The 280,223-nt window shown below is 33.1% G+C and overlaps 5 protein-coding genes and 1 pseudogene across 18 annotated transcripts; 3 read left to right on the top strand and 3 right to left on the bottom strand.

Annotated features, from left to right (window-relative positions):
- Positions 1-55,600: 55,600 nt before the first annotated feature.
- On the bottom strand, positions 55,601-60,142 carry LOC148620236 (adenosine deaminase 2-like). The gene is made up of 4 exons (XM_088580949.1): positions 60,027-60,142; positions 59,730-59,905; positions 58,819-58,996; positions 55,601-57,206 (listed from the first exon to the last, which is right to left on the bottom strand). Exons 2-4 carry the CDS (start codon positions 59,889-59,891, stop codon positions 55,630-55,632), a joined length of 1,917 nt encoding a protein of 638 aa, XP_088437075.1. The 5' UTR covers positions 59,892-59,905; positions 60,027-60,142; the 3' UTR covers positions 55,601-55,629.
- A 3,700-nt stretch (positions 60,143-63,842) lies between these two features.
- LOC148620235 (uncharacterized) lies at positions 63,843-64,952 on the top strand (annotated as a pseudogene).
- A 20,019-nt stretch (positions 64,953-84,971) lies between these two features.
- Positions 84,972-97,219, bottom strand: LOC148620234 (uncharacterized). Of its 2 annotated transcripts, XM_088580947.1 has the most exons (7): positions 97,086-97,219; positions 93,005-93,304; positions 89,639-89,953; positions 88,788-88,835; positions 88,024-88,065; positions 86,619-86,697; positions 84,972-85,742 (listed from the first exon to the last, which is right to left on the bottom strand). In XM_088580947.1, exons 1-7 carry the CDS (start codon positions 97,159-97,161, stop codon positions 85,604-85,606), a joined length of 999 nt encoding a protein of 332 aa, XP_088437073.1. In that variant the 5' UTR covers positions 97,162-97,219; the 3' UTR covers positions 84,972-85,603. The 2 variants fall into 2 exon arrangements, with proteins under 2 accessions (XP_088437073.1, XP_088437074.1); XM_088580948.1 differs by lacking the exons at positions 93,005-93,304; positions 97,086-97,219 and adding an exon at positions 92,507-92,979.
- A 26,977-nt stretch (positions 97,220-124,196) lies between these two features.
- On the bottom strand, positions 124,197-173,126 carry LOC148620232 (protocadherin gamma-A3-like). Of its 8 annotated transcripts, none has more exons than XM_088580939.1 (9): positions 173,040-173,126; positions 167,735-167,779; positions 128,962-129,045; positions 127,536-127,696; positions 126,420-126,470; positions 125,663-125,752; positions 125,016-125,102; positions 124,562-124,690; positions 124,197-124,302 (listed from the first exon to the last, which is right to left on the bottom strand). In XM_088580939.1, the coding sequence occupies exons 2-9, from the start codon at positions 167,775-167,777 to the stop codon at positions 124,234-124,236; spliced, it is 714 nt and encodes a 237-aa protein (XP_088437065.1). In that variant the 5' UTR covers positions 167,778-167,779; positions 173,040-173,126; the 3' UTR covers positions 124,197-124,233. The 8 variants fall into 8 exon arrangements, with proteins under 8 accessions (XP_088437065.1, XP_088437066.1, XP_088437069.1 ...); XM_088580940.1 differs by having other exon boundaries at positions 167,735-167,786; positions 173,041-173,085; XM_088580943.1 differs by lacking the exons at positions 167,735-167,779; positions 173,040-173,126 and adding exons at positions 129,340-129,384; positions 133,893-133,909.
- LOC148620233 (cadherin-related family member 1a-like) lies at positions 150,222-161,916 on the top strand. 6 transcript variants are annotated; one of them, XR_015921748.1, is made up of 11 exons: positions 150,222-151,937; positions 152,292-152,423; positions 153,118-153,190; positions 154,090-154,220; positions 154,558-154,758; positions 155,084-155,248; positions 157,302-157,415; positions 159,173-159,212; positions 159,761-159,825; positions 160,109-160,165; positions 161,139-161,916. XR_015921748.1 is itself a non-coding variant. In XM_088580936.1 (10 exons), exons 1-9 carry the CDS (start codon positions 151,815-151,817, stop codon positions 160,135-160,137), a joined length of 1,008 nt encoding a protein of 335 aa, XP_088437062.1. In that variant the 5' UTR covers positions 150,222-151,814; the 3' UTR covers positions 160,138-160,165; positions 161,139-161,916. The 6 variants fall into 6 exon arrangements, 2 of the variants coding, with proteins under 2 accessions (XP_088437062.1, XP_088437063.1); XR_015921750.1 differs by lacking the exon at positions 159,761-159,825 and adding an exon at positions 157,827-158,031; XR_015921747.1 differs by having other exon boundaries at positions 159,761-160,165.
- Positions 173,127-174,926: 1,800 nt separating the features above from the next.
- On the top strand, positions 174,927-249,256 carry LOC148620231 (cadherin-23-like). The gene is made up of 37 exons (XM_088580935.1): positions 174,927-175,056; positions 180,872-180,929; positions 182,614-182,700; positions 184,221-184,384; positions 185,634-185,690; positions 187,475-187,567; positions 188,971-189,057; positions 191,322-191,333; positions 191,832-191,948; positions 192,363-192,497; positions 192,823-192,895; positions 193,292-193,428; positions 194,224-194,424; positions 195,229-195,399; positions 195,664-195,840; positions 196,186-196,250; positions 201,961-202,210; positions 203,129-203,377; positions 203,661-203,733; positions 204,467-204,903; positions 206,757-206,889; positions 207,782-207,988; positions 208,956-209,290; positions 211,789-212,286; positions 215,953-216,147; positions 224,861-225,083; positions 235,939-236,249; positions 236,922-237,200; positions 239,957-240,045; positions 241,797-241,880; positions 242,144-242,206; positions 242,858-242,924; positions 244,726-244,856; positions 246,069-246,112; positions 246,795-246,843; positions 247,298-247,369; positions 248,368-249,256. The coding sequence occupies exons 2-37, from the start codon at positions 180,878-180,880 to the stop codon at positions 248,645-248,647; spliced, it is 5,697 nt and encodes a 1,898-aa protein (XP_088437061.1). The 5' UTR covers positions 174,927-175,056; positions 180,872-180,877; the 3' UTR covers positions 248,648-249,256.
- Positions 249,257-280,223: the final 30,967 nt, after the last annotated feature.

Genomic DNA, 280,223 nt, shown 5'->3' with positions numbered 1-280,223 from the left:
GGATTATATCACATGTGTGTGTGTTTTTTCTTTTGTTTTTGTTTTTTTTTAATATTTTCTTTTTTTTCGTTTTGTTTGTTTCATTAAAATTCTATTTCAAATATCAAACTAAGAATCTTTTTGAAATACCTAGATGGCCCTTAAAAGGACCGTTTAAATGTGTTGAAACTGACATCTGAGGCACAACTATATGTACATTGTCCAGAGATAGTACATGTAGTCTGCGTCACGGCCGGGTATCTTATGGTACGTTGGTGACTCTCAAAGATTTTTGAGCGGATGGTATAAACGTTGTTTTCATGATAAACTGTGACAGTAACACTCTGGCATCGTGTGTTAGGCTTGACTTTAGTCCCGGGCGATTTCTCTGTATGACTCGCTCCCGCTACCATGAGTTCTCGGCCAACTTGAAACTTAGAAAAATGATACGATTCGTCTTGACTCGTAGTCTGTCATGCTCATTCATACGACAAGGAAAGACAAATGAAATCTCAATCCACTAAATGGATTTAAGACGGGTTCATGTAATGAGAAAAACATTTGGCATTTCAGTCTTGAAAATCGGATTCAAACAAATAAAAACACATATTAGGACCTAGCTTTCCTTTTATATATTGAAGGACGGATTGAACTAACAAATTAAGTATTAGCCAATCGCGTTGGTTGTTCTATATTGAAGCAGTCAGACGATAACTGTATATGTAGTCACAGTGCGGCTGTGATAGAAAGATGCTATCGTTTAAATAAAGTTCGCTGTCATTGGTCAATTTAGTTTGATGAAGAATGTCGTTAAGTGAATAGAAAAAAAAGGGGGACATTACTAATGTGAATACACAATTTCTATGACTATGATTAGTCAATTCCCGGTACAATTAATTTTGAGCAATGATGAGGGCGCACGTACGTTTTGATAAAAAAAAATTCTTTCTCTTTTCTCCTTTACATGTAATTACTATGAAGTCTGGACCATAGGTATTTATTTTTATTTACGAAATGAACAGAGTTCTTACATGTATACCAAAACTGCATTATCTGACATTTCCTTTCCGTGCATATACATGTATGCAAGGTAATCTAACAGAAAGTAAATGCAGGAAAATGCGCGAGCCGCGTGTTTTCGGTTCTCTTTCGCCGTTGTATACCATTCATTAATCTATTCTATTTAATAGCACATTAGCGATTTTCTGGTTTATCCTTCGTCATATACGGCTACAATGGTGGCCAAAATGTTGGACAGTCGAACAGATGTAGTTCTAACCATATTGGCATAACATGGACGAAAGTTTTGATCGGTCAAGTTTGATTTTATTTGATCTACCAGTTGTGAATTTCGAAAGTACTGATCACTAAGTACATGTATTGCACGTGCAGTCACTTTTTAAGTTACCTGCCGTCTGCGACTTTTCGATCATATTAAAAGAGTAATGACGCGATGCTATTAGAAAATATCAACGTTTAGGAGAACTGACAGAGATTTTAACAAATGGACAAGTCTTTCAGATAGTGATTTTATCCATGGCTATTAGTTAACATACTTATGGGTGATAGGGAGTGAGAAGTGCTCACAACTTCTTACGGCTACATACATGTACACAGACACGTTGTTTCATTGTTTATTGATTGTTATGCCTTTTGTTGTATTAATAAGGGATCATGAAAGAAAATGAACAGATCAACTGGCGTTTGAATTGCTTTGCCTTAAAACACACGTACATGTAGCCCATAATGTTACACTTTGAAAGCTGTCACTTTCAATATATGCATGCATTCAGCCTTTGGAGACGTTTTTCTTAAAGAAATTAGTAAATAAGCTATTCTGATCTACATGTTCATGTACATGTATAGGTGGGTAAAATATGAGGGAAAGGGATTATATCACATGTGTGTGTGTTTTTTCTTTTGTTTTTGTTTTTTTTTAATATTTTCTTTTTTTCGTTTTGTTTGTTTCATTAAAATTCTATTTCAAATATCAAACTAAGAATCTTTTTGAAATACCTAGATGGCCCTTAAAAGGACCGTTTAAATGTGTTGAAACTGACATCTGAGGCACAACTATATGTACATTGTCCAGAGATAGTACATGTAGTCTGCGTCACGGCCGGGTATCTTATGGTACGTTGGTGACTCTCAAAGATTTTTGAGCGGATGGTATAAACGTTGTTTTCATGATAAACTGTGACAGTAACACTCTGGCATCGTGTGTTAGGCTTGACTTTAGTCCCGGGCGATTTCTCTGTATGACTCGCTCCCGCTACCATGAGTTCTCGGCCAACTTGAAACTTAGAAAAATGATACGATTCGCCTTGACTCGTAGTCTGTCATGCTCATTCATACGACAAGGAAAGACAAATGAAATCTCAATCCACTAAATGGATTTAAGACGGGTTCATGTAATGAGAAAAACATTTGGCATTTCAGTCTTGAAAATCGGATTCAAACAAATAAAAACACATATTAGGACCTAGCTTTCCTTTTATATATTGAAGGACGGATTGAACTAACAAATTAAGTATTAGCCAATCGCGTTGGTTGTTCTATATTGAAGCAGTCAGACGATAACTGTATATGTAGTCACAGTGCGGCTGTGATAGAAAGATGCTATCGTTTAAATAAAGTTCGCTGTCATTGGTCAATTTAGTTTGATGAAGAATGTCGTTAAGTGAATAGAAAAAAAAGGGGGACATTACTAATGTGAATACACAATTTCTATGACTATGATTAGTCAATTCCCGGTACAATTAATTTTGAGCAATGATGAGGGCGCACGTACGTTTTGATAAAAAAAAATTCTTTCTCTTTTCTCCTTTACATGTAATTACTATGAAGTCTGGACCATAGGTATTTATTTTTATTTACGAAATGAACAGAGTTCTTACATGTATACCAAAACTGCATTATCTGACATTTCCTTTCCGTGCATATACATGTATGCAAGGTAATCTAACAGAAAGTAAATGCAGGAAAATGCGCGAGCCGCGTGTTTTCGGTTCTCTTTCGCCGTTGTATACCATTCATTAATCTATTCTATTTAATAGCACATTAGCGATTTTCTGGTTTATCCTTCGTCATATACGGCTACAATGGTGGCCAAAATGTTGGACAGTCGAACAGATGTAGTTCTAACCATATTGGCATAACATGGACGAAAGTTTTGATCGGTCAAGTTTGATTTTATTTGATCTACCAGTTGTGAATTTCGAAAGTACTGATCACTAAGTACATGTATTGCACGTGCAGTCACTTTTTAAGTTACCTGCCGTCTGCGACTTTTCGATCATATTAAAAGAGTAATGACGCGATGCTATTAGAAAATATCAACGTTTAGGAGAACTGACAGAGATTTTAACAAATGGACAAGTCTTTCAGATAGTGATTTTATCCATGGCTATTAGTTAACATACTTATGGGTGATAGGGAGTGAGAAGTGCTCACAACTTCTTACGGCTACATACATGTACACAGACACGTTGTTTCATTGTTTATTGATTGTTATGCCTTTTGTTGTATTAATAAGGGATCATGAAAGAAAATGAACAGATCAACTGGCGTTTGAATTGCTTTGCCTTAAAACACACGTACATGTAGCCCATAATGTTACACTTTGAAAGCTGTCACTTTCAATATATGCATGCATTCAGCCTTTGGAGACGTTTTTCTTAAAGAAATTAGTAAATAAGCTATTCTGATCTACATGTTCATGTACATGTATAGGTGGGTAAAATATGAGGGAAAGGGATTATATCACATGTGTGTGTGTTTTTTCTTTTGTTTTTGTTTTTTTTTAATATTTTCTTTTTTTCGTTTTGTTTGTTTCATTAAAATTCTATTTCAAATATCAAACTAAGAATCTTTTTGAAATACCTAGATGGCCCTTAAAAGGACCGTTTAAATGTGTTGAAACTGACATCTGAGGCACAACTATATGTACATTGTCCAGAGATAGTACATGTAGTCTGCGTCACGGCCGGGTATCTTATGGTACGTTGGTGACTCTCAAAGATTTTTGAGCGGATGGTATAAACGTTGTTTTCATGATAAACTGTGACAGTAACACTCTGGCATCGTGTGTTAGGCTTGACTTTAGTCCCGGGCGATTTCTCTGTATGACTCGCTCCCGCTACCATGAGTTCTCGGCCAACTTGAAACTTAGAAAAATGATACGATTCGCCTTGACTCGTAGTCTGTCATGCTCATTCATACGACAAGGAAAGACAAATGAAATCTCAATCCACTAAATGGATTTAAGACGGGTTCATGTAATGAGAAAAACATTTGGCATTTCAGTCTTGAAAATCGGATTCAAACAAATAAAAACACATATTAGGACCTAGCTTTCCTTTTATATATTGAAGGACGGATTGAACTAACAAATTAAGTATTAGCCAATCGCGTTGGTTGTTCTATATTGAAGCAGTCAGACGATAACTGTATATGTAGTCACAGTGCGGCTGTGATAGAAAGATGCTATCGTTTAAATAAAGTTCGCTGTCATTGGTCAATTTAGTTTGATGAAGAATGTCGTTAAGTGAATAGAAAAAAAAGGGGGACATTACTAATGTGAATACACAATTTCTATGACTATGATTAGTCAATTCCCGGTACAATTAATTTTGAGCAATGATGAGGGCGCACGTACGTTTTGATAAAAAAAAATTCTTTCTCTTTTCTCCTTTACATGTAATTACTATGAAGTCTGGACCATAGGTATTTATTTTTATTTACGAAATGAACAGAGTTCTTACATGTATACCAAAACTGCATTATCTGACATTTCCTTTCCGTGCATATACATGTATGCAAGGTAATCTAACAGAAAGTAAATGCAGGAAAATGCGCGAGCCGCGTGTTTTCGGTTCTCTTTCGCCGTTGTATACCATTCATTAATCTATTCTATTTAATAGCACATTAGCGATTTTCTGGTTTATCCTTCGTCATATACGGCTACAATGGTGGCCAAAATGTTGGACAGTCGAACAGATGTAGTTCTAACCATATTGGCATAACATGGACGAAAGTTTTGATCGGTCAAGTTTGATTTTATTTGATCTACCAGTTGTGAATTTCGAAAGTACTGATCACTAAGTACATGTATTGCACGTGCAGTCACTTTTTAAGTTACCTGCCGTCTGCGACTTTTCGATCATATTAAAAGAGTAATGACGCGATGCTATTAGAAAATATCAACGTTTAGGAGAACTGACAGAGATTTTAACAAATGGACAAGTCTTTCAGATAGTGATTTTATCCATGGCTATTAGTTAACATACTTATGGGTGATAGGGAGTGAGAAGTGCTCACAACTTCTTACGGCTACATACATGTACACAGACACGTTGTTTCATTGTTTATTGATTGTTATGCCTTTTGTTGTATTAATAAGGGATCATGAAAGAAAATGAACAGATCAACTGGCGTTTGAATTGCTTTGCCTTAAAACACACGTACATGTAGCCCATAATGTTACACTTTGAAAGCTGTCACTTTCAATATATGCATGCATTCAGCCTTTGGAGACGTTTTTCTTAAAGAAATTAGTAAATAAGCTATTCTGATCTACATGTTCATGTACATGTATAGGTGGGTAAAATATGAGGGAAAGGGATTATATCACATGTGTGTGTGTTTTTTCTTTTGTTTTTGTTTTTTTTAATATTTTCTTTTTTTTCGTTTTGTTTGTTTCATTAAAATTCTATTTCAAATATCAAACTAAGAATCTTTTTGAAATACCTAGATGGCCCTTAAAAGGACCGTTTAAATGTGTTGAAACTGACATCTGAGGCACAACTATATGTACATTGTCCAGAGATAGTACATGTAGTCTGCGTCACGGCCGGGTATCTTATGGTACGTTGGTGACTCTCAAAGATTTTTGAGCGGATGGTATAAACGTTGTTTTCATGATAAACTGTGACAGTAACACTCTGGCATCGTGTGTTAGGCTTGACTTTAGTCCCGGGCGATTTCTCTGTATGACTCGCTCCCGCTACCATGAGTTCTCGGCCAACTTGAAACTTAGAAAAATGATACGATTCGTCTTGACTCGTAGTCTGTCATGCTCATTCATACGACAAGGAAAGACAAATGAAATCTCAATCCACTAAATGGATTTAAGACGGGTTCATGTAATGAGAAAAACATTTGGCATTTCAGTCTTGAAAATCGGATTCAAACAAATAAAAACACATATTAGGACCTAGCTTTCCTTTTATATATTGAAGGACGGATTGAACTAACAAATTAAGTATTAGCCAATCGCGTTGGTTGTTCTATATTGAAGCAGTCAGACGATAACTGTATATGTAGTCACAGTGCGGCTGTGATAGAAAGATGCTATCGTTTAAATAAAGTTCGCTGTCATTGGTCAATTTAGTTTGATGAAGAATGTCGTTAAGTGAATAGAAAAAAAAGGGGGACATTACTAATGTGAATACACAATTTCTATGACTATGATTAGTCAATTCCCGGTACAATTAATTTTGAGCAATGATGAGGGCGCACGTACGTTTTGATAAAAAAAAATTCTTTCTCTTTTCTCCTTTACATGTAATTACTATGAAGTCTGGACCATAGGTATTTATTTTTATTTACGAAATGAACAGAGTTCTTACATGTATACCAAAACTGCATTATCTGACATTTCCTTTCCGTGCATATACATGTATGCAAGGTAATCTAACAGAAAGTAAATGCAGGAAAATGCGCGAGCCGCGTGTTTTCGGTTCTCTTTCGCCGTTGTATACCATTCATTAATCTATTCTATTTAATAGCACATTAGCGATTTTCTGGTTTATCCTTCGTCATATACGGCTACAATGGTGGCCAAAATGTTGGACAGTCGAACAGATGTAGTTCTAACCATATTGGCATAACATGGACGAAAGTTTTGATCGGTCAAGTTTGATTTTATTTGATCTACCAGTTGTGAATTTCGAAAGTACTGATCACTAAGTACATGTATTGCACGTGCAGTCACTTTTTAAGTTACCTGCCGTCTGCGACTTTTCGATCATATTAAAAGAGTAATGACGCGATGCTATTAGAAAATATCAACGTTTAGGAGAACTGACAGAGATTTTAACAAATGGACAAGTCTTTCAGATAGTGATTTTATCCATGGCTATTAGTTAACATACTTATGGGTGATAGGGAGTGAGAAGTGCTCACAACTTCTTACGGCTACATACATGTACACAGACACGTTGTTTCATTGTTTATTGATTGTTATGCCTTTTGTTGTATTAATAAGGGATCATGAAAGAAAATGAACAGATCAACTGGCGTTTGAATTGCTTTGCCTTAAAACACACGTACATGTAGCCCATAATGTTACACTTTGAAAGCTGTCACTTTCAATATATGCATGCATTCAGCCTTTGGAGACGTTTTTCTTAAAGAAATTAGTAAATAAGCTATTCTGATCTACATGTTCATGTACATGTATAGGTGGGTAAAATATGAGGGAAAGGGATTATATCACATGTGTGTGTGTTGTTTGTTTTTTGTTTTTTCTTTTGTTTTTGTTTTTTTTTTAATATTTTCTTTTTTTCGTTTTGTTTGTTTCATTAAAATTCTATTTCAAATATCAAACTAAGAATCTTTTTGAAATACCTAGATGGCCCTTAAAAGGACCGTTTAAATGTGTTGAAACTGACATCTGAGGCACAACTATATGTACATTGTCCAGAGATAGTACATGTAGTCTGCGTCACGGCCGGGTATCTTATGGTACGTTGGTGACTCTCAAAGATTTTTGAGCGGATGGTATAAACGTTGTTTTCATGATAAACTGTGACAGTAACACTCTGGCATCGTGTGTTAGGCTTGACTTTAGTCCCGGGCGATTTCTCTGTATGACTCGCTCCCGCTACCATGAGTTCTCGGCCAACTTGAAACTTAGAAAAATGATACGATTCGTCTTGACTCGTAGTCTGTCATGCTCATTCATACGACAAGGAAAGACAAATGAAATCTCAATCCACTAAATGGATTTAAGACGGGTTCATGTAATGAGAAAAACATTTGGCATTTCAGTCTTGAAAATCGGATTCAAACAAATAAAAACACATATTAGGACCTAGCTTTCCTTTTATATATTGAAGGACGGATTGAACTAACAAATTAAGTATTAGCCAATCGCGTTGGTTGTTCTATATTGAAGCAGTCAGACGATAACTGTATATGTAGTCACAGTGCGGCTGTGATAGAAAGATGCTATCGTTTAAATAAAGTTCGCTGTCATTGGTCAATTTAGTTTGATGAAGAATGTCGTTAAGTGAATAGAAAAAAAAGGGGGACATTACTAATGTGAATACACAATTTCTATGACTATGATTAGTCAATTCCCGGTACAATTAATTTTGAGCAATGATGAGGGCGCACGTACGTTTTGATAAAAAAAAATTCTTTCTCTTTTCTCCTTTACATGTAATTACTATGAAGTCTGGACCATAGGTATTTATTTTTATTTACGAAATGAACAGAGTTCTTACATGTATACCAAAACTGCATTATCTGACATTTCCTTTCCGTGCATATACATGTATGCAAGGTAATCTAACAGAAAGTAAATGCAGGAAAATGCGCGAGCCGCGTGTTTTCGGTTCTCTTTCGCCGTTGTATACCATTCATTAATCTATTCTATTTAATAGCACATTAGCGATTTTCTGGTTTATCCTTCGTCATATACGGCTACAATGGTGGCCAAAATGTTGGACAGTCGAACAGATGTAGTTCTAACCATATTGGCATAACATGGACGAAAGTTTTGATCGGTCAAGTTTGATTTTATTTGATCTACCAGTTGTGAATTTCGAAAGTACTGATCACTAAGTACATGTATTGCACGTGCAGTCACTTTTTAAGTTACCTGCCGTCTGCGACTTTTCGATCATATTAAAAGAGTAATGACGCGATGCTATTAGAAAATATCAACGTTTAGGAGAACTGACAGAGATTTTAACAAATGGACAAGTCTTTCAGATAGTGATTTTATCCATGGCTATTAGTTAACATACTTATGGGTGATAGGGAGTGAGAAGTGCTCACAACTTCTTACGGCTACATACATGTACACAGACACGTTGTTTCATTGTTTATTGATTGTTATGCCTTTTGTTGTATTAATAAGGGATCATGAAAGAAAATGAACAGATCAACTGGCGTTTGAATTGCTTTGCCTTAAAACACACGTACATGTAGCCCATAATGTTACACTTTGAAAGCTGTCACTTTCAATATATGCATGCATTCAGCCTTTGGAGACGTTTTTCTTAAAGAAATTAGTAAATAAGCTATTCTGATCTACATGTTCATGTACATGTATAGGTGGGTAAAATATGAGGGAAAGGGATTATATCACATGTGTGTGTGTTTTTTGTTTTTTCTTTTGTTTTTTTTTAATATTTTCTTTTTTTCGTTTTGTTTGTTACATTAAAATTCTATTTCAAATATCAAACTAAGAATCTTTTTGAAATATCTAGATGGCCCTTAAAAGGACCGTTTAAATGTGTTGAAACTGACATCTGAGGCACAACTATATGTACATTGTCCAGAGATAGTACATGTAGTCTGCGTCACGGCCGGGTATCTTATGGTACGTTGGTGACTCTCAAAGATTTTTGAGCGGATGGTATAAACGTTGTTTTCATGATAAACTGTGACAGTAACACTCTGGCATCGTGTGTTAGGCTTGACTTTAGTCCCGGGCGATTTCTCTGTATGACTCGCTCCCGCTACCATGAGTTCTCGGCCAACTTGAAACTTAGAAAAATGATACGATTCGCCTTGACTCGTAGTCTGTCATGCTCATTCATACGACAAGGAAAGACAAATGAAATCTCAATCCACTAAATGGATTTAAGACGGGTTCATGTAATGAGAAAAACATTTGGCATTTCAGTCTTGAAAATCGGATTCAAACAAATAAAAACACATATTAGGACCTAGCTTTCCTTTTATATATTGAAGGACGGATTGAACTAACAAATTAAGTATTAGCCAATCGCGTTGGTTGTTCTATATTGAAGCAGTCAGACGATAACTGTATATGTAGTCACAGTGCGGCTGTGATAGAAAGATGCTATCGTTTAAATAAAGTTCGCTGTCATTGGTCAATTTAGTTTGATGAAGAATGTCGTTAAGTGAATAGAAAAAAAAGGGGGACATTACTAATGTGAATACACAATTTCTATGACTATGATTAGTCAATTCCCGGTACAATTAATTTTGAGCAATGATGAGGGCGCACGTACGTTTTGATAAAAAAAAATTCTTTCTCTTTTCTCCTTTACATGTAATTACTATGAAGTCTGGACCATAGGTATTTATTTTTATTTACGAAATGAACAGAGTTCTTACATGTATACCAAAACTGCATTATCTGACATTTCCTTTCCGTGCATATACATGTATGCAAGGTAATCTAACAGAAAGTAAATGCAGGAAAATGCGCGAGCCGCGTGTTTTCGGTTCTCTTTCGCCGTTGTATACCATTCATTAATCTATTCTATTTAATAGCACATTAGCGATTTTCTGGTTTATCCTTCGTCATATACGGCTACAATGGTGGCCAAAATGTTGGACAGTCGAACAGATGTAGTTCTAACCATATTGGCATAACATGGACGAAAGTTTTGATCGGTCAAGTTTGATTTTATTTGATCTACCAGTTGTGAATTTCGAAAGTACTGATCACTAAGTACATGTATTGCACGTGCAGTCACTTTTTAAGTTACCTGCCGTCTGCGACTTTTCGATCATATTAAAAGAGTAATGACGCGATGCTATTAGAAAATATCAACGTTTAGGAGAACTGACAGAGATTTTAACAAATGGACAAGTCTTTCAGATAGTGATTTTATCCATGGCTATTAGTTAACATACTTATGGGTGATAGGGAGTGAGAAGTGCTCACAACTTCTTACGGCTACATACATGTACACAGACACGTTGTTTCATTGTTTATTGATTGTTATGCCTTTTGTTGTATTAATAAGGGATCATGAAAGAAAATGAACAGATCAACTGGCGTTTGAATTGCTTTGCCTTAAAACACACGTACATGTAGCCCATAATGTTACACTTTGAAAGCTGTCACTTTCAATATATGCATGCATTCAGCCTTTGGAGACGTTTTTCTTAAAGAAATTAGTAAATAAGCTATTCTGATCTACATGTTCATGTACATGTATAGGTGGGTAAAATATGAGGGAAAGGGATTATATCACATGTGTGTGTGTTTTTTCTTTTGTTTTTGTTTTTTTTTTAATATTTTCTTTTTTTCGTTTTGTTTGTTTCATTAAAATTCTATTTCAAATATCAAACTAAGAATCTTTTTGAAATACCTAGATGGCCCTTAAAAGGACCGTTTAAATGTGTTGAAACTGACATCTGAGGCACAACTATATGTACATTGTCCAGAGATAGTACATGTAGTCTGCGTCACGGCCGGGTATCTTATGGTACGTTGGTGACTCTCAAAGATTTTTGAGCGGATGGTATAAACGTTGTTTTCATGATAAACTGTGACAGTAACACTCTGGCATCGTGTGTTAGGCTTGACTTTAGTCCCGGGCGATTTCTCTGTATGACTCGCTCCCGCTACCATGAGTTCTCGGCCAACTTGAAACTTAGAAAAATGATACGATTCGTCTTGACTCGTAGTCTGTCATGCTCATTCATACGACAAGGAAAGACAAATGAAATCTCAATCCACTAAATGGATTTAAGACGGGTTCATGTAATGAGAAAAACATTTGGCATTTCAGTCTTGAAAATCGGATTCAAACAAATAAAAACACATATTAGGACCTAGCTTTCCTTTTATATATTGAAGGACGGATTGAACTAACAAATTAAGTATTAGCCAATCGCGTTGGTTGTTCTATATTGAAGCAGTCAGACGATAACTGTATATGTAGTCACAGTGCGGCTGTGATAGAAAGATGCTATCGTTTAAATAAAGTTCGCTGTCATTGGTCAATTTAGTTTGATGAAGAATGTCGTTAAGTGAATAGAAAAAAAAGGGGGACATTACTAATGTGAATACACAATTTCTATGACTATGATTAGTCAATTCCCGGTACAATTAATTTTGAGCAATGATGAGGGCGCACGTACGTTTTGATAAAAAAAAATTCTTTCTCTTTTCTCCTTTACATGTAATTACTATGAAGTCTGGACCATAGGTATTTATTTTTATTTACGAAATGAACAGAGTTCTTACATGTATACCAAAACTGCATTATCTGACATTTCCTTTCCGTGCATATACATGTATGCAAGGTAATCTAACAGAAAGTAAATGCAGGAAAATGCGCGAGCCGCGTGTTTTCGGTTCTCTTTCGCCATTGTATACCATTCATTAATCTATTCTATTTAATAGCACATTAGCGATTTTCTGGTTTATCCTTCGTCATATACGGCTACAATGGTGGCCAAAATGTTGGACAGTCGAACAGATGTAGTTCTAACCATATTGGCATAACATGGACGAAAGTTTTGATCGGTCAAGTTTGATTTTATTTGATCTACCAGTTGTGAATTTCGAAAGTACTGATCACTAAGTACATGTATTGCACGTGCAGTCACTTTTTAAGTTACCTGCCGTCTGCGACTTTTCGATCATATTAAAAGAGTAATGACGCGATGCTATTAGAAAATATCAACGTTTAGGAGAACTGACAGAGATTTTAACAAATGGACAAGTCTTTCAGATAGTGATTTTATCCATGGCTATTAGTTAACATACTTATGGGTGATAGGGAGTGAGAAGTGCTCACAACTTCTTACGGCTACATACATGTACACAGACACGTTGTTTCATTGTTTATTGATTGTTATGCCTTTTGTTGTATTAATAAGGGATCATGAAAGAAAATGAACAGATCAACTGGCGTTTGAATTGCTTTGCCTTAAAACACACGTACATGTAGCCCATAATGTTACACTTTGAAAGCTGTCACTTTCAATATATGCATGCATTCAGCCTTTGGAGACGTTTTTCTTAAAGAAATTAGTAAATAAGCTATTCTGATCTACATGTTCATGTACATGTATAGGTGGGTAAAATATGAGGGAAAGGGATTATATCACATGTGTGTGTGTTTTTTCTTTTGTTTTTGTTTTTTTTTAATATTTTCTTTTTTTCGTTTTGTTTGTTTCATTAAAATTCTATTTCAAATATCAAACTAAGAATCTTTTTGAAATACCTAGATGGCCCTTAAAAGGACCGTTTAAATGTGTTGAAACTGACATCTGAGGCACAACTATATGTACATTGTCCAGAGATAGTACATGTAGTCTGCGTCACGGCCGGGTATCTTATGGTACGTTGGTGACTCTCAAAGATTTTTGAGCGGATGGTATAAACGTTGTTTTCATGATAAACTGTGACAGTAACACTCTGGCATCGTGTGTTAGGCTTGACTTTAGTCCCGGGCGATTTCTCTGTATGACTCGCTCCCGCTACCATGAGTTCTCGGCCAACTTGAAACTTAGAAAAATGATACGATTCGTCTTGACTCGTAGTCTGTCATGCTCATTCATACGACAAGGAAAGACAAATGAAATCTCAATCCACTAAATGGATTTAAGACGGGTTCATGTAATGAGAAAAACATTTGGCATTTCAGTCTTGAAAATCGGATTCAAACAAATAAAAACACATATTAGGACCTAGCTTTCCTTTTATATATTGAAGGACGGATTGAACTAACAAATTAAGTATTAGCCAATCGCGTTGGTTGTTCTATATTGAAGCAGTCAGACGATAACTGTATATGTAGTCACAGTGCGGCTGTGATAGAAAGATGCTATCGTTTAAATAAAGTTCGCTGTCATTGGTCAATTTAGTTTGATGAAGAATGTCGTTAAGTGAATAGAAAAAAAAAGGGGGACATTACTAATGTGAATACACAATTTCTATGACTATGATTAGTCAATTCCCGGTACAATTAATTTTGAGCAATGATGAGGGCGCACGTACGTTTTGATAAAAAAAAATTCTTTCTCTTTTCTCCTTTACATGTAATTACTATGAAGTCTGGACCATAGGTATTTATTTTTATTTACGAAATGAACAGAGTTCTTACATGTATACCAAAACTGCATTATCTGACATTTCCTTTCCGTGCATATACATGTATGCAAGGTAATCTAACAGAAAGTAAATGCAGGAAAATGCGCGAGCCGCGTGTTTTCGGTTCTCTTTCGCCGTTGTATACCATTCATTAATCTATTCTATTTAATAGCACATTAGCGATTTTCTGGTTTATCCTTCGTCATATACGGCTACAATGGTGGCCAAAATGTTGGACAGTCGAACAGATGTAGTTCTAACCATATTGGCATAACATGGACGAAAGTTTTGATCGGTCAAGTTTGATTTTATTTGATCTACCAGTTGTGAATTTCGAAAGTACTGATCACTAAGTACATGTATTGCACGTGCAGTCACTTTTTAAGTTACCTGCCGTCTGCGACTTTTCGATCATATTAAAAGAGTAATGACGCGATGCTATTAGAAAATATCAACGTTTAGGAGAACTGACAGAGATTTTAACAAATGGACAAGTCTTTCAGATAGTGATTTTATCCATGGCTATTAGTTAACATACTTATGGGTGATAGGGAGTGAGAAGTGCTCACAACTTCTTACGGCTACATACATGTACACAGACACGTTGTTTCATTGTTTATTGATTGTTATGCCTTTTGTTGTATTAATAAGGGATCATGAAAGAAAATGAACAGATCAACTGGCGTTTGAATTGCTTTGCCTTAAAACACACGTACATGTAGCCCATAATGTTACACTTTGAAAGCTGTCACTTTCAATATATGCATGCATTCAGCCTTTGGAGACGTTTTTCTTAAAGAAATTAGTAAATAAGCTATTCTGATCTACATGTTCATGTACATGTATAGGTGGGTAAAATATGAGGGAAAGGGATTATATCACATGTGTGTGTGTATTTTGTTTTTTCTTTTGTTTTTTTGTTTTTTTAATATTTTGTTTTTTTCGTTTTGTTTGTTTCATTAAAATTCTATTTCAAATATCAAACTAAGAATCTTTTTGAAATATCTAGATGGCCCTTAAAAGGACCGTTTAAATGTGTTGAAACTGACATCTGAGGCACAACTATATGTACATTGTCCAGAGATAGTACATGTAGTCTGCGTCACGGCCGGGTATCTTATGGTACGTTGGTGACTCTCAAAGATTTTTGAGCGGATGGTATAAACGTTGTTTTCATGATAAACTGTGACAGTAACACTCTGGCATCGTGTGTTAGGCTTGACTTTAGTCCCGGGCGATTTCTCTGTATGACTCGCTCCCGCTACCATGAGTTCTCGGCCAACTTGAAACTTAGAAAAATGATACGATTCGTCTTGACTCGTAGTCTGTCATGCTCATTCATACGACAAGGAAAGACAAATGAAATCTCAATCCACTAAATGGATTTAAGACGGGTTCATGTAATGAGAAAAACATTTGGCATTTCAGTCTTGAAAATCGGATTCAAACAAATAAAAACACATATTAGGACCTAGCTTTCCTTTTATATATTGAAGGACGGATTGAACTAACAAATTAAGTATTAGCCAATCGCGTTGGTTGTTCTATATTGAAGCAGTCAGACGATAACTGTATATGTAGTCACAGTGCGGCTGTGATAGAAAGATGCTATCGTTTAAATAAAGTTCGCTGTCATTGGTCAATTTAGTTTGATGAAGAATGTCGTTAAGTGAATAGAAAAAAAAGGGGGACATTACTAATGTGAATACACAATTTCTATGACTATGATTAGTCAATTCCCGGTACAATTAATTTTGAGCAATGATGAGGGCGCACGTACGTTTTGATAAAAAAAAATTCTTTCTCTTTTCTCCTTTACATGTAATTACTATGAAGTCTGGACCATAGGTATTTATTTTTATTTACGAAATGAACAGAGTTCTTACATGTATACCAAAACTGCATTATCTGACATTTCCTTTCCGTGCATATACATGTATGCAAGGTAATCTAACAGAAAGTAAATGCAGGAAAATGCGCGAGCCGCGTGTTTTCGGTTCTCTTTCGCCGTTGTATACCATTCATTAATCTATTCTATTTAATAGCACATTAGCGATTTTCTGGTTTATCCTTCGTCATATACGGCTACAATGGTGGCCAAAATGTTGGACAGTCGAACAGATGTAGTTCTAACCATATTGGCATAACATGGACGAAAGTTTTGATCGGTCAAGTTTGATTTTATTTGATCTACCAGTTGTGAATTTCGAAAGTACTGATCACTAAGTACATGTATTGCACGTGCAGTCACTTTTTAAGTTACCTGCCGTCTGCGACTTTTCGATCATATTAAAAGAGTAATGACGCGATGCTATTAGAAAATATCAACGTTTAGGAGAACTGACAGAGATTTTAACAAATGGACAAGTCTTTCAGATAGTGATTTTATCCATGGCTATTAGTTAACATACTTATGGGTGATAGGGAGTGAGAAGTGCTCACAACTTCTTACGGCTACATACATGTACACAGACACGTTGTTTCATTGTTTATTGATTGTTATGCCTTTTGTTGTATTAATAAGGGATCATGAAAGAAAATGAACAGATCAACTGGCGTTTGAATTGCTTTGCCTTAAAACACACGTACATGTAGCCCATAATGTTACACTTTGAAAGCTGTCACTTTCAATATATGCATGCATTCAGCCTTTGGAGACGTTTTTCTTAAAGAAATTAGTAAATAAGCTATTCTGATCTACATGTTCATGTACATGTATAGGTGGGTAAAATATGAGGGAAAGGGATTATATCACATGTGTGTGTGTTTTTTCTTTTGTTTTTGTTTTTTTTTAATATTTTCTTTTTTTCGTTTTGTTTGTTTCATTAAAATTCTATTTCAAATATCAAACTAAGAATCTTTTTGAAATACCTAGATGGCCCTTAAAAGGACCGTTTAAATGTGTTGAAACTGACATCTGAGGCACAACTATATGTACATTGTCCAGAGATAGTACATGTAGTCTGCGTCACGGCCGGGTATCTTATGGTACGTTGGTGACTCTCAAAGATTTTTGAGCGGATGGTATAAACGTTGTTTTCATGATAAACTGTGACAGTAACACTCTGGCATCGTGTGTTAGGCTTGACTTTAGTCCCGGGCGATTTCTCTGTATGACTCGCTCCCGCTACCATGAGTTCTCGGCCAACTTGAAACTTAGAAAAATGATACGATTCGCCTTGACTCGTAGTCTGTCATGCTCATTCATACGACAAGGAAAGACAAATGAAATCTCAATCCACTAAATGGATTTAAGACGGGTTCATGTAATGAGAAAAACATTTGGCATTTCAGTCTTGAAAATCGGATTCAAACAAATAAAAACACATATTAGGACCTAGCTTTCCTTTTATATATTGAAGGACGGATTGAACTAACAAATTAAGTATTAGCCAATCGCGTTGGTTGTTCTATATTGAAGCAGTCAGACGATAACTGTATATGTAGTCACAGTGCGGCTGTGATAGAAAGATGCTATCGTTTAAATAAAGTTCGCTGTCATTGGTCAATTTAGTTTGATGAAGAATGTCGTTAAGTGAATAGAAAAAAAAGGGGGACATTACTAATGTGAATACACAATTTCTATGACTATGATTAGTCAATTCCCGGTACAATTAATTTTGAGCAATGATGAGGGCGCACGTACGTTTTGATAAAAAAAAAATTCTTTCTCTTTTCTCCTTTACATGTAATTACTATGAAGTCTGGACCATAGGTATTTATTTTTATTTACGAAATGAACAGAGTTCTTACATGTATACCAAAACTGCATTATCTGACATTTCCTTTCCGTGCATATACATGTATGCAAGGTAATCTAACAGAAAGTAAATGCAGGAAAATGCGCGAGCCGCGTGTTTTCGGTTCTCTTTCGCCGTTGTATACCATTCATTAATCTATTCTATTTAATAGCACATTAGCGATTTTCTGGTTTATCCTTCGTCATATACGGCTACAATGGTGGCCAAAATGTTGGACAGTCGAACAGATGTAGTTCTAACCATATTGGCATAACATGGACGAAAGTTTTGATCGGTCAAGTTTGATTTTATTTGATCTACCAGTTGTGAATTTCGAAAGTACTGATCACTAAGTACATGTATTGCACGTGCAGTCACTTTTTAAGTTACCTGCCGTCTGCGACTTTTCGATCATATTAAAAGAGTAATGACGCGATGCTATTAGAAAATATCAACGTTTAGGAGAACTGACAGAGATTTTAACAAATGGACAAGTCTTTCAGATAGTGATTTTATCCATGGCTATTAGTTAACATACTTATGGGTGATAGGGAGTGAGAAGTGCTCACAACTTCTTACGGCTACATACATGTACACAGACACGTTGTTTCATTGTTTATTGATTGTTATGCCTTTTGTTGTATTAATAAGGGATCATGAAAGAAAATGAACAGATCAACTGGCGTTTGAATTGCTTTGCCTTAAAACACACGTACATGTAGCCCATAATGTTACACTTTGAAAGCTGTCACTTTCAATATATGCATGCATTCAGCCTTTGGAGACGTTTTTCTTAAAGAAATTAGTAAATAAGCTATTCTGATCTACATGTTCATGTACATGTATAGGTGGGTAAAATATGAGGGAAAGGGATTATATCACATGTGTGTGTGTTTTTTCTTTTGTTTTTGTTTTTTTTTTAATATTTTCTTTTTTTCGTTTTGTTTGTTTCATTAAAATTCTATTTCAAATATCAAACTAAGAATCTTTTTGAAATACCTAGATGGCCCTTAAAAGGACCGTTTAAATGTGTTGAAACTGACATCTGAGGCACAACTATATGTACATTGTCCAGAGATAGTACATGTAGTCTGCGTCACGGCCGGGTATCTTATGGTACGTTGGTGACTCTCAAAGATTTTTGAGCGGATGGTATAAACGTTGTTTTCATGATAAACTGTGACAGTAACACTCTGGCATCGTGTGTTAGGCTTGACTTTAGTCCCGGGCGATTTCTCTGTATGACTCGCTCCCGCTACCATGAGTTCTCGGCCAACTTGAAACTTAGAAAAATGATACGATTCGTCTTGACTCGTAGTCTGTCATGCTCATTCATACGACAAGGAAAGACAAATGAAATCTCAATCCACTAAATGGATTTAAGACGGGTTCATGTAATGAGAAAAACATTTGGCATTTCAGTCTTGAAAATCGGATTCAAACAAATAAAAACACATATTAGGACCTAGCTTTCCTTTTATATATTGAAGGACGGATTGAACTAACAAATTAAGTATTAGCCAATCGCGTTGGTTGTTCTATATTGAAGCAGTCAGACGATAACTGTATATGTAGTCACAGTGCGGCTGTGATAGAAAGATGCTATCGTTTAAATAAAGTTCGCTGTCATTGGTCAATTTAGTTTGATGAAGAATGTCGTTAAGTGAATAGAAAAAAAAGGGGGACATTACTAATGTGAATACACAATTTCTATGACTATGATTAGTCAATTCCCGGTACAATTAATTTTGAGCAATGATGAGGGCGCACGTACGTTTTGATAAAAAAAAATTCTTTCTCTTTTCTCCTTTACATGTAATTACTATGAAGTCTGGACCATAGGTATTTATTTTTATTTACGAAATGAACAGAGTTCTTACATGTATACCAAAACTGCATTATCTGACATTTCCTTTCCGTGCATATACATGTATGCAAGGTAATCTAACAGAAAGTAAATGCAGGAAAATGCGCGAGCCGCGTGTTTTCGGTTCTCTTTCGCCATTGTATACCATTCATTAATCTATTCTATTTAATAGCACATTAGCGATTTTCTGGTTTATCCTTCGTCATATACGGCTACAATGGTGGCCAAAATGTTGGACAGTCGAACAGATGTAGTTCTAACCATATTGGCATAACATGGACGAAAGTTTTGATCGGTCAAGTTTGATTTTATTTGATCTACCAGTTGTGAATTTCGAAAGTACTGATCACTAAGTACATGTATTGCACGTGCAGTCACTTTTTAAGTTACCTGCCGTCTGCGACTTTTCGATCATATTAAAAGAGTAATGACGCGATGCTATTAGAAAATATCAACGTTTAGGAGAACTGACAGAGATTTTAACAAATGGACAAGTCTTTCAGATAGTGATTTTATCCATGGCTATTAGTTAACATACTTATGGGTGATAGGGAGTGAGAAGTGCTCACAACTTCTTACGGCTACATACATGTACACAGACACGTTGTTTCATTGTTTATTGATTGTTATGCCTTTTGTTGTATTAATAAGGGATCATGAAAGAAAATGAACAGATCAACTGGCGTTTGAATTGCTTTGCCTTAAAACACACGTACATGTAGCCCATAATGTTACACTTTGAAAGCTGTCACTTTCAATATATGCATGCATTCAGCCTTTGGAGACGTTTTTCTTAAAGAAATTAGTAAATAAGCTATTCTGATCTACATGTTCATGTACATGTATAGGTGGGTAAAATATGAGGGAAAGGGATTATATCACATGTGTGTGTGTTTTTTCTTTTGTTTTTGTTTTTTTTTAATATTTTCTTTTTTTCGTTTTGTTTGTTTCATTAAAATTCTATTTCAAATATCAAACTAAGAATCTTTTTGAAATACCTAGATGGCCCTTAAAAGGACCGTTTAAATGTGTTGAAACTGACATCTGAGGCACAACTATATGTACATTGTCCAGAGATAGTACATGTAGTCTGCGTCACGGCCGGGTATCTTATGGTACGTTGGTGACTCTCAAAGATTTTTGAGCGGATGGTATAAACGTTGTTTTCATGATAAACTGTGACAGTAACACTCTGGCATCGTGTGTTAGGCTTGACTTTAGTCCCGGGCGATTTCTCTGTATGACTCGCTCCCGCTACCATGAGTTCTCGGCCAACTTGAAACTTAGAAAAATGATACGATTCGCCTTGACTCGTAGTCTGTCATGCTCATTCATACGACAAGGAAAGACAAATGAAATCTCAATCCACTAAATGGATTTAAGACGGGTTCATGTAATGAGAAAAACATTTGGCATTTCAGTCTTGAAAATCGGATTCAAACAAATAAAAACACATATTAGGACCTAGCTTTCCTTTTATATATTGAAGGACGGATTGAACTAACAAATTAAGTATTAGCCAATCGCGTTGGTTGTTCTATATTGAAGCAGTCAGACGATAACTGTATATGTAGTCACAGTGCGGCTGTGATAGAAAGATGCTATCGTTTAAATAAAGTTCGCTGTCATTGGTCAATTTAGTTTGATGAAGAATGTCGTTAAGTGAATAGAAAAAAAAGGGGGACATTACTAATGTGAATACACAATTTCTATGACTATGATTAGTCAATTCCCGGTACAATTAATTTTGAGCAATGATGAGGGCGCACGTACGTTTTGATAAAAAAAAATTCTTTCTCTTTTCTCCTTTACATGTAATTACTATGAAGTCTGGACCATAGGTATTTATTTTTATTTACGAAATGAACAGAGTTCTTACATGTATACCAAAACTGCATTATCTGACATTTCCTTTCCGTGCATATACATGTATGCAAGGTAATCTAACAGAAAGTAAATGCAGGAAAATGCGCGAGCCGCGTGTTTTCGGTTCTCTTTCGCCGTTGTATACCATTCATTAATCTATTCTATTTAATAGCACATTAGCGATTTTCTGGTTTATCCTTCGTCATATACGGCTACAATGGTGGCCAAAATGTTGGACAGTCGAACAGATGTAGTTCTAACCATATTGGCATAACATGGACGAAAGTTTTGATCGGTCAAGTTTGATTTTATTTGATCTACCAGTTGTGAATTTCGAAAGTACTGATCACTAAGTACATGTATTGCACGTGCAGTCACTTTTTAAGTTACCTGCCGTCTGCGACTTTTCGATCATATTAAAAGAGTAATGACGCGATGCTATTAGAAAATATCAACGTTTAGGAGAACTGACAGAGATTTTAACAAATGGACAAGTCTTTCAGATAGTGATTTTATCCATGGCTATTAGTTAACATACTTATGGGTGATAGGGAGTGAGAAGTGCTCACAACTTCTTACGGCTACATACATGTACACAGACACGTTGTTTCATTGTTTATTGATTGTTATGCCTTTTGTTGTATTAATAAGGGATCATGAAAGAAAATGAACAGATCAACTGGCGTTTGAATTGCTTTGCCTTAAAACACACGTACATGTAGCCCATAATGTTACACTTTGAAAGCTGTCACTTTCAATATATGCATGCATTCAGCCTTTGGAGACGTTTTTCTTAAAGAAATTAGTAAATAAGCTATTCTGATCTACATGTTCATGTACATGTATAGGTGGGTAAAATATGAGGGAAAGGGATTATATCACATGTGTGTGTGTTTTTTCTTTTGTTTTTGTTTTTTTTTAATATTTTCTTTTTTTCGTTTTGTTTGTTTCATTAAAATTCTATTTCAAATATCAAACTAAGAATCTTTTTGAAATACCTAGATGGCCCTTAAAAGGACCGTTTAAATGTGTTGAAACTGACATCTGAGGCACAACTATATGTACATTGTCCAGAGATAGTACATGTAGTCTGCGTCACGGCCGGGTATCTTATGGTACGTTGGTGACTCTCAAAGATTTTTGAGCGGATGGTATAAACGTTGTTTTCATGATAAACTGTGACAGTAACACTCTGGCATCGTGTGTTAGGCTTGACTTTAGTCCCGGGCGATTTCTCTGTATGACTCGCTCCCGCTACCATGAGTTCTCGGCCAACTTGAAACTTAGAAAAATGATACGATTCGCCTTGACTCGTAGTCTGTCATGCTCATTCATACGACAAGGAAAGACAAATGAAATCTCAATCCACTAAATGGATTTAAGACGGGTTCATGTAATGAGAAAAACATTTGGCATTTCAGTCTTGAAAATCGGATTCAAACAAATAAAAACACATATTAGGACCTAGCTTTCCTTTTATATATTGAAGGACGGATTGAACTAACAAATTAAGTATTAGCCAATCGCGTTGGTTGTTCTATATTGAAGCAGTCAGACGATAACTGTATATGTAGTCACAGTGCGGCTGTGATAGAAAGATGCTATCGTTTAAATAAAGTTCGCTGTCATTGGTCAATTTAGTTTGATGAAGAATGTCGTTAAGTGAATAGAAAAAAAAGGGGGACATTACTAATGTGAATACACAATTTCTATGACTATGATTAGTCAATTCCCGGTACAATTAATTTTGAGCAATGATGAGGGCGCACGTACGTTTTGATAAAAAAAAATTCTTTCTCTTTTCTCCTTTACATGTAATTACTATGAAGTCTGGACCATAGGTATTTATTTTTATTTACGAAATGAACAGAGTTCTTACATGTATACCAAAACTGCATTATCTGACATTTCCTTTCCGTGCATATACATGTATGCAAGGTAATCTAACAGAAAGTAAATGCAGGAAAATGCGCGAGCCGCGTGTTTTCGGTTCTCTTTCGCCGTTGTATACCATTCATTAATCTATTCTATTTAATAGCACATTAGCGATTTTCTGGTTTATCCTTCGTCATATACGGCTACAATGGTGGCCAAAATGTTGGACAGTCGAACAGATGTAGTTCTAACCATATTGGCATAACATGGACGAAAGTTTTGATCGGTCAAGTTTGATTTTATTTGATCTACCAGTTGTGAATTTCGAAAGTACTGATCACTAAGTACATGTATTGCACGTGCAGTCACTTTTTAAGTTACCTGCCGTCTGCGACTTTTCGATCATATTAAAAGAGTAATGACGCGATGCTATTAGAAAATATCAACGTTTAGGAGAACTGACAGAGATTTTAACAAATGGACAAGTCTTTCAGATAGTGATTTTATCCATGGCTATTAGTTAACATACTTATGGGTGATAGGGAGTGAGAAGTGCTCACAACTTCTTACGGCTACATACATGTACACAGACACGTTGTTTCATTGTTTATTGATTGTTATGCCTTTTGTTGTATTAATAAGGGATCATGAAAGAAAATGAACAGATCAACTGGCGTTTGAATTGCTTTGCCTTAAAACACACGTACATGTAGCCCATAATGTTACACTTTGAAAGCTGTCACTTTCAATATATGCATGCATTCAGCCTTTGGAGACGTTTTTCTTAAAGAAATTAGTAAATAAGCTATTCTGATCTACATGTTCATGTACATGTATAGGTGGGTAAAATATGAGGGAAAGGGATTATATCACATGTGTGTGTGTTTTTTCTTTTGTTTTTGTTTTTTTTTTAATATTTTCTTTTTTTCGTTTTGTTTGTTTCATTAAAATTCTATTTCAAATATCAAACTAAGAATCTTTTTGAAATACCTAGATGGCCCTTAAAAGGACCGTTTAAATGTGTTGAAACTGACATCTGAGGCACAACTATATGTACATTGTCCAGAGATAGTACATGTAGTCTGCGTCACGGCCGGGTATCTTATGGTACGTTGGTGACTCTCAAAGATTTTTGAGCGGATGGTATAAACGTTGTTTTCATGATAAACTGTGACAGTAACACTCTGGCATCGTGTGTTAGGCTTGACTTTAGTCCCGGGCGATTTCTCTGTATGACTCGCTCCCGCTACCATGAGTTCTCGGCCAACTTGAAACTTAGAAAAATGATACGATTCGTCTTGACTCGTAGTCTGTCATGCTCATTCATACGACAAGGAAAGACAAATGAAATCTCAATCCACTAAATGGATTTAAGACGGGTTCATGTAATGAGAAAAACATTTGGCATTTCAGTCTTGAAAATCGGATTCAAACAAATAAAAACACATATTAGGACCTAGCTTTCCTTTTATATATTGAAGGACGGATTGAACTAACAAATTAAGTATTAGCCAATCGCGTTGGTTGTTCTATATTGAAGCAGTCAGACGATAACTGTATATGTAGTCACAGTGCGGCTGTGATAGAAAGATGCTATCGTTTAAATAAAGTTCGCTGTCATTGGTCAATTTAGTTTGATGAAGAATGTCGTTAAGTGAATAGAAAAAAAAAGGGGGACATTACTAATGTGAATACACAATTTCTATGACTATGATTAGTCAATTCCCGGTACAATTAATTTTGAGCAATGATGAGGGCGCACGTACGTTTTGATAAAAAAAAATTCTTTCTCTTTTCTCCTTTACATGTAATTACTATGAAGTCTGGACCATAGGTATTTATTTTTATTTACGAAATGAACAGAGTTCTTACATGTATACCAAAACTGCATTATCTGACATTTCCTTTCCGTGCATATACATGTATGCAAGGTAATCTAACAGAAAGTAAATGCAGGAAAATGCGCGAGCCGCGTGTTTTCGGTTCTCTTTCGCCGTTGTATACCATTCATTAATCTATTCTATTTAATAGCACATTAGCGATTTTCTGGTTTATCCTTCGTCATATACGGCTACAATGGTGGCCAAAATGTTGGACAGTCGAACAGATGTAGTTCTAACCATATTGGCATAACATGGACGAAAGTTTTGATCGGTCAAGTTTGATTTTATTTGATCTACCAGTTGTGAATTTCGAAAGTACTGATCACTAAGTACATGTATTGCACGTGCAGTCACTTTTTAAGTTACCTGCCGTCTGCGACTTTTCGATCATATTAAAAGAGTAATGACGCGATGCTATTAGAAAATATCAACGTTTAGGAGAACTGACAGAGATTTTAACAAATGGACAAGTCTTTCAGATAGTGATTTTATCCATGGCTATTAGTTAACATACTTATGGGTGATAGGGAGTGAGAAGTGCTCACAACTTCTTACGGCTACATACATGTACACAGACACGTTGTTTCATTGTTTATTGATTGTTATGCCTTTTGTTGTATTAATAAGGGATCATGAAAGAAAATGAACAGATCAACTGGCGTTTGAATTGCTTTGCCTTAAAACACACGTACATGTAGCCCATAATGTTACACTTTGAAAGCTGTCACTTTCAATATATGCATGCATTCAGCCTTTGGAGACGTTTTTCTTAAAGAAATTAGTAAATAAGCTATTCTGATCTACATGTTCATGTACATGTATAGGTGGGTAAAATATGAGGGAAAGGGATTATATCACATGTGTGTGTGTTTTTTCTTTTGTTTTTGTTTTTTTTTAATATTTTCTTTTTTTCGTTTTGTTTGTTTCATTAAAATTCTATTTCAAATATCAAACTAAGAATCTTTTTGAAATACCTAGATGGCCCTTAAAAGGACCGTTTAAATGTGTTGAAACTGACATCTGAGGCACAACTATATGTACATTGTCCAGAGATAGTACATGTAGTCTGCGTCACGGCCGGGTATCTTATGGTACGTTGGTGACTCTCAAAGATTTTTGAGCGGATGGTATAAACGTTGTTTTCATGATAAACTGTGACAGTAACACTCTGGCATCGTGTGTTAGGCTTGACTTTAGTCCCGGGCGATTTCTCTGTATGACTCGCTCCCGCTACCATGAGTTCTCGGCCAACTTGAAACTTAGAAAAATGATACGATTCGTCTTGACTCGTAGTCTGTCATGCTCATTCATACGACAAGGAAAGACAAATGAAATCTCAATCCACTAAATGGATTTAAGACGGGTTCATGTAATGAGAAAAACATTTGGCATTTCAGTCTTGAAAATCGGATTCAAACAAATAAAAACACATATTAGGACCTAGCTTTCCTTTTATATATTGAAGGACGGATTGAACTAACAAATTAAGTATTAGCCAATCGCGTTGGTTGTTCTATATTGAAGCAGTCAGACGATAACTGTATATGTAGTCACAGTGCGGCTGTGATAGAAAGATGCTATCGTTTAAATAAAGTTCGCTGTCATTGGTCAATTTAGTTTGATGAAGAATGTCGTTAAGTGAATAGAAAAAAAAAGGGGGACATTACTAATGTGAATACACAATTTCTATGACTATGATTAGTCAATTCCCGGTACAATTAATTTTGAGCAATGATGAGGGCGCACGTACGTTTTGATAAAAAAAAATTCTTTCTCTTTTCTCCTTTACATGTAATTACTATGAAGTCTGGACCATAGGTATTTATTTTTATTTACGAAATGAACAGAGTTCTTACATGTATACCAAAACTGCATTATCTGACATTTCCTTTCCGTGCATATACATGTATGCAAGGTAATCTAACAGAAAGTAAATGCAGGAAAATGCGCGAGCCGCGTGTTTTCGGTTCTCTTTCGCCGTTGTATACCATTCATTAATCTATTCTATTTAATAGCACATTAGCGATTTTCTGGTTTATCCTTCGTCATATACGGCTACAATGGTGGCCAAAATGTTGGACAGTCGAACAGATGTAGTTCTAACCATATTGGCATAACATGGACGAAAGTTTTGATCGGTCAAGTTTGATTTTATTTGATCTACCAGTTGTGAATTTCGAAAGTACTGATCACTAAGTACATGTATTGCACGTGCAGTCACTTTTTAAGTTACCTGCCGTCTGCGACTTTTCGATCATATTAAAAGAGTAATGACGCGATGCTATTAGAAAATATCAACGTTTAGGAGAACTGACAGAGATTTTAACAAATGGACAAGTCTTTCAGATAGTGATTTTATCCATGGCTATTAGTTAACATACTTATGGGTGATAGGGAGTGAGAAGTGCTCACAACTTCTTACGGCTACATACATGTACACAGACACGTTGTTTCATTGTTTATTGATTGTTATGCCTTTTGTTGTATTAATAAGGGATCATGAAAGAAAATGAACAGATCAACTGGCGTTTGAATTGCTTTGCCTTAAAACACACGTACATGTAGCCCATAATGTTACACTTTGAAAGCTGTCACTTTCAATATATGCATGCATTCAGCCTTTGGAGACGTTTTTCTTAAAGAAATTAGTAAATAAGCTATTCTGATCTACATGTTCATGTACATGTATAGGTGGGTAAAATATGAGGGAAAGGGATTATATCACATGTGTGTGTGTATTTTGTTTTTTCTTTTGTTTTTTTTTTTTTTTTTAATATTTTCTTTTTTTCGTTTTGTTTGTTTCATTAAAATTCTATTTCAAATATCAAACTAAGAATCTTTTTGAAATATCTAGATGGCCCTTAAAAGGACCGTTTAAATGTGTTGAAACTGACATCTGAGGCACAACTATATGTACATTGTCCAGAGATAGTACATGTAGTCTGCGTCACGGCCGGGTATCTTATGGTACGTTGGTGACTCTCAAAGATTTTTGAGCGGATGGTATAAACGTTGTTTTCATGATAAACTGTGACAGTAACACTCTGGCATCGTGTGTTAGGCTTGACTTTAGTCCCGGGCGATTTCTCTGTATGACTCGCTCCCGCTACCATGAGTTCTCGGCCAACTTGAAACTTAGAAAAATGATACGATTCGTCTTGACTCGTAGTCTGTCATGCTCATTCATACGACAAGGAAAGACAAATGAAATCTCAATCCACTAAATGGATTTAAGACGGGTTCATGTAATGAGAAAAACATTTGGCATTTCAGTCTTGAAAATCGGATTCAAACAAATAAAAACACATATTAGGACCTAGCTTTCCTTTTATATATTGAAGGACGGATTGAACTAACAAATTAAGTATTAGCCAATCGCGTTGGTTGTTCTATATTGAAGCAGTCAGACGATAACTGTATATGTAGTCACAGTGCGGCTGTGATAGAAAGATGCTATCGTTTAAATAAAGTTCGCTGTCATTGGTCAATTTAGTTTGATGAAGAATGTCGTTAAGTGAATAGAAAAAAAAGGGGGACATTACTAATGTGAATACACAATTTCTATGACTATGATTAGTCAATTCCCGGTACAATTAATTTTGAGCAATGATGAGGGCGCACGTACGTTTTGATAAAAAAAAATTCTTTCTCTTTTCTCCTTTACATGTAATTACTATGAAGTCTGGACCATAGGTATTTATTTTTATTTACGAAATGAACAGAGTTCTTACATGTATACCAAAACTGCATTATCTGACATTTCCTTTCCGTGCATATACATGTATGCAAGGTAATCTAACAGAAAGTAAATGCAGGAAAATGCGCGAGCCGCGTGTTTTCGGTTCTCTTTCGCCGTTGTATACCATTCATTAATCTATTCTATTTAATAGCACATTAGCGATTTTCTGGTTTATCCTTCGTCATATACGGCTACAATGGTGGCCAAAATGTTGGACAGTCGAACAGATGTAGTTCTAACCATATTGGCATAACATGGACGAAAGTTTTGATCGGTCAAGTTTGATTTTATTTGATCTACCAGTTGTGAATTTCGAAAGTACTGATCACTAAGTACATGTATTGCACGTGCAGTCACTTTTTAAGTTACCTGCCGTCTGCGACTTTTCGATCATATTAAAAGAGTAATGACGCGATGCTATTAGAAAATATCAACGTTTAGGAGAACTGACAGAGATTTTAACAAATGGACAAGTCTTTCAGATAGTGATTTTATCCATGGCTATTAGTTAACATACTTATGGGTGATAGGGAGTGAGAAGTGCTCACAACTTCTTACGGCTACATACATGTACACAGACACGTTGTTTCATTGTTTATTGATTGTTATGCCTTTTGTTGTATTAATAAGGGATCATGAAAGAAAATGAACAGATCAACTGGCGTTTGAATTGCTTTGCCTTAAAACACACGTACATGTAGCCCATAATGTTACACTTTGAAAGCTGTCACTTTCAATATATGCATGCATTCAGCCTTTGGAGACGTTTTTCTTAAAGAAATTAGTAAATAAGCTATTCTGATCTACATGTTCATGTACATGTATAGGTGGGTAAAATATGAGGGAAAGGGATTATATCACATGTGTGTGTGTTTTTTCTTTTGTTTTTGTTTTTTTTTAATATTTTCTTTTTTTCGTTTTGTTTGTTTCATTAAAATTCTATTTCAAATATCAAACTAAGAATCTTTTTGAAATACCTAGATGGCCCTTAAAAGGACCGTTTAAATGTGTTGAAACTGACATCTGAGGCACAACTATATGTACATTGTCCAGAGATAGTACATGTAGTCTGCGTCACGGCCGGGTATCTTATGGTACGTTGGTGACTCTCAAAGATTTTTGAGCGGATGGTATAAACGTTGTTTTCATGATAAACTGTGACAGTAACACTCTGGCATCGTGTGTTAGGCTTGACTTTAGTCCCGGGCGATTTCTCTGTATGACTCGCTCCCGCTACCATGAGTTCTCGGCCAACTTGAAACTTAGAAAAATGATACGATTCGCCTTGACTCGTAGTCTGTCATGCTCATTCATACGACAAGGAAAGACAAATGAAATCTCAATCCACTAAATGGATTTAAGACGGTTTCATGTAATGAGAAAAACATTTGGCATTTCAGTCTTGAAAATCGGATTCAAACAAATAAAAACACATATTAGGACCTAGCTTTCCTTTTATATATTGAAGGACGGATTGAACTAACAAATTAAGTATTAGCCAATCGCGTTGGTTGTTCTATATTGAAGCAGTCAGACGATAACTGTATATGTAGTCACAGTGCGGCTGTGATAGAAAGATGCTATCGTTTAAATAAAGTTCGCTGTCATTGGTCAATTTAGTTTGATGAAGAATGTCGTTAAGTGAATAGAAAAAAAAGGGGGACATTACTAATGTGAATACACAATTTCTATGACTATGATTAGTCAATTCCCGGTACAATTAATTTTGAGCAATGATGAGGGCGCACGTACGTTTTGATAAAAAAAAATTCTTTCTCTTTTCTCCTTTACATGTAATTACTATGAAGTCTGGACCATAGGTATTTATTTTTATTTACGAAATGAACAGAGTTCTTACATGTATACCAAAACTGCATTATCTGACATTTCCTTTCCGTGCATATACATGTATGCAAGGTAATCTAACAGAAAGTAAATGCAGGAAAATGCGCGAGCCGCGTGTTTTCGGTTCTCTTTCGCCGTTGTATACCATTCATTAATCTATTCTATTTAATAGCACATTAGCGATTTTCTGGTTTATCCTTCGTCATATACGGCTACAATGGTGGCCAAAATGTTGGACAGTCGAACAGATGTAGTTCTAACCATATTGGCATAACATGGACGAAAGTTTTGATCGGTCAAGTTTGATTTTATTTGATCTACCAGTTGTGAATTTCGAAAGTACTGATCACTAAGTACATGTATTGCACGTGCAGTCACTTTTTAAGTTACCTGCCGTCTGCGACTTTTCGATCATATTAAAAGAGTAATGACGCGATGCTATTAGAAAATATCAACGTTTAGGAGAACTGACAGAGATTTTAACAAATGGACAAGTCTTTCAGATAGTGATTTTATCCATGGCTATTAGTTAACATACTTATGGGTGATAGGGAGTGAGAAGTGCTCACAACTTCTTACGGCTACATACATGTACACAGACACGTTGTTTCATTGTTTATTGATTGTTATGCCTTTTGTTGTATTAATAAGGGATCATGAAAGAAAATGAACAGATCAACTGGCGTTTGAATTGCTTTGCCTTAAAACACACGTACATGTAGCCCATAATGTTACACTTTGAAAGCTGTCACTTTCAATATATGCATGCATTCAGCCTTTGGAGACGTTTTTCTTAAAGAAATTAGTAAATAAGCTATTCTGATCTACATGTTCATGTACATGTATAGGTGGGTAAAATATGAGGGAAAGGGATTATATCACATGTGTGTGTGTTTTTTCTTTTGTTTTTGTTTTTTTTTAATATTTTCTTTTTTTCGTTTTGTTTGTTTCATTAAAATTCTATTTCAAATATCAAACTAAGAATCTTTTTGAAATACCTAGATGGCCCTTAAAAGGACCGTTTAAATGTGTTGAAACTGACATCTGAGGCACAACTATATGTACATTGTCCAGAGATAGTACATGTAGTCTGCGTCACGGCCGGGTATCTTATGGTACGTTGGTGACTCTCAAAGATTTTTGAGCGGATGGTATAAACGTTGTTTTCATGATAAACTGTGACAGTAACACTCTGGCATCGTGTGTTAGGCTTGACTTTAGTCCCGGGCGATTTCTCTGTATGACTCGCTCCCGCTACCATGAGTTCTCGGCCAACTTGAAACTTAGAAAAATGATACGATTCGCCTTGACTCGTAGTCTGTCATGCTCATTCATACGACAAGGAAAGACAAATGAAATCTCAATCCACTAAATGGATTTAAGACGGGTTCATGTAATGAGAAAAACATTTGGCATTTCAGTCTTGAAAATCGGATTCAAACAAATAAAAACACATATTAGGACCTAGCTTTCCTTTTATATATTGAAGGACGGATTGAACTAACAAATTAAGTATTAGCCAATCGCGTTGGTTGTTCTATATTGAAGCAGTCAGACGATAACTGTATATGTAGTCACAGTGCGGCTGTGATAGAAAGATGCTATCGTTTAAATAAAGTTCGCTGTCATTGGTCAATTTAGTTTGATGAAGAATGTCGTTAAGTGAATAGAAAAAAAAGGGGGACATTACTAATGTGAATACACAATTTCTATGACTATGATTAGTCAATTCCCGGTACAATTAATTTTGAGCAATGATGAGGGCGCACGTACGTTTTGATAAAAAAAAATTCTTTCTCTTTTCTCCTTTACATGTAATTACTATGAAGTCTGGACCATAGGTATTTATTTTTATTTACGAAATGAACAGAGTTCTTACATGTATACCAAAACTGCATTATCTGACATTTCCTTTCCGTGCATATACATGTATGCAAGGTAATCTAACAGAAAGTAAATGCAGGAAAATGCGCGAGCCGCGTGTTTTCGGTTCTCTTTCGCCGTTGTATACCATTCATTAATCTATTCTATTTAATAGCACATTAGCGATTTTCTGGTTTATCCTTCGTCATATACGGCTACAATGGTGGCCAAAATGTTGGACAGTCGAACAGATGTAGTTCTAACCATATTGGCATAACATGGACGAAAGTTTTGATCGGTCAAGTTTGATTTTATTTGATCTACCAGTTGTGAATTTCGAAAGTACTGATCACTAAGTACATGTATTGCACGTGCAGTCACTTTTTAAGTTACCTGCCGTCTGCGACTTTTCGATCATATTAAAAGAGTAATGACGCGATGCTATTAGAAAATATCAACGTTTAGGAGAACTGACAGAGATTTTAACAAATGGACAAGTCTTTCAGATAGTGATTTTATCCATGGCTATTAGTTAACATACTTATGGGTGATAGGGAGTGAGAAGTGCTCACAACTTCTTACGGCTACATACATGTACACAGACACGTTGTTTCATTGTTTATTGATTGTTATGCCTTTTGTTGTATTAATAAGGGATCATGAAAGAAAATGAACAGATCAACTGGCGTTTGAATTGCTTTGCCTTAAAACACACGTACATGTAGCCCATAATGTTACACTTTGAAAGCTGTCACTTTCAATATATGCATGCATTCAGCCTTTGGAGACGTTTTTCTTAAAGAAATTAGTAAATAAGCTATTCTGATCTACATGTTCATGTACATGTATAGGTGGGTAAAATATGAGGGAAAGGGATTATATCACATGTGTGTGTGTTTTTTCTTTTGTTTTTGTTTTTTTTTAATATTTTCTTTTTTTCGTTTTGTTTGTTTCATTAAAATTCTATTTCAAATATCAAACTAAGAATCTTTTTGAAATACCTAGATGGCCCTTAAAAGGACCGTTTAAATGTGTTGAAACTGACATCTGAGGCACAACTATATGTACATTGTCCAGAGATAGTACATGTAGTCTGCGTCACGGCCGGGTATCTTATGGTACGTTGGTGACTCTCAAAGATTTTTGAGCGGATGGTATAAACGTTGTTTTCATGATAAACTGTGACAGTAACACTCTGGCATCGTGTGTTAGGCTTGACTTTAGTCCCGGGCGATTTCTCTGTATGACTCGCTCCCGCTACCATGAGTTCTCGGCCAACTTGAAACTTAGAAAAATGATACGATTCGCCTTGACTCGTAGTCTGTCATGCTCATTCATACGACAAGGAAAGACAAATGAAATCTCAATCCACTAAATGGATTTAAGACGGGTTCATGTAATGAGAAAAACATTTGGCATTTCAGTCTTGAAAATCGGATTCAAACAAATAAAAACACATATTAGGACCTAGCTTTCCTTTTATATATTGAAGGACGGATTGAACTAACAAATTAAGTATTAGCCAATCGCGTTGGTTGTTCTATATTGAAGCAGTCAGACGATAACTGTATATGTAGTCACAGTGCGGCTGTGATAGAAAGATGCTATCGTTTAAATAAAGTTCGCTGTCATTGGTCAATTTAGTTTGATGAAGAATGTCGTTAAGTGAATAGAAAAAAAAGGGGGACATTACTAATGTGAATACACAATTTCTATGACTATGATTAGTCAATTCCCGGTACAATTAATTTTGAGCAATGATGAGGGCGCACGTACGTTTTGATAAAAAAAAATTCTTTCTCTTTTCTCCTTTACATGTAATTACTATGAAGTCTGGACCATAGGTATTTATTTTTATTTACGAAATGAACAGAGTTCTTACATGTATACCAAAACTGCATTATCTGACATTTCCTTTCCGTGCATATACATGTATGCAAGGTAATCTAACAGAAAGTAAATGCAGGAAAATGCGCGAGCCGCGTGTTTTCGGTTCTCTTTCGCCGTTGTATACCATTCATTAATCTATTCTATTTAATAGCACATTAGCGATTTTCTGGTTTATCCTTCGTCATATACGGCTACAATGGTGGCCAAAATGTTGGACAGTCGAACAGATGTAGTTCTAACCATATTGGCATAACATGGACGAAAGTTTTGATCGGTCAAGTTTGATTTTATTTGATCTACCAGTTGTGAATTTCGAAAGTACTGATCACTAAGTACATGTATTGCACGTGCAGTCACTTTTTAAGTTACCTGCCGTCTGCGACTTTTCGATCATATTAAAAGAGTAATGACGCGATGCTATTAGAAAATATCAACGTTTAGGAGAACTGACAGAGATTTTAACAAATGGACAAGTCTTTCAGATAGTGATTTTATCCATGGCTATTAGTTAACATACTTATGGGTGATAGGGAGTGAGAAGTGCTCACAACTTCTTACGGCTACATACATGTACACAGACACGTTGTTTCATTGTTTATTGATTGTTATGCCTTTTGTTGTATTAATAAGGGATCATGAAAGAAAATGAACAGATCAACTGGCGTTTGAATTGCTTTGCCTTAAAACACACGTACATGTAGCCCATAATGTTACACTTTGAAAGCTGTCACTTTCAATATATGCATGCATTCAGCCTTTGGAGACGTTTTTCTTAAAGAAATTAGTAAATAAGCTATTCTGATCTACATGTTCATGTACATGTATAGGTGGGTAAAATATGAGGGAAAGGGATTATATCACATGTGTGTGTGTTTTTTCTTTTGTTTTTGTTTTTTTTTAATATTTTCTTTTTTTCGTTTTGTTTGTTTCATTAAAATTCTATTTCAAATATCAAACTAAGAATCTTTTTGAAATACCTAGATGGCCCTTAAAAGGACCGTTTAAATGTGTTGAAACTGACATCTGAGGCACAACTATATGTACATTGTCCAGAGATAGTACATGTAGTCTGCGTCACGGCCGGGTATCTTATGGTACGTTGGTGACTCTCAAAGATTTTTGAGCGGATGGTATAAACGTTGTTTTCATGATAAACTGTGACAGTAACACTCTGGCATCGTGTGTTAGGCTTGACTTTAGTCCCGGGCGATTTCTCTGTATGACTCGCTCCCGCTACCATGAGTTCTCGGCCAACTTGAAACTTAGAAAAATGATACGATTCGTCTTGACTCGTAGTCTGTCATGCTCATTCATACGACAAGGAAAGACAAATGAAATCTCAATCCACTAAATGGATTTAAGACGGGTTCATGTAATGAGAAAAACATTTGGCATTTCAGTCTTGAAAATCGGATTCAAACAAATAAAAACACATATTAGGACCTAGCTTTCCTTTTATATATTGAAGGACGGATTGAACTAACAAATTAAGTATTAGCCAATCGCGTTGGTTGTTCTATATTGAAGCAGTCAGACGATAACTGTATATGTAGTCACAGTGCGGCTGTGATAGAAAGATGCTATCGTTTAAATAAAGTTCGCTGTCATTGGTCAATTTAGTTTGATGAAGAATGTCGTTAAGTGAATAGAAAAAAAGGGGGACATTACTAATGTGAATACACAATTTCTATGACTATGATTAGTCAATTCCCGGTACAATTAATTTTGAGCAATGATGAGGGCGCACGTACGTTTTGATAAAAAAAATTCTTTCTCTTTTCTCCTTTACATGTAATTACTATGAAGTCTGGACCATAGGTATTTATTTTTATTTACGAAATGAACAGAGTTCTTACATGTATACCAAAACTGCATTATCTGACATTTCCTTTCCGTGCATATACATGTATGCAAGGTAATCTAACAGAAAGTAAATGCAGGAAAATGCGCGAGCCGCGTGTTTTCGGTTCTCTTTCGCCGTTGTATACCATTCATTAATCTATTCTATTTAATAGCACATTAGCGATTTTCTGGTTTATCCTTCGTCATATACGGCTACAATGGTGGCCAAAATGTTGGACAGTCGAACAGATGTAGTTCTAACCATATTGGCATAACATGGACGAAAGTTTTGATCGGTCAAGTTTGATTTTATTTGATCTACCAGTTGTGAATTTCGAAAGTACTGATCACTAAGTACATGTATTGCACGTGCAGTCACTTTTTAAGTTACCTGCCGTCTGCGACTTTTCGATCATATTAAAAGAGTAATGACGCGATGCTATTAGAAAATATCAACGTTTAGGAGAACTGACAGAGATTTTAACAAATGGACAAGTCTTTCAGATAGTGATTTTATCCATGGCTATTAGTTAACATACTTATGGGTGATAGGGAGTGAGAAGTGCTCACAACTTCTTACGGCTACATACATGTACACAGACACGTTGTTTCATTGTTTATTGATTGTTATGCCTTTTGTTGTATTAATAAGGGATCATAAAAGAAAATGAACAGATCAACTGGCGTTTGAATTGCTTTGCCTTAAAACACACGTACATGTAGCCCATAATGTTACACTTTGAAAGCTGTCACTTTCAATATATGCATGCATTCAGCCTTTGGAGACGTTTTTCTTAAAGAAATTAGTAAATAAGCTATTCTGATCTACATGTTCATGTACATGTATAGGTGGGTAAAATATGAGGGAAAGGGATTATATCACATGTGTGTGTGTTTTTTCTTTTGTTTTTGTTTTTTTTTAATATTTTCTTTTTTTCGTTTTGTTTGTTTCATTAAAATTCTATTTCAAATATCAAACTAAGAATCTTTTTGAAATACCTAGATGGCCCTTAAAAGGACCGTTTAAATGTGTTGAAACTGACATCTGAGGCACAACTATATGTACATTGTCCAGAGATAGTACATGTAGTCTGCGTCACGGCCGGGTATCTTATGGTACGTTGGTGACTCTCAAAGATTTTTGAGCGGATGGTATAAACGTTGTTTTCATGATAAACTGTGACAGTAACACTCTGGCATCGTGTGTTAGGCTTGACTTTAGTCCCGGGCGATTTCTCTGTATGACTCGCTCCCGCTACCATGAGTTCTCGGCCAACTTGAAACTTAGAAAAATGATACGATTCGTCTTGACTCGTAGTCTGTCATGCTCATTCATACGACAAGGAAAGACAAATGAAATCTCAATCCACTAAATGGATTTAAGACGGGTTCATGTAATGAGAAAAACATTTGGCATTTCAGTCTTGAAAATCGGATTCAAACAAATAAAAACACATATTAGGACCTAGCTTTCCTTTTATATATTGAAGGACGGATTGAACTAACAAATTAAGTATTAGCCAATCGCGTTGGTTGTTCTATATTGAAGCAGTCAGACGATAACTGTATATGTAGTCACAGTGCGGCTGTGATAGAAAGATGCTATCGTTTAAATAAAGTTCGCTGTCATTGGTCAATTTAGTTTGATGAAGAATGTCGTTAAGTGAATAGAAAAAAAGGGGGACATTACTAATGTGAATACACAATTTCTATGACTATGATTAGTCAATTCCCGGTACAATTAATTTTGAGCAATGATGAGGGCGCACGTACGTTTTGATAAAAAAAAATTCTTTCTCTTTTCTCCTTTACATGTAATTACTATGAAGTCTGGACCATAGGTATTTATTTTTATTTACGAAATGAACAGAGTTCTTACATGTATACCAAAACTGCATTATCTGACATTTCCTTTCCGTGCATATACATGTATGCAAGGTAATCTAACAGAAAGTAAATGCAGGAAAATGCGCGAGCCGCGTGTTTTCGGTTCTCTTTCGCCGTTGTATACCATTCATTAATCTATTCTATTTAATAGCACATTAGCGATTTTCTGGTTTATCCTTCGTCATATACGGCTACAATGGTGGCCAAAATGTTGGACAGTCGAACAGATGTAGTTCTAACCATATTGGCATAACATGGACGAAAGTTTTGATCGGTCAAGTTTGATTTTATTTGATCTACCAGTTGTGAATTTCGAAAGTACTGATCACTAAGTACATGTATTGCACGTGCAGTCACTTTTTAAGTTACCTGCCGTCTGCGACTTTTCGATCATATTAAAAGAGTAATGACGCGATGCTATTAGAAAATATCAACGTTTAGGAGAACTGACAGAGATTTTAACAAATGGACAAGTCTTTCAGATAGTGATTTTATCCATGGCTATTAGTTAACATACTTATGGGTGATAGGGAGTGAGAAGTGCTCACAACTTCTTACGGCTACATACATGTACACAGACACGTTGTTTCATTGTTTATTGATTGTTATGCCTTTTGTTGTATTAATAAGGGATCATGAAAGAAAATGAACAGATCAACTGGCGTTTGAATTGCTTTGCCTTAAAACACACGTACATGTAGCCCATAATGTTACACTTTGAAAGCTGTCACTTTCAATATATGCATGCATTCAGCCTTTGGAGACGTTTTTCTTAAAGAAATTAGTAAATAAGCTATTCTGATCTACATGTTCATGTACATGTATAGGTGGGTAAAATATGAGGGAAAGGGATTATATCACATGTGTGTGTGTTTTTTCTTTTGTTTTTGTTTTTTTTTAATATTTTCTTTTTTTCGTTTTGTTTGTTTCATTAAAATTCTATTTCAAATATCAAACTAAGAATCTTTTTGAAATACCTAGATGGCCCTTAAAAGGACCGTTTAAATGTGTTGAAACTGACATCTGAGGCACAACTATATGTACATTGTCCAGAGATAGTACATGTAGTCTGCGTCACGGCCGGGTATCTTATGGTACGTTGGTGACTCTCAAAGATTTTTGAGCGGATGGTATAAACGTTGTTTTCATGATAAACTGTGACAGTAACACTCTGGCATCGTGTGTTAGGCTTGACTTTAGTCCCGGGCGATTTCTCTGTATGACTCGCTCCCGCTACCATGAGTTCTCGGCCAACTTGAAACTTAGAAAAATGATACGATTCGCCTTGACTCGTAGTCTGTCATGCTCATTCATACGACAAGGAAAGACAAATGAAATCTCAATCCACTAAATGGATTTAAGACGGGTTCATGTAATGAGAAAAACATTTGGCATTTCAGTCTTGAAAATCGGATTCAAACAAATAAAAACACATATTAGGACCTAGCTTTCCTTTTATATATTGAAGGACGGATTGAACTAACAAATTAAGTATTAGCCAATCGCGTTGGTTGTTCTATATTGAAGCAGTCAGACGATAACTGTATATGTAGTCACAGTGCGGCTGTGATAGAAAGATGCTATCGTTTAAATAAAGTTCGCTGTCATTGGTCAATTTAGTTTGATGAAGAATGTCGTTAAGTGAATAGAAAAAAAAGGGGGACATTACTAATGTGAATACACAATTTCTATGACTATGATTAGTCAATTCCCGGTACAATTAATTTTGAGCAATGATGAGGGCGCACGTACGTTTTGATAAAAAAAATTCTTTCTCTTTTCTCCTTTACATGTAATTACTATGAAGTCTGGACCATAGGTATTTATTTTTATTTACGAAATGAACAGAGTTCTTACATGTATACCAAAACTGCATTATCTGACATTTCCTTTCCGTGCATATACATGTATGCAAGGTAATCTAACAGAAAGTAAATGCAGGAAAATGCGCGAGCCGCGTGTTTTCGGTTCTCTTTCGCCGTTGTATACCATTCATTAATCTATTCTATTTAATAGCACATTAGCGATTTTCTGGTTTATCCTTCGTCATATACGGCTACAATGGTGGCCAAAATGTTGGACAGTCGAACAGATGTAGTTCTAACCATATTGGCATAACATGGACGAAAGTTTTGATCGGTCAAGTTTGATTTTATTTGATCTACCAGTTGTGAATTTCGAAAGTACTGATCACTAAGTACATGTATTGCACGTGCAGTCACTTTTTAAGTTACCTGCCGTCTGCGACTTTTCGATCATATTAAAAGAGTAATGACGCGATGCTATTAGAAAATATCAACGTTTAGGAGAACTGACAGAGATTTTAACAAATGGACAAGTCTTTCAGATAGTGATTTTATCCATGGCTATTAGTTAACATACTTATGGGTGATAGGGAGTGAGAAGTGCTCACAACTTCTTACGGCTACATACATGTACACAGACACGTTGTTTCATTGTTTATTGATTGTTATGCCTTTTGTTGTATTAATAAGGGATCATGAAAGAAAATGAACAGATCAACTGGCGTTTGAATTGCTTTGCCTTAAAACACACGTACATGTAGCCCATAATGTTACACTTTGAAAGCTGTCACTTTCAATATATGCATGCATTCAGCCTTTGGAGACGTTTTTCTTAAAGAAATTAGTAAATAAGCTATTCTGATCTACATGTTCATGTACATGTATAGGTGGGTAAAATATGAGGGAAAGGGATTATATCACATGTGTGTGTGTTTTTTGTTTTTTCTTTTGTTTTTGTTTTTTTTTAATATTTTCTTTTTTTCGTTTTGTTTGTTACATTAAAATTCTATTTCAAATATCAAACTAAGAATCTTTTTGAAATATCTAGATGGCCCTTAAAAGGACCGTTTAAATGTGTTGAAACTGACATCTGAGGCACAACTATATGTACATTGTCCAGAGATAGTACATGTAGTCTGCGTCACGGCCGGGTATCTTATGGTACGTTGGTGACTCTCAAAGATTTTTGAGCGGATGGTATAAACGTTGTTTTCATGATAAACTGTGACAGTAACACTCTGGCATCGTGTGTTAGGCTTGACTTTAGTCCCGGGCGATTTCTCTGTATGACTCGCTCCCGCTACCATGAGTTCTCGGCCAACTTGAAACTTAGAAAAATGATACGATTCGTCTTGACTCGTAGTCTGTCATGCTCATTCATACGACAAGGAAAGACAAATGAAATCTCAATCCACTAAATGGATTTAAGACGGGTTCATGTAATGAGAAAAACATTTGGCATTTCAGTCTTGAAAATCGGATTCAAACAAATAAAAACACATATTAGGACCTAGCTTTCCTTTTATATATTGAAGGACGGATTGAACTAACAAATTAAGTATTAGCCAATCGCGTTGGTTGTTCTATATTGAAGCAGTCAGACGATAACTGTATATGTAGTCACAGTGCGGCTGTGATAGAAAGATGCTATCGTTTAAATAAAGTTCGCTGTCATTGGTCAATTTAGTTTGATGAAGAATGTCGTTAAGTGAATAGAAAAAAAAGGGGGACATTACTAATGTGAATACACAATTTCTATGACTATGATTAGTCAATTCCCGGTACAATTAATTTTGAGCAATGATGAGGGCGCACGTACGTTTTGATAAAAAAAAATTCTTTCTCTTTTCTCCTTTACATGTAATTACTATGAAGTCTGGACCATAGGTATTTATTTTTATTTACGAAATGAACAGAGTTCTTACATGTATACCAAAACTGCATTATCTGACATTTCCTTTCCGTGCATATACATGTATGCAAGGTAATCTAACAGAAAGTAAATGCAGGAAAATGCGCGAGCCGCGTGTTTTCGGTTCTCTTTCGCCGTTGTATACCATTCATTAATCTATTCTATTTAATAGCACATTAGCGATTTTCTGGTTTATCCTTCGTCATATACGGCTACAATGGTGGCCAAAATGTTGGACAGTCGAACAGATGTAGTTCTAACCATATTGGCATAACATGGACGAAAGTTTTGATCGGTCAAGTTTGATTTTATTTGATCTACCAGTTGTGAATTTCGAAAGTACTGATCACTAAGTACATGTATTGCACGTGCAGTCACTTTTTAAGTTACCTGCCGTCTGCGACTTTTCGATCATATTAAAAGAGTAATGACGCGATGCTATTAGAAAATATCAACGTTTAGGAGAACTGACAGAGATTTTAACAAATGGACAAGTCTTTCAGATAGTGATTTTATCCATGGCTATTAGTTAACATACTTATGGGTGATAGGGAGTGAGAAGTGCTCACAACTTCTTACGGCTACATACATGTACACAGACACATTGTTTCATTGTTTATTGATTGTTATGCCTTTTGTTGTATTAATAAGGGATCATGAAAGAAAATGAACAGATCAACTGGCGTTTGAATTGCTTTGCCTTAAAACACACGTACATGTAGCCCATAATGTTACACTTTGAAAGCTGTCACTTTCAATATATGCATGCATTCAGCCTTTGGAGACGTTTTTCTTAAAGAAATTAGTAAATAAGCTATTCTGATCTACATGTTCATGTACATGTATAGGTGGGTAAAATATGAGGGAAAGGGATTATATCACATGTGTGTGTGTTTTTTCTTTTGTTTTTGTTTTTTTTTAATATTTTCTTTTTTTCGTTTTGTTTGTTTCATTAAAATTCTATTTCAAATATCAAACTAAGAATCTTTTTGAAATACCTAGATGGCCCTTAAAAGGACCGTTTAAATGTGTTGAAACTGACATCTGAGGCACAACTATATGTACATTGTCCAGAGATAGTACATGTAGTCTGCGTCACGGCCGGGTATCTTATGGTACGTTGGTGACTCTCAAAGATTTTTGAGCGGATGGTATAAACGTTGTTTTCATGATAAACTGTGACAGTAACACTCTGGCATCGTGTGTTAGGCTTGACTTTAGTCCCGGGCGATTTCTCTGTATGACTCGCTCCCGCTACCATGAGTTCTCGGCCAACTTGAAACTTAGAAAAATGATACGATTCGCCTTGACTCGTAGTCTGTCATGCTCATTCATACGACAAGGAAAGACAAATGAAATCTCAATCCACTAAATGGATTTAAGACGGGTTCATGTAATGAGAAAAACATTTGGCATTTCAGTCTTGAAAATCGGATTCAAACAAATAAAAACACATATTAGGACCTAGCTTTCCTTTTATATATTGAAGGACGGATTGAACTAACAAATTAAGTATTAGCCAATCGCGTTGGTTGTTCTATATTGAAGCAGTCAGACGATAACTGTATATGTAGTCACAGTGCGGCTGTGATAGAAAGATGCTATCGTTTAAATAAAGTTCGCTGTCATTGGTCAATTTAGTTTGATGAAGAATGTCGTTAAGTGAATAGAAAAAAAAGGGGGACATTACTAATGTGAATACACAATTTCTATGACTATGATTAGTCAATTCCCGGTACAATTAATTTTGAGCAATGATGAGGGCGCACGTACGTTTTGATAAAAAAAATTCTTTCTCTTTTCTCCTTTACATGTAATTACTATGAAGTCTGGACCATAGGTATTTATTTTTATTTACGAAATGAACAGAGTTCTTACATGTATACCAAAACTGCATTATCTGACATTTCCTTTCCGTGCATATACATGTATGCAAGGTAATCTAACAGAAAGTAAATGCAGGAAAATGCGCGAGCCGCGTGTTTTCGGTTCTCTTTCGCCGTTGTATACCATTCATTAATCTATTCTATTTAATAGCACATTAGCGATTTTCTGGTTTATCCTTCGTCATATACGGCTACAATGGTGGCCAAAATGTTGGACAGTCGAACAGATGTAGTTCTAACCATATTGGCATAACATGGACGAAAGTTTTGATCGGTCAAGTTTGATTTTATTTGATCTACCAGTTGTGAATTTCGAAAGTACTGATCACTAAGTACATGTATTGCACGTGCAGTCACTTTTTAAGTTACCTGCCGTCTGCGACTTTTCGATCATATTAAAAGAGTAATGACGCGATGCTATTAGAAAATATCAACGTTTAGGAGAACTGACAGAGATTTTAACAAATGGACAAGTCTTTCAGATAGTGATTTTATCCATGGCTATTAGTTAACATACTTATGGGTGATAGGGAGTGAGAAGTGCTCACAACTTCTTACGGCTACATACATGTACACAGACACGTTGTTTCATTGTTTATTGATTGTTATGCCTTTTGTTGTATTAATAAGGGATCATGAAAGAAAATGAACAGATCAACTGGCGTTTGAATTGCTTTGCCTTAAAACACACGTACATGTAGCCCATAATGTTACACTTTGAAAGCTGTCACTTTCAATATATGCATGCATTCAGCCTTTGGAGACGTTTTTCTTAAAGAAATTAGTAAATAAGCTATTCTGATCTACATGTTCATGTACATGTATAGGTGGGTAAAATATGAGGGAAAGGGATTATATCACATGTGTGTGTGTTTTTTCTTTTGTTTTTGTTTTTTTTTAATATTTTCTTTTTTTCGTTTTGTTTGTTTCATTAAAATTCTATTTCAAATATCAAACTAAGAATCTTTTTGAAATACCTAGATGGCCCTTAAAAGGACCGTTTAAATGTGTTGAAACTGACATCTGAGGCACAACTATATGTACATTGTCCAGAGATAGTACATGTAGTCTGCGTCACGGCCGGGTATCTTATGGTACGTTGGTGACTCTCAAAGATTTTTGAGCGGATGGTATAAACGTTGTTTTCATGATAAACTGTGACAGTAACACTCTGGCATCGTGTGTTAGGCTTGACTTTAGTCCCGGGCGATTTCTCTGTATGACTCGCTCCCGCTACCATGAGTTCTCGGCCAACTTGAAACTTAGAAAAATGATACGATTCGTCTTGACTCGTAGTCTGTCATGCTCATTCATACGACAAGGAAAGACAAATGAAATCTCAATCCACTAAATGGATTTAAGACGGGTTCATGTAATGAGAAAAACATTTGGCATTTCAGTCTTGAAAATCGGATTCAAACAAATAAAAACACATATTAGGACCTAGCTTTCCTTTTATATATTGAAGGACGGATTGAACTAACAAATTAAGTATTAGCCAATCGCGTTGGTTGTTCTATATTGAAGCAGTCAGACGATAACTGTATATGTAGTCACAGTGCGGCTGTGATAGAAAGATGCTATCGTTTAAATAAAGTTCGCTGTCATTGGTCAATTTAGTTTGATGAAGAATGTCGTTAAGTGAATAGAAAAAAAAGGGGGACATTACTAATGTGAATACACAATTTCTATGACTATGATTAGTCAATTCCCGGTACAATTAATTTTGAGCAATGATGAGGGCGCACGTACGTTTTGATAAAAAAAAATTCTTTCTCTTTTCTCCTTTACATGTAATTACTATGAAGTCTGGACCATAGGTATTTATTTTTATTTACGAAATGAACAGAGTTCTTACATGTATACCAAAACTGCATTATCTGACATTTCCTTTCCGTGCATATACATGTATGCAAGGTAATCTAACAGAAAGTAAATGCAGGAAAATGCGCGAGCCGCGTGTTTTCGGTTCTCTTTCGCCGTTGTATACCATTCATTAATCTATTCTATTTAATAGCACATTAGCGATTTTCTGGTTTATCCTTCGTCATATACGGCTACAATGGTGGCCAAAATGTTGGACAGTCGAACAGATGTAGTTCTAACCATATTGGCATAACATGGACGAAAGTTTTGATCGGTCAAGTTTGATTTTATTTGATCTACCAGTTGTGAATTTCGAAAGTACTGATCACTAAGTACATGTATTGCACGTGCAGTCACTTTTTAAGTTACCTGCCGTCTGCGACTTTTCGATCATATTAAAAGAGTAATGACGCGATGCTATTAGAAAATATCAACGTTTAGGAGAACTGACAGAGATTTTAACAAATGGACAAGTCTTTCAGATAGTGATTTTATCCATGGCTATTAGTTAACATACTTATGGGTGATAGGGAGTGAGAAGTGCTCACAACTTCTTACGGCTACATACATGTACACAGACACATTGTTTCATTGTTTATTGATTGTTATGCCTTTTGTTGTATTAATAAGGGATCATGAAAGAAAATGAACAGATCAACTGGCGTTTGAATTGCTTTGCCTTAAAACACACGTACATGTAGCCCATAATGTTACACTTTGAAAGCTGTCACTTTCAATATATGCATGCATTCAGCCTTTGGAGACGTTTTTCTTAAAGAAATTAGTAAATAAGCTATTCTGATCTACATGTTCATGTACATGTATAGGTGGGTAAAATATGAGGGAAAGGGATTATATCACATGTGTGTGTGTTTTTTCTTTTGTTTTTGTTTTTTTTTAATATTTTCTTTTTTTCGTTTTGTTTGTTTCATTAAAATTCTATTTCAAATATCAAACTAAGAATCTTTTTGAAATACCTAGATGGCCCTTAAAAGGACCGTTTAAATGTGTTGAAACTGACATCTGAGGCACAACTATATGTACATTGTCCAGAGATAGTACATGTAGTCTGCGTCACGGCCGGGTATCTTATGGTACGTTGGTGACTCTCAAAGATTTTTGAGCGGATGGTATAAACGTTGTTTTCATGATAAACTGTGACAGTAACACTCTGGCATCGTGTGTTAGGCTTGACTTTAGTCCCGGGCGATTTCTCTGTATGACTCGCTCCCGCTACCATGAGTTCTCGGCCAACTTGAAACTTAGAAAAATGATACGATTCGCCTTGACTCGTAGTCTGTCATGCTCATTCATACGACAAGGAAAGACAAATGAAATCTCAATCCACTAAATGGATTTAAGACGGGTTCATGTAATGAGAAAAACATTTGGCATTTCAGTCTTGAAAATCGGATTCAAACAAATAAAAACACATATTAGGACCTAGCTTTCCTTTTATATATTGAAGGACGGATTGAACTAACAAATTAAGTATTAGCCAATCGCGTTGGTTGTTCTATATTGAAGCAGTCAGACGATAACTGTATATGTAGTCACAGTGCGGCTGTGATAGAAAGATGCTATCGTTTAAATAAAGTTCGCTGTCATTGGTCAATTTAGTTTGATGAAGAATGTCGTTAAGTGAATAGAAAAAAAAGGGGGACATTACTAATGTGAATACACAATTTCTATGACTATGATTAGTCAATTCCCGGTACAATTAATTTTGAGCAATGATGAGGGCGCACGTACGTTTTGATAAAAAAAAATTCTTTCTCTTTTCTCCTTTACATGTAATTACTATGAAGTCTGGACCATAGGTATTTATTTTTATTTACGAAATGAACAGAGTTCTTACATGTATACCAAAACTGCATTATCTGACATTTCCTTTCCGTGCATATACATGTATGCAAGGTAATCTAACAGAAAGTAAATGCAGGAAAATGCGCGAGCCGCGTGTTTTCGGTTCTCTTTCGCCGTTGTATACCATTCATTAATCTATTCTATTTAATAGCACATTAGCGATTTTCTGGTTTATCCTTCGTCATATACGGCTACAATGGTGGCCAAAATGTTGGACAGTCGAACAGATGTAGTTCTAACCATATTGGCATAACATGGACGAAAGTTTTGATCGGTCAAGTTTGATTTTATTTGATCTACCAGTTGTGAATTTCGAAAGTACTGATCACTAAGTACATGTATTGCACGTGCAGTCACTTTTTAAGTTACCTGCCGTCTGCGACTTTTCGATCATATTAAAAGAGTAATGACGCGATGCTATTAGAAAATATCAACGTTTAGGAGAACTGACAGAGATTTTAACAAATGGACAAGTCTTTCAGATAGTGATTTTATCCATGGCTATTAGTTAACATACTTATGGGTGATAGGGAGTGAGAAGTGCTCACAACTTCTTACGGCTACATACATGTACACAGACACGTTGTTTCATTGTTTATTGATTGTTATGCCTTTTGTTGTATTAATAAGGGATCATGAAAGAAAATGAACAGATCAACTGGCGTTTGAATTGCTTTGCCTTAAAACACACGTACATGTAGCCCATAATGTTACACTTTGAAAGCTGTCACTTTCAATATATGCATGCATTCAGCCTTTGGAGACGTTTTTCTTAAAGAAATTAGTAAATAAGCTATTCTGATCTACATGTTCATGTACATGTATAGGTGGGTAAAATATGAGGGAAAGGGATTATATCACATGTGTGTGTGTTTTTTCTTTTGTTTTTGTTTTTTTTTAATATTTTCTTTTTTTCGTTTTGTTTGTTTCATTAAAATTCTATTTCAAATATCAAACTAAGAATCTTTTTGAAATACCTAGATGGCCCTTAAAAGGACCGTTTAAATGTGTTGAAACTGACATCTGAGGCACAACTATATGTACATTGTCCAGAGATAGTACATGTAGTCTGCGTCACGGCCGGGTATCTTATGGTACGTTGGTGACTCTCAAAGATTTTTGAGCGGATGGTATAAACGTTGTTTTCATGATAAACTGTGACAGTAACACTCTGGCATCGTGTGTTAGGCTTGACTTTAGTCCCGGGCGATTTCTCTGTATGACTCGCTCCCGCTACCATGAGTTCTCGGCCAACTTGAAACTTAGAAAAATGATACGATTCGTCTTGACTCGTAGTCTGTCATGCTCATTCATACGACAAGGAAAGACAAATGAAATCTCAATCCACTAAATGGATTTAAGACGGGTTCATGTAATGAGAAAAACATTTGGCATTTCAGTCTTGAAAATCGGATTCAAACAAATAAAAACACATATTAGGACCTAGCTTTCCTTTTATATATTGAAGGACGGATTGAACTAACAAATTAAGTATTAGCCAATCGCGTTGGTTGTTCTATATTGAAGCAGTCAGACGATAACTGTATATGTAGTCACAGTGCGGCTGTGATAGAAAGATGCTATCGTTTAAATAAAGTTCGCTGTCATTGGTCAATTTAGTTTGATGAAGAATGTCGTTAAGTGAATAGAAAAAAAAGGGGGACATTACTAATGTGAATACACAATTTCTATGACTATGATTAGTCAATTCCCGGTACAATTAATTTTGAGCAATGATGAGGGCGCACGTACGTTTTGATAAAAAAAATTCTTTCTCTTTTCTCCTTTACATGTAATTACTATGAAGTCTGGACCATAGGTATTTATTTTTATTTACGAAATGAACAGAGTTCTTACATGTATACCAAAACTGCATTATCTGACATTTCCTTTCCGTGCATATACATGTATGCAAGGTAATCTAACAGAAAGTAAATGCAGGAAAATGCGCGAGCCGCGTGTTTTCGGTTCTCTTTCGCCGTTGTATACCATTCATTAATCTATTCTATTTAATAGCACATTAGCGATTTTCTGGTTTATCCTTCGTCATATACGGCTACAATGGTGGCCAAAATGTTGGACAGTCGAACAGATGTAGTTCTAACCATATTGGCATAACATGGACGAAAGTTTTGATCGGTCAAGTTTGATTTTATTTGATCTACCAGTTGTGAATTTCGAAAGTACTGATCACTAAGTACATGTATTGCACGTGCAGTCACTTTTTAAGTTACCTGCCGTCTGCGACTTTTCGATCATATTAAAAGAGTAATGACGCGATGCTATTAGAAAATATCAACGTTTAGGAGAACTGACAGAGATTTTAACAAATGGACAAGTCTTTCAGATAGTGATTTTATCCATGGCTATTAGTTAACATACTTATGGGTGATAGGGAGTGAGAAGTGCTCACAACTTCTTACGGCTACATACATGTACACAGACACGTTGTTTCATTGTTTATTGATTGTTATGCCTTTTGTTGTATTAATAAGGGATCATGAAAGAAAATGAACAGATCAACTGGCGTTTGAATTGCTTTGCCTTAAAACACACGTACATGTAGCCCATAATGTTACACTTTGAAAGCTGTCACTTTCAATATATGCATGCATTCAGCCTTTGGAGACGTTTTTCTTAAAGAAATTAGTAAATAAGCTATTCTGATCTACATGTTCATGTACATGTATAGGTGGGTAAAATATGAGGGAAAGGGATTATATCACATGTGTGTGTGTTTTTTCTTTTGTTTTTGTTTTTTTTTAATATTTTCTTTTTTTCGTTTTGTTTGTTTCATTAAAATTCTATTTCAAATATCAAACTAAGAATCTTTTTGAAATACCTAGATGGCCCTTAAAAGGACCGTTTAAATGTGTTGAAACTGACATCTGAGGCACAACTATATGTACATTGTCCAGAGATAGTACATGTAGTCTGCGTCACGGCCGGGTATCTTATGGTACGTTGGTGACTCTCAAAGATTTTTGAGCGGATGGTATAAACGTTGTTTTCATGATAAACTGTGACAGTAACACTCTGGCATCGTGTGTTAGGCTTGACTTTAGTCCCGGGCGATTTCTCTGTATGACTCGCTCCCGCTACCATGAGTTCTCGGCCAACTTGAAACGTAGAAAAATGATACGATTCGCCTTGACTCGTAGTCTGTCATGCTCATTCATACGACAAGGAAAGACAAATGAAATCTCAATCCACTAAATGGATTTAAGACGGGTTCATGTAATGAGAAAAACATTTGGCATTTCAGTCTTGAAAATCGGATTCAAACAAATAAAAACACATATTAGGACCTAGCTTTCCTTTTATATATTGAAGGACGGATTGAACTAACAAATTAAGTATTAGCCAATCGCGTTGGTTGTTCTATATTGAAGCAGTCAGACGATAACTGTATATGTAGTCACAGTGCGGCTGTGATAGAAAGATGCTATCGTTTAAATAAAGTTCGCTGTCATTGGTCAATTTAGTTTGATGAAGAATGTCGTTAAGTGAATAGAAAAAAAAGGGGGACATTACTAATGGGAATACACAATTTCTATGACTATGATTAGTCAATTCCCGGTACAATTAATTTTGAGCAATGATGAGGGCGCACGTACGTTTTGATAAAAAAAAATTCTTTCTCTTTTCTCCTTTACATGTAATTACTATGAAGTCTGGACCATAGGTATTTATTTTTATTTACGAAATGAACAGAGTTCTTACATGTATACCAAAACTGCATTATCTGACATTTCCTTTCCGTGCATATACATGTATGCAAGGTAATCTAACAGAAAGTAAATGCAGGAAAATGCGCGAGCCGCGTGTTTTCGGTTCTCTTTCGCCGTTGTATACCATTCATTAATCTATTCTATTTAATAGCACATTAGCGATTTTCTGGTTTATCCTTCGTCATATACGGCTACAATGGTGGCCAAAATGTTGGACAGTCGAACAGATGTAGTTCTAACCATATTGGCATAACATGGACGAAAGTTTTGATCGGTCAAGTTTGATTTTATTTGATCTACCAGTTGTGAATTTCGAAAGTACTGATCACTAAGTACATGTATTGCACGTGCAGTCACTTTTTAAGTTACCTGCCGTCTGCGACTTTTCGATCATATTAAAAGAGTAATGACGCGATGCTATTAGAAAATATCAACGTTTAGGAGAACTGACAGAGATTTTAACAAATGGACAAGTCTTTCAGACAGTGATTTTATCCATGGCTATTAGTTAACATACTTATGGGTGATAGGGAGTGAGAAGTGCTCACAACTTCTTACGGCTACATACATGTACACAGACACGTTGTTTCATTGTTTATTGATTGTTATGCCTTTTGTTGTATTAATAAGGGATCATGAAAGAAAATGAACAGATCAACTGGCGTTTGAATTGCTTTGCCTTAAAACACACGTACATGTAGCCCATAATGTTACACTTTGAAAGTGTCACTTTCAATATATGCATGCATTCAGCCTTTGGAGACGTTTTTCTTAAAGAAATTAGTAAATAAGCTATTCTGATCTACATGTTCATGTACATGTATAGGTGGAAAAAATATGAGGGAAAGGGATTATTTCACATGTGTGTGTGTGTTTTTGTTTTTTGTTTTTGTTTTTGTTTTTTTTAAATATTTTCTTTTTTTTTTGTTTGTTTTATTAAAATTCTATTTCAAATATCAAACTAAGAATCTTTTTGAAATATCTAGATGGCCCTTAAAAGGGCCGTTTAAATGTGTTGAAACTGACATCTGAGGCACAACTATATGTACATTGTCCAGAGATAGTACATGTAGTCTGCGTCACGGCCGGGTATCTTATGGTACGTTGGTGACTCTCAAAGATTTTTGAGCGGATGGTATAAACGTTGTTTTCATGATAAACTGTGACAGTAACACTCTGGCATCGTGTGTTACGCTTGACTTTAGTCCCGGGCGATTTCTCTGTATGACTCGCTCCCGCTACCATGAGTTCTCGGCCAACTTGAAACTTACAACAATGATACGATTCACCTTGACTCGTAGTCTGTCATGCTCATTCATACGACAAGGAAAGACAAATGAAATCTCAATCCACTAAATGGATTTAAGACGGGTTCATGTAATGAGAAAAACATTTGGCATTTCAGTCTTTCCGTGCATATACATGTATGCAAGGTAATCTAACAGAAAGTAAATGCAGGAAAATGCGCGAGCCGCGTGTTTTCAGTTCTCTTTCGCCGTTGTATACCATTCATTAATCTATTCTATTTAATAGCACATTAGCGATTTTCTGGTTTATCCTTCGTCATATACGGCTACAATGGTGGCCAAAATGTTGGACAGTCGAACAGATGTAGTTCTAACCATATTGGCATAACATGGACGAAAGTTTTGATCGGTCAAATTTGATTTTATTTGATCTACCTGTTGCGAATTTAGAAGGTACTGATCATTAAGTACATGTATTGCATGTGCAATCACTTGTCATGTTACCTGCCGTCTGCGACTTTTCATATTAAATGAGTAATGACGCGATTTTTGATTTAGGTTGACCTACATATTTTGCATGGTTGATGTGAATTCCGAATTTTCATATTCACTATGTATTGCATGTGTTGTATGGAAGTGATGTTTTTGCATACGATAACCATTGGTAGTTATTTTTGGTACTTTATTTCTTGTATTATTTGTTGCCAAGTTCATAGCTTGGGTGTGTATTTGGTCTTGAGTTTTAGCTTGATCAAAATCAAAATACTGCACATACATGTACATGTATTCTAGTGTTTGTAAACTGGACATACAACCACATATGTCTTGTCAATAGCCTGGTATTTGTCACTACAGCTGTTGTATTTAAAGTTTGAACTTGTGCATTTTTGTTGGAGGATATTTTCCTGCTCATTAAATATATGTTGGTGTTTTCTTAGTGCATTTTTTTTTTATAATTACCTCATTTGGGGGATCAGGAGAAAAGCCTCCCCCGTCAGACAAAAGTCCCAGGACAACCCAACCCCGAAAATTATTTTATCAAAGATGAATAATATTTCTATTAGTACTGAAATTGAAAAATTTGAAATTTAATTTCTAAATTGTTAACATTTTAACTTTTTGTTTCTTTTTAAGACAATATTTTATCAATAAAATGATAACAGTTGTCAAATATGCTATCTTTAGAAAGGAAATATATCTAAAACAGTCATTTTGTTTTCTTTTTAAAAAGTGTATTACTGGCAGCTTTTCTTATTTCATTGATGAAATATCAAATGATTCTGTTAATAAGAAATACAATATCAAATATAGGTATACCCCTGAAAAAAAAAACCCACAGAAATTGAACCAATCTAATACAAACAAAAACTCCCTAAATAAACTAAACAGAATTAAAAATTACAACAAAAAAGACAAATATAAATAAAATGCAATAACAATATAAAAGGAACAGTCACTACAAAAGAATTAATAATAAAAAATAAATAAATAAAAAAAAATACAAAAAAAAAATAAAATAAAATAAACAAACAAAAATAAACAAAAATAATTTTTACATTAACATTAACCTTATTATAAAGTGGGGGCATTTGTCCTTGCCTTTGTCTCTTGCAAACTACCAATTTCATGTATAATCTATGTAATTGTTATTTAAAAAGCGCTACAACCAAAAACTAAGACTGGTTATATGATCAATTACTGTTTCTGAACAAGAAATAGAACTGAATTTGGTAGGTTTCTGATATGCATGAATAATCTTCTGTTTGATCATCCTTTTGTCATTAACCTTCACTTTATCTAAAGCTTTTCTATTATTTTTTACTTTTATGTTCTCTGTCATGTTATTAACTGTGACAGAGAAGAACGTACCTAGTAAAGTTAAATTTAGAATTTGAAATATAATTTTTGCTACTGAGACATGCAGCATAAAAATTGTTTTTGAGAAACTTGATGTTTATTGTCTCTATGAATGTCCCAAAAGCAAAAAAAGAGGAAAATGGCGAAAAATTCGAGAAGAAGAAATTATGGTTTCATCATCAATGAATGGATTGTTCCCTTCTTGGTCATTACCTTTTTTGGCCAAAAAAGTTGTTTTTAGGTAGAATTTCGGGAATGTGAAAGAATGTGAATGAAGAGAGAGAAAACTTCACAAGAATGTGTTACCTGACGATATCCAGGATGTCGTCAAACCTGTAGATTCGTTGACCTTTTTCACAAAATGGCAGTAAAATAAGAATGGATATGGAACGGGACAAAAGCATCAGCAACTCTTAAAGGCCAAAACAAGAAAAAGTAAAAAAAAAAAAAACACACAGTAATAGACGATCTCCGAAACAAATGTCCTTATATCTCCTACGAAGGAGCTAAAAATCTCAGTTTCAGAGATTGGGGAAATCGAATGACTGCATTTTTGAATAAACTAAAATTTAAATTAACGACACAAAGGCACATTATGACATCTCCTTACTGTGGACAGGTGCATTTGTGCTTTGAGATTATACTAGGTTTATGAAGCCTTAACCACCCCCCTTTAATTTCATGAAAACAATGAACTCAAACAATAAACAAATACACAATAAAGATCATATTAATCACTCAAAAACATTCTTAGTATTGATTTGTACACATTTGCAGGAGTGAAATTCAAGAGTAGCCAATCAGTTTATACAAAACTGTCTAGTCAACATCCACTTAAAGGTGTAACAAAAAAAAAAAAAAAAAAAACAAAACAAAACTTATTATATATAGTCACGTTAAATATGCGTGAGGATATAATATTTAATAAATTTGAAAAAAGTCATATTCCTTTTTCTTCACATGGATGTTCTTTTAACCTTTTTGTTACTATTTATGGATCTTATTTGAAGGATATACACAAAGTTCTTTTATGTTTGATTGATAAAAAAACAGAACTTGCCTTCTATGCTTTATTAAATAAACGATTATTTTCCGACCGGAATCTCTGGAAATGAAATTGTATGATTTGCAAAATACTTGAAATCAAAAGTATCTTTCAAATAAGTTGTTCCACCATCCAAAGATATTGTAAACGGTATTGTCCCAATGTAGTTACTCCTCGGCGAAATGCAATTTATTTGATATTCATATTTGAAAACCCCTTTTGTGGTAATGTGTCCAAATCTGCAGTAAATTTGCCGGCACATCGCAGTATGAAAGTTTCTTCCAAAAACTTGTATTTTTGTTCCACCGTCTGTGATTCCTTCCGATGGAAATATCTTAAACACTTTTGGAAGAACGTTTGTAAATGTCTCTGAGCAAGCTAAATATTTTGATTCTGTCAGGAACTTGTCATACGAGTTTCTCCATTTACTAATTGCTGAAACTTTCTCTGAACTCGACATCGAGCTGTAGCGCAAGGAATTTAAAGCAAGATGGCGCATATCAGCTAAAGTCAGACTCCAGCTCATAAATGCTTCATACCAGTCGTATGTAAATTCATTATACCCAAATGTACCAGGATCGTCTGCTCCTAAAACTACAGGAATTCCGTACCTGAGGTAAGTTATGGCGGGATGGTGTCGTTGGTCAGCTACATATCCAAGTAGTTTGTTACTAATTGGATTAACTTCTATTGCAATGTTATTGATTTTGAGCATTTCCATCAATTGTGGATGTTTTATGTATCCAATGCCATGCCCAACACGTTTTGCGTTCAGAAGTACGGATTCGTAAAGATTACCCATGGTCGGAACCGGGTCGTCTGCAAGAAGTGACGTCATAAGATCATCTGGCCAGTTTGTTTCACCAGTATGAAAAAAATATGGCAGTGTTCTATTCTGTATTGAAACCTGTGCAAGCTCTTTCAAAAAGAACAGAAGCGAATAACCTTTATCTTCTTCCGACACTAGGTCAAACCCCGACACCAAGTTCGGATATTTTTCAAACAACATTAATGCGTTGTCCACACTACTCGTAATAGTTTTCTTGGTGCCACCTCGATATGAATTTACTACTCTTTTGTACCCTATAAAATTGGGATTTTTTCCTTTGAATTGTTTTACAACTTCATTCACACTTTGTAATTCAAGTTCTCCTAGATAGTTGTCAATGTATCGCTTTCCATAACGAGATGCATATGCCTTATTTGTGTCAAGGACGTATAGTTTGTTATATGCAGAGGCTTTTGTTTCAAGGTACTGGACATTTTCCTCTAAAGCAGTCTGCAGTAATGCGTTCATATGGATGCTACAAAAGTTTGCATGATTAATAATATGGGACGCGATCGTGCTGAATAATGGAGACATTTCCTTCCAACGCAATTCACTATCTGTCGGTCTATTGATGGCGTTGTCGTCCATAACACCGAGAAAAGTCGCGTGCTTCAGTATTTTGTCTTTTGAAAATACAGGATTGTTCTTGACCTTGACCCAACCATCTGGAGGGTTTATAAAGAAGTCAAGTTTATATTGACCCGGCGGATCTCTTTTTACATAAAGGTTCTCGTATAATGTACTGTTTTCTATTAGGTCGAATATCATTGCCTTACTAACTACGTGATCTGAAATGAAAACAAAACAGTGATTGAAAGTAATTAAGGGAACCAAGGTTATAGTGGTAATCAAAATAATGTAATTCAGGGACAAAGACCAGACATGGAAAACAGACATACACAACAAAGAACATAAAGTAACTACAATCATACATACAAAGTAACAAAAGCAAATGAACAACTTGGTATCCACTTAAAAGTGGGAGCATGTACCAGGTGCACCGGTAGTATAAGCGTCCTCTGCTTTTCTAAAAACACTCGCATTTTCAATGAAACAATATACTCTTGTAAGACAAACTAATATTTATTTGTCAAACAATCAAAGGAATTTCCTTTCACGACCGTTTTTAGGTGCCGTAAGAAATGTGTGATTCGTATGGCAGATGGTTATGTCTGAGTTCATGATATGCATGAAATTGGTCGAAAATTCGTGATGGACAAATTGCCTCAGTCGTCTTGTTGTAATGAGCTTGTCTCGAATGCTGGAAGTCATTGGTTTAATCACCGGAAGAGTAATAACAAAGATTGAAAACATGACAGTCACTGCTCCTCTACCAAGTACGCTGCAGATAAATGGTTAAGTTAAGACCGGCCAAAATTGATTCAGAGTCACAATAATGAGCTATAGCATATTAAAACTCTTGCTCAAGGGTTTGGACAAGTACAAGAGAGGGGGTTTCGATTGAAATAAATTGTTCTCGTCCTGACATACATGAAATTTATATTGTATACAGAAGTTAAAATCGATTTTTTGCAAACTTGATTCGATTATGACTTAGTAAACACATTTTGTATCAAATAAATACTCGATAGCAATTTTGTATGATTCTTATTACTTCGTTTTATTAATTCGTTTTACAAAAAATGTTGTATAATTATCAGGAAGTTTGTTAATTATAAAATTGCATAAAAGGTTCACCGTTCCTTTCCATAGTAGAGCTTAACTCCAAGTAAACGAAATCAATATACTTAAGCGAACAAAACATGTCTGTGTTGAATATTTCAATATATATCTTCATGTCTGCTGTAACAGGATTCTTAGTATTAAATTGTATACTTATATTTAGAATCAGAATTGCACTGTTTTCACAATAAACCAAAAAGAATCAAGAAGAAATAGTTTTTTTTTCATTATGATGTCATATTCTGGCAAATAAATCTAATTTTACAATGATTTTTCCGGAACAGGGTTATTTTGCTACAAAAATAATTGGACTCGTCACTACAGAAGTTCTATGGTTGTCATCATGATCTCGTGGATTGATATTGTGTATCCATCTGCACAATGAGAACAGATTTGTTCAATGTATCATAGTTATCCTTTTCTCTTTCGTCCCGGACTTAACTTTTTATGAGCAAATCTGCGGGTGTTTCTCGAAAAGCAGACGACGCTTACCCTACCCGTGCACCTGGTCCCTGCTAACATTTTTCAGACCAGTCCGAGTTATTCATTTACGTTTGTTTCTTTGTACGTATTATTTTGGTTCTTTGTGTTCTGTGTTGTGTGTGTCTGTTTTTCCTGTCTGGACTCTGTCCCTGAATCACATTATTTTGATTTCCGTTAGAATCATGGTTCCCTTGATTACTCTTTTACGATGTGAAACTGACATCATGAGCTTACTGTGGTGCAAGTGCATGTTTCCTCCCTTTGGAAATTTCTTCAGAAGTTTATAAATTCTTGTTTTCTTTACTTCATCAATGTGTAACCTTAGAGGTCTTGCTGATGGAAAGTCATGTCTTGTCCTGTTGAATTCTTCCCATTTCAAAACCTCGAGGTAGTTGTAAACTATCTGTTCATCCTGTCAATGTAACCAGTCATTATCAGATGTATGTCATGGTAGTTTCAATGTAAATGTATATGTTTTTGGTCTGCAATGAAGTGATTAACTGATTCAAATTCCATTTACTTGCTTTTGTCCATGCTCTCAGTTTGGAGTCCGAGTTGCTTATTTGCTTTTGTTACTTTGTATGTATGATTTTAGTTACTTTGTGTGTGTGTGTTTCCCATGTCTGGTCTTTGTTCCTGGATTACATTCTTTTGATTACCGCTGTAACCTTGGTTACCTTGATTACTCTTTGATTACCGCTGTAACCTTGGTTCCCTTGATTACTTTTTGATTACCGCTGTAACCTTGGTTACCTTCATTGCTCTATCAAAGTATCATACTTTAAATTCAATATAAAATTTTATATAGCAGAAAATAATCTTTAACAAAATATATGCACTCCATCATCAAAGGTAACTCTGACAGTAAGTATGCATAATTACATATGCATCTGCGTATTAACAGGCATTCTAGATTTATGGCAAATTTCTGTTTTACCTGGTTCAAATATACATCAACTTTTTTCAAGTGACTAACCCTCTAGTACCACAACACATTATTGTTCATTGTTAAAATTTCGTTAAAATTGCTACCAAAGTGTTTCAATAGAAATGGGAATGTTTATTTGTCAATTACGGACGCATGCGTGTATTGTCAAAATTAAAGTAATCGTTAGTTAATTTTGTGAACGAATTCTAGTACTCACATCGTTGTAGTCCTGTTGGTATCCAGCTAACTTTTGTTCCTGTTTTAGTATTGTGTTTCTTCGAACAGAATAATCATATTCACAATGTTGATCACATTTATTCTGAGCTTGAAGACACTGAACAATAGAGAGGAGAGCAACCACGTGCAGCCAATTCAACATTATGATCCAATGACCTGAAAATGCAATTCATATAATGACATATACTATGGCCGTAGTGGCGGATTTTAATTGATTTTTATGTAAAAAGGGAACAAAGCGAGAAAACAATGAACCCGTTAATTCCAATCTATTTGCCTGTCGTAAAGTATATCTCCAGAATTCAAGAACTTAAATTAGCCACATTCTTCGATACAGTGCTTTCGTTTTAGATATAAATTTAAAATGCTTAAATAGTTCATTTATATATGTTTATATCTCTTAATGATATGGTGAAAGTAAATAGTTGTTATCTCATATGCATATTTTAGTGGCTAGAAACTACTGACAGTATGCGATGTGAACCAGTATGCAGGAGCATTGATTTTCTGAATAATCTCGTCGGATGTAAACAAGATTCGTGGTAGATAACACTCCTTTAAGCTGAATTCATGCCATGTAACACGTAACATCATTGTAAATATACAACGCATTTTTCATTCACTACATTCAAGACATTAAACATCAGTCACTGAGGTATTTTATTATTTTCATATGTATTTGGATAGAAAAAACTGAAAGCTTTATAATGTTTTAACTTCAGATGACATTCCAGACAGCATGCTTCTGGGTCAACTTTGCATATGGTTGGTTGGCTTGCATTTAGTTTGCGTTGGCGTGATAACGGTAGGCCGACGACCCAACGTACAGTTGTAACAGTGTTTGGTTATATTATATTTCCACATAACGATAATCATTTCTGCATTCAGATCTGCACTTTTTTTTTTTTTTTTTACAAAATCATACATTTATTTCTCACTTCAATCAACCAAATTAAACCAAATCGAGAACGATAATTCTTGTATAGTTTCAAATATTCTGTACTATCTGTATAATTTTTGTCTAAAAAGCGCAACGACCAAATGGAAAAAAAGAATAAAGACTGGTTATGTTTTCTGTAACTGTTTATGAACAAGAAAAAAACTGAATTTGGTGGGTTTTTGACATGCATGAATCATCATCTGTCTGACTGCTACTAAACACATTAATAAAACCCAAACATCGAAAAAATCATTTTCATTTTGCTATGATATTCCCTCAAAATCAAATGGTCATCAGAATAGGCCTAGGTGAGGTTCTGATATTTCATATAAGAGCCTTTGAACTTTATTTCATATGCGCATTATCAGTCATTATTTAATATGGGGTAGACATTGCCTAAAACAGCGAGCACCGTGATCTCTACCATACATGTACCATCTGTGCGAGACTCGTAAAAATAATAATGGACATTACAAAGAGGGGTGTCGACCCGGATGAAAATATTTGTTTCGCAAGTGCAATATTTTTATCTATATTTAACCAGCAGGCAAGATCAAAATTTCTATTTGAAAATCTATCTTGTTAATTAATGGGGGAGTTTTTTTTTCAATCAATCTAATAACTTGACATTATTTATCACTTTAATTATGATTCCTTGATCTTACACAAGCTACGTAATTTTATTGTATATATTATTCTTAATTACTTTCAATTTGTTGTGTTATATTATGTATTAAAGCTAGCGAATTTTCCAATGTTCTGTACTGTAATGAATTCAGAGATGTAATACATTTACATGCATTTAAGGTGATATGCTGACACATGATGACCAAGATGTTTGCTTTTTCACTTGTAATAGTATGTACATTGTAAGAGGTTTTTAAAAAGTACACATATTGTTTAATTGGTTACGTTACATTATGCTACATGTTGCTTGCTTCAAATATTGTAAATTATGGTTTGCTCAGCGTCAACAAGAACATTAAGATTTCATACAGATGCTAATGCCATTGGCACACTCAATATGTATTTGTGTCTATCATACATTAGTCAATTTATAAACGCAATAGTCATCTTAACTATGTACTGATTTTATTCAGCCGGTTCTTTTTATTTCCCTTTTATACTTTATATATTTTATAAGACCATCAATATTCAGAGAAAATGCACTAATAAACAGTGACAGACAAAATGAGGGAGACCAGAGGGATAGTTCAAAATCAAAATATCCCGCAACCGAGAAAGGAAAAATAAATAATTCCAGGTTTAGCGATCAAGAAATTTACATGCGATTATCCAGGAAATCAACTTTCTGAGATAAGCGCTGTGCAAGTTTAGAAGATTTAGACTGCAACTGCCACGTTACAAAAAATAGTTGACGTTGTAATCGACAAACACTGGGAAACGATGTATCGTATCCCAGTTCATAGTGAACTAAACATAACTGCAACGCTATGAAGGCTTACAATTTACCTTTCACGGGCATGTTGACAGTGTAATTACAAATATGTTTGATAGTTAAAAACAAACAATACACCTTTATTCTTCCCTTGATTATTCTTTATAATCATCGTGAATTAGTAAACTTTAATAGGATAAATACATAAGTAATATAGACATTATCTTAGAACGACCATGGTTCTAATAGATATTATTTTGAATAGCAATAATTTCGTCATTCTCATTGCAGTACACGAACTCATACCGCTGTGACATCCATGACGACTCCACCGGTGTAAAGTATAGCTCCATAGACCACTGCATTATACTAAAATGAAAAGACAATATATGTTACACGATAAAAATTCCATCTAAATATTTGATTTACCTTCCAATGATAAAAACGATACAATACGCAACACATAAGCTAAAACCTTTGCAAATAACTGCATTCTATATGTTTTATGTGTTAATACGTTAATTATCTTTTGTTCTCACTAGGAAAAGAATTTTAAAAGACTTTCGGAAGCAGCTGAAAGAAGAGATCTTGATAATGTCAAAAAATGGACCGTTCAGGGAGCTAATGTTAACTTGCCTAATTGGGTAATATATACACACATCATAGGACAATGAAATTAATTGTTCCGTTCCTAGAGCAGTACTTAATTAGATGTAAATTTAGGAAACGTATATGGCCTTCGTTTCAATATTTAAAATCCAAGATTCTGATATTTCTCCCGTGAAATCACTCTATTTCTAAGGACTGCAGTTTTTCGTTTGTTTTTGTTTCCAAGCAAAAATTGCATTTATAACATTTAGAAACAATCAAACTGTTTGAATAACACGGAAATTTATCAAATTTCGACTGATTAATTGACACATTTCTAAGTCATTAAAATGGCTATGGACTCTTTGGAAATGTACTGTTTATACACTCGACAGAAGAGCTTTATGGTATAGTGATATAAAAAAAAACAGATTGAATTGACATACTCTTCCATTATCTGCATTATTTTTTTGTTATTCCAGTATGATTCCCCCTCAGCATTTGGCTGCTATAGATGGTCATGAACCTGTGGTAGCTTTATTCATTGAAAGTAGATCCGATATTAACTTAAGTAAAGATATCAGGTATTTGATAAAGATGTGGGCAGGATAAAGGTTTTAAGCCATTATTTCCTGTAAACAAACAAAATATGAACATTGTGAAAATTTTCCTATTTGTAAATGACATAAAGAATTTACCTTTAAGAATAGAAGAATATGAAAAGTGAAATCTTTTAAATGAATGAATAAGTTAAGTACATTGTCGCATCAGTTCATTAAAAACATCTAAGAATATCACAATATAACTGAGTATTTAAAATAGAATCTCACTCGAAAGGAAAATCAGACACATTCCCCAAAATATTAGTTGTCTGCACACACAGAGACAAAGTACCTAAGGTGACTACCATTATTTCTTATAATGAACTTTCTTTTTTGTCAACCTACGTAATTTAATTCCACGTTTTATATTTCATGTATAGAATTCTTCAAATATCAATTTTATTTATTATTTAATGAAATTGTTGAATTTAAAAAAATAACGGCAAATTTCAATAACTTAATATTATTTTCTTTTTATCAACAAACTATGACTCCTAGATTTATCTTCACATTAGGATCAAGCGGAACAAAGGCTGAATATAATCTTCAATGAAATAAAAAAGTATGTTTAAGGTCACCAGTGCACTGAAACACTTAGTCCTCGAACATGAGATATTCCTCAATGCATTAGATCCGAAAGATCCTGGGTACGAATGTTTGAAAATTGTTGGATTGGTCACTAGTCAACCATCATGGGGGGAGAAGTTACCTAAATCATGGATACACCTTAAACTAATGATAAATCGATCAGTAGAAGGAGGAGACACTATCATAAAAATGGAAACATTGAGAAGTATCAACTTGAAAAAAAAAGATCTTCAGTTATTTCTGAAAATGCACCATTCTCAACGAGAAATCATCTACTTTTCAGTACCAAACCTCCGAGATCATATTGTCATTTCTCCAATGTTGTTCGTTGATACATTACGATCACTAGTCAAACGATTTTGTAAAAGTGATCGTCTGAAAACAATCAAGTCGATGAATTTAAATGGTCTTCTGCGCATTGAAGATATCAACACCATTTGGAAAGGTAACAAACAATTCGTACAGCACAGAGAATACCTATAACCATTGATGAAACACCTTGATATCCTCGCGACCCCAAGGACGTACCATAAATCTGGCGAATATTTGGAACCTGAATTCTACTATGTTCCAAGTCTCTTCAAGACAGCTGATGATACGCAGTATCTGAAAACAGTTAATCATGCGATCATCCTAGGATTGTCCTTGAAATTCCACAGCGAATTATTGCCACCAGCAATTGGGTACAGATTGATAGCATCGTGTGTCAACATGTTTGACATCAGTAATTATAACGGCATGACAATGTTGTTTTCCGGAATGGTAGTTGTCAGGGTTAAGACAAATTTAGACATGGCTATCATATTGCGATCTGAAAGAGTGGATCTTTTCCTTCTTCACAATTTATCTAGATTTGGTATTGTCCGAGATACTGCCTCGGGTATTGCTGAATGTTTCAAGGACATACTGGCCAATATTTTAGACATCCATAACATAACATCATCGGAAAATACTAAAACGCTTGACCTGCCGTTCCATGTCGAGTACCCATGCTTTGATTGTGTACCTCCATGCTACAGTCAAGGAAAAGATGATTGGAAATGTGATCATGGTCACAACATAACAAAACAAGTCAAGGGGAAATAGACAACAGATCGGGTAAAGTTTACATCATACGTTTGCTACAATTATTATCTTCGAACACTGTGACAAATGACTATCATCATAATTACTGCATTGTTACCTTATATTTGAATTAGTTTAAAATAATAATTAAATGTACAGTTTTATCATATCAATAGTGTAGTTGATGATTTGAACTGAATATGACGATTGGATTGAGAAACAAAGAATTAAAATAAACACTTTACAGAGAATAGATGGGCTGCCTGAGTATAATTATAGAAATTATATCTTACATTTACCATTTCAAAACTTAATTTAAAAATTGATGAAGTATTTCTATTCTGAGTTTAAAATTTAGTGTTCAGTTCTTTCTACACGTCACAGCTACACTATATATGGTCGCTTATCTAATGCAACATTTTATTTCAGAAAATGGAATCTTGTTTGCAAGAGTGTGAAGGTAAAAAAAAAGAAATCATACAAAAAAAAAAAATAAAGGCACGTTCGTACATTTAACAAAATTATTGAAATATGAACTCATATAAGCACATTATTTCTATATTTCAAACATAACGAAATCGTTAAACATGTAATGAAAATAATATCGTAATGGGCGGAGTTTTTCTGCGCACATATCTCCTCATCTATGTCTATGGATTTATGACCTCAAAGAAAGGTACATTACGATTCTAGAAAAAAAACATAAGTACTCATTATTGTTTATATTTTGGTGTGCTTATTATTATCTATGGAACAGGTTTGAGTGGGACAGATCTTAATGGTAAACCCTCAGAACTACAACTTGCGAAACTCGCTCTTCAATTTACCTGTTCGGATTTGTATGCGTTGGTTGTGAAACTGGGATTGAAGATGACTATGGTGGAAATCTCCTTAATGTTGCGTTCGTGTGTTTGAGAAAATGGAAAATAAAAACGAATGGGACTGTGGGTGATCTCGTCGAAGCTATGAAGGATATGAAACTCGATATCCATGCAGCTTGCAAAGTAAGCCGAATTTTGTTTTAATTTGAAGCTTACTTAGGCTATTGGGTATCTTATTTCAATGTTAAATACAAAATTGTAATGTGTAAATGTTATTTCGATGTGGCGCGTTTTAGCATACCGTATAAGTGGTTATTTTCGCGGTGATTGAATTTTCGCTAAATTTGCGGTAAACGATGGAACGGAAAAATTGAACCACGTGAAATGTTTTGTATTTTTGAGGGCCGTTTTAAAACAAATAGAAATTTTACTGCTACTTAATAGTTGTTTTATCCATCAATGCCATTTCTTGTATTTCATGGTTTCAACAAACAAGCCATGATTAGCTTCTTTTAAAACATGCCCTCGTAATTACTAAATTACAACGCCGGTCACCTGTATGCGGTCGAACGTCAAATACACAATAACGGGAGTGTCAATCCGTCCTCGGGTCCATTGCCATCAAATAATAAAATAACAAAAGATCAATTGCAAAGGTGAAAACAAATGAATTGATACCAGATGAGAAATTGTAATACAGTAGGTTGTCAAATTCAATCATCTTTTTTTAAACTGTTGGTATTGAAAAGGTAAAATAATGAACAGATACGAATTTTCCACACCTCAATGAAGACTTCTGCTAATAATTGTTCCTCGTTAGCCTTGATCAATGGTGAATTCAGTATTCATTGAACTGTTTGTCGTCTGCGAAAATTAGATTACGCTTAAAAAAACTCGCCCATTTTTTTTAAAGGAAAGTGCGAAATTTTTAACATTTTGTATTATTCATCTTAATGCAGGCAATGTTTTTTCTTGGGCAACATATGTTATTTTTACAATCTGATTTTGCTCTGTGGCACCTTTCATATCGAATGTTCATTTGACTGTTGTTAATAGTTCATTTAACCCTTTTCAATTGTTATATATTGCTATCTAACTTTTAATGTCTCTAGATCATCGAAAATATTGATGTCTATGTACTAAGCAAACCTCATTTATTTCAGATGATCAGAGGTAAACTTTGGGTATGCACAGTTCATACCTCAATTGTCGTTAATAAGAATTAAGTCGTACTCCAACCAAGAATCATGCAAAATGTGTCTCATAGTTGGAAAGACTCCTTATTTGTTTTTCGTATTTTGTTTAAAATTGTAATATGACATACTTCAAAGCTCTTAAAACCACAGCCATGGTAAAAAAGTGAGGAAAAAAAAAACATGATCAATATTTCTTGCAACACGTAGGCTGCCTCTGTTAAAACATTTGAAGAAACTAATCATATTATAATCGAAATGATGTTAATTTCTCCTTACTTAACATTGAAAATAAATCGCGGATACTCCATTTTATTATTGTTTTACCACATGCTGGCCATCTTTGTCGCTATTTAGTACCTGCCTACTGCTCGGGGTAAACTAATGCTAAAATGGAGTTTATTTTTTAATATTTAGTAAGCAGAAATTAACATGTGGCTTTTCATATATTCCCTGTTCATAGGAGATATATATTATGATGATGACGACCATAAATAACAGAAGTTTTATGGTCGTCATCGTGAACTCATGGATCGTTCTGGTGTATCCATCAGCACCATGAAAACTGATTTATTCGACGGGTCATAGTCTTCCTTTGCTCGTTTTTCTATCCCGGACTTGACTTTTTATGATCAACTCGGGGGTGTTTCTAGGAAATCAGATGACGCTTACCCTACCGGTGCACCTGGTCCATGCTCCCAGTTTCTGGTGGAGTCCGAATTGCTCATTTGCTTTTGTTACTTTGTATGCATGATTTTAGTTACTTGGTGTTCTTTGTTGTATATTCTGTCTTCCATGTCTGGTCTTTGTCCCTGGATTACATTCTTTTGATTACCGTATAACCTTGGTTCCCTTGATTACTCTTACAAAGAATGTACTTAAGAATTTAAAATATTAAGATATTACTCAGCAAATGATACTGAAATACAAAAGAAACTATTTAGTTTTCAATGTGCCATTTCCAATGAGGTAATAACTGAGAGTCTGTTTCTGTCTATAAAACTTGGGTATAATGCTTCCGTGTGGCTAGGAATGAAAGATAATAGGGAGAAAATCGTCCAAATCAACAGAGAAGTGTTAAAAACTTAGAAATCGGAACATCCTAAGAAAGATCAAATCAGCTCTATGTAATGTAGGACTAAACATTACAACATTTGTAGACAACGATTGAGAAGCCAACTTCTCATAAAATTATCAATGCACGTACTGTATTGTTTCAGATTATTTAAAAAAAAAAAAAACAAAACTGAACAAAATACTATACAAAACTTCTTACACGTATTGAAGTGTAGCATTCACATTAAGGATGACATCACTTTAAGTAGTGATATTAAATAGGCTGTTTTATTTCGTTTTACGAACATTAGAATAATAATCCTGTAGCACAAAATTGTTTATCAAACATAAGAAACTTGATTCACAATAAAGATTTAAGATTATCTATGCTATGTTAATACATGGAATAATCGTCACTGTCTTTTATTCTTCTTTGTTATATTTGGTATGGTCAAAATGCGATTTTTTAAATATCACCTATGAAAACAATACATTATCAATGTCTACAGTTATCTCTGTGATATTTCAAATTCGTTTAGAGAAAATTATTATTTTAGTTTATATGTTTTGATCGTTTACATCTTAAATTTTATTTACATAGAAATGCTTTATATAGTATAGATATTGTATAAGAAGTTAAAGAAGGCATTCTGTATTCTAATTTGGATATGTATGCGCTTATTTTGTTTATTTTTATGTATTATTTTGAAATTCCAATGCATATGACATACTTTTCTATGCTGAAATATGCAAGAACTTCATGGTGAGGCTTCATGTTCATAGGGAATGTGAGGTATATCAATACATGTGTGAGAGACGCACATTTCCTTGTTATTATGAATTGTTTTCAGTCTGATACATATATCAGTTACAAAAAAAAAAAAAAAAAAAAAATTAACAAGAACAAAAAAGTGTTGTTTTTAGTAAAATATGTGGGAGCTGTTTTGTTAACATTAGATTTCAATGATTATGTTCATAATAAAAGGCAGAAAAGATCTATGTATTATTAATAATCGTTAATTGTTAATTGAAACAATGTCATTATTGCAGTATTCGTGTTTGTTTCTAATTTCAATATGCTATTATCACGACGTGTAGATAACACTTTTTTTTAGAGAACTTCAATACAACAGTTCATTTGAACATGGTAGTTTTTTCATGGTAACGGCATAAAAAGGCTTAGGAGAGTAATCAAGTGAACCAAGAATTTGAGGAAATCAAACGAATATAATCCAGGAACAAAGACCAGACATATAAAACAGACACACACAATAAGGAAAATAAAATACCCCCCCCCAAAAAAAAAAAAAAAATAAATAAAAAAATAAAATAAAATAAAAAAACAAATACAAACAAAGTAACAAAAGTAAATGAGCAAATCGGAATTTCATAAAAAAACTGGGTGCATGGACCAGATGCACCGGTAAGGGAAACGTCATCTTGCTTGCTAGAAACCCCCGTCGATTTGCTCTTAAAAATTCAAGGCTAGGTGAAAAGGAATATTATCATACGACGGTGAAATAAATCAATTTTCATCTGTCAAGTAAGTAGACTTCATGATGTCTGTGGGGTCCTCTTTCTCATTTTTCGAAGGTGAATACGACTTATTCGTGAAAATATAACACTGAACAAATATGTTGTCAATAAAATATGCCAGCATTTGGAAGATGATTTGGAACTATTTTGTACAAATTATGATGAATCTATTCCAAGAACTATATAATTTTATCAAAGTTTACCATCTTATTTGGACAAACAAGGATGTACAGGTCAGGTAAAAACCAGCAACATAAATCTATATGCTTGAGAAAAATATCAAAAACCTAGATAAATCTTTACTGTAAACTTAAAAGTAAATATTTACTACAAGAACCATACTAGTCTTGGTAAAAATCATGTAATTTGATGTAAAATCTATACAGATGGAATACAAATTGTTAGAAACAACTATAAATGACAAGTTAAATCATACCTATGATCTTTTGAAATCAAATTTTCTGCAACTAATGTTCCATTTAAAGACTAGAAGAAAAGGTATAAAACAAATCAGAAAAAAGACACCAAAAACAAATTTAAAAAAAGACACCAAAAACAAATAAAAAAAAAAGACACCAAAGAAATGTCGTTACAAATCAATCAAAATTTAAAGGATATGACATTGGGTGCGAGCCCTACCGCTGCCTATAATGCTTTCAGTTCTGAAAATAGAATGATGTCTGAAAAGTGCATTGTCCTACAGTTTAATCAGAAAGATCTACTTTGTCTATAAATTATAGTAATTGTGCAGGAAAATATCACTATCACATGAAGGCACCTAATATCTGACATTAAAGGAAAGTGCCGACATTTAACATAAAAAAGGCAAATAAGTTGATGATGGGTTCTTAATACACTGGACTTAGCTTTGAAGTGTCCTTGAATATACCTATTTTGTAATTAAACAGAATTTCCTTTGAATGATTTTATTGCTGAAGAACTAATGATCATTGGTATGTGCAGCTACTGAAGAATCAATCCGTTTATTACACTGAAACATTGTACGACCAAATCCCATACATCGTTAAATGTGTCATGCCTTTGGATTGCTCCAATAATCTGGACTGCAAAGTATACTTTTCGTTTTATTTCCTTATTTAGTATTTATGAAATGTGTGTCAATCGACGTTTTCGGGATACACCCGCTTCATTTTCGATTACATAAGCTGCTGAATCATAGATTGTGTTGAATATTGTATTACAATTTAGTTGGAAAGAAAATCAATTATATTCGTTAACATTAATTGTGTACGAATAGAACAATAAATATTTCTCATATTATTTTTAAATCTATGTTTGATTGATATGAATGATGAATTATGCATTTTAAAAGTGTGGTGAACTGTTAACGTATCAATCTTCGCGGTGTACTAATTTTTACTATTTTTACAGTTGTCTCAAGAACGCAAAAATTAGCACCCGCGATGGTATATTCACATTACCAAGTCTTTTGACCTTTTTAATCGTGGTTTCTACAATTTGGAATAGAAAAGTCGTTTTGTGTAAGGGTCGTTTTCAATGCAAGCAATTATAAATTTATACTAAGTCTATAATGAAAACGTATACGGTAAAATCATGTGGATTATAATCTCTGAATTCATGATCCTGTTTACATATTTGTATCAATGGTCAAAGGGTACATTTCACATCAAAGAAAATAAATCAATAGTGTGCAAACATTTTACTCACAAATATAACATAATGTATATATGTGTTAAAAAGATTACCGGACTTAACTTAACTAGTTTACTATTCATTATTCAAACCTATATGAAACATCAAACTGGTCAGTAGGTATATATCTATTTCAAGACTTGCAGGATTAATATCTTACTTTTAAAAATTATGAATTACAGCCGTTGTAAATTACAATTGATAGGTTTTAAGCTGTTTTTAGCTGTCATTTTCGTAACAAAAAAATCTGTTAAAATATGCCTTAATTCTGCTTAATTGCACTTTTCCAATATAATTTCATTCGATATCCACAAATAAAATGTTTTAAATACATGAAATAGGTGTTAATATATTTATTGTCTTGCAAGACAATAAATCGACCTAGATAAATTCGTATGCATGTGACTTCTGGTGACCTTAATCCACGCATGTGCTGTGAGGGTCGCATTTTTAAAAAACAAATCTGATTGCAAAGCGAAAGTGGTTATTCAATGGCAAAAAGATAAAAGTTCGAATATAATGCAAGGATCCTTTTGAAATTTACGTATTGTGATATAATGTGGCACAATTATGGTTAGTAACTGTCTTTATTTTTTGAAAACTAATCAAGAAATAGATGAAATGAAATGTAAACAAGGCACGTGGTGATCTGTGTAACCGTTATTGTTATTTCTTTGAACAAGGTTAGAGTATTTTTAACAAGGGTTAATGTCATGTCGGCAATCTTCGGAAGTAATGGCGAAAAAAAATATTAGATCTGAGCTATCGATCTTCTTTGATTTTAAAAACGTTTTTTTACAATATTCTGTAGGTTTGTCAACTATATCAATTGAGCTTATGATACTAGGCATATTTGCTACAGATAAGATACAATCGGGGGCTCGGGGGCACTCCAATACTTCGTTGATAGGGGTACCGTGGGGATTCTATAACCCGACCCTATTCGTATAATAATTTTGATAAATTATTTTGAATTTGAAAAACTGTACACTTTTTATATAAGGAGTGTTCCCCTTGGTTCCCTAGATTATGATACACTATGACACATGATAAAAAAAATCCATCATGCATTTATTCTACAAATACGAAAATAATTACAACAGATGAATTGACAGGACAAGGATGTTTTTGACTATATATCCATATAATTCCTGATGAAAATTTATTATCTTACATGTATCATGTGATGATGTTTGTTTTTCTATCTATTCACATATTTGCAACCTAGAAAATAGTACCTTTTCCGACGGCACGTCCTATCACCTTATAGTTAGGAAGTACAACCAAACCATCCCTATTCTCCTACCCCTAGAAAATACAAGATAAAACTCTGGACAATCATAGTAATATTAACTTTACAATTCTTATATAGGAAATAAATATTTATTACATGATTTTTGAAAAAAAAAATATCATATTGAAAACTAAAAGAACGAAACGGAAGTCAGTTAACATTATAAAGGCCTAAAATACATGAATGTCCGTGAAGATTGAAAAATCATGATCTTTGCATTTTCGCCATTCGCTGTGTGATTGTCTTTATAGTTCGTTTCCATATACTGTTTGACCAAATAAATCCTTAAGACAAACAAATCGGTTAAGGACTGTCTTAGTACATGCATTCCATTATATAATTCGGTAGCAAATTTTAGCTTGACTTTGTTACTGCTGTAGCGTAATTCAAGAAATTCAAAATCAAATTAACATCACGACATACTCTTCAAAGGAACAAAATTTTCTTTCGTTGATAAAACTACATTTATTTATTGAGAACCACTTGCACCCGAGTAACGATAGAAACTAACCACGTCTTGTAACCCAAGGAAAGTCTTGTATAATTTAAAAACAAAATGATGAAATCTCTCTAGGTAAATGTTTCATGTTGTTATAATATTTCCCAATAACAAAGTTTTTTTAACAATAAAAGTAGATCATATAAAACACGGCTATAAGGGTTCCAAGTCCTATTCAGTAACATGACATAATTACATTTACATGAAAACACCATTACAGTACTTTCATGAGATAAATATTATAGGTAAATCTGACATCTTGCTTTAAAATTAGTAATCATAATCAGTAAAATGCAGTTAACACTATATATATATATACAATGCTCTGAAAAATTCCCAACGATGTTAGAACTGTTCATTTAGTATGTACGGGGGACCCAAAGGGTCAATAGTAAGATCTAAGGAGGTAAACCATTACAACTTTGAACATTTTGCACATAGTGTCATCCCCGAATTAGGGCAACCATGTTCATCTTAATTCTTGCTTTTCGAAGGAGCTACACGATGTGTATAGTGAAAAGGAGGCATCTTGGTTAGTGTAGCATGTACGGGAGGCCCAAAGTTTCAATAATGGGATCTATGGAGGTAAACATTGCACTCTTAAGAAAAGAAACTTTTAATATGAATATGGTTGCCCTAATTTGTTTTTTTTTCACCTTTTATCCTGTCCGGTAAGAGCGTTGAAATACTTGTTCGGTGGTAAAATTCAGAAATGGAAACAAAAATGGTGATCGGTTTCAGTATGATTGCTGTAATATAAGTACTATGGATAATTGATCAATTTAGTAGCTATAAACACTAAATATCAGGATATAATGTTGATTTAATTGTGCACTTTGAGGTACACGAATGGGTAGGCTAAAATCATTATAACTGAAATTGTAAAACATTAAAAAAAAAACAACAACAACAAATAAAGAAATTGGTATATATGAATAACCGACCAGACCCATAAAAGTAACCTGATCATTTAAATGGAAAAAGTGAAGTATATAAAAGCATAACAATCTTCTGAATTATTTGTATTTTTTTAATCAGAATTCTTCCGAAAACAATCATATAACCAAGAAAAATATAACAAAAATACAACAAAACAATTGGAGCAATTTACTTGACGTATAATCGTATTTTTAACACTTTACAAGAAATGATAATTCTTTGATTCAATTTTTTTTAATCCTCGACATAAAATGTTATATTAAAGCATTTAGAATATAAAAAATACGTGTATCAAAAATTATGATAAAATGATAATAACTGTCAACTTTCGTATTCATATGTGGCACTATCCCTTCAGCATTTGCGTACGGAGTGTTCATATCACAACTCATGCGTTATGCCAAAGCTTGCCGAAACTACGCAGACTTTTTGTATCGCGCTAGAATTCTAACAAATAAGCTTCTGGAACAGGATTATGTTGCTATAAGATTATAGTCGTCACTACAGAAGTTTCATGGTCGTCAACATGAACTCGTGGATCGTTATGGTAAATCCATCTGCGCCATGAAAACTGATTTGTTCAACCTGTCATAGTTTTCCTTTCCTCTTTCGTCCACTCTGGACTTGACTTTTTATGAGTAACTCGGCGGGTGTTTCTAGAAAAGCAGAGGACGCTTACCCTGCACCTGGTCCATGCTCCCAGTTTTTAGTGGAGTCCGAGTTGCTCATTTTGTATTTGTTACTTTTCATGTATGATTTTAGTTACTTTATGTTCCTTTTTGTGTATGTCTGTTTTCCATGTCTGCTCTTTGTCTCTGGATTACATTCTGTTAAATACCGCTAGAATCTTGGTTCCCTTGAATACCCTTGGAATTAATTGGCATGCAATGACACCGTCCACAAAACATGCATTGGCACCAAAGATTGTTTGTAGCTTCATAAAGGTTCTAGTACTGCAATACTTCGTTAAGGTGGGCTTTGATATTTTTATTTTTCTTATTTCTCTTGAACATGTTAAAGAGATAAGTATAGACACATTATTTTCCCACTTCAGTATTTAAGTGGCAGTTTAGGGCCGTAGCCAGGTTTTCTGAATGGGGGTGCGAACTGATCACTGATAAACAATTTTACTTGATTATCAGGTATGATTTCCCTTTGAATACACGCTAAGATGTAAATAAAAGTTTTTATTGTTTTTTTTATCAAATGAAGGGTGGAATCGTACCCGTCACTTCCCTAGACTACGGCCCTTGCAATCTTCATAAAGATCAGACAGAAGGTTATTCATGCATGTCAAATTGCATGTTGATTTGTTTAATTTGGTTGGTGTTAGTGGGAGATAAATGTATGATTTATCATTTATGAATGATACATTATATAAAGAAATAATTATTTTTATGTTAATAATATAGCATATGTAGACTGAAAAAGCAGTGTTTATTTAGTTGTTTTTTTCTACACTATGAATCACCTCACCATTGGTAGTGTCTGGATTTTATGAGGACTTCTATTTAAGTAAACACTGGATCTCATTTAAGCTCATCTTTTATTATGGAAAGAACTTATTCTGATCTTCATAACCCGTGCAGTTAGAGGGTGGTAATTACGATAATGTCCATAACCTTTTAGTGTAGCCGATGTTAATATTAACCAAATGTAGTATACAAGTTAACAACTAAAGTATATAATAGGAAAACATTTTTTCAAGATGACAGCCTACAATAATACCTTGTTCTCATAGGCCAACCTTGGTCGGGGCAAATCATTGAATTAATCTGATCTGATGAAAAGCAATGAATAATGTAGAGATGGAGTTTATGAAAGCGTATATGAAACTACTGACTCAAAGACCTAACGTTACATTTGGTAGCATAGATTTCGTATATCGTGCGAGCGAATTTGCTGTACACACTCTCATTTGAGCTATTATATATATAGATACATGTACATGCAATATCACCACAACCTTTAAGAATTATTTCATTTGTTGCTTTAATTATTGGCAATTCTGAAAAATACTCCATTTCATTATGCATTTTACCTGGGCTTTCGACAATGAACGTAGGTCTATTAACCCTCATCCCCCTAAAATTAATAACTCAACAACGTCACCGGTCACGATTAGGGGTAATTAGTCTTGGTAATCTATTATTCGACTTCTGTACAGTAAATTCTTGGTACAACATATGCAAATGTATTATTCATAAAGACATATAGAAATGTGATGTATTTTCTATGTGACGATCTGTGTTTTTTTGTTTTGTTTTTGCTTTTTGTATATTTTTTATGAAATGTAAAAATAGTGTAAAAACTTTCCAACGTTCTAAGACCTGTGGAAAACGCAAAGCAACTTTTTGTTGTTTTTCTCAGGATGAGAAAACCACCTGCACTCAAGCTCCCTAGACTACTTCATTCATTTTTAAATGGAAAAAGTTGACACATATCCAAATTGACTTGCACATGTTGAACATAGTCATTTATTCACCAGTATACATTAAAATAAGGACGTGCTTTCAGTAACTTGTAACCCACATTAATATTATTATTATTAAGTCGCAAAAAGTTATTTGTTTTTTTTTGCTTTTTGTATCTCTTCTTTTGATCGTTAAGATGTTCGGGTGATTTTTGAGAGCGTGTATTCGATTCATACCAAACTCGGCTTAAAAATCAAGCATGCTTAAGGGTTGTGCATGCAATTTTTGAAATTTCAAAATGGATGCCGATTTCAAAATGGCCGCCAAATAAATCCCGCCCCCCACCAAAAAAAAAAGGGAAAAAAATGTAAAATTACTGGAGCTATTCAGTTGTATGAAAGTTTTCTCAAATACCAGTTCTTAACTTGATGTCATCTTAGGCATCAACAATTTATTTTCAAAATGGCCACCAAAATGTGAACATTGTTCGATTTAAATGAAATACATTGCCTTCTAAATTCAACATTTGTTCAATGGCGGTTTCATAATTTGGTTGATTCCGATTACTTGCAGGTTTTGGTGACTTTTCTGTCGTGCATGCAAACACAGTATCACCTGTTTTGGTTTTTTTTTGTAGCTTTGTAAGTGTTTATGTGCAAATATTGAAGATAACTAATACCTCAAACAATAACTATATTAAGTTTAATAAACAATTATATAAACCCACTTCAAAACAAAAGATTTTTTTAAATACTAGTTCTTGTAAAAATAATCACATATTCTAGTAGACATGGATTGTGAGCCAGTCCGTCAGAAAATATCTTTTTTTTTGTTTGTTTGTCTTTTTTTAACAAATACATATAATTCTTTTTGTGACACTATTTTTTTGATTTACCAGTGACATAACTGCTCACTGGAAATAAATGATAAGTATCACAAATAATGTGTATGTACTCCATTTTATATTAAGTAAACTGTCTTCCTTATTTTCCATGTAAAAGACGTCAACTCTCTGCCACTTGAAAGTAAGATGCAGTGCCATATAATATTTAGTAGGCTATTTTTATCAGGCTTGATTGCTAACGAGTATATCACAAGCTACGTTTCAAAGACAAAAGCTTATTTATACAGCCATGTACCATGTGGGTATATAACATTATTATAGCTACAACAACATAGGTCAGCAAAATCGTTTTCCGTCGTAAATCTATTTGTTGAATGCTAATGTGTCATTTTCAGTGTAGTTATAAAACAAATGATTTAATGCATATCACTTTTTATATTTTTTTAAAAATAAAAATAATGTCAAAAATTCATGTAAAAATGTGCAACCTGTCGACAGCGAAAGCAGAAAAAGACAACCCTCTTCTGGAATCCTTTTATCTCCCGTATAAAACCAAACGCATGTCTTACACCAGTACTGTAAGTGAACAAAAGTTTGGGTTTGAATTTGATTTGGTTTTACACATCCTTCATACAATTTTCTAACCATCATTACTAAGTGACCAAATATTTTTATTAAACTTTTATTAAACTAGTTATCAATAGTAAACTAGTTTACTATTCACTTTTCAAAAGTGAATAGTGAACTGTACTTCAACGTCAGTCCGGTTAAAAGATAACCGTTAGAAATGTCAATAAAACGTTAAACTGAAATCATGCAGTTAAAGTGTCGAACGTTAATCCCTGCAATTAGCTATGGCTGAGGAATTTAAGTTCTTTAAAGTTTTAAATTGGGGTACACTGTTAGATTAAAAATGGCCAGATAATATTTCATGGACTTGTCAATTTGTAAATGTTTGATTACCGACCGTTATAAATGTTTTTGAAATATTACAAAAAATAATTGAAAGAGAGAGTATACACTGCTGAGACTATTGAAAAACTTTATTTCTACAACTTTGGAAACCGCGAAAAAATTCATACCCGCGTACTTTTATCATACTTTTGTACGTGTATGAAAATCAGTATGATCTGACGCAACCGTTTTTGCGCATTAAAGAAAAAAATTGTGAGAAAATGTTGAAATATTATATTGTTTTCTACTTTGGTTTCTTGTGAAAAAAAACCCCAAAAAGTTCAAGATACAAATAAAGGATACTACAGTTGCTGTGAAGTCAATCTTGACCAACACTTAGAAATCGGAAGTAGAGAAAAAATGTTGATCAAAATATACGACAAACTAGATGACTTTACATTCTGTTTTGTCATCTTTCCTTTCATCTGCTGGAATATCCAATCAGCAGTTGCGTATGGAGTTTCACATAACATCTCATGACGTATGTCAGAGCTTGCCATAAAATGCAGACTATTTGTACCGCGATTGACTTCGTACAATTACACTTCCGGATCAGAGTTATGTGCTACAAGATTGAAGTCGTTACAACAAAAATTTTATAGTCATCATGGCGAACTCGAGAATTGCAACGGTGTATCCATAGTTTAGTCAATAGTTTTCTTTTACCATCGATCTCTAAATGCAAACCACAGTGTCTGTAGTATCTTTTATCTCTAGTTGTTTTGTGAAAATGTGATGTATTAAATTCCAGAAACTAGAATTGTTACTTTTTGTTACTTCTGTATTAAGTAGTTTGGTTCTTTTATGCTCTTTGTACTGTGTTTTCTTGTCTTGGTTCCTGGATTATTTTTATTTTTATTTCCGCTGGGATCTTGGTTCCCTTGATTAATCATGCAATGCAGTCTGACACTTTTTTCTTTGGACTAGAAGATGTGTTACCTTAAGTGTAGGTAGAAAGAATAACATGTCCGAAATCAACACAAAAAATATATATGAAACGGCTCACGGTACCAATTTCAACAATTGACGGAATTTCACTGACAGTATTTACACATGAAGTTGTACATGATTTACGGATATTATGACATTGGTCAAATTGTTTGAATTGCTCACGTCTGTTATCAAGACTATGAGTAATATATTAAAAGAGTGTATGATAGATTTTGTCAGGGTTTTTATGTCAAAAACAGTTATTTAGCAAGTTTTCACTTTTTGTTCGACTGATTTACAATAGCCGACTCCCCCACCTTTCGTTTTCCACTAGCCACATGTTAGAATGCATTCATTTATACATTAAGCAAAGCAAAACATAGTTTCATCAAATTATATCTAACTTATATGACATTATATAAGGTTATAATGTTATTCATGGAATTATTTTATTTTAAAACAGCGAATCATTTTAAATCTGTTTTATTGTAATAGCTACAAGTATTGTTTTTCAAGATAAACTGACAACATGATGATTGGCTTATTACAAACTGCAAACAAATGGATATATCAAAATACGAGGTAAATGATTGCTGTTTTGTGTAAGACATTACAAAGATTAAGTTTTGTTGTAGTTTTGTTCACTGAATATGAAGTTATTAAAAGATGTTAAAAGTGTAATGACTTTAGTTATTCAATTATTAATTGAAATATTGATACTATTCATATTAACATTGGTCTTTATGTGCTTTGTCAAGCTAATTTCGGCATGATATATGTTGTGTCATTGCTGTATAACTTACGACGCAACTATTATGCAACTAGTTTAACCCAACCGCAGACATGCGCGTGTCCACAGTCAGGACATGTTGGCCATTAAAGAGTCTGTAAAGTGTATTTCACCATACACGTTCTTTTTACGTACAACGCTTTACTTGATTGACTACCTACCGAACACTTCACCTTCCAACCACAATAAAGTAACTTCTTCGACACTAGGCAGAAAGGCTTTATCATATAACTAAAACGGTTCTTCATTATAATTATTAATAACATCCCAATCCTGAGAGTGCATTTAAATAAATAAAATATTTTTTTATTCAAGTTTACATGCCGATTTCCGGAGAGATAATATTTTTTTTATCCTCTAAAAGAAGTGGATTTGTTTGAAAATGATTTGTTTTCCTATTCATAGAACATTTCAATATTGAATGACTTCGCTGTTATGTCTATTCCGATGCACACCATAAAAAGAAACACATTTTATTTTTTTATCGAAGCATGTTTTTGTTGATTTTTCGTTGAATCTAATTTTGTTGATTTCGGATGTTTATCTACTATTTCCAAGTTGTCTTCAGCGCTTGCAGGATCATTCTCGGTTAGAATTGGAAGATTGTGTCCACATGTAAATGTTGTCATATATGTATCTTCGTGTCGATGTTTAAATTTTTAGTTTATTTTGTAAGAGTGAAATCGTCCTGTTAGCGGGAAGTGTAACACTTTTGTTGTGGGAGACTTTTACAGCTTCCTTGATGTGTTTTTGTTTGTGATCTATGTAAGTATTCACTACTTTTCTTTGGGTTTTAAGATTGTGCATTTTTTGCATTTCATTGTATATGTTCATTTTTTTCTTGTGTTTTTCTACCCCGTATGACATTATTTATCCCGGCGGGGTTCATGTCAAGCACTGAAAACAAGTAAAATTTGATGTAGTGCAATACTAAAAATGACAGTTTTACGTTTGGTTGCAATAAGGGATCTTAAATCTTTATTTATGAAAAAAAAGTTCAAAGATATGACAATTATTTGAAAACTCAGTACGAATAAATCTATTAAGGATAGATGATAAATACATCGGATTTTATTTTATAGAATGTGTTTTATAGACTATAGACTATCTTTCCATTATACAAGGATGAGCAACACTTTTTTAGATTAAGAGGCTGGAGGTTCCTTTGTACCTCTATGTATTGAGAGCCCGATTTATCAAAGGACCATTTAATTAAATATGAAAATCAAAACTCGCCTCCTCTGACATAGCATTTTTCTTATATCATATCCATATCAAGAAAAGTACTATTTACATTAAACTTGGTCAAGATATTTTGGGTAGATGTCTTGAACGCAGTTTTTGAATAATAACGGTCAGAATATCAGCACGATATCTAAAAGTGTTATTAAATTCTCGCAACGGATCATGAATGATGTTAAAGAGGTAAGCTGAGAACTGTGGTTTGTAACAGACGAGAAACAAATCGGCTATGAGAAAAGTATAATTAGTCCCCATTAGAATACTAACAACCTGTGTCTTGAAAATTACGAAGCCGTTCAAATACCCCAAACAAATGTTTGCTACTCCAGAAACACCATTATTTGAATAATACTTTTGCAAAGACTAATAACAAAGTGTTTAATTGAGAAAATTAAGATGTTAATAATTTTGAAATTTTTTGGGTAGAACACTTGCAGGAGGATGAAGTTAAACGTGCTTTGAACGGCTTTTTATTATACGTTTTGGTATCCAGTATAAGGTTGCCATGGTAATACGGTGTTTGTATGCAACAAGGAAGAACGAAGCAGCTGAGTTATGATGTTCTTTAGTTATTTCACTCAATGTAGTGTTCGAGAATTGTAAACTTCTCAAGTTAGTTATTTCGTTACGTGGTACTTCTGTATAATATTTAAGTTGCATTTTCATTAAATTGTACATAGACGAACCAGCTATGTGAGGTAGCATTATTTTAAAAATCAAATGTTTGATTGCAAACTCCTTTTCGATGTTGTTGGCTTAACTGGTCTTTGTCATTGCATCGGCCATGCCCGTCTGGCAAATTGAGTAGTTGCTTGAGTTTAGTTCAATGGAAACAAATTAGCATCTGAACATCTTTTCACTAATTTTTTAAGGCTATCCAGCCAAAATATACGTGGTTGTACATATGTATACCATAGTATTTTATCAAGGTACAGACTGACTGTGTTCGTGCCAGCATTTCTAGATTCTCCACATCTGATATTAGTCCGTGTCCTTTTGGAACAAGAATCTAATCTATTTGAGATGATTTATTATCGTTGTGGTAAAAAATGTACTAGCTGACAGATAATCTTTGGAAAAAAAAACAAGCCGATATCCCTGATGCATTAATAATGATGCTTGTCGCTTACCATCTTGCGTGCTTGATTTATAATATCATCCGTTCCGATCACTGAGTACTATAAGCGTGTGTTCAAAGATCATTTACTTCATCGACGTTTGGTTCGAATTTATGACTGTCCTAGTAATTTTTTCACACAGTACCTGGCAGGCACAGCGGCCAGCAATAACACATACTGGTTTGGAGACAAGTCCAGAGTTATCACAGATTGTCTCTCATTACCATTTAATAAGACTCCAATGAAGTATTTTTTTACTCCCATAAAGACCATATGCATTCATCCCTACAGCTGCGTTGTTAAGCAAAACAGCAAGTCTAAAAAAACTTGTTGTGATAGATAAACGACATTTGAGAAAAAGGCCTCGAAACTGAATATTTCAAACAGAACATTTGATTGTGGCTTGGCACTTTCTGTATTTCATGTGTTGCAATAAGTGTGGGTCGACCTGTATTTGGTTCGTCGATACAAGATACAACGGATATTGATTGTATTGTGGGTAACTCAGATGGTATTATGTTTTTCTTCTTTTGGGACCCTTGTCTAAATTGTAGGAATAGGCTTAATGCATTTCCAGTAGTGGATTTGGTATAGCTAGTATCCGATTTCAAATTCGCCAAATTTTGCTTGATTACAAATGATTCTTGGTTCGATGCATTTTTTGTTTGGACTATCCTGTTCACTTTTGAATGGATTATAACATCATTGTACACATGTCTGGTATGGTATTTATGACAAAAAGAGTGATTTTATGGGCACAATTAATGATGTTTATAGTGGTTCCGTTCTGGTTTAGGTAATCACTTGCTATTATATCAGTTTTAGTTTTAACAGTTTAATCCCCATTAATTTCAAATCATAACATCCATGATAATAACACTGTGACTGTCATTCTTTGTCTGATTCTTATTTATTATTTCATGTTTATTTGTTCACTGAAGAGTTAGGATTCGTCTAGGTTTTTGATATTTTTCGCACGCGTATAGATATATGTCTGGGCTGTTGCTAGCTTTAAATAACTAAATTTTTCTAGATCTGATTGAGTGCTACAAAGTTCTTTACAAACTAGATTTAAGCTCAACTTTGTACTTTTTAGTGCATTCTCAATTACAAAGATTTGCTTCCTATAGGTAAATAAAAATTCGTCATCTGAAAAAAAAAAAATATATGCAGGTACAATAAAATGATGATAAGTCCTCGACGGATAAGGTGATGAAAGAGGCCATTTTAATACTCAAGCTAATTACAAGTCTAAATACGTGTCAATTTTTCCCACACTATAGATTAATCCACTAATTACAAAGTTTAAACCATGGAATACTGCATTTTCACACTATACACATCTTTTATCATAACAAGAAAAACAAACAATCAAATGTTTTAATTGAAATTTTATATCATCTAAAGAAATCTTAAAATATACGTTCCAGCAAGTGGGAAAACAGACCACGAGTTCCATTCGGTTATTTTAGTCAGTATACTTGGCCGATTTACAATTGTTTACTTATAAAGCAAACAATTATGCTTGTACTGTTTATAGAAAATGTCTTGATGCCCATGCCTGTATTTATTATTTTTAAATTGGCGCAAAACATAATCTACACGATAGAACAGCCATGCTGATTGGTTAAATTCCAAATGTATTGTAAACCGTTGTGAAGTGAACGGCTGTGTCTAGATTCTGTACGATGTTATAATTTTAATGCATTGGACATGGAATAAGAACACATATTCTCTAATTGTGAAAAATGGGAGGAAGCAACATATGTGTTTTGGTATCTGAGTGGTACATTACTAGTCATGGTGCGTGTTTCATAAGACCTAGGAAGTGGTATTTACTTTCTAAGTAATAAGGAGAATTATTTAGTCAGTGGGTCACAGAATCCAGAAAAAATCGTGAGCATCCCTTTTAGAAATGTACTGTTCAATTATCTAAATGTCTCAGAAGCGTTAGAACTTTAGTTCGGAAAGGTATTATTTTCTCAAGTTATTGCGTGCATGGTTGGCATTAAAACTACGCAACTTTTGTAGCATTCATATGAACGTATTTCATTTTTGCATCAATAACCTTTGCATTTGGTAATTTTTTTTGTCTTTGACAAGACCTAAGCGTATGAATCATGGAAAGCGGTATATTTGTAATTATATAGAAGAGGTTAAAACAAATTGTGAATACAGATTTAAATCACTTGAAACGAAAGAATGTCGATTTTATAGGTACGAAAGAGTGTAAAGAATAAATAAGAGTAAATAAACATATATAGCTGAAAGTGCGGACAACGCATTTAGGTTGTTTGAAATTATATCAGTATTTGACTATCTATCGGAAGAAGACAACGGCTAATTCGCTTCAGTTTTTTTTTTAGAGAAGTTGCAGAATAGAATTCCTTGCTTGTTTAATAATAATGAATCCAACTGGCTAGCTAGCCTTATGACGTCCTTTCGTGAAGATGATTCATTGTTATTTTGTTTATAAATTCGTACTGCTGAACGCAAATCTAATATGGCATGGGATCTGGTACATAAAACGCCCACTTTTGAAAAAAAATACTAGTTTTTTCAACACACCTCATTAGTTAAAAAGTTTGATTCCCTTGTTACAACGGAAATAAAGAAACTAAATATAAATTACAAAAATATATAACTGTATGCTTTAATTCATTCGGATACAATTTAATTAGTTCTGTTTTTAAAGGGGCGTGGCTGAATATAGAGTAATTTATACAGAAATAACAATGGTGCTCTATAATTTTAATCTATTCGGAATTTTGTAGAAATAGAAATATTTAACAATAGATTATATATTGTTTTACACTACAAGCAATTACATCTTGATTTTTATACCACATTGATGCTTAATATAATACACAGATTTTTAAATTAAGAAACAATATCAATTCACAGCAAATTGACATAGAGTCATTGAAATTTAAAAACAAATGGAACTAGCCATCTGAGTTAGTTGAATGAATATTTTTTTAGCAAGACATCTTACGTATATAAGATGACTTATATACTAAGTTTACCAAAGGATACCTGTTCAATATTTTGGAAACTGTAGTTGCAGGTTTGAGTAGCTGGCAATTACCTGATTGAATTTGGCAAGATTTGTATCAAAAAAGTTTCACTTTATTTCAAATTGCTATAATTGCAAATCAAATATTAGTTTACATAGCATTTAATACTTTACGGAGGAATCGAGATGTATATTTTCTTTCTACTCGAAATCATTATTTTTTTTTCTGGTTGATTGAAAGCAATGTTATTGTTTCTACAATAAACTTTTATGCAGGGTCATATTTGTTTTGTTTTATTTACGCTATCAAAATAATTTAAAAGTCTCTTGAGACCAAATTAAATCCATCGTTTTAGATGACAGTTTCATAAATATCCTCATCTGCTTCATTTAGATATAAATCATCTCCTTGTTTTCCATCCTTTATCTTAGCTTCATAGCTTGTTTGCTTAGTTGTCTCGAGCTCTGTTTTAGTCGTAGTATTGCTTCGTCTGAAACAATGTATTTATTGAATAATGTAGTCATTGGAAGAATCAAGCATCTGAATCATGCATATGAAAAACCCACCGATCATAAAATATTATTTTTACTGACGGAAATCTTCTCAATTTGAACACGACTTCTTTTTGCTTTTTGAATCCCTAGCTATGTATGTTCCATGACTTTATATGTGTTACACTTTTACCAAAATGATTTAGAACATATATATACTTTAATTGTGACGGAACTCGTAGCTGAATTCCTTGTCATGGTTATTCATACTAAGTTTCACTTACTGCCTGAAGTTTATGGAGACTGACACTTAAATCTCCTTTCATTACTATTCAATAATGCGTTTCCTTCTTTAAAGTTACATTATTCAACTGTAAAGACTTATAATTATACATGAAAATGCATGACGTTTGTACATATATAAATCTTAATTGGTAAAACTAAACGTTCAAAAGAACTAATGAATACATATATTTTTTAGATGTAATTAATGTAACAATTATAAATTCGAGCAAAAACGAATTGTTAATGATACCATTATATCCCTTGTTATTTTATGTTTTAGTTTACATTAATGTTCCTCTTATAATTACCTATTATATAGTAATGTTGATAGCCCTCTGGTATGTCATTACGTGAATACACATACTCGATCACCTCTTAAGACCTACATGTATAACCTCTTCAGCTTACAGATTCTGCTATACAGGATGTACAACATGGGTACACACTGCACACTACACCTGATTTAATCTACAAGCTGTTTCCGGTGTACTGTACAAGTTTTCATAAAAGGCCGATTTTACCTTTGAGTGCAACAGATTTGTAAAGCTCTGATATAGAGAATACCATCTGTGAATAAAATTGATACATACTTTCGGAGCCAACAACAAAGGATAACTATGACAACAGCAGTCAGAAGACCACCTACAATCGGACCAACTATGACGACAACTGAAAAACAAATAATTATCACATAGTTAACGGACTTAATGAATTAAATTATGTTTTAAAGTAATCAAGGGAACTAAGATTCTACCGGAAATCGAAAGAATGTAGTTCAGGGACAAAAACCAGACATGGAAAAACAGAAACACACAACAAGGATAATAAAATAACCGAAGAAACACATACAAAGTAACAAAAATAAATGAGCAACTCTTAGCGATCCACGAATTCATGATGACGACCAAAAACTTCTACAGTGATAACGTCAACCGTGTAGCAACATAACCCTGTTTCAGAAGCCTAATTGCTGGATGTATAGACAAACGCACAACAAGGAACATGAACTAACCAAAACGACACATATATTGTAACAAAAGTAAATGAGCAACTCTGACTACACTAAAAAAGTCTGCGTAGTAAGCTCTGGTATAACTTATGACTTGTGATATGAAAGAAAACTCCATGCGCAGGTGCTGAAGGGGTGTTGCCGCAGATGAAGGGAAAGTTGACAATACGGAGTGAAAAGTCATCGCGTTTGTCGTATAGTTTGGTCAATGGTTTCCCTTTACCATTAATCTCTAAGTGTACGTCAAGATATGAGCCTAACTTCACATTGTCTGTAAAATTCTTTATCTTAAGTTCTTTGAGGTGGATGTGATGTATCAAATCTCCGAAACTAGGATTGTTTAACAATGACACGTCATCTGTAAAGCGAAAACTGCGATTTAGCTAAATGACTTTTTTTTTCTTCTTTTGGATCAGATCAGCTATGAATTAGCCTCACAAGAGTGATGGAATAGGTCTGCCGGTATGATTTGAATCGTATGCGTAAGGACAATTTATTACTTCACTGAACTTTTAAGAACAGAGGGGACATTATTTTGCAATTATGAAACAATAAATACTATTCACCATTACCTTTAGAATCGTTCATTCGCATAATTGTAATGATTTGGAATTTCAGAGTATAATGAATTCTATTTGACTGGGTCGTTTTACCAGCTAGACATTAGCGATGGGATACGATAAAGTTATATAAAAAATCGCTGTTGCGATTAGTTGTTGGGTGATTATGTCGCATTTTTTGAAATCATGTAATTACAATCGGTCGATTGCGACGTCGTGACGTTACATTTGTTGTTCCATAGACGACTGCTGATCACGGATTTCCCAGTAAATCAGAAAATGGTTTGATAACTAGAGGACCTTGAATATATTAAAACATCAACTGGCTTTATTCACAAATAAACTCACCTACGCTCGTTTTTTTTATAATGTTGAGTTTCATTAACCTGAGTTTACATGCTTCACTTATTTAGGAGTTAATCATACCTTGTGGTCGTTTTTCATCCTCAATACTTCGTTTTGTCAATTCTAGAATGTTAACATGAAAGGAATACATGTTAAATTTCTTAGGAATCTTTTATAATATAGCATGATAACAAAATTTTAAATTGTACATATACATTTATAGATAATTTGTCGAATATAAGTTACAATTTTCCACCATCGTCGTCCATCCTTCAGGAAAATAGATGGGAGCTAGCTTCTAGAGGTCAAATTGTCCCTACCATGACATTTTTGACATTTGACTTGTTTTTGCTTTTTCAAGTATCTTCAAAACAACAGATGATTGATAACAAAACCAATTGTATCAGTGAACCATCAATCCATGATTCTATACATATTCAAAACGATTTTAATTTCAAAAAAGATATTTTTCCTGAATATAAGAGTAATCAAGGGAACCAAGGCTATAGCGGTAATCAAAAGAATGTATTCCAGGGACAAAGACCAGACATGAGAAAGAGACATACACAACAAAGAACATAAAGTAACTAAAATCATACATACAAAGTAACAAAAGTAAATGAGCAACTCGGACTCCACTAAGAACTAGGAGCATGGACCAGGTGCACCGGTAGGGTAAGCGTCCTCTGCTTTTCTAGAAACACCCGCCGAGTGACTATATCTTCACAACAAAAAATAAAGTTATTGATACTAAAGTGTATATTGCTACATATGCAAAACTTGTTATAATGATAACAAAACCTACTTTCTATTTACCCTGTACATTGCTGTATGCATATACTAACCAGTGCTCACTGATGAATCTTGGGGCTTTGGTGTTGAAAAGTCTCGTTCTACAATTTTTTTAGATACACATGTTGTACACTTTCGATGTGATATAGAATGATATAGATAAGTTAATGCTTGGAAATAGGTAATCACGTAATTTAACAATTTGAAATAAAAACAATGTATATGAGTGACAAAAAGCTTGATCTATCGATCCATTATTACATTTCGTACAGTAAATTGGAAGACTGAAAACTGGGAGCATGGATCAGGTGCACTGGTAGAGTAAGCGTCCAATGCTTTCCTAATAACACCCGCCGAGTTGCTCATAAAAAGCCAAGTTCGGGGAAGACGAAAGAGAAAGGGAAAACTATGACACGTTGAACAAATCAGTTTTCATGGCGCAGATGGATACACCGTAACGATCCACGAATTCATGATGACGGCCATAAAACTTGTGTAGTGATGACTTCAATCTTGTAGCAACATAACCCTGCCCCAGAAGCCTATTTGTTAGAATTCTAGCGCGATACAAGAAGTCTGCACAATCTCTCGTATAACGTAAAAAGAAAGAGAAAAAAAACAAAAATATATCAGTCGGAAACAAATGCTTGCGGACGAACGGACTTAAGGATTGGATTATACTAGAACCTCGGTCTTGTGGAGCGGGTAATAATGATGTGTTTATACATGTACCTCTTTGTCTCGAAATAACATGTTGTTTAATTCGAACATATCATTTTTTATTTTTTATTTAATAAATAATACCATTTTTCTTTAATATCTGTTCAATGCTGTCATAGTTTAAGTTATAAACATGTACTAGTTTTTTCTCTGCGGGCATGTTATCCAAATACATGTTTCTTACCTTGCTTAGTATTCAAGATACATTTATAAGAAAGATGTATGAAATTTCTTCGAATCAGGCAAGTTTGAGAAAGATCGTGGACCGCACGTACGGGAACGTCGCACTTTATCACCCCCAGTGCAGCACGACACAAAACCGATTTCCGACGTTGTTGATTACAATAAGCATCATTCCCACAGTACCTACAGACATCTCTGTTAACGTTGTACATGAACTCAATTTTAAAAACTCGTTTAAATAGCAGCTCCCATATATTACGTATATTTATATTGCAATTTACATCAAGCTCATTCACATCAACGGAAGGGCAAGAACCTATAAAAAAAAGGAAATTTCAGAAACTTATTAAACAAATTCCTCCATTTTTTTCTACATTAAACATCAATCTGGCTTTCACACAAGACATTTCACTGTGTATCAATAAATTGAAATATATTTAAGATATATTACAAATGTCTGGTTAACAATTAATGACATTCGGAACATTCTCTAATGTACTAAGAAGTGATTTTGTTTGGAATTATTTGCCGTGTTATAGATGATATATTCATTTTCTGTAAAATTTCTGAAGCTGTTGATAAGACCTGGCATTGAGAAATTACTGCATGACTTGCGCATGTACAATGTTAAATTGTATGGTATACATGACAACAAAACACCTTGCAAAGTGGGTAGCTGATTACTTACAAGGTCCCTAAGGGAGCCTAAACTTTTATATTAACTTGCAATTAGTGTTGTGTCCTAAATCAAGTATAAATATCCAGTTTGCACCTTCATACAGACAATTAAAATAGAGTCACGTCATAGCTATTAACTGTACTATCCTTTTAGTGTGTAGTGTGTTGGGATTTATCTTCGTCTGAAATGTTTAGTGCGAAGTGTCCGGTATTTGTAAAGAACTATGGATAACCTAACAACGTCATCACACAATTTTGGCAAAATGAGTAAGTAGTAGCATGGAAGAGTAATCAAGGGAACCAAGGTTACAGCGGCAATCAAAAGAAAGCAATCCAGGGACAAAGACCAGACATGAAAAAACAGACATATACAACAAAGAACATAGAGCAACTAAAATCACACATACAAAGTAACAAAAGCAAATGAGTAACTCGGACTTTACTGGTAAGCGTCCACTGCTTTTCTAATAACACCCGCCGAGTTGCTCATAAAAAGTCAAGTTCGGGGAAGACGAAAGAGAAAAGGAAAAATATGACACATTGAACAAATCAGTTTTCATGGTGCAGATGATACACCGTAACGATCTACGAATTCATGATGACGGCCATAAAACTTGTGTAGTGATGACTTCAATCTTGTAGCAACGTAACCCTGCTCAAAAAGCCTATTTGTTAGAATTCTAGCAAGATACAAAAAGTCTGCGTAGTCTCGGCAAGCTCTGGCATAACATATAAGTTGTGATGTGAGCACTCCATGTGCAGGGGCTGAAGGGATGTTGCCACAGATGAAAGGAAAATTTTGAATGAAAAGTCATCACGTTTGTCGTAATGTTTGGTCAATAGTTTTCCTTTACCATCGATTTTTATATCAAGATATGAGAACCGATCCGTGCAATAAAAATTGCGATCGGTCATCGGTCACCGATCAGTTTCCGGTCAGTCATCGATTGGTCAAACCGATCCGTTAAACCGGTGATCGCATCACCTGACCACGGAGCGGTCACTGTATTTTACGGTTTTTATTGTTTTCTTTGTCAATTTTTCACATATTTACATAATGTAATATATTTAAACATCAATTCATACTTTTACTTTACATTTATTTTATTTCAAACAGGTCTTGCGTCATTTTACACAACAAAATGGCAATCAGATCGGTCACCGATCATCGGTCATCGATCCGTCAAATAGTTGCGCGGATCGGTTCAGGGACTGTACATTTATTTACCAACGAAATATTGTCGCTGCCTACTCTTGAACTACACGTGGTTGAAGCAGAACCGGGATTTATATTAATTTGTTTGTTTTGTTTTGTTTTGTTTAATTCTTTTAGATATTGCAAGTACTTATAAGTAATGAAAAATTAGCAAAACATTTCCATAATTTTTTTTTTCGGTTTGAAAAGGAAAATAACAATTAGATTTCGCTTTGTCTAAACTTTGCGTTTCAGCAAAAAAAAAACAACAAACAAACAAAACAAACAAACAAAAAACAAACAAACAAACAAAAACAACACAAAAATAAAAGACAAGAAGAAGAAGAACAAAATGTCCCTGGACACAATGCACATAACAGTCTACACAAGAATTAACACATTCCTAAAATAAAATTGAACCACGACAGTGTCTTTAGGGGCACTGCAATTGGTATTTAAATTAATCGGTAATGTGATCTTATGACATAATTCAGGTGAATAAAAATATGGATTAACTACACGCATTATTTATAAATAAAACATTGCTCATTGTCTTAACGTAGCCCTGGTAGGGTAGACATTAAATTAATCACCTTAATGAAGTAATATTCGTTATTCCATGTGCCATCGATAATTGGCGACCAAATTGACGGATTAATTATCAGCACAGCCTTTATGTGTCAAATTGATTCCTTATTATGGTGTCATAATGTATTGCTAAGAAAAAACATCTTGCAAATATACCTGTAATTGACCATTTAAGGTATACTTTGTTAAGATTTAGACCCGAGGGGAAAAGAGACATTATATTTTAACACTAATTTCTGAATTGGTTCCTTTTTAAGGCCAAATATTCAGTTTTGTTTTAAGTTTTCGCTATGTCTAGTTTTGGCGTTTTAGTTTAATTATACACGCAAAAAATACCTGATATACGGGATACTGAATATAATTAAGCTTGTGTTTGGATAAATTATGAAAATGATATGATGCACACACCGTTTTTTAAAAAGAAACTTAACACCATATTCTTCTTTTCCTCATTGTGTTGTATCCCCATCCCATACTGATTGACCAAACAAAGATCAGGAATTTTCTTTATTTACATTTGTAAACCCGTTTTTAGTATAAGGAAGTATTTTGAAGAGTAAACATGCAGAAAACGATGTGGGAAGGATTCGAAATGTTTCCGATTGGAGTGGATGGTACGTGTATTATTGACGAAAGTGTGGTATTAATAAAGAAAATGGTGGTACATATATTCATAAAGGGATAGTGGTATGACATAATTATAATTCATTTAAAATTATAAATAAAAATTCTTTTAAAACCAATGAAAAAGGTAGAATTTTGTATTAACGATTATATAAGAAAATATTATAATGATCATTACAGCAAATAATTTCGGTAGAATATATACTGCATGCAAACTTACACACAAATATGCTCGATTAAGTAAAAGCAACATGACAAAGAATGTTTCATTGAAAAATATACCATATTCAGTTTTAATTGTGATTCGTCTGTACCATATCTTCTCAGTGTCAGTAAAACAGCCGTCATTCCGGATATAATCAGTATTTAGATAACACCCACTAGAGTTGCATATACTGTTGATATTTTTCAGTGTTTCATCTGATAAACTGCATTGCTTATCCCGTCGCGTGTCATGAAATGAACACGTGTGACACGAATAGTATTTAACTGTCCCTTGAAGAATTGACGGCGTTTCTCCATAATTGCACTTAAATTTCACTGTACTGTCACATTCTTCTACTATCTGCATATACAGTTTTCCTATAAAAAGGACAATTGTACTTTCAACTGATTTATTAAAAAGATGGTAAAGGCACATGTAAATAAGAAAAAAATACGATATTTTGTATTAAATGTTGCCAGATTATACATGAGCAATGACTTACAGGGAGCAGATTCTGATCAAACATATATGCTACCTTGAGTACTTATTTTCTTTTTTATACGTGCTCTCTCTCTCTCTCTCTCTCTCTCTCTCTCTCTCTCTCATATCTGCAATTATCTTGCACTACCGCAATCAAATACAATGTAGTCCCATTGATTTAACTTATAAAGGTTCTAATGCAGATAGATAGGTACACTTTATAGTATACATCATAATTGATTCGATACTATTTCCAACAATGATTTTTTACTGCGAACTAAATATGCTCATTAATTTTGTTTTAATTGACAGCGATTCAATTAAAAGTAGTTTACATCTAACCTATTACATGTATCAGTATTTGTTTAATTCTATGCGTTTACCCGAAATAAACCAATCGTTCACTATCGATATACATTGCCTATAAATGCTTTATTCTATGTTAAAGACGACAAGGATTCATATATATTTGTATATAAATTCCTGTAGACGCAAAATAAACGTTTTGATGTTATGGAAATGAAAACCCTGCGAGATTTTAAATAGTAATCGTTCATAAAAATGAAATATAAAGAGGTATGCTGAGTACCCATTGGAAGAGCTGTTTTCAGATATTTCATGCAGGCCCTGGCGGATCCATACATTAAGTATTTATGAAAGGGGCAGTGGTGACGATAAAAAAACAACATATAAAGGATGAGGTTTAAAGGCTAGAAACCACTAATTTTACTTCCCATAGGCTTCTATACTAATATCACAATATTCAATGTCTTCTCTGTATTTTACCTTAACTTTAACCTGCAGAGGACTATATATTAGCATGATTCTACATATATCAGCTCACAATCCTCACAATGCATGTGGGGTTAGCAGACTTGCACTGCAGTACTGGTCACCGGAAGTGAAGGGTCTATAAATCCCAGTGTTTTCACAAGATGGGGGTATATTTCATATCACAAGAAGCAAATGCACATATGAAATGTACAGAAACGTTTATCCTTTCAGAAATTATGTTTTTTTAAACAAAATGAGAACTATGAAGAAGAGGGGGTAACTTCTGCGTAGGACTATTTTTGCGTACGTTCCAAATGCTCATTGGTTGAATTGGTGGTCTGTAACCTTACGGACAGGGAATACACGTCATGTTCTAGGCTATTATTTGCCGTCCATATTTGCCAATCGTTAAACAAAAAGAGTCGTATAACCCCGCGAAACCATCATGATGTATCACCCACTGTATCGTATTTTTAATACGGTTAGCCTCTCGTGACATCAGAATCCAAGATATAACAAATAAAAATAAAACTTTGCTTAAACGATGCAATAGGAATTTCGAAAAGGAATTTCTCGGTAATGATGTCAGTCTGTGGTCTTGTGATATTGCTTATCGAAATAATCATTCTAATGTATGTGTTTCTAGAACTAGATGCCGAAAAACTAAGCACTTTTACATGACACATAGGTGTATAGGCGATAATTTGTAGCACTTGGTCTATAAAGCGTAGTAACTGAAAAATATAGTTAGTTGAAAGGGATCATGTATAATAGGACATGCTTATTTTAATGATGAATGATCTGCATAATGGAAACAGATTTGATCAACATGTCATAGTTTTCCATCCTCTTTCGTCAACCTTGGACTTAACTTTTTATGAGCAAATCTTCGGTTGTCTCTAGAAAAGCAGAGGACGCTTATCCTAACGGTTCACCTGGTCCATCCTCCCTGCTTTTAGTGGAGTCCGAGTTGCTCATTCACTTTTGTTACTTTGTATGTATTATTTTGTTTATTTTATGTTCTTCATTATGTGTGCCTGTTTTCCATTTCTGGTCTTTTCCCTAGATAGCATTCTTTTAATTTCCGCTACAATCTTGGTTTTCTTGATTACTTTTTGACAGACAGATTCGATATGGAGGTTGACAACATGAATTTCGACTTAAAAAGGCCAACTAGTAGTTAGTTGTGTAATACCACTGTTTCTAGAACTAGTCGCCCTGCACATATAATGAAGTAGTAAATCATTACGTAAACTAGTCCTAAGATTGTATTTTATTATTCTCATAGTTAAGTAGAGGTACAAAAACTTAGTATCATCTGAAAGCTGAATGAATCAGCTGTAGTCTTAAACTTCATTATTTTGTAAGTGTAGGGTAAAATGATTCTGGACAAAAACTTTATGGCCTTGATATGGCTTAATTTCAAAAAGAAAGTTGTTGCTATTTTAACTTTACGGTTCTTTCTGAGAAGACACATAAGGTATGTTGATATGTTTATGACAGTTAAGATAAAGAGTAGCCATTATAACGAAACCCCTCCAGCATCATCTAAACTCATGTAAAATTTGCTATGAGTCTTATTAATAGCTGTATTTAACATAGAAAGTAATGGAGACATGAAATAGTGCTATTACACCTTGCAGTTCAATTATGCAATGTGTTAAATAGTTTGTGTTCATTCATCAAGGTGTTTCATGTAAACCGACATCAAACCTGAATATGACTCAAACTGATGCACAGCAACGACAAATGGTGAATTTTGGCGGACGTAATCAGAATGATTAACTTAAAGATAAATTAAAGAATTCAATGCTTTATAGTCGTTTAAAGTTCTGGTCTTAGTTCAAGTTTTAAGAGTTTCCCTGTTCATACACCTCGATGTACTTGTCGTCGTTTGAAATTCACACTTGTTTTTGTTCTAGGATTCCCCAACTTTAATGACTTCAATCCTTCCTTACTCTCTTTGCATGTCGTCGTTTAAAGTTCCGGTTATAGTTTTTGTTTAAAAATTTATAGATAAATTAGAGATATCTTTATATGACGCTTTCTTTTCACACTTTTGCTCTATCTTCGTTTGAAGTTCCCCGCTTTGTGTTTATCTGATGGTTTCTTCTCTTTAATTAATTTCCAATCACTCTCTTTTGTAATAGTCGTTTGAAGTTCCGGACACGTGCACTTTTGTTATAGTGTGTGGTATAGTCCTTTGAAGTTCCGGACACGTGCACTTTTGTTATAGTCGTTTGAAGTTCCGGACACGTGCACTTTTTATGTTTTAAGATTTTCCCTCTTTTCAAACTTTTCGATTTTTGGTCACTCGCTCGTTACATCGTCGTTTGAAGTTCACAGCTACGCTTATGTTCGTCTTAGGATTTCCCATCTTTCAACACCGGCTTTCTTTTCAATCTCCTGGTCGTTTAAAGGTCCGAGGACGGAAATAACTTAGTGGGTTTGTAGCGGGTATCGCTCATACCTTGTAAATATAGCAGGGCAATAATCAAGCTACGGTGACATCGTCGATGTGCAAAGCAAAGCAAGAAGTGGTTATATGTCTGAAGAGGAGATATAATTAACCATACCAATCATATATATACCGTAAATTTTGATATGCTGCACACGCAAAAAATGATCTATAACAAACATTATTACGATTTTTTGTGCAATGGCCGACTAGACGTCGGTTTTTATGATACTGGTCAGATTTTTTGCTTATTGTCTGACGGCAGTGATCTCAAGAAAAAAAAACCATCAGTCGTAAGTCCACATAGTATTGAGCATGCACACTTACGTTTCTTTCAGGTTGATTTAAATGAACAAAGAGAAAGCCGATTTTATAATTATTTCAATTAATTTGCATATTCTGTCGATGAATCGAAAGATACATACAATATAATGTAAAACATTTACCATATATCTCCATAAAAATCGTTGGTATAAGAATGCCAAAAAAATACGACCGCATTCCAAAAAATGTTTGTCCCATAATTACATGATCAGGTGAAATTTAATAAATTCCAGTTTTATTTTTATAAATGCATTGATGAGTTGATGAACAGGATGAAGATAATTTTTCGGAAGTAACATAATACATTTTCAAGTACATTCATAGTGGTTTACTCTTTACAATGGTCTAGACGGAAATCAGACATAAGATTTTGAAGATATCAAAACTTAAAATGTACATAATGTTCCTTTGGTCTGCCATTGTTTTTCACCATACATGATGTTCATCGCTTGAACATAGCTGAAATATTGCTGCTCGGGCGTTAAACCCCAAAAATCAATCAATCGATGAATCATTATACGGTGCATGAGTTTTTTTTTGTTTTTATATAAGCAAAAACAAGGCAAACAATCTAAGTATTTGAAATCGTTTCGTTACATTTATTTTATTTGCATAAAATTTATGTTAGCAAGCCGAAATTTCTTTAATTAATTTAAGTTTATAAAACCCGTTTGTAAACAAACGTTTAATAAATATGATACCTATACATATAAGAAGAGACGATTATTATGATCAAGGACTCCAGAAACAATCATAATCCGTGACTCAAAACAAACTCAAAATCTAATTATTTGGACTCTGGTTATCATTTTCACCATATAAACCAAATTTATTATAAAATTCGCATGCACTGGCCATATAATTATTACACTAAACTCCAAATTTCGTCCACATCGGAGGATTTTTTAATTTTGGTGGGAAAATGGTCGCCATGAAACACCGACTTAACCAATCGTCACGAAACCTAATTTTCACTGGCCATGTCATTTTTATTCTTCATACCAAGTTGATGGATAATTAATTTTTGGCGGGATACTAGGTTTCCATGACAACGGGAAACATGTCGTTAGATATCTTAAGACACAACTTCGGGTGGTACCGTATATATGTACAAAGCTTTCTGAGACTATACCTAACGGTTACTGAATTCCTCTTTGGACTTTTGGAAACGAACGACAGAAAGCAAAATCAATAAGGTTCACAAACTTATAATAAATTAGTTTTTATAACAGGGCCGAATCTAGACACTTTGAAAAGGATGGGTGACATCCGAAGTTCCTCAGAAATAGGAGGATATTATGTGCCTGTTTTTGTCAATTTTACACATGACAACAACTCTTTGGATCAGCCACTGTTTTTATATTAATCATTAGACAGTGATGTATATTCATTAATGGTGTTTTTTTCTCGCATCATATCAGCCTGAAAAAAAGATAAAGGTAACTGAGTATTGCATATATTATCATAATTATTATAAACATGTTTATATAGCACTTTTATAGAAAAAAAATCATATAAAAGTCTAAAATGAACCTTTATATCGAAGTTCAGAATGCATCTTCAAATCAAAGTCTGGACTATACATATTTAACAAAGTCTGGACTATACATATTTAACAGTCTGGACTATACATATTTAACAAAGTCTAATTAGCAACATTTGATCAAAGTTAAGAGTGCATCTTTAAATCATAGTCTAGAGTGCAACTTCATATAAAGTCTAGAATGCAACTTTATATCAAAACATTTAGTTTATAATAAAACTTTAACTGTAAGTTTATATCATAACCTTAAGGGCAACTTAATTGCTTACCGTTCATAAAGGTTGAGCAATCAATAATCAATGAAATTTCCGGTACAGATGGACATACACTTTGAAAGCATAACCTCAACATTGATTGTTTATATGTTGTATATTTACTCAAGGCATACGAGTCAATGACTACATACATGTACAAATGAAACATTGTTTTAGATTCTAGAGCATCGGAATGGTCAAATTACGCTACGTTTGATCATACTACATGTACAATGAAATCGGTAAACAATTTTGAACGTTCTTACGACACTTTGACTGAGTATTGAGGATTGAGAATGGAGATAGTGTATATGCGGATGGCGATTGTCAACTATTGTTTTGAGTATGTTTTTATATGAACATATTTGAAATGAAAATGAAAATTAAGTAAACCCAAGAAACACCAACTTCAAAAGTAGTCTTGAACTGGTCAAGAAGACGCGTAATATTCACCCTAAAAAATAATGATAAACAAGTAGAAAACACACGGAATAAATTTTTGTTCTGATGTTAATCTATTTTTTATAATTCTTTTCAAAAATTGTCAGAAGCGGAATATTTCTCAATAAGATCTGGATATTCAAAGATTAATTTTTTTACTTGTATGAGACATATTTTGTATAACCTTGGCACATTTAGTCATCCATTTTTCCTTTTAAAAACATTTCAAAATGTTTGTATCTTGTGATTTAGCTGTAACGAATGATTGGATAACAACAAACATTGAAAGTGGTCAATACCGCAATTAACTGTCAATAATTGTAAAGGTACACAGTTTTCAAAGATTTCAATGTTTTTATCAAATGATTATTGGACAATTGTGTAAGAAGAGAGATACATGGTGTATTGCATTTGAAAATTTGGAGGGGTATTTGATATTTGTTATAGGTTGAACAATTTGGCGACCATTATTCTTTACATAAACGACAATCCACCGATATTCTCAAGTCCATTTTATCAGGCCGACATTGCAGAGGTATGACAATTTGCCATTTAAATATAATGCCATTTTAGGGAATATTGTGGCAAATGATTTTCATTCATTAGACATTCAGTGAAAGCGTCCTAATAAATATAAAGTATATTTTTCACAAAATAACAAGAATATATTTATTATGAATATTGATTAAACAAAATCGTAGGAAAAATTATGACACAACGTGCCACTTCGGAAAATGCATGTATAGAGCAATAAAAATGTCAGTCACGGATCAAAATATTTTTTTTAAAGTTGGGGCTATTTCAAATGTGTGGGTTTCAGACAATTACTTGCCTTACTTGGTCAAAATTAGCAGAATGGTCAATTAGAATCGGAATTCAACCTACAGCAATCGAACTTTTTCTTCCACATGATTCAATATCTATAAAACAAACTGTGCTATACTGTTGGTCACTCGCCAACTTTTTGATACAAAACGTAAAAAGCATGTTTCATTCTTTCGCACATTGAGATTTTCACTAAATTGTTATGTTGAACAAGCTCAATTATAGTAGAAATAATGCTCGAACTAAGGTTTAACTCATTTCTATTTCATTGAAATTATAACAAAGATTAATGTAATGCATCAACATACTGGGCCTTTTATTTAATAGAATGAACATCATTTTTTATTTTTCTTTTAGTTATAAAGGCAATGATATGGCAGCATACACCAAAATTTATAAATTTCGAATAGGATTTCACAATTTTTCTGTAGACGTACTTCCAAGACAGATAAAGTGGGGAAACCATTTGAAATATAATAGAAAGAAAAAGTGGGGAAACCCTCCCAGATCCACGTTGGGTCTAGCAGTATAGGCAAGAGCGTCTACATAACAGCTCTGCCCGAGTTCGTCGGTCAGAAATCCCGATGGCTGTACTCCGCTTCCAAAACCAGTTGGTTCTACTAACTACTAACATCGACCGTAAGAGTCCAGTATAGATATTCAAGGGCGACAAACACTCTCAATCATCAAATACTATTTCATTTACTGATGTAAAATAGCCATTGATTATAGCTTATTTAAACTTATGACATATACATAAAGTTCATATCTCCATAAATGTGATCTGTCAATAAATTCTTGGATTTACTATCATTCCCGCTCAAGATGCATTGCGCAATATAAAAACGTTTAAAACTAGTGTTTTCGACAGAGGTATTTGTGAAGTTTTGTAAATAGGCATACCTTTGTAGACTCGGCGAATGAGTTCTCTGGTACTGAATTATCTCACGAAGGAAGAATATCACCCGTTACAAAGTACAAGTATGCTGATCTAGTGCATGTAGTGCAATCAATATGTGCAATATTATACTTCATATCATTTAGTTCGTGTTCGGACAAATTTATCAGGATGTATTTCTGAAAATTATATTCTCTCTGTCTCTCTCTCTTATGTTGATGTCAGCAAGGGGAAAATAACTGAAGTCGTTACATTTTGGGCAAAAAGTATGTATGATCTGCACCTGTATATGAAATGACCGATGCTTTTCGTTTACAATAGAGATCTTATAGTAAACGGAATCATTTAAAATAACACTAACATTGAAAGAGGAACAAACAATACAATCTTCAGATGCGATGAGCGTTAACTACTTGACAAACAACGAGCAAAAATTAATCAACAAAACGAAAGAGTTATAATTAGCTGCATAAATTTGGATGTAGAATCCGTGAAAAGATGTTGTGTCAATACAATTATTCTACCCAATTTTTAGGGAATGGTACGGCTGTCCTTTGATCAGCACTTGAATGCATTACCTAGCACGTTATTTGTTAAATCTCTTTTATCTGCACGGATTTGTATATTTAGATATGACACTCATATCTTTAATTTACACGTACGTACTATTAGAGGAGATTAGCGTGCAAAAATTAAGCACATTTGTCATTTAGTCACTTGTATGCCTACATTAGCATTCAGAAAGATCGACGTTTGAAAACAAGGGTTTTATTTTTAATTATTTTCGGGCAAACATGTAATGTAGGCAGCCGGGAATTTAGACTAACAAACGTGTACATGTCGTATTTATAGGAGAGAAGCAACAGTAAATGAAACAAAACTGAAGAGAAAATAGTGTAACAAAAAGCGTCAAATCAAGTAGCAAACCATAGAATAGTTTTTGCTTTGATCACGTTATTGAACATTCGATTTTAGGGAGAGTTACCCATAGCTAGTTGCGCGTTTACTTTGTCGTACTTCAAGATATAATTGTGTGTTGTTTGTACAAACAGGAACAGTATAAATAGTATAATTCAATTCAAATCTTATTGTTGAAATGTATTATAAATTACAATTTAGACACACATTTTATAATTCATTTTAATATGTCTCAAATTTCAAAATATGATGTTCGGCGATTGCCTTGCCATTGGACGTTTAAAAAGTGATATAACAAGTAAATTGACTTTTAGCCGCATTTTAAAATTTTCATAAGGGACAAAATATCCCGTCCTTCATAAAAATGAGCTTTATTCCATACAACATAACCACTTAACTATAAAATCTTTCAAAATATGACACTTACCCAAAATGTTTATGTTTAAATACATTATCTGTTAATGAAACGCACGCAAGCCTGTATGCATTCAAATGACATTCAGGTTGTTAATGACTATAACTAAATCTGTGACTTAAAATATGCATTTCGCATTTACTTTCACATTGGCGTGCGGGGTTTTGAAACGCTTTATTATTTGAAAAGCTTGTTATCTTTATGCATAGTTAGTACATAACAAGCTATTTGTAGCCTTGTATTACGCTTTTGCTCTCGTCCACCCTCCCTTTTTAATCATTGGAACCGCCCCTTCTGTCGGATTTATCTGCTTATCGGAAGCCGTGCACAAGATATGATATTTAATATTGTTAATCTCTGTTAAAGTTATGAACTGTGAAATTGATATTCGATTTTCATCTACATTAATTATAAATAATTTGGCCTGTGCTTCACGGTCTGTCGCATAATGTTCTGTTAGGGCGAATTTCGTTCGTTTACGGCGTGTTCCGTCAAATTAGTGGAAATATCTAATGAACGATAAACAATTAAGTTAATGCATCGAACAATGATTCTTTTGGGTTGACAATCGTTATCGGTCAATTGGATTTGATACACAGCCTTTTTAAAACTCCTAACGAGAATTTACATTGGAAACTTATTTCTGTCATGGCTGAGTTCATCGCGCGCCTACCAACAACTGATTTGCATAATTTCTTTCCGGTTTCCTTCGAAAATTTCGTAGACCAATCAGACCAACTCCTGCCGAGAATAATGATCACCTGACAAATGCAAACTATATAAAATGTATTATTGAAATTTATCCTATACTATAATCATTGGGTCAACAGGACTCAATTGTCAAAGACTGATATTTCCACAAAAAGTATGTTTTCAACAAAAAAAAAAAAAAAAAAAAAAAAAAAAAACACACACACACACACACAACCCCCCCAAAAAAAACAAAAAAACAAAATATCAAAAAACAACAACAAAAAAACTCTGTATTTAATATGTCTATTGCGAACGTCTTCATTATACTTACTTGAAAGCTGTCTAATACTAAAATAATCAAGTCAGAAGGACTCAATTCATCAAAAAAAAAGTTAAAAAAAACTATGATTTTCCCTAAAAACTCTTAATTCAAATATTTTCATATATAGCTTCATCAATATAGTCATTATCAAAAACCGAAAAAAAACTATTTTGTCAAACTTATCCACTACTCAATATATCCGATAAACAAGACTAAATTCTCAAAATGGAGGATTTTCAACACAACACTGTAATTCCCACCACATTGTTTATGTGAAAAAGTCAAGGCAAATTACTTTATTTTCCTATACTTCTCCCCTTGCATCCACAATTTTTAATTATAAAACCTCAAGATTGAGGATTCAAGGCTAAAGCACGTAAGTGTTCATGCAGAAACTTTTCATTCAAATATGGTCCTTCTGGTCACGTTGTTATGGGAGATTTAACCATCATCGAAAACGAATCTCTGCGTAATATCCTTTCTAAAGGTCCCCAGTACCGTGAACCAAGCTCAATAAATTTGAATTATAACTTTAAAGTTCTTATGGATGCCGTGGAGGACTATGCAAAACAATGGATAAAACGAGAACAAGGAGACATTGATTCTCTGTCAGAGTGGTTAAAGGCTCTTTTGATTATTGCTATAACATTGATTCCCTTGGTTATTTTTTCCATATAAACAGGCTAACAGTCTAAGGACCAGAACAGCTGCTTCGTGATTAGATGTATTGCATATATGTAAGTTTAAAGAGACTAAGTTGAGAATAATGATTTACCACTCATTGCCTGATTCTTACACAGAATGGTACCGAGTCATTTGTCTATTTTTACAGTTATATTAGTTTTAATGTTTTTGTTTTGATTTGTTTTGTCATCGGAAATGAGCTTAATTTCAATGTCATAGAGAATGGTACAGTGTACCAATTAAGTTAGTTTTGTTAGCTTTAATTTGCTTTACATAATTATATTTTTGTTATGTTTTAGTATATTGGTGGCGCAGGTCACGTTATTACTTCAGTACTAACTATCAGATACAAAATGCAAACACCCTCAAACCAACGCATTATTAACTTTATAAATAAATGAAAGTTTTTATTGCTATTGAATATTCAGCACGATTTTAATGAAATCAAGTAGAAAAGAGCGACACCAACCAGCTAACAAGCCTATATCATTGTTTTTATGCTTTCGCAACAAACAGTCGTGTGCATATTAAATTACCCCTGTCCGTCCATTCGTTCGTCCGTACGTCCGTCAGGATTACACATGATCATATATTGTCCGGGCATCTCCTCGTACAGTTTTGAAATACATCTAAAATATTTTATAGGATATTTCTATACATGATAAATGTGTACAGGGTCAAAGGATTTGGATTTTCATGAAATATTACGGAAATACATGTATGTGATAGTTAGACGGTCGTTTGCATCAGAAATAGGGCTATATGGCTTGTCCAGTCCTTTTCATCAGAATTAGGGCTATATGGCTTGTCATTTTATCTCCTCCTGTAGTTTTTGAACAACATCTAAAACATTATTTGCAGGATGTTTCTACACATAATGATAGCGTGCAAGGTCATAGGATCTTGATTTTGTGGATTATTACGAAACTGATTGATAGTTGTACTTTTTGTCAACAATATACCTCAAGCAAGTTAGTTTGTTATTGTGGGTATTTTCAATTTTTATGTTCCAATCAGTCCATCCATTAGTCTTCTTTTTCTCATCGCAAGTATTTTTTGAAGTGCTAAGCCTAACATACCAAATATTTACTACATCAACCAACAGTACATAACCTTTATGAATCTGCAACTTATATCCTTATGGCTTTTTGGTTTTTACTAAATTCCCCCACCCCTCCCCAATTAATGTATATTTACAATTTGACCAATTTCATTTAAAATCACTTCCAACCCTTACCACTGCAAATCATTCGTAAGGTTTGAAGGAAAGTAATTAGAAATGGAGGCATCAATAGTTGGTATTTCTTTTTATTTACCCCTCCCCTTTCTGAAAAAAGCTGTTCCCCGTAAACAGATTTCTGAGAAACTCATTCAAGATTTTACCCTTCTAATCATTCATCAAAGTTTGGACCCTGCATACGAATCACATATCATTCGTGTATTTTGCATTGTACTCAGAATTTACGCAATCTGCAAACTAACTTATTTGACGAAACTAACGAAAGGGGAATAAAACGAATGTAAATTTGGGACTTGTTGCGTCAAGACGGCTCGTATTCAGATCTAGAACTCATCTATTTCAGGACATTTCTGTGCGAAGAAAGATAACTGGAATGTATTTAAATTACTTTTGACATTACGTTCGTTATTTAGTTATCCGATTATCTCTAATATTTAAATTTACAATATACGAAACAAATAAAGAGCTTACATCAAAATAAACCATTCACCATTCATTTTGTTTTGAAAGCTGCAAGCGTTTTGATTTGAACTCAAAAGAGTTCGTATACGTATAGGATTTTCTTCATAAAAGGGGGGGGGGGCTTACGGTTTTCGAACTACCAATTGAAGCGGTTGCCTCCATTTTCATGAAACTTGTTTTTGACTTTAGTTCATTTACGATACAATGTAACTTTAGTAAAAAGTTAAATCCGAGCTTTTCTTCAATTTTAACACATGGCGGAAAGCTCTGTTTTTGTAGGGGTTGAAGTTTTTACCACACTCCATTTCCGAAAAATGGGTAAAAAGGGAATGGGTGTAATCATTAGATTTCTCAAGATATGCCTTCACTGCCCTTGATCGATGATCTTTTAACATCATCAAAGGCTCCATAAAAGTACTTTGAAGATATGAATAGAAACCGCTTACTAACAATCATATACTTATATTTATTTTGCTGTTGATCTTGAACTCCATATCTTCATAATGTAGAATGCATAGGACATTATGTATTAGGCTATAATTGTTCCCTTTAAAGCTGCTTTGGCTGTCATTTTCGTAAATGTTTGTCTCTGTTGAAATATGCCTTCACTTTGAATTACTTCTACTATGTTGTACTTTTCCTATATAATATCATTAAATATATAGAAATAAAATGCATTAAAAACATGAAATGTGTGTCGATACATATACAGTATTGTCGGTGAGTAGGACACGCTTTTTGATTCCACCCCCCACCCACTCATCAACTTCATTGGACTTTTACGCACCTTTATACCTCGCATTGCCGAATCAATTTGTCGCCATTGAATATTCTCGGATTCTTTTTCAGTATGAGCATATTTTTGTCTTCACTGGGTCGAAAAGCCAAGATTTTTATGATTCAATTGTTTATGCATCTAAGCCTTTCTGGGATAGCATGTGTGAACAAACTAAACACAATTAGGTATCATCGTATAGCCCAATGTCACAGCTTTACAATGGTATCAAAGAAATTACAGTAACACTTAGGGTCTTGCGGTAAAATGAAAAATATATACCCCTACTCTGCCAAAATATCGCTTAAATCGACATAGTTTTCAATGTAAAAACCGCTAGAGTATTAATGCTTCATTCAAAAATGGCTTATTAGATATTTTCTGCTTAGTATTATCATAATTGATACTTCACATAAATTCGACTCTACAAGCTATTACTCAACTAAAACGTCTTAAATTTGGTATCAATCGATAGATACTTGAATTTTCTACATAAATGAACTACAATTTTTTTTTCAATTTTAATGTGACATTAATGAGTTTTTCATAAAAAATGGAATTTTTGGATATTCATATTTTCTTTCATTCCAACAGTTTTTGGCATTTGTTTTCAAGTACCCTACTTCAAACAATCTTTTGCGTATACAAACACATCTATGTAGTATTTTAGCTTTCTAATGAGCCAGGACATCACATTCTTTAACGTATTCCAAGCTATATAGGCGAAAAAATGTACAAGTTATGTGCTAAAATGCGTGATAATCTGTTTTATTCCTAAATTTCCCTTTTCGGGACAACATAATTTTGCTTGACAATGGGATTAACACAAGAAGATCTTCATAATAAATGCCGGACAGACACTAAGTACAGTTCGTGTATGCTATAAACGATAATTTTCTTTCACTTTGGGGCAGATCCTAGTGTGTACCATTCTTTCGCCCAAATGGCCTGGAATACGTTTAATGGTACATTGCCTTGGCTCATTAGAACAGTAAGATGCTATAAAAATGTATTTGAATATACAAAAGCTGTTTGAAGTAGGGTACTTGCAAAACATTGTCCATTCCAGGTGAAATGGAAGAAAATATGAAAATCAGAAAATTCCCAATTTAAAAGAAAACCTCATTATTGTTAGCTTGAAACTGGCATTAACTCGTCTGAAATGAGAAGATATGCCGAATACATCGATATTTAAAACTATAGTTCCCTTAGACACTTGTGCGTTGCATCTGTTAATTGGTTTGATGATATTGTACTCATATGTTAAGTGTTAAGAGTGTCACTTTACATCGTTTTGAATTTTTCATATATGGCAATTTTGTTATTTAATAAACTTTTATTTTAGCCTGCAGTCCAAGTACGTAAAACGTACATCAGTTTACAAGAATTTGTAACCTCACAGCATTTTCTCTACTATTTTTTCAAATATTATATCTGGTCCTGTTATGGAAACGCCTTTTTACCCTGTAAATAAGAATATACCCGTAAAAAATATTACTACGGAAAGTTTTTAAGTAGGACTCCACCTAAGGTTCGTGCAAAATGTGATTCATGGGTAAAAAGGCTACCTATTTTTATTTTTGATATTTCGTTTGAAATGGCATAGTAAACAGAAATTAACATGTGGTTTTTCATATAACCCGTGCTCTTAGGAGATAAAATTTATATAGAATGCACTGTAAATTTCAAAATTAATTGGGATAACTCTGTAAATGGCATTCAAATACAATAGAATCTACTGGATTTTCAATGTGGATTATCTCCAAAGACCAGGCAGATTTGAATGAATAATCACACATTTCATAGTATAGACTAATCAAACAACCTAATTACAAAAATAAAAATATGTAGCCTTTTTTGGGTGTATCAAATTTTTAATATTTTGCACGATTCTTACAAAGACTGTTACTTAATACATTGTGTGTATATTAAACAAAATATACCATTTGATAAATGCTTTACTTTTTTCCAAATATAATTTGCTAACTTATTTCAACTGCAATTGACTATTCGAAACATGTTAAACAATTTCACATCAGAAATGATAGATGAAATGCTGCTAATTAAAAAAAAATAAGAACATTACTTTTTATTGAAAGCGGTTGACCAATACCAAAACATTTTAATGAAAATTGTTGTTTTGGTTTATTTATTGGAACATTTTTTTATAAAATCTATTTCCACAAAAATGCAGCTTTACTGAATAAGGAAGTTAGAAATGTATACATTAGGAATTATGTAAAATACGTAGTAGTTAGTAATGTAATATAATGTTTTACGTATGGCTACTGCTTAGTTTCATGTTGAAGCAAGCCGGCTTGATAGGAGGGTACTTTGCAAGAGTACTTAAGGGAACCAAGGTTATAGCGGTAATCAAAAGAATGTAATCCAGGGACAAAGACCAGACATGGAAAACATGCATTCACAACAAAGAACATAGAGTAACTAAAATCATACATACAAAGTAACAAAAGCAAATGAGCAACTCGGACTCCATTAAAAACTGGAAACATGGATCAGGTGCACTGGTAGCGTCCTCTGCTTGTCTAGAAACACACGTCGAGTGTCTCATAAAAAGTCAAGTCCGGCGTAGGCGAAAGAGGAAAGGAAAACTATGACACGTTGAACAAATCAGTTTTCAAGGCGCAGATGGATACACCGTAATGATCCACGAGTTCATGATGACGGCCATAAAACTTCTGTAGTGATGACTTTAATCTGTATCAACATAACCCTGTACCAGAAGCCTATTTGTTAGAATTCTAGCGCGATACGAAAAGTCTGCGTAATGTCGGCAAGCTCTGGCATGAGTTGTGATATGAACACTCCATACGCAGGTGGCGAAGGGATGTTGCCACAGATTAAAGGAAAATTGACAATTTTGAATGAAAAGTCATCACGTTTGTCGTAAAGTGTGGTCAATAGTTTTCCGTAACTATCGATTTCTAAGTGTAGGTCAAGATATGAGGCTGACTTCACAGAGTCTGTAGTATCCGTTATCTCAAGTTCTTAAGGGTAGATGCAATGTATCCAATCCCCAAAATTAGGATTGTTTAAAGATAATACGTCATCTATATAGCCGAAACTGAGATTAAAGGGGATCTGGCTAAATGATATTCTTTCTTTCGGATCAAAACAGCTATAAAGTCAGCCTCATAAGAGTGAAGGAATAGGTCAGCAAGTAGAGGAGCACAATTTGTTCCCAATGCCGACCGTTTGTTGAAAAATACGTCCACCACACCGGACACATATGTTGTAGGTTAAAAATTCCAACATTTTGTAAATATCTTCCTCTGTATATTTGGAAGATGATCGGGAATTATTTCATACAAAGTATGAGGAATCTCATACAAAGAACTATATATTTGTATCTAGGTATACCATCTTTTTTGGAAAAAACAACTGAGCATGGGGAATAGAAGTATACAGTGTTGAGAAATCATAAGTTTTAATGCTATTATATTCACATAATAGTCTTTAACTGATTGTCTCCAAAAGATCTTTCGAATTTTTTCAGGATCCACATTGAATTGATACCACTAGGGGAGTAACAAGTGTTGTGGTAGGACTGCAGACCCTCTTTGACAGTTGTGAGTATATAAGTTAAACGTTTTGAAAGAGGGTTGGTGGTACATTTTGCAGATCCAGCTATGAAAGGTTTGTATGGATTCTTGTGGAGTTTAGGAATCCAGTACATAGACGATAAATCACAATCATCGTCCTTGGTAGATAGACCAAAAGAGGATAGTACAGATTTATGGTTTTCTACAATCTCTTCTTTAGAGAGAGTGGTAGCAGTATAGGTCTTATCACTGTTATTATTTTCTACGTCTACCTCTGATACTAAACATTGGATGTAAAACGTTTTACAGACAAACAAAATGTTGTTTTGGGCTTTGTCTGCTGGTACGACAACATATTTGTCATATATAGTAGACAATGTGTTTGCTACATCGTAAAAACGTCCTTCCTTTTGGATGTAACAATGCTTAATTGTATTCCTAATATACCAAACATCAAACAACAAACAAACAAACTAACAAAGATGAAGGAAGAAAAAAAACTATACAAGGATTTTTGTCATTAAATATGCTGTTCTTTTTCAGTAATGATAGACAGAATCACCGACACATTATCACAATCAAAAGGAGCCACGCAGACAAATTATATTCAAATTGCAGTGCTACATTTTATACAGTTATTCAATGTAATGGAAGTACAAGATCTAGAACATTCCTTGATGAATATTTTCATTCAATTTAAATAATACATTAAGTACAGCTCTTAAACATCGCTTAATGCATCATTATAAGTATTAAAAACATAATCTCAAGTCAGACTTGTGAACATTTTTTTTTATAATTTCTATGATAATGTTAACAAAAAAAGTGTATGTAAAATATTTGAGAATAAATCTGCAGCTGTAAACAAGATTTCAACTTCAAAAGGCATATAGTCATATTAGTAAATATATCATACAGTGCAAGCTAGCATTAATTTCCTTGAAAAGAAAATGCTATTTTTTAAATTTAATTGAATTGTGTTACCACGATCCAGCTAAATGCCGACAACAATAAGCATAAAATATTAAAATTTTCAATAAAATCTCGTATTTTGTCCCAATCATTGCTTGTTTGCACTGCACTAGATATTAAAGCTACACCACCTTTGCATTTCCGTTAAAAAATGTTGTGGTAAATCTGTACATTTATAAATAATTTTGTGTTTATATTTCTGTTGTTAGCAAAATATGGCTGAAGTAATAGTTTTGTGAAGGAAGGATCTATGCACATATGTAGAATACTGTGTAAAGAAGTACTAAGTAAAGTGTTTGAAATATTATTGCAATCTTAATATCTTGACTAAAATCATCTCGACAATTGAAGTTATAGATTTTGACTTTAGAAAAACCTTAAGGGTATGCAGTTTGGTTAAATAGAATGATACACATTCTAAATTTTGTTTTATGTAGTTGGTAGCGAGAGAGACAATGAACAGATACACATGATCTTGCTTCGTCACTGTATTCAAAATAGAAAAGAGTATTCCAGAATGTAATGACCAAGCTCCATCAAAGAAACTAGTTGAGAAAAAAGAAAATAGTACAAAGTTCAAAGTTCGAAACAAAATAAAAACAAGCAGAATGGAATTAACTGGGTTTTACGAGAGCGGATAGGGGATTGCAATGCAAGCTTAAGAAAAACATTATACATTTTATGGGAAGTATGGGTATACTTGGATCGCGCCTAGTTTTTTAATTCTTAAATAAACACGTCTTTTCCTTAAAAAGGATAAAAAACGAGGAAACTAAAGAAAACATGAATAATTAAGTATGAAAATTAAGCAAATACATAGATGTGTGTGTTACATGTCCCATATGAAATCATGTATTAGTATTTGAAATGTGTCACCATCTTTATGCTCATTAATTCATTTTTTCATGCATTATATCATATTTATCGTTTACACGGACGCTACTTCATAAAAAAAGTATGTATATTATATCGCGGAATTTTGAATGAAGTCAAAGAAATATATGCTGCACGAAAACAAATTGAAGTCTAGCATGTATTGTATAGAAAGGTAAGTGATAAAGTATACAGTTGAAACTCTTAAAGCTTCTAGACTTGGAACATATTTAACACAGTTTCTTTCAATTCAAGTAATACAACTTGAAACGTTGTTTTAAGAAGCGAGCTTCACAATCTTGATAAAAACTGTATTCTTTTAATCAATAATTAGACGACGAAACTACAGATTAATCCTATTGAAATAAATCACAATATCTTTTACAGATTAAATGATATTGTGGATCATTATGAATCAAATCAGGTTTACAAATTGATATTTAGTGTTGATTTTTTTTTTATTTTAACTCAATTGATTTCTAACAAAATGATATCCTTATACATTGTAAACATCAATGACACAATATTTGACCCATTGTTCAAATAATATATTTCCAGAGATTATATTATATATGTAACTCAAATATTTGAGTTAACTATGTTTAAGCTTATGACTATAAGTCATTTGAAATCAATACCAAAAATGTTATCTGTTTAATACATAGAGTATATAGTCAAGGCATTAAAAAACATATTTATTTTTATACAGATACTCTCTTTACCGGCAAAGTATACCTACAGTTAATGAAAACGTTATGTTAGTAATTATGCATCGTCCGTTTGTCCGACTTGACATATAAATAATGTATCAACTTTCCATTAAGTGCATAAAAAATGAAATATAAAAAGATTTAAAGCAAAGACGAAATATTTGTAATTATGTTTTCAAAGGCAGAACTGACATACAGTTTACATAAAAAAAACAACCTTTCTAAAATAATTATCAAAGATACGCATTCCTATTTTGATAAATTAAATTTTTGCACCGCTTTAAATATATTTATTTAAGTGTTTGTCAATATTTATCACCATATTTCGAAAAAAAAACAATGTTTATTACATGTAGTGACAGTATCATTCAAGTCAAACAAATGTTTGATGAGGTAACTTAAAGTAGGCAGGTAAACAAAGCTGCATGTTATAAATGAAATACCCATTTTGATTTATTTATGATCACAGCAATATTCAAAACAGAACAATAAAAATCATCTTGAAGGTATTATTCTTTCTTCTATTTTAAGTATGCCTTTAAATCTTAAAAAATGTGGAGTCATTTACTGTGTGAACAATTTATATATATATAAATAAGAAGAAGAGAGAGGTTTTATTGTTGTGTAAATTTGATTAATTTTTCTAGCGAGTGCATCTCTATTATATTCAGTGTATATTTAGTTTCATATACTTAAGAATACTTACTGTCATTTTCCAAATCACTTTTGACATTTTTCTTCCCCATTTTAAGTATAGTTTTTATTTTTATGAACATACCTTCTAGTTACCTTTTTGCTACTCCTGAATTTTTTGATACTTTCATTTGATACGTGTATGCTTAAATTGTATACTAAGATGTTTTGAAAGGTATAACTGTAACGAAAAAGGGCTACATGCTAGTTTTATACATGTTTCGAACATATCGTTTTTAAATTGTAACCAGTTTGAAAGGTAAAATTATCTTCTGTAAAAAAACATTTTTTTTCAAATCATCAAACATATATTTTAACAAAATATCAACTTTTATTATGAGTAAAATTACACACAATTACAAACGTTTACACAATCATCTCAAAGCGGACACTGTATAAAAATGTATGTGCAATTTAATTAAATTGAAAAGATGAAGGGACGTATGGTTTTATGGTGCGTTCCAGAAAAAATGTAATTATCTAATGCTCGAAAGTTTGTAATGGTTTCCATTTTATGTTATTTTTCAACAAACCAAACATAAAATATTTTATTAGATGTATATTTTGTATGAGTTGTTACAACTAAAAGAGAAACATTCGCTGAAGCATCTCTTCTGAAAGGAACGATTTTTCATTTTGTAAAAACAAATAACTAAGACGGCATCATTACTGGTACTGTTTTTTTATGGATTGGTTTACGACTAATTTAGGAACCTTTTCGAGTAGTTTACGATAATTTGTCGCTATCTACAAAACCCACATTAGTACTTTACATATATGAACACTTGCATACACAGGCTAGAACTTTACATATACGAATACTTAGCCAAAGACGAACGAGTTAAGTCCATGTTTCAGAGGGAGAAAAAGTCAAAAGTAGTTATTGTTACGGTAATTTCATGTCTCTCTTGATGCCTTACTAAATAATTCATGAGTTTATATAAAACAAACTAGAAACAAATGGTATCAATTCGAATATATATTTTATTTCATTGTACTTAACCAAAATTATATGAGTATATAAACCTAACAATCGATTGTTCTGTCACTTAAACTAAAGTTGCCTCGGAAATTTATGAGCAAAGTCATCTACTGTTGTGTAAAAAATAAAGTGTTTATATCAACATAGAGTACAACGGAACACTCGAAGTGGAATATGTAGATGATGCATTGATAAAAATGCAGGGATGAATCAGGGGCAAAAATGTTAAAATAAACATCTTTCGGGCGCAATTTCTTAATGCATATCCGTGAAATAATAACATACATTAATTGCAGTTCACTTCTGTATTCTTTGCATTGCTGATTAAAATGTCTGTTCTCAAAGCATGCTTGATAGTTTGTATTCATTTAAAATACTTTTGCGTTCCTTCTGCATGGTAGATCTTGATAAATTGTATAATATGCTACAGCAAAGGAAACTAACTAAAACGCAATAAAAAACCCAAATGTAAAGCATATTACTAAATTTAATGTGAATTCGAACGAGATTGTAGTATACGACAATTGACCTTACCACTGAAGCTACCATCAAGTATATGTAATCCATTTTATTTAATTTTGCTTCAAAAATGACTGAATATAGGAAGAGTTTAACTTGTTATAAAAAAGCGTAAGCATATTACGACGTATTTTATTAACATTTACAGGTTAATTTCGATGTTTTATCTACAGTGTCCTTATCAGTCTTTTTCGCCCCCAGTATGGACAGGAAACACAATAGACCCAAATGGGTATACAGAAGGATCTGCCACACCAATAGGTATTTTCGAGGTTTTGGTCCAATTGTACAAATTATTGACAAAACTAGCAGGCACAAATATCAACCACAAACAAATAAAAACAAAACAAAACAAAACGAGTCAATACAAGACTACAAACAGATACAGAGACAAAAAAAAAAAACACACACACACAAACACAAACAAACAAACAAGCATTTAATTAAAGAACTGTATGCATTAACTTGTGTAAATTATATATTTAATTCATGAAGGTAATGGTAGTATGTTGATACAAAAAGAACTCTGCAGAGTTAGGGACTTTTTTGCTAGGATATCGTAAGGGGCAGATAACTCATTGACTTTCCTGTTTTAATGACGTCATTACTAGGGCGTCCTTAAACACTTTTGCCAATAACAGTTTATATGCTTGCGAAATGGACAGCAACAGCATCAACACATTATCGTCGATTTCCAAAATTTAGAGAAAATCTGGAAGATTCCAACAATTTAAGTAAGTAAGTAATGATTGTTGCTATTTTAGTTTTTGTCAATTATCCCATTAATCGACTAGAAAAAGGTGATCGAGAATAAAAATTGTCTTCATAAATGCATGCACGTGGTCAATGTTTATCATTGATTTCTGTCACAATTACAGTGGAATTATTTCAATATTTGACTTATTTTATACACAACTATTTTCAATTTCTATATCCAATGTTTTATAACCCGAAAAGTGATGGTATTAGACGATATTTTTTAATGGGAGAGGAAAGAGGGGGTCTCTAAAAATATGTGTTTATCCCTAGGCCTAGGTTGTTTTTGTTGTTTTTCATAAAAAGTGTAATTAAAGGGAAGAAAAGTGACAGGGTTGCAGAATGTTTTAGGCCCTGGACGTGTTATTACCTAGTGTTTGATTGACCAAGGAAGGGACTTTATATTTCAACAATAAAACATTATGTACATGTAGTTTGATCAGTACAAGTGTGTATGTATGTTTTATGCACATGCTCAACATTTTTCTCTTCTGTGTAAATATTTTTTTTTACATTACGTGTAGTTGCATGTTTGTTAACCTATGCTGTTACATATAGGTTTCCCTAGACAAATTAAGCTTTGAGCTGCACCATGCCTTCATCTTCTAGCACCATGCTATCCTCACCATAAATTCCACAGGTGGCCAAACCCAACTTTCAAGATTAATTTCATCATTTCCAACTAATTTGCATATTAACATGTAGTCCTTTTCACCCATTTATGATACTTACAATACCACACTAGGATGAAGTATGTTTATTGCAGGTTTCAATAAATAAATTGCCCAAGTGTCAAGGTGGGGTACCCCAATGAAATTGTGACTGTTGAGTGCCCTCAAAATACTTAAATACATTGCCTGCACAAATTTCGTTCAAAAAGACTATTTCGTGTATCTGTGATTGAACCAACTTATTTTTTTAACTTAGTCATCTACATCTTTGGTCTATCTTTCCTTTTATTTCAATCTAAACCTGTTGAAGTTTCAACAGCCACAGCAACTGTTTATTAATATTACATGTAGGACCACTTATACATTTTTAGCAATTCAATTATGCCAATAAGGAGTCAGTACATAGGGTGTTTCTCTTTCCATATTTTAAGTCTTACAAATAAAAAATATTATTTTTTTAACATGTAAGGTTTTAGAACTATATTGATTCACATATGTACACGGAATGGCGATACAGTTGTGTTGTGTGGATGGACATCCCCCAATTTTATCAGAACATTTTGCGTAGTATTTTAACAAATTTTAAGCAAAAAGAAGCATTTCATACTTTGAACCCAACCTTTTTTTCTGTGATCCGACACCCTGTTCCTAAATCACCAGATCCGCACCTGTTCATGTTCTGATGTATATATAGTATATGTAAAGTTTATTAACATGTACATGTATTAACAATATTTTTAATAACATGCCTATAGCTTTAAAGGTAATGTAAAAAAAACATGTACAGTTGAAACATGTTTTGCTTGACACTATATTTTTCATATGTTATATTACCTACTATTGATGCAGTGGGTTAAATACATGTATAGTATAATGCAAGTAATTTTTACGCTTTTAAGAACGCGTTTACTTCCGGTGATATGAGAACATCACTGCTGCTGTAAGTTGTTTCACTTTAACAACAATCTTATAAAAAGCCGAACTTTGTGACTGGCCAAACGAATAATTGATGAAGTGAATATTTATCTTCAATATATTCACTGATATTGATCAAACGAGCAATATACCATTGTGATGTTTTTATACATGCTATACACGTACATGTCCATGGGTGTGTACAGATTACATATAAAATGACAACCATTTCAATAGTGTTGTTTGTTGTTCATGCAACAACGAATAATATCTTTCATAGTTAACAGAGTAACAGGAATGAAGTAACCGAGAACAGGCCCAATATGGACGATTGGGCACAAAACGTTACTTCATTATGGATTTTTTTACTTCTGGCGGCTATAGCTTTTATTTCTTGAAATAAATTTCCTTAAGGCAGTTATATGTTTTAAGAAAGTAAAAAAAATGAATCTCTAGCAGGATTTACATGTACATGTATATATTCCTCTTGTCTATTCTAAATGAAAAGTCATCACGTTTGTCGTAAAATTTGCTCAATAGTTTATCCATACCATCGATTTCTAAGTAAAGATATGAGACTGACTTCCCAGTGCCTGTAGTATCCTTTATCTCAAATTCCATGTGGTAGATGCGATTTTTTGTATCGAATCCCCAAAACTAGGAATGTTTAAAGATAATACGTCATCAACATAACGGAAACTGAGATTTAAGGATATAGCTAAACGATATTATTTCTTTCGGATCAGCTCAGCTATAAAGTCTGCCTCATAAGAGAGTTTTTTGCTTTTTTTATTAGTGTTGATTAATTAAAATTTCAGCTGGTTGCAAGAGAGTTCTCAGATCCTACTTCAACCTCATCGTGTATTATTACTGTTTTTGTTATTGACATAGATGAGAATGAACAAATTAACTGCGAACAAATCAGGACCACAGTGAGTATATCTGCAAGTGTTTAACATAGTGTGTAAATATGTGTCCGTTTGTCTAATTGGTTTTGGTTTTTCCTTTTGTTTTTCACCATACAATTTTATACAGCAAATATTCACATTTTCTTAAATATGTCAATAGAATGCGATAAATCAAGCTCTTGAAAACCCAAATTAGAGGAGGTATTTAAACAAATAATGACATTGCATAGGCAAAACTTATACGAAGAATGAGGTGGATGTCACGATGAATGTGTTTAGGTTGGTAGATATGTACTTTTCAAAGAATTGAGAATGAATATATACTTTTTTCAGGATAAAGATGAAACTGAAGTGTCAACCTATTCTGTCTTCCTTGAGTGTAAGAACAATAACTATTTTGTTCATAGCGTAAACCTTATACACTTCTAAAAAAGAAACAAACGTATTTAAAGGCAAATGAAGTTTTTTTTCCTGACAAAAGAACCTATAACAGCCTTTGTCACTCCATCGGCGATATTATTTACATATGCACTAAGCCGAATAAAGATTTAGATTAAGATAATACAAAATGTTTGTTTTTTCAATATTCTAATTTAGAAATCTAAAACAAGTGTCTTTTTTTTACATTATTGTTTATATTCATTTCATAATCATTATATAATCCGAGTAGTTTAGTGTTATGAAGCTTGCATATTGTGTATAACTGCTTTTTATGCCTCATGTAATTGCCAGAAAATATTGCTAAGCTTGTTAATTGAGCATTTTTGTTTGGTTCTTTTTCCTGATATTTCACAAATCAATTAAAATGAAAACAATGTGGTAAAAAGTAATCATATGACTCTCAATTTCATTATATAATTATCATTAACTAAATACTTTCAAATGTAATGTTATCTAACATTATTTTCAAAATATGTGTCACCTGAATTGTTTTATCTGTTATATGTGTATAGATGTTGCAGTTTAAATGTACAAATAAGGAGAACATATTATGTAGGGTCATAGCGATAACCACTTTGTAAACTTCTTGATCTGTGATATTATATATATGTATGTATGTATGTATGTATGTATCAGGTACATTGTACTATGTACAAAACTAGTTTCTACAAATTCAATCGATGAGTAAGTTCCTTAATGTCTCGACCGCTTAAAAAAAGTACTGTATATTTTGCATGAAGCCAACTTAAGTTATTTTTTCAATCAATCGTAAGATTTTTTTTTAAATTTTTTGCATTAATTTAGTTTCATATGCACTCAAATTAATGTAAGGTAAACTGCATTTCAAAATTGTTTTTGTTTTGATTTATTTCCGTAGATGTGTTAATATTGTTCTTGAAAAACAAACTTATGTTAATCTTAAACAGGTATTCTTTTAAGGTGTCAGTCAGTAGAAAGCGCCTTCCTCGCAAAATATCTTATCACAGGTGGTTGTTGAAGACGACAATATGGTGGCATTTTTGAAGAAAACTTTGAGACTAACTTTTTCCAGTCCGATACTGCTGAGATAGAATAATGTTATCTGTTATTTGAGAAATTACAACGTCTGACAACAGTGAATCAGAATAGGGTTCGTATAACTTTTTCAGAATAAAAATTATCTTCAAATTTCTTGTGAACATGCCGTACTCAAAATTATTAGTTTTTTATTATTTGAAAAATTCAAAGCGAAAATTTCGTGGCTCTAATAGGGAGTGTCTTCGGTAAAATCGTAAGATTTCAAGTTTTAGAATAGTTTATATTCATGAAGGACATATTTTTGTATCTAAATTAAAATCTCATTTTTTATGAAAATATATGGATTTTGAGCCCGTCTGGTAAGTAACATTCATTTTCACTTTCTCATTAATTTTAACATTTAACGTCAGTATCTAGCTCACGGAGCAAAACAGCTCAATTATGACAAGGCAAATAAACAATTTACTATTTCTGTTTCCTGGTCTACTGCCTATTGACGCATCAGTCAATTTGCCTTAATAAAATAATTATGTTTAGAAACTTTTAACAACATTTAAATTTACATATTCGCTTTCTCTTCTACATTCTTGTAAGACTAATAAATGTGTTTTTGACTTTTGACAAAAAATCAACCACTTATCTTTTTAGGCAAAGAGTACAGTCCTTAGAAAGCCAGTTATTATGCCTGAAATTATTATAATAAGTAAAAACTTTATTGTAAGTTTACTAGAAACCTTAGTTTTTACGCCATTCTTAAAGTATGTGTTAATTCATGGCCATAATGTGTGACAATTATATGGTAAACCACTTTTTTAGTATGACATTCAACAAGATCATGTTATTCAAACTCAAAATTGGGAATGACTGATGGTGGTCAGGATTTCTGATGTATGTGACACATCGAAACTACCTCGTGATCAGCGGGCAGTAAATATGTGATGAAAGAAAATCATATTGATAGAATGGTAAGGCATTGGAATAGACGTTATTGTAAAGGTAATGGGATACCTTTTAGAGTGCGGTTTTCCATATTCGCTTAGTTATTGGTCCGGGGCTAGCCATATTGGACTGAGGCGTAGTCGAAATCCATTATTTTTAGCCGAGGACCAATAACTCAGGCAATATGGAAAACATTACGCAATTATAACTTTATTGACTAATTAGTCTAATACGATAGGCCGATATGGATTTTTACCAGTCCAGTACGACGTATTGGACGGCTAAATCCATTTGGAACGGCCATATCCTGTATTGGCGCAATTTTATCTTTTGTATTGTATTTGCAGTTTTGATCGTACTTAGCCCAATATTTGAACGTTAGTCAACAAAATGTGTTATTATCAGATGTTCCTACCAGTCATGAACCATTAATACACTATTCCAAAATCAAAGAACACAGTATATAACTCACTTTTGAGTATTATTAAAGGTAACAACATTTTCTACTTAGCAATTTAAAGATAATTTTATTTATAACTACATATAAGTACATGCTTTAAGTAATACATGTACATGAACATATATATGTTTTTTTCAACATTAGAAAGACGGGGATTTCAGAATTTTTCATAAAGTATTTGTGTTATTCCTCTCACACTAAGACAAAATTTACATTTACATTTCTGTCTCCATTGAAAACAAAACAAATACTGTTTCCTAAATTTGACAACGGAACCGGTGACAATACATGAAAACAAAACTACTGCAAGGTTGTTGTATGAAATGTTCAGCTGATCAGACTACCTATCTGCTTTCAGGCAACAAATACCTCAGGTGTTCAGCAGATGAGTATTGATCATACTAACACTACATTAAATGACCTTAACGATATCCCACCAGAATTTAATGCAGCTTAATACTATGCCAATGCATATAAAGAAATAACAAGTATATTTCTGGATCTTCAAAGAAATATCATTGTTAAGGATGCTGGTCAGATGGTATTGTACTTCTCTTTTTGTACACGGCCACACGCGCCACATATGATATCCATAGAATAATACAAATATATTTATACATGTATATGAGAGTCGTAATATTATCAAATGATTATAATATGATAATTTTGCCTTGGAGTCATATTCTCTTCACATGTTTCAAATGACATTCAAGTGATAATCATATATAAACTGAAGCATGTGATTATAATTATTCTCGATTCATATGATAAAAAAGATGAATTATATATCATAGGATTAAATCTCATGCAATATGAAAAAGGAAGAAATACAATTTTGCATCAGTATAATTGTACCAGTGGGAAAATAATTTTCTATAAGTTGATGAATCTTACCGTTAGAACGCTTACCCTACCGGTGCAGCTGGTCCATTCTCCAAGTTTTTAGTGGAGCCCAAGTTGCTCATTTGCTTTTGTTACTTTGTATGTATGATTTTAATTACTCAATGTTCTTTGTTGTGTATGTCTGTTTTCCATGTCTGGTCTTTGTCCCTGGATTACATTCTTTTGATTACCGCTATAACTTTGGTTCCCTTGATTATTCTCTCATATTTGCCTCTAATTGATTATATTTATCTTAACAGGAAAAATAATATGTGTTTACATTATTTTAGCTCAATTTTGTTCTTATCTAAAACTATGTCTTTATTTTAGCCTTAGTTTTATTTTAGATGCGTAACAATCGCCTTACACTTTCTCTGCATCTTTGAATGGCTCGGAAGTTGCTTTAGATAAACGTCACTCCATTAGATGTTTATAGAGAAAGACAAATCAATTGCAAGATGTTCATGGATTTCAAGTACGATTTTGAGGCAGGAAATGTCTTTACTAATAAGGTATGTCTTGAGAATCTAAAAAGTACTTATAAAATGACCAGATTAAATATTGCTCTCTAAATTAAATTTTCTAGCCTACAGAACATGAAATTATAGAACTACAGACACTTTCAAATTGGCCTCAAATCTTGACCTAAACTCAGAGATCAATGGGAAAAAAACTATTGACCAAATTAAAGATGTTATAAGTCACATGCTATGACCCTTCAACTCGTTTTGTCAAATTTCCATGCATCTGCGTATGGAGTTTTCATATCACAACTCACACGTTAAGACAAAGCTTGCTGTAACTACGTAGACTTTTTTACCGCGCTAGACATCGTCTTGAACGATGTCATGTTGCTACAAGATTAAAGTCATAGCAACAGAAGTTTTAAAGTTGTCATCATGAACTCGTGGATCGTTAAAGTGTATACATCTGCACCATGAAGAACGATTTGTTCATTGTTTCGTATTATCCTTTCCTCTTTCGTCAACACTGGACTTTACTTTCTATTGGCAACTCGGCGGGGGTTTCTAGAAAAAAGATAAGTTTATCCTACCAGGGCACCTGATCAATGCTTCTATTTTTAGTTGAGTCCGAGTTGCCCATATACTTTGTACGTGTTATCTTGGTTATTTGATAATCTTTGCTCTGTGTGTCTGTTTTTCCTGTCTTGTCTTTATCCTTGGATTTCATTCTTTAGATTTTTGCTAGATTCATGACAGGGTTCCCATAATTACTATTCTGAATCTCACATAACTATCTTGCAACATATTGTTGTACCAGTAATGTCCTGTTATATATAAATAACAGTTTCAATAATGACCAAGTCTAGAGAACCCATTCATGAAGTTATTATAAACAACATATATAATAGTTGTTTTGTCTATGTTCTGTTTTAATACGACAGCTAGTTGCTAGAGAAGTGTGGCATACTAATTCAGCTGTCTCTTGTTTAACCACGGTTTATCTACTTGACATAAATGACAATAACCACGCCGTAAACACTACATAACAGCAGTATGTAAATTAATTATATTTCAAAATCATTCAGATATATGCTGTCTGGTACGCTTTCCTTTGGTGAACAAAAGTCAAAACTAAACTGTACTTAATACCAATGATTCACAGTTGACATTTTAATCTCATGTTGTATTGTGCTGAAATATACAATTTTGACAATGAAACTTATTATTAGCCAAAATAGGTATCCAGTTTTATAGAATACGTACATATATATTTTGTCTACCCATGACTTGACGTTTTATGAGCAACTCGGTGGGTGTTTCTAGAAGAGCAGAATTCCCTTACATTTTGTACCCTATCGGTGCACCTGGTCAATGTTTCAAGTTTTTATTGGAGTCCGAGTTTCTCATTTACTTTTGTTACTTTGTTATATTGTTCAAAAGCCTATTTATGGTGAAACATACACATTTATGGCTTGCTTAGATGTACTTGATTACAGTCGTTTGGACTTCAGGGCATTTTTTTTATTTACCATAATCCCGTTACAGTTGCATTAATAATTTCAATTTTGAACGCTTTCTGATGTAATCGGTATGTTCATGTCAGTTCACGTACCACGCACTACATATAAATTGTAGCATATAATTATCATATGAATCTAGCATGACATAATGCTAGCAATTGTTTCATTTTAATAGCAAATACAATGACAATCACAAGGTAACTATTTTAAACTTCTCTTTTTAATTGGCAAACAATTGTCAGATTCAGGATATTGGAATCCTTCAGTTGACAATTTGTTATAATGGCTCATTATAACCCATGTTAGGTTCTTGTGTTTCTCTAAAGAAACTGGGGTTTTTCGGTTATAATAATTTATGAACTTATAAGCAAAATTTTAAACTTTAGGGTAAATGTTATACATAACTGTACCAGTGTCTTTAAACACCTTAAAAGGTCAGAAATGTGTTAAATGGATAGATAGACTATCAAATAATGAATTTTTTTTTAAAAAGTATTTTATTTGTGTGGACGAAGTCATCCAATGAAGTCTAAGATACCAATGTCGACCAGTGTTGAGCCTGTCAGACGTGGATTTCCAAAGTCCTGAAATATTAAAAGGAAAACTTGTAGTATGATACACATCAATTTTGTACCATCTTATTATTTAGAGAAATTAGTCACCTCACGAAAGTGTACTTATATTGTATCTGTGTGTATTCAAGTAACAATATGTTATGCACATTTTTGTACATGCGTAAGAAAACATCACCAAAAACATTGTCCAAGCAATATACTAAAGTGTGTGTTTCTTTGTTTCTTTCATTTGATTGTGCACTGCTGTACAACGTATACGTGTACTTACAGTTGCATTGACCTGATAATGATATGTTAAAAGACCATGCTTCAGATGTTCCTTTAATATTATATCTCCTGTCGAAGGGTTGATGGTGAAGGCATCGTAATGGGATCCACCGGAAAACGTGTGGTACGGCTGAAATGAAGAAAAGATGTTACTAAAACTTTTATTGGAACTATGAAATTAGTATAATCATACATTTGACAAAAATATTATATTATCATGGTTATACTTGTTTTACCTACTATCAATTCTAAAAGAACTCATTTGCAAATGTTTCATTTTTGAATATTTATATAGAAAATATATTCATATGGCATGATCAGAATTGTGAGTCAGAATATCCTTGAAGTTTTAAGATGAGACAATTTGTTTTAACTACCGAAACTTTTCCATTTTTTAAACAGTCGAAACTTGTCTATAGTCTATCGAAAAATGTGTTTACATGTTAGTTACTCACTGCCATTGAATATGTTAAAACAGAATTGGGTCCTTCGTCTGCATCTTGTGCTTTTACATGGAGAACTTTAGATCCAACTAATAGGTCCTAAACAAATATATATACTTATTAATATATGAAATGAGAATCACAAGTGCTCTAAAATGGGAATTCCTTAGATCCTTGAATTTAATTTGAAACCGGGAACACCAAATGGAGAAGAAGTCAAACACAGCACATTTAAACTAAAACTAATACCAAAGAGCAAACAGCACGCCACGACCAACCAAGACAAGATTTGGAGTATATTCAGGTACTCTGGTGCTTTGGTATTCTTAGCAGTTCATGTTTCTTTCAAATCACTCGCAAATACCCGATTTAGGTACTGACAGGTGAAATAGAAAGAAAATCATTGACAAGTAGAGGCCATTTTGATTATCATATTGTTGAATGACAATTTGTGTGGATCATTCAGGCCAAGGTGACGACGAAGAATCTTTTAAATGGCGACCTTATCCTATACACGTACATGCTATATGTCTATATATAGGCAACATAATCGTTTAGCACTTGTGTTAGCCATTGCCGTGCATTGGACAAAAACAAAAGTTATGGTTTTTTTTTAGTAAAATAAACATGTTTTAATCTGAAACTTTACTTTTACTTACATAACCAACAACTGCATGATAATGTTGATGTTCAAAAAATGGGGCGTTATCATTTACATCGTCAATATGTAGCGGTACTGTCCAAAGTGTCTAAAGTAAATATTGAACGTGGACAAAAATGTTCAACATATTGAAATGATTGCTTCCGAAAACTAAAAGAAGTGTGTATGTAGTACATATAGTCAATTGATAAAAAAATAGGTTGAGTAACATGCGTACCTAAACATTTTATCGGGGAACACAAATTAGATTATTATCGATCAATGTAACCTGTATCTTTTAAATCTGTAGATTGTAAGAGTACATGTACGTATTTCGTATTTTGTTCCAATCCCTTGAAAAAAATATATATTACGTTTCGTTAGTGATAACCCAACACGTAATAGTGAAAAAGGGAGGTGGCTGAATGTTCAATATGCCGTAACTAAAACAAAATGCATTTTGGGTGGTGTTTAATATTTGTAGTACATGTAATAAACAAAGCTGCAAAATCATTTATCTATTGTCGAATTGGTGGGGGACGAACAGACATACAGACGGATAGAATATAATACCTCTCCACTTCTAATTCGTGTGGCAGGTTATACATTAAAATGTATGTAGCCTATCATTCTTAATATTGGTAATTAGTGTTATTACCCATTAACTGATGTCACAATATCAATAGACTTTTCCACGATCGTGTTTTTTTTTTTTACTTCTCCCTTTTGGCATATTTGAGCATATAATTTTACCAGTTCATAGATAAACAACGTACATCACTGAAACTATCATGTGCTTTGAAAGTCAGATACCATGTTTTTTCTTTCTGAAACAAAAGTCATATCAGAGATATAGCATGATTGACGCACTTGCGTTGCAAGTATAAAGGTACACGGAGAGTGTACGTAAAAGAGTTCGTCTTGGGTGAAAAGGTTTTCGGTCTCTAAAGAAAATTTCGAACATTTGGCAAATCCCAAGTTAACTTTTTCAAAAAAAAAAAAAAAAATCATGATGTGAAGATGCAGTAACTTTGATTTTTAAATTAATGAAACTGCCAAAAATTTCATGCAATGAGACCCTAGTAAGCCAAGTATGCACATGTGCAATTTACATGCATATACATAGGCATTTCGCAACAGCAACAAAAATGTAAGATGTATATCTCTGTAAACAAAAATGTAAGATGTATATCTGTAAAGCTTACAAAGCTGCAAATTTGTAAGATTATCATTAAACCGTGCAAGCAAATTTTATGCAGTTTTTTTATACATTGTGAAATCATTTACAAATCTGCTATAATATGGAGCAGACATTGCATAAAATCAAGGACAGCATGTTTTTACCTTTCATTGGTTTCAATGTAAATGGCAAAGAGTTGTACTTGAGCAACTATTTAGTCAGCAGAGAACGTTGACCATTCAAACTTATTTGAAATAAAATTATCATAACAAAATATGAATTATTATTAAATATGTAAGATACATATACAAATGCAAATATGCAAATGCATTTTGTTCATTCACCTAAACTTCTGGTATTTTGATATTGTTTTCTTCGGAACTGAGTTTGAGACGAAAATAAAAAGGGACGACATTGATTGCAATGTGACATTATGATAATGTAAACATTGCACGTACTTCAAATCCTCTTTTGCTATATAAGTTATATTTCTAGAGGTTCGAGAATTTTTAAAAGATGTTTTAAAATAATTTTGGGGACATTTATTGTTTTTTTTTCCTTCCCCGACATATCACTGCCAGGCGATGAATTTTTGTTCTCACTGTTCTGCCCCGGGCTAATTTGGACGTGTATGTTGTCGTCGAATGGCGCTCGCTCTAAAAGAAACATTCTCATGATTAAGAAGGATATTAAATATTAAGTCATCATGCACCTCTCTATCGGCGTCCACTTTTGTAACCACTCTGTATGTAGAATTGACTCCAACACTGACCGGAATCAAGTCCACTCGACTTGACGTAGCATTGTCATATGGCAGAACGACAACATTTACATGAGTTTGACTGGAAGCATCTATCACACATATCTCAGTACCTAAAAAATTAAATAAGATCATCATTTAAAGATATTAACTTCGTGAACAAGAATGATGGTGAACATTTTTTTTATTTTATTTTGGTAAGTGTTCTTAAAGGTTGTTTGTTTTGTTGTGTTTTATTCAAGAAGCGCCTCTGTATTATCATTGTTGCGTGCTCGCCTCGAGTTTGCTTTCATTATCGTTCGGGTTTACCAAAGACTTTTATACTTTGGGAGTCATGGTTCTTAACTATACAAACAGTGTATTAAAGAGAGTGACGACTGGTTGGCTTGTAGTCAAACCAATGTGCCTGAGTGGAATAAAACGCATTTCTTAGAGCTGTTTGCTCTGTATGCTAGCAAATTAAATTCCGTGCGTCTCTCTAGTACAAAAGGGTATGGTTGATTGAACAACCGTCCCGACCTGAAATGCCTGAATTATCATTTTCGATGGGACGTTAAACTACAACCAACAAATCAATTATGTTTCTAGAAAAAAATACAGAGAACACATACCCTATCGGAGCACATGGTAAGGGCTTCCAGTTATAATTGTAGTCCTTTGTGCTCATTTACTTATTTTCTCGTGGAAACACTAACCTGGTTTACAGCTTATACCACTGTATTCATTTACGTTCCGTTCTCCATCACATTTTAGGATGGCATTCTTACAAAAGTCCAGTAGTGCCATTTTTTCTTTCACATTTCCTCATTGATTCTAGACATTTTTTAGTTCCAAGTTGTCATTTCTCACTTCCAAGTTGACATTATTCAGCTCAAACTAGGAACTAAGAAATGTCTTGCATCAATCTGGAAATGAGAAAGAAATCATGGCATTACATGTACCGATCTTTCGTACATTCTAGATACATGTACTATTTAGTGATTAGAAGGAATTTTTAACAAATTTAAAGAATGTTACCAGAAGATGAAAAGAAATCATATCTTTGGAATTGTATTACTACAGATGGGGTATGAGTACCTAATTTGCTTACAAAAAGAGAAACAATATTGAAATTATGATAAAACGCTCCTACTGATTTAAAAAGCTACAAAAATGTACATTGTGTCTGGATTTCTGAAATAAATCACATGGAACACCAGTGTACATGTAACAAAAATATGTAGTGGTTCACGATCCTGAATACTCTCGGTCACGACCAAGATACCTTTCTTGATATTGGTTGACGATATTTTCACATTTATGTTTCTCGCTTAAAAGTGTTATGAAAGTGATACTTTAAAGACATTGAACAGAGGTTAAGATACATGCATGTCCTTACCAATTCGAGAATTTTCTCTGATGTTCAGATACGGATGATTTGTGTGAATTATTGGAGGTGTCACTACTGCAGCTGTCACTGTAGCTAACACGTGTGTAAGTAAAAAAAAAAAAAAAAACACGTAGTTGCATGTAAGATAATTCGAGCATGTAAATAAATTTAAAAAAAAAACTTACATGTTGTAGCTTATGTTTTTTTTCAAATAGAGTAAAACTTCGCGAAAGGATAATTTCTTAAAACAGCTTTATCTTCGACAGACGTCTACATTTTACACGATTCTCTTTTAATAATCCCATTAAAAAAGTTGTGCCTTCAGTTCGTTTCTTACTATTCATAAAACTATATAAACGTGTAACAATGACCAAATACGACATATACCCAGAGCTGCTAGCAGAACTAAAGTTTTTGCATCAAGTACCATTCCTAAAACAAAATAAAGAATCAGTATGACAGTTCGCGGAATTTGTCACTATCCAGATAAAATCTAATCGACTCTTTGAAAAGTAAAACAAAGACAAACATTTAACAAAATATAAAAAAAAATGATGGCGTAGAACTGAATTTGTATTGGTCGATTCGTATCTGGACCGACGTAAATACATAACCTATATTTTGATTCTCCGCTCGTTATCACCTTCATGTCGCAAGGTCGCAATTAGATTTGTTACAAGGTCTCGATGTTGTTTTTAAGGGAATATATACTTTTAAGTCTAAAGTCGATTTTACATGTAAAGATCGAGATAGAAAGTCGACTTTACATGTAAAGACCGAGATAGAAAGTCGATTTTTACATGTAAAGACCGAGATAGAAAGTCGATTTTTATATTTAAATGATCTACATGTAATAAAGACCAAATACTTCAATTATCGATTTCTCAGAACAAACCTCAATTAATGACACCAATCCAGTTTTTATTTTTAAAGTGTCAGTCCCTGTAAGAATCAGGCAAGATGCGAAAATGATTTAAAGAAAACGTCATTTTAATGGTGTAATTTGACTATTTGCAACATCAGAATCAAGGAAAACAGACAAGATTTTCCTTATCATGCTGCACACTTGAGTTACAATTTCATAGAAATATTCTGAAAATGAACATTTTAAGGGCAGATAACTCTGTCAAAAACCTCATTTTTCTAAGATTTCATTCAAAAATTTATGAGCAAAGCCAGTGATGCAGCTAGAGATCAAATATTGATCTTTTCAAATAGAGAAAGTATCATTGAGTGATATTACATTGTCATATTGGTGGGATTTTGACATGCATGTTTCTGATTTTTTTCCCATTTTGCCTGATTCTTACAAATACTTACACTTTTCACTACCCCAACTGATACAATTGAGCACGTCCCGAGGCTTAATAAAATAATCAGGGATCAACATAAAATCTTTACTTATCTAGAGCTATATGTACATACTGAGATATCCGTAAGTACGGTTTAAAACCTAATGTTAAGAAATGTCATGAAGACAAGCCTTATCATTGTTTATACATGTATATATGAACTGAAGAAAATGACGTTAATTTTTGTTTTTCGAAGATTTATATAACTCGAACCGACTATATAGGCGAGCGCCGTTTTGGAAAAAAGCCTCCCGTTAAGGTTTTTAATGTCATTGATTGGACCTAAACGTTTCCCATGGTCACGTTTCTTAAAAATCTCGCGAGATCAAAGATATGTCGAAAAACCTGTGATTATGGATTAAGATTCAATCCAATATATTTTGAAACTTTTGGTGCTGAATTATTTCTTTTCTTAATAGAAAGATAAAACATGGTCATAAAAAGGAGAAAATCGTAATAAAACAATATTAAACTATAAGTAATCAAATGTAACGACAATATTGTCGACCCCCATAACAGCTTAACAATATTATATTACTTTAGATTTCTTATCAAAATAACCTATTAGAACTTTCATAGGTCTTTTAAAGCTTATTTCGAATACTTTTAAGCGATTTATTCATTTAATGAAAATCAATGATGCGACTTAATATTTTTACAAGCCTTTGAAATAAATAACAGTGGAGCAGTCTTCCGAATAGTTTTTTCGTGTTTATCCCGGCCTGGTTTCATTCATTGTGTAAATTGGAATATTCCTTAAAAAAGACATAATATTTGCGTTTCATGATCGAGTTTCAGTGCCGTTGAATGCATACCCCGCCTCAAAAACGTATACAAAGTCCACAATTCTTTTTACAAAATTGTTAGTACCGCATTTCATGTTTGTGAGGAGGTAAGCCGCAATAAAAATCAAATACTTTGCAAAGCAATCAGAGAATCACTAGTTGTCAAATAAAAACCCAGCCAATAGACAAAAAAAAAAAAAAAGGTTTCATCGATTTGTGCAATTAAAGCATAGAGGTGATACTGCACAAAACGACTACGTTTTTTCTAAGCTATTGGAATGTATCCTTTCCATGCCGAAACCTCTCATTATTGGATACTTCTTTAGAAATTTACCACGGACAATTGTTGAGCTACCATGTAAATTACCACGATTGACATGCAGGAAATTCTTCTTTTACTGTATGTATTATGTTCAACAAGCATAAGAACAATATCAGTGGTGTGCTGATATATGTAAATAGACATGTTGACCATTTTCTGTGCATACTTGAGTGTCTGTTGTCAGTTACACATTCTGCGGTTTTCATACTCTGCCGTGTTTTAATTCATCATTAGGAAAAAATGGGGAAATGGGAGCCTTTGATATTTGTTTGTAGAAACAGATTTACATGCAGTCACTCTTGTTTACCATATGCTTCCAGGAAAACAGTCCAACTGCGCCGTACGAAGTTTCATACTCCTATGTTAGACATATAGCCAACTGGGTCTGCTCTTTTTGAGGTTGTATCAGGTAACAAGAATGTCTTGAAATACCTACAGTGTTTCGGCATGCCGCATACAACATTTGACAGTTTATAAGCCGTTCTCTCATATTGGGTAATCAATCAAAAATAAAATCATCAAGAAGCAATACAAGTAACCTCGGGTAAAAAATGAAGAAATCATAAGTATGGGCATTAATAATCAGCCTTTAAGTTCTTGAAGCATTAAAAGTTTTACTAATTAATATCCGGGTGAAGAGTGAAAACGTGATATGCATTTTAAGGCCTTCATTTGCACGCACAAATTTTATTGTTGCCTTACTTTTCTGCCTCTAATACAATACACCCCCAGGCCCCCAATGGACCCCTGGCGTCTTGCACAACATGCTTCATTTTGCTTACTGAAGTTGCCAGTGACTCCGACCTTTTTTCTAGCGTTGGTTTAGCTTCCGATTAAGATATTCGTAGTTGTGTATTTGTTTAACTAAAAGGGGAACATTTTAAAGAATTTTAGCAAGCACCCTCACAATACCCAACGCGCAAACATTTACACATTTACAAACATTTAATCCTGTACATGTATGTACCCAAATAAAATATTACCTATTGACCGATGTATGTAAAAATCGTCTACGATATTATTGCTACTAAACATTCACTAAAGTTTGAAGTAAAATCGTACAAATCAGAGGCGTTAATTAGGCCAAAAGACATTATGACGGACGCATGAACAGACGGACCGACCCACGGACACAGGTACGGACGTATGAACAGATACTTGAACGGACCAAAACATCAAAGATCCACAACTTTTCGTTAGATATAATGATTAAATTCTTCGATTGCAATACTTAAAAGTATAGATTTAATACCTTTTCGCGCGTTTTTTTGCGTTTAAAAAAAAACAGCATTTCGAACAATACAGGAGCGAACCAACCATGATCTTAGGTTTACAAAAATGGATAGATATGTTCTTGTGACGATTACAAAAGTTGTTTTTTGTTTATAAGACAAAGAATGCCGGTAGTTTAATATAGAAACCCCCCAATTTTTTTTTTTTAAACAAAATTATGCCTTTTTTTCTTAAATTCTGAAGAACTTATAGAAGTTAAATTAAAAAATTAATAAATCTAAGATTTAAATTGATTAAAAAACAATTGTGATGTGATTTTAAAAATTAAACGTTCTTTTTAAACGGCGTTTTTATATAAATGTTATTTCAGATTTTGAAGTTATCATTTTTTTGCTGTTTTTGCACTTTAAAAAAAATTGTGACCACTTTCATTTTTAAAACCAAGCAATCATGAAAGTACGATTACAGATCTTTCCAAAGATATATAATATAGCCGTGTATTAGGTAAGCGCATTAAAAAACTCGCCTAATAATTGTTTAATGATTTCGCATTGCCCATAGCATTAAAAAATGTTACCGATTTGCGCCACTATATCCAAACACTTTCACGACGACGACGGAGAAATATACACTTCCGCATACACCTTGATGATAAACTTTATCCAATAATAATGAACATGTAGCTTGAAAAATGAAACGATTGAGCTCTGTTGAAGAGGGGTAGGCTATGTGGGATATGTTCTTTATCATCTTAACCTACTAATCTTTTGGTTCATAAATCACTTACAAATGTAAATCCCAAATGAAAAAAGTGACAATACCTTTCTTCAATGCTTGATCTAAGGCCTTTATGTGAAATACTGGTCAGGGTTATCTATAGAACGCCTTGCATTAGTTATCGGAACGTCACGATCTTCAGATTGAAATAGTGCATAGTAATTTTAATATATATGAGATTGTGTCCGTGTATTGTAGTACTAAAATGGACGCGTTCAATATTGTGCTATACGTCGCGTATTAGGTCTACAGGCTCGATTAATTTAATTTTGATTGGTGATACACGCAGGTGTTAATCTTTATCTTTACGTATTATCATATTTAGCTTTATCATATTAACAAATGTACATGATACATAATATGTTTTTACATACTTACGCACAATGTACTTAGCTACCGGCCTTTCTCTGTAATGCTAATTGCATGCATCGGCGATGAACATATGTACATGTAATTAATATCAATATTAACCGGAAAATGAAAAGCAGTCCTAAAATTATGATAAGGTAGTTGCAATCACTTCTAGTCACTTTCCTATTCTGTCTTGGTTTGCTGTCGTGAAATCAGAGTTATATGTACATATACATGTACAGTGTATCTTCCCAAACGTAGACAACATTACATTTACTTCATCTTTACACTGTATTTCAGCAACTACCAGATACATTAACTATGACAATTCTTGAATATCATCACTCTGAAGCATTTTAATAACAATATGTTAATATTTTGGATCCAATAATCACACAAACAATATAAATATATAGATGGGCGGCTACATTTGATGCAAAATGTAGATTTCCTTCTTATAGATTTGATAGATATTACAGTTTTGACATTTGACATTATAAAACTAGAATAATTCAATATTTCTTTTTCTTAAGAAGCAAAAAAAAATACAACATAAATAATATCATCAAACAATATGTATACTGTCGTCCGCTATCAGAGTTAATGTTTCTACAAAAATGCTACATCATTAAATTCAAACTTGGCCCATATTCATTAGTCCATTTACGGGTCTCTTTCTTTTGTAGGCAAAAAGACGCTCATATCTTGTTTGTTAATCTGTTGGTGAGGAAAGAAGATACAGAGAAAAAAAAATCAAGATTTCTTCCACCCCCTAATAAAAAGAAAAAAAGCAACAGACAGCTTGAATAACCACTTTCCTTATAGATTTGTGTGCTAAAAACGTGATTATTAGGTTTGATATCAGTTAATGCTTGTAAAATTATTAATTGATTGTATTTTGGATTTCTTTTTCCTACTTTTAAACTTCCCTTCAGTTTTACAATTTTTCTTTTTCCCTGTGAGACCTACTTTTAACATATATATTCACATGATAATTTTTAATTCGGGTAATTTGAATGTACAATTAATGTACTGTTATCTTAGATGTTAACTAGAAAAAAAACAGCAATGCCCACTTACTTAATACTCTACTACCCCATGTTGGGGAAGAAATAAGTATAGTGTACAGAAATATTCAAGCGGCACACGTCACTTTTATTGGGGTAATACGCAAAGTTTGCTGTAAAGTTGAGCATAATTTCAAAAGGTTTTGGGTAGTAATGTTTAACGCAAAAAATAATTAAAGATTTTGGTGATTTACATGTAGGTGAGGCAAATACGCTTCCGTGCTAGATAAAACACGAAATTTAAGTCAAATTCTAGAACAGAAGACGCATATCAAGATTCTGTAAAAATTGCATTATTTCCAGTCAGTGATGGACATAGTAGGATAAGCAGGGTACCACTCAGTGTAACGGAAATGCAGACTGAATTACGGACCATCCTATACCCTATCATTTTAAAGCCCGAATGAAGGCAGGGTATAAAATGCATTCTATTTCCAGTGTAGAAAATTGCATTCACAGCACTGATTAAAAATACCTGTATCATAAAAGTACATGTATGGTATTACAAGCTTCGATAAAAATCAAAGTTACCTAAACAGATATTGCAATTTTATATGCATTTATAAATTACAGGTAATCAATAAAAAGACCCCGGTCGATCACGTGGACAGATAACCGTTCGAAAAATTTTAAGACGTTTATTATCTGAAACAGGTGACCATCTCGTATTGTACCTTATATCAAAATTCGAACGTCTACGGAAATTCGCACTTCTTAGTAAGGTAAGTGAAGAAAAATAACAATGGCGTGTTTAAGTGTTACATGTAATATAAATTGATTTTCTTCTAATCAATTTGATTATTTCTTCCTGAACGTTATCAGTTTGTACTGAAATATGTGCAAACAATGTTTATTGATAAAATGATTTAATAATCTTGACACACATCTTCCTAGTTAAATATTAATCTTTGTCAGTCTGTGTCTACATTTCTTTTATTTAAAAAAAGTTTTTTTTTGAAAAATTATAGGTAAATAGGGAATATAAACTTGTTATTTTTTTATTCAACGAAAGCCGAACTAAACGACAAGTATTGTAAATGAACTCGGTAGAACTTATAAAATGTTCGGGTTTTGGAATAGAAAAATGTGCGGTAAGTGAAGATCGTTTGACGGAATCACTGATAAAAGATTTATTGTATATTTTGTTGCAGTGTACACATTTTTATGTTGTACGCTTTATGCAGATTTATATATTTTATTCTGTATTTTTTTACTTTCGAAATATACACAGTAAGTTGAAAAGTATGGCACAGTGAAACCTGTCTAAATCGAACCCCTTTTCGACTTAGAAAGTCAGTTCGTTTTCGACAGAATTGTGGTGTACCGAGGTTTGAAATACGTTTATATTGATATGATTGGACTTTAAATAATGTCTTGTTTAAACAGGTTTTCGTATACGTTGGAGAACAGGGTAGACAGGTTTCAATGTACATACATTATTATAAGTTCGGTGATGAAAACTTGCCTGACACACAATACATATCTACATTTACATTGTGTACAAAGTAATTGTGCCATGTACATTGTACATGTATTTTCATATTGAAGTGCACCTCTTTTAATCCTTATACTGTACATGTATCTACAATTTATGTACAGTGAGTAACTTAAACACATTTATTAACAATCACGTTGAAAAATAAACCTGACTGTCCATACAACGAAAATATATGTAGTCGGTAAGATTGACAATTTTTTTAACATAAAAAAATTCAGTTTATAAAAAGGAATTATAAAAATGTTGTGATTGATCTTTTAAATACTCGAAACGAAAGTTGGGATGACGCTACTAGTAAAAAATATATGATCCTTGCATCATACATGTACGTGTAAAAATACAGGTACACGTACATATGCGGTAATGATCGATTTACCGTATTTACCTCTAAAAACAGGGTCGCGGTAATGTATGGTTGACAATGACGCTGTTATTAGCTACTACTTTTTATGAGTCGTGTCGGATCGAGGAATGGGTTCTTGGGGTCGGAATCCTTCGTTTTGCTATGATGTTTTTGTAAAGAAGCAACCAATAGCATAGAACCCCTTTTTTCTTGTTGACCCTCAATTTCAGAACCCTTTCATGGTAAAGTGCTGTTCCCCAATTACATTTGTTTGTTTTTAAGAACCATATCATCCATGTAAAACAATTTTAAGTACAAGCATACAATTTTTTCTCATATAATTTTTCATAAAATCTTTCGTCACTGTATATGTACATTGAAACCTTTCAAAACCAAACCGTTTTGAACCGAGGGCTATGTTCGGTTTAGGGAGGTGTTCGATTTACACAGGTGCAAAATGCAGTTGAAATGATATGAACAGACTTACAATACAGAACAGGTTTCAGTTTTATCAAGGGTTTAAGCAGATTTCATTATAATTATATTGAATTCATTGAGTTCAATATTTTCGCGTATACCTATGCTTTTCTTCCGTTATGACAATACTATCTGCAATGTGTGATATGTCACATATTTACAGTAAGAACCGTTTATTACTTCACTTTATTGTAACAAGGACCATAAAGTAAGCGTTTAATTTCAGTTACATAGTTATTCTGGAGTTTAATACTACTGTAAATAAATAAAGAGCCTGTGAAAGATCAAAATCTTCGGTGTAAGGATAGGGCATGAAGTTTTATAACATTAACTTACTTGTCAATGAGCTATTTTTTAACATGAACATGTACATCCGGGTACATTGAAATATTATACATAAACAAAATGCTATTAGGTGTACATGTACAAATGTAAGAGTAATCAAGGGAACCAAGGTTTTAGCGATAATCAAAAGAATGTAATCCAGGGGGAAGACAAGAAATGGAAGACAGACATACACAAAATCATACATACAAAGTAACAAACGTAAATGAGCAACTAGGACTCCACTAAAAGCTGGGAGCATGGACCAGATGCACCGGTAGGGTAAGCGTCCTCTGCTTTTGTAGAAACATCCGCCGAGTTGCTTATAAAAAGTCAAGTCCGGGGTAGACAAACGAAGAAAGGAAAACTATGACAGTAAACAGTGCTCTTGACACTCAAGCCGGCTGTGACAAAGAGTAATATATGCATGTGGTTTTTCTTACACATGAGGCAAAGCCGAAAGACGAATTACTTTCATTATAGTTACCTTCGTCATGGCACGGTTAACATATGCTTCTGCCCTAGTCCTTTGAAACGCATCACGAATATTGCTAAATAGTTGCTTTCTACAGGTTAATTGTTGATTCCCTGTATGTGCAACATTTTTAAAAAATATTCAATTGTTGCCGCGGTCATTATTTTCGTATACAGATATAACAACAATATTGTGATCTGGTTCGCACGATACCAGCCAGCTTGCCATCCTGAATACATTTATAGTAAGTCATCTTTCTACAATGTATAACGTGAAAAAGGAGAGGAGGTCTTGAGTTGAAGTATACACCCAAAAAGTGTACAAATGGAACCACAAAAAATATAGAAAAAGATGGGTACTTTTAATTTTTCGTTTAAAAGGTTAATATTACAATTCAAGGACTGACATAATTTCATTATTTACATGTATATATAAAGCTCAAGAGTACACAGGAGTCGTGTAAGACAATAGTGTACATATATATATATATATAGATGTATTTTTCTCATAATTAACCTATTTCCTACTTGCGGAGCTCGGAATGCAGCCATATTTTATCCTGTTTTTGCAGAGTTACCTCCCCCGTAATAGCAGGTGTAATTTCGAAGTCTTTCTAATTTATGTTCGGATTCGGTTGCAGAAAAAAGAGGTAACTCGAATGAAAATGGAATCCCCGGCAGACAAACACAACGGTGTTTCTAAAATTTACAGGGTGTTTCATTGTGTTGGTAGGTTACATAAGGATGATTTTCATTTGTAATCCGGGTAAAGATAATTTATGGCAGGGTCAGTAGAACGAGAAATTTCCTTTTGACTTTCGAGATTGTCTAAAGTATCGTCGATATTGGATGGAAAACCTTACGTGTTCCGAATAGACACCTGCTCCAAAGGGAGATAAATGTTGACAAAATGTTGGTCCGCAAGTCGGGAATAGCTGCGTTGCTGAAATGTGGTTATGTACTTCGATTTGTTTACATGTTTTTATTCCATTATACCGTGCTTTAACAGTAACAGTTAAAATATGTCTTGCTTGGCGGTTTAGCAAGCGTATAACTTGGTTGCCACTGCTTAATTGTGTATGTTTTCCTAAACGAGATACAAGCACTGGATACACGAAAATTTGAGAATGTTTTGCTTTTGAACGTGAACAAATCAATGTACACAGGAGGCCAATTTAGCAACTACTAGGCTGTCATAGACCGAATCTGTAACTGTAATATGATGAATTCTTTGTTGATGGTACATGATAAGTCTTTCAATTGATTTGAGGTTTATAAAGTGTTTCTTTTTTATAATAGAAACTGTTTAAGTTGATTTCAACATTTCAGAAGACTGATGGAGACGTTGGTAATCAAAACCTGTATTATTGTGTGCTTCAGTATCAAATGTAAGTTTTTAGAAATACAAATGTATGTTGAGATATTGTCAGGAATGCAGTAAAGAAAAATAAGGAAAAAAAAGAAATTTGGTCTAACACTCTGCAAATTTATCAATCAAGAAATCGAATAAATAAGCAATAAAAATATACCAAATATTCAAAGAAAATAATGCTATATTTAATTTGAATGTTGAATTGAAAATGATTTTAATTGACAAAAAATAACATCCCGTTACACTGTACACTGTATGGTCAAAAAATGGTCGTGAAAAGTACAAAAAATACGCAATTGTAATGATCATAAATAGACAATCTGTAGCTTTTTTAAATAAATAGATAATGTCTGTCAAAATGATGATCATTTTCAAAGGACATTGGATAATGCGGCTTTTGTTTTGTAATCCATTTTAAAGAAAAATGCAAAGAACAACATTTGGCAGTGTGACAGGGTAAGAAATAACGAAATAGTTTGTGTAGTGATTATTCCAATTTGATATTTATAAATATACAAATATTTTCCTTAAAAAAATCATGTATTGATCACTTCAGAAACTTTTGTCAGAGCAAATAGTCCATTCCCGCCCTAGAGAGATTTTCGTAGACGTATATTGCCTTCCTAATTTATGTATTTGAACACGTTTCTGCCTGTTTGCCAAAAACATAAGCGCAGAGCTAGCTCATGATTAAAGCAATAGTGAAGGCCGTGAAAATAACGAAATTTGGTAAAACTGAGTTTTCCAATAAAGAAATAAAGATAGTTAGATACCTTAAAAAAGCTCAGTTTTTAAACTTTTAAATTAGTGTATGGTCAATAGTTTTTGTTGATAAATCATAGCCGAAAAGTAAATTTAAAATAGTGATCCCCTCTTTTCGCTTAAAGTTTCTGGATATTCGGAGATCTCAATCGGACAGTATAGACCAGCAATCCCTCAAAGGATTTTTTTTCAAGCAAGCATATCTTTAAAGCCTGGTTTTAATGGAACAAAATATTACTTGTTTGATCAAATATTTACAGCAGCGTTGAAATTCTGATGAAAGTTATATGAATGACAACCCCTAATTACAGCACTGTAAATGTATCGTATATTAAAGTTATTGACCGTTTTCTGTGTGTACAATAGTGTAATTTAATTTCGGATGTAACATGCATTCTGATTGGATAACAAATTCAGTTGATCATCTCTTAGACCAAGTTTTAATATGTGACTGTGACATCATCAACCTTTTGTGCTGATTTAATCCTTAATTCCTTACTAAAATTAAATTACGACAGAAAAGAGTGTAATTGAGGTTATTTCCACATAGATCGAAAAAATATAACAGTTATTCGTTAAGATTTTAAGACTATTAAAAAAATTTTAGAGGTGCGTACAAATTATAAATGTTCAATGAGGCTAATGGTTTTGCAAGAAAAAAAGGAATGCTTTATAGGATTAAATTTAAAACTTGTGTTCTTCCATTTTTCACCAAATAATAATTTTTGCTTTACAAATTTCCATTACTATACCGTAATCGGCAAATAGCTATAACAAGGATGAACTAGGTAAAAAATTAATATAAGAAGTGAACTAAAGCTATTTTTTTATTTGAAATGGGGGCCTGCCGATGAAACATGGGGAATTTCAGATTTTTACTTTTAAATCTATTTAAGTTCGTTTCTGTAGACAAAGTAAATGGGTCATGATAATTTTTTTCTGAAATATACATAGCGTTGGTTGCAATTAGACATTTTAAATTGATTTATGATAACGAATACAGACAAAAACAAGACAATTAAATTCCTGTCCTTTACTACTTCATTTGAATTTTTGAATTGTTTTATATTATAGTAGTCTTTAATTGACAAAGGACATACAAAAGCATGTTGTCATTTGTTAGGACACTTAAATCTTATCTAATCTTGAGCATTTGAAACTGAAACTAATACAAAATAGTCTAGAAAATATTTACAATCGAACTGAATTACACATTCTTTTTTATAGCAACATTTTTATCACTTTTTGCAGTCTGTTAAATAGAATTGATCTACTGTGTTGTTATGGTAAAATGCACTTCAATGTCTTTTAGTTTGTACTGAAATAAGTATTGCTCAGCATTGTTTGCTAATCTTAACAAACACGTTATTTTTGTTTTGTTTCAGATACCCTCTATCATTCACAATTTCAGGGATATATCGGTTGACATAGATGGTATATTCTTACGACTCACTTTCCATCTTCCATTTGTGATATTATGATTAACATGCAATGAAAATGTATTAAGATATGACGATATTCTACTATCAGCTTTTTTTGAATTTGTTAAAAATGCAAATCATCTTAAAATTGTTTACTTAAGTTGAACACCATATAAGTAGCAGTCTTAATTAAAATTAGCCAAGAAGCGATTAATACATGTCAAACACCAACTGGAATAATCTGAAAAATAAAAGATCAATATGAATATTATCATTTGTATTATCATTTGTTTTCACCTTAGAAGCTAAATTGCTTCTTTCAGACTTTCGTTTCATACTTATATCAGTATTACTATATATTTACTACTATTTCGTCTTCATAGATTGATATTTTTTTCAAATACATTAATACAATTTTCAAATAGTTGTACTAATGTTGTATCATTTGGTAACAAAAAAGACTATACAAAATTTCTTCAAGGTTTTGTCTTTAAAAAGGATGACTAAATATTCTTATTAGGAATCTGCCTTGTGCAAAAAGAAGTGGAAGATTAGTTTTATGCGATATAGAAGGCTCAGTTGTGGACAAAAAATATTTTATTAATCGATTCTTTACGTAGCTAAATTAATATATTATGAATTTTTTTTGCGATCATTTCTCTATATTTTGATAATAGCTTACAATAAGTTTATAATTTGACTTGGCTTAAAAATCAAGCATGCTCAGGGGAGTGTGCAAGCCACTTCCGGAATTTCAAAATGCTGCCAATTTAAAAATGGCCGGCGAAACAAAACCGGAAAAAAAATATGCAACTCATTAGTTGCATGAAAATTACTCAAAACGCTATTCTTAACTTGCTGACATCATAGGCGTAAAAATGTTTACTTAAATAGCCGCCATTTTTTTCGAAATGGCCGCCAAAATCCGCAAAAGTTCAACATTATTCGATTTCAATGAAAATTCATATCTAGGGTAAACTTGACGTTCGCAATTTCATGGTGGTTTCCGATTTTGTCTAAAGGCCGCCATTTGTTTACAAAATGGCCGCCAAATAGGCGAAATGCCAACGTTTTTGGATTTCAATGAAATTTGATTTCTAGGGCAAACATTGCATCTGAATTCAATGGCGGCTTCAGAATTTGACTAAATTCGACTATTTGCCGCTTTGGCGACTTTTGTATTTTTCTTGCAAACACAGTATTACTTGGTTTTAATTTTTGTAAAACTGATAATGATGATGACTATACAATACATTAGATATGTGCGTAATAAAGGTCTACCCTGCTTGTACATATCATTTTGCTTTTATTTTGGTCATTTAATACTCTCATTAAAACTTCATTTCGTGGATATATAATTTCTAAATATGTTGCATAAAAATAAATGTTAATGCTGCTTTTTTCAAAAGTAAAGGATTTGAACCGTTCGTCTTTTGTAGATGTTCAGTATCATTTATAAAAGTAAACTTGATTTTTTAGTTTCAACAAATGGATACGAACCACAATTTTTACTAGCTATACAATTTTGACATGTTTTACGACTTTCCCATGTACATGTATTCAATATCCATTGAAGATGCTTTCAATAGGAACCTGTTAATATGAAGCATGTTAATTCAATTGCTCGCTTTGAAATCTGTTAACCATCGGCACAATTCTATTTTTAGGAATTATTTTTTGAAAATTTATTTATTCGAAATTGCCCATTTTATTAGAAATTTCATGAAAATCGAACATATCAATTACTTAATGGTAAAAACTTATTTTTTTATTTTATAACTATAAGGAAATACCATACCCGTATAGTAGAGAAATAAAGAAGGATAAGAGCCCAGTTTCCATGACAATGATGCACTTATTTTTCTGCAAACAAGCGGATTAATGTTTTTGATATAAATATCTATCAAACTATTTAGGTCTGCAATAAATCCTCTGTTAGGGCGGAGGCGGGGGAAAAATCTGGCACAGGGACTAAAACTACTACATCTCAATATATTGAAGATTTAAAATGTAGTCAAGACACCCACTGCTGAAAACGTTCTAAGACATATTTTATTGTTTTGGAGCTCTTAGAACATTTTCAAAAAATGTTACCTAAGGTTATGGTAAAACAAGCATTCTTTGCAGAACTCAAGACTGTTCGACTGGTGAAAAATTAAAAATTTAAAAAATCTTTTGCTAGTACCTAAAGATGAAATGTCCCAAATCAAATTTAACAAAAGTGACACCAGTAAATGACATGAATCCGCTTAAATTAAGAAGGAACCTACCGAATGGTTCGCTCTCGCTTTAGGTTAATGCCTGCCTCATGTTATTAACTTTAAGTAGATCTGTGCTATCAATTATTTATTTTGATTTTTTTGCTTGTGTTCTAATCACAGCGAGTAGTATAGATAACTTCGGAGAATGGCCTTGGTCTCCCTTCGATTAAATGCCCATCAACTGAGGAATATCCTCATACTCCCTTCATGAATGAATGCGACGCGTTTACGCTTACAGTTCACGATTCATTGTGATTAAATGCGACCGATTTACGAATGCATACAATATTGTTAAGCATAACTTTGAGTGCAAATCGAACCTGGCAATTTATCTTATGACGATTCTAATTAATTCTAATCGGTCCAATGTAAGACAATTTCCGGTACACTACAAAATACGAATCTTATATATTTTAAGATGAATTAAGCCTACTTTATTGTGAAAACTTATTCGTCAGGGTCAAGAGAGACAAGACAAGCAAGTCTACATCATTAAAACGCAACATATGCTTTCGTTCTTACACAAAAACACACACAAACAATTGAAAATATGCAAAACTGACATAAACAATTGCTTATGAAAACAAGATTATCAATATCAATTTTGTCGGATAAACCCTTTTTATGAACTTTGTGGTACTATCACCTATCATTTCATATAAGTAAATTTTGCTATGAATTATTTTAGCTCCATTTTCTATTTACATATAGATGTAAACTTACAAGCAGTTTCGCCACCAGTATGGGTGGGGAATACAATAAATTCATCAGGTTACCTTCCAATTGGTATGTATATATTATTCATAAGATACATTGTCAAAACAGCAGCGTTAGTTTTCTTAGGTGAGAAAAAAATAAATCTAAATATAGTGATTTGGATAAAAGTATGGTTTAACATTTTTATCATCCAATAATTCTAGCAACGGAAAACTTATACTACATTGATTATAATAGACGCTACGATAAACAGGTATTGCATGCAAAAGTAGGAAAGTAGGCGGGACCTAAGTGCTATATAATGTCACTGAACGTATATCACCAATAAATATACAGTCAACACATTTTGGTTGCTTTAATAGAACAATTGCAGTATAAATGTACGTTGTATACCATAAGTGGCGAGACGTAAATGCAACGGCTAAACTGAATCTACGTCTGTACATATTACAAAATATTTTGGTCACGAGCTATGGTACTTCATCCTTGCTTCCTTAAGAACTTTTCTCTTATTAATTAGAACTTTACAATTTTTTGCTTCTAAAGATTCTTAAAAGATAATTAAGCCAGTCGGTAGGTAACTTGATAATGCCTCATATGATTTATTTCAATGCGTATTATTACAAATTGTTGCGGGAAGATATTTTTTTATATTTAAATGATTACATTCTTACCTACTTTTTAAACATAAGAGTATTGAATGGGTCTTAATTATAACTGAACAAATGCTAGGCTTGATCTATACAGGACCGGATAATTTTGTTCGTGATTTAAAAAGTATATCACTTGAAAACAGTACACTTTTTATTGCTTTTCATACCAAAAAATTTGATCTTAGGTCAACTTCTTGGTACAATCACCGCAAATGCACAAAACAACGACGATGTAGTGATAGAGGCATTTGATAGCACTACTGAAGAAAGAATTACACTAACGTATAACAATACTGGACATGATGCCACGGGATACATTTATCTCAAGGAAGAATTTGACAGAGAAAAGGTATATTAGTTGTTGTTATTCAAGAAATGTGTATGTATTATAAAAAGCTCAAATTATAAATACGCCATATAATTAAAGTTAATATTCATTAAGACGAATGTAGTGAAAAATGATACAAGTGATATGAATTTATATGATTTTCCTATAAAATCGACTAACACACCATTTTATATTTGATTTGCTTCAATACTTTGAGATGATAAAAAATCTTAATTTGAAATAAAAATAAATCATCATCATCTTTATGGCAACAAAACAAAGTTTTAATAGAAGTTTTTACATTATCGCAATCATGTTTCGATGTATTTCCTGCACCAACGATATTACAGTCGTTTCTTTTAAACAAAAATCTTCTAAGAATCAAGCCACCGAAGACAATGAACACTACTTCAGTGTGTGAGGGGGTTATTAAGAAGACTTTGAATTGAAAAATTATGGTTCCATGTAAATTAACTTTTACTCTTAAGGTGTACAAGTGCATTCATCCCTAGATATACAACTTGTTCTTTTAAGTAAATTAATGAGTTAACAAAACCATAACAAACATGTCACGAACTGATCATTAGTTAAAACGATTTATATTAGACGGGACCAGAGAAGCTTTATTATGATTTCAAGCAATAACTGAATGCATTAAGATATTATATGGAATATATGGTGTTCCTTTATTACAGATGTCTACCTCGGAATTATTTTTCAAAGCTTATGACTCATATATATCCAAAAACCAGGTAATATCATTTTATTGAATACAATCAATCCTATTTGATTGTTTAAGATTATTATACATAGAATTGGAAGTTATGTCATTTTTCAGTAAACGACACACAAAAAAATCTCAAAAAGCTTTATAAAACAAGATGGGATGTTCTATCGTGACATATTATTTTGACATTGACCTTAAGTTCTATTAGATGTGAGCTAACGGCAGAAATATATTGTTTATCTGAAAAATGATACAACTTAAGAAACATGTATATTCAGATTTTAATCTTTTAATATATGATTCAAAATTGTTATAAAAAAGGTAATAATTTGTGACGATACAGTCTGTTTTTGGATAAACATCCCATTACTTTCTAAATTTCCCTGAAGGTTCCCTAATATAATAACGAAAAAAAGTAATAAAAAGTGACTGTCCTTACGGAGAAAATTCATCATTTCCTTCAATCAAATAAATAAAAAAATATAGGTTAAGATGACGTTTCAGTGAAAATAAATAATTCATTTCTGATAGATTTCAGGTCTTTGACTTTTTTTACTTATTTAAAGAAGTTAATATGATATTGTAAGTAACTTCGGGAAACACGTGGATGTACGTACGTGTATCTCCGCTGTTCCACTGTTGCTTTGTCAAGAACCTAACCAGCCTTGGAAAAAATATTACTCCGATTGTATTATTCAAATCGAAGCATAGCTTTTATAAGATAGGAAAGGCAATCATTTTCTCGTTTACAGCTGTCAGTTGCGTCTGAATGTTGTTTACGTCACTCAATATGTGTAAAATATTCCCACCATTCGTGGAGAACTGTAACATTTCCGGTATCTGTACAAATAGATCTGACCGCTACTAGTGAGGCTTTTAGTAGAAATTGTAAAGTATGGCGAAGTGTTACATAGCTATCGACTATTTAGAAGGCGAAGGGAAAAGAGGAATGGGGTTGGATTTTTTTGGAGAAAAAATTATTTCATACTCACACGTTTCAGTTAAAAATTAGCTCCTTGCTCACTGATTGAAAAAAACATTCCCGTTATTTAACAAGACAGATTTTGAAATAAAAATATTGATTATGCTTGCCTTTGAAATAAAAAAAAATTCGTCCGACCCCCACCTCTTTAATTTTTGTTATGTTTTTTATTATTTTGACGAATCTCTCACAGACAGTACACGTGTGGTAAAGCTCGCGGTGCTCGCTGATTTAGGCAATGCCTACTCCATATTTTTATTATAATTTTTATTGAGCTAATAAACAGTACAATTGCACATACAAATACTATTTATAAAGATTAAAACACACTAAAAACAAAATTCAATTTGAATTTGAATTTTCAGACATCGTTCAAAAGTTTAGATGATGTCATGTCGAAACGTCGTTGGAAGTTAATATAATACGGCATTGGTCTTCGGTCGTAACGTTCTAGATGGATCATATAAATCATACCGTTTTATTAGTTCTTCGTTTATAAACAAAATTCTTGAATCGGGAATTGTTATTAGAGATAATGGAAATGCCTCAGACATCGCATGCTGTTGCTACTAAGAAATGTATTCATTATGTAACTCTTACAATATCACCCAAACAATATTTATATAGCATGTAAATGATAAATTTCAGGTTGCAGCATACAGAGTTACTATCTATATCTTAGATATAAATGACAATTCTCCGCGGTTTGACGTTCCATTTTATCAAGCAGATATAGAAGAGGTAAAATATAAAGAAAAATGAGAAAAAAAGACATATATTTTTTGTATCATTGTACAAAAAAATTAGCTTTCAAAGGGCTTCACTAATTTATAAATACAAATAATTAGTCGTGTGTAGAAAGTGGTGGAGGCTTTGACAATGGTAAAGTATATATATTATGTAATACACCAACGATAGAAAACAAATAAATGTATTTGGAATTTCAAAAATACGTTAAAATGTAACGAAGATTCATCACACCTTATATTAGGCAGCCAATTTCGTAAATGCTTTACACAAATATACAAAACATGAAATATAAAGTAAAGATAGTTACACATCAGGGATAGTTTACTCAAAGTATTGATAATGAAATTAAATAAAAGTTCTGATATAAAATGTAAATAATATATTCAAAAAGAAAATTATTCAAAATATGTAAACAAACCAATGTATGCGTTAAATATATGTATAATGGGTTTTAATGTGATTTGAAATTTATTTGTAAGAATAGCAATCTCTTTTTTTAAAATATGCAGAATGCTACCATTGGAACTTCAGTACTCAAAGTCATGGCAACGGATCCAGATAATGGTGCAGGCGGTTCTTTTGAATTTAGTTTAAAGGTATGATTTTCTTTGATATCGTCGTATTAATGTATGCAAAATAAGTGAAATAAAAAATAATCCATTCAGCATATTGTATGTTAAAGAGCGATACATTATTCTTTGCTTTGTCATTTATGGCAATAAGTTAAACGCTCTAGACCACTCTGCCAGCTAAGCTTTATAAAAAATAAAGTTTTCATTAATTAAGTGATACTTAGTAAATCTCCAGCGTAAACAGTAGCACACGATGTATCAAATATATAGCGTTTTCGATAGGACATATATTACATGAATATATATATAATATATGAATACATTTTAATTTGATGAGATTTGATTTGTGACAAAAAATTATTAACTAACTTTATGTCGGCCGGATTTATGTCGAATTCCCGCTTTAATGACTGTGTCTTCAATTTTGGAAAATAACATCACTGAACATTTCCCAGTGATGAAATGACAGCTTCTTGCCGCTGATTTTAAAATGGCGGCCAATTTGTTTACTAGAATTACTACACGGCGGGAAAATTAAAGTTGCTGTTTACTTAGTGTTAATAAAAGTGATGGATATATCATTTTTTAAAAAATTAAAATATATTCAATATCTGATTAGGTTATAGCGTGTAAACTAATCAAAAATTGAATACATTCATTAAATACATATAGAAGGGTTGCACAATTGACTTTTTTTTCAACATTTTTTTTTGCATTTCAATTCGTCTTTTGAAGTTTCATTTATCCAAAGTACCATAAATTTATCAGCCAATATTCCTTTATGACGTTTTAAATTGAAAAAATCAACATTGTGGCATCACACTGACTGAATTTCGATTGATATTTTGGGGCTCGAAGTCGTAAAATAGTGATTATTGCTTCAAACTTTTCGATAGCTAAATTAGTTCAAATCTTTATTTCCTCATCTGGTTCAGTTTAAATTTCTTGAATTCGAAATTTTAACGAGAAAAGAACTGATTCTTCCTCAATCCTCTTATGGCATGTGCTGGGTTAAATTTCACAACGCAATATGCCTTCTTCCGTTGATTCAGTTTTTTTATATATATTTTTCAAAAGTGTTTCATCTGTTTTCTTACGGAGGATGCTTCTTTTCTTATGTATTATTTCGTTCCACTCTTTGAATAAGCTCATATTATTGTCAACAATTAGTTTATCATATTATAGACTTTTGCTATTGTTGAGTGTAGTTTTCTGTGATAATAATTGATTAACATTCTCCATCGTCTCTCTGTATTCCCCGAGTTTGTTCTTCCATGTCTTTAAATTATGGGTAATATTTGTACTCCCAAATAGCTCATGAAGTGCATCTTAATATGTTATATAAACTTTCAAAACATTCGTTTGTGTTTAACATCAGTTGATGACTTAGTTGTATGTTGTATATATGTCTTTCGGAATTAATATCATGTTCATCTCTATTTTGTAATTAGTAAAATAAGTCATACTTCTTACAACTATAATATATCTAATTGTAGCTAAGTTAAACATAACTGAGTCCGGTTCACTACATATAAGAAATATCTTACTTATAAACATATCAATCATGTTTTTACTCCATTGAATTGTAACATCCCCCGAGTCGAGATCAGTTTCAAAATGAGTTTGTTTTTGTTTCAGCCAGCGGGTCAGGTTTGTTCTTCTTTACTGTAAAATATGTTATTTAACAATCATAAATAATACTACCATTTTATAGAGTTCTCATGTAAGAATCGTTTTTTAAAGATTTATCAGCATTGAATAAGAATTTAGTTTAGGGAAAAAATAAACTTGTGACGAACAAATGACTGCATCAGGTGCTGACTGAATTATTTTTCATAAAGTTAATTTAGAAAAAAAATAGGTGGTGCTTGACGTTTGGCGGACAGTAAATTTGTGGTAATTGCTCATAATACACCGCATATAATTACATGATTTGTGACACATAGTCTTTGTATAAAGCGAGCGTGATATGATTTAAATATGCATCATTATATAAGATTTTCATATGTTCATCACACGGAGATCATATTTAAAGAATCTTACTTAATTAAAAAAAAATAATAATAATAAAAAATAAAAAATAAAAAACAAATGATAATCACATGAATAAAATAAGAAAGATTAACATGGGAACCAGGATTCCATCGGAAATTAACAGAATGTAATCTAGGGAGAGCCCGGACTTGGAAAACAGACACATACAACAAAGAGCATAAGATACTCAAAATATAATATGTACAAACAACAAAATTAAATGAGCAAATAGTACCCCATTTTAATCTGGGTACATGGACTGGATACACTTGTAGGGTTAGAGTCTTCTACATTTCTAGAAACACCATTCAAACTATTCGTAAAGAGTCAGGTCTGGGGTATACGAAGAGGAGTAAAGCAATGACAAATTGAACAGATCGGTTTTCATGGTGCAGATGGACGCACCGTAACGATCCTCGAGTTAAAGACTGATGACGACCATGAAACTTCTAAAGTAATGATTTAAATCTTGTAGCAACATAATCCAGTTCAAACAGTCCATGTCGTTACAATATTCTCTGGCATAATGTATGAGCTGAGATATGAAATCTACATACACAGGTGCTGAAGGAATGCCGACACAGATAAAGGGAAATTGGAAAAGTTATCGCGTTTTCGTATCGTTTGGTTAATGGTTTTCCTTTACTATCGTTCTCTAACTATAGGTCAGAATATAATGCTGACATCACATTGTAGTGTCCCTTATTCTCAAGTTCTTTGCGGTAGATGCGATGTATAAAATCCCCTAAACAAGGCTTGTTTAACAAAAATACGTCATCTATATATTGGAAACTAAGATCAAAGGATCTAGCTTAATGATGTTCCATACGCTATAAAATTAGCCTTGAAAGTGTTACGGAATCGGTCATCGAATCGAGGGGCACAATTTGTTCCCATATGTCAGCTCACAATCCTCAGAATGGCATGTGGCGTTAGCAGACTTGCAGTGCAGTACTGGTCACCGGAAGTGAAAGGTCTATAAATAGCATGGGAAATCCCAGTGTTTTCACAAGATAGGGGATATATTTAGAAACCATCATGGAGATTAGGCTTTCACATCACAAAAAGCAAAATGCACCTATAGAATGTACAGAAATGTTTTTCCTTTCAGAAACTGTTTAAATTTTTTAAATAAGATGAGAACTTTTTTCACAGCACTATGAGGAACAGGGGTAATTTCTGCGTAGGACTATTTTTGCGTACGTTCCAAATGCTCATTGATTGAATTGGTGGTCTGTAACCGAAAATCAATTATTTATATTTTATGATATATTTTCATAATGAAGCATGCGCTTTTAATCAATGAATCCTTTGTAATCGACCACTCCACTGGCGTTGTGACACTGAATACCTCGTTGGACTTTGAAGACGTAATTTATTACCAGTATCATATAATGGCGACTGTAAGTATAAAAAAATAAAATTTGGAAGTATATATGATTGTAAAAAGTAATTGTTTAATTCAAATAGAACTTTTTAAGGTCTTTAATGACATAAAAACAAGTTGTCAAGACAATTTATACTGCCTAAATGCAATATATTACATTGAAAACCTATATTGTAAGAAATTAAAATGATAAGCACTTATGAACATTTTATAATAAGATATCTCTATGCTCTGTTTCATATTCAACCTAGATAAAAACACATTCTATTTTTCGCATTTTCGCTCGCAATATGTCATACTTAAATTCTAAAGTGTTTTATTCGATTTATATATGTATTGATTAATGTGCGCCTTTCCTCCTTCCCAACAGGATTTAGGTACTCCTTCACTCTCTAGCAACGTCAGTTTGGTGATTAAAATACTGGATTACCAGGATTCCCCGCCATATTTTGATGGATTGCCGTATTTGGTAAATGTAGACGAAAACGTCAGATATGGCACAGTAAGTTTAACAGAATTCTGCTTTGCTTAAAGAAGTTCTTTGCTTTTGTTGTTTCCTACCTGGTTTTAATTTTATTTTAGGTAAACAACCGATATTGGAATATTGTATGTTGATGTGTGGTTATATCTACAAATTTATTACATGAATTTATCAATGTTTACAACAGGAAGTCTTCTATTTAAACGCTATATTTTCGTCTCTAAAAATACGTTTTTCTTAATTCATGGTCAGAAAATGCTACTAACAACTATGTTTCTGACTGAGTATTAAAGGACGACGTTCTCATAACAGTTACCTATAGGAATCTTACCTATGGTCTTAAAATTATTGTAGATCACACGGTGCAAATAGGGAAGTCTGATTAATTGACAACTAGCTCCTAGGGCATGTCGTTCGGAGACTACTAGGACTCATAACAGTTGTCTATACGAATCTTACCTATGACCCCAAAATTATTGTCGATCAGATGGCGCAAATACGGAAGTTTAATTTATTGACAACTAGCTACTAGTACAAGTCATCCGGAGACTACTAGGACTAATACACTGCCAACTCAATAATCAGTAAACAATTTATTGATAAGGCCTCGATAGTTGGTATCTTTGGCTTCTTATTGAACAACTAGCCTTACATTGTTTTACCGCAAGCGACTCGGCAAACTTAATTAAGTTAATGATTGTCATTTATTTGCGAGGTACTTAGTATGAATATAAAGGCATATGACAGGGATTTTGGTGTTCCGAATGAAATTGAATACTCTATTCTAGGTATGTTAACTATTACGGTGATGAAGAATTTGTGTCATATTTAGAGGAAGAACGGTGAAGAGTGCGTGTATTTGTATTGCAATTCATAAAGAGTTACACTAGACAATTCCTAAATGTAATACATACATGGCAGTGCATAAAATGGCTACATCAGATATTTTTTTCTTGTTGAAAAATATAAAGCTTCGTAGTCGAAAATACATTCTATATTATGAATTAGGAATGTACCTACATATAACCAATATGATAGAATATATATTCTAAAGTACAGACAAACATGAATCTACACAAAACACTAACTCACTTGCAATAAAAACAAAAGTAACACCAGGTGCTCTGGGAGGTTAAGCAAATTCTTCTCTACAAGCGACACCTGTCTCATAGCGAGCGAGTAAAATATAGTAAGAGTCAACCTACAATAATGTACAATGTAGCTTCCCGACACACTTTGTTAATGAGTAGTAAAACAAAATGTCACAAAAAAACCGAAAGGCAAGCTCGGGTGCGATTAACACCTGGGCAATATAATTTAGTTCAACAACGTTTAATTATTGTAAACACTAATGATTTTATAGAATATCATCCAGAATATTAATCTACCAGGTACATGTAAAAAAAACTAATACATTGGTCATTTTATTATTTGGAAGCCCAAACGTTTATCTTGAACCAAATCTTGATAATATTTTTTTTAAAATGCTTAAATCAACTGACTATACTTCATAAATGTTGATGGAGTGTACAAAATCAACTATTTCCCTGTATTTATGTGTTTCATGTTGTTAAGGAGCTAGTTGCGACCTGCCCAGTGGAGTGGTTTCCTGGTCGTTTATTGCGAACCCATGAAGTTGTTGTCTCTTTGACACATTTTCCATATATATTCTCCTTAATTATTTTAGATCCAAATCCTTGTGATGGACTTTTCCGCATTGACAAACATTCCGGAGTAATTGCGACAAATGTAACATTTTTCGATCGAGATGTTTCCCCATTACGTACAATCTATGGTGTATGTAGGATAAATATACAGGTACTATGATAATTTAAATGTATTATTGAATTTATATCGTTTCAATCATTATGTTACGATGTGTTTTAATTCCACTTGATTCGTTTTAACAGACGTATTTTAAATAATACAGTATAATTTTTACAATTTTCTGATTGATTAAAAAAAACTCATTGTCATTTTTTTTCAATAGAGTAGTATATTTTTGTAATAAACGAATGGAGGGTTTTTCAACACATTTTATTTGTTTGATATAACTAAATATCTTTTCCTATTTCTATTTAAACAATTAAAATATATATAAAGCAGATTTTTAAGCTTTACTATTACCTAATCAAGAAATGACTTTTATTTTTAGGCAAAAGAGACGAATACTTCAGGTTTACCTCAGATGGGCATTGATTATACAAACTCCACTGTCGTAATAACAATAAACGACCTAAACGACAATTCACCAATGTTCAGTGCAGCTCATTACTTTGCCAATGTATCTGAAGAAATACCAAGTATTTTTCTTGATCTTCAAGAAGACATAATTGTCACAGATGCCGATCAAACTGTAAGATACATGTCTTCTACTGATTCTTTGCATGTGGCAGGTCATTTGTTAATTTTATGTCTAAGTATCCTGTTTTCTAATATAGCTTAGTGTACTATTTCTTCAGCTAAAGAACATAATTTTCATAAAGTTATTTAATCGGGGAAATAAACACAAAGAAATAAAAATTTTCATTTGTTTCATTACATTCGTACTTATAGTTGAGAATATTTGTTTCACCAAAGAAATATCCTGTTCTTATTGTAGATATTTTTCTGCACATTTCTGTTCATGTAATTTTTACGACGTTCTTATCAAATTGTTGTTTTTTTTTTATTGTACTTAGATACGTAACAATCGCTTCATGCTTTCGCTGCATCATTTGAATGGTTCAGAGGTTATTGGGATAAATGTCAAACCATCAGATGTTTATGGAGACGGACAAATCATTCTCAGGCTGTCTAAGGATTTCAAGTATGATTTTGAGACGGAGAATAATTTTACGTATAAGGTAAAATATCTAAAACGATTTTGTGAAAAGAATACTAAAACGTGCTTCTAATTTGAATGTCAATACTCTTACTCCGTGTAAATACATAAACAACTTGAACGGAAATCCTTCTGAAGAAATTCGAAAAAGAACAAGACAGCATTTTTATTTGTTGAAATTTTAACACACTTGTATTTATATCCACTTGTGTATAATGCATTGAAAGGAGAAGACTATGTTATTGTGCAAGTCATAGATATCGAAACTAATCTGTTAAATGTTCATCTGAGGGATTTAAATTTCCCGCGCCTATGGGCGCCACCATAATCGGTTTAGCTGTGACGTCACTAAGTCGGTTTGTAAAGTGAAAGTAAATAGGCAATTGATTACGATGTCCACAGACAGCGTAAATTTGGGACTTTTCCCATATATTTTGAACCCAAAATATACAGAAGAAGGGATTGGGGTACAACTTGTAAGCAAATGTCAGACAACATTGACAAACAACCAGATTTGGAGCCAAAAAACTTGAATGTCTAAGGAAAATCTATATTGGCTACTTCCGAATACTGTTCGTATTGCCGGTCAAAAACCTTTTTGAATATTTCTCTTTGTATTTAATCGTGCGCTTGACAAGACGGCATGTTTTGGTGATTAGATAAACAGGATAGCAGCGATTGTTACAGAATATTCTTTGTTTACATATGATATGCAGTACTTTATCAGTACCCAACCGAGCTAATCGGATGCTATCGGCAAAATTCGATTAAATCTGCTTATGATCTTCCTTCAGATAGGAGAGTTCTGCAAGATGGCATATTTCAACATTTTCGATTTTTGCATAGCCTTGGGGATTTTATAAAAGCGCATTTTGCAATAAAGTTGATTTTTTCTAGTTTACATGGGTATAATTTTTAATGAGAGACTAAATTAATGCAAAGATGGTCTTTCCCTTTAAATATTAAGATTAATCATTATATTTCGAGAAATGTGGCCTCATTGGTTTACCACAAATTTCGGAAACTGAGATCGAATGATCTGGCTAAATGGGGTTCCTTTTTTGAATAAAATCAGCTAGGAAGTCAGCCTCATAAGAGTGAAATAATAGGTTAGCGAAATGAACAGCACATTTGTTCCCATTGGAATCTCGACCGTCTGTGAAAAACGCGTCCATCGCTATCGTCATTAATGCTGTCGGTCAGAATTTAAAGACTTTTGAAAACATTCTTTGGCATATAATTAGAAGATTATTTAGAATCTTTATTTATATGAACGATCTCTACCAAAGTTCTACATATCCATCTCGATGCACCGTGTTTCAGCAACAACGATATATAATGTTTTTGATTCGGGATTTTAACTGTGTATGGTGAATAGAACTATAAAAAGTTAAAACGTCATAGGTATAATGCTGTTGTATTCTGATAATGAACTTACATTGAGGGTTTCCAGAACAATCTTTTTAGAGTCCACATTGAATTAATACCACTACGGGGGTACATTTGTAACAAGTGTCGTGGACCATCTTTTACAGCTGTAAGTATAAACGTTTTTTTAAAAAAAGGTTTGTTGATACATTTTGCAGATCCAGCTATGTAGTGTCGTTTATGTGGATACTTCTGGAGTTTGAGAATCCATATATTAATAGAAAAATGGCATGCTGGTCAATAAAATGACAATAACCACCTACGCATAATAAGTGATTATAACTATGTAAATGTATGGAACATATAAAGTGAATACACAGGTCTCTGTTTATTGTTTTTGTTCGCTCTGCAGAATTGATCAAACTAATCCTGCAAAAGTCAATCTAATTTTGATATAACTTTAAGCCTTAAAATGTTCTAGATACACAGGTTTGTCTATAGTTAGAGGATAAGTTGTGGTGAAATGGAGGCCATAATTGGATGCCATATTTTTCGAAAGCTATGATGAACCTAAACAGTTTGTTTTTGTATTGTTTCATCAGTAGCTTAATTCATGTTATTTCTAAAATGATCTACTGAACTGAACTGAAAAAAGTATTAATAATTGTTTTTCCTTTATATGATAATGCCTTCTTTGAATATTTTAGCTTGTTGCTAGAGAGTTTTGGCATCCTGATTCAACTGCATCATGTTTTATCACCGTTTTTGTAATTGACATAAATGAAAACGATCAAACAGGATGTGAGCAACAAACAACAACTGTAAGTACTGCAGATGTTTTACATATCTCGTTCATATATAACCTGATGTTTAGTTATTACGTTTTTATTCAGCAAAAAATAAAATAGGATTGTTTGATTGATTGTTGGATTTAACGCCCGAGCAGCATTATTTAAGCTATATTCAGGCGATGAACATGAAAGGGATGATAAAATGAATATGAAATGATGATGATGAATTGAAAATTGGGAAGGGACACATAGATAATAGGGTCGACAAACTTTGATTTTCACAAGATAGAAGGGAGGGACGTTCTTATAAACATATTGTATGAGCTTCATAACAACATCTAAAAAACGTTATCTTCTTCAACAACGCATAATTACTGAGTTCCACCACATTTTATGGTGCCGAGACGCTGAAAATGGAATTCAAGCTAATTCTAAAATCAGTTCGTGCAGGATCCTTGACGAAACTACTGCAGAAATTCGGTGATCTGAAGGTGAAAACGGACATTGAAATCGGCGATGTGAAATATACCGATGAGACGGTGACACAGAAACAGAAAACTCTAATAGACTTGAACGCTAAGATTCTTGAGCAGATATCCGAAGACGAGGACTTCGAGCAAGAACTCACCGATGCAGACGAACACATGTATGTATTAGATAGTTAAGTTAGACAGATACGCAAATTTGCCGAGTCATTACAAAGTAACGAAAACCACGCAAAATCTACGCAAGATGTTGAACCTACGCCCATCAGACTTAACCCATATGCATCTACTTTCACGCCCACGCCTGCATAAGCCGCAAATATGAACAATTGTGCAATAGATACACTGAGTAATCATTGCTCTATTCCCGCCCCGGAGATGCATACCCGTCCATCAGACCAAGTTACATGTATGTACGAGAACACGTCCATGAATACTCGCACATCAGAAAACTCAATATATGAGATTCCGTCAGGTCCTAGATTTCAAACACGCAAAAATCATAGACTCCCGAAACTAGACCTACCTTATCGGGAAACTGTACAGTGCACCTGATCCGCCGCCACTACCAAAGACACGATTGGTGCCTCCGCCATTTACCGTGACAGGCGTGGACTTTGCCGGTGCCTTATTCGTGTGAAAAATTACTGGACACGAAAGCTGCTGTATGTGCCAGACAGAAAATTCTTGAATGGACAACGAAATGAACTCATATAAAGTGCTCCTTTTAAATTCAAAGTGGTTAAGTATTTTCATTTGAATCGTTGACTTTAATTCTTTTACGTTTCCTTACATTGTACTTAAATTTCATGTCGGGAAAAACGCGAAGTACTAACTATTAGCGACATAGTAACGTCGTTTCAATGACGCCTTTATGTGGCGTTCTTATAAACATACTTTATGGGCTTCATAACAATAACATCTAATAATCGTTATCCTCTTCAACAACGCATTATTACTGAGTTACATCACACACCAAGACTTGCACGGGGCAAACATGAAATAAAAACTAAATTGAAAAACAAAACAGTATACCAATCTCTCTTGGAGTGGGGGGGGGAACAAATCGTTTGAAAATTGAATCTAAGTTATCATTTCATATCCATTTTTGCAAAAATATATATGTTTGCAATATAACTATTGATGACTCAAAGTCGATATATAGTTTAAGAGTTTTATAAGATAAATATAGGCATATTTGATATATAACGAAAACCGTTCTTGCATAGAAAGATATATTTTGACATATATTTTAGAATCATAGACTAAATACAAATGAATATAACAATTTTTTTCTTCCAGGAAAACTACGATAGTGAAATTTCTTCCAATAATCCATATTGTAAGTTCAAGCTTTTACCTGTACTTTGAACTGCATCAGTTTAATTTAACAGAATATAAAAATAAATTACTCAACCATATGTTGTCGCTCCAATTACGTTATATTATTTATTACTAAAAAGAACGAAAGCTTAAGGTAAGAAGATTCAAATATTAAACGTTTTATTCATTTGTTTATATACATTGTATGAGTCTTATCATGTTACTGGATTAATGTAAATTTGATTGTAGTAATAGTATTGCTTTATGTGCTTGTTGCTTACCGGAAACTATGTCTTTAGCTTGCTCAATATTTTCTAATACATCTTAAACGATTTCTTTTTATCATATCAGGTGATGATTTCTTTCAGGCAAAATGTTAAAGGCGATTTCGATTTTTTGTTAATTTAATTTGAATTGATTTGTCACTATGATCATAAAATTATATATGTACATGATTTTTGCAAATGCTTTCATTTCAATGGTACTGTATCAAATATATAACATGTATCATGTGAAGTTATAATGCAAATGCGTGAACTGCATACACATCAATTGTTTAGTTACTAGTTTGGGTATCAATATATTACGTACAAACTACTGGTATGTGATGGACACTCTACTTTTAGATGTAGGTAAGTTAATACATTTTTAATAGCATAAACAAAAATGTGCCTAATTAATTTTATATTTGTTGTAGCTGATAACCCATAAAAAAATAGATCAATATGTTTAAATATCTGCTTTCCGGTATGTCTTAGCTGTTCAGGTTTATGTAAATTTAGATTGCATATTGCTCAGTGTTTTACTTTTAATCTCATATATTTTTATTTCAAGAATACATTTAAAAGCTGATTAAAACAATATATTTCTATAAAAAAATATACATTATTTTGTTTCATTATTGTTATTTCTTAGGTTGGTTCCGCTGTTCATATCGGGAATAAACATTCCAATAGGCGAGAAGACTTTAAGGTATACACCAAAAACGTAAATATTGCATTTTACGAATCATAAAAATTGAGGTCTTGCTCAGTAAGTAGGTTTCCGTTATAAAACTGAAGAATATTCTTACTTCCTTAATCAAGAAATCTACGGTTCAGTTGAATTATCAATTACACCTTTAATTGGACGTTTTTTGATTTATTCAGCTTTCAAATATCATTACACAGTCAAAAGTGTCATGCAGGAGTATACTGTCGTTAACTAGTCAAAGTGCTTAATTTCCAGAGCAGTTCAGACTCCTTACAATTCTACAATTGTCTAATAAGAATCATTCAAAATTCAAAAAGTTTAAGACATATGCATAGTGGCAGAAATATACATTTTTTACTCGTGGTATCTGAAAGATAATAATTTTGTATACTAGATATGCATAACTGGTGTTGTTTGTATGCACTGTTTGAATGTACACAGCCGTACAACAATACGTGTTCTTATGGTTAGGAGCACGAATCAAAATCAACTTTGAGATTTTTGTTTCATCTGTTTTTGAGTTATTGTAGTCAACACATTTTTTTTTAGTTTTTTTTACATGTAAATAAGTCAGATTTGCGTTTTATTTTTTTTATTTTTCATTAATGCCAATTTAATTAATCTCATAAGACTCATTGAGAAGGTCTTGAGGACCTGAATCGCTCATCATCAACTCAATTCCTCACTTTGTAAATATTTGATATGTGGGGGGAAAGACGATTCAAGCAGTTAAGTTTCCCTATCTGAAGCGGTTCTAGAAATATAAGCCTAATGCATGCCAATATAGATTCATGTAAAGCTTCCAAACTTGCATATTGTCATTATTGCATGTATTAACGAAAATTGCCATAGGTGTCAGGCCAGGTATACTACATGTTCGTAAGTTTATAGTTGTATATAAGACTACTAGATAAACTAACATATCTACCATAACTACCTAACGCATTTTTTTTTAATTTTGTTATTTGTGCAGCAACAGTCAACCGATGAAATCTAAGATACCAATGTCTACCAGTGCTGAACCTGTCAGTTGTGGGTTCCCAAAGTCCTGAAGTTCATAGATGAAACCTTGTACTACAGTGTTAATAATACGTGTCTGCAATATTTTTCTATAAGACAAATCAGACAACTTGATTAAGTAAACTGATCTGTGAATATTTTAAGCCACGATGATAGGTTTTTACTTCAGTCGAAATACATTTCATAAAGTACTCTGTAGTAAACTCATTGTAAAAACTAGTAAAATATGTACATTTTCAGTGAATTACCTACGTACATGAATACGAAAGAATCAGCAAAAATATTGTCCTAGTGCAATACTAAAATTTGTGTGTCTTTTATTTGAATGTGTATAGTTGTAATACTTGTACCTACAGTTGCATTTACCTGATAATGATAGGTTAGAAGACCATGCTTCAGATGTTCCTTTAATGTTATATCTCCTGTCGAAGGAATGATGGTGAAGGCATCGTAATGAGATCCACCGGAAAACACGTGGTATGGCTGAAATGAAGAAAAGATGTTATTAAAACTATTAATGGAACTATGAAATTAGTATAATCATACATTTGATAAAAAATATTATATTATCAAGGTATACTTATTTTACCTACTATCAGTACTAAAAGGACTCATTTGCAAGTGTTTCAATTTTGAAAATTTATATAGAAAATGTATTCATATGGCATGATCAGAATTGTGAGTCAGAATATCCTTGATGTTTTAAAATGAAACGTTGTTTTTTTACTGTCGACACTTTTCCTTTTTTAACAGTTTTCTTCAGTTTATAGAAAAAATGTTTTTACACGTTAGTTACTCACTGCCATTGAATATGTTAAAACAGAATTGGGTCCTTCGTCTGCATCATGTGCTTTCACATGGAGAACTTTAGATCCAACTAATAGGTCCTTAAAGAATTATATACACTTATAAATATATATCAAATCAGAATAACAAATGCTCAAAAGTAGAAATTCCTTAAATACATAAATGTAAAAAAAACCCCGGGAACATCACAGGAAGAACAAGTCACACACAGCACATTCAAAATACAACGAACACCGAAGAACAAACAGCACGACACGACCAACAAGGACAAGATTTGGAGTATACTCAGGTTCGCAGGTGCTGTTGTATTCAGAGCAGTTCGTGTTTATTTCGAGAGAATTGCAAAAACCTGCTTTACTGTAGGTCTAGACAGGTGAAATATAAAGAAAATCATTGACAAATAGAGGCTATTTTAATGACCATTGTTTGGGATGACAATGTTTTGGGGTCATTCATGCAGGGTATGACGACGACGAAGAATCTTTTAAACAGGACCTTATCATATATGTAGGCAACATAATCTTGTAGCACTTGCGTAAGCCGTTAGACAAACAAGTGTTTCTATGTTGAAAAGTAAAATCGCTACGCTAAAGTACTGAACTGAATAGTAGATATGGACTTTACAAGGCCATGGTATATTTTGCCGAATAAGTAATGATATAACCATCACAGTGTGATTAATGCTTACTTGTTCAATCTGATTTAAATTCACATTACTTGTAGTTATTTTCATTGGGATCTTACATGTACAATGTACAGTGGGGTATATGGCTTTATTCTAATGGTGCCAAATTATATTGGAAGCGTCATTATGCTTACTTAGTAAAAAAGTTTAATGTCATGATGTAAAATCCCCATTTTACCACTACTCACATAACCAACAACTGCATGATAATGTTGATGTTCAAAGAAAGGGGCGTTATCATTCACATCGTCATTATTTAGCGGTACTGTCCAAAGTGTCTACAATAAATATTGAACACAGACATAACTTTTCAAAATATTGAAATGATGGCTTCCACAAACTAATAAAAGTGTGCATATTGTTCATGTAAATTTAGTTGTCAATTGGTAAAGAAGATTAAGTAACATGCGTACTTAAACATAATCATCGATCAATGTAACCTGTGTCTTTTAAAATTATCTGTTACATTGTAAGTTACGTTACGTTTTTCTTTTTTTGTACCAATCTCTTGCAAAAAAATATATATTGCGTTACTGAAACATACAGTGATAACCCGACACGTAATGGTGAAAAAGGAGAATGTAGAACTTCAATATGCCGTAACTAAAAAATGTATTTTGGGTTGTACAGAAAATTGAACTTCTGTGGTAATAAACAAAGTTTATTAAAAATTATCGATCAGTTCCCGAGTTATCATCTGAAAATCTGCATGGGGGCGAACAGATATACAGATGGATGAAAACGCAACTTTTAGGAGAGTATCGCATTCGTGTGGCTGGTTATAAAATATATGTGGCCTATCATTTCTAAAAGAGACGCTTATTTTTAATGTCCATTCGTTGATGTCACAATATCTATAGACTTTTGTATGATCGTGTTTTTGTTTTACTAATCTCTTTTGGCACATTTGAGCAAACAATTTCAACAATGCTTAGATAAACAACGTACATCACTGAAACTATCATATGGTTTGAAAGTCAGGTACCATGTTTTTTCCTTTTCTGAAACAAAACTAATATAGTAGAAATAATTCTTGCATGATTGACGCACATGAGTTGCAAGTACATTGTATAAAGGTGCACGGAGAGTGTAAATAACACATTTTGTCTTGAGTGAAAAGGTTTTCGATCCCTGAAGAAAATTTCAAACATCTGGCAAATCCAAAGTTAACCTTTTTTTTTTAATCATCATCATGTGAAGATGCAGTAACTTGATTTTTAAATTACTGAAACTGCCAAAAAGTTCATGTAATGAGACCCTAGTACGTGTAAGCCAAGTATGTACAGGTCATGTGCAATTTACATGCATATACACATGTGCATAAAAAAAGGATTTTCATTCTAGGTCACACATTCACGGATTACTGTGCCGGTTCTATTGCAGGTTACGTTCAACAGATGATCCCGGAAAAGTCACTTTCCGTAATACCACACGGGTCCAATACGGGCGATCTATCTACGGATTTTCACGTACCAATAGTTACCAACGATTAATCATGAATTTGGTTAACTGGCAACAAAATTGATACGGATTGATGCAGAACAATACTGTTCGGTATGGAGTTCAGACTGTCTAATACGAAATAAGTCCGTTTAATACGTAAGGACACGTATCACGACTTATGCACTGCGGATATACAGCGGTGTGCTACGATATAAATAGATCCTAGTACGGATAAGTACGGTTCGAAACGGAAAAGTGCGAATTGCTATAAATCATTGACGAGCTTGAACTTACGGATTTGCACGGGTTCACACAATTTTGCCACGGACTAAAACGGATCAGTACGTTCTAACGCGGTCTAGTATACATATATTGTAAGAATGTATAAAACTTGTGTCACGAATATACATTTAGACAAGTACTAAATAACTGCGATTGATCACGAATGACTACGGTTTCTTTACGTATAGGTACGGACTAGTAGAAATGGCCGGATTGAGTCCATTACGGTAGCTAATCTGGCGAGGTGATCCGTGAATATGTGACCTAGGCATTTCGCAGCAACAACAAAAATGTAAGGTGTATATCTCTGTAAAGCTTACAACGCTGCAAATTTGTAAGATTATCATTAAACCTACAGTGCAAGCAACCTACACTCGAATCAAATTTTATGCAGTTTTTTTTTATACTTTGTGAAATCATTTACAAATGTGCTATAAGATGGAGTAGACATTGCATAAAATCAAGGACAGCATTTTTTCACCTTTCATGGGTTTCACTGTAATTGGCAAAAAGTTATACATGATCAACTATTTAGTCAGCAGAGAACGTTGACCATTCAAACTTATTTGAAATAAAATTATCATAACAAAATATGAATTATTATTAAATTTGTAATATTCATATATATGAGAGTGTTTTGACGTGTTTGACGTTAATTTGGACGTGTATGTTGTCGTCGAATGGCGCTCGCTCTAAAAGAAACATTCTCATGATTAAGAAGAATATTAAATATCAAAAGTCATCATGCACCTCTCTATCAGCGTCCACTTTTGTAACCACTCTGTATGTAGAATTGACTCCAACACTGACCGGAATCAAGTCCACTCGACTTGACGTAGCATTGTCATATGGCAGAACGACAACATTTACATGAGTTTGACTGGAAGCATTTATCAGACATATCTCAGTATCTAAAAATTTAAACAATAAGATCATCATTAAAAGATATTTTAACTTCGTGAAAGAACGAGGGTGAACAAATATTATTGATTTTGGCAAGCGTCCTTAAAAGTTGCTTGTTTTGTTGTATTTTGTTCAAGAAACACCTCTGTATTATCATTGTTGCGTGCTCGCCTCGAGTTTGGTTTCATTACCGTTCGGGTTTACCAAAGACTTTTATATTTTGGAAGTCATGGTTCTTAACTATACAAACAGCATATTAAAATGAGTGTCGACTGGATGGCTTGTAGTCATACCGATGTACCTGAATGGAATAAAACGCATTTCTCAAAGCTGTTTGCTCTGTATGCTAGCAAATTAAATTCCGCGCGTCTTTCTAGTACAAAAGGGTATGGTTGATTAAACAACCGTCCCGTCCTGAAAGAGTAATCAAGGGAACCAAGGTTATAGTGGTAATCAAAAGAATGTAATCCAGGGACAAAGACCAGACATGAAAACAGACATACACAACCAAGAACATAAAGTAATTAAAATCATACATACAAAGTAACAAAAGTAAATGAGCAACTCGGACTCCACTAAAATCTGGGAGCATGGACCAGGTGCACCGGTAGAGTAAGCGTCCTCTGCTTTTCTAGAAACCTCCGCCGAGTTGCTCGTAAAAAGTCAAGTCCGGGGTAGATAAACGAGGAAAGGAAAACTATGACCCGTTGAATAAATCAGTTTTCATGGTGCTGATGGATACACCATAACGATCCACGAGTTCATGATGACGACCATAAAACTTTTGTAGCGATGACTTTAATCTTGTAGCAACATAACCCTGTTCCAGAAGCCTATTTGTTAGAGTTCTAGCGCGATACAAAAAGTCTGCGTAGTTTCGGCAAGCTCTGGCATAACGTATGAGTTGTGATATGAACACTCCATACGCAGGAGCCGAAGGGATGCTGCCATAGATGAAAGGAAAGTTGACAATTCTGAATGAAAAGTCATCTCGTTTGTCGTAAAGTTTGGTTTTTATTTTTCCTTTACCATCAACTTCTAAGTGTAGGTCAAGATATGAGGCTGACTTCACAGTATCTGTAGTATCTTTATCTCAAGTTTTTTTGGGTAGATGCGATGTATCAAATCCCCGCAATTAGGATTGTTTAAAGATGATACGTCATCTATATAGCGGAAACTGAGATTGAATGATCTAGCCAAACGATATTCTTTCTTTCTGATCAGATCAGCTATAAAGTCAGCCTCATAAGAGTGAAGGAATAGGTCAGCAAGGAGAGGAGCACAATTTGTTCCCGTTGGAATGCCGACCGTTTGTTGAAAAACACGTCCACCACACTGGACAAATATGTTGTCGATTAAAACTTCCAGCATTTTGTAAATATCTTCCTCTGTATATTTAGAAGATGATTTGGAATTATTTCTTACAAAGTATGAGGAATTTCTACCAAGAACTATATATTTGTATCTAGGTGTACCATCTTTTTTGGAAAAACAACGATGTATAATGTTTTGAAGTCGGGATTTTAACTGAGTATGGGGAATAGAAGTATACAGTGTTGAAAAATCATAGGTTTAAATGCTATTATATTCAGATAATTGTCTTGAACTGATTGTCACCAAAAGATCTTTTGAATTTTTCAGGATCCACATTGAATTAATATCACTACGGGAGTAACAAGTGTTGTGGTAGGACTGCAGACCCTCTTTGACAGTTGTGAGTATAGAAGTTAAAAGTTTTGAAAGAGTTTTGGTGGTACAATTTGCAGACCCAGCTATGAAACGTTGTTTGCATGGATTATTGTGAAGTTTAGGAATCCAGTACATAGACGGTAAATCGCAATCATCGTCCTTGAAATTCCTGAATTGTCATTTTCGATGGGGCGTTAAACTACAACCAACTAATCAATCGTGTTTCTAGAAAAAAAACAGAGGATGCTTACCCTGGTCGGCGCTTCCAGTTATTATTGTAGTCCTTTATGCTCATTTGCTTATTTTCTCGTGGAAACACTAACCTGGTTTACTGCTTATACGACTGTATTCATTTACGTTCCGTTTTCCATCACATTTTTGGATGGCATTCTTACAAATGTCCAGTAGTGCCATTATTTCTTTCACTTTTTCCAATTGATTCTAGACATTGTTTAGTTCCAAGTTGTCGTTTCTCACTTTCAATTACTCAGCCCAAACTAGGAACTAAGAAATGTCTCGCATCAATCTGGAAATGAGAAAGAAATCATGGCATTACATGTACCGGTCTTTCGTACATTCTAGACTTTGCGGAAGGATAATTTTTTAAAACAGCTTTATCTTCGACAGACGTCTACATTTTACATGATTCTCTTTTAATAATCCCATTTAAAAAGTTGTGCCTTCAGTTCGTTTCTTACTATTCATATACACGTGTATCAATGACCAAATACGACATATACCCAGAGCTGCTAGCAGAACTAAAGTTTTTGCACCAAGTACCATTCCTAAAACAAAATAAAGAATCAGTATGACAGTTCGAGGAATTTGTCACTATCCAGATAAAATCTAATCGACTCTTTGAAAAGTAAAACAAAGACAAACATTAAACAGAAATAAAAAAAAAAATGATGGCGTATAACTGAATTTGTGATGGTCGATTCGTATCTGGACCGACGTTTTTACATAACCTATTATTTGATTTTCCGCTCGGTAGTTATCACCTCCATGTCGCAAGGTCGCAATTAGATTCGTTGCAAGGTCTCGATGTTGTTTTTAAGGGAATATATACTTTCAAGTCTAAAGTCGTTTTACATGTAAAGACCGAGATAGAAAGTCGATTTTTATATTTAAATGATCTACATGTAATAAAGACCAAATACTTCAATTATCGATTTTTCAGAACAAAACTCAATTAATGACACCAATCCAGTTTTTACGTTTAAAGTGTCAGTCCCTGTAAGAATCAGGCAAGATGCGAAAATGATTTAAAAAAAAAACGTCATTTTGATGGTGTAATTTGACTATTTGGAACATCAGAATCAAAGAAAACAGACAACATTTTCCATATCATGCTGCACACTTGAGTTACAATTTCATTGAAATGTACTGAAAATGAACATATTAAGGGCAGATAACTCTATCAAAAACCTCATTTTTCTAAGATTTCATTGAAAAATTTCTTAGCAAAGCCAGTGATGCAGCTAGAGATCAAATATTGATCTTTTCAAATAGAGAAAGTATCATTGAGTGATATTACATTGTCAGATTGGTGGGATTTGACATGCATGTTTCTGATTTTTTTTCCATTTTGCCTGATTCTTACAAATACTTACACTTTTCATTAACCCAACTAATGCAATTGAGCACGTCCCGAGGCTTAATAAAATAATCAGGGATCAACATAAAATCTTTGCTTATCTAGAGCTAAATGTACATACTGAGATTCCCTTAAGTACGGTCTATAACCTGATGTTAAGAAATGTGTCATGAAGACAAGGGTGTCCTGCTCGACAACTATTTGACGATACTGTTCAATGCTTAACGCAGTGATGATAAATCAGTTTAAAAAATTTCATGACTATCCGCTAAAAACTTTCTGAGAAATCAGCTATAAGGCAAAAATAAATAAAGTGTTATGGATTACCAGACCGGAATACTATATGTCCTGCAACAAAATAACCATAATTTGACATTTCAATAGCTTAACAGGTTCCAGAAACAAATGAATACTTCGAAACGACTAAAGGGGGAATTACTTGTAGTGAATAACCAACTTGTACAGATTACAAATTAATTTGACCAAGCACTAGACAGTGGGAAGGAGGTAAGAGTGGATGGATGGACTGGTGGAACGGATTGAAAGGTGTAATCCATACCCGTTCAAAATTTTCCCCGTACCCCAATGCTATTCTGCTGATTTCTTCATCATTACGTGATATTTCCAGCTGAAAGTTTGTACATGTACAAAGGCTTTTCGAAAATTTGGTTTTATGTTTTTAAAAGATACACGATATTTCACTGTACAATGAATTATAATCGCTTGAGATTATGTTAATTCTGAATATGATCGATTTCATTCTATTGACAATAGGTACTCCGACACTTTTTTTAAATCAATATAAAATCTTTCAAAACTTTAGCCAAAGACTTTAAAAGATTAAGATTTAGCCTCTGTATGCCTTCAGAAAAATGTAAAATTTGGACAGGGAAGTGAGAAATTGTCAGTTATTAGTTCCGCATGGTTACTTCCGGTAATACAGTCAAACAAGAACTATTAGAAAATACATAATGTACATGAATCATTTTCATGACTAGGAATGAATTAAATGAACTTTAAATTTGCAATAGGATTTGAAAAAGTAAGTCTCGTTCTAGTTTCATTTTCTTTACCGGAATTTCAGACGTAGAACACATTGAAAACTGAACACCAATCTGTATTTTTTTGTTACTTCCGGGTACTCGGAACGCTATATAGCAATGCAAAACCTTCTTTTTTATGTTTTTTTTTAAATACCTTTATCGTGTAGAAAAAGATATTTTGCCCTTAACACTGAACTCAACGCTCTCTAAATGACAAATCTCCATGCTTTTGAATGGTAGACTAGGGCCTATCTTGTGAAATCACGGGGTCATATGACAAGACATACATACCATATAATCAGAACAACATTCCGTAATAATGAATAATATGGCATAACATCAATTGTGTATAGGAAAAAGTTGGTATTGATACCCTTTTTGGTCCGTACCACATATAGTCGGACCCAAACTTTTCGAACCTATTGCGTAATACTTAGCCAGTGCGCGTAGTCAGGGCATATACTGATAAGTGCAGTAGAGTAAAAAATATGGTTGACCATAATTGGGTGGTATTAAAAATAAGAAGTAAACAACAGACATGTGATTTGGTCGTTTTACATGTATCTCATTTACATACGAATTTTCCAATTCCTATGCAACTACGGGGTAATAGGCTAAAGGTAGGAAATCAGTAACTGCACACCGTTTTACCGAATTTTCAGATAACTGAAATGACCACAAAGGAAAACTTTACCTCAAATTTTAGAATGGGTAAAAATCGGGGGTTGGTTTTTCCAAATTGTACAGCCTTATCATTGTTTATACATGTATATATGAACTTAAGAAAAGGACGTTAATTTTTGCTTTTCGAAGATTTATATAACTCGAACGGACTATATAGGCGAGCGCCGTTTTGGAAAAAAGCCTCCCGTTAAGGTTTTTAATGTCATTGATTGGACCTTAACGTTTCCCGTGGTCACGTTTCTTAAAAATCTCGCGAGATCACAGATATGTCGAAAAACCTGTGATTATGGATTAAGATTCAATCCAATATATTTTGAAACTTTTGGTGCTGAATTATTTCTTTTCTTAATAGAAAGATAAAACATGGTCATAAAAAGGAGAAAATCGTAATAAAACAATATTAAACTATAAGTAATCAAATGTAACGACAATATTGTCGACACCCATAACAGCTTAACAATATTATATTACTTTAGATTTCTTATCAAAGCAATCAGAGAATCACCAGTTGTCAAATAAAAACCCAGCCAATAGACAAAAAAAAAAAGGTTTCATCGATTTGTGCAACTAAAGCATAGAGGTGATACTGCACAAAACGACTACGTTTTTTCTAAGCTATTGGGCTGTATCTTTCCATGCCGAAACCTCTCATTATTGGATACTTCTATAGAAATTTACCACGGGCAATTGTTGAGCTACCATGTAAATTACCACGATTGACATGCAGGAAATTCTTCTTTTACTGTATGTTTTATGTTCAACAAGCATAAGAACAATATCAGTAGTGTGCTGATATATGTAAAAAGACATGTTGACCATTTCTGTGCATACTTGAGTGTCTGTTGTCAGTTACACATTCTGCGGTTTTCATACTCTGCCGTGTTTTAATTCATCATTAGGAAAAAATGGGGAAATTGATATCTGTTTGTAGAAACAGATTTATATGCAGTCACTCCTGTTTAGCATATGCTTCCAGGAAAACAGTCCAACTGCACCGTACGAAGTTTCATACTCTTATCTTAGACATATAGCCAACTGGGTCTGCTCTTTTTGAGATTGTATCAGGTAACAAGAATGTCTTGAAATACCTACAGTGTTTTGGCATGCCGCATACAACATTTGACAGTTTATAAGCCGTTCTCTCATAATGGGTAATCAATCAAAAATAAAATCATCAAAAAGCAATAAAAGTAACCTCGGGTAAAAAATGAAGAAATCTTAAGTATGGGCATTAATAATCAGCCTCTAAATCTTGAAGCATTAAAAGTTTAACTAATTAATATCCGGGTGAAGAGTGAAAACGTGATATGCATTTTAAGGCCTTCATTTGCAGGCACAAATTTTATTGTTGCCTTACTTTTCTGTCTCCAATACAATACGCCCCCAAGCCCCCAATGGACCCCTGGCGTCTTGCACAACATGCTTTATTCTGCTTACTGAGGTTGTCAGTGACCCTCGACTTTTTTTTCTAGCGTTGGTTTAGCTTCCGATTAAGATATTCGTAGTTGTGTATTTGTTTAACTAAAAGTGGAACATTTTTAAGAATTTTAGCAAGCAGCCTCACAATACCCAACGCGCAAACATTTACACATTTACAAACATTTAATCCTGTACATGTATGTACCCAAATAAAATATTACCTATTGACCGATGTATGTAAAAATCGTCTAAGATATTATTGCTACTAAACAATCACTAAAGTTTGAAGTAAAGTTGTAAAAATCAGAGGCGTTACTTAGGCCACAAGACGTTATGACGGACGCATGAACAGACGGACCGACCCACGGACACAGGTACGGACGTATGGACAGATACTTGAACGGACCAAAACATCCGCAACTTTTCGTTGGATGTAATGATTAAATCCTTCGATTGTAATACTTAAAAGTATAGATTTAATACCTTTTCCCGCGTATTTTTTCTGCGTTTAAAAACAACAGCATTTCGAACAATAAAGGGGTGAATCAACCACGATCTTAGATTTACAAAAATGGATAAATATGTTCTTGTGACGATTACAAAAGTTTTTTTTTATGTTTATAAGACAAAAAAATGCCGGTCGTTTAATATATGAACCCCTAGTTTTTTTTTTTTTACAAAATTATGCCTTTTTTCTTAAATTCTGAAGAACTTATAGAAGTTAAATTTAAAAATGAACACAGCTAAGGTTTAAATTATTAAAAAACAATTGTAATGTGATTTCAAAATTTGGTTTCTTTTTAAACAACGTTTTTATCTAAATGTAATTTGATTTTGAAGTTCTCATTTTTTACTGTTTTTGCACTTTTAAAAAAATTGTGACCATTTCCCATTTTTTTTCAAAGCAATCATGAAAGTACGATTAAAGACCTTTTCAAAGATATATAATATAGCTGTGTGTTATGTAAGCGCATTAAAACCCTCGAAAGCACTTGTTCGGTATTCGCCTAATAATGGCTCAATGATTTCGCATTGCCCATAGCATTCAAATATGTTACCGATTTGCGCCACTATATCCAAACACTTTTACGACGACGACGGAGAAATATACACTTCCGCATACACCTTGATAATAAACTTTATCCAATAATGATGAACATGTAGCTTGAAAAATGAAACGATTGTGTTCTGTTGAAGAGGGGTAGGCTATGTGGGATATGTTCTTTATCATCCTAACCTACTAATCTTTTACTTCATAAATCACTTGCAAATGCAAATTCCAAATGAAAAAAGTGACAATACCTTTCTTCAATGCTTGATCTAAGGCCTTATATGAAATACTGGTCAGGGTTATCTATAGAACGCCTTGCATTAGTTATCGGAACGTCACGATCTTCAGATTGAAATAGTGCATAGTATTTATTGTGTCCGTGTATTGTGGTACTAAAATGGATGTGACATGTTTTCGTCCGCTACTGGACGCGTTCAATATTGTGCTATACGTCGCGTATTAGGCCTACATGCTCGATTAATTTAATTTTGATTGGTGATACACGCGGTGTTAAACTTTAAATTTACGTATTATCATATTTAGCTTTAGCATATTAACAAATGTACATGATACAGAATGTGTTTTTACATACTTACGCACAATATACTTAGCTATCGGCCTTTCTCTGTAATGCTAATTGCATGCATTGGCGATGAACATATGTACATGTAATTAGTTATATCAACAGTGTATCTTCCCACAAGTAGATAACATTACATTTATTTTAACGTTACACTGTATTTCAGCAACTACCAGATACATTAACTATGACAATCCTTGAATATCATCACTCTGAAGCATTTTAACAACAATATGTTAATATTTTGGATCAAATAATCACACAAATAATATAAATGTATAGGTGGACGGCTACATTTGATGCAAAATGTAGATTTCTTACTTATAGATTTGATAGATATTATAGTTTTGAAAACTACAATAATTCAATATTTCTTTTTCTTAAGAAGTAAAAAAAACCAAAAAAAAAACAAAAAAAAACAAAGAAAACAAAACTTAAAACAAAACAAAACACATAAATCAAACAATATGTATACTGTCGTCCGCTATCAGAGTAAATGTTTCTACAAAAATGCTAGATCATTAAATTCAAACTTGGCCCATATTCAATTCATTAGTCTATTTACGGGTCTCTTTCTTTTGTAGGCAAATAGACGCTCACATCTTGTTTGTTAACCTGTTGGTGAGGAAAGAAGATAAAGAGAACAAGATTTCTGCCACACCCCCCCCCACCAATAAAAAGAAAAAAAAGCAACAGACAGTTGGAATAACCACTTTCCTTATAGATTTGTGTGCTAAAAACGTGAGGTTTGACATCAGTTAACGCTTTTAAAATTATAAATTGATTGTGTTTTGGATTTCTTTTTCCTACTTTTAACCTTCCCTTGAGTTTTACAATTTTTCTTTTTCCCTATGAGACCCACTTTTAACATGTAGATTCACATGATAATTTTTAATTCGGGTCATTTGAATGTACAATTAATGTACTATTATCTTAGATGTTAACGAGAAAAAAAACAGCAATGCCCACTTACTTAATACCCTACTATTCCATGTTGGGGAAGGAAAAAAGACCATGTTTATACTAGTGTACAGAAACATTCAAGCATCACACTTAACTTTTATTGCGCTATAACGCAAAGCCTGCTGTAAAGTTGAGCGTTGTTTCCAAGGTTTTGGGTAGTAATATTTTACGACAAAAAATAATTAAAGGTTTTGGTGATTTACATGTAGGTGAGGCAAATACGCTTCCGTACTTGTCTAGATAAAAACACGAAATTTAAGTCAAAATCTAGAATAGAAGATGCACATCAAGATTCCTTAAAAATTGCATTGTTTTCCAGTCAGTGATGAACATAGTAGGATAAGCAGGGTACCACTCAGTGCAGACTAAATTACAGACCACCCTATAGCTCTATTATTATGAATCCCGACTGAAGGCAGGGTATAAAATGCGTTCTATTTCCAGTATAGAAAATTGCATTCACAGTACTGATTAAAAATACCTGTACATGTATCATAAAAATACATGTATGGTATTTCAAGCTTTGAAGTTACCAAAACAGGTATTGCAATTTTATATGCATTTATAAATTACAGCTAATCGATAAAAAAGACCCCATTCGATCACGTGGACTGATAACAGTTCGACAAATTTTAAGACGTTTATTATGTGAAACAGGTGACCATCTCGTATTGTACTTTATATCAAAAGTCAAACGTCTCCGGAAATTCGCACTTCTTATCAAGGTAAGTGAAGGAAAATCGTTATTTCTTAATTTCTTTGTATTTGTGTATTTTCTGAATTTGACCGTGAGTAGCAATGGCGTATTTACGAGTTACATGTAATATAAATTGATTTTCTTCTTATCAATTTGATTATTTCTTCCTGAACGTTATCAGTTTTACTGAAATATGTGCAAACAATGTTTATTGATAAAATGATTGAATAATCTTGACACACACCTTCCTAGTTAGACATTAGTCTTTGTCAGTCTGTGTCTACATTTCTTTTATTTCAAAACAAGTTTTTTTTTGTAAAATTAAAGGTAAATATGGAATATAAACTAAGTTATTTTAAATTCAACGAAAGCTGGACTAAACGGCAAGTATTGTGCATGTACTTGTGAATACGTATAGTATGTTTTTGAATAGAAAAGTGTGCGGTAAATCAAGATCGTTTCACGGAATCAATGATAAACGATTTATTGTCTTATTTGGTGCCAAGTACATATTTTTTGTCGATGTACGCCATATACTATTCCGTATTTTTTTACGTTTGAAATGTACACAGTAAGTAACAATATACGGCAAAGTGAAACCTAAATCGAACCCCTTTGACCTAGAATTTGTACTGTTTATCGAGGTTTAAAATATATTTACATTGATTTAAATAGTGCATGGTTCAGACAGTTTTTCGTTGTTGTTGGAGATCGTTTTAGACAGGTTTAAAGTACATGCATTATCATTTTTTTCGATGGTGAAAAATTGCCTGACACACAAGGCATCTGTACAAATGTACATGACTGTACATTTTGTACAAAGTAATTGTAGATGTATTTTCATATCATAGTACACCTTTTTAATCCTTGTATGTACAATTTATGCACATGTATAATTTTAAGAAAATTATTACCAGTCACGTTGAAAAATAAACCTGACTGTACATACAATGAAAATACATGTAGTCAGTAAAGATTGAAAAAACAAATTAAACGCCTGAGCAGTAAAAACTTCAGCTTCATAAAAAAGGAATTTTTAGGAATGTTATGATTGATATCGTTAAATATCCAAAAAAGAAAATTGGGATGGTGCTGCACAGTACAAACCTATGGTTCTTACATCATACAAGTACATGTACGTATAAATGTACAGGTATATGTACCTATACGGTAAGGATCGATTTACCTTATTTACCTCTAAAAACAGGGTCGAGGTATGTGTCTTTTATGGCGCTGTAATAAGCAACTACATGTACTATAAGTCGTGACGGATCAGAGAATGGGTTCCGGGGGCGGAAATCTTCGATAAACAAATGACGGCATGGAATCCACTTTTTCTGAATCCTCCTTTACAGAATCTCCGGATCCGCCATTTCTGGTAATGTGCTGTTCCCTAATTAAAAAAAAAATCAGAACCATATCGTTCATGTAAAACAATTTTACTTGATTTTTAAGTACAATCATAATATGCCCAAGGTTTTTGCCTCATTTAAAATCTGATTAGGTACGAGTCCTTATGCGAATCGTATATGATTTTTCATAAAAATCTTAGGTCACTGTACATGTACAATCAGGTGTTCGATTTACACAGGTGCAAAATGCAGAGGAAATGATATGGACAGACTTAAGAACATGTCTGGGTTACACTGGTTTCTGGTTTATCAAGGGTCTAGTTTAAACAGATTTTATAATAATTGTATCGATTTTGTTGAGTTCAATATTCACATGTATGCCTGTTCTTTTCTTCCGTGATGACAATGTTATCTGCGCTGTGTGATATGTCACATATTTACAGTAAGAACCGCTCATTACTTCAGTTTATTGTAACAAGGACCATAAAGTAAGGCGTTTAATTTCAGTTACATAGTTATTCTGGAGTTTAATACTACTGTAAATAAATAAAGAGCCTGTGAAATACCAATATCTTCGGTGTTAAGGACAGGGCATGCAGTTTTATTATATGTACTTATTTTAGACTAAAGCTAATAATGAGATCATCAGGAATCAAACTTTAGTGTTTTTCTTATTCCTTCCAAATTTTGAAGCGGAAGCCAATAATCGTGTACTTATAACAGAAATCAAGCTGTTACAAAATGAGTTCAGCGATGTTTTAGTAATATTGGACTTCATTTATTCATTTACTTTCATTTATTCAATAAAAGAAGGAATGTGAGTCAGTTTACCATTTGATACTCAATTTCTTTTCTTTTTTTTAAATCACTGATGGTTCCAGTCTTGCAAAATGGTAAAGACTAAGATTTACTTGTACATCTTGCACTGAGTGGTTGCAAATTACACACGCAAAAACCGCAACAACGTAATACCAAAATATTAATATATTGTATCAATCGTTATCCTTTTGTTTTAATATGTACACCTCAAACCAGTTTGAATAAGGGACAATGGGGGTGAGATCAAAAGAAAGAACTTCAAGCTATTTTTGATGCGTATAACAATTAACTTAGAAAATCACATAAATACTAATGTAGCATCGTAGAAATGCGCCAGTTTGTGTAAAATCAGGTTCAATGTTTGGGTATATGGAACATCTATATACATGTACATGCAGTCTGACATCATCAATAATTGAACAACGAACCACTACTCGTTGGCCGTCAAGAAAAAATGTCAGTCAAATTACTTAAACGAAAGCCATAATCGTACGTCGTAATCACTTCCGTCCTAATCTACATGTGACATACTACGTCGTCGACAGCTACAGTACTGTACAGTGCATGTATCCTGTAAAAATGCCTATTTTTGAGAAATAGTAGAGAGACATTTTTCAGTAAAATGCACTGTATATTGGTGGGAAAATATGAAATTATCGAGCATCCACAGCTCTAATGCATACATGTAGATGGGGACAAATAGTATTGATTAGAGGTCAGGTTCAACCAAGGGGATTGAATTAATTTTGATATTTATGAACTACCAGTTAATGGGGAATGGGGGCTTATATAAACATTTTAAGTTTATTGGGGTCTGCAGATGTACATGTTTAATGTTTCTACACCGGATTACAAGATATAATCGAATTGAAGATGCGAACAGGTTTTATAGATCTAGACTATGGCGGTTGCAACATCAATTACTGTTCCCGATTTTACAATGACATTATTTTTAACATGTACATAAAATGCGTTTGTTTTATCATAATACAACTACTTAAAATTCATATATGGTTCCGCAATTGCAGAATGGCATAAGGTATACCCGTTCCCAACTGAGAACGCTTACAATTTCCAATGGATAACAAAAAAGCAAAATTTACCAATATCAAAAGGAAATGACTCTTACAAAAGTTATCGGTCATAGACTTTTTACGAATATGTTCAAGCTGTTGATGGTAACAATGGTTTAAATCTCATGACTATTAAAGGATGAAATAGGTTTGAGAACAATAATAAAGTCTTTGACCACTTAAAACGCTAAATCTCCACTTCAAGTCATATTTAGAGTTAACACGTAATTCAATATGCGTGTGCAAAATGTATACGGCCGACTTTCTCCACAAAGAAACTTCCAAGAAAGATATCATAAATATTTTCAAAGTAAGATTTCACATCAAGGTATGACCAATCTAACATGCAGCTAGGTTTTTTTATGAAGTTAGAGGTCGCTGTTACAATTTGATACCGACTAACCATATCTGTCAATTGGCGAAATGATCGGAGTTTCTAGGAAAAAAAACATACATTACCAACGCCTTCATACTAACATACAATGTTACTGGGGAAAATAAATGGTAGTTGAAAAAATAGATATTATTGCCTACAAGTATATCAAAGAAAACGATCGAAATCTCGAAATACTTCAACACTCCCTTTTTTTTAATGATAACAGTTCTGTTTATCTTTGTCGGATAGTTTATCATTGCAATTATAAAATATCATAATTTATACGTTTGCATCTTCTAGGGCAAGGTTTTTTTGGTAGAATACAAAAATGTAACATACATATACATGTATTTTAGATTGCTTAAGTTTTATATTCTTCTCATACAAAAAGTCATCATGTTTTTCCAAGTTTAAAGCGATTAGTCACACAGTTTTTCATGTTAAACATTAAGCCAATTTGTAAGAGTAATCAAGGGAGACGAAGATTCTAGCGGAAATAAAAAAAAAGTAATCCAGGGACAAAGACCAGCTATAGAAAACAGAAAAACACAAAAAAGAACACAAAGTAACTGTAAAATAATACATACAAAAAAAAGCAAAAAAACAAAAAAACAAAAACAAAAACAAAAACAAAAGTAAATGAGCGAGTCGGACTCCACAAACAACTAGGAGCATGGAGCAGGTGCACCGGTGCTTTTCTAGAAACACTCGTCGAGTTGCTCATGAAAAGAATCAAGACTGTGGTAGACGAAAGAGAAAAGGAAAACTATGACACGTTGAACAAATCAGTTTTCATGGTCCAGATGGATAAACCGTAACGATCCACGAGTTCATTGTAAAATATTCTTGTCATATGACAGAAGATATCCATTTTTTTTTATTTTAGCGCGACAGGTTCACCTCTGTGTACAATAAGATCCTCTACAAACCTTCATTATGTATTACTAATTAGCACATGATTTGAATGATACGTTCTATATCTGAAATCATATTCATGTTTCTATGTTTTTATAATTATGTATACATTGTATACATCTTTAAAACATTAACGCTATTCTTCCAAATATAGATGTTCTCCTGAATATAGCTAAAATATTGCTATCCGGGCGTTAAACCCCAATAATCAATCTAAATATAGATGGGGTTAAAACAATTTAGAAATTATTCTCCGCTATTGCAGAAAAAAAGATTGTACACTGAGATGTAACTTTAAAATGTTAAATACAAGATGATACATGTAGGTGCTCATTACATATTATACAATTATAGGAGTTCAGTGAATTCAACATCATGTTTTATGGGCATAACTTAAAAGATACCTAAAAAATTATAGATGGAGACAAACTACCGAGGTCAATATCTATTTAAAATATTCCTTCGCATTTACATCTAACAATGTAGTGGTTAATATTGTCCAGAGCAGATGGCATACACATGTATTTTACGATCATTTACATGCAAAAATCGAAACCAATAAAACGAAAAAGTAATTGTCTAAATTGAGCAGATATGTTGGATATACATGTATTATTAATTTAATTCGTGAGGACCAAAATATTACTTTTGCTGTGTTGATATGCTGTAAATAATCATTTTGTTTTTTACTGATACTGGTACCTATTTTTTTATGTTAGCGGTGATATATTTATCTGATTTTTTAAATATTTAGTTGAAATTGAGCTCTTGATTTCATGGTGTGGGAAATTGAAAGATCAATGGAATAATACGGAATTTGAGACATATTTGTCGTGCACTAACTTGTCAAGTCGAATTTATGCAACTTTTGATGTAATATACCTAATTTTAGAAATTTTTGATAAATTTGACTCAAGCCATCGAAATTTTCTCAAAAGAATATATTGTGATAGTACCAAATAATCCATTTTTTCCTAACACTGTTTTATATATACTCTAGAATGTTTAGTCAACTTTTCGTTGGGGTACCGGTAAGAGTTCATAGTATTTCATCCAAGATAATGTATTAAGTGTATGATATTTTAATCAGATGAGGATTTTTTAAATTGTGGATATATAGCTACAAAAACAAACAAATGTCAACTTTTTGTCTTTTTTTTATTTATCTTATACTACAAGATTACATGTAATGTGTTTTGGTTTTTAATTGGTGGGATATTATTTTGTTGCTGTTTTTATACTTATAAAAAATCATGTTCTTTAATTGCAGCCATCAAAATTCTTACAAAACTATATTCATCCTGTTAGTTACAGATGGAGACACTAGTAATCAAAGCATGTGTCCTTATCTGCTTTAATCTGAAACGTAAGTTTTCTTGTATTTTACATTTGATAAATCGTAGTTAACCAAAACTTACTGATAATTCATTGTGTAGCTCTTGGAGATGAACACATACACGCAAGTAAAAATCATCGAAAGGGCAAACTTTCTGGTGTAATACTAAATAGATTAACATTCGTTCACGAACCAAAATTAAAATTTATTCAAATGTATTATTAATATTCTTAATCGATAGTGTATATGATGAATGCACTAACAGTAATAAACAAAAAAAAAAAAAAAAAAGATTAACACTACATGAAGATTGCATTTGTACATATAAGATAAATAACTTTGATGCTGATATGTACAAATGGTACAACTAGAACATGCAAATATTAATATTGTAACTGAAAATTACCCAGATCGTTTATGCTTCAAAAACATAATACTAGTACAGTTATTACAATTATTAACATATGTAATAATGATCTTTCATAATGAATGATAACTCAGAAAATATCTGAATTCGGTTCTGAGATGTAAAACAATGGACAAATAGTTCTGGCACTTTACCTTCTTTCGAAAATCGGTTTTCTGTAATTATTCTTTACTATTTTAAACCAATATTTACTAGTGAGCACTTCCAGGTTTTCCATGAAATTTAAACTTTACTCAGACATTTCTTGATTGTACGCTGTTTAATTTGACTCCTGACTACTGTAATTGTACTTTAAAACCAATGTATGCTGCATAATTTGATTCAGTCGTCAGACAAGAATTACCATATAATTCCGATGATATCCGTACACATCCACCGTTACATGTATCACAAATAACCAATGAAATTTTCTTATCTGAAGACACATGTATTCAGTTTCTGTATAAAGATAATAATACGATTTCGTGGAAGTTTGCCTCATCATGCCTTATAACAGTTATACAATTCCTTTATTTCCTATAAACCTTTTTTTAAATAATTCCTTACAGTCCCTCTATTTTTGCCTGAAAATGACATTTTTTTCCTTAGCCTTATTAATTCGTATGAAAACAATAAATAAGTTTCTGTTTTTTTTTTTATATATATTTAACAAAAAGATTCTTTTTTTTATATATATATTTAACAAGCTCACCTTCGTCTTATTATTATATTTTTTACCATTTCATATACACATCTTTTAAGTATAATAGATCTTTGTCTGCTTGATTGATTGAGTATGGTTTAGCAACCTACGCCAGATATGAAGATTTTTCATGCATTTCATGACGAAAATTCGAACAAATCCTGCTTTTTACTAACTAGTCCATGCTGAACCAGGTTTTCATTGTACTATGTTATATAGCCATCTAACCTGACCAATGAGACACATTAATCTGGCACCAAGCCGATCCATTGCCACTTTGGATGACTCGTGCTTGGTGGAGAATCGAACCTACGACTTCCGCATTCGTGCCGAGCACGTTACCCTGAGACCACCGAAGCGGTTGACTGTTCAAAATGCAACAACAGTATGTCATGGCAACTTAGAAGTGTCTTCGGGGAAAAGGCCCGATGATTTCCAAATAAATTCCTGAAATTTCTTTATAATGCCTTTTTACTACTTAAACATGTTAAAGGCCTGACTGGTGAATTATACGTTTTTTGTATCAATTTGGCAAAGCAACAAAATATTGATTTTGGAACTAGTGTACTCTCTCTATTTCATACTTCTTCCATTTTTGTTTGTAGTTGTTATGATGTCAAGTTCGCCTCCCGTTTGGTTAAGTTCTTCAATTAAGGAAAAAGGTTACCCAGAATATCCTGATACACCTGAAGGTATATAAGTTTACTATTTTATACATTTGTGCACCTTTCGCGTCTGGCCTATGTATTTAGGTAGAAAAATAAAACATAAGAAAACATATTCATAACACATCTTACAATAACCGGCAACAGGTTTACTCTGGATCGGTTCTCCTCGCTCGACTGTTCTGTAAATAAGGACAGTTTAAGAAATGTCTGGTCAGGAATTGTTCTAACTGAGAGTTGTTATAGATCATTCTGTCCAAAACTTTTCATAAATTGCTGTAACCAGAATGGTGACTTACAGACGTACATGTACGTAGGCTGAGATACGAACCTCTACCGAGTACCAACCACTCTTCAACTCCAATATGATTTTCAGGTACATGTGTACATGTTCGTTTATCTTTATACATACCATTTATGGAAAATTTTGTGGTGAAGGATTGCAATGAAAATCTAAGACTAGTTACATGTATGTGTTCTATAATTTCTGAACGTGAAATAAATGTGGATTAGATAGGTTTTGACATGCGTGAATCACTTCCTGTCTGATAAACACTGCTACTTAAAAGCTCGACTGGTTGAGTCACAAATGCAAGAATTTGAGGAAAAAAACATTCTTATACCTAAATATTTTAAAGGATTTGAAAATACAAATTTTGCGATATATTGATTCTAAAAGAAGAAATATAATTAACTGAAGCATGCCATTGAAAGAGGGGTAATTGCACTTCGAACCTTCTTGCATGAACTATAGAGTCAGAAGTGACACTTAACTGATACAAGTTATTATTAAACTTCTTATAGTTTTTGGCTTAAGTTAACAAAAAATGTAATACCGTCATCCTGACAATTTATGGCAATTTTAAACAGTTTTTAAAACTGATCTCGATTTGACAAATTCAAACATCTATTTGACAGTGATTTTTCATATGTTACATGTACAGTTCAAATACAAGTAGATAACTTACTAGATGTCCAGAGCAGTTTTGCTCGTATTTTTGTCCCACAACTTCGCAAAACAAACCATGAACTGTCGATTCTGACTTCTCTAGGAAAACGTATTCTGATTGCCAGGGCGTCGATCTCTATAACTGTTTAACGCATAACATTACCCATCGTGTTGCCACGTGTCTTTTAACGAAATGTTAAAACTTCCAGATATCGCAGAATTCTTTTTCACTTATTTTCAGAATAGAATTTCATTGATTCTTAGGTCAAAGTTATAACCACTATGAAGAGTTTAACCATAGTACATTTGTATTGTTTGAATACTTTATCCACTTAATCATATATATAACTTTAGTGTAGACACAGGACAGTTACATGTATCACGCATAATTGTAAACTGAATAAATTGTTATTTTTTATTTTCGTTTTGTTGTGTAGATAAAACTTTCGAGCATGTAAACCAATACAATTGTTACATTATTTAAGTTGCTACACGTAACGACTATTTTACAAAATGCATGAGGAGATTTAAAAAACTGAAGTCATTTTACATTCAGATCAAAACTTAGTTGCCATACATGCATTTTCATTTAATAAAGGATCACTGTTAGGAAACATAACAGCTGAAAGCAGAAACGGCGTGGAGGTAACAATTGTACCGTACGGCGACTTCACTAACGACAGAATTACTTTCAACTTTACAAAAAATGGTAACAGAACAACAGGACATATTTATGCAAAAGAAAAACTAGATAATGAAAAGGTAATAATTTCAAATAAAACAATACAGTAGAATAAGTTGTCCTTGGACCACATACATCTAAGGCCAAAATGCTAACAGTCATGAAAGTAGACATATTGTTGCCTTTGATCACTCTACAAAGTACTGTAGCTACACATATTAGTTCCATTAATCATGTTATGGCTGAGGTTATTGTATCTCTATGTGGTCCATGGAATTAAGACTGAGCATACATGTGGTGAAATCAATGGCGTCTTTTCTCCATATAAACAAATTTTCTTTCCTTCTTGAAGTATATTGTGTTAACTGAAAATGTATTCATTCAAAATTCGGAATAAAACATTCAGATACCATGCAAATTTTTATCAGAACTTAAAAAATGCTTAAATTAACCCATCAACAACTCAAGCGCACAGTGACATCATACATTTATATATACATTTCTGACAATTTCATTCAGAAGTTGTATTACACAGGTAAATATATTTCACGTGAAATTCATGTTAATCGAGCTTCACATGAAATTCACGTGAAATTCACATGAAATTAACATGATTTTCATGTGAAAGTTTCTAATCACGAATTTCATTTGAGCATTTCATCTGAATTTCACGTGAAGGCTCCATTCACCCGAATTTCACGTGAACTCTGTCGCTTAGTTTATTTGCTCAATTCATGTGAAAATCATGTGAAATTCGTGTGAAAATCATGTGAAATAATTTTGCCTGTGTATATTTAGACAGATGTAACGGGTACAATATTTTTTCTTTATCTCTATCTCATTCAAAGGAAAAATCAGCGAACGATAATGGATATACCTAAAGCAAACGCTTAGAACAGTTGCCAGATGCATTATCTTATATTAACTTTATGAAGGTGCAATGAAAAAAAATATTAACACCGTTTTGAAATTTAAGAAAAAAAACGAAAAAACAAAAAAAAAAAACAAATATCGATATCTATTGCATCTAAATAAAAAAAGTAGGCGTTGAACGCATGATATGATCTACACATATTTTAATGAATATCTATAAATTTATGTTTGGGCAATAATAGCATAACAAGTGAGACGTAAGTTTGGGCACCAAGACTCTGTCTTTGTTGTCATAATTATGCTTATACTTATACTATACCTTTGACCTCAAGTGCAGTATTTGTTCCTCTAAACTTAACAGCGAATTACATGTACCATCATTCAGAAGGCGCTTCATCATAAGCAGAAAATAGATCGATGGCTTTAGCGAATAAGAATGACTCTTTTTAATTCCAGTTGTCGTCTTGGGAGTTGTTTTTCAAAGCTTTTGATAGTAAAATAGGACAGACTCAGGTATGCAGATACAACTCTTTTTTTTATTATGTTTTGACAACTTTTCTGGATATTAATATCTGGAGCAGTTACATATGTACCAGATTGTATTATATTATACTGTCATAAAGTATAGGATATTTTTATTAGTGTTGTTAAGTATAACTTGTGAAATATATACTGCTGTTCTTTCCGATGTATAACTAGTTCTGATGTATTATTAATATCCGTTTTTGTACGGAACTGATTGCACGTGCTTTGGTCAGTGGTAAGAGGTTGTCGACACTGCTCCTGGCCTTTTTTCAGTGGTAAAGTGATTTATGGTGTAGAAAACCCACCAAACAAACGATGCTTTTTCAGTCTACATGTGCTGTATTTTCACATAACGATAATTATTGCTGTATTTTGATTTTCATTTTTGAGAAAATGATACATTTATCTCCCACTTAAATCAACCAACGTTAATATTGTAAGGTGCAAATTTCATATACAACCTATATGATATTATCTAAAAAATGCAATAACCAAATGAAAAACTAAGATTTGTGATTAGTAACTGTTTCTGAACAAGAAATAAAACTATATTCGGTGGGTTTTTGACATGTATGAATCAACTCCTGTCTGCTTTTTATAAAGACTGATACTTAAACATATTCAAAGGAAAGCAAGAAGGTATTTGTTCACTGCATAAGACATATATCGGTTCATTAAAATGAGTGAGTGTTATTTCCAATGGTTTTGTTAAAACCTGTTTCTTCCAATCAGAGATGCTCGTTCTTTAAATGACAGGTTTAATTACATGATGATTTTCATATTAAATAGTAGGGCCAAAATCTGTGGTCATATCAGCCTGGACGTATAATTAGGCCAATAATAGTTTTAGCATATAAACTGATCATTGTTACTTAAGATGAATTTAGTCGTTACAGTTTTGATTGAATGATTGATTGATTGTTTGGGTTTAACGGCCGAACAGAAATATTTCAGCTTAATCTAGGCGATGAACATGAAATGATGATGAAATAAAAAAAGGGTGGGACACAAGGATAACGTGGTCGAAAAATTCTGATTGCCCTTAGAAAAAGGGAGGTGTATAGGGTCGGACAATTTAGCTTCCTGTGGTGGAGCCCAGTGGATCTTACTTTGAAAGAAAAACACAAAATGATTCTTTTGTCATCTTTCTCAACACGTTGCACCACTATGGTTTACGGACGGGTTTTCCGTATAAAGGCCTGACGACCCCAGCATGTAACATTTAAGGGGTGCCCCATCCCACCACCTGGGGCACACAACCCAGTTGCTCTGTGGGCATAGTGTCGTAGCCCCCAACCAAGGTTCTTAGCACTATTTAGTCGCCTTTTACGACAAGCTTAGTGTTATTGCAGGCATAACTGTTGATATCCGGACCGGCACGGGGCTTTTCAGTTTAAAAAAAAAGAACTCCATTACTCATAAAATAAAACAAAACGTTTGCGTCATATCCAAAGGCAACCCTCATGTCAATGTGGTGGATTATGTTATAAGCACATCATTAAGGTCAAATGTATAAAAATATATGAATGATATCATGATTTATACAGAACGTTGTGGTGTCACTCGTGCAATGAATTGCTTCAATTTCAACATTAGCTTGGTTGAATTTTTTCCCATATTTATCAAAATATAAGCAATTTAAATGATAGTGCTATTTATATTTTTCATAGATAGCAAGTGCACATTAGTTGATCTTAGTCTGAAAGATTATACTGCCAATTCCCTTTTACAGCACCTTTGATAACCAAAAAATGATATATCAAATGTTTTAGGTTGCATCGTACAGAGTGACAATTTCAATTCTTGATATAAACGACAATGCACCGCAGTTTGGACAGCCCTTTTATCAAGCTGATATAGACGAGGTACGCATATTATTTAATCGAAGTTGAATAGTATGACTGTAATCTTTTATACAAACTAGGTGTTTTGTGAATTGTTTTGATCAGCAAATTGATAGACTTTTACCATAACCAGGTCTGCTGTTCGGGACAAGTTGTTTTTACTCTGTTTTTTTTTTGTAATTTTCATCATTGGAACCACAGGAAAGGGTCGGATTTTGTTTTCATTCCGTCACTCAATCTTACCCCATCATAGAAAATCATTAAATGGACTAATATCACCTTTTCATGTGTATGTTTGGATCTTGCCCCAGTATTTGTCACGATCTTAATTACAGGAAATAAACATTTTGTAGGGGAAAAATGCTTCAATGCATAAATATTTTTATTCTGCTAGCACTACATATTTTTTTTATTTATAGAGTACATTGATTTGTTACTGACCAGCTTTTTTCTTTATAGAAAATATAAAGACCAAAGACTAACATACAAAATTTGTTGTTAAGGCTTAATTCGAAAAAATGTATGATGATGGAACATTTAGTATAATAAAATAAATAATATATAGCTTAGAGGGTGATAGAGAGTTTGTTACCCCTTGAAATATATTGTGACCCTCGGCGTCGCTTCGGGGTGACAACGATGTTCTGGGGGTAACAAACTGCTCAGTCACCCTCTTAGCTATATATTATTTACGTTATATCATAAGTCAAATGCAAAAAAAAGTACAAATAACTCCGTTACTCATAGACAACACTCATATTGATAGTAGGACTACTTAGGTTAATTTGAAAATTTGTTTCTAAAACATTGAGTCGATGTTTTGTAGTAATTTAGCACTATCAATTAACAAGCAAACAAATAAACAAACACACAAACAAACAAACAAAAAAAAAAAAGAAAAAAAAAACGATTAAGGTGTATATACATGTATGCTTTCAGTTTTTTTTAACACTCGTATAATTGAAAATGTGTTAATATTCATAGTTGTAATATCCATTGTATTATTGCAACATTAATCAGTATTGACCACAGTTTGACCATAGTTTAATAGATAAGTCATATGTTTAAAATGATATCTAATGTATATTTGATCTTTAACGTATGATATATTTTAAACATTTCACAAAACGTCATTGCCGTTTTTTACGAGGGAGGGGTTACGCACTTACATATGATAAAATAGATCGGATTAAATTTTCGAAAGCTTATCTATAATTTGAAAGAGTAATCAAGGGAACCAAGGTTATTGGAAGACCAATTATCCAATATAGACAAAGAAATTTTACTTCAAATTATTATTATTTTTTAAATATGCAATCATATACACACATTGATTGATATGCAATAAAGCGATAGCGAGACTTTAAATGATGATTTTAGGAGAAATTTATGTAGATCTTGAAAATGATACAATATACATTCAGAATGTAGACGTGCCAAAAAATGTAATAGCCGTGACAGCTACAGATCCAGACAATGGTGCGGGTGGTTCATTTAAGTTTGATTTACAGGTAAGATAAAGTCATATATAAAGCCATACTTATCATACTTTAATTAATTACTTTCTTTTTTCAAGATGAAACGTGTTTTAGAACTATGTCAGAGCAGAGAACGGATTCGATTCCCGCTGAAAGGGTGACACAATTTAAATTGCAAATTTGCAGCCTCGCATAAAATTCAGAGTTGGGGTGAAGCTTAGACTTGATAATAATATATTTAAGAAATTATTCCTGGATGGGTAGATTTGTACTCATTTTATCATGGGAACGGTACTTATATTCGATCATTTAACACCGAATGAGAGCGAGGTGTTAATGAGAATATAAATGACAAACCCATGTTAAAATGAGTACAAATCTACACTCGGAAGGAATTATTTCTTTTCTAATATGACAAATACGGTAATTTGTATGACAAAAATTTCCCTAGGCGTAGTCAAAATAACGGCTGTGCTGTTTAACCCTCCCCGTATAGAAGTCGGATTAATTAAGAAATAAACCACAAATCCAAGTAAACCATCTATTGAATAAGTATCAGTATCATTATAGTATTAGATAACCTCTCAGCTGTTAAATCATCGCGTAAACGTTTTTAAATGAGTGTTTTGTCTCGACAGCGAAAGAAAAGAGACAGTGCGCAGGTGCTATAGGTGGGGTTGTATCGACATATACTGTTTGATGATATGAAGACGCCATATTAGAAATATATTCGCCAGGTCATTTCTCCACTTAGGATAAATCTCGAGTTGTATCTTGTACACGAAGTATAGTACATGTAGTACAAGACAGCTTATCTAGGTGTTGTTGTTGGATCAAATTAACGACACGTGTCACACAATGTCAATATTATACAATTGTCTCATATCGGGTCAAATTAAAAAAAAGGAAGATAAACTAAGAATAGAAGGGTCTTGAAAATTTCAAACGCTGCAAGAACAATGCTATGGAATTGTTCTGACATGTATCGTTAAATTGTTGCCCTATACTACATAACGACACCTAGATGAGCTGTCCCGTACTACTATACAATTTGTTTGTAGGATTGTACCACATAATGTACTTGATCATACGTTTTCGCCATTGTAATTCATCTAGTACTTTCGGGAGATATTGAAAATAAATAATGTCCCATGTACATGTAACCACCAAAGTAGTAAAACTCAATAGTTGTATACAATGCGACTAATGAAGCCTGATCAATTGAACTATTAGGACATTTGTGCTTAAAAACGCCTTCTCCTTTTCCATTTGGATCAGATATTTTTTATTGCATGATTGCAAAATGAAGACAAATGCTATACAAAGTAGAAGTGTCCTATCTTCCATCTGCTATTTCCCCACATATATACTTTCATTAACATTAAAATTGATAGTTATAACGTTCTTTTCATGGATTATTTTTTATTTGAGTCCAACTTTCTTGTCTCTGTAGATAAATAGCCTCCTTGACCATATGATAATTTCTAGCTACGTTAGAAATACAAATGCTGTATAACTGTTATACCTCCGAATTAAATGACATTCATTTTGTACAAAATTCATATTTTGTGACGACAAGAAAAGATGAAATAATGTCAAACGTCTTTAAACCAATTAACTGTTACCTATCATAGCAAAATTTAGAAGTAGCTAAGTTTTGATTGAATTATGTGCAATAAATATTCTTAACTAAAATCTAGCGAATGCATTTTACAATATCTCTTGTAATTTTAAGCAGTGTGTCAAGTCCTTTAGTGCTACTAAAAAGTACAGACTTTCATTGCTTTCTTGATTACTCGTTTAATGGAATGTCGTTATATATAACACATTTATAGCGTGACATTTAAAACGAGGGTAAAATGGTGTAAACAGTTTATTGCAGCATGATTGAATTAATCCCTTCAGCACTTGCGTATGGAGTGTTCATATCACATTTCATACGTTATGCCAGAGCTTGCCGAAACTCCGCAAACTTTTTGTATCGCGCCAGAATTCTAACAAATAGGCTTCTGGAGCAGGGTTATGCTGCTTCAAGATTGAAGTCATCACTACAGACGTTTTATGGTCTTCATCAAGAACTCGTGGATCGTTATGGTGTATCCATCTGCGCCATGAAAACTGATTGATTTTTGGTGGAGTCCGAGTTGATCATTTGCTTTTGCTACTTTGTATGTATGATTTTAGGTACTTCATGCTCTTTGTGGTATTTGTCTCTGGAATGCATTCTTGTGATTACCGCTATAACCTTGGTTCCCTTGATTATTCCTTCTATTGTTATTTGGTCTTTTTAATTTCAGCCTGCAGGTCAGGTAAGTGAAACAGCTCTAAATTGCAAAATGAGTGGTAATTTGAGCACAAACAAAGTCAGTTATAAATAAATATTGTTTAAATGTATTAATAGTTTTGAATAGAAAGCTATCATTTACATGTTGTTGCTTTAAATGCATTACTAGTGGAAAAAAAACTATTTACACATTATCACTGCCTACTTACAAATGAAATCTTAAGTCGATAATAATTCTGTACAAAAAACATATAAAGGATGAGTCTAAAAGATAGAAGATCTTATATCTACAATTATCTATTTAGCCCAACTCTACCAAACCCGACTCAATTGATTTCGAGATATGCAGTATTGAACTAAATGATTAAGGTATCTTAAATATAAAATATTAAACATACTTAATGGTTTTGATATCTTTAACCATTCATATTGACAAAATTCTGCTAAAAAACCTCATAGTTGCTATTAACGATTATAAATGTACAGTCCAACTACTTATTTAAACACAATATTCTCTCCACAGTCGATTGATCTGATAAGAGGATATTTTAGAATAGATGAAAATACAGGTGTGATTACATTACGAAAAGAGCTTAATTTTGAGACAACAAGTTTCTACCAGTATACTATTATAGCAACAGTAAGTCTGATTTACTATAAAGATGTATGACAACTAAATCACGACAATATTAATATTAATATGGTATATCAATAATTACTTGCACAAGATACATATTTTACACTTGTTTCCCTATTTGTCAGTAACATAACAACACGTTTTAACATACAAATAAAGGATCCACAAAAATTGACATTAAACTTGCAGTTATAACCAGATTAAGTCTTGAAAGATAAGCCTCGGTTTCTTAGTTTAAAATCGGGATTAAATGATCACTCCAACAAATCAATATGATCACCATCATCACGAATTTGTTCACTTTTGAAGAGTTTTAACCCCAAGTTTGTCAACCTTGTCATAACAGTTTTCATGATACATATAATGTTTAATACAAAGCAATAGATTCCACTCATATACATTACGTTCTCATTTTAGGATTTAGATGCGGATAAACCTCTCTCTAGTACCGCCAGTTTAGTAATAAAAGTCAATGATATCCAGGATTCACCACCTTATTTCGAAGGTTTACCTTATATGACTACTGTAAATGAAAACGCAAATAAAGGAACAGTTAGTATTAGCAATATCTGTTACATGTGATTACTATGACAGTAAAAGAACATTTAGTATTGTCAGAATGATTTGTAGTATAAAATGTAAAAAAAAGCATATGACTTTCTATGAATTTTTGTATCGGAACGATAATAAGTTTGTTTCCTTAAAATACAGAAAAAAATCCTCTAGTTTATGTGTCAACAAAAAGAAAAAAAGACCATTTCAGTAGATAAAAAAAGATAAAAAACCTGTATATAACAACTTTTGTCAATTTTTTTTAATTCCTTCCAATCGTATTTAAAATGAATTTCTTTTAATTGAGTGTATGCTACTATTTCAGGAACTTAACATAAATATAAAAGCCTATGATCGTGACATTGGTGTTCCAAATGGAATAGAATATCGCATTATCGGTAACATTTCATGTTTCTTTTCTCTAGAGAAATAAAAGTATGATACAATATTAAAAAAAAATATAAATACAAACAATGTTTGTAAATACTTAAATTCTTTTTTCTATGAAACAAAAACCTGAATTCTTTTATTTTGCTGCCATCATGTAAAGCTTATATCTTTGAATAATTGTTTATTTGAATTAAACGTTATATCCTTTTTTGACATTCATGTGAATGACACAAATAAGTAGTTTTTAATTCAAGTTTTACATAGTTAACATTTCTTTCATTGAAGCAACAATCGGTGACAAATTCAACCAAAGAAAACTTTTACCCCTCAATACATGTACATTTAATGTAATGTGCTGATATTCAAATACCAGAATATATCTTTAACTGACACTTGATTTTAAGACCCAGGTAAATGTAGTGGACTTTTCGAAATTGACATGGTTTATGGCAATATTTCCACAAATGTGTCATCAACAGAATTTGACAGAGATAAGCCACCTATTAGTAGTGTCAATGGAGCTTGTACCATAGTTATAGAGGTAATATTATCATGATATAATTGCGATAAAAGAAATTGAAATAATTATAAAAAAATCAACATATTGTGTAACTGTGTAACATTTAAAAATTATTAACAATCACAATTATTTAAATCTAGCAAAAGATTTTTTCTATTTTGTTTTGTAATTCCAGTAAATTTGATAAACAAGAATGTGAAAGGTTTTAACATCGAACACAATGCATGTCAGTTTGGATATGTTATATTTTTTGTCTTTGTTAATTTTGCCCAGTCTAGTAGTTGTCAACGGATTTTATTCCTTTGATTTTTGTTCGCATGCTGCTCATTTAAATCCTATTCCTTAAGGTTCGTCAAAATATTGCCATGCAATGTCTTAATAATTGCTTAAATATATTTTCCTAATAGTCCAAGTCGGCTTACACTGTGTTTCGCAATTATTCGGTTTTGGTAACTTATATTTGCAATTTGAAATCAATCTACAAACACTACTACCCAACTCACTCATTCAAGATAAAGCTGAAATTGAAATAGATAGCATGTTAATTAAAACTTGTTTGGTCTGGAAGGCAAATATCTGCACGTATTTATATTTCGAGTTTTAGATATAATCGAGGGAGAAAAAAAGAAATATGTAACCGCAATATATTTTAAATACTATTCACGTTTTGTTCGTTATCAAATAGTTTATACACATATACATATATATTTACATGCATCTCTTAATTCAATCTACTAACTACGCAATCTACAATTTTTGATATTCAATTTCCATTGAAATATAATTGAGTATGACCAAGCGTATGACTTTTTTTAGGCAAGAGAGAAAAACAGTTCGGGATTACCCCAGACTGGTCCTGATCGTACTAACACATCAGTGAACATCGCTATAAAAGACTTAAATGACAATTCACCTGTCTTTGATGAACCATCTTACAAAGCAAATATTACGGAGGAAATAAGTGGTATTCCAATAACCCTAGAGAAAGTTATAGTTGTCCGTGACGATGATCAAGATGTAATTATAAGTTATTATTTATATTAAGTGATTGTTTTTTATTTTCAACTTTATTTATAAACAATGTTTCCGTTGATTTTATTCACTATTGTACAAATAAGAAAAAATGTATTTCGTTTTACATATCAACCCCTAGTGTATATTCCGTATCTTCCGAATCAAGGTTGGTAGTCGTTTACATTTGAATAATATGAAAAGGATGTTGATATTCCTATTCTAGTATTGTTTAGGGATTATAAATGTATGTTTTGTTGTGCTATATTTTGGGAGCGCTGGTGTTTTTGAATTAGCACATAGCCTTTGTATCCTAAATCATGTTTTCAGAAGTACATTTTGAATTTATGTTCGTATTCATATATAAATTGCATTGAACACAAAACCTTTGTTATCACCTGGCTGGTACAGCTTCACATCCCTGAAGCTTATTTTGGCTTAATGGTCTTCATTGTAAGTTCGAGTACAGTGTACAGCTAAAGATTCAGGCAGCTATTATAACTTGATCTAAACGTCATCTAAGAAATGATATAAGAAGACTTTGAACAGTAAGATATACTTGTCGGAAATATATAGCTCAGGAATAAGGAAAATAGGACATAGAACAAGACAATGCAATCATAAAAATACACACTTTTCTCAAGAATAACTATTCCGAAATGAACAGGAACAATGTTATTTCAACAGCCACTTTATCATTGGTAGACTGTTCTCAATGTTTGCATCGTTCCCTTCCGTGATACCAAAAGTATATCGCCCATTCCATTGACCATTCACAATCCGTAAACATATATTTTTACTTTTTTCTAGATAACAAACAATCATTACGAACTTACTCTTCGGCATCTTAATGATACTCCAGTTGACACGAACCATATTTATCCCCAACCAAAGGTTTTGAATGGCGGTGGCCAAATAGTATTGAGGCTACATAGTCGTTTTAAATATGATTACGAAACAAACCACCAAGTACAGTATCGTGTAAGTTTATCACAATAAGTACTCAAAAGAAAAAATATTCTTAAACTATCAGCTGGGAACAACAAACAAAAAGCAGTAATTTTTGTAAGTTTGCATGATGTTTAACTCTCTTTTGTAATATAATTTATTTTTGTTAAACTACCTCTTTGTAGATATATATGCAATTATATTCTTGTTATGCGTAAAACTGATATGATCCCTTGAATCTACAAATAAAAGTCAACTTACGAGATTTTAAAACTAATTTTATCCTTTTTTTTCTAGCTTGTTGCTACAGAGATTTTAAAACCAACCAAAACAGGATCATGCATCATAACTATAGATATCATAGATGGAAACGACCATAGTCCATCATTTGCTAAGACAGATTATACCGGTTATCCAGCAGAACACTACTCAAATGGACAACTCAATACTGCCGAGTCAGTATTAAATATATCAGTAAGTTAAAAACTAAAATTTCAAAAAGAAAAAGAAGTGAACAAATTGAACGCACTATTACAACTTTTAAATTGACGTACCACATTATTGAGTATCAACGCTTGTCCACCACTTTTACTTTTACGATTAACCGGTTTAGAACAGTTTCTATTGTCTTTATATATGATTGACACATTTAGTAGCGGTATGTTCTATTTAATATATAATGCACCAGCAAGGTGCGTTTTGCCTGATTTGTTTCCCTGGGTATGGCCGTTATTCAGAAATCATTGACATGCTGTACGTATCGCAGATTTTTACCAAAAAAACGAAAATTATAATGACTAAAGATATATCAAACTTCAGGCAACAGATGAAGATTCAGGTGACTTCGGAATCATAACATATAGTTTGATTGGTAAATATTCCAAGTAAGTAAAAAGCCTTTTTAAATGCATAATAGAGAAAACCAGACAACAAACATAACATGATATTACTCGACATTACTTGACATAACAATTGTATTCTTAGGACAAAACGTCATTTCTTCAATTGTAATTTATCTTTCTCTGTTCATGGAATACATTGAACATTTGACCATGAAGAATTATCTCCCTTGGTTAGTTGCTTTATCTCTAAACTTGGTGGCGATGTATATGGCATTTTTCCATTTGACAGACAAACTTTAATAAAAAAGTTAGTGTAGAATTCAAATGTTAAATGTCGTAACTTTTTTTTATCAAAAGCTTTTCTCGCTTGACTTTTTATGAGTTACTCCGCGGGTGTTTCTAGAGAAGCAGACGACGCTTACCCTACCGGTGCACCTGGTCCATGCTCCTAATTTTTAGTGGAGTCCGAGTTGCTCATTTGCTTTTGTTACTTTGTATGTATGATTTTATTTACGTTCTTTGTTGTGTATGACTGTTTTCCATGTATGGTCGTTGTCCCGGGAATACATTCTCTTGATTACCGCTATAACCTTGGTTCCCTTGATTACTCTCTCGCAACGATCACACATACTTCAACAATTATATTCCATTAAATTCAGTGCAAGTTATTTGTTTGGTTACACAGGTGGTACAGTTACTACTTTACTGGCTTCATTTTTTAAAGGTTTTTTAATTGTCTGACAGTTAGGGCGTGGGCTAAACCTGAATCAATAATTTGTATATATAGAAGGGTCTGAAAAATTCCCAACGATGTTAGAACTGTCAAATTTGCGAAGCAAATTTTTGGTCGTTCCCTCCGCGGGACTCGAACTCGTAACGCTGTGACATCTATGGCAACACCGCCTGCACTAAGTCCAGCGCCCTAGACCACTCGGCCAGTTAAGCTATATATAAAAAAAAGTTTACGTTATCTTCCCTGTATCAATTTGATCCGATGGAGCAGTGTAGCGAATAGAGTCGTCACTTTTTGAGACGTTGTATGTATATATATATATATATATATATATCTATATATATATATATATATAGATATATATATATATCTATATATATATATATATATATATCTATATATATATATATATATAGATATATTTATATATATATATATAAATATATATATATCTGAACCGATCCGTGCAACAAAAATTGCGATCGGCCATCGATCAGCGATACGTTTCCGGTCAGTCATCGATACGTCAAACCGGTCCATTTAACTGCTGATCGCATCACGTGACCACGGAGCGGTCAATGTATTTTACGGTTTTTATTTTTTTGTCAATTTTACACAAATATTTACATAACGTAATAGATTGAAACATCAATTTATATTTTTATTTTACATTTCTTTTATTTAAAACAGATCTTACGTCATTTTACATAACAAAACTGTGATCAGATCGGTCACCGGTCAACGGTCACCGATCCGTCAAATCGTTGCGCGGATCGGTTCAAGGACTGTATGTAAGATAGGGGATCAAATTAATGATGCATGTCACAACAAATCAATACTTTACAAACATCTCAGAATGTGACGACTCTGTTAGCCACACTGCTCCATGGGGTTAAATGGATATAGGGAAAATTTTAGAACTGTCAAATTTGCGCCCTAAGCCAATCGGTCAGCTAGTCCATATAAAAATATAGCTTTCGCTGGCCTGGTGATTCTTCATTGTAGGATTAATCTAGGGCTGTTACTTAGTACACGATGTATGATAGTACAGCACAATTTATCTAGGTCGGAATTTTTGACGGTTCTAACATCGTTGGGAATTTTATATATATATATATATATAAATATATATATATCTGAACCGATCCGTGCAACAAAAATTGCGATCGGCCATCGATCAGCGATACGTTTCCGGTCAGTCATCGATACGTCAAACCGGTCCATTTAACTGCTGATCGCATCACGTGACCACGGAGCGGTCAATGTATTTTACGGTTTTTATTTTTTTGTCAATTTTACACAAATATTTACATAACGTAATAGATTGAAACATCAATTTATATTTTTATTTTACATTTCTTTTATTTAAAACAGATCTTACGTCATTTTACATAACAAAACTGCGATCAGATCGGTCACCGGTCAACGGTCACCGATCCGTCAAATCGTTGCGCGGATCGGTTCAAGGACTGTATGTAAGATAGGGGATCAAATTAATGATGCATGTCACAACAAATCAATACTTTACAAACATCTCAGAATGTGACGACTCTGTTAGCCACACTGCTCCATGGGGTTAAATGGATATAGGGAAAATTTTAGAACTGTCAAATTTGCGCCCTAAGCCAATCGGTCAGCTAGTCCATATAAAAATATAGCTTTCGCTGGCCTGGTGATTCTTCATTGTAGGATTAATCTAGGGCTGTTACTTAGTACACGATTTATGATAGTACAGCACAATTTATCTAGGTCGGAATTTTTGACGGTTCTAACATCGTTGGGAATTTTACAATAGATACAGTACACAGTATCAGCCGTAAACATAGCTTTTTGCCTCTATTCAGTTTAAAAGAAATAAAATGATTAAAACAGACAACGATTGTGCGGCTCTAGAGTTCGGAATAGAGGTGTTTTATTTTGGGAAAGGGGATCTGCATGTATGTCGTTTTATACTCATTTCATATTCTTACATACATGCATTTGGTATACAATGATCGATGCAGTTACATACGGATATTATAACGTGCTTAATTGATACTCGATGCTTAAGATGTCTGTCCAACAAACAAATCGAATGTCGTGTCTAACAATAGATAACACGAGAAAATGTCTTACGAGTTGCAGGTATGTTCGAATCGTTTTCAAGTTTTAATTAATATTACATCAGCTCAGATTTAAACATTCTGTCATTTTATTTATATATTTTTTTTTTCATCTCACAATATTATTATCGATGCCATCATATTTAACTTGTAAAAACTGGTAACAAGCATAACATTATCCATTGTCACCCCTTTTTGTCCCGTGGCACACGCGCTTGGAGAGGTGAAGGTTTCGATCTGACCATTTTCCCCCGAGAACCATTATTTTCATCGGCTTCTTGGACAATCCATTGTAAATATGTAAAACTCATAGAAGTGGCCAGCCCAACAGACATGTCCGATTTCATAAAGGAGTTCGATAATACGTCACACAAAACTAATAGTTTATGAGAGTTAATTGTCGTATTTGTTATCCTGTAAATAAACAAAGTTAGATTGGGACTCCTGACACAAAATTCTGCGGTGCCAAACAGTTTGAACATTCCTTCCCCCGTCATAAGCTTCTCGTAGGTACCGTTTTGTTTAACAGAAATTATATTCAACGAAAACCAGTATTGTGGTTGTTTTCTATTTTTTGTTTATCTGTTTATCGTATTTAAAGACGTATAAATTAATTGCAATATGTGTAGAGGTGCATACGAGGTTTTCAATCTGACGCAATTAAAACAATTTTCAAAATGTAGGTGGCGCAAATGATACTTCTAAAATATGTAATTGGTCCAAAACAAGATTTATACCGGGCATTACAATTCCAACGCGCCTGACATATACTCACAGAGCAACCCAGGTTTAGTACAAAACTTAAACACTTGCGGAGAAAACGGTACTATTTTTTAATCGGACCCTTATGGTCATTTCTGTTTTACGTTTATTTTTATTAAAAATAACAAGTATTGTCTTAAAAATTTGAAATAGTTTTTTATTTGTTTGTTAGTTTATGCCCTTAGAACACAATTGATGAATATGAAGCATGCATTGCACTGCTCACACATATTTCGTGAAGATGTCTAAAAATATCGTCTGCTCTAAGCTCAAACAAATTAGTAAAACGAACATAAAATGTTTGTAAGATATTTGTACCTAGGAATTGTTTTGTGATCGAATTCAAAACCTTTGTGGTAGGGACTGCGTGATCATTTGATAACGATCCAATTAAAATTAAACACATTCTGTCACTGCATATAGGATCTATCAACACTCCTTTCCTTTTCCTGTTCTGATGAAAATAAGGAAAATGTAGTCTTTCTTTGCATTTTGATGGGTACGGTCTATTATTTTTTGCCACAGAAAAAATTCTTGTAACGCAAAAAAAAAAAAAAAAATAATAATAATAATAATAAATCAATAAAAAAAACCCACAACAGACGCTGATTCAAAAGAACTAAACGACTGCTAGGCTAATTGAAAACAAAGTTTGTACTGATTTTCATCGTTCAGCAATTAACATTAACAAACTTGTCTTTTGATACGTTTGAAGTCGATTTCGATTCTTTCCCTTTTGCGAATTACTTGAGACGTAATAATTCAAAACGATATAAATTTATTCAGAACATGGGTACATTAATATTTCAGTGCACTGTAATTACTAAATAAAATTTAAACAGAACGATGATTTTAAGGAATGTTGGGCATCTTTTGTTGATTTGCATGTAGGAATATAATTACTGACATGGAACTACCAAATTAATCCAAAATAAAACTTTTACATCATGAATCCCTGTATGCACAACTCCTTCAAAACAGCTTAAAGATAATTCGATGAAAATGTATGTGAAGTTGGGCATCATAGTGACATGTAGATGTGCATGAAGAAATATATTTTTTGTCAAAGGGCTTAAAAGATAGATAGTTGAATCTACGTTTTATGCATTTTACTCAATTTGAAACGTGGGTATTCACTTTACAAAAGTTAACAAACAAAAACAAAACATAAACAAGTTGTAATATTAGCATGTTTCGTGTGTAGAGATGAGTAAAGCTGCCTATCATTTTCGAAGATTACTGGTACAACCGTGTGATTATGAGATGTGTCCACTGACATTATTTTGTAAATGTGTTTAGCATTTCAACATTTCTATGAAATAGAAATGTTAAGTGAAAGTGAAGCCGCGTTCTTTATAACAATCGTGATCTTTTAGTTGAAATAAAGATCTAAAAATATGTTTGCTATTTTGACATATATACGAATTATATTATTGTTTCAATCCCGTCATGGTATTTCATAATAAGTTATTATTAAATAAGCTGCATTATTGTCTCCGGACGAGAATCAGCTAAGGGATGTTGTATAAAAGTGTTTTTTTACAACCGTCCTTTAAGCTTATGAAAGTTCTCAATTCGATTTTATTACCTGCGTTGCCAAAGGCAGAAGCAGGTCTAGGAATTAGGTCACTCCTGACCGTCCGTCCCTCCGCCCTTAACACTTCAGATTGTCATTCCAACTCTTCTAAAACTATTTTTGACCATTTTTCTTCCATGTTCACGGCAAAAATAATGGTGTCTACACCAAAGGAACAACTGCATACACGTATTTAGTGAATACATTTTTATAACATTTATAGAACAATCATTCCAGGGCGAGGATATAGCTTTCTAGATATAATTTATCAACAAAACAATACATCAAAATTGATCAGCAGTTTTTTTGTTAAATGACATATAATTGTGACACTATGATGACGTCATAACTACGAGATAAAACCACACAAGCTGTATTTTCCTCATATTTTAACATTTAACTACACGTATATTTTGAAGGATTAGAATGTTATTTCAACAAGTAAATGTTTTGGCCACAGTCATAGCCTAATGCCCCTATACTTATCATTAGCAATGGGGGCATACATATATTTTGTTTGAACAAGATACATGTACATGTAACCTTGAAGCAAAAATAACACTATAGTTCTGTTTCCAGTTTTGAAATCATCAACATGACCGGAGAACTGAGAACTGTTGTTTCTAATGAATCATTACTGGATAGGGAAAAACAGCCCGATCATATCATAATTGTTTCTGCAACTGACGGAGGCGGGCGATTTAATACTACCACAGTCATGGTTCATTTAAAAGATGTCAATGATAACGCTCCACAATTTAATCCAGGATATAGGCAGTTTTCCGTAGAGGAGAACAAAGATAAATTTGAAAAAGACATCGTTATAAACGTAATGAATAAATTATTTTCTATTCCCTTTTTTAAACAGTGAAAAAGTAAATAAGAGAACCAAGATTCTAGCCAAATCAAAATAATTTAATCAAGGTACAAAGATATTGAAATCAGACACAAACTACTTGTTAGTAGAAATATCAACTTATTTTAAAAACATGAGTGAGCCGTTTTTAAAAGCGGTTGTGTTCTTTTTTTGTATTGTGAATTCAGTAGGAAATTACCAAAACTTAAAAACAAAGAACATTAAATTACCAAAATGATAAAAACAAGTAACAAAGCAAGTGAGCAACTCGGACTCCACAAAAACTTTGAGCATGGTCCAGGTGCACTGGAAAAGTAAGCGTTTTCTGTTTTTCCAAAAAAAAAAAAAAGAATAAATAAATAAATAAAAAAGACCACCCAACGAGTTCATCATAAAAGGTCGTGGTCGTGTCCATGGTAGACGAAAGAGTAAAGGAAAACTATGAAACGTTAAACAAATCATCTTTCATAGTGCAGAATGATACACCGTAACGACCCATGAGTTCATGATTCATGATGACGACGATAATATTTCCGTAGTGATGACGCCAATCTGGTAGCAACATAACTTTGTTTCCAGAAGCCTAATTGTAAGAAATTAATCACGATACACAAAAACCTACGTAGTATAACATATAGGTGATGATATAAAAAAAACTATAATCCATCTACTCTTTCCAAACGTAACACAGATATCATCATGCCATAACGCAAAAAACGCTCAGGAAATTTTGTCTAAGCACAAAACATCGTTCTGTGCTGCAAAAGGTTTATCAATACAAATGTCCAAGCTAATTCTTTACATACTGTAAAAGGATTTGAAATGCTGAGTTATGGAAAAAATATCATTGTCATTACATTGTATTTTGTTTTTACCTTTGTTTGTTTTTAGGCTAATGACAATGATGAGGAAAAATCGAACAATTCTATTGTAAAGTATAATCTCACCGTACACACTGATTACCTGGGAAAACATTTTCATATAGATGAAGACACTGGAAGAATAACTTTAAATTCTTCAATTGATTATGAAGAAGGCAACTTGAGTGAACTAAATGGTCAAATACTATTGACTGTTGGTGCTTATGATCTTGGTGATCCCCAATTGACTACCCAGTTGAATATTACAGTCAATGTACAGGTACATTTATAAACAATATCTACAATATATATATATAAGCAAATAATTGCACTGCATTTTTTTATGCACAAAGACAAACTATCGTTATGACAATAAATAAAGAGAGGACGTGTAAATACAAAATGAAAAAAAATCGATTTTACCTTGCAATTTCTAGTATTCATGGTACTATATAGCTTTACATGCCAAAATGCTGCATAATGCCTGATTCATTTGCATAAATATATATCATAAATGAACACAAATTAAATTCAAGCTAATGATACATGCTTTTTATATTTAGGATGTAAATGATAATGAGCCTATTTTTGCATCGACAGTTTTTAACTTTAATTTGACGGAGAACTCAAAAAATCGTAAGTTAAAAATACAGTTTGTGTCTTTTTATAATTTTGATTGTCTGACTATTCACTTCACAGCCAAGATACAAGAAAAACTGTTGTCAGGCTGATTTGAAATGGCCGTTGTATAACTGCTAAACAGCGGTATACACACAGGAAATCAGTGATTTTTTTTATGTGATATTACGATCATATGTATTTATTACAAGTCATATCGTCACTCTACTGGTATTACGGTTTACTATACTCGGCGTCACATACATAACCTACTGTTAAAATTTGAATAAAAATATTTTCTACGACTTTATTGACATCTACCGTTGTTTAAATTGTCTTAAATGACTTGCTCATTCGTTCAGCCGCCAAACAATTTAAACGACGATAGGTGTCAATAAAGTCGTAGAAAATATTTTTATTCAAATTTTAACAGTATGTTATTTATGTGACGCCGAGTATAAAAAAAAACGGCAGGTCTATTAAAAGAAACCTTCCATTTGAACAATATTGTTTCCATCGTTTATCGTTTTACTTTAAATGATGAATACCGGCGAAAATAAAGAAGCATCTATAATAAGACAGACACATCAAAACTCCAGGAACACATGTTTAACCTTGAAACAGGAAACAAAGAAGATTTATATAAGCATATTAGTGAACAAAATGAAATACAATGCATATATTTTTTTTAAACTTCTATCAAAGAACTTTCAACGGAACATAAGAATTTAATATTTGTTCATTTCATTAGCAACCAAAGTCGGCATTATAAACGCGACTGATAAAGATGGAACAGACACAAACAGAAAGATATCATACTATATAGAAACAGGTGGCATGGATAAATTCCGAATAAATGGCAACACAGGACTGATACTAGTTGATTTAAATGCAAAAATAGATCGCGAGGAATTTGAAACATACAATCTTACAGTTCTGGCAATTGACCGAGGAACCCCACCTAAGAATGGTACTGCTTCTGTTATCATAAGTGTTATCGATAAGAATGACGAGCGTCCTAAATTTCATCACAGGGAATTCAAAGAATCAATGAAGGAAGCCACAAATTATACAAATGTAACACAATGTAAAGCATATGACCATGATTTAAACTCAAACCTTAGTTATAAAATAAATAAAACCGAAGGAACACATTCAAAATGGGCAAACAAAAGTGAATCTGCTGACGTAAGTTTCAGTATAATTTTAGTGACGAATGTTGTTACAACCGCTTCCTGAAAACTACAAATCATTCCGCTAGATTATAAGGTCTGCAGTACAGGATGTTAAAAAATCACGGACATCGAGCACTAATCATTGCAAACCCGCGAAGGTGTTTCCGATGTATTTTACTAATTTTCATGAAGATACTGAGTTTTTTTGTAAACAAACACAACTTCATTATTGAAGAACAAGAACAAACGTTAAGTACTCATACCAAGTTCATTTAAATGTATTTAAATTTGCATTGTTGATTTCGGTTCAGTAATAAACTGACCATATATCAAGCTAAGGAGTAATCAAGGGAACGAAGGTTATAGCGGAAATCAAAAGAATATAATCAGGGACAAAGACAATACATGGAAAACAGACATGAACAACAAAGAACATAGAGTAACTAAAATCATACATATAAAGTAAAAAAAGCCAATCAGCAACTCGGGCACCACTGAAAACTTGACCAGGTGCACCGCTAGGTTAAGCGTCCTCTGATTTTCTAGAAACACCCGCGGAAGTTGCGCATAAAAAGTCGCCCAATGTAGACGAAAAGGGAAAGGAAAACAATGACACTTTGAACAAATCAGTTTTCATGGCACAGATGGATACACTGTAATTATCCATGAATTCATGATGACTGCCATAACACTTTTGTAGTGATGACTTCAATCTTGTAGCAACATAACCCTGCTCCATAAGCCTATTTATTAGAATTCTGGCGCGATACAAAAAGTCGGTGTAGTCTCGGCAAGCTCTGGCATAACGTATTTATTTCTTACAAAGTATAAGCAATCTGCACCAAGAACTATATATTTGTATCTAAGTGTATCATCTTTTTTTGAAAAAAAACAACGATGTATAATGTTTTTAAGTAGGGATTATGACTAACCATAGGTCTTGTGAGCTATTAACATCACTTGGCGTCCGTCAAGGACTAAACCCTCTCTGAAACTACTTTATCAGACAGAAATTTTCGCACATTTCTCAACAAAAAAAAGGAAAAATATTTAGCATGTTTTATATGTGGTCTTATTTTCGTTTAAATCTGTTCGGCCGTGTTTGGAGTTATTGATTTTGTAAAATTTTTATTGTTATTTTTTCAAACATCTCCTCTAACATAACCTGACCAATTAGAACCAAATTTGTATTGAATTTTCCTGGGGAATTCTGCATTGAACTAATGTGCTGATTTCTAATCCCTCGAAAAACATGGCCGAAGTCACTTAAAGTAAAACATATGGGTCAGTCTCAAGTTTTTATTATATTTCTCAAAAACCGTAAGGTGTAGCCAAATTCTTTCAATTTCCGAAGTATGATTAGGCATACAAACGTCTGCATTTGATAAAAGATGTCAGACGATTAAAAGTTATTACAGTTATAGTCCTTGAAAAAACACAAAATGACGGTTTTAGTAGTTTTTAGCCAATATCTTAAAACAATGATAGATTGAAAGAAACATTCAATGATTGAAATAATCCTTTTGATAAGGCTTACAGAAGTCTGCATTGAATGGAATATTTTGGACGATCCATTGTTAGATTTAATACTATTGAAATGATGTTTTAGCTGTTTTAAACTAATATCTTGAAAACTATTATAGATAAAAAAAAATTTTCACTAGATAAAATGATCCTTATGATGTGTCCTACCTAAGTCTTCTTTTGAGTCAAAATTGTGGGACAACTCCTTGTGACAAAATTGAGCCAGGTGTGAGATTCAAGCTTCTGGACGTCTCTCGATTTTAATTATATTTGTTGTACATATATTAGTGTTAAACTTTTTTCGACAATCTATCAAAATATCATATTATTTTTATGTTTTAGAAAATCTTTGGAATTGATAACAATGGTATTATATATTTGGAGTCATCGGTGGACCACGAAGTATTTTCTGAAATAAAATTAACCCTCGAAGTTATTGACCTTAATGGTCAAACTGAAGACCAAAGAGATACAGGTTTGTTAATTTTTATGCATTTAACAATCTATAATTCATTGTCAATATAAGAATTTTGGCACATTTTTTGCGAAATGCTTAATCTTTTTAGTAGAAATATCAACTTGTTTTAAAACGCGGTTGTGTTCTTTCTTTATGGTGAATTCAGGAGGAAGTTACCAAAACTTAAAATGAAATACAAGTCAAATAGTCAGCATGCATGATCAGTCACCGATTTGAAAAGATTTTTATTCACTACATGTAATTACTGATCTGTTGTATTGTAAAGAATGGAGGTCGTCAACCGTCAACTTACTTATTTTGTTTAATATTTCTACTATAGCTTTTGGCTTAAAGCCCTTTGCTTTAATAGAAGTGTATTTTTTATGGATTTTCTATTTATTTTTTTTAAAATAATATGTATTTTTTATGGATTTGTACAAGAATGTATGGGCACAAATGTACCTATTTATATACAAGATTCTTTGCATTGCCTAACATTAAGGTTTTCAATTTCACATTAATGAATTCTGGCCATATTTACAAGCAGACATATAATTATATGTTATACACATTTAAGATTTCAAGTATTTGCTGAAATTATCGTAATGCTTTGCATTCCATATTTTGTTAAATCGAAGATACTTATAGAGTAACACGGTCAAATAAAATTCAGCTTTAACAGAAAGGTACATGTCACAAGGGAGATATTATAATTGTGAATAACTAGTTCCATGTCTGCCTTCGTTATCATTTGTACAACCTAGTACTTTGCCTGAAAAGTTTGAGTAAGGACGACACAGCATGCACCACCTTGTTTTTTTATTATATGAAACATATTTAAAAAGCAGCATTCATTTAATATTTTAGGGGAAAATAGCAATATCTGATTTTTTGTGGTTTTCTTTTCTAGCATATCTGACTATCTCAATCGACGACGTGAATGACAACGAACCATACTTCAATTCATCAAATGATATTAAAATACAGGAGGGAGCATTGTCTGGTCCGGTTAAGACACTGACAGCGATTGATCATGATTTGAATACAAAGTTTACCTTTTTCATCACGGACAATCCTCTTCATGAATTTTTCCTTGATCCGACTGAATCAAGCATAGGTAAACCACGTTGCATAATGTTATACATGATATTTAATTGCATGTATCTTGAAATACATTAATTCGGAAGGAGTAACACCCGATATTATTTAATAAAATGATTTGTTTGTAATAACTCATCTTAAAAATTTTAAATACACATTTCTATGGATTTACTTATTCAAGTACCTCTCACTTTATGCTATGTAGGTATACAATGTGAGGGAAACTGCAATGAATAACATATCAAAAAGACAATGTATTGGTTTAAGGCTCTTTTTGTTAATTTTATTACAAATAACTGCTTTTATTTAAATTTGGGTGACCATAGCATTGTTATGCTATTCTACAATGGTATAGATAGTTATGATAGCTCAAAAGGGATACCTTAACCTTAATGAATGGCTAATGTTGATAAAATCTACGTCCTTGGTATTTTAAGGTTCAACATAAATCTTCGTGAACGAATCAAAATCTGAAAGCCGTTTTCGGTATTTATGATAGACTAAACGTGAATTTGAAACAAAACGTTAATTTTTAAAACGTGTGTCTGTAAGATATGAATATACTTCCTTAATTATTTTTTCTATATCGACCACAGTGTATTTGTAGGTAACAAGAGTCTGATTCATTGATTTAGCGACGATTTATCGAATGTTATGTGTGTAATTGATCTTGCTTGGATTCATTCCAACAAAAACTCGAATATCAATTATACTCAGAATGCTAAATATATCTTGAAAATATTATATTATTATAATAAATAAATCAATCGATAGGATATACCGAAGATTTGAAATATAATACTTGTGCCAAAACCGTTTGCATTTTTACTCCTATATTTACGGTAAAGTTCCTAGCACTCGTTAAATTGAGACGTTCTTTGGATCTCATGGTAATAATTTGGTCATTTACTCATTATGTATCATATTAGTAAGTACCTAAAATGAAATGTTTATTCTAAAGAGTATTATTTTACTACTTTAAGGATCAGTCCAGCTGTCCAGATTTGGAGCCACAGCTATCGATAGGGAAGTAAATGACACACTAGAATTGATTATTTGTATTGACGACGGTCTTCATAAAATCAATACAACGTTCAACATTACTGTTGAAGATGTCAATGACAATGCGCCGAAATTTGTCCCACAAAAAAAAACTATAAATCTGACAGAAAACTTTGGGACTGCGACTTATACTGGTCATTGTGTAACGAGCATGTGTGCTACTGATAAAGATATAGGACCAAATGCAAATCTGACTTATAAACTTATCTTAGATGAACAAGAGACCGAAAACTTTCATTTCTACTTAAAAGATGAGGTATGTATGAAATAAAGATATAAAAAATAATTTTAATTCAACATCTATGCAATATACTATCTCAATGCAATGTCTCGTCGCTTCAAAGACAGCGTCCTTATTCTTAATTACTTTAAAATCGCCCTGCATTGATATATTTACATCGCTACCCTTTTGTTTTGTTTTTTTTTAATTAAGAAGATAAATATTCAATACAAAATATATATTTCATGTCAGTGCGTGGTATTTCAAACACATCACATTTTAAACAAATTTCAGTGTTAAAGAACGTGAACAAACTAATTGTCTCAATACTCTTCTGTTTTATTTCATTGTTACATACATTTTCCATATAACTTCTTTGAAGTTATTTAAAGTTTTCTAACAATCATTGTATCAGTCTCAAATATGTTTTTAGAAGAATTCTTCAAATTTAATCTGAGTGCCATTTATACTTCCAAATTAAAAAACCGTATTCATATTCTCTGTTAAGAAAAAAAATATAAAGATGTGTCACAAGTTTTACACTTATTTTGCTGTTCATGTAAAAAAATGATAACAAAATGAGACAGTAGATATTGACTTTTTTTCAAGATGTTACAGAGCCAAAAATATGGATGTACATTTACATTTTCCCCATATTATTGTAAAACATGTTTTATGAACATTTTATTTATAATTGTTCAGTCATGAAAACAAAAGCGGTGAATACTTACTTTCTGTTACAATATTTTAGGTTAAAGTTATCACACTAGCAAAAAGTATCAACATAGATCTATATTCATTATTTTCAAAGCTTTCCATCTAGTTTTGAGGTTTTCGAAGAAACCAAAGTGTTTCGAATGATCAAACATACTAAGAATTACTATATACCTCTTAGTCTTACATTTTGTGAATATGTTATTGATCATTTTCCATAACAATCACTTGGCGTCCGTCGTCGTCGTCATTCGTCGTGTCGTTAACAATTTTTCAAAACGTTTCACCACTTACACAACTTGACCAATTGGAACCAAAACTTAGATTGAATGTTCCTTGGGGTATCATGCATAAAACAAATGTGCAGATTTTTGATCCGTCAAAAACATGGCAGTCGTTACAAAAAAAGTCAGACAGTATGTTTTCAAATATACCTTCAAAACCGTTATGTTTAACTAAATTCTAACAAAGACCAAAGTCTTCAGCGAACTATAATAGATAGAAAGAAACTTTCGATTGAAATGATCCTTATGATAGTCCTACCAAAGCTGTCTTGAATCAAAATTGTTGGACATCTCCTTATTAAATAAATTGGTCCTTGGAGCCTCTTGTTTGATTATGTTTCAATTCTAATCTGGTACATCAAATAGCAAAATATTGACTAAGGGATTTGTGAATATGGAGACATAGGGGGCCCATTCTTTTTCTGCTACATGTAGTTCTCCTACTCCACTGAATGGAATTGCTTGAGACTTAAATAATCTATATTAGATATAACTAGTGTGACCTCTGATTTTAGTTTTTGATTAAAATCATTATGCAGGTCAAAAGTTGCATGTTATCAAATGTGGTAGTGCGGGGAATCAAGTAAATGAGCACCGCCCATGTTTTTTTTCTAGTTTCTCCTTGTTCTAGTTAAATCTTGTTTAAAATTCAATTTAAATTTCTGCTTATCAAAAATCACAAATGTTTTGTCAAGTTATACCCTCGCCCGCAAAAAAGTTTAGGTGTATATCGGAATCACTCCATCTTTCTATCTGTTTGTTTGTTGGTCGACCCGCCTGTCTACATTTCATGTTAGACATCGAATGTAGATGTGCACAAAGAAATATTGTTACTGTCGTAGGACTCACAAGGAAAATATATAAACTTACGGGTTTTAAATTTAACTTTCTTTAAAGCAGGAGTATCGTTTTGTGAACATATTTACAGTACTCCTTGTTTCTTACCGTATCTTCTTTGAAAAAAAAAAATATGCCCATATAGCTTTTTGACAACACCAGAAAGCTTGAATATTGTAAATATTGTACGAAAAAGTTAATGTTTGGAAACAAATATAACATACTCGCAATAATTATTTTCAACTGAATTGTGTTGTATACAGCAGATATTTTCTACTTTGCTCCATACAGACTCTTATTAAAAAAAGTATTGGTTTGGTTAATGACGATACTGTTTACAGTTAAGCTATGCAATCACATACAAATATTTTAAAAGGACTCAAAGATTAAGAAATTTCCCGAACAACAACATTGTGGGGCATATATGTTGGATTGTAAACATTTACTGGCCACTGTGCGGTCAATGGCGTCACAGCGGCCATTGACGTTTATTTCAGGCACACCATCTGCAAACGTTGCATTTTATTTTGCATTCCTTACACTTCTGTCGTTACGACAATTTGAGGCTATTAAAATTAACCTTTTAACATAATACAAATGAGTCAGTTTCAATTAAGATATGAAGTCGACAATGTTTAAACGTTTTTGATTTAACTATGCTTAGTTGTGTGTTTGACTTTAATTTGTCTAATTTTTCAGTGCAATATTTATGTGAACGGTACTATAGACAGGGAAAGAGTCTCTGCTGTGACATTTACCATTGAAGCTGAAGATAACCCGGAAAACCCTTCCCAACCGCTTACGGGTACAGCCACGGTTTTTATAAATGTGCTTGATCTGAATGACAATCCTCCTAAGTTCAGAAATCCATTGGTTGCACATATATTTGAAGATGCAAAGATAGGAACAAGTGTGCTAATATTAAAAGCTGAAGACCCTGATGGTGATGGAAACAATCAATACTTTTTTAATTTTACTAATGAACAACAATTCTTTAACCTGGACAATAAATCCGGAATCATAACTGTGAATTCAGACTTATTGAATCATTATGGTATACATGTCCTGCCAGTTGAAGTTGTCGATGTTGATGACTCTAATTTAACGGATTTTACTTATATTAACATTACTGTTCAAGACATCAATAACAATCCTCCTGTCTTTGATACAAGTCAACAAATCTTCAAATTGTATGAGGTGAGTAAAAGATTAACAAGCAAATTACATCTACCAATAGGTTTGCGTCTAGTCTATAAATGTCTGAAAATATAAGTTAACAATTTTTGTTTATAGAACAATGTCTTTTCTCTGACTCTCCGGTAGGATGACAAAACGGCAGTGTATGGCGCTAAAATGAAGCATTTTATATTTTGTAAATAATTTAAGTAGGTATATTTATACCAGAGGAATAAATTTAAAAGCCGATTACGAAAAACAGCATGCAGCATCACATGAAAATGTCAGACTAGAAATTTCTGATACACTAGCGTACAGTTTAATATTTTGTCTTCCTGGAAATACAGTTGTCTTACTGAAAACATGAAATATTACTCCAGGTGTGTATGAATATAAATACTATAAATTTCAATGGTTTGACGGAAATGAATAATAGTTAATTTATTTCATTGGGTTTTCATCTATACATACTTGGGCTATTCACGCGCTTTCACGAGCTACTCACTCTACACGACGTGAACATTTGTCTTTTATTTTGATACGTAGCCTTGAAAATATAACATTTCGCGGTTCTGTTAAAGAGAAATGTCATAAATTGTCATATTTTTATCAAAGAAAACGAGCTAAATTTAAACTCGTCTGAATACCTGAAATTTCGTTAATGGTAATATTTTAAGGATACAAGTTCATGAAATAAAACTTTCAAAACACAAAAAAGATCAACAAAATGTCAAAATGTGCAATGATAATGAGTCACGTGATCGGTTAATCAACCCTTGGTTGGACCACATGAATGTCAAAAGTGTAGTGGGGCGATGACATTATTGTATATTCAAATTTTAATGGTAGCTCAATGAGTAGGATTATTTCTTTTAAAAGGTGCTGCGGGAAGTCTGAAAAATCTACATGGAAGTAAAAAAATGGCTCATAACTTGCTTGAGATGAGATTTTGTTACGTTTCCTTGTATTTCAACGAATATTTAAACAAAACCCTACCGAAAGTTAACTTCCCACAGCAGTGTTCAGATAAAATCAAATATGCTCTTTGAAATGAAGTATAAATTAAGTAATTGACATAGCGTATGCTACTGGGCTTTTGCATTTTCAAAACCATAAAATTGTTCACATAGCGGCGACACTGAAACAAGCGCACTGGCGACTTCAAATACGTTGACATGTGCCACGTGTGAATAGCCGATTTCCATATCTAAAAAATTGTCTACCCCGGATTTGACTTTTTATGAGCAACTCGGAGGGTGTGTCTAGAAAAGCAGAGGACACTTACCCTACCGGTGCACCTGGTCCGTGCTCCCAGTTTTTAGTGGAGTCCGAGTTGCTCATTTACTTTTGTTACTTTGTATGTATGATTTTAGTTACTTTATGTTCTTTGTTGTGTATGCCTGTTTTCCATGTCTGGTCTTTGTCCCAGGATTACATTCTTTTGATTACCGCTATAACCTTGGTTCCCTTGGTTACTCTCTCTGGAACCATTTCCTTTCATTTAAGTTTGTTAAGACTTGTCATTCTCCGAAATCTGCATAATGCATACAGAAAGAGAACTTTGCATGTAGCGCCGTAGCATTTGGTGTAAATGTGATATGTTTAAAACATTACATGAGTGTACATGTACAATTTAAACTCTCTTAAGTATTTGTTTTATAAGGAACATGAAGTATCATCATAGATATTTGAAGTTGAAGAACAATTTGCCAACTAGAAAGAGACAAAATTATGGTGTTTTTGCTCCATACAAACATAAAATAGCTAATTCAAAATGCAATTTGATGGTGATTTTGACATACCCCCAACACACACACACACACAAATATACTTCCACATTGTACCAAATAAAATATCACCATTCAAGGAATATATGTATATTACTTTAAGGGGGGAGCATAAGTAGCTTTATTGAGCTTTATATATATCTGTACATCAAGAATATCTGTTTAAAGATGCTAGAGCTAAGTGTTTGTAAATAAACATGTACATTCATGCAATAATTCAATGTTTTTTTTTCTTATATAATATGGCTATAAACATACTTCAATGTCTGTTTTATAGTTCATAGTTAACACATTTATGATTAACAGGAATGATCATGTTTCTTCAAATTTTCCAAGTTTTCAACTTTTGTTCAGATTAAGATTGCAAAACGAAAGGTATGATCTGATTTTACGACTAAGAACATTTTGAACCGGTGGTGTAAACAAACTTCCCATGAAAATATTTATTATATTAATTATGTTTTTTAACAATTTGTTCAAAATAATTACGTATACACAACAATAATAATAATAGAAAGTTATGTTAATCACATTGATTAATGTATTTGTCCTATTGGATATAATTCTATTAACATCTCCATCCAATCGATGAGATGCAGATAAAACTTTGTACAAATGCATTGAACACATATAACTACTTGTATTTCGCTAATGCATCAAAATTTCAATGTACATGTATACTATATACATGAATTATGGCAAGTACATTTTTGAAATCAAAATTGAATCCTGCATCTAAGTTCCAGGGAATATTTATACACAAATAAAAAGTCAAATTTCTTGTCACTTTCAACTATTGAATTTGGGTAATATTCTATACTCGAAATTCCATAATGTCACCAAAGTGATAGAGATATCAACCATAAGTAACGCTGCTTTACATGGTTTTGAAGCTTGGGAAATATCTCGGTAAGAAAGACAATACAATTCGAATAAGCATATCTTTCATGCAATTAAAATACCGGTCAGTCATTAGAAATGAATTCAATCATCAATTACACATATTATATAGTGTTTGTTTAAAAGAAGTACTTTACTTATTGATTAAAACTATTAAAAGAAGATTATATAAACAGACATTTACTTGTATCAATGTACATGTACATATATTTGCGATCGGATTGTAATATATTTATCAATTCAATACACATTTTGGCAGATAACAAATTTTGAAACTCTGACCATGACAGTTGCTCGATGTATGTTAGTAGGTCGGTGATGAATGAACCCCGACCAAACCGGTCCCGCACAACGTTACAGGCGTCTTATACCCAAAGAAAGATAATTTAAGATACAACTTACCCGAACTTGGAGAATTGTTCTACTAGTAACATGTATGACTTCAGAATTCGACGATGTTTAAAGTGTAATGTCTCGGTAAATGCAAACATGATGTCCTATTTGTTAACAACAGGTGCTCTAACGTTTCAAGCTTCTCTGTGACGTCAAAATCGATACAAAAAACCGCTGTCAGTTTTGTAATGTTGTGTTTCGTCATAGAGATGAGGGTTTATTCAATTGCTATTTTTTTTTATTTAAAGAACTAAGGACTACATTTAATATTAAAAATATTCTTATGTGTTATTCGCAAAGATTTTGGTTACATCCGGAAAATACTCTCCCGACTTAAAACGTCACATATTATGTGGATGATCAGAAGTTAACCAGATGTAAAGAAAACATACTCGCGTTGTTGGAATTGAAATTTAGCTAAAGCAATTTTTACTTATTTGTTTTAAACTTAGTATTTAAAGTAATCAGCTTAGTCGTGATGGTATCCAAATTGATATTGTTTTAGAGTTTGTTTGTTTAACATAAGTTGTGTATTAGACACACATGGATATCTGAAAAACTAAGGTGGTTGTCAGAAGCTTAAACGTTGTACTAATGATTTTTTCAGTGTGCAAAACATAATACATTAGTCACAACAATCAATGCTACAGACGCCGATGCGGAGGGAGTTAACAGTGAGATAGAATATTCTTTTTCAAGTTTAAACGCCGAAAATATCAATTCAACTTTTACGATCGGCGATAAAACTGGTGAAATCCGAACTATCCATGAATTAAATGCGATAAAACAACGAGATTATAAGGTGAGTTAATTTATTTTTTCAACATGTTATCATACTTATGGACTTTTGTACTAATGACAAATTATCATAAAATACGTTAAATTAACTGGATAGCTCGAATGTTGTATGCAAAATTAGCACTCTATTGATGATGCCCTATGAAGCCAATCAAACTATTTAGACAGTCCCTGTATGGGGTAAACTTCCCAATTGCTCCATACCACATTGCGCTATACCTCCATTGCCTCAATCCAATTGTATTGCATTATTTCCAGTTGTCCAATGCCCGTTCTCCATTCCGAAAAGAAAGTGTTTTATCAAACCCACATAATCCATTAGAATGCGCGAAGTGTCCTGTTGGTGGTTGTGACACTTAAAATGAATAAAAAATCTGAAAAATGACATATTTTTGCAAAGTGTAAGTGGAAACACTTGTAACATACCCATTGGTCAACATATACAATATAAGTATTATGTTGATGGCTGTGATGCATATATTTTCAACAATATTCCTCAAAATAGGATATTTTTTTCATGAAAAATGACTGAGGACACTTGAAATTTACTAAACGGACTAATATTATTGTTTAAATTGTAAACAAAAATGACAAAAACAAAAGAAGCATCATATACATGGGTGCAGCACTTTTACTTCAGTCACATTTCTACAAAATGACATTTTTGTAGATAGTATTTTCAAAGAGTAATCAAGGGAACCAAGGTTATAGCGGTAATCAAAAGAATGCAATCAAGGGACAAAGACCAAGACCAGACATGGAAAACAGACATACACAACAAAGAACATAACGCAACCAAAATCACACATACGGAATTATTTCTTACAAAGTATGAGGAATCTCTACCAAGAACTATATATTTGTATCTAGGTGTACCATCTTTTTTGGAAAAACAACGATGTATAATGTTTTTAAGTCGGGATTTTAACTGAGTATGGGGAATAGAAGTATACAGTGTTGAACAATCATAGGTTTAAATGCTATTATATTCAGATAATAGTCTTGAACTGATTGTCTCCAAAAGATATTTTGAATTTTGCAAGATCCACATTGAATTAATACCACTACGGGAGTAACAAGTGTTGTGGTAGGACTGTAGACCCTCTTTGACAATTTGAGTATAGAAGTTAAAAGTTTTGAAAGAGGTTTGGGGGTACATTTTGCAGATCAAGCTATGTAACGTTGTTTGTATGGATTCTTGTGAAGTTTAGGAATCAAGTACATAGACAGTAAATCATAATCATCGTCCTTGGTAGAGAGACCAAAAGAGGATAGCACAGATTTATGGTTTTCCACAATCTCTTCTTTGGAAAGAGTGGTAGCAGTGTAGGTCTTATCTCTGCTATTATTTTCTACGTCTACCTCTGATAATAAACATTGGATATAAAACGTTTTGCAGACAATAACAAAGTTGTTTTGGGCTTTGTCTGCTGGTTCGACAACATATTTGTCATGTATTGTAGACAATGTGTTTGCTACATCGGAGTCTTTGAAAACTGATGTAGCCTTGGCACTCATTGACCTACTTAAAACTTTCATTCGTTTCAAAATTGAAGACCTCACGGCCTTCAACTACTCTGACAGAGAATCAATGTCTTCTTGTTCTCGTTTTATCCGTTTTCTTCCATAGTCCTCGACGGCATCCATAAGAACTTTAAAGTTATAATTCCAATTTATGGAGCGTGGTTCACGGTACTTGGGACCTTTAGTAAGGATATTACGCAGAGATTCGTTTTCGATAATGGTTAAATCTCCCGTAACGACGTGACCAGAAGGACCATATTTGAATGGAGAGGTTTTGCAAGAACAGTCAGGTGGTTTAGCCTGGAAGTCCTCAATCTCGAGGTTCTGCAATAGCTTTTATAATTGAAAATTTTGGATGCGATGGGTGAAGTATAGGAATATGAAATAATTGGTATGGATTTGTCTTTCAAATATGGGGGAATTTTGTTGGTAACGTTTTTGGTCCAAACATGGTCCAAATTTTAACAAGTATTATGTGGATGTCTATAATACATATATTTCAGACCAAATTCATAAAAAATGAAATATTTTTTTGTTAATGAATGCGCGGGACACTTAATTCCCTTAATGGACTGATATTATTGTTTAAAAAGTTAAATTTGACAAAATAAGCATCATACGTGTTGCTACAACACATTTATTTAAGTCAAAATTTTTAAAGATTGACATGTTTTTGCAAATTGTATGAGTGCTAACACATTAAATATACCAGGTCTGAAACTATTGTTCAAAATGTTAAATTGTTAATACTAGAAGGCTGTTGTTGAGAATGACGGGAAATTTTAACATCGACTTTTGTACCATAAACACTACTACTTATGACGTCGTGGATATTGTAACGTTATATTTGAGAAACGAATATCATATGAAACTACTAAGATGAGATTTCTTAAAGTTAGTCATATATATACAAGGCAAAGTACGCAGATCAAACCCTTACAATTTGGTGCCGTGATCAAGGACAATATCTCTGGGAATCTTGTGAATCCCCAATTCTCAAGAAGCACACGCTCTCCGATATTCAGAAATTCTCTTACTTGAAATCGTTATTGAAATCAGAGACAGACAATGTAATTTCAGAACTTACAATGACAAATCACAATTACAATAAAGCTGTAGAAATTTTGACAAATCGTTATGGTCAAACTCACAAAGTAGCAAATGTATACATGAGAGCTATATTAGATATGCTTGCTCCCGACAAGCGTCTAAAAATGTTTTACGACAAATCAGAGGCATACATCAGAGAACTTGAATTACTAGGACAATGCCAGGAAATTTTCGGTTCACTGTTGATGCCTGTCATGCTAGATTAATTTACCTCCAGATTTTTAAACAAATATAAATAGGGAAAATGAACGAGAGCGAAATTCAGAGATTCAATTTCCAAGGAATTGCCAATTCAAGAATCAGGTAAGACTGACTACAGTTACTATAATCATATGGTTTATCATCCTGCAAATTTCTTTGGTTGTGGCAGAAAGAATTATAACAAGAAAAACACAAGCAAAACCTCAAAATTCGTTAATAAACAGAAACCAATACTCAAATGAAATACGTATACTGTGAGGGAGCACATTCATCAGTGGACTGTAGAGACGTCACAGACCATAAGGAGAGAGTCACAATCATACAAAAAAAGAAGTTATGCTTCATTTTTTCCGTTCCCCAAAAAGGATCCGGCTGTAAATTTAGATATGACTGTAGGAATTGCCATCGTAGATACTGTACACTGCTTTGTGAAAAGGGAACGGACAAACAATCAGAATGTGAAAACAAAGGAGACAAAATAAAACTTCAATGTTTTATACAATAGCTACATGAGAAACATTCGTTCTATTGAAAACAGCCGTAGCAAAAGTCACGTTTGACAAACATCAAGCTTAATCGTATATACATTCGGACGAGGATATTCAACGTTCATTTATCTAAAAAGTGCTAGCAAACAAACTTAACGCCAAAATAAAAGGAACAGAGTCATTGAATATCACATCGTTTGGAGACAAAGACAAGGGTACTTGTAATCTTGACAGAACTATATTACAGCTTAGAGCAAACAACAGAGACGTCATACCTATCAAAGTCTTAATTGTATCAAAACATCGCATCACCAATCCAAAATCAGTGTAGGAAACCAACCAAAATATGCAATATTCAGAAAAGTTTTCATTACCATATCCTGTTACAGATACAGAATCATTCGAGATATATATCTTTAAAGGTGCCGAGTTTTACTTGACCATAGTTCTAGTTCATGTTTAGCAAAGCAGAGGACGCTTACCCTACATGTGCACCTGGTTCGTGCTCCTAGTTTTTAGTGGAGTCCAAGTTGCTGATGTGCATTTGTATGTATGATTTTAGTTACTAAATGTTTTTTGTTGTGTATTTCCATGTTTAGTCTTTGGCCTTGGATTACATTCGTTTGATTACCGCCACAACCTTACTCCTCTTGATCATTCTTTCAAGATTACGTGATTCGTTGAAAGGTTGGATCCCGTACCAGTACCCAGCAAGAAGAAATACGCTTTAATGAAGAACGTTTTGTTTTCATACAACCAAACAAGCTATTATCTGGAGAAATTCTGGAAATTAGATAACATGGGTGTTGAAGCAATGGAGACAGATGACAAATGAAAGACAGAATTTCGTAAAATGTTTAATTTCAAAGGAAAGTATGAGTCAAAGTTACCATCGAAAGAAAACAGTCCAGAATTACCACAAAAGAGGAACTTGTAAAAAGAAAGACCGAGAATGTTATTCGACGTATCTCGAAAGACGAAAAGATGTTTAAAATGTATGGAGACATTATCAAAGACCAAGACAAAAGAGGTTTTATTGAAAAGGTGAATCAGACAAATGATGCAAATAACCGTGTGCATTATTTTCCACACCATCCTGTGAACAAAGGGTTCATCGACCACTCCAATTACAATAATTTACAATTGTTTACAAACGGAAGCAATAAAAGTCCAAGTATAAATGGCTGTCTTGCGGATTACCTTCCTATGATTAATGAACTAACATAGAATTTAACACGTCTCAGAATGGAAAAATATGCCGTGACAACAAACATAAAAAAGGCATTTTTGCATATAGAACTGGACAACAAAGACAGAGTTCTAACTAGATTGAACAGGCTAGAAGAAACTCTTGAACTTTTATGTGGAAAAACGCAAATTACTTTCCAACGCAGGATTTAATTTAAGATCATGGAACTCTTATAGTGATAAGTTGTTAGACTGAGCAAACATGGACAAAAAACACTGACAATGATCAAGTAAATAAGATACTAGGACGCTGGGACACGAAATCAGAAAACATATTGTTTCAACAACTAAAATTGTCATAAAACAAATATGCCATTACAAAACGGGTTACACATTTCTTCAAGATTCTTTGATCCGCTTGAGTTAATCTCGCGCATAACAGTAAAATCTCAGTTTTTCAGCAAACTTTATGGAGAGAAAATCTTAACTGGGATTTGCTATTGCCATAAAAAAATCAACAGGAATGGCAATAAAACCCATGAAGATAGAGGAAGCGACGAAAATCGAAATTTCTCGGCAATCGAAATTAAATGGAGGAGAACAATGTGAAACAACTTTACACATTTTTGTGACAGTCAAATCGTACTGAGCTGAATATCATGAAAAATGTTCCCGACATTTGTCTCAAACCGCATAAAGAAGATCAAAACTATTGTAGGGAATAGCGATTGGAGATACTGCCCTACCAATCAAAAAACCATTAGATTGCCCGACAATTAAGGAATACCAAACTCTGGACCGGAGGATCGACTTGTTTAATTCACAGAAAACTATGGCCGACATGGACACGAAACTTGAAAACTGCGGTACATTGTCTACCGTCACAGATGTGAATTCAAACAGTGCGATCAAAGATAGTCAAATGCAGAAAAGGACCAATTACAAACGTAAGTAAACATTGAAAACTACAGGATCATAAAAGGTATCTGAGGGAAAGACTGGAATATTTACGGTACAAGAGCTACAAGACTCCGAATTCACATTAATTCGAGTGGTAATTCGAGTGGTTCAGCGAGTGTCGTTTTGAGATGAAATTGACAACTTAATTATAATTCAAGACAGTAGGTATCAATTGTGAGACAACTCATGTAATTCACTGATGATTCCGGATTAATTAAACATGGAGGAAGAATCAACAACGCCAACCTTGATTTCAATACAAACTATTCTTTACTGCTGCGTACTTAATATCACTCAAGGACACTTTTTGCAAGGCATGCACGTCGGAAAATTCTACATGCTGGACTAAATTGCATGATCGCACATATCCAACAGAATTCTTGAATATCACATATTAGACAGTACGTAAAAAATCACCTTCGAAAATCTGTTTAATGTAGAAAAGTAATTGGGACCCGTATGGAGAGCTAGAACCGCCACAACTTCCATAGGATCGAATCAACAACGAAAGACTATTTTATGTAACAAGTGTAGACTTTACAGGTGCTCTTTATACTAAGGGACCAATGAACATCGACAGTAAATCATACATATGCTTATTCACTTCTGCTGCAACTCCGGCAGTACATCTTGAGATAGTACCAGCCTTAAAAACTGACTCATTTATTTTAGCTTTCAGGAGATTCGTAGCTGTTCGTTCTGTTCCAGGTTTTATTATGATGTCCGACAATGCGCCAAACTTCAAAGCCGCTGCAGAATCGATTCCGCAGAATATTCATTATGGAACACAGTAAAACTTTATTCCAAAAAATAGCACCATGGTTCGGTGGATGGTGGGAAAGACGTATTGGAATGACTGAAACCATCATCGATAAAATATTAGGACGTTCACGTGTAACTATAGGACACTATAGACTTTAGTAACAGAAATCAATATTACATTGAACAATAGACCAATTTCATATCTTGCTACAGACATTAGAGATCCACAACCACTGACAACGTCACATTTGTTAAACGGAAGAAGACCCGATACTCTACGATCGAGTTCAACTCAACATATTCGGGACGACCACGAGAACTTGACTCACTCATTGTGCAGCAAGCAACTCAAAGGACAAGAACAACTAATTTACCACTTTCTTACAGGTGGAGTAAAGGGTATCCTACATCTTTAAGGGAATGTCACAGAGTATCTTGAAATAATATTCAGTAAATTTGTGTTCGAGATGTTGTAACAAATGGCGGTAATGACGGATTAACTGGAAGTGCAGTCATCAAAACAAACACTGGAATCACCAATCGCCCAATAGTGAAGTTGTATCCGTTGGAACTTAACGATACAATCAACGGGGACGAGAAACCATGTTTACCCTACAATCTTTGTTCCAGTGCCAGAGAGTGACAGCTAAACCATACCTAAGTGACTTTAATTGTGTTGGCCACATCAAAGACTGTAGTGTTAAGATCGAATTCATATCTTTTAATCCTTGACACAGAGACTTAAAGTATTTCTAGTATCTAAATTTAATTTGCCAGTTTATGTTTCATTTACCATTTGTCTGTGGCCCCAGAGTATTGAGAATTGCGGGAACTTTTAACGTCGACATTTGTACAATTGACACTACTATTTATGACGGTGTCGATATTGTAACGTTATATTTGAGAAACGAATAGAATGTGAAACTACTAAGATGTAATTTTTTCAAGTTAGCCATATGCATGTACCCCCCAAAACAACGCAACGTACGCAGATCAAACCCTTACAGCTGTGATACATATCTTTTTTACCAATTTCGTAATAAAGGGATATTATTTGCAAAATGAATAAGTGCAAACACTTGAAATTTTCTTAATGGACTGATGTTCAAAAGGTAGAAAGTGACAAAACAAGCACCATATGCGTCAGCAGAACATTTATTTCAGTCTTATTTCTAACAAAAGGACATATTTTCTCAAATTGTATGGGTGTGAACAGTTTTAATTTCAATAATGGTCCAAAATTAATGTTTGAAATATAAAAAAATGGCAATATTAGTACATGTATCCAATTTGTGGTTGTGACACTCATACTTTAGTATAAAGAAGTTTTACAGAAAAAAGTTTATCTTTATTTGCATCAAAGTGTTCAGTTGTATCATTGGTAAAATTTCTTGATTTTAGTGGCTATAATGTGTTGATTTGCAGAATACATAATCATGCAATTAAGCATTTTTATATTTTGTTTGAAAATTACAAACATGGCTATAAAATCTTTATTGCACAGAATCTAGCAAACCAACTTAGACCGGTGTTTTGTATTCATATAAACTTCAACAATACAAAACAGTGATTTTGTGTCAGATACCTCGATAGGCCTGGTCAATAATTTCAGACCTAATTAAACAAAAAAACCAAACAAAAAAACCAAACAAACAAACAAACAAACAAAAAATGAAATAGTTGTTTGCAAAGTGTGTGGGTGCAAACACTTTTAATATACCAATTTGTCTATGATATTGTCAATACAAGTATTATGTGGCTATGATACATATATTTCAGACCAAATTTAAAAAAAATGATATATGTTTTGCAAAATGAATGAGTTCGAACATTTGAAATGTACTTAATGGACTGATATTATTGTTTAAAATTTTAAAAAATTGACAAAATAAGCATCATATATGTGACTGCATGGCATCTATTTCAGTCCAATTTCAAAATAAAAATGGCATTTCTTGCAATTTTTATGGATGCGAACAGTTTTGATTTGAGTAATGGTCCAAAATTATTGCTAGTATAATAGGTTGTTTTACTTTTGGAAAGAGCAAGTACACATATTTTCGATTGACCAATCAAAACTATTCCTTTGCCATATTCCCATTTGCCCCATTCATATACCCCATTCATATTACCCATTCCCCTCCCCCTCCGATTGCCTATTGCCCATTCCACCATTCACCATTGTTTAATACCCCATAAATTGGGAAGTTTATCCCATACAGGTAGTGTACTGAACGAAAGAGTGAACATGGTAACCATAATCCGGGTTAAACCAAATTATCTAATAGGCGTTAATCGATATTATATAGTTAATTGCATCACATATTTCTGAATTCTTTTTACACTTGAAAACAAAAAATAACAAATGTACAAACATTTTAAGTTATACAATTTTCATTACAAAAAGTATATTTCATTATTGCAAATTTCAGATGATAAATGTTGTTTAAGTGTAGTGGACACTTTTTTTTTAAACTTGAACAGATTTGGGTTGTAGCAACTGATAATGGAGTTCCAGTTCGATTGTCTAGTAGTCATCATATAACAATACATGTGATTGATGTTAATGATAATCCACCTCAATTTAATCCAAATAAAACATACGTGAAAGTAAAGGAAGAAGAAATTAATGTTAAAGTTACCACAGTCGTTGCAACAGATGACGACCTCATCTCAGAAATAGTTTATACCATTGAATCAGTCGAAAGTAAGTAGTGATTAAACAACATGTAAGTTTCATTTAATTAGTTATGATGTCAAAGTGAGTAATTAAAATAAACATTGGCTCCACTTAAAACTTTGGGCATGCACCAGATTTATAGGTAGGGCTATCGTTCTTTACTTATCTAGAAACAGCCATTTAGTTGTAAATGGGGAACCAAAAGGGCAATCCAAAAATAAAACTTCCGAGAGAAAATAAAAGCGAAACATTATGACATCGTAAACATTCCGTTCTGATGGCTTATGATCAATGATTGTGTAAAGCCGACCGTAAAAGCATTACGCTTCAGTGTTAAGGACGCCTCATGGCGGACGCCGCGGAAAAAATGGGGCTGCTTAGAATAGCTGTACTTTGGCGAAATAAAAGAGTGCAAACAGTTAAAATGTGTTGGAGTCAATAGAACATGGTAAATAATCATCAAAATTAACATAAAAGCGATCAACCTTATCTTTATCAAATTTCATTGAAAAACGTTTCCATTTAACAAAATGGAACAAAAACAAAACGTTGACCTGAAGCAGAATCTAATTTTATATTTTGATACGGACGTGCTCTGTTCATGATCCGTTCAAAAATGACGTACTATAGTACAACTTCATTTAAGAGAAAATTTGAACAGCTCATCGGATTAAAATACTTATCGATATGGAAAATATATTTACATGTACCCGGAATATTTTCAATTGAAAAAATGAAATGTTTGATGAGTTATACGCATCTTTGTATGCGTATATTGAAAAAAAACTTCGAGTAGGGTCAACTGTGTATAATATAAATATATGGAACCTAAGTTGCTAACATTTTTTTTACGTTCTGACAGACAAAACACCTGGTACAAGACCACATTAACTCTTAGACAAGACTTGTGAGAGAAGTCTACAAGATTTAACGCCTGTAACACCTAACTGAATAATATATATACAACATATAAGAAATTCAAGCACTATAATAATGTTGACTCCACAAATAAGAAAACTATTAAAGAGACTGCATGTGATGTGAAAGAATTCTTGATTAACATTTTCAGATCGGAAACATGTTGACGTCATGTTTTTTAAGGCGCACATAAAAATTCCTTTTTCTTGAGATGTCAACCGGTTTAAAAATTTCGAAGATTTTCCATCCTATATGAACTCTTGAGACCTCTATTCTTGGCTATTAAGTTCTTTGATATTTTATATCCCTAACTATCTAATTTTATATATTATCATCTATACCCATTTAACCCACATCTCTTTCATGAAATTTTGATATTTCACGAATTCTACATCCAAAACTGTTCTTGACTCGCGTCACTTTTAATTCTATTTACGCCACTTATGTAGCCGTTTAAAATCCGGGATTCTAGAAAGACAATCCGCATCAATGCAAAATCTGAAAACGAGGAGTTTACAAAAGTGATCTCCAGTGATTGGTATATAATCAACAGACTTAAACTTGTCAAACATAAGCCTCACGCCCTCTTTCTGGGTCTACCCGTGTATTAAAAAAAAATACTTAACAATTTTATTCAAATCAAACCGAGTTTCTAATATTTGCTCAAATAGACTAATGGCTTATGCAATTAACCAGGTCAAAGGTAAGTGAATGCACTTATAAATCCATGGCAAATCAAATACTGGACAGTTGATATTTGTTTTAGACCCTAAATGTAAGGGTCTTCACACATAATTCTTGTGTATGTGAGGTACAATGCAACTAGTACTAAAGACGTATTGTCCTCTCTTTATACGGTTAAATTAATCCGTCACAAAGAATTGCATGTAGATTATATTGGCAGATCCCGAGACTGAGTTCAAAGCTACTATTAGTCACTTTTTAAAAAGAACAGTTCCCGGGTCTCATGTTAGTGCAACAAACAAAACATATTGTATGCTAAGACTAGTCAAGTATCCATTCACTTGACTTGAACTTTGATGAAATATCAGGATACTACATGTATGTAGTCTGTAAGTCTGTTTGACTAATTTTATATTATCTCCATAATTGTAATAATATTCTATTTAAAATTCCTAAATCTAAGCAGTATGATATACATATGACAATAAGAAAGTGGGTGTCATTTCAATGTTCTTCAATTGATGTATGACCATATTGAATACATGCAATACCTTATAGTGGGCTATTTTGGGGGGTTTAAAATTTGGCGATTTTGAAACAAAAAAATATACAAAAAGAATTGTCTTTCCAATTTCTGCAGATGCAAGTGGTGCACTAAGTACTTACACTAAGAGCCAATATTTGACAAAATTTATGTTGGCATTTTTAGACAGTCCACTAAAATAAGACAAAATTAGCAACCAACGAAAATTATCCACTTTACTTTAATTTCAGTTACAACATCTTGGAAACAAACTCAGTAAAAGTTTGAGCTTTATTTAGAACGAATATTAAGCAATGGAATAGTCTGTCTTAAACCAATATTCACTAATAGTCATTATACACTGACAACACTTGTAGGTCCCTGAAAAGCAGTGTAGCAGATTCCTAAAATAAAATAATAGTCATCAAGAGTTTTGAATAGTGCTAAATAACATATTTTTTTTCAAGTATTAGTCAACAATTTATTTTAAAAGCCATACAATTATATGTACTTGTACATCATTACTCTATTGACCAAAACTGCATTTACCCTGACCTACGATTTAAACAAGAAGAGAGCATGAATATACATATCATGCTGAGAGGGTTGTTATCTTATAATTGGCCTTAAGGTAGATTAATTTATATAAATTGGTTTTATACAAGTACAGTTTAACCAATCTTTTCAAGGACTGACTGAGTGTTTGACTGTTCTGTTAATCATGCATACATTTAAAAATTCTCCTGGCTTACATCTTTATATTTCTGAGATTTAATTTTGTACTATGTGACATGGCTATATAAAATTTTCAAACTACGTTGAATTTCACCAAAATGACCTTCAAACAATTGTAAATAAAACTGTGTATAGTATAGAATCAAACACACTATTTCATAAATAATGAGTAATTTAGTTGTGCTTATAGGATACTGACAAGTAGATAGACGGAAAGTCAGAGAGAGTGATTCCAATACACCAGCTCAAACTTTAAATATCACATTCAACCGATTAATTTAACTACTAACTTCTTAAACTGCCATTGATATTTAAAACACAGCTACATGTAGGTTCATCTTCTTCCGTCAAGTTGTCCGATGGCCACAAATAATGGACCAGTCAATTTTGAAACCTGCAAAAGTTTGACAAAATTTAATATATATATATATATATATATATATATATATATATATATATATATATATATATATATATATATATATATATATATATTGTAAGAGAATGACCACCAGAATCTTAAGTGTATTATCATGATTATAGCATATTCAGTAATCTACATATATTACAATTAATTAAATGTTCAGTAGAATCCTTCACTGTGCACTGCTTGATACAACCACAAAGACTGAATCCTGAACACTTTGGACACAAATTTAATAAATCACTCAAGCTTGATATAGCTTTGAAATTTACTTGTGATTAAATATTTGCTTATGAATGAGACTTTGACCAAAATCCAATTGGCCCTTTTTTGGCCGTTAATTCCTGATCTGTTCTAGTCACGATCTCCAAAATATTCTAAATCATCAGTTGCGGGTATGGCACCTTGAAATATAATTTCATAGATCCATACCATTTTACTTCCAAACGTCAGGAACATGTGGTTTTGTTTCCTTTCAGCCCGTAATTTCCAAAAGGTTTGAGAAATAAACCCCAAAATCAATACCAATCTTTCTGTTGTGGTTTGGAGCCTTGTTGTAAAATTATATATAAAAAAAAATGAAATACCTCTTATTTAAGGTAATTCCAAACCCCCCCCCCCCCCCAAAAAAAAAAAAAAAAAAAAAAAAAAAAAAAAGATGTCTATGGACAACCACAATATTGACAGTGCTATTACCTTATATTACTGCAAGTTTTTTTGCAGTCTTATAGAAAAGGCATGACGCCAAAAGTTAATGTAGTCATTGATAATTTTCTCTTGCTGATTTATGTTACCTTCTGTCAGAAATAAATCATAAACCACATTTACCATTGATCTTGGTTTAAAACACACATGGATCATGGATGTTATATATAGTAAAAGAAATCTGTCGCAGCATATTTGATTCTTGCACTGCAGAATAAAAAAAATAATATAAATTCTACACATCAAAAAATTTATTGAATCTTTGTATACAAACAACAAATATGAAAAAAAACTTTTAGGAAAAAAAGCAACTATCTATAATGTTAAATAAGTCATACAGTAATTATGTACTTGTACTTTATAGCCAGTGCTTATAACAGTATATTGCAGAGTATGATGTTATCATTTTATGAACCTTATCCTGTTGGGCAAATTGATGAAAATTCTACTTGCCCAAACCTAGGTTGTCCTTCAGAAAATGCATGTTAAAATATTAAAACAATTTGGTTGTCCCTTGGGCAAGTTTAATATTACTTTTACTTGTATGATTGGGAGTTTTTCTTGTCCCAGGCAATAGGAAACCTTTAACGTTATTCCCTGCATTGTATAAGCATATCACTTTAAATCTGTATTGATACTAAAAGGGCACTCACATTTGAAATAGCTGGTGTTATATTGCAATACTCTTGGATATTTTAGGGAATATACATGTAATAGTACATCCGTCCTTGTATTGACATACAATGTACATGTACATGTGTTCCCTAGCATGTGGCATAGTGCAATATTGTAGGGTTTATATATATTTTTTCCATATTGGCTCAGTATTTTGTTCAACGACAGTCGTATTGGGCTGAGGCAATGCCCATAGAATACCTCAGGATATAATCGCATGGGCCTATAAAAAAATACACACATTATAAAACATCTTTATTAATCAGTTGTTTAGAATGGGAAAAATATACATGTACATGTACGTAATGCTAGCAATTCATTTTTTTTTCTTAATACGGATAACTGCCATTTTTTCTTCATACAGATAACTGCCATAAGGAAATTTATTCCATGAAATAAAAGCTATAGTCACCAGAAGTGAAACAATCCATAATGAGGCTATGTATTTTGCCCAATCCTCCGTAGTGGGCCTGTGTTTGGTTACCTAATTCCAACTCTGTTACCGCCTTGATAGTCCGCGTTTGCTCTACGTTTGCCAGACAAACTGGGACAGTGGGATGTCAGGGCTTGTCTCATATAAAAAAAGTAGGTTTGGGTTGAAACTTATGAAGTTATAAGTACATTAAAAGAAAGACAGTTATTCGTTGTTGCATTAACGACAACACTATTGAGTGGTAGTCATTCTGTATGTAATCTGTATAATTCTTAGTTTAAAAAAAAACATATCAATAAAGTTCAAAATCACAATATTTGGTTTGTGTTTAACTTCCGTTTTTATTGCACCAATTACGGCAGAAAAGCCTACACATAATATTGTTAAAACCTATAAAGTTTCATTATATAACAAGTTAAAACTTTTCAAGAGACAATAAAGTACATGAAGTAAATTATAGCCTTAAAACACACACGAAAATGGTGCGCAAAATCCTGAGTTTTTGATATGGGACAAGCTCTGACTTTACATTACCCTAGCTTGTCTGGCAAATCAGCCTTTGGACGTCAGTACATACTCGGACTACCACCTTGATTGCAGGAGGTCCTGTATTTTATTAAATCCCGACCAGATTACACAACAGACTCTAAAATTGGTAGTTGTGCTTTTCTGCTAAATATGCAACATGTACATGTACACCTTGTTTATAAATGTAAGAGATACTGGAGATCTGGTTGGTTTTAAATTAGAATAATGTGTCAGAATTAGTTAGGATCCCTCTTGCTGGTTGTTATTTCTATTCGCTAGCATATTTTTAGATTTCAGTTTTGTGATTTGGGCTAGTACAATTAAGGTCGATTTGATTGACTTCCATCCTAATTTGATGAAATATATATATGTAATTGTACACAAGTATTTGTACAAATGTACATGAACATTGCAGACGTATTGCATTGAGAAAAAGCCATTTTGTGATCAAATCTATATTTTTTTATTGTGGGAGAGGGGTCTGATTCTTCATGAACATACATGTAGAATTAAGTTGCTTTTACTCATGCAGCAAAACAAACAAAGTTATTTAACAATGATGCATGTTACTGTAAACAGTAAATATGTCATTATCTTAAAAAATACAATTTAAAAGTTTATTCTTAAAAATATACATAGGCATGTACATGTATAGCATGTATAAAAAATCACAATAGTACATTACTCGTATGTTCAATATCAGTGAACATTTCGGAGATAATTATTCAATTCATCAATTATTCTTTTGGCCAGTCACAAAGTTGTTAATCCAATTAAAAGATGAGCAGTGATTGGAGATCAGCCTTTAATAAGATTATTGTTAAAGTGTTACAATTTCCTACACCAGTGATGTTCTCATACCGTCGGAAGTAAACACATTCCTAAAGTGCAGTAATTACATGCACAAATGTGGAAAATCTAAGTAAAATTTCCGTATTTCATTACACTATCCATGTATTTAACCCACTGCATCAATAGTAGGTGTATATCACACGGAAAATAGAGTGTCAAGCAAATCATGTCTCAACTGTACATGTTTTTAACATTACCTATAAGGCTATTGGCATGTAATTAAAGGAACTGTTAATACATTAGTCCCTACATGTATATAAACTTTATATATACTATATGTACATAAGCACATGAACAAGTGCGGATCTGGAGTTTTAGGAACAGGGTGTGGTATTAGCGAAAAGAAGGTTGGTTTCAAGCCTGTGATATGCTTTTTTGTTTTTTCGCTAAAATATAAAACATTTTCTGATTAAATTTTCGGGGGCCTGGGGGGGTTGGGGCTATACTATGTACATATGTGAATATATTTTTTAAATCTTAGATGTTAAAGATCAAAAATTGATATTTGTTTTATTTGTAAGACTTACAAAGGCTCTACATGTAATATTGATAAACAGTCGTTGTGTCCAATTTCAACAGATCTTGATTGAAATAAAAGGACCAGATATGTAGATGACTAAGTTAAAAAAATAAGTTGGTTCAATCACAGATACATGTAGTAGTGTTTTCCACAGAAATGTGTAAAGGCATGATTATGTAAGTATTTTAAGGGCACTCAACAGTCCCAGAGGGTTTCACTGCGGATACGTCACCTTGACATTATTTACTGAAACCTGCAATAAACATCATTCACCCTAGTACGGTATTGTTAAAGTATTATACATGTAAATGGATGAAAAGGAGTACATGTTAATATGCAAATTAGTTGCAAATGATCAAATTAATCTTGAAAGTTGGGTTTGGTCGCCTGGGGGCAAATTGTAAAATTCATGATGAGGGCAGCATGGTGCTAAAAAATGAAGGCATGGTGCGGCGATCAGCGAAACCTCTGTGTAACAGGTTAACAAACATGCCACTAATGTAAACATGTTTACACAGAAGAGAAAAATCTTGAGCTTGTACATACTGAATACTATATAACAGTAATCAAGGGAACCAAGGTTATAGCGGTAATCAAAAGAATGCAATCCAGAGATAAAGACCAGACACGGAAAATAGACACACACGACAAAGAACACAAAGCAACTAAAACCATACATACAAAGCAACAAAAGTAAACGAGCAACTCGGACTCCGCTAAAAACTGGGAGCATTGACCAGGTGCACCGGTAGGGTAAGCGTCCTCTGCTTTTCTAGAAACACCCGCCGATTTGCTCATAAAAAGTAAAGTCCGTGTTAGACAAACGAGGAAAGGAAAACAAAGACCCGTTGAATAAATCAGTTTTCATGGTGCAGATGGATACATCATTACAATCCCCGAGTTCATGAGGACGACCATAAAACTTCTGTAATGATGACTTCAATTTTGCAGCAACATAACCCTGTTCCAGAAGCCTATTTGGTAGAGTTCAAGCGCGATACAAAAAATCTGCGTAGTTTCGGCAAGCTCTGGCAGAACGTATGAGTTGTGATATGGATACTCCATATGCAGGAGCCGAAGGGATGTTGCCACAGATGAAAGGAAAGTTGACATACATGTATACACTCACACTTGTACTGATCAGACTACATGTACATGTTTTATTGTGACTTTTTTTGTCATTTGAGGAGGGGGCATGACTTAAATAGCATGGAAGTTACATCTACATACACATGTACAGTTGGCAGTTTGCTGGCCATGCATGACAAGCCAAGGTCTTGTTGCTTTGAATACAACATTCAGGGCATTGTAGGGAAGTTTCATTTCTTGTTGTTGTGTACACACAAATGTGTCACAATTCGTACAAGCGATGTTGAGCTTCTAAATGATTGTGAGAATGTTTGCAAAACATGTCGATGAGCTTTTTGCATGGTCTTCAAGCTAAATGTATTAGAAATGCCTGAAAGCTGAAAAATTATGAAATTCCTGGGCTTAGCCTGTAAAGATTATACAGACTTGTTTCTATTATTGGCCAAATACTATCAAGTATTAACCCATACTTGATAGTAATTGACATTCGATGGAAACAAGCGCCTGTGATTCTATGGGCTTCACAGTGCGGTAACCAGTAATTTTGAAAGGGGGTGCACTCTAATACACTTTCATCTTTTAAAGTGGTTTACATCCAATTTTAGTCAATTTTCTCTGGGAATTTTAAATATTATTAGCAAGAAGAGGGTGAGCTTGCACCCCATCTGGCAAAAGCAATGCTTAAGCCCTGGCATTGGTCAATATAGAATAATGCTGAAATAGAAAGTCCCTGTCCTGGTCAATCAAACACTTGGAGATAATATGTCCAGGGAATAAATACTCTGCAACCCTGTCACATTTGTTCTTTTTACATTCACTTATCATGGAAAACAGCAAAAACAAACAACTTCGAGATAAACACATATTCATAGAGACCCCCTTTTTTCTCTCCCATATACATTTTTCGTCTAAAACCATAACTTTAAGTCAAATATTGAAATTATTCCGCTGTAATTTACACAGAATTTAACGATAAACATTGGCCACGTGCATACACTCCTGAACTGTTGAAGTCCAACTTAGACCAGTTTTAGCCTCGAGCACTTTTTTCTAGTCGATTAATTGGGTAATTGACGAAAACTAAAATAGTTACAATCTTTACTTTATCATTGAAATTGTTTGTATCTTCCAGATTTCCTCCCAAAGTTCATTTCGGTGTCAAGCATTGAATTGATATTGATTTGCAGTTATAGCATTTGATTGGACGATTGTCAAAAAGGCAGTACTTTACCACTGCCTGTTTTCACGATTTCACACAAATACAACGTTTGTGTTTTTTAGTAATAAAGTTAACATAAAGTCAAAGAAACGACAATTTAGCATCATATTAACTACTAGTTAACTCCATACACATGAGCTGATAGGTATTTTCCACAAACAAAATTAAAAGGAACAATTTTGAGTGAGAAGTCATCGCATTTGTGGTATATTTTTGTTGTGCATCTTTCTTTCTTCTGTTTTATAATGAATGAAATACAATTCTGTATTACGATATTTGAAACTTTTGTTTCTGTAATTAAAGAAATATATTCAATATCCAAAAAATATTCTTTCAACCATATGCATTGAAAGCCTCTCTACAAATCCCAAGTATCCATTTTAACGTCACTTAAGTTCTAACGAGAAACTATATTTGCACTGACAAAAAAAGATTGTATCCATTTAATTTGAGTTTGGGGGGGGATTATCCAAAAGTAGACTCTTAAAGCTTAAAAGTAGGTTTCGACTAAGTGTATAAGGTCTTTGTAAATAAACATGCTTGGTGACGTAGGCTCTTTCATTTAAAATTGTCTTTAAAATAATGAGTCCTTGTTTAGAACAGCTTTGTAAATACCATGTACTATGACGTAACGTGTTTTAAATATTCAAATAGCTGTAAAAAAGTCATGATTTATTAAATAGAGTAGTATTTTCTTACATCATTGCAAATATTATTTAGTAATCATTTCAAGGAAGGTAAAGTAACATTTTGAATATACATTTCACTTAAAACAATGCAGTATTCGTGCATTTCCAGTATATTTCGTTTTTAAGCTCACCTTGCTAAACGTCGTTGTCGTGGACAAATTTAAAAAAAAATATTTTCCTCTGAAACTACATGACCGTCAGGTTTTAAACTTGGAATGATTGTTTCTTATGGTGTTCTGCACAACATTACAGTTAGGATTTTTGATCCAAGAAAAAACATGTCCGTCGTTACAAAAATAGAAGATGGGATCAGAAGGTAGTTTTGTGCAAATAACTCAAAAATAGATGCCTGCCTTTGACAATTTAGTTGATTTCAACTTAGCCTAAGATTTTTTTTTTCAAATAAGCAAATGGTTAATCAGGTGAGAGATTCAGGTTCTGTTGGTGCTTAGTTTAGTTGCATTGGCCACATGAATTGAATAACTACGCATTTAGTTGATAGCAAGTTGAATGGTTATTGATTCTGTGTTGTCAAAATGTATTGTTGAAATAACTGAAATGTCTGTAAGATTTCAATATTGGTCAAGCAAACAAGTCAGGTTTACCTAGGTTTTTAATACTGATTTGACCGGGAGTATGAAGCGAATCATTCTAGTTGTATGAAACTGTTTAAGATCTTTGCGAGTAATATAGCATTGAATTGTGAAATGGTTGTGATAGGGATCGCATGCATTACACATAATAATAATGCCGATAAGGCATTATTTAATGTTTTATATCTACGGTCAGTCAGTAACACTTTAACGCTAACGAAACATAATTTGTGCAGTTTTACTCTGCTGTGTTTTTTACATTTTTTTAAGTTGACCTTTTGAAAACCTTTTGTAGAAGTGGATTTACGTGAACATTTTGTAATAAATTACACAAGCGGGGAACTTATCATTAGAAAAGCCTTAGACAGAGAAAATGAAAGTCAAACTAATGCAAAAATAACTGTTCGAGCAACTGATACTACAGCACGAAACATTAGTGTGGACTGTGATACAGAAACAAAGGAGTTTTCAAATTCAACGACGATTACAGTGTTCATTACAGTTGAGGATATTAATGATAACCCTCCAGAGTTTACGGAACATGGCTTCTTCAGTAAAGGAATTAGAAGAAATAGCAAATTGAATACAATAATAGAGGATTTGAAGGTCAAAACGTTTTATTTTATTATTCTTATTTAGTCAACAAAATAGTAATTTGGATAAAAAATAAATGCACAAATAATAAAACTTGGATAACTAAACGTGATTTTCACATGCACTTCACTTAAGATGGTCTAAAAAGTCCACATGAATTTGATATTTTGATAGACGATTTGAAGTTCATTTCAATCCAGTTCAACATCAATGTCCTGTTACACTATAATTTCTATAGTTTTGTTTTATCTGATGATTTAAACAAACATGCATTGCAACAAATATTGCCGCAATCGTATGATTTGATTACACCAACGTTATATGTTTATTCGATGATTAATTTTCATTGACGCTCAAGTTTTGTTGTATAAATCAGAAAGTACCACAATACTAGTGCGAATTATGTTAATAGTAAGCTACAGCATAAGTATTTTAATGACCTACTTCTCAAACAACCCATGTTAATTGCAACACTAATCATTATCGAACACTTTAACCATGCCTAAATTAGTATAAAACCAATAAAACAGTTTCAAATAGCAATTTGTTTCCTTCTTCTTCTTCTTCTTCTTCTTCTTCTTCTTCTTCTTATTCGTCCTCTCTCTCTCTCTCTCTCTCTCTCTCTCTCTCTCTCTCTCTCTCTCTCTCTCTCTGAAATTATCATTTATATTTTCAAATTCACAGAATAAGACGGCAGATAAAGATATTGGAGTTAACAAAATCCATACATTTTCATTTAACGGACACTTTGTGTACTCCACTGACGATTTGAAAAATAAAATCAAAGGCACTAGTCCAGGAAACATCGCCGACTGTCCTAAAGACCAAAAGACTTTCCCAGTTTGCCTGACACCTAATGGCACACTACTGACTAATATGCTATTTGAAGAAAACATGAAAGGTCATATTTTAATTCATGTAGTGGCACATGATGATGCTGGGAATGACACTGCTGTCTTCAGGGTATGTAAACGATCATTGTGACCGTAGTAATTTGTTAAGGAAATATGTTGTGATTTAATTACAGCAATATGTTTAGTACTTGTATCAATGTTAGTTGGAAACAAGATCGGATCAACTGTATTTAATAAGAAATAAAATGAAATCTCTTGTTATATTGATAGTGATTTTAGACGTGTTGTCTACTATAAGTTCCTGGTAATGACTATGGAAAACAATGATATACTGTCATGAGTTAAGACATGTGATGGCAGTAGTCCAAAGTAACTACTTTAGACCTACCATTTATTGTCATCTCCTGTCCAATACAGTGATAGGTGTTAAAGGAAACTTGTCCGAATGCCATAGCCTTTCCTAAACTGTTACAGCTCTTGATACCTGATGACAATTTTCAGTGAATTGTCTGTCGTGGATTGTCATAGGTGTTGACAGGTCTTAACAATAATTTTTTTTGCTGTTTGTAACTTTTGATTGTCACAGTTAGACATGATAGACATGACAAATATTTTGTTGCCGGTTATGGACTGTCCTGAACTGTTATATGTAACAATAGGTGAGAACATATAACTCGGCCTTACAAAGTAACCTGTCTTGTTACAAATGGTCGCAATATACAGCTAGATGCAAGATAGATTAACCTTTACCTTTACAGGTCCATATTAAAACGTATATTCGACAAAAAGACCACCTAAGTACCATGATAATTCTTTTTTTTGTAGCAAAATATACTCAATAATTATTAACATGTACACTATGTGTAACATGTAAGCAATAAAATAAACAAACTGATCATACGACCTTTACCATGCTTAATGTATCATATTCGGTTCCGAATTTGGATTCCTACGACAAAGCCATGCGCTTGTCTTCCAATTTACTTCCGATTCCCAGATGCATTATTTTCATCTGTAAAATATTTAAGACATTTATTCAAGAATGTTCTCTAATATTAAATATCAATCTGCTAGACACAAGTTCTGAAAGTCCACGAGAAACATGTATTACTTACCCAGCATCTCCAAAAATATAGATCTAAAACTAGTCTCTCGAAAATGTGAAATCTACTCCTAATATGAAATTTGCCTTTCAATCCGTATCTTTAGTTAACCTTGAGGTCATATATACATCTCTATTGACTAAACTAAATTTAACTAAAATCAAATTTGACGGATCTGAAAAGTTTACTCCGTTTTACACCTTTTTATAGCTTTTTTTTTGTATGGCACACGGTTTTATTCATAGACCAGTATTTACACCCAGTTACAATCTGCCTTTGGAGAGATATTGTTTAAAAAATGGGTCAGGAGTTCTGAAGTAAAAAAACACAATAAAAGTTAAGTAGATCAACTTTTAATTTCATTAATTTCACTGGATTTTTATAGCCAGCATGCACAGCGAAAGTGTGCATTTAGCATTGAATGATATTAAACATAAAATATTGTAATAGCATGCATGAGATTAAAGTGTAGCAACTACATCCAAGCCTTCTTCAATTTACAATATGTGTAAATAAAGCTTATATTAAAGTCAGTATTTAATTTATCGATTCCCCTTTCGTTCTTTAGTTTGAAAATTTGAACAAATTTTTTTACTGAACAGACGATTTGTGTATTTTGAATGGCGGACATAAAACAGGGATCATAATGCTTTTTTCTCAGCTAAACATCAAATGGCTAATTATGCATCTAACATTTGCAGACAACTTGATTACGAAAATAAACAACTTGTTTGTCAATGACATGTAACTAGAGAGAAATGAACAAACGGTATTGGTAAAAGGTTAGAGGTCAACTAATTTTAATTCAAACCAAATAATTCAGTATATTCAGATCGGAGTAACAGCTGTTTATTGGCGTAAATGGCACGAAATTAAACTCAATATATGTTTAATAACTATATAATCAAAGAGACTTTACGTCTTATCCCTTGTAAATGGTGATCGTTTCGACATACATGCTTGTTTTGTTTTTAAAAATTGTAATTTTAGTGTAAAACAAGTAACAAAATAAATTGAAAAGCCTGCAATAAGTGGCTCATGGACCTTATTGTCCCCCATTTACGATCAATATGTAGTACATGATTATATCATCTATTTTCTTTCGATTGAAAGTTTGGCGGTAACAAAATAAAAATTACATTTAAGCACATAAATTACGTATATTTACTAGAATTGCACATTTGAATTTTAAATTTCGAACGAAATAGAATAACATATTTTTGTTATTTTCGAAGAGCAAAAACTTTTTAAGTTTGCACGAAGGCGTGTCCTCTTATATTTCAACAGCTCAGGTTTGAAGACGTACATATGTTACTCAGGTTGTTGTCTAATCGATGTCAACTTTAGAAGAAGGGTTATACTGCCAGTTTTACTTTGAATAGAAATAAAATCGAGAAATATATGTCGAAATCTATAAATTTGTGCTTATTTTGAAAATGGTTAATGATAGTAGAAATCTACATTAACGTATTTTATCTCGTTTAACACTGTTTAATGTATAATCATTTTATATTGTGCATACAACTGTATCAATGCCTAATGTAACTTAAGTTTGTAGGAAAGATATTCATGCCTCGCCAATTACATAGCTTTGTTTAAATTTAGATAAATATTATGATTAGTCTCAATTATCATACAATAGTGGTATTGCAAAAAAAAATTACCTGTCAAAACGTTGGGCTATATGTCACCTGTTATATATGTAATGTCTGCTGAAATGAATAAACAAATAAAATATTTCAGAATTTCATTTGCATTGTAGATAGACATTATATCTGATGACCAAACTGCTGCAATGCTAATATACGATGGGAAGGCTTTTGTTCAACAGCATCAGTCCGAAATTCTTAGGTAATGTATCAAATATAATTTCTAACCATGCATACGCATATTACCTTCGCAACACATTGTCAGCCATATCACTAAAACCAACTGTACAATTTGCCTTTGACCCGAACGAAAGAATATAGTTTAGCTACAGACACTGTGAAGTCAGCCTCATATCTTGACCTACACTTAGAAATCGATGGTAAATAAACTACTGTCCAAACTTTACGACAAACGTGAGGACTTTTCATTCAAAATTGTCAACTTTCCTTTCATCTGTGGCAACATCCCTTCAGCACTTGCGCATGGAGTGTTCATATCACAACTCATACGTTATGCCAGAGCATGCCGAAACTACGCAGACTTTTTGTCTCGCGCTAGAACTCTAACAAATAGGCTTCTGGAAAAGGGTTATGTTGCTACAAGATTGAAGTCATCACTACAGAAGTTTGATGATCGTCATTATTAACCCCTTGATCGTAATGATGTATCCATCTGCACCATGAAAACTGATTTATTCAACGGGTCATAGTTTTCCTTTCCTCTTTTGTCTACCCCGGACTTTACTTTTTATGAGCAACTCGGCAGGTGTTTCTAGAAAAGCAGAGGACGCTTACCCTACCGGTGCACCTGGTCCATGCTCCCAGTTTCTTGTGGAGTCCGAGTTGCTTATTTGCTTTTGTTACATTGTATGTGTAATTTTAGTTACTTTATGTTCTTTGTTTTGTGTGTCTGTTTTCAATGTTTGGTCTTGTCCCTGGATTGCATTCTTTCTTTTGATTTCCGCTATAACCTTGGTTACCTTGATTACTCTTTAAAGAAGTCTAGAGCCTAGGTTGGCCGAGTGGTCTAGGGCGCTGGACTTGGTGCAGGCGGTGTTGCCATAGATGTCACAGCAGTACGAGTTCGAATCCCGCGCAGGGAACGACTAAAAAATTGCATCGCAAATTTTGCTGTTCTAACATCGTTGGGAATTTTTCAGGCCTTTCTATACGTTAACATTATCTTCCCTGTATCAATTTGACCCGATGGAGCAGTGTAGCAAATGGAGTCGTCACATTCTGAGACGTTGTATAATATTGATTTGTTGTGACATGCATCATTAATTTGATCCTCTATCCTACATAATACCACCTAAATAAACTGTCCCGTACTACCATATATCGTGTGATAAGTTACAACCCTAGATTAATCATACGTGGCAGAAAGACCCGGCCAGCGAAAGCTATAATTTTGTACAGCTTTTCTGGTCGAGTGGTTTAGGGCGTCGGACTTAGTGCAGGCGGTGTTGCGATAGATGTCACAGCGGTACGAGGTCGAATCCCGTGGTGGGAACGAACAAAAAATTGCTTTACAAATTTGAGAGTTCTAACATCGTTGGGAATTTGATATGACAAGTTTCTTTGGACATATTCCACTAGTTATAAGCGCAAAATAGTGTTTTAAAATTTACACCTATCTTAGCATACATGCAACATAATAGGACCTTTTCTTAGAGTTCATCATGTTTGTTTATGTTTTGATAACCCTATATTCATCTGATCCGAGGTAACCCAAAAATCTATTTCAATGTACATTCAAAATACAAGCAACGATACAATAGATAAACATATTAAAAGAGAAATGTTTATTCAAAAGTAACATTTACTAATCCAGGACAAATTCTTTCCAAAAATCAAAATCGGTTCACAATCCGAAGATAAGATACATGTATTGTTTATGTTAACATTATATACTGATTGTTAGATAAAATATACCTTTTCAATTAATTTCAGAACCTTGCGTGTGCTACTTGGATACGAATTCATTTCAAATGGGATTGAATCATATGTACAAGATGGCATTACTGATGCATTGAGGTATCGATCATTAAAAAATGCTAAATTTGCTAAGAACGTAAAATATGATGTTATGATTAATATGTAACAACTTTTACACATTCAGCTGTGAAATATTTCTTCTATTAACACTCGCCTATTTTGAGAACAATTATTTAACGCACGTTACAAAGATTAAATTGATAAAACCAGACACTTTAACTTAAATGTAAGAAACTTTGGTTCATTTGTATAATAACATGGTTTCAAGTTTTCTGTGGTAACTCAATATGATTTTTTTACAGGACTTACTTGTATTTTCACGTTATTGATGAAAACAAAGTTCTGTCAGCACAACAAGCAAAAGAGTAAGTATGTTTTTTCAAACATGATGTGTATCCAATTGGTATTTTTCTTGTCTACTTTTAATTTAAAAAAGACTTTTTTGTAAAAAGTATATTATATTTGTAGATCGTCATTTAAGAGTGCGTCCACGCACAAACCAGGCAGTAAGTGACACATGACAAGATTCGTCTTTTTTTTATTAAAGTTATCTATTTCATTGAAAAGGGGAGATAAGTTTTCCATTTTGTTTTAAACTTGTTTGCTTCAAAATCATTTTCTGAGCCGTCTATGGTCGATTTAAAACAATGTATCGTTGGACATGCATTTGATATAAACATTACACTGACACAACTAATTCATTTAGATAGAATTTACCATGTGTCCTCCATATCATAAGAACTGCCTGGTTAAAAGTGAACAAAACTATGTATTCCACTTATTATTTCTATATATGGTCATCCTTTGTAACTAACTATGGTAGTAATGAATGCTTAAATATTTTTTTTCAATGATATTGAAATTATTTTGTAATGACGTCATATACTCATATACAACAACTCGTTGATACTAATAAAAACTACATTCAAGTCTTTCGAAGGCTTTTTACTTATCATATATTCTTACTTATTTTTTTGGTTTACTGTTGATAGAAATGACTTGTTATTTGTAAATAGAATCATAGACAGTAATGCACAGAAGATATCTGCACTGGCGGCAAAGTTTAAAATAAGTTCTGTGAAAGTAAGTACCAGGATTATTGGAACTTAATGATCTTTGTACAACAATTGTAAGATCTAGCAGAAATACATAAAAAAAAATATTTTTTAACGAAACTTGTTATTTTGTTTGGTATTTTTGCATTAACTATTGCTATGCGTCTTTTTTGCATTAGAACACACTGATGCACAAGTCACTTCCTATTTTCATACGAGGTTCAGTGATAAATAATCGGAACCCATAAGCTTGTTGCATTTGACCATGAATAAACAAAATTATAATAGTCACATATTAAACTTAAAACATCAAAAGCCTAATGCAAAACGACATCCTCTCATTTAAAAAAATGCAGAATATGGACTTTTTATCTGCGGGCTTATTGTGAACTATTAATAATACTTCGCCCGTTCAACTCGAAAATTTATTTCGAAATTTAAACATTTCAACAAAACGAGATATTATATATAGCATCGGTACTATGAACAAAATTCCTTTAATGTGTACTTGCTGATAATGCTTGGATCGGCACACTGACTTGATAAAAGATTTCGGGTCAGTTTGAAATAAGCATACGCCAATTACCCGTGTAGGGATTCGCTTTTTAAGAAGGCCACTAACACTATTTTTATTATGACGTTGCAACGACCGGCGAATTTGTACTTGCAACCATTGTTGTAACACTTTTTTGTAAACATATACGAAAGAAATACAGTACATGTACAACAATATGTAATGTCTTTAACATTTATTTTGAAATGGTATAACTTATCGATAAGGTATAATTGTCTAAAGCCACCATTTAGATTTGCTGCATTTTTACATGTACTGCCGACAGTTGTACATGTAAATCGTTTGCTCTTGCGCTGAAGAAAATTATATTCAAAGATCATGATGCTCTTACGAGTAGTATAGCTGATGTTTATGTTGTCTTGTAAACTAGTTCCTACACATTACTTGTTTTTAAAGAAAACATAGCACAAGGGTGGTAATTAGATAACTGACAATGTTTATCATCCTTTAGACTTCGGGCAATTCACAGGAATGACTTAATTATCAGGAGAACTTGTGAAATCGTAACTCACCATTTATGATTTATATAATCCTTGAAATAATCCCGATGATAACGCACAATATGAGTTAACAAACTGATTTTGTGGCATGCCAACCTTCCTCTGTTACATCGCCTCATCATCTGATGCACTTCCTGATGCTTGACTGGATTGTTTCCCATATCATGACTATCATTAACCATCCAATTAAATAGTTTCCGTTTAAATAGTGCTTTTGGGTAAAATGTTTAATGCATTTTAGATAACGAGCAACGCTTCCTTTTCTAAATAGCAAATTACCGATCAAAAGAATTGGTGGCATTTTTTTAAGATAGTGACTTCAACCTAGTTAAAATCAGGGCTCGTTCTAGCGGGGTCACCTGATATGGACCGTGATAAAGTCAAAATCAAAATGCCATATATTACTATAGTATTAACTCATTTAAACGATACGTCGTATATTTTATTTTGTTTTATTAAAGAATGAAAAAAAAATATTTGACCACTGTTGATATGTTCTATAAAAGATGACTTTGTCTAAGGAGTATAGTAACATTTTAATGGGTAATTTACATTATCAATACCGGAATATATTCATATTTTCCATGCCATATGTTTCCAGATTAAGTTAATCTTTACTTTGATGAGTAGTATGTAATCTACTGTGTTTAACCCTTTCAGAATTTACTCTATATATTAAATAAGTTGACAATATCTTAAGCAAGTATGATTCCTTGATGTGTAGCATTATGCTAACTTCTTTTTATTAATTTCAGGAATATAAAGACACGTTACCGAAAAATGAAGATGAAGGAATTAAAACAATTTATATTATGGTGGGAATAACTATTGCCCTTGGAATAACAGTAATCACTGTCGGATTCTGTTACTGTCAAAGCATAACAAGGTAAAAAAATGGTTTTAGTGGAGTCCGAGTTGATTTACTTACATTATTATTGTATTTATTTCAATGTTGTTGTTTTTCATGTCTCGTCTTTTTCTTTGGATCACATACCATTGATTTCTTCTATAGTCTTGATTCTCTTGATTACTCTTTCATGAAAAAAAAATTATAACTAAATGGCACTGACCATTTTACAAAAAAATATCAGTTTTAAATACAAATAATTTTGTCTAGTCAAGTTTACCGATGGTAAACCCCCATATATATATATATATATATATATATATATACAACGTCTCAGAATGTGACGACTATATTCGCTACACTGCTCCGTCGGATCAAATTGAAACAGGGAAGATAATGTAAACGTATAGAAAGGTCTGAAAAATTCCCAAGTGCAGGCGGTGTTGCCACAGATGTCACAGCGGTACGAGTTCGAATACCGCGCAGGGAACGACTCAAAAATTGCGCAAATTTGGCTGTTCTAACATCGTGGGGAATTTTTTAGACCTTTCTATACGTTTACATTATCTTCCCTGTTTCAATTTGATCCAATGAAGCAGTGTAGCGAATAGAGTCGTCCAGTCTGAGACGTTGTATAATATTGATTTGTTGTGACGTGCATCATTAATTTGATCCTTTATCCTACATAATAACATCTAAATGAGCTGTTTCGTACTACCATACACCGTGTACTTAGTTACAACCCTAGATTAATGCTACGAGGAGGTATGACCCGACCAGCGAAAGCTATGTTTGTTTTAGCCTGGCTGGCCGAGTGGTCTAGGGCGCTGGACTTCGTGGAGGCGGTTTTGCCATAGATGCCACAGCGGTACGAGTTCGAATCCCGCGCAGGGAACGACTAAACATTTGTATCGCAAATTTGACAGTTCTTACATCGTTGGGAATTTCTCAGACCTTAATTTATATATATATATATATATATATATATATATATATAAACTGAACCAAGCAACAACTGCGGATTTTGTTTGACTTTTTGTTTGTCCAACATACCAACATAAAAACTGATATAACAAATACCACATTTGCAAGTAAGGTGAAAATTAAGTCTTTGTATTCAACGGGTTTCCTTGAAAGTCTTTTTATTATAAAATTACTTGTAATATGAATCATATTTTAACATCGGAAACAGGGTGCAATTTCATGTAACATAAATGCTATGAAATGGGTATATTTTTTTTATCAAAATAGATATCAACGAAAACTTAAAGCTGCAACAACAAAAACCACTACAGGTAAGCATATATATATGCTATACATCAATACGCCGTACGACTATAATTAATTTTCTTACTTTTTTTCCACATTTAATTCATTTCCAGTATTTGATGAAAAGTCCCCCGTTCTCGTTGTCATTCAGTTCCTTATCATCTGCTTTTGTGTGCCTGTGATAAAGGTACAATCACCCACCATGTGATTCAGCATCAGTATGTAGTTTTGATCTTGCTATTGTTAGTTTTATGCTGAAAAAGGATATCGGTTATCCGAAATATTCAATGTAAATTTAACAATCATTTTGTGATGTTAAACATATTTAGACGTTTATTTTTTTTTATTTTTGGTTATGTTCTGCATCGTTTTCAACGATCCACCACCCAGTAAAAGTGATTGTTGACTTCTATTTAGACATTTATTATATATATATATATATATATATATATATATATATATATATATATATATATATATATAATTATAATTGTAACTATATGAACGGCTCAACTTAAATAACGTAAATAGTATATCCGAACAAGTATACAAATGTTTTTTTTCATCAACTTTTGGAAAAATAAATATATATATATTGCGTTTTCTTAGTAATTATATTAAAAACATTGATATTATTATAATGTATATCTATGCAACGTAAAACATAAATTTAAGCCTTGTCGCGTTAATAAAATTTTAATTTTGTAGATGTAGATTTGAAAGAAAGTCATCCAGGAACTAATATCTATGCCAGAAGGTGTGTATGTAACAGTTACCTGGTTTAGGTTTACATCGGGTGATCATTTTAATTTATATATAATTGCATTAAAAAAGGAAAGACAAAAGTAATAAATAGAAAAAAAAACAACAACACAAAACTAGGCTTTACTAACAAGTGTCTTCTTATTGTCGTCGATTTGTGAGGTATTTTATACCTTTCTGTAATTTTTCATCGAAATAAATATTTTTATGTTCGTGCATTTTAATTGAGCACTTATTATTTATGAACCGCTTGAGTGGAAATGGAAATCTAAAAGTTGTTACAAATTACTATTTACTTAAAAAAAGGATGAACAAAGTAATACATACAAAATAAGTTTTGTTATCGATTTAATCATTTGCTTTTATGATGCAATACTGTTTATAGAATAGTTTTGCAATGCCTTATCAATTTATTTACAAAACCAACAATTTTACTTTTAATGTTTTAGTACTAATCCATTACTTGACAAAGAAGTTGATTTGAAAAACGTTGACTATAAACGATATGAAGATAATCTGAGGTAAGGTATTTGTAATGTATCTTGTCATATTTTGAATCACCTATAAATTGAAAAATAAATCAATAACGGAAGCAGCAGACTGTACAAATGAAATCTGTTTCTTTGTATAGCATAAAACCTAAAACACAATGAAAGCAAAAAGCAGGAACCCCAACAAAAAACCAGCATGAAACTCAGTTGCTCTGGAAGGACCGAAAGTTTCTCCTTACTACACTTATTGTCATATTGCTCGTTGCTTTATAAGAAGATTCACTTTTATGACAGAGAAAGGTTATGTTGAAACTGTATAGTATAGTATAGTATAGTATAGTGCTCAATCAATCAATGACACAATTATGGGAATTCTGAAATAACTACTTCATGGGAACCTAACATATTCCCTAAAATTGATTTGGCTCGTTTTGATTTCTTTGAATTGGCAACATGTTCAAAGTACTGTTTGTATGAAGTCTGTGAAAGAGTCAGCATAACGGTTGCAATATTATTGGCTGGGGGAGTTTAGGTTGTGGTGTATGTCATACGACTAACGTTAAAAGTCGTCCTTGATTGTCCATTTCGAAATACAATTTGTCAAGTAACCTCAATTCCAATGTCTGCAATATTTCTAAATCATTTGGATAGAAGTATGAACACTGGCGCTATTCATTTGTTCAGCGTGCACACGAGTACATCATAATACTTGCATCATGTTTAGATGTCAGTCTGTTAAATGTTAAATATGTTGTCAATCATAGAGTTCAACATTTGATTGATTTCGATAAGTCAGATTCATTGTGATCACCATTGACGAATTTTGTTTACCTGAGTTTTACGAGCTGTGTACAAAAGTAATGTTAAACTTATTTTCAAGTCTTCATTATGACAGTTATATGTTATAAAAAAAATTCAAATTTTTTATTCTACTTCTTGATAGTTACCATTTGAAAATCTGAATATTACACAATCACTTTAGCACGTGTTGAGTTTTAGTTTAAGTTAACTTTTAATTATTACTTTAGCGTTGCATCCTATGACTCCATGCAGTTTGAGAAAAAAGAACCGATAGGTGGCGATGAAGAAAAGGGAGCCGTCATGGATATGTTTGATGAAACAGTGGCAATACAGGGTGACGCCGACGCCCTTGCAATGGTTCTTGAACAACACAAACGAGATCGAGAATCAAATGTGATGTACACTCCCCTTTCGGATGATGAGGATGAACTACTCAATACAGAAGATTTCAAACACGCCTTTGACAATGAAACATTTGAACTAAATTTAGAGACAACGGAAGTGTAGACCTGTGAAAAGGAATTTTTTTAAAACAACTTTAATCAGGCATAATTAAATTGTACTCAATAACTAGGAAAACGCACCAAAATAATCTAATTACTATAGTCTACAAAAAGTCTGGCATTTTATTTGTTTTTTTTTTTCTTCAAATTTTCGATTTTGACCAAACATTTGAAATTGTAAAATAGTTTAAACTAGAAAAAGTTGGTGCGTTTTTCTGTGGCTCAGTATAATAGATAAATTATCAGCTAAGGATTTGAACTGTCTCATTTAAATCAAAGGTTGTTAAATTTCCCAATTGCAAGTGTTGCAGGTACGTCATTAAAATTGTAACACTTGATGTTTTTATATGAGCACAACAACAAACAAAAATCTGACGAATAATTGTTTTGATTCAATTGAATGTGACAAATCATATTCAGACTGTTTCTTATTCTCCGTCGATGATTGCATTTTGAAATCGGACATGATGGTAACTTAAAAATGCTTGCCGAAATTAATACAGGCCTATTGGGATTGTCGTCATATGACGATTTCTAAACTGTTACTGTTAATAAACGGATTCATATTAATTGCTTGCGTTAAAATGGAAATGTAATTAAGTTATGATACATATTTAAAATAATCGTTTACAAGATAGCCCATAGAAATTAGCAGAGTAGCAACTATCAGATTCTTTACAGTGTTGTATCATACTGATACATACTTTTTACAAATCGTAAATGCATGCGTTTGCATATACCTGATTCGAATGCATGTTTGATTCTTCTTAGTTGTTGAAATAAAGTTAAGACAATTACCAACATTTAATTATTTAAACTACCATTAAATTATGTATTTTATCACAAAATGATTCGTAAGGAGTGTTTCGTGCGTTAAAGCATTTCATTAAAGGGAGAGCACAATTTGTCTGTATGTGACTTGTCGTCAGCCTGACTTTTATATTGATCATAATGTTAATAAATAAGAAATAAAATACATTTTTTGTTACAAAATAAAGAGGAAACTTTGGTCATTAATAGTGTTTGTCAGTGCTTTTTTTATATATAATTTGCATTTAATACTGCAGTTGTAGTTATTTTATTGGTTGTTTTGTCATTATATTATATATATATCGATTTTTATTTTTGTTTTTCTATCAGCCACCCACTTTTATTAAATTCGGATGTCAGACTTAGTCTTTTTAGTTTCTGTATTGATAAACGTGTGATTCACACATCGGATGTCGCGATAGAATGCGACAAATGATTTATCTGCTACATGACAAGACGATTTTGTTTTAATCATTGTATTTGCGTCTTTATAAAGCGTTTTTTTACGTTTTGCTTAGAAAACAAAGTTTTTGTTTTCATAAAAAGATACGAAGAAAATACAGTATTCGTCGATATTTGATCATTTGAACAGTAGCTATTTTCGTTGAATAGTAAAAAATAGCTTTGAATCAACTTTCCTTCATATATATGTAGTTTATCAAGTTTTGACATAAATATGTTTTATTATTGTTTGATTACGATAAGTATTTTTGAAAAAAAAAAAGATTTTCGTGTAAAGTGAGTTGTTCTCTTTTTTTTTTTTTTTACCATAGATGATCTTTCAGTATATACATTATCAAAAGTGTAAAACAATTGCCATAACCATTTGACCTTATTTTTATTAGACAATACAATAAGACAATTTTTAAATAATGACAAAATTATATTGGCACGTCATACAACTTACTGTATATGTTTGAAATAGGTTTTGCCCACGTAAAAGGGGACAGAATCGTGCGTATCGTGAGTAATCTTTTTCCTATGAGGGTAACATCACAGTTGATTCTCAGGTGGTGTAGATGGATACAGCATAACGATCCACAAGTTTATAATGTTTTACATAACACTGTTCCTGCATCCTAATTATAAGGCACCAAACACTGTAAAATTAATCCTCGGCGGCAAGCACTGGTATAATGTGCGAGTTGTGATATGATAATTCCATACGCATGTACCACAGATGAAATAATTGTTGACAATACTGAATGAGAATTCATCGCGTTTGTTCTACAGTTTTGGTCATAAGATCCCCCTTTTCATTAATTTATATGAGTACACTGATAAAAATGTGTGACACGCATGTGAAAGAGACGTTTCATACCACGCATGTGATACATGTGTGAAAAACACATGTGCTACACATGAATCACATACGTAATAACGCGTTTCACATGCGTTTATCATGTGTGAAAGAATACACATGTCACACTTGCGAAATTATTTCATGTGAAAATTGTGGTGCATGTATACCTTCAAATGCCCTCCTTATCCAACTAACAAGATGGTTCATCATATATCATTGTTCTCAAGTGCAACTACATTGACTTTGTATTGAATTGATATTAGTTTCAATTTTGTTCATTATTAGCTGTTGTAAGTGATTTGTGAGGAACAATTTATAAACAGGAATATGGTTTCTTCATTGATTCATGGATTTCCGCTTTTAAGAATCCAGGTTTCGTCATTTGGATCCTTTATTTTGTCCATATTTGCTCCCCTGCTGTTCATTATACCACATCCCTGTATAAATAAGTAAAGGTAATCAGTCAAAATTAACCCCTAAAATGAATCTTTATTAAGTTATGCTGCACAATACTTACATAAAAAGGGCTGTACCTTCTTTAAATTCCTGTAAAATAGCAAACACTTAGTGGTACTAGGATGGAAACAAAAACATACAAACAATTAATTTCAGCCAAGGTAAGTAATCATAACTTGTAATAACTAATGATTGACCTACAATACATCTAAATATACGAAAAACTGAACACAATATGATTAACGATAAGTATGGACAAAATATTCTTTAACTTGATTCAGCTCTGGAAAGTTAAAATCTCTCTTGTGATTAGATGTTTGACAAAGCATATACGACCAGAATGAAAGTTGTCAAAGAACTTTAAAATTTGCTATTTTAAAAATAGAAGAAGCAATCAATTCATACAAAAATGAAGAAAATGCTTATTTATGGCCTGGAATGGCGGAAACCAGGAAAATGTTGTTTTTTTCTTCTTATTCTATCCTGGTAATGGTCATCATCCCCTTTAAACATTATCCTCCAGCCTGATTTTGATGGAATGCCACACATGCTCTTGACCTGATATACATGTACCCTAAAGACTACCGTAATATCAATATGATTACACTAAAAGACAGCAAAGTTACAGCCTGGACATGAATCTGTGTTGCAAAATAATTAATTATTCATTTGACCTTGCAGTTAAAGTTCAAGGTCAAAGATCATTTACACATCATTTTGAGCTGATATACCCACATGCCTAATATCAAATCAACAAGTGTCTGAATTAACAATGTATATAATTTAGCATGTTTAGATAATGTGTGTAAAAATGGAAAACCAAAACAAACTGATCCATAAAATATAACCTGATCATCTGTCTCATGATGTGATAAGATGCTCCCAGGAGTCTAAATTGCTTACATTGTTAAATTATTGCCTTTCAAGGAGATGTGGTCTCACTAACCACTGCCAGGTCAAATGGCCAACCCCTATGTAGTACCAAAACCAAACTGAACCTAGTCCTATACATTTTAAGTGCATTATTTGTGTGTATTCTGATTTAAAGTAGTCAAAATTTAGCTTAAAATGTGCACTTTAAAATAAAGTATGTAATTTACTAAAAAAAACGTGTATGAATATAGTTTACATGTGTGAGTAAGTTGCCTCCATTCTGACAGTTAGCAGAAAAGGTAAAAATGTGGATTTTCAGTATTATTTATTCAAATTAATTTTGTGAAGTAATTCTACAATCATCGTACCATAAGTAGGATACCCCAAGGACATTCATACCATGTTCGGTTCCAATTGGTCAAGTAGTCATTGGAGAAGATATTTGAAAGAAAAAAAACATTATAAAATGTGAAAAACGCCAATAAAAAACAGTAACTCCAACATCGCCGAATACATTAAAACAAAAATCTGAGATATATTGACCAATTTTAAGGCCTGATGGGTTAAGAAATGTACTTTTTCACTTAGTAAGTAGTTCATTGCATTTATAATGGTTCTTACTAATTGTTTGTAGTAATCTGATAGTTTAACCAAGTCAAGAAAGACCTTAGCAAGTACAAGGTTGGAAAATTTGAAAAAAATGAAATTTCATGTATGCAGCTTAGAATGTTTGTCCAACTCCAACATGATACATAAGAATTCAAATTTCTGAAAAATTCTTACTTATTCAACATTTTCTTTTGTGATACACAGTATTTTAGACTGAAAACATGAGTGTACCAGAAAATCACCCAGAGCAAGTTTTCCATTGACAAAATAGAAAATTCATAGGTATTGGCATGGATTTAAAAAGGGGGAGGTGGCTAAGGATTTTTTTTTTCATAAAAACTGATAAAAGTTAAAATATTTTTGACTTCAAAGCATTGCTTTTGTGTAAATAATGTTATTTATAAGTAATTAAATGTTAAACTGATGAGTTGAGTAAAAACAAGATGCAAAAATGACACTCTTGCCCTATTTCATTGATGGCCCACTTTGCAGTTCTAATGAACCTAACGTTGATATACTTCTGAAAAAAAAAAGATATCTTTGCTTAGACTACTCATTCCGGGTCCTCCGCCTTGCAACAAAAATAATATTATGTAGAATATCACTTTCTTACCCCATAAGCTTGCAAATGTCCAAGTTGGATGAAATTCTATGATGGTGTTCAAAGATAACGCTCCGGAAACCAATTTTTGCCCCAAAAATAATGTTTTATTACGTCCATGTACCCTTGACCTTTAGCCTACTGACCACAAATTCAAGCCTTCAACTGTCCAAGTTTGGTGAAATTCTATGAATGCTTTAAATAGTTATCAAACATCTCTTTAGGTAACATACATAATGTACCACTAATTCAACCAATGAGCTTTTTAAACATATTCAAAAATAGCCCTGCCCTACCCACACATTTTAGTGCACAAGTGTTATGTTGAAAAAGTGGACTCCAAATCTGCACAAGTGAGCATGTTTTTGGAAGAGAGACCATTTTTTTATTTCTACATATAGAGTAGTCACTATAATTCACTAAATTAATATTTTAACGAGTTTTGCGTGAAGACCACCTTTTGTAAATAAGAGGAATTCCCATTATATTCTGTTCATTGTCATCTAGCCCCCAGTGTCGCACAGCAAGGTAATTAACTACACCCCACAAGGCACATGCTATTTTCAGAGCTATTAGTGTAAACATGCGTCTTTTAGGTTATATATATAGCTCCATTGTATCAAAGAACTGTGTATAGCTTAATGTAAATCAAATATTATACCATCTTCAAAATAAGGGATGATATTTAAAGTCTTGAATCTGTCAAACATGTGAAAGATACACTGTCATGTTGTAAATCATCATGCCAAAGCAATATATATACCAAATATCTAAACATTCCCTCCTATACAAGCTGAGAAATTAGTTATGGAAATTTCCATGGCCTAAAAATAATTAAGTCAATTGGTAAACATGAAGTAGATAAGACCGTATTCTGAAAAAGGGAGACACACTACATGTACAAGTGGTTATGCAGAGATATCTGTTACAGAACAGTGAAACAGACAGACAGACAGACAGACAAACAAGGTAATTGCAACATAGCCCTCACTGATTGGATTGGGGTATATTACAGTCAGAAAGACTCCCATAACACAAAAAATGTGTACAGTTTGCAATTTGTCAAGTGAGGGGTCCCGAAGTTATAGTGTGACATGTTAACGTGGACAGACGGACATAAAAGTCAATAAAAAAAATTACATTGATGGAAATAAACAATTATCAAAGTTTCATGGACATTGCTGCAAGGGTTTGTGAGTCGGAGTCCGAAAACAGAAAATTGCTTTAAGTCCCATAACTCAAAACTGAAAAATCAGAATTCACTAAAATCTTAGCCAGGCTCTCACTTACAAAAAAAAACAACAAAAAAAAAAACAAAAAAACAAAAACAAAAACAAAAACAAAAACAAAACAAAACAAAACAAAAAAAATAATAAAAAAAAACAATTCAAAAATTTTTACAAATATTGATGACAGCATTTTTGAGGTAAAATGTATTAGACGATAGACGGATGGACACTGGTATACCATGTTCTCTCTGGTAAGGCAGGGGCACATGTAAATAACTTTACATGTGTAAACAGTTTATAGATATAATATAATACAAAGTTATCTAATAATGCATAAGTATAAAAATTACACTTTCTAGTATGCATTTGGCAAGTTTCCCTGATAGGCAAAGCAAAGTTAAACAGTGCTTGCCTGCTAGGCCACCTAATTTTCTGTTCAACATCTCATAAAGGTAATTAGTGCAGTAACCTTCACTCGAGGTAAATTCAGTTTCGGCGAAACTAGCCTGTTTAAATAGTTAGGGTATTTTTTTCATTTCCACCCCTTAAAACATATAAAACACTATTCATTAACTACTGTTTACCAACCAATTATTTCTCTTGCCTGTATCAACTTTACAAGTGCAAGTGTACTTACTGAGAAAGTTAATATATGCTCAGCAATTCTGTAGTTGCTCTCTCTGTCCATATCCCTTTGATATTGAAGCCCCCTTTTTAAGTGTAAATATCAATGAATCCTTTAAGTTAAGAAAGTCAAATGACTGTATATATTTACAGCATTTGTATTTCTGTTCCATAAACATTCCTGGTTTTCTTCCTCTTAAATAGAAAAAAAAGCATAAACCACAATGAAAGTGTTATGTCAGAAAAAGGCAAATCAGACTTAGACTACTACATGTACATTTCTGCATGAATTCCGCATGTCATCAAATTGTGATGACTTGTGTAAATAAACATTTTTTATTAGAAATATTTCAAAAACGCAAAAGAGAGATGAAACCTAAGAAGAACACAGCATGTATATTTGTTCAAACAATATTTATACTTTGTACCCATTAGCTACATTTGTACTAGTCCGAATTTCCTCTGACCCTGCAACCCTCCTTTTTTTTCATAAAATTTGTATACTGATATGTCGGGTGGGGGTCAGAACGATGAAAAAAGTGCGTTGAGATTCAGTGAATCTTAATACATGTAAAGGGGCGCGAATCCCAACGGAGTTTACAATTGTATCACATACATGAATACATCGCTTTCAATTATTCACAAATATTTATCTAACAATGGGGCTGGTACAAATGTAATTTGTAGATGACTGTCTGAATCGCATTTCCATCTTCACTTATTCGAAAATGGCAGAACGCTCGCGAGGCGTGACAGACAAATGGACCCAATGTCGGTTGTCCTTTCAATGATTTGACAGCTTATTGATTGTAACTTGTTCAAGTCTTTTTTTCTTCATTTATGTGTTAGGATCAGAATTTCACAAACTTCACATTTGCGTTATTTTATTTTTAAATAAAATCACAGTCATTCATTTTTAAAGCTTGCAATATCTTGTTACAAGAAGATTGACTAACTTTACCAATGTGGCGAATTGACCGAAAAATCTTGAGGTACTTCCCCTTCTGATATTTCTGGCCCAGGAAAACTGAGAACTGAGTGAAGTGACTGTAACTAGTTTTAACCTAAACTGTTTTAAACTGTTTAATCAGATGAAATCGCAAAGGCTTCAAAGAATATATTTCTTTCTGAATATTTCTAAGTACAAGTTTCTTATCTAGGAAATTTTCAATTAGGCACACAATTTGTTCTGGGAAAGAAACAGATTTTTTTCAACTAGTCAAGAATATTTGGGTAGACAGGTAACGATATTTGTCATTAATAACAACATCCGACAATGAAATTATATTTAGTTTTGATATCTAACTTTATTGAATATTTCATACTGGCTGTATCAGCGATAAAACTTAATCTGCCACTTATTAAAGTACATGTAGATAATAGTCATGCTATTTTGCTCTGAATGTGCGCAGATTTGTCTCCATATAACATTTAAATGTCAGAGAAACAATGTAACATCCTGCTGTCTTCAATCTTCAAATTAAAGAGAATTCAGTATGAAAACAATGGGAAAGTATGTTATATTCTCAACGGGGTCCACAAGAGTAAATACATGTACATCTACTATATATTGCAGGATAATGAACAATACATAGTTAAAATAACCACACAAAGTATGCATTATGATCCTTTCAACTTTTATGCTTAAACTTGTACCGTGTGTACGCATATTGGCTCCATTGAAATATGGGACAACTTTGAAAATGATTTGCATTTATGACTGAAACATGTACATTCATATTGGATATCGATCCCCATTCACATTATAGAGCTTAATTAAATTTTTATATTCAAATTCTTAAAATAGATAATAAATATGCAAATCAATGTTCCCTTAACTTTCTTATTCAAAAATGAACAATAACAAATTGAACAGGAACAAACATGTTTATTATATATCAAATACATGACTGTAAGTACAAGGCTCGTTTTCCATTAAACTATACAAATAGAATGTCAGGAAATTGACTTTTTCTTCATCTGGTAGGTCGTCTGATAACCAAGAATGGAACACAAATTTGTGGTTCAAGTAGAATAAAACCCTTAGTTGAAAGCAACATACAAAATGTAGGTGTCAAATACATACATGTAGTGTACATGTACAAGTTTATGCATATCTTTACGTTATTAAGACATACATGTACCTATAACATTAATAACTTACCACTGTCTGTGGTCTACAGACAAAAATCAAAATGCAAATAAGCATTTATCATGAGATTGGAACAGATTGTGGAATTATTTAACAATATTTAAACATCCATTTCATAATAATATTTTTACACTTAAAACAACGACTGACACACATGTATGCTTTACAACACATGTGTAACACATGTAAATTTCGCATGTATTACATGCTTTCCCAAACACATGTGTATCTCATGTACATTTCACATGTGTTACATGCGTATTCCAAACACATGCATGATACGCGTGTTGTCCGGCACATGCCACATGCGTCTCTCATGTGTAGCAAGAAACATGCGTATTGCGCATGTGATACATATGTTTCACATATGTTTTAAAGTACATGAGTGACACATGTGTGGCATTTTACCCTAGTAGGTCAAGATTTGAGGCTGATTGAGTGTCTTTGTCTCAAGTTCGTTAGGGTAGGTGCATTGTATGTCATAGTATTGTTTAAGACAAAGCGCCATATATATGGAAGAAACTGGGACCAAATGATGTATATCAATGATGTCTCTTCATATAGTTAAGACCAACTCTACAGTTAACCTCTTAATGTCTAGGAATAGGTCATCGATGAACTGGACAATTTGTTTTAATTGGAATGCTGATTTTCTGTTAAAAACACTTTTAAAGCACTGGAAAATATGTTGTTGATAAAAAAAATAATATACTGACACCTTAACGCTTTTTAGGTACTTTTAGGCTATGATTTTGGAGCGTACACGTTAACCATAATCCGGGTTAAACCAAATTATCCAATAGGCTATAATTGATATCATACAGTTAAATGCATCAAATATTTCATAATTCGTTTGACACTTGAGATCAACAATAACAAATGTACAAAAAGTGCCTATTACTAACACAATGGTACTTGTTCCCGTATTCTTGATATTCTAATAGACGATTAGAACAGGTAAACCTCATAGCGAGTTTCATTTCATTCTCGTGCCACATCTGTATCATGTTAGTTCTTTTTGTAATTTGTTTGATCGTATAATTATAACAAACATAAATGTAACGGATATTGCCGAAGAGGAGCGGGGGCGTTCACTCTGTGCTTTAGTTACACCAACGTATTATGTTTGATGAAGATCAATTTATGTTGTAGATATTGCTTTTTTATAATCAACATAATCTCAACATCAAAAAGTCCCATGATCATATTTCAAATGTGTTGATGGTAGGCTACAACGTAATTAAATGCTTATGGAATTGCATATTTGAATTGCCCATTTCGCGAACAATGCATTATGCATTGCAATACAAATATTTTCACCAAGCTGATATTTTCAAACTTTCTATTTTGTTAACTACAAGTATAAAACCATCGGGGCAGTTTAAAATGCCAATTTGTATCCCTCTTTTTTTTTCTCTTTTTGTCTCTCTCTGATTTTGTCAATTATATTTTGAACTTCTCCGGATAAGGCATTATTGGAGTTAACAAAATCCATACATTTTCATTTAACGGAGATTCCGTGTACATGTACTACCCTGGCAGTTTGCCTAACTCCTGATGGCATTCTACTGACTAATATTCTTTTGGAAAAAAATAAACATGAAAGATCATATTCCAATTCCTATAAAATTTTTGGATGGAAACGACACTGCTGTCTTGGGTATGTAAATGATCGTTATGCCCTGAGACATATGTTAAGGAAGTGAGGTGATGTTTTTTTTCTTCATTTCACCAACATGTTTAGTAGTTGTATCAATAACTGTTGATTAAAAGATCCGATCAAAAATGATGTTATATACACTAAATTTCCCAGTGATAACCAATATCTATATCTGCATAGTTTCAACATATTCGCTGTGGCACCCCTGTGCATTCTAACAACAAAATAATGTAAACAAAAGAAAAACGAAATAAGTAAGATTTTGGTTATCAGAACATTATTTACTCATGTTTGATCCTTTCAGTTAATATTTTAAGTTTTAATTATGCCTTTACTGAAACCAGTTTTTTTGGGAAAAAAATCACACTTTAATGATCGCTATTGAGCAATCTAAGAAAATTGTAAATAGTGAAGATGATCGTGATCAAATTCCAAAAATGTCACACAACCTCAATCAAACGTTGTACTTTTGTATACATTTGTACAATGAGTTTTTAATGCTTGAAATTATATCTTAGTAATTAAATTTTTGATGTAATGCCCTGTTGACTGGTTGATGCATTTTAGTCCATCATCTCGTAGACCAAATTTTGTAATAGAGATTTCCAATAATGGGACGGACCTAGCCGTAAACGAACGCAACTCAACGAAACTTGCTCTAATATAATCTTATGCGACAGACCGTGAAGGGCGAGATAAATTATTTTTTAATTAGTACAGATGAAATTTGTGGACCACAAGGCCGTAGCCAGGGAATGCGACAGGTACGTTCGCACCTCCCTCCCTCTTGAAAAAAAATACTTATTATTTCTGTAATAAAAGAAAAATTATACCAGATAACCAAATTGAATTGCTTATCAGTGAATAGTTCTCACCCCAATTCAGACAACCTGGCTACGGCCCTGTACAATTTGTATTTATTTCCCAGTTCATAGCTTTATTATAGATTAACAATAATAACACAACATATTGAATCTCATACCATTTGCAGTTCTTTCCATAAGCAGATAAATGCGAAAGCAGGGACGGTTCCAGTGATTAAAAACAAAAACGAATGGTAGATGTTAGAAAAAGCGGGATACAAGGTTAGTTATAGTCAAGAATTAGTCATCTGTCATCCACACACCGTTCGAATGCCTACAGGCTTGAGTGTGATTCAACGACAAAGTAAACGACGAGCAACTAGCTGGATCCCCCAAAAATCATATGAATGTTCAATGACGTTTTCAATGTAAAAACTATTCTATGTTTTTTTATTTGATTGAACGACGCTTTTTGTTACACTATTTTCACTTTAGAATTTCGTTTCATTTACAGTTGCTTCTTTCCTATAAATACTACATGTACATATTTGTAGGTCTAAATCACCAGCTGCCCACATTACATATTTTCCTGAAATAAATTCGAAATTCTTGTTTTCAAACCTCGATCTTTCTATATGCTAAGTGTCAGCATTCGAAAATAAATTAATCAAAAAAGCACTTAAGTTTAGCACGTTATTTATCCTACACCCATCACAGCTGAAGATTGTACTGTTTGTTCCTTCCTCAATGCGTCTGTTAATTTAAATTATTCCGGTAATCGTAAGATATCTATTGTAAATGAAAATCACCGGCCATTTCCGCTCCACTTAAAAAAAATCAATACCTATCATATACATATTTCGCCCGAAATGTGATGGCTTAAGTTGATGACACCAACAAAGAAGAAGTGAAAATAAAATAAAAATAAAATAAAATACACCCTCCATTTTTGAGAATATTTCTGCAAACACAAACGTAATGATATTCAATATAATATAACATACCTTGATTGCAGTTTGAAGTTGGTATTCATGCGCTAAATTACCATACTTAAATTTTGTCTATGATGATATTCTCCCTTCATGAAATTGTTTGGTACCAAAGTAGTCATTCGCCGAGTATACTCTACATAGGTATACATATCTACCAGACTTCATAAAATACCCGTGTCAAAACACCAGTTTTAAACGTTTCTACAATGCGCAAAGCAGCATGAGAGGGTTGACTGTGACATTTTAATGTTCATGAATTTTAAGACAAATTACTATAATCGAATTATGATCTACATGCCCATGCCACAATATCAGGTAAGTGATGGTCAACAATGATTTTAAAAAAGTAACTGACTAAATCGGAAATTCATATTCTTATGTATGGTTCCACATATTGCCTTTATAATGTTAAAATAATGTGCAGCTTTTGCAAACATTTTCCAAAGAAATGTCAATTCACATTTAAAAAATTCAAAATACATTAAGTTTATTTTTTTTTGTTCAGGTATTATAATGAAACTTTAGGAATATTAAAAAAGTTATTAGAAAAATGAATAAAGCAAACAAATAATGAGCGATAACCAGCATTTCAAAGTTTTCTTCCCTGGCATAATCCTAGCGAAATGTATTTCTTCGAAAACGAACGAAAGATACGTATACTAAACAAAAAAAAAAAACAAAGAAACGATGCCAATTATATATATATATATATATATATATATATATATATATATATAGAAAGGTCTGAAAAATTTCCAACGATGTTAGAACTGTCAAATTTGGTCGTTCCCTCCGCGGGACTCGAACTCGTACCGCTGTGACATCTATGGCAAAACCGCCTGCACAAAGTCCAGCGTCCTGGACCACTCGGTCAGCTAGGCTTTAAAAATTATAGCTTTCGCTGGCCGGGTCATTCCTCCTCGTAGGATTAATCTAGGGCTGTAACTTAGTACACGATGTATGGTAGTACGGGACAGTTCATTTAGATGTTACTATGTAGGATAGAGGATCAAATTAATGATGCATGTCACAACAAATCAATATTATATAAACGTCTCAGAATGTGACTACTCTATTCGCTACACTGCTCCATCGGATCAAGTTGATACAGACAAGATATGTAAACGTATAGAAAGGTTTGAAAAATTCCCAACGATGTTAGAACTGTCAAATTTGCGGTGCAATTTTTGGTCGTTCCTTCCGCGGGACTCGAACTCGTACCGCTGTGACAGCTATGTATAATTACATTCTTAACAATATATAAGGTAACACATATTTTAATGATTATTGATATTTAACAATTCAGATTCAAAAAAGAAAACAAACAAAAGTTGTTTCGTTACATTGCACGAGATTTCGAAAGTTGTCAAGTTTGAAACATCACATTAAAAATTCAATAACGAGTATGACCGCCCCTTGCGTTGATCACTGCTGTTAATCTGTGACGCATAAAGCCAATCAAATGTTAGCTTGAAGAATGTTATTGCATTCATCCAGTAAAGCCTTCATGAGTGGATCTACCGATTCTGACGGATGTGGGCCTACGTCTAAGTTTGTCTAGTTCATCCCACAAATGTTCAATTGGTGACAAATCAAGCGACAATGCCGGCTATGGTGGTACATTAATGTTATTCTGTGCGAAAAATAAATTGGTTGCATATGCGTGTCACGTGACATCTTCCACTGCCCTGTTGAAACGTATGCCGATTCCAAGGCAGGACAATGAAAGGCTGAACAATAGGTGCTAAAACTTCATCAAGATACCGAACAGCATTCGAGTTCCCATTGATAATTTTAGCTCAGCACGTCCACAGTGGTTAATTCCATCCCATACCATTACACTGCCGCCACCAAATCGACCACACTCGTAAACGCAGGCGTTTGAGTACCGTTTATTTTGACGTCTGTACACTCTCATTCTGCCATAGCTCCTACGTACGCGGAAAGTGAGTCGTCACTACAAATGACGCTCTGTCATGTCCTACGTGTTATGACGTGCTCTAGCCCAAAGAAAACGTGCTAAGCGGTGACGATTGGTAAGAATGGCACCAATGACATGACGACGTGATTGCAAACCAGCTGCTTTTAGTCTATTTAGAACACTCTGGGCGGATATTCTGGTATTATGTCCCGCTTGTGTTTGTCTTGCAGTCACTGTAGCAGGAATGAACCGGTCATGCAGATGAATGAGCCGAATATGACAGTCTTCTTGACGTAAAGTTGTTTGGAACCGGTTTGCCTCAATCTACTCATTAACCGTGTAATTATTAATTTCGAGCAACTGATGTGTAATGCAACGTCAATATGGCGCATACCTGCTTGAACCATGTCAACTGCTTTATCCCTCTCATATTGACGAAGACGTGGCATTGAAAAACTTCAAAACTGAAGTGGTCAATTTTCAGCACTTTTTGTTGATTTGTGTTAACCGGACATTTAATGACTTTGATAAAATGTAAAACCCATTGCCGAAAGATGCAATTCCGCGTCAAAACATGAAGGTGATATTACGCTTTTTCGTCAAAATGTGGATAAAAGTCAATAACCCAATTTTCAGACTAATAAAGAGAAGACCCAGTTTGTAGAGGAATTACATTAAGTTTGATTATAATTTTAATGAAATCGAAATGAGTGAAAGCTTGATTTGAGCAGGATTTTTACTGTAATTGTAATTGTAATTCAACATAACAAAAAGGACGATCCTCATCAGTACGTCCGTTCGTTCGTCAATTTATCGGAAATCTCTGACTCTGATTCTGACGTCATCAACCGTTTTTGCTGATTTACTCCTTAAATTTTCAGACTAATATTAAACCATTAGGAATGACTGTTATATTGTTTCGGTCAATTTAAAATAACTTCAATGCCCATAGTGCACACTAAAAAAACTGCTACGCAGGTCATATAGTCTGGACCACGTTAAGGATGTTACTTTCTCATAGGCCGAACACATACAACTGTCATTCTTTAATTAGCAATTCTTTATGTATCCATATGTTCACTTCATGTTTATCTTATACTCTAACTAATCATGCTAATTGTGTTTAGCAGACTTACAGATCTACCCAAAACGTTTCCATTGCCACGAGAGCTCCGAAAATCAGGTTCTACGGCCCAATGATTGTAAAAATGTTTTTGTTGTTTTTGCCCTAGCGGTGAACAACTTGTAAACCAAATATTAAAACTCTACGATTCTTTCCTATTTCTATAATTTTTTGTTTGCCCTTTAATGGTGGCCGTGTTGAATTTCTTAATACGACATTTCACAATGGTGCATAGATCTCCAATTATCTGCCAAATTTGATTTCCTTCTATTCAGCTGTCTCTGAAATCCTTTGAGTAGAAATAATTTGGAAAATGAAGAAGAAGTAGATCAAGAAGGAAAAAAATAAGTAGTATAAGAAGAAGCTGAACAAAAACAATATGTTCCCTACTTCGTTTGAATACATATACATATAATCAAGGTACTCACGTACCGACTCAATTTATACCGATAGTTTGAATATTTTCGCCTAAAATAATTGTCAATTGCGAAAAGAAACCGGGATCGACTTCAAACGTATCTAAACACTAGATAAAGTATACAGAGTAAGTTGTATGATTTTTATTCACGATAATGCTGATTACGAATGAGATTACATTTATCATTGAAATAAGGCACAGAAGTTCGTGAGGAATCGGAGCGGTGCATTAGTTTGCTTTATACTCAGAATTATGGTCGGTTTACATGAAACGCCTAGATGGATAAACATACAAAAATCCGACATTGTTTTTCTAGTCGAAATACAATTAATGGAATTGCAGGTAGTAACTGTTTGTCAAATTATTCAAACATGAACAGCCACTACTAGAAAAAAAACTAATATGACCATTCACAGTCGTTTTATTACTGGAACAAACATTAAATGCCACCACCAACACTTAATCTGCCTATGAGAAATACATGTTATCTATCACAACGGTAAAAAGTGTTGCATTAGTCATTTTTTGTCGCGCTAAACATAAAAACATGTTTAAATTGTCAATACTTTTTTGTTTAACTTAGTCGAAAATGTATATGTCAAAGCTGTTTTGGTTGAGTTAGACAAAAGTGTCAATACTTTGCATTCCGGGAGACGAAATATATCCACCCCAACGCACAAAAACGTTGTTAAGTGTCCTATTCAGCACTAGATTGGCTTTGATGTTTCAAGACTGGTTAAACCACAATATGGTCTTTATTTAGACATTGTGTTTTAATGAATATTTAAAGTGTTGAAATGGTCAAAATATGACTGAGTAAAACAAAAAGAGCACTTACAGTCCCTGTATGGGATAAACTTCCCAATTGCCAAGTCCCCCTTTATCCACTGCTCTATACCCTATTGCACATTGCCCCATCGCCCACTGCCCTTTCATCCATTGCCCCAGTCCCCTAAGCTCCAATTCCCATAGCCCCATGCCCAGTTGCACCTTATTATTTCCTGTTGCCCTATCCCTATCCTCCATCCGAAATAGAAAAAAAAAGAAAATAAATGTTTTATCAAACATATATAATGCACAAACTTTGTACAATTAATATCGATTTAAAAATTTTGCAGATGGGTTCGGGAATTACCGAAATTACACCATTCTTGCTTTATTTTAAATCTAAAATTGGCTAACACTAATTTCGTAGTTTACATATCCAGTCCCAATTCCACGAAACTTATTTCTGTTATCTGTATAGGTGCAAACAAATTCCATTTTAAATATGGACTGATATTATTGTTTAAAATGTAAACAATGTCAAATCAACCATTATGTGTATGGGTGTGACACATTTATTTCAGACCAAATAATGGTTCATAATAATTGTTTAAAATATTTTTAAAAAATGGCAATATTTGTATCCGGTTAGTGGTTTAGATACTTATAGTTTAACCCAAATTCTTCAAAATGAGATAATTGAGATAAATGAGATATGAATAAGTGCAAACAGTTGAAATTTCCTTAATGGTCTAAATTTATAGTTTAAAGTGTAAACATTGTCAAGATGAGTATCATATGTGTGGCTGACACGCATTTATTTCAGTCCAATTATTCAAAAATGGCAATATTAGTGTCCGATTCGTAGTTGCGACATTTATCATATAGTTTTTACAATTGGGAATCAACGTTTTCAATAAACAAAAATGGTCCTGTTTCTTTCATTGTTCAATATGTTCAATATGCCAATATCAAAAGCATACGAGTGTCTGTGACTCAAAGTTGTGTCAAATATACAGAATTAACAAAATACTATCAAAAAGGGTGTTTTAGTGTAACCAACCATAAACCCCCTGAATCCGCCAATGGTTTACTTAATTAGCGAAATAGTTAAAGTCGCGAGACAACGTACGGTACATGTATGTAGAATTATATTAGGTACGTTGCTAAAGGACAAAAATTAACACAGAACATGTTTTTTGATTGACTAATCAAAATTATTCCATCGACCCATTCCCCATTGTCCTCTCCATGTACCCCAGTCCCAATTACCCATACCCATTTCCTGTTTCCGATACCCCCATTGCCCCATCCCTTATTTCCCATTGTGCAATTCCCCATGCCCCATTGCCCCATACTCATAAAATGGAAAGTTTATACCATACAGGTGCTGTAAGTACACATAATTTATTTACCTCAGTTATATTTTGAGCCAGTATTGAGCAATCGTTGAAATCAAGCATATCATATCTCTCGTCTAGCTACATTTTATTCTCAGTTGATAAGCTACAGCTACAAATTGTCACATAAACACCAAAGTCTTGATATATGAATTCACCAATAAGTTCAGTTGAAGGATAAACAAAAATACTAAGGTTGCATTTTCAAGACCCTTGTAATCCTCGAGTTCCATTATCGCCTAAAATCCTGGAAACATCTACTTTTGCAATAACATTAAGTTAAAATTGACCAAATAACCGAAAAGAATAACAATAACACTAGATCGCAGACTCACATAATTCCCGGTGAAATTGCAATTTCAAAATTATTACACCATCGTCTAAGCAAATTTTTCTTTGCTATTTGTCATCTTCCGATGTCAGTAGGCGATCAACCGAACTAAATATGTTAAAATTAAAATTAGTTCACAACTTGTTTTCAACCTAACTGTCAGGTTTGTTTGTTTGTTTGTTTTTTTTGTTTTTTTTTTGGGGGGGGGGGTTTGTTTTGATTTTGTTTTTTTTTCTTGTTTTGCTTTGTTTTGTTTTCTTTTGTGTTTGTTTTTTCTTCTTGTTTTCGTCTAGAGGTATATGGCATTAGAATTTCTTTTGTGGCTAAAATGATAGAAAACAACCCTCCGGACATAACTGCTTTTAACAAAGAAAAACTCCAATTTTCATAAATGCTGTTGTCCAGAATTGCACGAAACTGCGACGGATACATAAGGATGGTTTTGTGTGTTGGGTCATAATTATATTTTAGCACTGCTTCATTTTTTTAAAAATATTTGTATCAACCCTCGCATGAAATGTGAAGACAGCTTTTCTGATCGGTAATCATGAGTTCACTCTCTAGGACTGACGAAATTGTGTATCATAGAGTTTTCCTTCCCAGCTAAACATAAAATCGCTTATTATGCGTCTAACATTTGTATACACCTTGAATATGGAAAGTAAGAAATCGGTTTAGATATATTCGAACCACCGATATTGATAAGAAGTTAGAGGTCAACCGATTTTAATTGGATTCTTGTTAATTCAAACCAAATCAATTAGCCTATTCAGTTCTGAGTAAATTTTGTTTATTTATTTTGTTTATTGGCGCAAATAGCGCGGAATTTTTTTTTAAAATATATGTTTAATAAAATAAATCCACTTCATATCCCTCGTAAATGGTAATCATTTTCATAGACACCATTGATTTGTAAAGAGTAATCAAAGGAACCAAAATTCTAGCGGAAACCAAAAGAATGTAACCTAGGAACAAAGACTAGATATGAAAAACAGACAACACAACAAAGAACATAAAGTAACTCAAATAGTAAATACAAAATAACAAAAGTACATGTATCTGAGCAACATAGATTCCACTACAAACTGGGAGCACGAACCAGTTTCATCGGAAGGGTTAGCCTTCTCTGCTTTTATAGAAACATCCGCCGAGTTGCTCATAAAAAGTCGAGTCCGGCGTTGACGAAAGAGGAAAGGGATACAATGACACGTTGAACAAATCAGTTTCATGGTGTAGATGGAAACACCGTAGCGAATTAGGAGCTCATCAAATCCCCGAAACTATGACTGTTTTAGTGAAAACTGAGATAAAAGGATCTAGATGAACGATATTCTTTCTTTCGGATCAGATCAGCTATAAAGTTAACCTCATAATAGTGAAAGAATTGGTCTGCAAGTAGGGGAGCACAATTTTTTCCCATTGGAATGCCGACCGTTTGCTGAAAAATGCGCCCATCACACTTGACAAATTGGTTGTCGATAAAGAATTACAGCATTTTGAAAACATCCTCTTCTGTTTATTTGGAATATGATTTGAATTTTTTTTTCACAAAATATGAGGAATATCTACCAAGAACTATATGCTTGTATCTAGGTGTACCATCTTTTTTGGATTAACAACGATGTATAATGTTTTAACTCGGGACTTTCACTGAGTATGGGGAATAGAAGTATACAGTATTAAAATAAAACATAGGATTCAATGCTGTTGTATTCTGATAATAATCTTTAAATGTGGGTCTCCAGAAGATCTTTCGAATAATTCGGGATCCACATTTAATTAATACCACTACGGGATTAACAAGTATTGTGGTAGGACTTGAAACCCTCTTTGACAGTTGTGAGTATAAAAGTTAAAAGTTTTGAAAGAGATTTGGTGGTATATTTTGCAAATCCAACTATGTAACGTTGTTTGTATGGAATATTGTTGAGTTAAGGAATCTAGTACATAGATGGTAAATCACAATCATCGTCTTTGGTAGAGAGACAAAAAGAGGATTGCTCATATTTATAGTTTTCCATTATCTCTTTTCTGGAGAGTGTAGTTGCATTAAATGGTGTACTGTAATTTTTGAAAAAAAAGTAATAAAAAATGAACTGGTGGCTCACAATCTTTAAGTCCCCCATTCATGACCAGTAGTACTTGACTTATAATATCGATCGGTTCACATTAATTTCTGTCGATTGAAAGTGAGACAGCTACAATGCTAATATATGACAGGAAGGCTTTTGTTCAACAGCACAAGGACGGAATTCTTATAATCCGAGTCAAAGTTTTCATGTCAGAGTATTGTGTAATCTGACAGTGGTTTTTCAATTGTGCCCAGTTGTCCTTATTTAGTCATGTGTCCAGCTAGACTCCCTGCGTTTCCACTAGTACGTTCGGTCAAGGTACAATAGATTACAAAGGACAGATAAAGGATAAAGGATACTACAGACACTGTGAAGGTAGCCTCATATCTTGACCTACACTTAGACATCGATAGTAAAGAAAAACTTTTGGCAAAATTTATTCATTCAGAATTGTCAACTTTCCTTTAATCTGTGGCGACAACTAGTCAGTACTTTCGTATGGAGTGTTCATATAAAAACTCATACGCTATGCCGGAATTTGCCTAAACTACGTACAGTTTTGTGTCGCAGTAGACATCTAACAAGTAGGCTTCGGGAACTGGGTTATGCTGTTAAGATTGAATTCACCTCAACAGAAATTTTATGGTCGCAGTCATGAACTCGTCGATCATTACGATGTATCCATTGGCGCCATGAAAACTGATTTATTCAACGTGTTATAGTTTTTCCGTCTGTCGTCTACCCGGGACATGAATTTTTTATGAACAACTCGGCACATGTATCTAGAAAAGCAGAGGACGATTACCCTACCGGTGCACCTGGTCCATGCTCCCAGTTTTAGTGGAGTCCGAGTTGCTGATTTTCTTTTGTTACTTGGTTAGTATGATTTTATTTACTTTATGTTCTTTGTTGTGTTTTCCATGTCTGGTCTTTGTCCCTGGATTACATTCTTTTAATTACCGCTAAAACCTTGGTTCCCTTGATTACTCTTTCAAACTCCTTCTTTCTTTAAAATAAGTTTCAAGGTATGTAATGGTATCTCATTTGTTATTGATATTGATACCTTCTTAATATAATTTGTACCCCTATCCAAAATTTAAAAAATTAAAATCTGTTGATTTTTTGTTATTCGGGAGTATTACAATTTTTACCTTAGGTGTTAAATTTAATTTGATGCTCTTTGCTTGACACTTGAAAGTGACGTAGTAACAAATTATTAAAACGAAATTTAATATACGACAACGAAGATAAATAGTCAAAAATATACTTTTTTTCTTGTTTCCGGGATTTTAATTGATGAAATATTATAATATTTATATTTACACGTCATCTCGTGGAATTACAATATAAGATGTCATGCATAAATTAGAGGGACGATGAGCTCGATTTTTTATTTTTATTTTTTTATTTTTTTATTTTTTTTTTTTTGGGGGGGGGGGGTAGAAGGTTTGGTTGGTGCAATGTTTTTATGTACTTAAAACATCGTTGTCTCATTCTATATAATTTTGAGTTTGATATTATCTGCCAGTCATCACTGGCATATTAGCTTCTAAGGATGATAACGCAGTGATATACAATGTAACAGTAATAAAATGTGATAATTGATCAGTTTACTAACTAACGTTTGTATAAAACCTATCAATATGACATGTTTAAAACTGAACAGTGATGGAATTTGTAAACATTCTATTTTTTATTGTAAAAGGAACATTGCTTGGAACAATAAATGCAAGTGTAAGGAACGATGTTCCTGTAAAAATCGAACCAATTGGTGACAGTACTAACGAAATAATAACATTTAATTACACGAATACCGGAAATGCCGATAAAGATGCCACTGGATCCATGTATTTGAAGAAAGTTATTGACATGGAACAGGTACGCATGTGTTCGTTGTATTTATACTGTACCTTCGAATAAATGGTTCAGCCTAGACAGCGTGCCTCCGTTGGGCCAACGTTGGATGATGGTTGGATCGTTGGTTTTTAGATGGCGTTGGCAAAACAACGTTGGTCCAACGTTGGCCCAATTTAGTAGTCCGTAGTTATGGAAATATTTCTTCTTGATTTATTTTTTTTAAACAACACCGAACCAACATTTAACCAACGTCGAAACGACTTTGGTAAAAACATGTTAAAACAAAACTGATATTATTCTTGACGCAAAAATGTAGGTCGGTCTCAAGAAAGTGTAACTAGAAAGCAAATCCAGATGTATGAAAGCAAATATTGTATTGCATCAAAATATATATATTTTTTAATATAGTTTTACTTCTTTCAAAAAAGTATTGTTGGTTCTTTTCTCGAATTCTTTTAACTGCATGTTTAATTTTCATGCAACAAGTATTCGAGTTTAATATTTAGAACTTAATAACACAAAAAAGATTATTATGAATAACCAAATCTAATTTATGCAAAAAATAGTGTACGTGATTATCTGCCCCTTATGCAGCTTTGTAACTGAGAGCATAATACACCTGTTACAAAACAAAAAACGTGTCTTTCATTTTGAACAAATTTATACACATTTTCAATGTAAATTCATTCTTAACACAAAACAGTGAAAGGTATTATCATAAGTCTGTTCAATGCAAAAAATTGCAAGATTTCAATATTTAGTATACCAGTGCCCGTAGTATCTGCTAATGTTATGATAGATTTTCTTGTTTAATCTGGTAAACTATTATCAGCTTGGCATTGGTATATTCTTACTGTAAAGAATTTATATGATAAAATGAAGGCAAAAGTGAGAGCTTACTCAAAAAGAAGTGCACAGCACTCTGCGTTTATGACTAGGAAATACATAAAAATATGTTTTAATATCTTAATGAATACAATGGTCTGACCATATGGTTGGGTTAACGTTGTGATAATGTTGAGCCAACATTGGGGATTCGTTGGGTCAATGTAGGCATTACGTTGGGCAAACCTTGGTCCAACTATTGTTTGCCTCCGTTGGACCAACGTTGGCTCTCTTTGCACTTACAACGGTGGGCCAACATTGGCTACCCTACGTTGGCCCAAGGTAAATGACTCCGTTGAACTAACGTTGACCCAACGTACGAATGCTGTCTGGGAGCTGGGGTCAATTTGTTATTGTATGCCCTTTTCCCCATACCCAATTCTTATGCACGACTTATTCCTAATTCCACATTATCGTAACTTGTTTCAGATTCATTTTTTCTTGATCAATACTGTTTTTTATCATCATATTTTCTTTGTTATAGTTTCACCACAATATACTTTTGCATGTTTTGCTTTGTCCATTTTCTTTAACTTCATTGATTGTGGACACATTAACATACACACATTATAATTAGTTTCGCATAAATACTCACCTCTAAATGCTATCGCAGTTGTTACATTTATATTTAAATCTATATCCCGTTAAACCCCGTTACAATCCGCATATTCTTATGCTTCAATCTTGTAGCAACATAACCCTGTTCCAGAAGCCTATTTGTTAGAGTTCTAGCGCGATACGAAAAGTCTGCGTAGTTTCGGCGAGCTCTGGCATAACGTATGAGTTGTGATATGAACACTCCATACGCAGGAGCCGAAGGGATGTTGCCACAGATGAAAGGAAAGTTGACAATTCTGAATGAAAAGTCATCACGTTTGTCCTTAAGTTTTGGCAATAGTTTTTCTTTACCATCGATTTCTAAGTGTAGGTCAAGATATGAGGCTGTGTCTGTAGTATCTTTTATCAAAAGGTCTTTTGGGTAGATTCGATGTATCAAATCTCCGAAATTAGGATTGTTTAAAGATAATACGTCATCTATATAACGGAAACTGAGATTGAAGGACATATAGAATTGAAATTAGTAACTTTTGACTATTCTCTAAATAAGGCATATTGAGAACTGATGTAAATGGAGTATATATAATGCAAATATGACTTATACTAATTTTGTCTTTGGAAGCGAATTTTCTTATTTTGTCATTTTTAACGTTTTGTAATGTAGCCATGGCAATTAACAATGGCAAAATATTTTACGTTAATGTTACTAGTTGCTCATATGTTTTTAGTACGCTCCCAAATGGAGCGTTTATGGTTGTATTATCAACTGGTTTCAGTATACTTATGGTCAGAAACAAACTATCAATATCCGGTTTGTACATGTAAAATCGAGAGCTAAAAATTGGCAACTTCATTTAAATACAAATCGAATCATAGCTATTTTCAGGACGGTGATGATCAAAACATGGCATCCGAATACTTACAAAAATGCCGTAGTCAACTGTTAAATACGGGACTTTCCGACGCAAAGACATTTCAAACCATTGCAATAAAGAGTTTATTTCCAGAGTCGAACATTTTGGCTGATGCATATTTCAGACCATGAGAATAAGAGAATGTATAAAAAACAATAAAATTGTATATATCATATTAGTCATACATTTTCCATTTTGGAAGATAATGATTACAGGGTTGACAAGGATTATGAAAAGATGATTGAATTCGTATGTTTCTTCGGGAGTGTTTAAGGTTTCACCTTCCTAATATCGTCTTGTAATATCCAACTTCCAAGACTTTAAACACTGTCCGGTACAACTTATTAATGATTGTGCAAATAGCATACGACATTAGTTATATAATTTTTATTGTCACAGATGTCATCTTGGAACCCGTTTTTTGCCAAACATGACGCCAAAATAGGAATTGACCAGGTATGGTTATTTACATGTAATTAAGTCGTCGACCACGAAGTTGATCGGAAATTTATTGTTTACTCCGTTTCTTATTATTAAGTCTCCGAAAACGAAATGTTGGTGACGTATTGTGTTTGCACGGATTATTCAGTATTATTATTTTTTACCACTGAACAAGAAAATGTTCCCGTCGCGGCCTTTTTTTCTAAAATGGTCTTCCGACTGAAAGTAGCCGAATTCTTATGTGGAAAATTTGAACTGATATATCTCTGATTAGAATTGGACGAAACTTGGTATATATTCAGTTGAAATATCCTAACAAAATCACGAAAAAGATCGTGTGCATTGTTGCAGCCCTTTTCAAAATAGCCACTAACGCTATAGAAATTCCATATTGTGGGATTTCAGTAAAAAGTTTATATCAAAGATAATGAGGTTCTTCCGATTAATAATATGCAGTCTAGTTATCGAATAAGACGATGGTCTTTTTTCTGATAGTCTCAATTTTTTTTCAAAAAAGCCGCTGACTCGGTCGAAAAATCATGTTTAAAAAAAGTGATATACAGGGTTTTTTCAACAGTCTTAATTAAAAATCTTGGTATTTTTTGCTATGTATAGGCCGCCATTTTCAAAATGCTTACTACGTGGTAAAAATTTTAAGGTGGTCCGATATTAATAAAAACTGACATCTAGTTTCCTTCACACCGTCCATAATATGCAGTAAAATTGATAATTAGTCTCTCAAAACAGAACTTGGTGGGGGACGACTTCTATACTTTTCGCGGAAATATAATTTTTATTTTATTAATTGTCGTGTACAGTCCTTGTCCTGATCCGCGCAACGATTTGACCGTTGACTGATTGATCGCTGACGGATCGATGACCGATGACCGATCTGATTGCAGTTTTGTTACGTAAAATGACGTAATATATGTTTTAAATAAAAGAAATGTAAATAGAAATATAAATTGATGTTTAAATGTATTTGGTTATGTAAATGTGTACAAAATTTACAAAGAAAACAACAAAAACCGTAAAATACATTAACCGCTCTGTGGTCACGTGATGCGATCGCCAGTTTATCGATGACTGACCGGAAACTGATCGGTGATCGATGACCGATCGCAATTTTTGTTGCACAGATCGGTTCAGGTACTGTATTTGATTGTTCGAGTATGTTTTGAAATTACATGCTGATTGATTAAACCTGGTGTATATTGTTCCAACGTGTTAAACTAACGAAAAGTAACTGCTATTTAGATAATCAGCTACTGTAAAATTTTGGTAAACAAAAATAAGAAAAGAAAGATATTCAAATTAAAGAAAAACACATGTTGTTCATATATAAGTCTCCAACTAATATCAAATAAATGAAACCAAATCAGGAAAGATAGCAAAGTGCAAAGTTCATGTACAAGAAAAAAAGTAAAGTTGCTGGGTTTTTGACATGCTCGAACAACCTCCTGTCTAATATATAAAGACTGCTACTTATTATAAAATCAAAAGCCTAACATCTCACCTAAACGGGCCAAACTACTTATCTGTTGTATACACCATTGTTCGAATTTACGACTGAAAATACTAAGGATATTTTTTTCAATACGAATAATGTTTATGTTAAGGTACATTAGTTTGTTTTTTCGTAAAAGTAAATCGAAACAAAATAAACTCGATCTGCAAACTCTAATCTAAGAATTAGGTTGACGTCTCGAAAGGCTACTTGCAAATAATACATTAAAACGAATTTTCCAGTTGTGAAAGTCGTTATAATACGTTTATAAAAAATATATATATATTAAGCGTTTAATAAAAAAAAGTATTCTCCTTTGCATGCCTTTTACTTTTCTTAAATACTATTGCAATCTTGAACATTCATTTAATGGTCTGCGAATTATATCACCTGCTGTCTTTTTTGTAGCAAATCGTTAATTGTGTTGGTGAATTTTGCAGACAAACGTAGGTTTTTTTTTTTTTTTTTTTTTTTTTTTTTTTTTTTTTTACAGTTTGCTTTTCTTGAATATTTCAATTACTTTTCTTTTATGAATAATAATGCAATAAAATCATTAAGTTGTAGTGATACTCTATAAATCATTCTTTTGGGAAATATGAAAATTTGTGACATTATAACAGTTTTAATTCTTAATTCTCAATTCCTCTGCTATTTCACAGTCTCTTTCTTAATCATATGTTGTTTGTTGTTTGTTTGTTTGTTGGGGTTTAACGCCAGAGCAGCAATATTCCAGCTATATTCATATTCGATACTACGATTGACTATCTATGGTCGACATTTTGCGGAGGTCAAGGTCAGGACCGGATTTCTGCTATGTAACAAATACCAAAATAAGTTTGTTTACTGCATAATTGACGACATCAAATTATTTCTTGTTAAATAGGCAGACACTTCTGCAAAACTAATCATACATGTATTATATCTGTTAATCCAACGATTTGTTTTAACAAAACCATATTAAGAAATATATATAATTAATGTATACATGTCGCTTTACAAAGCACATTGCTCAATCGTACTTAATCGTACACATGACCTCTGATTAAAATAGTTGATATGTAAAACAATTTTGCAGGATGCTGAATACGGATCTTCTGTAACAACAGCGACAGCGTTTGACCCTGACGGAGCAGGGGGATCATTTACATTTTTGTTACAGGTATAATGAGTTGATTACTATTCAACATTTTGATTTTTTGTTTGATCAGCGCATATATACACCGGAACTCGTATGAACACTATGGAAGCGTGAGGTTATCCATCGTTTCACTTTGATTTTGAAACGTCTATTCCCAATCACTTACATAGCGACAAATTTCTTTTTGTTTTTGTTTTGTTTTTGTTTTTTGTTTTTTGTTTTTTGTTTGGTTTAGTCTAGACCTAGAGAACAAGTGTATTTTCCCTTATATTTCCCTCCGATTATGATTACGAAATCTGATGATCTCGGTCATTTTTACTTATTTTGTTACTACCGATCATTTATTCGTCCATTCCTCTGACTGCACTTTTTCCGGGACAGTTAACTATGCACCTGCGTATCACAGCTCCTATTTTCTATTGATTTTTTTTACTTTAAAATATCTTTTTTTTCTGAAAACATTTATGGGTATGCAATTTTATTGAATTTGATTACATACTAGAGTGAATGTATAATGGTTTGTTAGCAAAATAATTTCACAATTATGTTTCCATGATGGGTTGTGGGTTGCATTCTTAAGTGAACTATGCTTACAATTTTTCTAATAGTTTTTAATCTCAGTTTCCGTTATTTAGATGACGTTATCTTTAAACAATCCTAATTTCGGAGATTTGATACATCGCATCTACCCAAAAGAACTTGAGATAAAAGATACTACAGACACTGTGAAGTCAGCCTCATATCTTGACCTACACTTAGAAATCGATGGTAAAGGAAAACTATTGCCCAAACTTTAGGACAAACGTGATGACTTTTCATTCAGAATTGTCAACTTTCCTTTCATCTGTGGCAACATCCCTACGGCTCCTGCGTATGGAATGTTCATATCACAACTCATACGTTATGCCAGAGCTTGCCGAAACTACACAGACTTTGTAAATCGCGCTAGAACTCTAACAAATAGGTTTCTGGAACAGGGTTATGTTGCTACAAGATTGAAGTCATCACTACAGAAGTTTTATGGAGGTCATGATGAACTCGTGGATCGTTATGATGCATCCATCAGCACCATGAAAACTGATTTATTCAACGGGTCATAGTTCACCTTTCCTCGTTTGTTTACCCCAGACTTGACTTTTTATGAGCAACTCGGCGGGTGTTTCTAGAAAAGCAGAGGACGCTTACCCTACCGGTGCACCTGGTCCATGCTCCCAGTTTTTAGTGGTCGGAGTTGCTCATTTACTTTGTATGTATGATTTTAGTTACTTTATGTCCTTTGTTGTGTATGTCTGTTTTCCATGTCTGGTCTTTGTCCCTGGATTACATTCTTTTGATTACCGCTATAACCTTGGTTCCCTTGATTACTTGAGATACTTGTGTTGCGAGCATAAAAGTACACGGAGAGTGTACATAAAACATTTCGTCTTTTCGTTCTCTGAAGAAAATTACGAACATCTGGCAAATCCCAAGTTAACTTTTTTAAAAAAAAACGTAAATAATAATAATAATCATGATGTGAAGATGCCGTAAATTAACGAAACTGCCAAAAGTTGCATGCAATGAGACCCTAGTAGGCAAAGTATGCACATGTGCAATTTACATGCATATACATAAAAAAAAGGTTTTTCATTCTAGGTCACGCATTCAAGGATTACTGCACCGGTTCAACTACTGTAACAGGTTAAATTCAACAGATGATCCCGAAAAAGTTATGTTCCGTAATATAACAATTGAGCCAAATTGCTATGGAGCAGTATATGTATACAATATGTATGTATAAATCATTGACGAGCTTTAACTTACGGATTGGCATTGATCCGTAGTAAAATTGAAAGAATGTATAAAACTTTTCACGGATATACAACTACTAAATAACTGCGATTGATCACGGGTGACTACGGTTGCTTTACGTAGAGGTACGGACTAGTACAGATCGCCAGATTTAATCCATTACGGTAGCTAATCTGGCGAGGTGATCCGTGAATATGTGACCTAGGCATTTCGCAACAGCAATAAAAATGTAAGGTGTATATCTCTGTAAAGCTTACAAGGCTGCACATTTGTAAGATTATCATTAAACCGTGCAAGCAAATTTATACAGTTTTTTTATACATTGTGAAATCATTTACAAATGTGCTATAATATGGAGTTGACATTGCATAAAAGTAAGGACAGCATTTTTTTACCTTTCATTGGTTTCATTGTAAATGGCAAAAAGTTGTACATGAGCAACTATTTAGTCAGCAGAGAACGTTGACCATTCAAACTTATTTGAAATAAAATTATCATAACAAAATATGAATTATTATTAAATATGTAATATACATATACATGAGAGTGTTTTGAATCGCAAATGCATTTTGTTCATTCACCTAAACATGACTAGGAATGAATTAAAATGGACTTTAAATTTGCATATCTCATCCAATAAGATATGAACAAGTAAGTATCGTTCTAGTTTCATTTTCTTTACCGGAATTTCAGACGTAGAACATATTGAAAACCGAACACCGATCTGTATTTTATTGTTACTTCCGGGTACTCGGAACGCTATATAGCAATGCAAAACCTTCTATTTTATGTTTTTTTTAAATACCATTATCATGTAGAAATAGATATTTGTCATTTTCATTTCGGTATTTTTACATTTTTACACAAAAAGATATTTTGCCCTTAAGATTGAATTCAACACTCTCTAAATGACAAATCTCCATGCTTTCGAATGGTAGACTAGAGCCCATCTTGTGAAATCACGTGGTCATATGACAAGACTTACATACCATATAATCAGAACAACATTCCGTTATAATGAATAATATGGCATAACATCAATTGTGTACGGGAAAAAGTGGTATTGATACCCTTTTTGGTCCGTACCACGTATAATCGGACCCAAACTTTTCGAACCTATTACGTAATACTTTGCCAGTGCGTGTAGTCAGGGCATATACTGATAAGTGTAGTAGAGTAAAAAATATATGGTTGACCATAACTGGGTGGTATTAAAAATAAGAAGTAAACAACAGACATGTGATTTGGTCGTTTTACATGTATCTCATCTACATACGAATTTTCCAATTCCTACACAACTACGGGGTAATAGGCTAAAGGTAGGAAATCAGTAACTGCACACCGTTTTACCGAATTTTCAGATAACTGAAATGACCACAAAAGAAAACATTACCTCAAATTTTAGAATGGGTAAAAATTGGGGGTTGGCTTTTCCAAATCGTACAGCCTTATCATTGTTTATACATGTATATATGAACTTAAGAAAATGACGTTAATTTTTGTTTTTCGAAGATTTATATAACTCGAACGGACTATAAAGGCGAGCGCCGTTTTGGCAAAAAGCCTCCCGTTAAGGTTTTTAATGTCATTGATTGGACCTAAAAGTTTCCCGTGGTCACGTTTCTTAAAAATCTCGCGAGATCAAAGATATGTCGAAAAACCTGTGATTATGGATTAAGATTCAATCCAATATATTTTGAAACTTTTAGTGCTGAATTATTTCTTTTCTTAATAGAAAGATAAAACATGATCATAAAAAGGAGAAAATCTTAATAAAACAATATTAAACTATAAGTAATCAAATGTAACGACAATATTGTCGACCCCCATAACAGCTTAACAATATTATATTACTTTAGATTTCTTATCAAAATAACCTAATAGAACTTTCATAAGTCTTTTTAAAACTTATTTCGAATACTTTTAAGCGATTTATTCATTTAATGAAAATCAATGATGCGACTTAATATTTTTACAAGCCTTTGAAATAAATAACAGTGGAGCAGTCTTCCGAATAGTTTTTCGTGTTTATCCCGGCCTCGTTTTATTCATTGTGTAAATTGGAATATTCCTTAAAAAATACATAATATTTGCGTATCATGATCGAGTTTCAGTCCCGTTGAATGCATACCCCGCCTCGGAAACGTATACCAAGTCCACAATTCTTTTTACAAAATTGTTAGTACCGCATTTCATGTTTGTGAGGAGGTAAGCGGTAATAAAAATCAAATACTTTGCAAAGCAATCAGAGAATCACCAGTTGTCAAGAAAAAAAACCCAGCCAATAGACAAAATAAAAAAAAGGTTTCATCGATTTGTGCAACTAAAGCATAGAGGTGATACTGCA

This window comes from Perna viridis, chromosome 4 (assembly GCF_037379345.1).
Source record: "Perna viridis isolate PV_CMFRI_1.1 ecotype Kerala chromosome 4, ASM3737934v1, whole genome shotgun sequence".
In the NCBI taxonomy this organism is placed as follows: domain Eukaryota; kingdom Metazoa; phylum Mollusca; class Bivalvia; order Mytilida; family Mytilidae; genus Perna; species Perna viridis.
The sequence above is the reverse complement of the archived record's forward strand: the minus strand, read 5'-3'. Positions and strand labels throughout refer to the sequence as shown.

Bases quoted from the DNA above. Each gene is read 5' to 3' on its own strand.
- LOC148620236 (XM_088580949.1), bottom strand. From the start codon at position 59,891: ATGTTGAATTGGCTGCACGTGGTTGCTCTCCTCTCTATTGTTCAGTGT. The intron at 58,997-59,729 runs GTGAGTACTAGA...TTACATTGACAG, and splicing joins ACCAACAGGACTACAACGAT to GATGAACAGATAGTTTACAA. The intron at 57,207-58,818 runs GTAAGCTCATGA...TTTTCATTTCAG, and splicing joins AAACATGCACTTGCACCACA to ATCACGTAGTTAGTAAGGCA.
- LOC148620232 (XM_088580939.1), bottom strand. From the start codon at position 167,777: ATGGTACTTGGTGCAAAAACTTTAGTTCTGCTAGCAGCTCTGG. The intron at 129,046-167,734 runs GTATATGTCGTA...CACACGTGTTAG, and splicing joins AGTTCTGCTAGCAGCTCTGG to CTACAGTGACAGCTGCAGTA. The intron at 124,691-125,015 runs GTGAGTAACTAA...TCTTCATTTCAG, and splicing joins TTTTAACATATTCAATGGCA to CCGTACCACACGTTTTCCGG.
- LOC148620234 (XM_088580947.1), bottom strand. From the start codon at position 97,161: ATGGGACAAACATTTTTTGGAATGCGGTCGTATTTTTTTGGCATTCTT. The intron at 88,836-89,638 runs GTAAGAAACATG...AAAAAATTGTAG, and splicing joins TATCTTGAATACTAAGCAAG to AACGAGACTTTTCAACACCA. The intron at 85,743-86,618 runs GTATGTATCAAT...ACATTGTTTCAG, and splicing joins CTTTGTTGTTGGCTCCGAAA to ACGAAGCAATACTACGACTA.
- LOC148620231 (XM_088580935.1), top strand. From the start codon at position 180,878: ATGGAGACACTAGTAATCAAAGCATGTGTCCTTATCTGCTTTAATCTG. The intron at 184,385-185,633 runs GTAATAATTTCA...TTTTAATTCCAG, and splicing joins AAAAACTAGATAATGAAAAG to TTGTCGTCTTGGGAGTTGTT. The intron at 209,291-211,788 runs GTATGTATGAAA...CTAATTTTTCAG, and splicing joins ATTTCTACTTAAAAGATGAG to TGCAATATTTATGTGAACGG.
- LOC148620233 (XM_088580936.1), top strand. From the start codon at position 151,815: ATGAAGCATGCGCTTTTAATCAATGAATCCTTTGTAATCGACCACTCC. The intron at 151,938-152,291 runs GTAAGTATAAAA...CCTTCCCAACAG, and splicing joins AGTATCATATAATGGCGACT to GATTTAGGTACTCCTTCACT. The intron at 154,759-155,083 runs GTAAGATACATG...TATTGTACTTAG, and splicing joins TCACAGATGCCGATCAAACT to ATACGTAACAATCGCTTCAT.